Raw genomic sequence first — 254,442 nt, 5'->3', positions numbered from 1 at the left:
ATTTATTGTGAAAGATAAAACATTAGCTTTATGAAGACCAATTTTATCCCCTAACTAGGCTGTCTTTCATTATCAGATTTTTGGAAGCCAACATGCTGTACACCTTAACTTACACAATGTTATATGTCAGTTATATCTCAATAAAGCGGGAAAAGAAAAGGAGTAAAGCACCTTGTAAATTAGTCCTGAGGTATCTCCCTACGCTCCTGGATGTGGGGCTGAGACCTGGGGGCGGGGTGTCCTGACAGGCGTGTCCAGAGAGGCATTCTGTTGCCATCGCGCCCTGGAGCATTTCTGCAGCCTGCAGCCTCCTATGTCCCCGTCCACGTTCTCAGCAGCCACCCTGGTCTGCGCTCCCTCTGCCTGAGCTGGTTCTCTGACTTAACTCACGTCTCTCAGAGCAACTTTGTGAACCTTGGGCTTCCCCCTGGAGATAGGTTCCCCCTGGGGGCTTTTTTATGTATGGGGTGCTGATTCTCTCCAGCTTCCGTCTCAGCAGGGGACCCCACTTCCAACTTCTGGGGCTGCTTCCTGTTGCTGGTGCATGAGACAGCCTACAGATTCCAGGGACTGCTGTGCATGCGTGTGTGTGCACACAGCTGTGTTCTGTTGTTTTTAAATTTTATTTTAGAGGACTCCTTAGCCTTCAGGGGAGCCATGTGGGCAACGTCAAGGGGCATTGGGACCTTAGGCAGCAGAACCTGGGCGCCCAGGGAAAGTCAGAGCTGGTCACGACAGGCTGCCCCGCACACCAGCATCTAGTCTTGAAAATAGGGAACATGCTAAGACTCCATACCCTGTGATCCCACATTAGGTGACCCCTCCCATCCTGACCCTGCGTTATTAATAATTTTATCGAGAACGTGCTTTCAACACGCTTGTATTTATAGATGTACTTAAGAAGAAATCACCAAGACTTCAGAGGGAAGTTCCTCTTCCCTTTCCTTTTTATTGCCCGGAGAAAGGGAGGGGAAAAGAAACAAACAAAAGAAAACGGCCTTTGACTTGCTCCCGGAGGCTTGAGAACGTTCACCGTCCCTTCTGAGGGTTTACTGGGGTCTCGCTGGGCCCCCAGCTAGGACACCCAGGCTGTCAGGTGCTTGAATCCGGTGACAGCAGCTGCATTTCACCGGGACACTTTGCTCTCTTGCTTCCCCCAGCTGCAGCAGTGGGACGTGATTATCGCAGCCAGTATCAGAATTCGCGTTCTCTTCTGCAGCCTGGGCTCCGCCACCTCGCCGCAAGGCCGCGGGGCCGCTCTGGGCTCACTGTCGGGGAAGCGTTGCCATCCGCGGCTGCAGGGTGTGTGAAGGGCTCTGGCGGCCTTGACTGAGCACAGGCCGCCGGTGTTCTGATCCCGACGGTGTGCTGCGTCTGTGGGGAAGGGATCGGACCTGAGAACATCCTTTATACCAAGGCCTGTGTAGGAAAACTAGATGGGGCAGGGGGGCTGCTTCTGGGGGAGGACAATCCCTTCTAGTATCGATAGTTCGGGACAGTTTTTGGAAACAACGCTGACCACGCCAAGTGCGTTTTGTGAGCTCGACCCAGGGAGACACATCAGCTCATGGGGGTCGGGGCCTGGCCCCCCGGACACTCTCACGATGAGCACGTGTGTGATGGGACCTTGACGTGTGTGTCCCTCCGGCCACAGAGAGGGACAGAGTCCACTTGCCCCCAGACGTGGCCAGACCAGCACAGACTGGAACCGTGCTTTCTGGCGAGCGGCCCTGCCTGTCAGTTGGCTCTGGGTTTCCCCAAGGCACTGATGGGAGCCTTTTTGGGAAATAATAATCGAAAGGCCTCCATGTGCCCCAGAGAAATGTCACCTGCTTTGCAAAGGGTGTGCCCTTCATGGCAAGAGGCCACGGGCGCCCAGCTTCCTCAGAGGGCATCCAGAGAGGCCCGTCCCGGCTCTGCTGGACGTTCCATTCCCCTTGGTGTGTGTGAAGCACGCGGATGCCAACAGGAACAGCAGGACGGTGTGAGATCAGGTGCGTCTCAGGCGTGCTGCGCGGTGGGCCATTCCTGCGGCATGAGAGCCCCTCCTGAGTCATCCGCTGCTGGGAGCTCGGAGCTGCGGGTACCGATGCGCAGCTCGGGGCAGAGGTGGTGCTGGGCCGGGAGAGGGCAGCCGAGGCCTGGGCCCGTGGCCAGGTGGCCTGGTAGAAGTCCACTGCGACCCCAGTTCCCTGGAACACCTTGGGAGCCCCCGAGGAGGCAGCCCACTCCGTGGGGACTTCTTCTCAGACCCGCCTGAAAGAAACTCCCTGGGAGGGGTGAGCAGGCTTGGCCGGCACCCTGTTGGGTGGCGCAGAGGTGTAGCCAGAGCCCACCTTGCAGCCCCCGGGGTGGCCCCTTATGGTCTAGGAAGGCCCCTTTGGCCCCCCTCCCCCCATCTGGAGGACAGGACAGGCAGCCTCTGGACGGTCAACAGTCACTGAGCACTTAGTGTGTGATGTTCCCGAAAGCGCATCCTCTCGACAATCTTGTCACATAGGTTTTACTTTTATCCCCAATTTTGAGATGAAGAAACTCTAGAAATTCTAGAGAACTTGACTGTTGTCCAGTCTCGGGCCAGGAAGTGGCAGAGTGAGGCCTGGAGTCCGAGCAGCCTGACCCACTGCGCTAAGGTCGCCACTTCCTTGTAAACGCCAGCACCCCTGGGGCAATGCCAGTGGGTGCGGGCATCCACGCTGGAGTTCTCTCCTGAGGTCGGGGCCTCATGGGGAGACAGGAGGAACACAGGTGAGGCACGAGGGAAGCCTTTCTTCTTTCCACCACATCCCCTTGCGTGGGCGCTGTGTCCACCATACGTGCCTCCACCGGGCCTTCCTGATACCCCCAGGGTGGCGGGCAGAGTCCTGGGGTGTCGTGGCGCCCCAGGAGGCCCTTTTCAGGAACACGGAATTGGACCAGAGTGGGGTTGGTGCTGGGAGCCCAGCACCCGAAGCAGATGGTGTTCTGTCCTTGAGGTGCAGCGTTACACAAGTTGAGGGGCTCCGGGGTGGGGGGCTTGTGCAAGAAGCCCAGGGATTTGCTGTTATTCAGCTCAGATAACTCAGTGGAGACTCATCAAGGACAGAGGCAGGGGAAGCAACAGTGTGTTGAAGGAACAGGGGGCCTCCTTCTGACTTTGGGGCTGAGGGCAGGGCTGGGGGCAGGGAGGCAGGGCAGGTCTTCAAGAAGGACGGGAAAGCTGGGGGCAGAAGAAGTTTCCCATCCTGTGTCCTGTCCTGACTCCCCACACCCAATGGGATGCTGGCTGGCAGGGTATTCTGCTCGCTGTGGGCCAGACTCCTTCCTACAGGCAGCCCTGGCCCTCAGCATGGGTGGGACGGAGAGTCCGTGATAGGAAGAGGAAGTACCACTGGCTTCCAAGAAGTATCAGTGTCAGCAGCTGATGCTAAAAGTGGGTCTGAGAGAGGAGCCTGGGTTCTCCTCCACGCTTCGCCCGAGAAGCATGCTGTCGGGGGCTTGGCCTGTGACTCACCGCTTTCATCTTTAAAACGCATCCTAGAAGCATCTATTCCTGCCAGTGTGCCCAGTGTGCCCCCCGATCTGTACTTCCCGTGGCCCATCTGGAGGACTGACACCCTCCAAGGGAAGGCCAGCAGGGTCGGGTGGCCTCTGACATCTGCTATGAACTGTGCCCCCCTGTGAAGGGCGGGGGAGGATGGACTGCGTGCCTCAGTCAGACCTCAGTGCCCAGCTCACGCAGGCGCCCAGCAGCTCCCGCAGGCCTCCATGGGGGAGGGGAGGAGCCAGGCTTGGCGGCCCTGCCTTCAAAGGCTTTTTAACTGAGTTGGGGAGAGGGGGCAGTCACTCCGGAATGTCCTGTGAGCAAATGCTGAGCTAGAAGCACAAATGCAGGCCAGGAGGCCCCTGCAGTGGAGGGTGTGCTGGCTGGGGCTGGAAAGGGAGGGGAGTCAAGGGCCTGCTGGGCGGAGGGCGAAGGAGGGGGGCGGCACGGCCAGGTGCACTTGGAAGCAGATGTGCAGGGCATCTGGGGGCCTGGCTATGACTGGCAGGCAGGATGGGCTGGAGGCGGGGGAAGAGCTGTGAGGGAGGGCAGGCGTCAGCCCGATGGAAGTAGTGGCGGGCAGTGCTGGTTGGGGTTCCCCAGAGGCAGAGAGGGTCAGGCACCAAAGGTGACTGGCGGGTAGCACCTGTAACGGGCGGGGGAGGAGGCTGGTGGGGCCGGGCCGGGGGCTATCAGGCCGGGGGTGGTACGGCTGGCGGCCCCAGAGAGTGGCCCGAGCCTGGCGGCGCTCACCGTCCGCACAGGCTGGGGCGGCCCGGCCGCTCTCCGGGGTCCCCAGGTGCTGCAGTGCGACCCTGCAGAGGTACTTCTGCACAAGGGTTTCCCCGGCAGGGCCGCCGAAATGCTTCAGCCGCGCTCCAGACTCCAGAGCTGGAGCTTCCAGGCAGCATGGTCACCAGGTGCCCCTGGCGACCTGAAGTCCCCTCCCCGCCCCCAGGTGCGGCACCAGGACTTGGGGGATCCCTTCTGCCCCTCCTCACAGCCGTCCCTCCAGGGGGGCAGCAGGGCCTCAGCGCTCCCAGTGCAGGAGATGTGGAGACGCACTGGCCACAGAGCATTTACTACAAATAACTTTTAGTAATAAACAACTAAACGTTGATCTGTCTACCAAGAGCCAGCAATCCTAAACCATTCCAGTGCGAAAATACTCCTCCCCCACAATTTCTTTGGTTGATCCAAGTCTAAATAACGGCTGTGTCTGCTGTAGAGTCTTAATAATATTACATCACCTTTAGATGTGGGTGTTTTTATTACATCATCTTTAATTAACGATGTTTTCTACACGATGTGAATGTAGAGAATCCCAGTTAACAGGCAGCACTGGCACAGAGGGAATCAGCTAGGCTTAGCTTTGCCTTTTTCTTTTTCACTAAATTCAGAAAGACTTGGAATCCGAGCCCCATGGGGGCAGTTTGGTCTCCAGCCTGCAGAGTAGATTTGAAATAACCAAGGGCAGCCCCTGTGTAACCACCTGAACATTTACTTGCCTTTACAATTTTGGGGCTGGAGAGATATTTGAAAGCTACCAGAATTGGTCCCAAAGACGCATAGACATGCTATTTATGGAATTTGATGTGAAATGGGTTTTCTATAAATCTCTCCCAATCTTATGCTTTTAAAACTTTTCCTAACTATTTGTATCGATATATCTGTTGCTTAACATGAAAGAAATTTTTCAAAATTAAAATAAAGCAAAAGAGGTCTGTGATCAATGATGAGTGAAGATAGATTGACAAATCTGACATAAAGAGAAGTTCGGTTCTCCTTATGTTTATTTGTTAACTTTTGCAACAAATTTGCAAAAGTTAAGGCTTTAAAACAAATTGTAATTATTCATTAATGTGACAGACCAACATATAGGTACATATGTATTGCCCCAATTTTCAAACTATGCTTTATTGCAATTGAAAAGTATTGGTCCATGACTTTTTTCTTCTTTTTACTGTGATATTTATTTTATTTTTGTTCTCATTTATTTATTGGCGCGATAAGTATAAAATTCAACAAGAACATTTTTAACAGCATGTGTTTATGTTCTGTCCCGTATTCCTTTTTGTTTAATTCCGTGACCATTACTGGCTGTCACACAGAGGACCCTGGTGTCATGTATGCTGTGTGGACCTGTGCTCACAAGCTCCCTAGGAAACACTGAGGCCCTGAAGCCCACTGGTTTTACTGCAGCCTATGTGCGTGGGTCTCCCGACCCCATTCTGATTTGGTTTTTTCACATTTCCTAATACCCGAGACTTCACTAATCTGTTTCTATTTCATTCTCTGTAGAGGCACAAGTGAAAAGATAATGAAAATTCTCTGATTTTTCAGATGTTCATTTTTTCTGGTCCTTTTTTCAAAGATAATTGAAGATGATTATTGTTATTTGGGGGGACCCTCGGTGAGAAAGCTGCTCTATGTTTCCTGTGCAGTGTTCTCCTGTGGGTGTCCCTTCCATTAAGTGGCTCACATATGAGAATCCACACTTCACAAGACGTGGGCAGAGGCTGAAGCACCCCCCTCTCCCATCAATGTGTCTTTAAATTGCCGTCTCTCCTAGTGCATTTCAGAGACTCAGATATATAATAATTCTACAAACATACAACTTATTAAGACTGTCTCCTCTATTGCAAAAATCACGATGTTCCTCTATTTGGTGAGGGACCTAATTTAAGTGTTTGTGAGATTTTGATGAATCCCAGTCATAAAGCATGCCCTTCTCCTGTGCCAAAAATCACCAAGTGCATTTCTTTCTTTTTTTTCTACTGAAGTTTAGTTGATTTACAATATTGTGTTAGCTTCAAGTGTACAGCAAAATGACTCAGTTTTACGTACTTTTTTCACATTCTTTTCCATTGTAAGTTATTACAAGATACTGAGTAGAGCTCCCTGTGCTGCACAGTAAATCCTTGTCGCTCACCAAATGCATTTCTAAGGTGGGAGTGCCAGCCTTGGCAGCGGGCCCTCAGCTCCCTGGGGGCGGGGCCTGGGGGCGGGGCCTGGCTCGCGGCAGGTGCCTGAGTCTCCTGGTCATAGCTCCCGGAGTCTCGCTCCCATCAGGCTGTCCTGCCCCGAGCAGGGCGCCTCAGAGGCCCCAGCTCTGCCCTGCTCGCTCCCCAGACCCCAGGCTCCGGTCTGTGCTTCCCTCCTGGCCCCTCACGACTGCGCTGTGGGAGCCCCCCTTCTTCACTTTCTGGCTCGCGAGAGGGCGGGCTGAGCCGACCGACGGAGGACAGGAGCCCCTCTGCTCACCGGGTCCTGCCTACCCACCCACCCACCCAGTTTTCAGAAACGCGCTCAGGCCCTCGTTCGCCCTCATACAGTTAGCACCTTGGAAACTAGGAATCTGAGCCCACTGTGGACCAGGCAGGACCCGATTCAGCCCACCTGGAGTTTTGTAACCTCCCCTGTGTGCTGACATCATTTGTTTCTGAGCCTTTCTTTAAAAAATAAATACATAAAAGTCAAATGTTCTGGGAAATGAATCTTAGCCTCTTAAACATTCTTTTTATCAAGGCCTCACCACTAGGACCCTAATCTTATTTTATTTTGCTTCTTAAGCTAAAAAAATAATTCCGCTGACATGTTTATTTCCTTTTTCTGTATTTAAGTCAATCAGTCAAAACTATTGGTGGCCCCGCTGTGCTCACAGCCCTGGGCCAGGTCCCCGCCCAGCCGAGCCCATGTGTCCCCCCCAGGGTGCAGGGTGCCTCTGGTGCAGAGGAGAGGCCTGTTCCGGGGTCTCCTCTGCGGCTCCCTTCTGCAGACCCAACCAGAGCCCAGCCACACATTTCTGGCTTCAGCTACCTTCCTGTGGCTTGGATTTTTAAACTCTTACATATTTCTTACAATACCGTGGACCTTATTCTTGTTACCTTTCACTCCAATCCTTGCACTTGCTATCTGATAGCCTTGTTCTGTTTCCTGGGTTTCTTCATTCACTGCCTTTCTCACAATTTGCATTCATTTCTCAGAAGAGTTCTGATGCTGATTGTTTGCTGTGAAACTAGCTCTGGACAAAGTTCACGGTACCAGTTGGAACGGTTGCTTAGAGCCACTTTTCTTCTCTCTAGAGAAGCACAACTTCTGGTCCTAGAGTCACACACCTCTTTGGAAAAGACACGAGCTGACGTCGGGCGACCGGGATGTTGCACCGTAAGCCAGCCTGCTGGCGGCAAGGCTCCCGTGCAGCCTCTCGATGGGATCTGAAGCGCTTTACTGTATTGCAGTGTCCGGACATGTCTGTTCTATTTTGCCACTTCTGTTCTTCAGGTTTCTCTGGGAAAAGTCAGACTCCCTAGGTTTTCTGTTCAGTAGCTTCTTCCTCAGATTGTGAAAATCTGCTTTCCCTCACAAAATGAAAGAAGTCTACAGTGCCATTCAGAAAAGTGCTTTTATTCTGTAAATCTGTAACGCTTCGTAAAGTGTCTCCATGTAGAGAGCACCTTCACGTACATGCATTCATTTTCCCAGCAAAGCTGTGGAACCAGCAGCGCCCACGTCCAGCTGCTCAGGAGCAGAACAGGACCTAGGACTCAGGTGTGACTCCTGGCCCATTGCTCTCTGCTCTGTACCATGTTGGAGCCAATGAGCAACGGCCCTCCACGTGAGCAAAACAAAGGTGGCCTGCCAGAGCGACTCAGAAGCAAAGGCTGAGGCAACGCTGTCATGTGGCGCAGCTGGGTCCCAGTGGCTTGATTTATGAACTAATAAAGTGGAATTGAGTCGCGGAAGAGGCCACAGTTACCTGGCCCGCGAGAGACCAGGTCATGTCTCCACATGATACGTTTACGCGGGGAAGCGTCTTTCCCCAAGGACTGTGGGTCTGAAATCATCTTGAGGCTTGTAGACTTGAACTGGGTGTGTCTGAGATCCACTAAGCAGGTGTAGACATGCCAGCGAGTGGCATCTCGGTTAGAAGGGGCAGCAGGTAGAGATGGTGTCTGTCCAGGAGGGACCTGCTGGAAGAACCAAGACAACGGTGCAGAAAATAGGCCAGAGGCAGGGCAGAAGCTGCCCGGGAGAAGCAATGGGGCAGGTGGCCCAAGAACTGAGCAGACAGGAAGGCGGGACAGTGGGCCAGGTTGGGATGGACTGTCCGGGAGCAGTGCCCTGCGGTCCTGGGGACCTGCCAGGCGGAGTGAGAGATGCTGCTGTCCACACTGCGCAGGTCGGCACCAAGTCACACGGTCTCACAAACACAACTCTGGACCAATGACAGCTGTTCCGTCCCACACCAAGTCATCAGACATATCTTAACATACTTCTAAGACCAAAGAATCAGTCTCCTCTTGTCGAGCATTGTTTTGCCCCCAAACAAAACAGAAACAAACAAAACAAGACAAAACAAGAGCTCTCAGGTCCATGGAAAAGAATTAACTGTTTCAAAAGAAAACTTTGTGTAGGAAAGGAAACAATGGGGCAGTTGAAAAGTAGTTATAACAACCATTATAAAAAGGCGATGAGTAAATATTTTAACAGACGATGGTTAAGTATAGTGCTGAACACATGTCTGACTCCCTTAGCTAGAATAAACCCAGTTGGGTTGTTGAATCAGTAACCCCGCCCCCCCTCTTTGGTTTCTGTAAGTTTAAAACTCAAAGCTAAGAAAGCAGAGAACCATCATGCCCTCTGGAAGTAGAAGGCAAGTTCGTGTTTTGGAAAATAGCCCAACCTGCGCCGCTCAGGTAGTGCGGGCTTTTACCCCAGCCATATGCCTCTCGCTCCGATCCTGGCACCTGACAACTGCCAAGATCTGGAAAGAAAACTTGCAAAATTACTTCTGAAGCTTATATTTATGTATTTTTCAGAAAGAGGTAGGCAACAAACCATGACTGGATCTTCTCTAGCGATGTCGCCTTTTTCTTATTCCCATGTTTTAGGAGATGCCTATTTTTAACGTGTTTGTTGCCTGGACCCTGTTCAGCAAAACGTCGCTGTAAGATTGTGCACATTTCACAGAATACGCGTGGGACAAACAATTTTCTAGGAAACCAGTGGGATTTAATTGGGTAGATCATCATCCTTCCTGCTCAGCCCACTTTGGAAGTTGGGCCTAATCATAATTATTTATCGTTCAGTTATTTTTCCTGAAATGTTGGCAGGCGTCACCCACCTTCCTAGCTGCCATTTCCGTCAGGGCCAGTGTGAGTTCTCCTGTCCTCAGTTTACCGGGTCTTAAAATACAGAGTTTCTCAGAATTTCAGTGTTTTGTCTCGGGTCAGATGTAGAGTCATTAAAAGAGAAAAGTATCTTTTTGTGTGCGTGGCCTTTGGGGAAAATATAAATTGTTGAAATTATCTCTTCCAAGGCCGCACAGCTTCCAGCTAAAGGAGATAGGGGTGAATTTACTATCAACACCTTCCTTTACCCAAAACTTCGCCACAATGAGGCCTTGGGATAACTTACCCAACAGCCTCAATTTCTAACCCATTTCTCGATTTTCTTGGGTACATCAGAGCTGAAGATTCTAAAAATTTCAATACACACACTTAGGGCTGTATGTGTATTGGGTCAAGTAGGTATGTATAACTTGACCAGGGAAAGCTCTCCTGCCTGAGACAGGTTACCAACCCCTGGAAACGACTAGCCCTCCAGGGAAGAGAGGATATTTCCGTTCCCTAAGAAGGCATGTGCTGTCCCATTTACAATAAAAGAGACCCCAGAATTTCTTTGAATAGCAACAACAGCTGTTATTTAAGGCACACCAAAGGAGATAGACTTGGTTTTTTTTTTTACTGTGACAGAGGTTTGAGTCGGCCATGGGGGATTCTGGGGGCTTTCAAACCTTTTTCCCCTTTGCATTTTATGTCACGCTAGGCATGCTTCACCATGAACTATTTCACATGCTTACAGAAGACAGAGATGGTCTTGTAGGGCAGACCCCTGCTGATTGCCCGTCTTCTTCCTGGCCAGGTTGGACATGGGTGACCATGCATACACAATGTTTTCCATAGAAAGACACACACCAGCACTGACTACACAGCCCGTTGGATGGCGTCAGGTGCTAACAGACGATGCAGCTGTTTGGCAAAAACACCTCAGGTTGTTCTAACGGTCGCTCGGGCCCAGGAGAAGGCGGGGCTCTGACCTCTGTTTGGGGAGACTGCTGTCTGGAGTCAAAGCAAGTCGCTGGGATCAGGGTGGCCCCTGTTTTGATTCTTCCTTGGGCGATACGTTTACCCTCCTATTGTTTTTTTCATGTTTTTTTAAAAACAGCTTTATTGAGGTCAAATTTACATGCTATATGAAAATAGTACACATGTACAGTGTGCTATTCGGTGAGGTTAAGAACACCGACCCAGTTGTGCAGCTGTCACCATAACCAGATGCAGAGCAGTGTCATCACCCCTCCTTCCCACACTGACTCCCGCCCACAGATGCACTCTCTTTCTCTGTAGAGCTGCCTCGCAGGCTGTTTCATATAAATGGGACCATACAGTGTGTGGTCTTTGGGTCTGGCGTCCTTCCTGGTATAAAGTTTTTGAGAGTCATCCACGGTGTACCTTGTGTTGGTGTTTCTTTCCTTTTGATTGAACAGCCTGGTTTGTTTTTAATTGGAGTTGAGGGTCTCCATGGGGCCTGCCTGTGTGATGTCCGGAGGCACCGTGACTGTCACACGTGGGTGGGGGCTGCTCCTGGCATCTGGTGGACGAAGGCCAGTGATGCTGCTAAACACCACACGCGAGTAATGACCTTTCCCAGAACGTCAGCGGCGCAGAGACTGAGAATCCCCGGTGGGCTCCACGAAATTCCCTCGTATCCTCAGGGTACGTGTCTAAAGCCAAGTGTTGCCTGACGGGAGCCTCCCCTTTGATCGCACTGCATATCATTGAATTGGGATTCCGTTTGTCTAATTATATGTATGTTTAAAATATAAACTCATTTGTGAAATGTAATTTTTTTACCATTTGGGAAAATTTTGGAATCTCCTAAAATATTATTCATTGGGTTGCACTGTCCACCAGAGAGAAAGGTGAGGAAAGAGAGTGTACAATTCTTGTTTCCTGGCTGAGATCTCAGCGTTGCTTGGTTTTGGAAACTTAGCGACAGAAAAGTAGCAAATGGTGTGGCTTGTACAGCTTTAAGTTCCAGGAACCGCAGGAATCGTTGGGAGGCTTATAATAGAGGAATTTAATAAAGGACATTAAGTTTGTTTAGCAACAAATTGCGCTGTAATTTTTGTGGCTTAGGGTCCAACGTTACGTACTCTGGTTATATTTTCCCACTTCAGCTCTAGAATTTTGACTCTACTATGTTATTCTTAACGTTAATGAATAAAGTTTATAGGGGGCAGGGATTAAAAGAAACAGATCCAAAAATCAAAAACTGAACTGAAGAAGCTCTTATCACCCAGCATAAAACCCCTCTTGGGAGAAAGAAGAAATCAGTCAGAATTCAAATACTCCGTTTTATCTGAGACCAGGGACCTCGGACTGCTCGATTTTTCCTCTGGGGTTGTGGAGGTGCCAGGAGGCGGGATTCTGTCTTGGTTCTTTTGAGTTTTGTGTGATGATGAATAAGAAACACAGTTCTCTGGAGCTTAATAATGTAAGAGGAGACCCAAGTGCTGTGAGTCGGTAAACCATCCTGGGCAGGGTTACCTTTGGGAATTTAACAAATAAACAGTGCATTTCAACTGCCCTGGGTAACTTCTCACTCCGACCACTCTGGGGTCCCAGTGGGCAGCTCTGCCTCAGCCCTGGGGGAGGGGGTGCCGGGCAGGAGTGCTGGTTGGCAGGGGCCGGCAGAGCCGGGTCTCCTGCAGGCTCCCCTGCATCTGACCTCCTGCACCGCCTCTGTGTCTCATCAGCACCGCCTGCTAGAAATACACAGCGGCAGTAAAATGAGGGCAAAATGCAAATGTACATGCACACGTGTGCACACATATAACATACATGTATACAGATGGGCACCTGCATGTGCAGTATACGCCTGTACAGTCCTACGTGCACACACAGCACACAACACATATACACATACACACAACATGTGTGCACGGCACATATGCACACGCACATTCCTCAGAATGACCGTAAGCACTTTGTACACATTTGTTCATCGCTGCCAGATAGTTGTTTTGTGTCTGTGTTACAGTTGAGGATGCTTAGGCTCGGAGAGGTTGAGCAATTTGATCAGGGCCACACAGCTGATAAGCAGTAGAGTTTAGAAATTAGAACGGAGTTTTCTGTAAACCCAAATTCCAAAGAAAGAAGCAGTACAAAAGGAGATCTGGCCTTTAAAAAGCTGTAACCCAGGGACTTCCCTGGCGATCCAGTGATTACGAGTCCACCTTCCAATGCAGGGGATGTGGGTTCAATCCCAGGTCAGGGAACTAAGATCCCACATGCATGGGGCAACTAAGCCCACAGGCTCTGGAGCCTGCCCAACACAACCAGAGAGAAGCCCGCACGCTGCAATGAAATACCCTGCGTGCCGCAACTAAGACCCGAGGCAGCCAAATAAATAAATAAATATTAAAAAAAAAAAAAGCTGTAGCCCCAACATAAAAATACCAGTGGTTGTGGCAGTGGAAGGAGATGAGTAGACAGTGCAAATACTGTGTATGATGTTATAATGTGGATAAATATCATTGTACATTTGTCCAAACCTGCAGAGCGCACAGCACCGCGAGCGGCCCTGATACGAACTATGGGTGGTGCTGATGTCGTAACTGGGTGACTGGGTGTCCATATAGGTTCAGCGATTGTAACACCTGCATCATCTGGTGGGGATGCTGATAGCAGGGGAGGCTCTGTGTGTGTGTGTCTCTGTGTGTATGTGTCTGTGTGTGTGTCTGTGTCTCTGTGTGTGTCTCTGTGTGTATCTGTGTCTCTGTGTGTGTCTCTGTGTGTGTCTGTGTCTGTCTGTGTGTGTGTGTGTCTGTGTGTGTGTGTGTCTGTGTGTGTGTGTCTGTGTCTGTGTGTGTATGTGTGTCTGTGTGTGTGTGTCTCTGTGTGTGTCTCTGTGTGTGTGTGTGTGTCTCTGTGGGGGGGGAGGGGTGGGGTACATGGGAGATCTCTGTACCTTTCAATTTTGTTGTGAACCTAAAACTGCTCTAAATAAAGAAAGTCTGTAAAAAAAAAAAAAGCTATAACTCCACACTTGCGCTCCAGCTCAGTTGTTTCAACACCCTTTACAGAAGACTCAACTTGGTTGAACAAATGCCTGAATCTAAAACTCTGGAATATGATCAACCTTGGTCTGTCTGTGTCTCTCTTAAAATAAACGTAGCTTTTTTTCTGAAGATAAAAATGACATATGCTAATTACTGAAGTAGTATACATGTATATGAAATATTTTTTAAAAGTAAAAATTATCTCCACCTCTTCACCTAGAGATAAGCAATGTGAACACATCCACATAGCTCTCCTGCAGTCTCTCTAGGCAGATTAGATAGATAGATGACAGAGAAAGCGGGTAGAGTTTTACATAAGTGATACTAGAGTATAGACAGGTAATTAAAAGAAGGAGATCTAGGTGAAGGTCTTCCCACTCTCACTGAAAAACAAACTATTGTAGACATAAGCATTTTGATGTTCGGTGGCGGAGGGGAAGTGTTCTGAGAATTTCCTTTGTGTTCATCTTGGCTCCATGATTGATTAACGGATGAAGCTCCCAGAACCTCAGAGAGAAGCAGGTGTTTGTCCTTTTTACCATCTCCCCTGTAAGAATGTGTCTGTTCTTCCATTATGGTGATACTCTGACCCCTGGGAAATGCTCACTGCCAGCACAAACCACAAATCTCTGAGTGCAGGAAATTCTCAGTTCAGCAGGAAACTGTTCCCCTTCGGAACTTGAGCCCCAAACCTGCGTTCCCGGGACCAAGCTGCTCTGTCCTGACCGCGGCCTCCTCCCCAGTACCTGCCTCCGCTTTTCAAGCCTCCCTTCTGTGACCTCCTTCTCCGTCTCAGGTCTTCTTTGAGGCCTTTGCTTCTGTAAATAAGAGGATTTCGATCGCTGCTGTTTTAGCTGACGACACTTCCATGTGCTGAGCCCCTGGTTTCCAGATTCACACACCATCTCCTCCGACAAAGAGCACGCGGCTCTCTAAGGAGATTTTTAGCCCTCACGCTACTGCCCTTAGGAAGCAGAGGTACCTTTCATCGGTCCTGCCAGGAGAGACCCGTTTCCTGCTGGCTGCCTCACGGAGAGCAGGGGGTGGTACCAGCTCCCTCCTCCAGCCCCGTTTGCCAAGGGCTTTACTGCCCCACGTCATGTCACTCGGCGTCAGGTAGATCTGACCCTTCCGTTGGCAGACTGCTGGTCACATAGTTGGAAGCAGTGTCTCCAGGACCCAGACGAACATGGCCTTGACCCCGCTGTGCGCTGGGTCCGAGGCAGAAATGCCCCCATGAGCTCTTGCCCTGCCCCAGGCCAGGGACGAGGCCCACAGGAGTGTGGAGAACTTGGGTCCTGACCACACAGGTGACCTGCAGGCAGGACCTCACAGGCAGCTTCAGGCGAGTTCTTGCCTCGCCCTTGCCCTTGGGGAGCTGTCGGGTAAGCCCCCCAGAGGAGTTGAAGAGAAAGTTCTGGATTAGGAACCGTGAATGGAGCAGGGTTGTCAGCCACCTGGGTTCCCAAGCTTTGCTGGCTTTTCTAAAAAAGAAATCCAAAATATACAAAGTACAATATAACGAACAGCCAGGTTTCCACTATAAGTATTGGTACTTAATAGTTTGTCATGTTTACTTTTCTGTAAAACGCTACAAATATAATTTCTAGAACCTTTATAAAAACAAGCAAAAAATAGCATATATTATTCACAGATGTACATATAAAGGCTAGAAATAGGTGGGGAGATAATGGGCCCAAATTGCTATCGTGGTGCCTCTGGGGAGAGCCTGAGGCAGGACCGGGGCGGAAACTGCAAAGCCAGGAACATCCGTACAGAGCGGGTGACCTCTCCTGCCCCCCCCAGGACAGAGAGATTCACTTGAAATCACAAGGTCTTCCGGAAGGTCCGCCTGGCCTTCGGTACAGGCCTTCAGCTCCCTGGGAGAGGCTGTGAGGCAAAGGGCTGTGGAGGGCATGACGTGGCAGAGACTGGTGGCATGAACACGCCTCTCCCAAGAGCCTCCTGGGCGCTTCCCTCCCAGGCTGCTTTGCTGTCCCTTGGGGTGCCACGCACCCTAAGGCATCCTTGCTTCTGCACAGCTGACCACTCAGGCTGGCCCCTGAGTGGGGGCCTGTCTCGGGGGGAAGACGCCAAGCTCCCTCTCCCCCAGGACTCGGCCCCTCCCCCCTGAGCCCTCCCTGCTTCCCCCAGGCACGTCCCTTGCTGCACCCACAGAACCTCGTCCTACAGAAGCCTTTTCACATATCACTTATCACACTGTACTGTGCAGTGTGTGTGCACACGTGTGCATGTGTGTGTGTGGAGAGAGAGCTCCGTTAAGCCAGGGTAGTGTCTTAGCTCAGCACAAGCTTCTTACATGCTGTCTGGCATAGGTTATTGAACGAGTCATTCATTCAGTGAGTGTGGCGTTTGGGTGATTCTAAGCCAGTGTACTCAAGACTTTTACATGATCACTGGGATAGATCATTAGCTGATACTTTAGGGTAAAGCGTATGTCTGGTGTGAGGTTTGATGTTAATGACAGAAGGCAGAAAGCCACCTATTAGTTTAACTGGACTGAGGTACAAACTACCACAGGCAGCTTCAACAAGCGTGTATTTCTCACAGTTCCAGAGGCTGTGACACCAGGATCAAGGTGTCGGCAGATCTGGTGCCTGGTGAGGCCCCCTTCCTGGTTCACGGACGGCTGTGTTCCTGCTGTGTCCTCCCGTGGCAGAAGGGGCGAGGGAGCCCTCTGGGGTCCCTTCTGAAGGGACACTGATCCCATTCATGAGGCTCCATCCTCAGGACCTGATCACCTCCCACCTCCTCACACCATCACCTTGGGGTTAGGGTTTCACACGTGGATTTCGTGGGGACACATTCAGTCTATGGCACCAACATTTCATATAGCCATTCTGAGAATCGCAAATGTTGGGGACTGAGTTCCTGTTAGGTCAGTACTGCATGTCTTTAACCTGGAAGCAGCTAACAAAGAGCTTGTTCTCAGAGTGAAGGGGGCTCTGGGTTGCTGTTTGCTTTGCTCTTTATTACCGCCATCTTTCATTCACAGTTTCTTGCTAATAGTTCTTTTGGGGGCTGTCTGCTCAACACCAGAAGATGCTACCTGCAAATCCACCTAAGGGGCCCCGCAGTGCCCAGTGGCAGTCACCACTAGGGCCCTCCCCGTGGAGGGGCCACTGTCACTCTAGGCTAAGCGTGAGGTCGGCTCTTTTTTTTTTTTTTTTTTTTTTTTGCTGTACTCGGGCCTCTCACTGCTGCAGCCTCTCCCGTTGCGGAGCACAGGCTCCGGACGCGCAGGCTCAGCAGCCACGGCTCACGGGCCCAGCCGCTCCGCGGCATGTGGGATCCTCCCGGACCGGGGCACGAACCCGCGTCCCCTGCATCGGCAGGCGGACTCTCAACCACTGCGCCACCAGGGAAGCCCTCGGCTCATTTTTTAAACTTTATATTAAAACAAATAGAAACAGAAGTTCTGATATATCCTTTTGGAGATGCTTTTGTGCTCTGCTGACTAAGGAGGCACTCACTTGGACCTGCGGTACCTCAGCCCCTAGAATAGCGCGGGGCACGTGGCAGGTACACGACACAGGCTAGTTGAAGGAGAGAAGGAATTAGGACCAAAGTCACCTTCATGAATCAAAAACTGACGTGGTGGCAGGTGATACACGGTCAGGTGGAGCTAAGCCTCCGTGCCTGTCTTCTCGGGACTGGAGCTCGCTCTGGCCTGGGGGCCCTCAGGAGGCTCGCCAGACTTCCACGCGTGCGCCCCATGGAGTCTGAGCGGGCAAACGATGCCTCGGGAAGTGCGGGGAGTAACGGCGGGGCCTGGGATGCGAACTCGGGGGTGTCCGTCTTTAGGCTCTGCCTTTTGTGCTGTCACCTCCCACAGTGAGTCGAGAGCCAGGCTGACACTGAACAGCTTGTGCGTCCCTGAGAGTTGACCCAGCGCCCGACGCTGCGAACCCGGGCGTCCGCCGGGCCCCGGGGCATCACGGGCAAACCAAGAGAGGGGTTTGCTCGCACTCGTGTCACTCAGACCGTATTTTCGAAAAGTTCGATGTCAGAGTGTCTCACAATAATAAAGGTACATGTTAAAGTGCTTCATTGTAGATGAATTCAACAGCCATGCTCAGCGGCAGTGCCTCCGCCTTGCTCCTGGGGCCGCCCCCACAGCCCCCGGGGCTCTGGACCCCCGGTGCCCCCGCTCTCCTGTGGGCTCCTGCGTCCGGCACGTGTGGGCAAAGGAGCTTTTCGGATCCGCGTGCGTGTGCGCGTTAGAGGCCGAGCTCCCTGAGGTCCTGTGACACACGTGTCCCTCTTTCCTGGCTGCTGGAACGGCACTCAGTTCTGTGGAGGTGACTTACACTCTCCTGGATTCTGTTTCCTTAGGAGTTACTTTTAGAAAAATGAGGACAGACGCTTGGTTCCTAGTTTCCGGCGCCCCAGGCTGGCGGAAGCTGGAGCTGTTTCCAAGCCCGACGCCTGCGGCCCACTTGCCAGCGGCCGCTCCTGAGCGATGCGAGTCCGGGGTCGGCGGGGTGGCACCTCTGCTCGCTGCCCGGACCGCCCGCGGCCCGGGCTGAGAGGACGAGAAGGCCTGGCTCCGGGCCGAGGCTCCCCCGGAAGGTGGTGTTTGGCTGCAACTGTGACTGTGAACCGGAGACTCAGAAACCGGGGCGAGGTTCCAGCGAGGCCGCCCTGCAGTCTGTTCCGAACAAGGCGACCTTGCCGTGGGGTCCGGTTGTGAGCCTGAGACGTGTGGGGCTAGAAAACTGGGACGGGTTTGAAAAACAGAGGGAGGTGCCCGAGGCGCAGACAGCCCCGAAGGAGCCCCTACGGTCAAAACCGGCCTGTGAGCAGCCAGGTGGACAGTGGCGCCTAAGACATCAGTTACAAGAGTTGGATCCTCATCCACAGAACAAAGTAAGTATCCGTGAATCCACGGTGATGTAAATAAACAAATGAATAGATAAACAAACGGCAGAGACGCGCAGCTCTTCCCTGCAGAACTCAAGTTAACAAACGTGGCAGAAAGGAGGAAGGTACCCAATCACCAACAGGCAAACCTGACAGTAAAAGTCGCTGCAGGAAGGAGCCACTGACGGATACAAACATCACTGGGCTGAGCTCCGACAACAAACAAGGATTGATGATCAACTAGGAAGAGAAAAAGAATCACTTTACAGTCTTTCCCATGGAGAACGTCTGCAGGCATCGTAACCAGGCGCGGAAAGTAACATCTCCAGGAAGAAGATGCAGCCCTGGTGTGACGCTCCGAGGAGGACCAAGTACCGTCTCCACGGGAGTCCTGCCAAAATGCATCAACCCCGCCAACCAACACTGGGAGAACATCAGACACGCCCTCACTCCGAGGCTTTCTGCAAAGCTCACTGACTGGAACCATCAAGGGTCAAGGGTGTGAAAGACAAGAAGAGATTGAGAAACCGTAAAAAAAAATCCAGTGATCTGTCTGCTCTCCTAAAAAAACAAAGAGATGGGAAAAAAAAAAAAAGAGATGAGGGTTGAGATGGAGAGCGGCCCGTAAGCCCTAGCCGGAGCTGGGCGTCGCCTGGAAGGCTTGAGAGTCCAGTGAAATGTGGCCCCGAGGTCTCTGCAGGGATGAAATGAAGTATGAGAGAAAAGCACCTGAATGTGGCCAATGTAGATGGACAGGTAGGATAGTGCAAACTCAAATTTCTTATTTTAAAAAAATTAGCTTCATTTGAAAAATTACCTGAATCTTGACTTCATGTTGGCTGCCAGAGAGCTTACTTCGTACAGAGCGCTAGTCTAAGTCCTGCGAAAAATAAAAGAATTAAAAAATGTGATACTTACCTTTAGAACTGGGGGGAAATAAGATATTACAAGAGAAATACACAAATCAGAGATTAAAATATGCCTCCAAGCAGTAACCACACACTTCCCTCAACTTCAGTGTTAGCTACCAGTCTGATCTTTGCCTCTAAATTGCAATAGTTTGAGGACAGTTGTCAGTCTATCCATGGCTCCTCTCACAGCCTAGGGAGTGCCTTGCGTGCTGTAAAAGGCACTCAGAAATGTTTGCTGTGTGAATCAAATGTCTTACAAGTTTAAAAATGCTTATAACGAATGGATAAAGAAATGTCACGTATACAGACATGGGATATTGTTTGGTCTTAAAACAAGGACATCCTGCCATTTGCGACAACACGGACAGAACTCGCTGGAGGACATTGTACTCAGTGAGGTAGGCAGACGCAGGGCAGATCCTTTGTGGCCTCACCTGTAACGTGGAATCTCAAATAGTCACACACAAGAGGGGAGAAGAGTGGCTGCCAGGGGCTGGAGGAGGAGGGGAGAGGTAAGTGATGGTCGAACGGCACAGTTGCACGTGTGCAGGACAGACACGTTCTGGAAGTCTGTGTACAGCCTGGCGCCTGCTGCTGAGAGCACTGACCTTATGTTAAGTGTTCTTACCCCAGAATAACAGCAACGATAGTAGTAGCAACAGTAGTAATAAAAGGGGATGTGGGAGGGACCTGTGGGAGGTGATGGGCATGTTTCTGGCCTTGACAGTGGTGATGGTTTCACAGATTCTACTTATCCCCAAGCTCAAGTTACATACATTAAGTATGTACAGCTTTTTCCATGTCAAACATGCCTCAATAAAGCAGGTTAAAATTTAAATACGTAATTAATTAATTTTAAAAGCCATGCCCATAGGTATTACACATACTCTGATGTAGAACTTCTGCTAAGCAAAGGGACAGCCCATTAAAGGTGAGTGGGACAGATGGGACCAGCCCAGGAAGAGGAAGTCGAAGCTGTGGTTGAATGCTTGAATTCAGGCTGCGAGGAGAATATTCTGGGATGGAGAGAGACCTACCTTTTTCTGCTGAAGACACAGCACTGAATCACGAGGAGCTGGTAGAGGTGAGAGGCAGCAGTGGGGTTTGCTTTTCTGGTTGAAGAGAGCAGAATAGGCCACTGGGCCCAAGGTGATGAAGGTAGCTGGTGTCCGGAAGATAAACATCTCTGAAGTATTTGGTCAGATAATCAGGGTTGGTCCCAGAGCGCTGGGAGGCCTGGAGATGCTGAAAAGCAGGAGATGAATTCGGTTCGACACCAACAGAATATGAGAGAGATGATTACAGAGCAGGAGGCCCCTGAAGACCAGACCCGAGCACGTCGCTGAGAAGGGGCTGGTGGGCCTCTGCAGAGGAGCTGAGAGCTCAGAAAAGGGGTGAGGCCATTGGATTTTTGCCAGAAGTGTGTCATTGGTGGTTTGTTAATAAAAGTAGTTCCTCCGAGGTAAAGACCAGAGAACCAGAGGTATTCAGCTGAAAATGTATTGAGGGCAGGAAGCATACTCTAATATATCTTTGTATTTTCCCAAAGCACCTCTCTTGCCCAGAGACCATCTTTGAACTTTGACAGTGGAGTTCTGCGTTTCCCTGCCAAGAGCTTCAAACCAAGCCAGACTTCAAGCAATCTAGAAAAAGACACCAGCGTGAAAATAGGAGTAACTTGAACCAAAGACGTTTGAGGAAGGAATTGTACAGCAAGAAAGAAGAGAATGCAAGCCTGGCACAGACTGAGGGCTGCAGAAACGTGCAGGTCAAGAGGTGGTATCATAGCGTTTGACATAAACCAACGTGGGCAATCAGTCTTAGTGTGTGTGGATTTTCTGTCCTTAGAACATGTTTTTATGGTTTTGGTTATACCATATTTTATCCCTAAAAAACTGTAAACTTCAGAAAGAACATGGAGGAAAGGACAGTTCATACGAGCAACGCGAGCGCTCCCGCCATGGGGTCCCTAACTCTGCCGTGTCTTCTGTTACGGCCACACTGTGCGTGTGATGTTCACCCCACTCTTCTCCTTTAACTTCATATCATAAGCATTTTCCAAAAATTAACAAAAATTTTCAGAACTGTAATTTCCCAACTGTGTGGATGTACTAATGTGTATTTAATTGTTCCCAATAATTAGATATTTAACTTAATTCCAAGTGTTACAGTAACAAATGCTGAGGTGAGCATTTTGAACAAGGATGTCCAGCCACACTTGTCTCACGTGGTCTCGTTTAAATGGGTGTGAACTTGCTATCCCTTTGCAATGATCACTCACTCATGTATTCGTTCACGGTGCATCTAATGTGTGCGGACACAGCCCTGCCCTCACGGGGCCACGCTCTGGAGAGCGGAGGTGACAGGCGTGGACGGTGAAGGGCAGCGGAGGCCGCCCTGCGTGGGACCTGAAGGACTGTCCGATCCAGGGCTGCTCCTGAGCCGCAGTTTTCAGTGTTGGTCACTTTGGGCTCAGCTCAGAGGAGGCGGGTGGCCGAGGGGCCTCTCTGCCCAGCTCGTCTGATCTCAGGGGTTCATCCCTAAGTGTAACCACAACACCTGCCCCCTTCCCCGCCAGCTGTCCGTGGGCTACAAGGAGGCAGAGAAGGGAGCCCCGCGTGGCAGCCGCAGACCAGACACCAGGTTGGGCCTCTGCGCTTGCCCCGAACCCTGGCCCAAAGGGAAGCCTGGTGGAGCCCTCTGACCTCCCCGCCGTCGTGGGAATGGTCATGGCCGTGGGAACCAGCCCCTGAGTGCACACGGCCCTGCTGCCCACTTCCAGGCGGGCTGAGCAGCTTCCTGGCCGAGAGTGCTTGGGGGAGCCCTCCACAGAGTTGCTGTGCCCACAGGGCGCCCCCCGCCGTGTTTGCCCCTCTTCTCTCCGATCCTTTTCCCTCCTCCCCTTGCCGCGTCTGCGCTGAGCGGCCGGTGCGGCGTCTCCTTCCAGGGCCGGGGAGTCTTCAAGGAAGTCATCTTGGGCGGCTCCCACCAGGGACACCCCAAAGCCGTGCCAGTGAAGCCTCCTGGGAGGGAAGTGTGGCACCAAGGTCAGGGGAAGCCGAGTGCCTCCTGACCTCCCCCTGCCCCCAGCCTGAGCGTCCCGGGCGGGCAGAGAAGCTCACCGGCCACCAGCCGCAGGACCTCCCTTACCGCCAGGGCCCTCTCCGCCCACCGCCAGCCTGTGCCCGCGGGCCACCCTCCGCAGCGGATTCCACTCCTCTCTACAGGCCCACCCGCCCAAACGTCCCTCTGACGGCCCGCGTCCGGCTCCCGGGTCAGACTTGCCACCCTCCGTCCTACACGTGGTCACCCTCTGTGCTGGTCCTCGGCGCACCCTGGCCCACCTGGCACCCACGCCGCCCTCGCTGGGACCTCCTGGGCCCCCAGGCCCACCAGCACCGCACCTCCTGGCCCACCGCACCCTGCCGCAAAGCGGTCTTCCGGAAGCTCGAGCTGGGCTGTGTCACTTTCTGCTCTAAAACTGTCAGTGTGGCCCCCATGGCCCCCCTTTCTCCCAGCTGTGTTCAGAGTGAGTGGTGCTGGGACCCTGGAGCCAAACTCCCACCCTCTGATGGAAAGGCAGGCTCCGGGGCCCAGCGGCTGCGTCTGAACCCCTGCACTCACAGTGACGCTGAAGGGCCAGTGGCCCGTCCATGCAGTGCAGGTCCCTCGGCCGTTCGTGAGGCTCCCGTGGTCCTCCTGGGGAGCACCGAGCCCCCTCCCTGGCCTTTTACCCTGAGTCCTCCTCCCTCCGGAGCACCTTCCCCCATGGCATCCCAGCCTCTAACGTCCTTCGCCTCTTCTGTGACACTGAAGCCTTCAAGGTTCAGGTCAAACACCATCTTCACGACGCTCTGAGTTCCCTCGTGGCCGCCCCCTTTCTGTCTGTCTGATCAGATTTTCTTCTGGGGGGGAGGGCGGGACATACGCACAGCGGGAGGGGGCAGGGGAGGGCACAGCTGGGGGGACTCCAGGCAGGCCATCCTCTTGGCTTCCTGGGTGCCTGGTGCCAGGCCTCCCAGAATCTCAGAGGAAAACCTTTGCTGAGATTCAGGGTGTAATTCCAGCCCGAAACGGGTGCGAGGGAAATCAGGGTCCTTGCTTCCACTTTCGGGACTCTGCTTTCCAAAGCCCCACCTTCCTGGAACAGGGGGGCCTGCAGCAGAATCTTACTGAGGGAGCGTCTGCGCCAGGCTGGAGAGGGGTCTCGGGACATCACAGGAGTGTTCATTACCACGTGGGGAGGCCAGCCCCTGACCCCATCTGGGACCCGCAGGGCGGGCACGGGGGCCAGATCACGGGCAGGGCACCTGCTCATACTGAGACCTGGCCGCAAAGTGGGGGTCGCAGCCTGAGGCAAAGCTGGGGCCCTGAGGTTCTGCTGCTGCAGGTTGAGACACCTGGACGACAGAACGGAAAGCTGGGGACGCACTGATGGACAGACGCCAGCGGGCTCATGGAGTCTCCTCACAAGGCACTGAAGCGCCCACATTACTGAGGCCTGCGTGCGATTTTCAGCGTTTCAGGAATAAGCTTTTTCCCTGAGCGTTATTCAGTAACACTAACGCAGAAAAAACAGCACCCACTAAATATATGCTCGCCACCTGGGTGCTTTAACTTGAGAATCAAAATAAACAGGAACTTTGCTGATGGAACCTGAACTTGATTTTCAAAAGGAAGAAATTTCGAAGGAATTGGGAAGTTTCGATGAACTTTTAAAAAGGAATATTGATTTTTAATTTATAAAGATGGAGGCAGAGAAGAATGGATTAGGCCTTTTGTTATAGATGCTACTAAAAGAAGTCAAGAAATAGCAAAAATTCACCCCCCAAAAAGATGGCATGTTAATTTATAAAATAAAAAGTTTATATAAGTCACAAATTACCAAAATGCAAAATTTTAAGGCTCCCAAAAGTTCTATGTAGGTCACCCAGGATGAGCACCCCCGAGTACCTGTAAGAATCCATTTACAACCTGTGACCATCAGGGATGCTAGCGACACTTAGTTCAAGATAAAAGCAAAGTGCATCTACCAAAGAAACGGAATCAGGGTATTCACAGTGCCGCTCCACTGAGGCCTTATCTCCCAAGTTGGTTCTTTTCTACATTTGACAGACGATACCAAATAAAAACAGAGAACTGAATTCAGTAAGCAGAAAGGAACACTCAAGTTCATGGGTTTATTCAAAATGCACTGCCTACTGGCTTTGAATGATGATTCTGCAAAGAGTTGAAAGAAAAAGCACAACGTTTAGAAGAGAAAGGGAATTTCTGAAGGGAGTTTCAAACCAGAAATTTCAGTGTAAATGAGATGAAGGACACAGGCTCGTTCAGTAACCACTGAGAGCCTCCGGGGTGCTGAGGGCCCGGGAGGAGCTGCAGGGGTCAGACAGTTTCCAGCGCGCTGCGAGGCCACACATAAAGGGCCAGAGGGGCAGAAGGGGAGGACGGTCCCACAAGTTCAGCAGGGAGGACAGCTCGCCGCCTGCCAGAGACCTCAGCCATGTCCCGGCAGAGCCATCCCAGCCGCTCACGTCAGGGCTGTTACTGGTGCGGTCCGAGCCTCATGCAAATCAACCTACCACGACGTACGCCTTTCAACAAAGCCAAACATCTGTCACTGTCCAGGTTGTCCCCGTCACTCCCCAGGGGCCATGAGTACCTTGGCCACATGGACCTTTCAGAACTCTGAAGATTGGAGGCAGATCGGCCAGTCGGGTCACCAGGACCTGACTCTGCGTGGGCACCTCCAGCCACCCCTCCTTACACTCCTGTGGCCTGTGGGCAAGTGCAAGTGGGGTAGGAACGCTGATAGAGGAAGCACCTCGGCTCCATGTGAAGGAGGTGGCCGAGGGCAGGTGGCTTTGCTCCTCAGTTAGGGCCAGCTGAGCGAGGGAGGGGCACGTGGAGGTGTGGAGGTGCTGGTCCCGGGGGGCCTGGCAGGAAGGCCGGGTGAAAGGTCCGAGGCCAGGGGGCTGCGGGCATCCGCAAGTGGGTGGCCTCAGTGACCAGCTTGTTCTGCTGACATCTGTGCCTCTAATTACCCCTCGATCACAAGTGTTCACCTCTCACATGGAATGATAGCACTCGCCTCACTTCCCCACTGACCAGGGAAACTACCCTTGACCACGTCACAGAGCCTGTCTGACGTGTCAGGCCGTTGCTGGGCGTGGGGAGGGGGGAGCACCAGGGCACGTCCCTGAGCTCAGAAAGGGCAGACCACGTCTGGGGGCCGGGCTGGGCTTTCTAACCAGATGGGGCAGGCCTCACTTCGCCCTCAGTGTCCCAGGGAAAGTGTCAGGTGCCATGCACCCTCCTGGAGGAGACCCCACTTTCGCAGCGCCAGGCTTTGTTTCATTCAGAGCTCGGAAGCAGGAATTCCACGTCACATTTCCCAGGGTGTCCGCTTCCACAGCTGCGGGTGGCTTGGCAGGAGCACGTAGCTGAGCCCCTGAATCAGATCGCGTCTGACTTGGCCTGGTCGCCCTCTCACACGTCTCCAACAGGGCTAGTCACCTGCATTCACGAATGAAGGCCTGACGACATTAGAAAGAAAAGGCGTTCAGAGGTTTTAAGCTCACCACGTGTGGAGAGTAGCTGAAAGAGAATCTTCTGAGGTGCTTAACATCCAGGTTAAAGTAAAGTTAGCGGCTCTTGCTAAAATCAGTTAATGTGTATGAAGCACCTAACGGCTGTGTGTCAGAGGCTGTCTAACATGCAAAGCACAGAGCAAAGGAGGAACCAATGATTTCCAGCCGAACATACCATCTGTGAGTCTCCCCAAGCAGCAGAGGGACGATGCTCCTCCATGGCCAGCCTCTCCCCTTCCCGGTGGGTCGTGGCCCTGCTCGTGCCAACCGCCCCTCAGCTCCCACACCAGGCCTCGATTCCCCTGCCGGAAGCCGGGATCAGTGTGGGCTTTTCTGCTCTCACCTCAGGGACAGGTGCCACGCCCTCCACCAGACCGAGGGGGACTGGCCTGGTGCATCCCGTCAGCGGATTGCACAGATAAGGACGGAGATCCAGAGGAGACGTGCACTGCGCCCCGCGGCAGAGTCCCGACCCGCCTGACTGCCCTGGCCTCTCTGAGCTGGCAGGAGTGCCCCCTCCTACGAAGGCTACTGCTCCCCTTATTTGGAAACGATGCAGAGGCCCCTCTTCTGCCAGACAACACGTGCCCACTCAGGCTCGGCCCCATTGCTCCTCCTGGCTGGCCGCTGGGGTCAGGCTGCCAGACAGCCTGGCGGGGGTGTGCGGGGCTGGACCAGCGGCACGCGGGGTGGTGCTCCTGGACCTGGGATGGTCCCCTGGCCGCTGTGGGGGACCTTCAGGGAAGACAGACAGGACTGAACACCCAGCACGGAGATGCCGGACACACGCAGGAAGGAGGAGAGAGCGACGGCCGCACCAAGGAGGGCAGGAAAGCCTTGGGCAGGGAGGGTGGTGGGAGAAGGGGCGGGACCTGCATACTCCACAGTCTCTGCAGCCACACACGTGGCTCAGGGAGCCTGGAGAGGTGGAGGGGGGTGGTGGTTAGGAGCAGCAGTGCCGTCACTCGCAGAGACCCGTCAGGGAGGGGTGCCCCCGCATCCTGTCTGGTCCCCCTCCAACCTGCTCCTCACACCCCATCTTTTGTGTGTGTGTGTGTGTGTGTGTGTGTGTGTGTGTGTGTGTGTGTGGTACGCGGGCCTCTCACTGTTGTGGCGTCTCCCATTGCGGAGCACAGGCTCCGGACGCGCAGGCTCAGTGGCCATGGCTCACGGGCCCAGCCGCTCCGCGGCACGTGGGATCTTCCCGGACCGGGGCACGAACCCGCGTCCCCTGCATCGGCAGGCGGACTCTCAACCACTGCGCCACCAGTGAAGCCCCTCACCCGCTATCTTTGATGCTGGAAACTCCAGTCACGTTAGCTCGAGCTCATCGCACATGCACCCGCGCCCCCTGCGCGCTGCCGCCCTCCTCTGACCACCCTCCACGCACCCTGGTCCGAGAGGCCGTCGCTCTCCCTGGATTCCCGCTGGGCTCCTGCCTCAGCCAGGCCACACCAGGCCCTCCTTCCTTCCACCAGGGGTGCAGGAGTCATGGGGAGAGGAGAGCTCAGAGAACAGCACTGGCTCTTTCTGACCCCGTCTCTTTGACCTGTGGCCAGGAAGGTTCTGGACACACGTGGCTTTGCTGGCCTGAGTTCTCAGAGCGGTGACGAGCAGGACAAATGATTCGCGTGAGCGAGACGCAGCCCTGCGTGGCTCCAAGCCCCTGAGGTTGGCGGACTGGGTACTGGGGCAACCGGCTGCCACAAGCTGCCACCGACAGGACCCTCAGGTCTCAGAAGTGACACCTCTTATGCGACAAGTGACAGTGTGCCTCACAGCATCCAGCTGGAAGGAGGGTTGAGCTGGACAACAACCCAGCCTGTGAACTGCTGCAAATGGGAGGAACTGGCTTTTCACCTATTGCTTCAGTTTTCAGAAAATTGCCCAAAGTCTTTGCAAACCATTTGCCCTTTTGTTGGCTTGGTGAAGGGAGTTGGCAGAATCGTAAGGTCCCTTGTTAAAGCCACGTCACTGCTTACGTACAGTCACAGAAAGGACGCGTCACAGGAGACTTCTCAGAACACTGGCAAGAAGAGGAGACAAAAGGGAACCGCTGCTTACACAGTGTATTTGACTCTGTGACTTTTTACTACATAACTGATTAAAATCACAAGTCCAGTTTCCTATATGCCTGGCAGTGGGCTGTCCTCTTGCCAATGGGCTACAGGGTCCCAGAGCCAATGCTCGAGGCTGTTCTGCAGAGCTCATTCATTGAAGAGATGCAGGGCACTTAGCAAATTAAATTAGGAAAGTGTATACAGTTCTGCATGAAAAAAGATCCAGGTTTAGGTGCCCTGTTGGTATTGCCAAGGAGTTCATCACATTACCAAGTTCAACTCAATTCCTATAAACTGGGTGTGCTGTGACAGCATTTAACATACAACTTCTTTTCCAGAGCATTCCACCCTAACTGCTGTCCTGTATAAGTAGCTTATAAGGTTAGATTTTCCCAGAGGATTAAATATTTGAAAGCAGGACCTGTTTCCTCAGAGTGAATATAGCTTCATGGAGAAGAATGAAGTGGAGACCAGACAGGTCAGTGGCTTTAAAACAAAAAAAGGCGCTTTTTCTTACTCTGAACTTACCGTAACCAGAAAGGCCACTGGTTCTAAGAGCCGAAAGAAGAAAACAGTTGTTTAGGGTTGGAAGAAGTTTCAGTGGTTGCTGCTTCCAGCCTCAGCGGAGGCTGGAGAAGAGGTGGGGAGACTGCGCCTCGCCCGCTCACGGGAGGGGCCAGGCTGCCGTGCAAGTGCCACCAGGCTGACAGGCCTGCGCTCAGAGGCTGCTTTTGGAAGATATCGCGACAGGCAGCCAAGGGCCTGTAGACCCCGGCAGAGGACGGAATGGGTCTTAGGGTAAGCCATGTGGAACTCAGCAGCCCCCTTTGAATCTCTTTTCTTATCTGTACCTGGGCCTGAGCACTGCCTGCCCTGCCCCCTGGGGCAGCTTTGGTTGGAGATCAAGCGAGATAAAGTCTATGAAACTTCCCTAAATGCTGAAGCACAATGTAAGTGATAATAGTCTTGCCTTGTTGAACAGGGGATGTGCCAGGCATGGGCTCAGCACCGTCTCGTTATCACAGCACGCTGGGAGGCGAGAAAGCTGTCACCTCCGCTGCACACAGGAAGGTGAGACTTCCCTTAAATAGCCCATCAAGACCTCAGGAGCTTGAACCAGCTGTCCCACACCCGAGCATTTAATTATTAATAAGATCATGCAGTAAGAATACCATATTACACACTACGACATTATGTCACGATATAATGCTGCTCTACTACACTGGTACTGTGACACACGAGCACAACATCACTGTAGTATCAGAGTATATTGTATGGTATATACTATAGCAATTACTATATTACTGTATATTACTGTGCTATTACATAGTATATATTAATATTTATATGAAGACATAATAATACAATAATAATATAATAGCACTGCCATATAGGATGCCACGGTCAAAGGCAATAATTAGCATTGCATACACATACAGCCAGAGAGCATTAGAGGAGCTCTTTATCTTATACGAACTGCACCATTTTTAGTATTTTCCTGTTTTTTTACAAGTAACTAAAAATCACTGCCCTTTAAATGTTTTCAATGATATCATTGCACTGTTTTTAATACATTTAGTTCCCTCCTTCTGAAAGAATAATTAGTGAGAGAATAGGTTTATCCACAACAAGGGTTTCAATAATTTATTTTTTGTGTCTAGTATGGGTTTTTCTAAACTACTTTTCTTGCATACGAATGTATAATTTTAAAAGATTGATTTGTAAAATATTGCATTTACGTAAATTAAGCTTCTCTTACGGTTTCTTTACAACAAATATGAAAGGAAAATTGAGCCTTGGCGTTCAGACTGGGCTGCATCCACAGCAGCACTTCCACGTCTGGACAATTCACGGAAGTAAGTCACCTCCTCACAGAATACGATGATCGGCCCTGTTTTGGAGAGACATTCAATGACCTGCGTCCTTACTTGTTTTCACTTTTTTACAAGCTGTGACCTTTGAAGATAATGTCTAGTCTTTCACTGAGGGGCACTTTGATTTCCTCAAGTGTTGGGGGCGGAGGGCCAACTTCAAAACTTCTGTCATTTCTCTTTCAACTGTGACTACGATGGAAAAGTCTTCTGTGAGCAGCCGGCGGGCCCTGCCTGTCACCACCCACCACTTCCCAGGGCCAGTGAGGACACCAAGAGTTTCAGTGATTAACATACACTATTCTTTGTATCCGCCTCATGATACAAGAGAAAATACCACTTCTGGTAGATCAATATGACAAATGAGTAAACCAGAAGATGGCGTTGAAGGTTTGCAATCACATTTTAAAACAAGGTAAACGTGGTTTTCAACGTCTGAAAGCGGATGAGTGAGGAGAATGTTGAAACAGCTAAGTCTGGGCAGAGGACACGTGTGCGAAAGTGCAAAAAGCTCAAGTGTGCCATTTTTGTTCTTAGCAATCTCCCGTCTGCTGCTGGTGAGCACTGGTTAAAGTGTAAAGATGTGCCCTTTGTTCACTGAGGTATCCCAGGTGCCAAGGACGGTTCGTAATAAGCAGAGGTGCTCGAAAAATATTTGTTGAATGAATGAATCCATGAAAGAAGAAGAAAAACCGCTGTGACCATAATTTTCTTTGAAAAAAAAAAACCTGTTGTTTATTACATAGATTCTGATAATGGAAAACTTACTTAAGTGAATAAAAACATGGCATCCTGTTAATTTCTGAGAAAGTCATTGGTTTGAGGAAGACTCAAACTCATCCCCACTCTGCACCTCATGCCTGTTTTGCTCTAACCTGAACTTAGTTTGTTCTTTGGGTAGGAGACAACGGCCCAATATATAAGATTAAAAGAAAAACTGAGAAATCAGTGAAATCAGAAGCTTCTCAAAAGTTGCGTGTTGACCTGGGATGGTGGTGGTCTAAAATCATATAGAAACCAGTGATCTGACGGTTTACCTGAAATTGTTAACTACACAAACATGCTCAAGCACCCAAGATGCTCTGGGGGAGTTTAGTGGGCAGGTGCTCAGGGAGTTTATTTCGATATTAAGGAGATCCTGGAAAATGAAGTAAAATCACTCCGCTTAAATATTGTTCCTATTCTGGACATTTAAAACCCCACTTGTAAATTGTTTCTTACCAGGTTGAGCTTAAAACTACGTCACTGTGAAGCCCAGAGCAGTTAGGCACTTGGATGCTCGGGGACCCTTCCCGTTCTCTCCTGTGGCCATAACCAAAGCGTCGGGGGCTGTGCAGTCTGAGTCACTGCAATTCCCCCGTTTAAGAGACGCACGCGTATGTGAGCGTTTCAAACATGCGGGCAGTGGGTGAGCCGCAGTTCATAGCTCAAGGATCTGGGACATTTCCTTTTTTCTTTTCAATGAGTGTGACGTTCTCTAAACACCGCGGAGGGGCGGGGCTCTCGGTGACAGCGGCCGAGCCAAGGGTGGCCCCTAGCTACCCGCAGGTCTTCGATGTGGACAGTCCTCCGTCTTTGGTTACACCAAGCCCCCTTCGCGCCGGACTGCCGCTCCTGCACAGGCCCTGCTACCCGCTCTTACAGCGCCGCTGTAGCGTGACTTTCGTTAGTTACCGGCGGGCCTCCCGCAGTCCCTGCGCGCAGGCCAAGTCCCCATTCGCGCCTTGCCCTTGGCAGGAAACCGCCCGACTGAGGTTCCCGTGCGCCCGACTCGAGGTGCGTCCCCAGCGCGGCCCCGCGCGCCCAGCTTTGCGCCCGCAGCCCCCCAGTCCCGCCAGGAGGCGCCCCCGGTTCGCCCCGCCCCGCCCCAGGCCCCGCCCCAAGCGGGGCTTTTAAGCTTTATAAAGTTCCTCTTTCGCACTTCGGAGGCTTAGTTTCACTGCTTGAACTTGGGACTCACCGCTGCCCTCAGCTCCGCGTCGGGGACAAGGTAAGACTTGGGTCGGGAAGGAGCACGGCTGCGAGGCGGGCACCACAGCGAACCTGGCGCGAGGCCAGAGGTCTCGGGGTCCATCTCGAGGGCAGCGCAGGGGCCCCAGCGTCGTCGCCAGCAGGGAGCACGCCCCTCGAGGTCGCCCCGACGCCCGTTCCATCCGCTCTTGGTCGGGCGCTCCCGCGGCCCCGGCGCGCACGGGTCGGCCCAGCCCGGGCCCGGGGAGGCCACGCTGTGGACCGGGTCGGATAACGAGCTCGTCGGGGCCCAGGCGTGGCCGAGGTGGGGCCGTCGAAGGAACCCACAGCGGGCGGCAGGCTTAACCGCGGGGGACGGTCCCCCGCCCCGGGGCTGCTTCCCCTGCTCCTCCTTGAGGGGCTCAAACTCACCTCGGCCTCAGGCTCTGGCTTCCCGGCTGGTGGTGGAAGAGAGGCGCTCCGAATTTCGGCCGCTCCGGGCCCCGCGCTCCGCGACCCCTCGCCCTACCCGGCACCTTCCCCGCCTCCGCTCTCCCCGGCCGGCCTCCGGCTCCAGCTGACGCTCGGCGCGCGGGGATCCCCCGCTACGAGGCTGCGCGGCTCGCTAAGGCTGGCTCGCTCTCTGCCTCTTGGGGCTCGCGGGGCCCACCTGATGGTCGCCAGCTGCCGGGGCTCAGGGGCAAAAGAGTGTGCTGGGGCGGAGAGTGCGGGTCCCGGCGAAGGCCGCGGGGGGAGCTGCGGGCGCCGCGCGCCTGGAACGCCGGCCCGAAGGGGAGCCCGCGTGCGAGACACGCCGGGCCACCAAGGGAGTGGGAACTTGGGAGAGGGCACCAGTGGAAACTGACAGTGGCGCGGGAAATGGACTGGCCTCGGCTCGGGCCCGGGCAGGGGAGCAGCAACTACGAGTGCGCAGAGTGTCACGCGCGGTGGCGGTGGGATTGGGAGGGGGTCGGTGGGTGCGCGAAGGCCAGAGCCGCAAGTCTGGGCAGCGCGCGGGCTGCGGGGCGTGACAAGAATGGAGAGTCCGGAAGGTGGGGTGGGAGGACGGCCTCCGGGGAGGCGGCAGGACGGCACGCGGCCAGAGCACCAGCCGGGCCGGCTGAAAGGTGCCTTCTCTTGGGACCTTAGCCGCCCCCGAATCGGTAGCGCGCGCCTTGCCGCCTCGGAGACTCCGGGGCCTCGTGGTCATTGCCGGAGGGCGGCCCTCCTCTCCCCCGCAGCGCAGAGCGGGCGCAGGAGCGGATCTTGGGCGCGCGAGGGGACTGTGCCGGCGCGCTGGACATGAACCTGGAGGGCAGCAGCCGAGGCGGCGAGTTCGGCATGAGCTCCGTGAGCTGCGGCAACGGGAAGCTCCGCCAGTGGCTGATCGACCAGATCGACAGCGGCAAGTACCCGGGGCTGGTGTGGGAGAACGAGGAGAAGAGCATCTTCCGCATCCCCTGGAAGCACGCGGGCAAGCAGGACTACAACCGCGAGGAGGACGCCGCGCTCTTCAAGGTGCCTGGGGCGCGGCTTGGGGGGGTGGGGGGGCAGCGGCCCGCGCGTCCCGACCTGACCCGGGCTCCGCGGGCCCAGTGCGCAGCCGGCAGGCCGGCGGTTCTCAGCGGGGAGGGACGCGCGGGCGCCCCGGAGCGCCGGCTGGCCAGCGCCCCAAGCTCTGGGAGAAGGAGAGGGTTCAGCTTCTCTAGTGGCTCGCAGAGGGAGGACCGGGTCCCAAGTCAGAGCGTGTGGGGCGCGCAGACCCCGAGGGTCAGACGCCGGAGGCTCGCCCACCAGGGAGAGGGGCGGTCCCAGGCCGCACCGCTGTTTCCGCCGGAGCCTCTTTGTGAACCTCTGGATCCCTCTTCGCCTCCCTTGATCCACACGCGTCTGTGTTTCAGGCTCCCCTTCTGTGAACGCCGGTGGGTGTGCTGGGCTGTGCCCCTCACTGTCTGGTCTCTGCTCCTCTGCGTCTGTTCTCTCCCGTCTCTCCCTGAATATTTTTTCGTCTTCTCACTCTCTGTCTCCGGCCTTCACTCTCCTACCTCTCTCTCCTCTCTGGTCCTTCCATCTGTGTGTCTTCCAATGTCTCACTGTCTCTGTCTGACTCCCTCTTTCCAAGTCTCTCTGGAAAGTTCTGTGCTGGTCTCTCTCCCGTCCCCATCGCCTTTGTGTTTCTCTCCCTTCCGCTTTCTCCCCTCTGTCCCTCTCAGGGTCTGTCTGGGGGTTTCTCTCTTGTCCTCTGTGTGTGCGTCGCTGTCCTGACTGTTTCCCCCTCGGGCAGTTTACCCAGCGACCTGCGCATTAGGGCCCAGCCCTACCACCAGTGGGCAGAGCAGGCGAAGGGGACTTCCTCAGGGAACTGGCGTGCAGAATACCTCAGATCCTCTGACGTCCAGAGGTGCTCTATGGGTGGGCCCTCACCCCACAGCTCTGTCCCTGCTTCCAAACCAAGTCACGCCAGACCCTGTGGGTGGAGCCCTTCCAGGGGTCCTCCAATCTCACCCGCCTTTTACAAACACCTGCTGTCTTTCTGTCCCACGTTTTGGGCAACAGTGTGAACCTGAAGCCCCTGACACAATTCTTTCCTTTACAAATGCAATTCCCAGATTCTCTTTGGAAAGACCTGGATTTTAACTTTTTCCCCTCTTCCTTCCCACCAGGCTTGGGCGCTATTTAAAGGAAAGTTTCGGGAAGGCATCGACAAGCCGGACCCTCCTACTTGGAAGACACGTCTGCGATGCGCTCTGAACAAGAGCAACGACTTCGAGGAACTGGTGGAGCGCAGCCAGCTGGACATCTCTGAGCCCTACAAGGTGTACAGGATCGTGCCTGAGGGCGCCAAGAAAGGTGGGTTTCCTGGGTCGGGCCGCCGGGCACTTCAACGCCTCACTTTCACTGTGAGGGTCCCTTTCTCTGCCTGCTGCTTCTTATAGCCTGCCTGCCTCAGCCGCCCAGTCACGCCCAGCAGGCGACTTGCCCAAGTTCTCGGGTCATAAATTGAAATTCTCGTGGTTTTAGTGCAGAATAAGTTCTCAGACTCCAGGTCTCTACCTGTGTGCGTACATGTGTGTGTGCTTTGCAGTAGTTCCACTACGATACGGGCCAGATTTCCAAGCCAAAAATGGAAAAGCTGTTTGAAGCTTTACTCATCCATCAGTCTCTCGTGATTAGCCGTTTTGTAGAAGGGAAGCGTTCAAGCTCCGAATATTGTTACCACTCATAGTAATTTTAGAGTGTGTCATGGTCAACTGGGTGCTTATTCAAATTCACATTCCCACTTGCCGAGATCCTGACCTGTGTGTCAGAGTAGAGCCTGGGAATCTGCAATTTAAACAAACCGCTAGGTGACCTCACTAGCCGCGCATCTCGCTGGGGAGCCCTCGAGGCCACAAGGCCCGCCATGCACTGTTTCTCTACTATGTTATCTGTTTCTCTACTATGCTCCATACATACATTGGACCTTGTGGGAACCAGTTTAATGGCCTGGATAAACAATTGCCCAAGGAAACTGTAGAAAAACGCCTTACTTGTCAGTACTGTGTTCTGCATTCTAGGAATTAAACTCTCAGGTATTTTTCTAAGCCCTTCCAGTTCCCGTTTTCAACACTGTGCGTCTCCCTTTGGCCCAAACACTCAGGAGCGAAGCAGCTGACCCTGGAGGAGCCACAGGTGCCCATGAGCCGCCCGTACAGCATGCCGGCTCCTTACTGCTCACTCCCAGCCCAGGTACGGGGGGGCAGGGCTTCCAGCAGGGGAGGCGGGTCTGCGCGAGGCCCCGGCAGGGACCTACAAGCAAAGCAGCAGAACTCCGTTTCTGCTGTTTGTCAATCTGCCAAACCAAATCCCGGGTCATTGGATGAACGGCTCAGTTTCCACCTGGTGTTGCTGGTTGGAAGTTAGGGAGGGGAGGTGGGTGTGTCTGCCTGTCGGTTAGACTCTGAAATCTGGGAACCGACCTTAGAGTCCAAGATTTTGGGAGCAGGGCTTTATCATGTGAAACCGCAGGGCAGCTGATCCCTGCAGACGCTTCTGATGTGAATCACAGCTCTGTTTTATTCACTTTGCTGGTAAAGGAAGGCACATTTCCCTGCAGTACTTTGGTGCCAGGTTTACCCATATGACGAAGCCTCACATAGGTCATCACTTTACAACACTGTCTCCATTGTGCCTTTTGCTTCTTCATGGCGGGTTTCCACCAAGCCTCTTTGGAAGATAAGGGAGCTCCCGAGGAGTCTGGGGGCTCCCCGAGGCCATCCCCGGGCTGGTCGCTCTCCCCCCAGCTCCCCTCTGGCCCCTCCAGCAGGCTCACACCTACATGATTCCGCCCCACGACCGAGGCTGGAGAGAGTTCGTCCCTGATCAGCCCCACCCGGAGACTCCGTACCAGTGTCCTGTGACCTTCGGGCCTCGCAGCCACCACTGGCAAGGCCCAGCCTGTGAAAACGGTAAGGAGGGAGCTGGGGCAGTTCCTGTGGCCAGAGGGCCTGGCCCCGCCTGGTCTGTCCTCTGTGCCGTCCCACGGCTCTCACCTCCTCCGAGCCGCTAGGAAAGGCCCCGCATGCGGTGAAGGAGGAAAAAGGCCCCCAGAGGAGGACACCAAGGTCCACTGACGCCTGGTCTGCTGTGTGCCAGGACCCAGGCTCGGGCTGCCTCGTGGAACCTTCTTTAAGCATTGCAGGGATCTCGCCAGGCCCCTAAAAACTGCCCTGTTTTGTATAGGGATTCGCTCCCAGAATGCAAGCAACGTGCCCGAAGCTGCTCGGTGAGAGTGAGGGCTGGGTTCAACTCCAGGTCTCCCGGCTCCGGAGCCAGGCCACGCAGGACGGGGTGTCAGGTTTCAGACCGGTTGGCTATATGTTTTAAATTAGCTACTTAGTAAGTTAACATGTTTCTTCCTTCCTGAATAATCTTAAAGTTTATGTTTTAACCTTGGGCAAAAAGTAGTCGGTTTTGTCAGTCTTCCCAGAGAAGACTAGACTGTCCCTTAACGCTGACTGTCTCTGCCTACACTTCTGTGAAGTCAGCGTCCTGCAGCTGAGCCCAGGCACCCCTCCACAGGGACACCAGGAGATTATCGCGCTGGTGGATTTCTCTCAGGCAGTGGTGTGCCCACGGCAGTTGTCACTGGGATTAGAGGTGATAGTAAGAAGGAGATGAATAAATACTATGAAGAAAACAGAAAAGGTCTCCACAAAAGGGTGCCCGATTGGTGTTGGTGCTGGACTAGATTAGATGTGGTCCCCCCGGAGGCCTTCCCCAGACACGAGGATGAGATCTCTCAGCGAAAGCACTGATTTGCTAAGTGCAGAGATCTCACACAGAACGTTCGTGCAGCAAAGCACAAGCTGGCAGGACTTCTGAGCTGTTATTGAAATAGAAATCCTGAGATCAGTCGACACACAGATGGTTCTAGGAGTATTTTTCCAGCCAGGTCCGGGTCACTCTTGCGTGTGGGATTGAAGATGTATGCCATTATTTAGGATCTGTACTGAGTGGCATGTTTACAAAAAAGCTGAGAATTTGGTTTTTTTAGCTTCTCAAGAGTGAGTTGCAGTGAAGGTTTGTTTTCCGTACTGTAGTGAGGGAATCAGCTGACATTGGACGGGTTTCTGGAATTCAGACCCGGGTCCGGGGCATGAGCTCTGCTGAACTAGTGACCCTGGTGAAGAGGCAACGCCTAGAGCTCTGAGAGGATAGACTGGTGGACATATCTTGAAGCATAAGTGACATTAGATGACACGCCAGCACAACGAGGTTCTACCACATACTCTTTCTCTGCTGACATTTAACACGGCAGCTGTGCCGGCAGGAACGTGGCTCAGCCCCTCCTGGTTCCAGAAGCAGCGGCGAAGGGAATGCGGACAAAGCCACGGGCAGGGTTTTGATCCGGCTGTTGGGCGTCAGATCTCACGTAGAGAGACCTGGGCTCACAGCTCTGCCGCGAACTTGCTGTGTGAACGGGTGAATCACGCCTCAGTTACCCTGCGTATCAGTGACGGAGGAATGTTGGTCAAACGGCACAAACTTCAGTTAGGAGATGAATACGTTCTGTGGCTTCAGCCTGGCGAGCACAGTTAGCAATGCTCTGCTGTATTGAAAGTTGCTAGGAAAGTAGGTCTGAAATGTTCTCAGCACGCACGCACACACACACACACACACACACACACACACAGGTAATGAGGTGAGGCGCGGAGGTGTTAACTAACAAAGAAAGGAAGGAAGGAAAGAAGGGAGGGAGGGAGGGAGGAAGAAAATGACAGAGGGCGACTCCAATTTCCCTCCGGCTGTGAAAAGGCTCCTCCCTCCTTCAGCCTTGGTTTTCCCGACTGGACCTCAGCCTCCTTGCCTCTCAAGGGCCCAGGCCCTCCCCCACCGGGCTGGTGCACCCCCGGGGACCGGCGGGCCCCCCTCAGGGAGCCGCCTCCGCTCCCTCTGCCTCCGAGGGGCTCTGTCTAGGCCGCATCTGATTTTTATTTGCAAATGCAGGTTGCCAGGTGACAGGAACCTTTTATGCTTGTGCCCCGCCCGAGTCCCAGGCCCCCGGGATCCCCATAGAGCCAAGCATAAGGTCTGCCGAAGCCTTGGCCCTCTCAGGTGAGTGGGGCTCCCTGGAGGCGGCGTCTGTGAGGGTCCCCTCACCTTTGGGTGGATTCGTGGGGTTGGTGAGCTCAGCTGGGGCCTGGAGCGGGTGGACGCCTCTGACTCCCAGCTGGGAGAACGAGGTTAGCACAGTTAGCACCGAGAGGCCGGCTTCGGACCCTGATCCACTTCTGCAGGCTGGTCTGAACTGAGTCATTCTAAGCTCTGCACTGGCGTCTGACTGTCCAGGAATGTGCGGACCCTCCAGTTCCGTTTACCGAGGGTCTCCCTACAGCCAGCACCCCCATGACGCAGTGCAGCTTCTTGCAACAGCGCAGGGGCTGCTCGTTTTTGGAAAGCTCACCCTCCCTGCAGGCTTAGCCACAAACAAACAGTGGCCCCGTCGGTTTCCCGGGACGCGAGCTCTGGGTTCTCCGTCCTCGGCACGCTTGGTGCCTCGGTGAGGAGCATCTTGCATCGTGTGTCTTGCAAACAAATACAGATCAGATCTGGCTTTTAGAGTCTCTCTCTAAAGGAATCCCCATACCTCAGCGGTCTCTCCTGTTTTAAGGAAGATACCTGAGGTTTACTGAGCACGTGTAGTGTACGTATATTTACTTTTTAGATAATGTTTTGATTGTTTTAAAATGAGATTTGCATATATTGAAAATGGAAAGCTTAAGCTTCAGAATTCTCACCTTGCCCCCTGGCCTCTTTGAAAATGAGCGACAGAAAACAAGCTGAATTCTCAAGGTTTCAGGAGAGGAGAGCTGGGGCCCTTCCTTGCACCCAGGGGAGCTGGCCCACCGTCCTTGCACCCAGGGGAGCTGCCCACCCTTAGGCTCCTTTTGGTTCTGAGACTCTGAGGGAAGCCTGCTGCCTTTCTTCTTAGTTGCTCCTGGACAGTGGAGGGAGGAGAGGTTTCTGAACAGAAAGGCCTGTTTGTTTTTAGGAACTTTCAAACCCTTTTCTTGAGCACATAAGACTTGTGTGGGCGCCTGAAGAGTAGGAAATAAACAGCTATTTATATCCCCATGACCTCGTGATTTCTGATGACGTTCAGTGAAATGAAACCTCGAGTGGCCGACACCCACTCCTCGGGGTTCACAGCGGCAGGAGTCACAGAGGAGGCTTGAGGCAGTGATGTGGGTTGTTTGAGTCTCAAAACCTGCCCTTGAGGGATGAGAGGCTTTTGTGGGTTTCTCTGGGTGTGCGCAGTACAGACTAGTTAGCAGCCTGGCCCGTTGATCAGAGGACTGCCACCCGCTCAGGTTTGAACCCCGCAGTTACTGTGGGAGCTGTTGCCTCTCGGGAAGCCCTTTGGCACTCCAGGTCAGTGGCCCTTGGCAAACCTGGCCTGGTCCTTTCAGCCCATGGGTCGCATTTTAAAGAAGGTTCTAAAATCAGCAAAGTTTCAAAAATGAGTTCATCTCGTTTAGTGTTTGAGAAGCACAGTTCTAGAGCCAGCCTCAGACTCAGACACAAAGCGAAGTGGGTCTCAGCGGCCTTTACGCTTGGGACGTTTCCCTCGCGAGGTAATTTTATTATACAAGTGGTACGTATACAGTGGAAAAATAATTTAGAAATCAGAAAAGCAAAAAATGGAAAATAGAAACGTCATAGTCCCACCACCCAGAGATCACCACTGTCAAGGCTTATGCTTCCCAGAACTTCAATGCGTACTTGGATGTGTATAATTTTTTTAATGTAACTGGTATCATATTGATATTTTAGGGTAGTTTTGGATATGTGGACATATTTGCTTTTTTTTCCTGAAACACCATTGTACTCTTTTTGCTGGTAGGAATTATTTAAACTTAGGGTTTACTTCTTCCAAACTCCAAACTGATCGCTGTGCTTAAAATGAACTTCTGTTCGGCGGCACACGACTCGCTGTATTAGACCTAAGTGTTGCCATCACCACCCCTGTGCTCTGCCCCCCCAAAAAATCTATGTCCCATACATTTGGAAAACGCTGAGCTAGAGGACATTACCCAGACTCGTACAGAGCTTCTCCACCACGGGGTGAGTCTCCGGGAGGGACGTAAGGCCTTGCAACGTCCGTCCCCCAGGCCCCTTCTGACGAGCGTCCCACCAAGGACACTTTGCTCTGGGCAGTCATTTGGCATCCTGGGGGGCACCAGCACCTTGACTCCTTAGCACTGACCCCGACGGGCCTGTGTTTGCAGACTGCCGGCTCCACATCTGCCTGTACTACCGGGAAGTCCTGGTGAAAGAGCTGACCACATCCAGCCCCGAAGGCTGCCGGCTCTCCCACGCCCACACCTATGACGCCAGCAGCCTGGACCAGGTCCTCTTTCCCTACCCGGAGGACAACGGCCAGAGGAAGAACATCGAGAAGCTGCTGAGCCACCTGGAGAGGGGCGTGGTCCTCTGGATGGCCCCCGACGGGCTTTACGCCAGGAGGCTGTGTCAGAGCAGGGTCTACTGGGACGGGCCCCTGGCGCTGTGCAGCGACCGGCCCAACAAGCTGGAGCGGGACCAGGCCTGCAAGCTCTTTGACACGCAGCAGTTCTTATCAGGTGAGGGGGCGTGTGTCTGCCGGAATGGGCCCTACCTGTGAGGCTTGGGGAGGACGGAGCTGGCGACGGCACGCCTGCCACAGGGGGCGAAGGCCGCAGGCCACTCCCAGCAGGTCTTCCTTCTGTGAGGCCCTGAGCCCGCGGGGCCCGATGCCAGAGTAGGTCTCCTGTTGGTCCGCCTGCCACCCCATCAGAAGGGCTGTGGAGGGGGATCGTCGGGGGCTGTGGTTCAGGCTGAGGTCTTGAAACGCCGGGATTCATCCAATACTCACCAACTAACAAGCTTCATACTTCACCGGCCAGTGTGTTCTCAGCAAGCACACCTGTTGGTGTTCCAGCTCTTTTAAGGGTCCTAGAAAAATCATAGGGTTATAAGTACACTGTGAGCATCCGTGGTTCTGAGACGTATCAACCCCGAGCAGATGCTTTCCAGCAGCTGGGACCACGGCGAGCGTGTTGAACTGATGTTGCAGAGGGGAAATTATGAGATGGCTTTGAGTTGTTTCTAGGTTTCAAATCACATTTTCCAGAACCAGTAGGTTTTGTTTTCCCAGTTTTGATTTCATGACAATTCAGTCAGCCCTGGGCCGGCTTTTGTGAGGCCTTCGGCCACCTTCTGGTGGAAGGTGGTCCAGAGTTTCCACTTAGCTGTCCGCATTCACAGTGCTGCTTCTGGACGGAGAAGCGGTTGCCCTGCTGGCTACTGCCCGTCCTTCCTCAACCTCATTCTTAACTCTTCTCATACAGGCGCGTCCTCAGAAACACCCTGTGTCTTTGGGCTGTCACGGGCCCCTCCTTTCCCTGAAGCTGCTTCGCGATTCAGTTCACGTGAAGCACAGAGCACCTGTGAGCTCCACCACCAGATACTCGCTCAGCCTTTGGGGCTCAAGTGGCCCACATTTGCTCAGGCTCCTCCAAATTCTCTTGCTGCCCCAAACAAACATGTCCCTGGATGACTCACCCTCCCCCAGAGGCAAAACGGGAGGAAGAGAGAGAGCTGAGGCTCTGGTCTCCAGGCAGCCCCCCCCTCCCCCGACCCAAGCTGCGAGCTGCCTCCAGGCGGACTGTTCTGTCCATCCTGGGGCCCAGCGTGTGGACCGAGCGGGGCTCCGAGGAGGGGCCGAGGGCCGCACCTCTGGGGTCTGAAAGAGCCCTGCCTTTGGATCTCCTCCGAGGCCGTGGGTCTTGGAAGCAGAAGACATGCTGGGCCGGGGGCTTCATCCAGGGAAGGGGCCCGCTTCTCTGGCAGGCGGGACGCCGGCAGTCGGCCTCCGGGGGCGGTGTGCTCGCTCATGCTTGCGACCAGGAGCTGCTCTGGCTTGGCGGCTTCCTCTGTGCCCAGGGCAACCTCTTATCTTGAAGTGTTTACTGAGGCTCAAGGAGGAAACTGTGAACTAAAGAGCTGCAGCTGTGCAGACCAGCCCCACAGTCGCGGATTCCCGCGAACATTCTCGAGCTACCAGGCAACTCGGCCGACTTTTTCAGAGAACTGTGCCAACGCGGCAGGCGTGGGTGTCACCTCCCACCTCGCACTGTGGAAGCTTTGCACACGTTCTGCCGAAGTCGGTTAGGTTTGATTTGAATTCTGGAAGAGAAAAAAGCAGGAAGTCAAATGGTCCAGTGAGTGAGCTAGAAACTTTTCTTCGGTTGAAGAGAACAGTGGAAATCTTTGAGAACCACCCATTCAGGCCCCGCAGGCTGCTGGGGACAGCCCCGCCGTGCAGCGGCTCACGTCTGATAAGGCGGCAGCCGCAGCTCTGCAGACGGGCTAGCGCCTGCGTGAGCGCACTTCTTCTGGGGACCTGAGGACAAGCAGGAGACCCTAGAGGACAAGCAGGACAGCCGGAGGCCTGAGGGTGGGCAGGGACAGCGTCCCATCAGGGTGAACGCAGGCGCCTTCGGGACACGCATCCACAAAGGTGGGCCCGGCGCTTCATCCAGCGCCGCCCTCCCTTCTCAAACCCACGGCTGCCCCTGATGGGCTCAGCCTCCCAGATTCTGCGGTGCCCGAGTCACGTGGACCGCGGGTTTGAGGGCTCGGCAGCTCTGAGATGAGGTTTCTAAGTCATCCTGGCTCAAGTCAGAAAAGTCTGATTTTAAAGCACATTTTCTCCGTGTGTGAGGGACTCTTTCGGCTCCATTTCCTTTTCCTCCTTCACCCCTTCCTGCTGCCCTCGCCTCCTCTGGGTCCAAGGCTGCAGAGCAAGGTGCGTGGCCCCCTTGAAGTGAAGGCGGGGCCGCGGGAGAGACCCGCGTGAACGGGCGTGCGCACTCCTGCGTCTGCTCCCACTGTCCCCCCTGCTCTGGCCTCCAGGTCAGCGTGGGCTCCCTCCCCAGCCTGCGTCCAGCGCTCGGCTGGCTTTCTGAGCGGTTTCTCTTGTGCTCTCTGCAGAGCTCCAAGCCTTTGCTCACCATGGCCGGCCTCTGCCAAGGTTCCAGGTGACGTTGTGCTTCGGGGAAGAGTTTCCAGATCCCCAGAGGCAACGGAAGCTCATCACTGCTCACGTGAGTGTCCAGTCACCTTCGGGTGTTTGAGTTTCCCTGACCCTCGTCAGGGACAGGGCCCCATTTAGAGGAGTTCAGATGAGAAGTAAGTGTCCAGGGACCTGGGCAGAGGGGATGGAGGGAGGGAAGGTGTCCAGTGAGTGGTGCAGGGGTGCAGCCCAAGGACCATGTGCCTCCCAGCCCTGGACATCTGCTCATCACCGCTGGGGGTGACCTCCAGCCCTGGGCGGCACCCATCCCATCTTTTTTATTTTTCAAGGAAATTGTCATATTCCCATTTTACAGGGTTTTAAAAGGATGATGCTAAAAGTTGCCCTTTAAAATTCTTCACGTTTAATATTGCTTTTAAAATGCCAACCAGCTGATCTTCACTTGAAGGGAAAGTTTTTCCCAAGTGGGAAGCTGTCCACTGACTTGAGTATTTTGTAGGCCCCCTCCTAATGTCCCCCCAAATCCTCTTTTATCTCTGCATTTTTAGAAACTATTTAATTTTTGGAAACCAAGGCCATGTGCTATTTGGAGGCGTGAAATCTCTCAAGGACGTCAAGTCGCTCAGGCCACGGTCATGTTCTCCAGCAGAGCTTAAGATGCATTCACCTGTGCAAAGTAAACATCTTTCACAGAAAAGGAAAGAAAAAGGGTTAGATAGATAACATGTAGCATTAATTTGCCACAGAAAACAGAGTTTTGAATACTTAAGATTTTTGAATTTGAAATTTGAAGACTCTGTATTGCTACATACCTGCAAGGGTTATTAATGGGCCCAGGTAATGGGCAGCAACAGGTAAAAAGTTACATCAAATAATAACAGAATTCAAGTCAGATTTTATTTTATTTTTTTTAAACACCTTTATTGGAGTATAATTGCTTTACAATGGTGTGTTAGTTTCTGCTGTATAACAAAGTGAATCAGCTATACATATACATATATCCCCATATCCCCTCCCTCTTGCGTCTCCCTCCCACCCTCCCTATCCCACCCCTCCAGGCGGTCACAAAGCACTGAGCTGATCTCCCTGTGCTATGCGGCTGCTTCCCACTAGCTAGCTATTTTACATTTAGTAGTGTATGTATGTCCATGCCACTCTCTCACTTCGTCCCAGCTTACCCTTCCCCCCTCCCCATGTCCTCAAGTCCATTCTCTAGTAGGTCTGCATCTTTATTCCCATCCTGCCCCTAGGTTCATCAGCACCATTTTTATTTTAGATTCCATATATATGTGTTAGCATATGGTATTTGTTTTTCTCTTTCTGACTTACTTCCCTCTGTATGACAGACTCTAGGTCCATCCACCTCATTACAAATAGCTCAATTTCATTTCTTTTTATGGCTGAGTAATATTCCATTGTATACATGTGCCACATCTTCCTTATCCATTCATCTGGTGATGGACATTTAGGTTGCTTCCATGTCCTGGCTATTGTAAATAGAGCTGCAATGAACATTGTGGTACATCTAATAATGTTCCTTATTGAAATCTGAAATAAAACACTAATCTTAAACACACATCCCCTGCTTCTTGATTATAAAATCAAAAAACAACCAACCAATAAACAGAAATATAGTCCCCACAAACTTTAGAGTTTTCTCATGGATTCTCTCCAGCGATCGATAGATTTATTGATATAATAACTGATTCTTGTTAACAACTGTCAAAGGACTAAATAGTCTTGGTCCTGGTGAGTAACATCTCTGAAAGCGGTGGTGAGCCCCTGCGTCTGAGTCTCCGGGCTTGGACACAGCGACCTGGCTTGGTGAGGACATAGCCCCAGCTGGGACCATGAGCCCGAGCTGTTGGAGGACGGATGCGTGTGCACCCAGGAGTCCTGCTCCTTTTATTATGGATTTAATTTACTTCAGTTACCTCAGATGAGTTACGCTTAAGTCATTTTATGTCAAATAACATAAAGGCTCACGTGACTAGCACAATCGATTGGCTGAAAGCATTCGGATCTCTTAGATGCTGCAAGTTCAGGAAAAGCTGAACTTGTTGGATACTTTCTGGTGAATGTGGTCCACACTAATAGCCAAAGTAGAGGAATCTTGGGTCAGTTAACTTCTCTTTTTCCACAGTAGCAGTTTTGCTGTTGTTTGGTTTTGCTTCTTTCTTTCTTTTATCTTTGGTTTAGAAATATACAGATTACCAGGTCATCCATGAATTGTAAATCACTGAGCCCCTCATCCCTGTCAAACTGCAGATGTGGAAAAATAAATCCATTGGCCTAAATTACCCGATTACCTTAACTTTACCTTTAACTTGGTCGTTTTATCCGATTAGCTTCATTCAGTCCTAGTTTAACGTAAGTTTCAAGCGGCGGCTGGTTTACAGGTACCAGCTTTCCCTTTCCCTTCAACGGAAACCCAGAATTAAGTATATTCTGTTTGTAGGCTGGTGTATGCGAGGACTCACACAAAGGCAGTTCTCCAGAAGGCTCCCAGTGTGGCGTGTTTCGATGAGTCATAGCACCTAACTTTAGACCTGACTGTATCCTTAGGTATGGAGGGTTATTGCAGGATGTTAGATAGAAGAGCTCAGTAACACCTTTTTTCAATCTTTCACTAAAGGTCGAACCTCTGCTGGCCAGGCAGCTGTATTATTTTGCTCAGCAAAACAGTGGACATTTCCTGAGAGGCTACGACTTACCCGAGCACGTCAGCAGCCCCGAGGATTTCCACAGGCCCATCCGCCACTCCTCCATCCAAGAGTGAGGACGCCAAGACCAGAGACGTTGCTTCATTGTAAATGAAGAGAACAGCTGACTGAGCCCCTACTTTTTCTTTTGAGGAATGTGGGAACTGGGGCTTCAGTCCCACACCTGAGGAAAACATTGAATTGACAGATGAGCTTTTTCCAAAAGGAAGAATGGTATTCAGGGTCTTCTGTAGACCCTGACGATAATGTGAAAACTGACTAAAATGTGTTTACATTTACTGAAATGCCATGTCCAGTTTGATGTGGACTCTCTCTTGCATGAAGACTGAGAAACCTGTGTTTCAGTGCTTACCACTAAGGACGGCATGAAGGCGCCCGAGAGCCGTTCTGTTTCTCAGGGAAGTAAAGCCTAAGTTTGAGTCTGCTCTGCCCACAGGAGAAATGTACCGACACCTGTGGACAGCTGCTCTGTAGGAAATGCTTGCTGATAGAAGGACACAGACTCAGCCCTGGGGGTCCCTCCCCAGGATGGCCCCCGCCCACCTCCCATCCACACTCCCTATAGCCCCAGAAGCTAGTAGGCGAGACTCCGCTGTGTTTTCTTGAGCCAAAAGCATTAGGGCCGCCCTGAATAGAGCATTTTTTCTACCAATGACTGGTTAAGATAGTTGTCTTTTTGTCTCTCGTTCTATAGAAATTATTGCTAAAAATTTTTTTTCTTAAAGACAACAACAAAAAAAGACAGCTCAGCAATCCGAGTACTAAAGGTGTATTTTTGAAACGTGGTCGACATTTCCCCTCTGGTCCTGCTTGTTTGTTAGGTGACCAGTTACCACGGCAACACTAAGAGGAGGAGCCCCTACTTGTCCCGGTGGCGAGTCCTGTAGGGAAGGGAGGGCAGGGCTTCACAGATTGAGTAATTGCAGGCTCAGTGAGCTGCTCTTGCTTATTGGTATATTATGTGCTTCCTCGTGCCAGTGACGGTTTGACAGGGCCTTAAAAATGCTGGGCTTTTTCCAAATACAGCTCTTCGTAGAATTACTAAGATCTCCACTTGCGTACTTAAACCTGATCGCTTACTTGTTGTTCCTTCTGGGAAAGTAGAGATATTTAGACTGTGACGTAGCAGCTGTATTTCTGTCATACCGGGAAATAACTGCTGTTACTTTTAGGCTCAGCACAGGACTCGATAGTTCTCTTATTCTAGTCTATATTTTTAATTCATTCAACAAACTTGCATTAGGCAGATTGGAGCTTTTATCCAGCTTAGTAAGCAATGAAGCCTGAGAATGTCGTTTCTTTCTGTTTTTTCTTTTGAAGAAGTTTTTAGGGATAAAATAATACATATCAACTACAGAAAATATAAACTGTATAAAAGGGCAAACACCAAGTGAATCTTCCTTTGTTCCAGGCCCAATCCTCCTCCCTAGAGCTGTCCACAAGAAGAGTTTGATTCTTCCAGCACGTTTTGCTTTTCTATAAATATACATAAACTTAAAACACCTCGGGGGCCTTCCGTGCACTCACTCGTGTGCAGTGTCCTGTCAATCCCACGACACAGGTTCACCTCGTTCTTCCCAGAGGTGGGGCTTCAGCAGCCACCTCGTGGTCATCAGCACAGTTTAAGGTGCATCAGCCACTCGGAATAAACACATTGGGACAGTAGATGGTATTCTGTGGTCTGCAGTGACTTATGCATCTTATAGATGCGAGTATTGGGGGGTATATTACCCCAAGGTGGAGACAGATGAGCCACTAGCGCCCAGAGCGGTAGGTGTGTCCCGGCCGTGCCGTCCTCCCGGCTCTTCAAGGAGACGCTTACTTTCAGTTGTTGTTATGGGCCCTTTCCTTTTTCTCCCTTTTCAAACATTAAGCTGCTTTGACTCTGGAGTTACATTTTCTGGAAAATGCTGTTGGCCTGGGCCAGGCCCCCTTCCCACCTCCACACTCAGGTGTGTTGGCGTTCTTTCGTTCTGAGGGATCCAGAGCGTGAGGGGTAAATGGACTAATTATGAAACGGTCCCGATGAAGGACCCTGACAGCTGTCTCAGGACATTTGAGAAGGGGCCTCCTTCCCTGACAGTGGCCTCAGCAAACCAGAGTTGAGTTTGCTCGCAGAGCTTAGGTGCTGCAGAGCTTAGGCCCTTGTTATCCGAAGGCGCTTTGAGGTTCGCAGGAGGGGAAAGTGTAGGCCACAGGGACGTTCCTGCCTTATTTCTCGTTCTTGAGACTTAGGAACACCATGGGCAGTAACCGGCGTCTTCCGGAACACTACGGAGAGCTCGTTGAAACCAAGGCTTTGGAAGCCGCTCGGTCACGGTACAGAGCACCCAGAAAGACGGCCCTGTTTGAGACTGCTCCCCTGGGAGAGAGCGCACCACGGTGTGGGAATCACCTACACCGGCCGTGAGCAGAGCGGCATCCGTGAGGCTCAGGTGTGAACAAGATCGTCTTCCTGTGTCACTGCGTGCAAGCCTTGGTGCAGGTCTGCCGTAGGCCGATGTCCACGAGGCTGGTGATGGGGTTGCATCCACAGGGAAGGCTGCACCAGGGAAGGTTGTTTTTTTTTTGTTTTGTTTTGTTTTTTTTTTTGCATGAGTCATTTTTTCAGTAAAAATCCAGACACAGTTCAAAGCCCCTTCCGTTCCTCTTTGGTCACGTTTCTCCCCTTTCTCCACGGGCGAATGCCTCTCTGACGGTGGCGCACTTCCCCAAGCTCTGTATTTTAACACGCGCCCCCTGAACGGCTTGTAGCTGGCTGGCGCCGATCTCAATGCCGCTTTCGGGCCGCCCTGCCACAGGCATCCGTGTGCAGCTTGCCTTTTCCACGGCCCGCCTCAGAGCTGGACCCCCGGCAGTGTGCTCACTGCGGTGGGAGAGCCGTCACGTGAATGCAGTGAAGGTCGGCTCTGCTGGTATTTCTCTTCCCGGCTTTCAGGAGGACATGTGCGTGGAGTATGGCTGAAGCGCAGGAGAGACGGGCCAACCTCCTCCAGGGTCAGCTCGCATCTTGCCTTGGACCCTTGGAGACGGGAGGGGCCTGACAGGTCGCGGGTGCCCCCTGCGTCCCGCTCTGCAGGCGGAGAGGGCCGCGTGGCTCCCTCACCCCGATGCTGCGCTGTGCAGCCGCCCGGGCGCCAGGCTGAGCATTCCTTGGACAAGCGTACATCATCGTGTCACGAATTCTGCTGTAAATCGCTTTTCAAAGCAGACTGATGTTTGTGATAACGTGGCGTTTTAGATACTTGATAAATAAAGACTTTGTAAAAAAGTGATCTGTTACGGGCCCGTGCGTGTTATTAATCCCTTATCTGGATAGCTTTTTAATACTTCCTCCTTCTGCTGCGTTCGGCAGCCTGTTTCCTTCCTGGTTCCCGTGAGCCTCGCTAAAATCAGATCTCAGAGTGCGCAGCTTGTTCATAAACACCTGCCCCCGCGCCCACCCTCCGATGCCCGCTAAGCAGGACAGGAACGACCCTCGCCCCCTGGCTGCGTCTCACAAGTTCCCGCAGAGCCGAGGACACTGTGTCAACATTTCCTTCGATTCTGTCGCTGTTGCTAAAGGGCAGGGGCTGTAGCACCTTGAACGTGGAAAATGACATAAAGCCGTGTGTGGGGAGCACAGATGAGGCCGTGCGCCCTCCTCCCCCGGCTCTGGCCGCTGTGACCCGCCCTTCAGCCCGCCAGCTCCTGTTCGCCGTCACAGTGTTAAAATCCTTGCAGCGAAGATGGAGTGGAGCTGTCAGCAGTGACTGCACTTTGCAGCCAGGAGCCCAGAATGTTAGCTAAGAAAGTTTTGGATGTGCTAAGTGGTAACCAAACAGAAATAATGGGAAAATAAACTACGACACTGCTTTCGGGGGCTCTGTCTGCTCAGAAAGTGTGGAAGGATGTGAGTCAGTGTCATAGCAAGCTTTTTCACATGATCTATCAACTCATTACATCTGAAAGAGGGTTTAAAGGGATTCTGTGCCCTTGAACTTGTTCTCAAGTAATTCCACACCTCTGTCAAGTACCACATTTGTAAGATTTCTTCACACACAGGGCGCGTTTGGCTGCATTGGATTCAGTTTCCTTGACAAGTAAACCCTTTTGTGTGGAGTGCATGAGCAAAGCACGCCTCTGCCCGAGAAAATCATCACCTTTCACATCATCTCTCTGGAAGGAAATTCCAGGGGTCATACTAGGTCATTTTCTTCTAGGAGAAGCTATACCTAAATTAACCCTGGCAGCTGGATCAACGTCTTCTGACTTAGAGGAGAGTTATGAATTCAAGGCTGTTACGGGCACCTGGAGAACTGGGAACTCTTTCAGCGACCCCTGTCCCCCAGGGGACAGTGTGTGTCCCATGCTGTCCTTGGAGACTTCCCGGAGGGCAGAGGCCTTGATGCCGTCAGCAGGCATCTGCCACAATATATCATAAAGTTCATTTTACCCCAGTCCTTGAGCGAATGGTCAGAAGTTTGGAATCTGCGGCCACTTTATGATCCTTGAAAGCTGTTACTTTGCTTCTTTAAAAATTACCATTCTCAGTTTCCCCCCTTTCCCATCTGGCGGGCATGATGGTGGCTTCGTAGAAAATCATCCCAGCAAATAAAACATCTTTGCCTCTTTTGTCCTCTCTTTCTGGGTCAGGTTTCCACAGCAACCTTCCTCTGGAGGAGAATCAGCAGGTCATCCAACACCTCGGTCCTCATTTCTCACCATCTCCTCGGTCCTGCTGAGCGGCCACAGGGCCCCAGGCCCCTCCTCTCTCCTGGAAGACCTCTCCTGCTGCCACATGGCCACCCCTTTCCTCCACCAGGGCCCAGCTCTGACGGCGTCCCTTTCTGGAGGCATTTCTTCACCCCCAGGAGGTTGCACCCGCTGTTTGGCTCAATGAAGGGTAATGTTGAAATACTGGAGAAACGCTCCTTCCATGTATACCCACCTTGCTCACTCGCAGGGCAGAAAGAGGGCACTGTGGCTCTTGTCCTCCAAAGACACTGGCTCTTGTTGAGAAAGGAGTGGACTCAAGGAGACTGGAGTTTAAGAAAGATCAACCCTTTCAGCCCTTCTGGACTCAGATGCCCAGAGCCAAGGACAGAAGACAGAATGAGAAGAAGTGAGGGTGCAGTTGTCAGTGGCTCCCAGGTGAAGGAGAGCTGTCCTCTGTCTCCTGGAAGGAGGCTCTAGGGAGTGGACCTGAAAATAGCTTGTTGGAGGAGCAGTTCACGCAGGTTCAGAGGGTGGGGGGCTGGACGGGAGGAGAGCTCCACGCACTCTGTGCGGGCTGAGCGGTGGACACTTGGGTGTGTCTGAGTGGAGATCAAGCTGAGGACCAGTGCCCCACACTTTCTCCCCTGCCAACCACCTGGCATCACAGAGGCAGCACCAAATGTAGTGCCAACTCAAGGAAAGGGGAGCGATCCAAAGCGAATTGAGATTGCACTTCCCTGGGGGAGTAAGAGCTAAAATGAAAATTACACCGTTAAAGAAAACATGAATTGTATTGCTTGAGAACATTAGCCAAGGCTTCCATTTGTACCTGCTGCGTCTGTGGTATGACACTGGCCACTCTTTGTTGTAGTCGCCTATTCATTAGTTTTCTTCCCTAAATAAACTGCTTGAAGACGGGCGTTGGGCCTCACCATGTACAGTAAATTCCCTACATACGAACCTTCAAGTTGCAAACTTTCAAAGATGTGAACGTGCGTTCACATGCCCAGTCACGTAAGTTAGTTCACGTGTCTGGCGTACATTGTCACGTGCCTGCATCCTTGACAAGTGGTTGTACTTTTGTGTACTTTACTATACAGAGTACAGTAGTACAGTATCTTTATTTCAAGCCCAGGATGTCCAGAAGCAAGTGTAAAAGCTGTAGCTGGTACTACTGTACTTTCCAGAGTCCTGTACTGGAAGATTCAAAATGTTTTCTTTATTTTCGTGTTTGTTTTTTATGTATTATCAGTGTGAAAAATATTGTAAACCTATTACAGTACAGTACTACATAGCCAGTTGTGTTAGTTGGGTACCTAGGCTAACTTTGTTGGACTTACAAACAAATTAGACTTACGAACGTGCTCTTGGAATGTAACTCGTTCATATATAGGGGACTTACTGTACCTGGTACCTGCAGGGCACCACACACGTGACTCGGAAGGATCTGTCCACTACACCCAGCAGTGTCCAGGGCTGGTGAGCTAAATGAAGGCCACATATAGAATGGGACACCATGTCCCATTTCAACATGTGCAGTGGAGAAATGTTTGTTAACGTGGTTAGGTGAAAAGAAAGCAGGTTTTACAACAATGTGATAAATGTTGAAAATTTTTATGAAATCCATGTGTGAAATTTTTTTGAATAGTCAAAAGTGTAAATTGTAACTCTGAGTGTTGGAGTGATGGAGATTTTTATTTTTCTTGTCCACTTTTCTGTGTTTTCCAAAGTTTCTCCTATGATCATATATTTAGTACCAGAAGGGAAAAACTAAAAAGCACAAAGTGTAGCCCTTCTAGGTTGGCATATCCTTTTCAATGTGTGGGGGGGGTTCTTTCTTAAGTCGCTATATGGGGTCCCCAGTGGTCCCGTTTCCAGGAGACACAGAGCACAGGGTGGCCTTCCTGCCGGGAAGCAAGGGACCCCTGGTGCTCAGCCCTCCCCTGGCCCCAGGGGCTGCCAGTCTCCCACCTTCCTTGGGTCCCTGTCTTCCTGCTATTTCCCCTGGAAAGACGATCTCCTCAGAACCATCTGTTCTCCACCATGGATGCTCCATATTATGCTTGAGGCCCTCTCTGGTCCCTCTGAGGTCCTCCCTAAGCCTCCATCACCTCCACGCTCCCTGGGGGGCCTGCATCCCTCCCTCCCCCCGCCACCAACCCTATTTGCTCGTGCAGCCTCACTCTTTGCCTTACTTCATGTGAATGGCAAAAGGTAGGGGTTGCTTGAAAACAGGAAGGAAAAAAGCCTTGATGTATATTTTTAATTGTGGTAAAATGTATGGTCTTTAAGCCCATGGCTCAGCGGCATCATGTACGTTCACTTAACGCTGTGCAGCCTTCACCACCATCATCCCCAGAACTCTTTTCATGTCTCCAACTGAAACTCTGTCCCCAATGACACTAACTCCCCCTCCCTCTCCCTCAGCCCCTAGAAACCACCATCTACTTTCTGTCTATGAATCAGACTCCAGGGGCCTCATGTAAGTAAAGTCATTCAGTACTTGTTCTTTGTAACCGGTTGATTTCACGAACATAATGTCCTCGAGGCCCGCCCGTGTTGTAGCCTGTGTCAGGACTTCCCTCCTTTTTAAGGCTGAATAATGTTCCATTGTGTGGATGGACCACATGTTGATTATTCATTCACCCTTCTACGGATGGACATGTGGGTTTCCTTCACCTTTCAGCTACTGTGGCTAATGCTGCTGTCAATATGGGGGTACAATACCTGTTCGGGACCCTTCTTCTAATTCTTTGGGATGTATGTGGAATTGCCAAGTTGCCTGGTAATTCACTTTTAATTTCTGAGGCTCCTCCACACCGTTTTCCACAGCAGCTGCACACTCCCACCACCAGTGCACGAGCGTTCCAATTTTTCCACATCCTTACCGACACTTGTTATTTTCTGAGGAGCATTTTTTTTTTAAACTCTGTTCATTAACAAACACCTCCTGAAGATCCACTGTGTTCCCGGACCTCTGCTGGCCTGCACAGCCTCCACAGGGCAACACCCAGGCTGTCGAAGGAGGGGCGTGGACTGAACAGGCGTTGTGGGCAGGCGTCTCCACTGGCTGGGCGGCAGTGTGGCTTCCAAGAAGGATGCATTTTCATCCTTCATTTTTAAGCTGCAGAAACTGAGGCTCAGAAATCCTGAAGTCACTGCCCAGTGTTGGACAACTACTAAGAGGCAAAGCCAGGACTCTAACGTAGCTCTAACTTCAAGCTGTAGTCGAGGGGCAGAGAGGCTGAGAGCGCCCATCCGCAGCCATCAAACCCAGGCTTTCTGAGACGTTTGGCCTTTTTCACCAAGACAACACCCACAGGTGGGGGCCGATCCCTTTAGATGGGAAAGTGACCAGAAGCAGAGACTTCCCCAAAGGGAGAAGAACCAAGGATGCGGGAGCACGTGCTGAGGTACGGCAACCCTCTCTCGGGTTCTCTTTACTGTTTCCCGGGTGCTAAGTTCCTGTGATCCTTGACGGAATCCTAGTGGACAATATTGTATTTCTCGCCTGTTGTTGGGGAAACTGAGAGCCGTGAAAGTACGTACCTTGTTACAGTTGTGTGGCCAGCAAGTCCCCGGGAAGGAACCTGACCCCAGGTCGTCCTGCACCGTGGCCCCATCTTCCTGCTGTGAAATGCTCTGTTTTTGAGTTTCTTTTTTTTTTTTTTAATTTTAATTTTTTTTTTTGGCTGCGTTGGGTCTTCGTTGCTGCGCGCGGGCTTTCTCTAGTTGCCGCGAGCGGGGGCTACTCTTCATTGTGCTGCGCGGGCTTCTCATTGGCTTCTCTTGTTGCGGAGCTCGGGCTCTAGGCACGCGGGCTTCAGTAGTTGCAGCACGTGGGCTCAGTAGTTGTGGTGCACAGGCTTAGTTGCTCCGCGGCATGTGGGATCTTCCCGGACCAGGGCTCGAACCCGTGTCCCCTGCATTGGCAGGTGGATTCTCAACCACTGCGCCACCAGGGAAATCCTGTTTTTGAGTTTCTTGAGCATCACTGCGCTAGATGCTGAGAGTTAGTGATGTGGAGATGTTGGTGGTTGTTAGGTTAAGCTTGGTACTTATCATGAGCTCCTTTGAGGGGAGGGAAGGTATCTTATTTCAGTGTTTCCTAAATTTTAGTCACATATATTCTGCCTTCAAAATTTTGTTTATAATTATGTAAATATTATCGAATTAACATTTATGATGACAAATATTATTTATTCAATATGCTATTATCTATGTAAAATGTGACTTCTCAAAATACATTTAAAAGTCCTGTTTTTTTTTTTTTTTTTTTTTTTTGCGGTACGCGAGCCTCTCACTGTTGTGGCCTCTGCCCTTGCGGAGCACAGGCTCCGGACACGCAGGCTCAGTGGCCATGGCTCACGGGCCCAGCCGCTCCGCGGCATGTGGGGTCTTCCCGGACTGGGGCACGAACCCGTGTCCCCTGTAACGGCAGGCGGACTCTCAACCACTGCGCCACCAGGGAAGCCAGTCCTATTATTTTTAAAACAATCTTTAGGTTGACTCACTTTTCAAGTTTAAATGTCTGTTTTAGCATCATTGTAAGCAATGAAAACTTGTAAATACACAAAGTGGATGTGCTTGTTATATATCTATTTTCCAATATCCATTTAAAGTAAATAATAACGACTGAAATAAAAAGGTCCACCCCTGAACCATCTGAAACACCCCTCCCGGGGAGACACCAAGTTCCTCAGGCCCCCATCTTCCCACAGCACCCAGCATGGTCTTTGTGTCAGTGTTTATCAAATGAATGGAGTATTTAATCAATTAGAAAGAATTAATTTCTTGATTGACTATTGACTTCATGGGAAATACATTCTATTCCTAACCTGGTCACTTTCACAAGCAGTGACATCTCCTATTAGTGAAAATGCTGTAATACACTTGTTTCTTTTTTTAAAGAAGGTTCAAGGGTTCAGTTTGCAGAAATGGGACATGGCAGGTCCTAAAGACACGCCTCCCCCGGGGACCGCGCGCCATCTGCCCACTGGCCTCTCCAGGGCCCATGGGGCTCTCTAGCACTCAGGCGGGACAGGCTGGGACAGGCAGGCCCCTCTGACCCCCCACCCCCACCCCGCTCCAGGAGCGACCTCACCCCGCGGACTCTCTCTGTGATTCTGGCCTCACATCCCTGCTGCCCGGGGCCTGGATGGCTCCCGGGATGCAGCTCAGCGGCTGCTTTCCATGGCAACAAACAGCTGCAGCAAATTCAAGGTCTTCTGACACTTAGGGTCCCAGTCACCGTGTGGGACATTAAACTCTGAAGGAAAAAGAGAACCGCTTAAGTTTGGATAAAAGTGTCTCTTCCTCTTCTACTTTTGAAGCAAGTGTGAGGGCTGGCGACGGGCAATTAATTCTCTGTCCGTGAGAGGTGCCCGCCCCTCGGGCCACTTTCCTCCTCCCTCATCTGTGACCCGCGGGCGGCCCTGGGGTCCAGCTGGAGCCAGGGCTCCCATCACCATGATGACCAGGATGGGTTACAGAAGAGAAGGTTCTGCGGAGGGCGCTCTCCGACTTGAGGGTCTGGGGGGGGGGGTGGGGGAGGGGGGAGAGGCAGGGGTCGGCACACTTCCACTCATCCCACATGCCTTCTTCTGCCCCGACGACTCTGAAGGCAGAAGGGCCCTCAGAAGTCCCACTGGAGATGCCGGCAAAACATCCAGCTATTTAGCACAGCTATTTGGACAACAGCGAGATTTGTGGGACCAGAATATTTGAGTGAGAATAGGGTGGGCCCTAAGCATCCTGGTCAAAGCTTCCTTCTGGGGACGTTGGAGAGGAATATGGCCCCTTGAAGGATGGACCAAAGGGGAGGAGAGAGGGGTTCGGAGGGGGGCGTCGGGGGCAAGGTTGGGGGAGCAAACCCGGTCCTTCCCAGGACGTTGCCCAGTGAGCTCCAAGGAACTTTCGGCCTCTTCCGCTGACAGAGAGTCGGAGAGGGTGGGGTTAAGGCCCTGGCAGGCTCCTCCCCCCGCCCCGCCCCGCCCCAGCAGGCGCCCACCGGGGACCCGCGGGAGCACAGGGTGGGGCGCAGTCGGCGTCAAGGCGCCCGCCGGTCGTTCACTCTTCCCGGGCTCCTGGAGGTTCCCTCACCCCCGCCTGCCGAGGCCGGGGCGCGAGCGAGAACCCCCCGGCCAGCCTGTTCCTGGAAGCCCAGCGGAACCCCCCTGCAGCCCGGGGCGTTGAAGGACTGCCTCGCAATTAGAAAGCAGCAGCAGCAACGAAAGCAAAACCTCAGGTCGGGGGAAAAACGGCCCTCTGCTCATCCGACAGCCCAGGCCTCGGGCCCCCCCCGGTGCCAGCAGCGTGGGCCCCCTCGGGGCTCTGCGTCCCTGGGGGCCTGGGGCGGAGCCACCCTGCCCCGTGCGAGGGTTCTGCCTTTCCCCTGCGGCCTCCCGCCTGGGCCTCCTCCAGGGTCTGGAGCCCTCGGACCAGGGCGCCCGCAGGCTTCCTCAAGCTGCGAGGGCCCCCGTGGGGCTCGGCAGGGAGCGACCGCCCTCGCGCTGCGGGGCTGCGGCGTCAGCGGGGCTGCGTCGGCGCGGGAGGGCCGCGGAGGGGCGGAGCCTGAGGCCGGAAAGACGGGCCGGCGGCCGAGCCCGCGGGAGCCGCCCGTACAGCTCGGGCGGCGCGTGCGCTGCACAGAAGGCAGGAAACTCCGCCGCTGCCTTCTCCGGTGCCTCTTTGCATGTCTCCTGGGGTCAGTGCCGCCTCCTCGCCGGGAGGGGAAAATGAGTGCCGCGCGGGGTTTCCTGTGAGTCAGAAGCTGGTGTGCGCGCTGCTCTGGGTGGTGGGCGCGAGAGCACAGGACGGGGAAGGCCGCGGCGACACCCTCGGGGGAGGACGCGCCGGCATCGCTGGTCCAGCCTCTGCCTCCTGCCCCCGGCGCCGGGTCTGCTGGGTCCAGTGGCCGCTCCACAGAGCCACTGCGGAAAATTAAATTATATAAGCGTGTAATACACCATATTAAAGGAAAGACAGCAGGTCCTCCAAACACTCAGCATTTCCAAATTATTTGGCTGCCGTTTACTGTCGTCTCTGCCCTGGGGGCTATGTGCGTAACCGTGTCCGTGCTGCGGAAGCACTACACGGCCCTGAGCCGCCGCCCGGGTCTCCCGACTGCGCCCCTGTGACCACGGTGGGAGCGTTCGCCCCACGGCACTCGGGGGCCGTGGCACCTCCTCCAGCCGGGCCCGCGGAGAGGCAGGTGCAGGTGGGAAGGACCCGGGGCCTCCCGAGCGGGCCCAGGGGAGGTTTATAGGGGCGAGGGGAGAACGGGAGAATGCGTGCTGCTCCCAGACTTGAGGCTGCCCCCCCTCAAAGCCGCCGGCCACCTCCTTCTGCGGGGCCTGCTCTTCCACATCCGACGGCGGCCGCCCCACACTGTGGCTCGCTGGCCCTCTCTCTGTGGTCTCCGTTCCTTCTCTTGGCCATGGAAATGCGCCACGGACCTCTCCCCGGTGCGGACTCTCCAGTCCTCCCAGCAGTGTGTTTTCTGGAGCCCCTCCCTGGGCCAGGGCACAGGAGAGGCAGCCCACACCCCCCGCCCCGGGGCAAGGGACACACAGGCGTTGCCTAACGTGCAGTCTGTCACCCTAACCCTCTATGAGGCAGGAGAGGCGGTAGGGACCTGGGCAGGGTAACCCCCAGATCACTTCCCCATTTCTTTCCTAAGCGGGCTCCTGCTCGTCTCTGGTCACTGGCTGCTTCACCAGCCCGGTGCCCCACAAATAAGAGAGGAGCTCGGGAGAGACGGGGTGTAACGCGTGTGCTTCCGGGGAGGATGGGCTTGGATGGACCCTCAGCATCCCTCCTCCGTGGGGTGGGGCAGCTGCAGAGCGCCCAGCACAGGCTTGCGCGGGCTCCCCCTGGAGAGCCAGCACGGAGCCTCTGCCCGTGGCCCGCACGTGGTGAGTGTCCTTCATCGTAGCCGTATTTGCCATCAGAAAAGGGACCTCCAAGGGCGGGGCCACGGCCACGTTTGTGCAGTGCCTCAGTGGGCACACATGCTGAGGAGCTCTGTCCCTTGGCGTTTGTGTGCGTGTTTTGGGGGGGAGGGTTCAGCAGCGACCACCCACTCCTCCAGGCTCATCACTGCCTGCAGCGCAGCAAACCTGCCCCCAAGAGGAGGTGCCCCTGCAGGGAGGCCTGGTGAGAGGGCTGTCGCCTTCGCAGCCCCTTGTGGTGGGAGGAGTCACCAGGGTGGGCTCTCCAGGACACAGGCCCAGCAGCCCCGAGAGGCTATCCTCCACCTGTGGACTCTCTCGGAAAGGTCCAGGGCCCCAGGTGGGGTCAGCCAGCAGGAGAGATGCACCACGATGGCCTGGTTAGAGGGGAGTCCCTTGGGCCCAACAGAGCAGGTCACACCCTGCTCTTCCCAGACCTAACGGTTTAACTAGGGGTGGGAAGAGGGCTATACAAGAGGGCAAAAATATACAAGGGAGAGTGGCCCAGATGGCAGGCTCAGCCCATCTCCCAGCTGTTTCCATGGCACCATTGGTTCTGTCCCATGCTTGTCACCCAGGCCAGGAAGGCACGTGGCGATGAGGCGCCCAGGTGAGCGGCGTGGCTTTCTGGGGTGAGGACTGCCTCAGACCCCAGCCCTTGACCCTGAGACAGGCTTCACACCTTCGAGTGGGTCGTGTGCACCGCACGGGTGACCTGCGTTCTGTTCTGTCTGCCATAGCCTGTTCCTGAAACACTGAAGGTCAAGGCTGATTCTCCAGATGCAAACAGGGCCGCATGGAACAAGGGGAGACTATCGCGTTGCTGTTTCTACAGGCCAGGTTTCTGCCAAGTGGCTGAAATAATGTTTGAACTGTCGTGTAGACAGAGGGGCCCCTTTCAGAGGGTGTGCATCTGGGGTCTGTTTTCCACATCTTTATTCCAATGTTATTCTCCTAATTTGGACACCTTAAATTCAGCTGCGTACCCATACCGCCGTTATGTCATTATTAGTAATCCCAACTTCTTGTTTAATTTGCATGCAAGATAGGGCTTGCCTGTAAAATGCATTGACAGAGGCAGTGTTCTATTTTTAGTGAAAGAGATGTTATCTCCAAATTACAGGGAAATGATTACATCAAGGTCCTCTGTTGATGAAATAAATAAACCACGAGAAAGAAATAATGTGTATGAGTCGCTGAGAACCGAAGCTCGTTGGCTTTCTTGCATCTGAAGGTCCCTTTGCCCACAAGTGTTGTCCAAGTCACATGGCCGTGCGCCCTTCGTGGTTCAAGGAACAGCGACTGTGACGATCCTCTACGTCCCAAGAAAGTCCTCAACCACAACCCACCAGGGCAGGTGACTGTGTTTAGGGGGACGAGAAGCAATATGTCCCTTTGGCTTCTACGTGCAAACTCGTGGCGGAGGTCCTTCCACTCTTCTGGACCCAGAGACGGAGGTGCAGGGCGGGGAGGCTGTGAAGACAGAGACCCCTGGACGCGGGGTCTCGAGCCCCAGCGCCATTTCTGCAGGGGTAACCTTGACAGTCTTCTGACATCCTTGGGCTCAGATCTCCCCAGGTGCAGAGCGAGGACGGCCTGGTCCCCTCCGCTGCCATAGCCACACTCTCCCTGGGGCAGGGTCCTCCCAGGGTGACCTCCCTCCAGGGTTCTGGGAAGGACACCCCTTCCTCAGAGGACCAGTCAGGTACTTCGAGTTGTTAAAAGTGTGTATCTGAAAGCTCCCATGTTCCATTTCTCTGATAATTAGTGATGTGGAGCATCTTTTCATGTGCTTTTTGGTCCTCTGTGTGTCTTCTTGGGAGAAATGTCTCTAGATCTTTGGCCCATTTTTTGATTGGCTTGTTTGTTGTTTTGACATAGCGCTGCATGAGCTGTTTGCACATTGTGGAGATTAATCCCTTGCTGGTCGCTTCGTTTGCGAACATATGCTCCCATTCTGCGGGTTGTCTTTCTGTTTCGTTCCAGACCGGCTTGGGTGCGGGACTTGATGTTTACAAAGACGCGGCTCCTGTGAGGGGATGGGGTGGGAATGCTGGACTCCCTGTGCCTACGCTTCCTGTCAAACCTAAACCTGTTCTAAAAGATAAAGCCTGTGGATTAACAAGAAGATGGTATCACTGTCGTCTAGGTGATTACAGTCAGCACCATGCTTAGCCTGCTGGGACCTTTGTGCAAATTAGACACACATTTCTTTCTTAAGGCATTTTATTGCCAGCAACCAGGGAGTTGTGCTGGTAAATATATAAATGTTGTATACGTCTGTGTTTATAAATATGGACACAAGACTGAGGGCCGCGCAGTGTAAGACCTGCACGACAGTGCACGGAGGCCCTGCTTCTCCATCAGTCCACAGGGGAAGCAGACACACAAATTAGTTACTTGACAGAAAGGCAGGATGAGCCAAGTCCAGTAACGAGCGGAAAACAAAACCACGGGAAGGCAGAGGATGAAGAGAACTGCACGGCCGGGAAGACAAGTGTCAGAGGCAAGAAAAGAAGTGGGGCCGCTGAATGGACTGAACCCTCGCCGTCTGCGGTCACTGTTCGGGCAAGCAGAGGGTCTGCTGACGGGCTCCTGGCCTGGCTCTAAGGGCGAGGGTCTGTGCAAACCTCGAGGCCACGCAAACATGAGACACTGAGTGGCCTCACAACTCTCCTGGGCGACACACCAGGAAGGGGCTGTCCTCTTCACTCTGGCTGTCACAGCCCCCAAAGCAGCCTTGAAACTCACTCTGCCCCGCAGGGCTGAGGCCGTGACCGCAGCACAGGGCGTGCGCGGAACTGTCTCGTGGTGGAGCCTCGGCTCCTGCGCTCGCCTTTGCCCAGATGCCCACGGAAACATATTTGGAGACGGCTGAGCCCCGGTTGGCGCCCACTGGTTTCCGGGTCATGGCTTTAGCCTCCCTGCCCTCGTTCACGAGACAAACACGCTAAACCAGCCTGGCTCCACGGAGAGCTGCCCCGGGTCCGTGTCCGAATGAGCTACCAAAGCTCACGCCCAGTGGGGGCAGAGGCACCCCTGGAGCCCCCGCATGGTGTCCTGCAGGGCAGCCAGCCAGGGTGGGATCCAGCCCACGTGGGAGCGGGGCAGCCACGGCCGGGCAGAGCCCTGGGCAGAAACAGGGTGGGGGGGGGTCCCATCAACCCGCACTCGCCTGGCATCCCAGCCGCCCTGTCGAGGGAGAGGCTGCAGGAGAAAGGCCAGAGCTGCCGGAGCACAGAACACACGAGCTGTCCTCACCACGGAGGCTGGGGAGACGTGGGCTCGAAGAGGTAGATCTTTAAAATTAGTGGCACTCTCCACGTCCATTGTGTTTTTCCAGAAATATTCCGTTTTCACTCTGACTCTCTAGCTATGTTGTTTGTGTATATTTACATGTAAGGAGTGAATGAACAGAAACAGTCATAGAAATTACACTCATCAACTTCAGGCCAGAAACTAAATCTTCTAGACGTTAGTGGGGGGTAGGCAGATGGGCTTCTGTTGTATTAGTATCTGCGTGTTTGAAATATTTCATTAACAAATAAACCTCCACCAAAGAAGCTATACGGATGGCAAGTAAGCACATGGATAGATGTTCAGTATCACTCATTAGTCATTAAAGAAATTCAAATTTAAACTATAACAAGTTCATATGCCTACTGGAATGGCTAAAATAAGAAAGAAAAAACCTGACAAGAGCAAGGGTTGACAAGGATGCAGGGCAACCAAAACTCTCATAGATTGTTGGTAAAAAGGCAAATGTGAAAACCAGTTTGAAAAACAGTTTGGTGGTTTCTTATAAACATACACTTACCATATGACCAAAGTATCCCACTACCAGGTATTTAACTAAGAAAAATGAAAACTTATGTTCACATAAATTATTTCTTAAATGCATTTTTTAAGTGAAAGGAGCCAGACTCAGAAGCTACCTACTGTGTGATTCCACTTACATGACACTCTGGAAACGTCAAGAAACGATCAGGACAGAGAAAAGATTGGTGGACACCAGGGGTGCAGGTGTGGGAGTTTGGGGAAGGCTGACTGGCGGTGGTCACCCAACTCTGTGCATTTGTCAAAACGAGAACTGCACATCAAAAAGAGAATTTTACTGCATGTACATGAAGGGAAAAAAAATCTACAGCTAAAGTAGGTTTACCTAGTGGCTTCAGATCTCAGGAAAATCATTTTCCCTTCTGAATGTCATAGAATTCTGTTTTCCTAATAGGTAACATTCCTCGAAGTGCCGACTTAAATTTCAGAAAGAAAAGCAGGAAAGAAGCTGACGTCACTGACACCTTCTGTGGGTCCCAACATGGAGGGTCAAGAAACGGTTGGAAAAGAGAGGCCAGCCTCCAGAGGGCCACGGCGAGCCCCTGAGAGCCACAGGAGGTTAAGTCGGAAGCATTTCTGAGATCGCAGTTTGTTTCTCCGTCAGTGTGGAAGCTGAGGCCCCGTGCGCTCAGTGTGGGCTGAGGACGGAGCGGGGAGAGTGGACAGCAGGGCAGGTGCCCCGAGGCGTGAACCTGGTGCTCCTCCTCTGTCTGTCACCAAACTCCCATGGCCCCTTCCCTTCCCTTGGCATTTCTCTCTTGCTGGACAAAGTTTCAAAATGCCAGGATCCAAGAAATCTTCAGCAGCCCCAGCCAGGTCCCCCGAGCATAGAAAAGTCAGAATCCCATGGTCACTCCTTTCTTGGCCTGCCCACCTGCTGGCTCCCCCAAGACTCTGTGGGAGCCCGCGGTTTGAAGATGCGGTGGGGTCCCTGGGCGGTCGGCAATCTCCCTTCACTATAGTCCTAGGGCTGCTAGTGCTATGGGCTGTGTCTCATTCATCCCACATCCCCAGAGACCGACAGATCGTTCCGGGTATCATTGATTTGTGAAGATGTGCAGAAAGAAAGAAAGAGCAGGGCACCTGGGCTCGGGCTCCTGCCTCTGGCTCTGGCTCTCCCAGGAAGGGGGAAACTCCTGAGACAAAAGAGCAGATCTTCTGGGGGAAAGCCAACTGATCTTCGATGGGTTATTTGCACAGCACCTCAGACCACACACACTCAGAATGAATATTTCAGAACTGAAATGAGAATTACCTTAATTGCAGAACCAGCCAAGTGATTTCTAAAGAGAGTGCGTTCAGTTCCCTTTGGCCCAGCTAGAACACACAGGGGCTCCTGTGTGATGTGCTGTCTCTCCTCTATGCCGGGGGCCTTGCCGATGAGACCACTGGTCGTGCGGGGCAGCAGAGACACAGCAAGGAAGAGCCGCGGCCAAGACAAGTGGTCAGAGCAGTGACTCATCTCACTCGCTGCAGGACTGATCAACGTTCGCTTTCACAGGGAAAACGCCCAGGTTAAACTCGGTTCTTCAGTTATTAGAATTGCCATGTGGTTCCCCAAATCCTTGGCCTTAGTCACTGGCATGAGCTGAAGTGCAAGAGGAGGTCTGCCTGGAAGCTGGCCTCATTTGTTTCTGATTAAGATGAACTTTGTGTTAGAAAGGGAAAAGAAACAAGTCTTTCTGAGGTCTTCGGGCCGGAGTGTGGGCTTGGGACCTGCAGAGGCAGGAGTTCTGGCCCAGAGGCTCTCCTGCTCCACAGGCTGCAGGAGAAACCTTGGAGCCGTTGCCCCGAGGGACGGGCACCTGCCAGCCCGGCTTGGCCTCCCAGCCTCTGGGCCCTGTGGCCTGGCCCAGGCTCCAGGTCTTGAGACACTCTGTGGTGGCCCCACGTGTGGGCCTCAGAGCTAAACACTGTCGTTGACGGGAACCTGAGTAATGTTTGGTGGTTTCCCCAAATTAATCTCTCCGGCAACTATTGTGAATACTCAAAGTAATGCATTATGTTCTGCTCTGGAAAGAGTTCCAGAAGGAGGACACTGGCTGTGGCTCTGAGGTTTTTATACACAGAACGTAAAATTGACCATCTTGACCACTTTCAACTGAGAGCTCAGTGGCCTTAAGTACATTCACACTAGTGCAACCATCACCGCCGGACTCTCTGAGACTGAACCTCTGTCCCCGTTAAACTCTGACTCCCCACCCCCTCCTCCAGCCCCTGGCACCTACCCTCCTGCTGTCTGTCTCTGTGCATCTGATTCCTCCAGGGACCTCGTGTGAGTAGAATCACACAGTACTTGTCTTTTTGTGACGGGTTTATTCCACTAGGCATCTCGTTCTCAAATGTCATCCATGTTGCACCAGGTGTCAGGATTTCCTTCCTTTCTAAGGCTGAATAATATTCCATTGTTTGGATGGACCACATTGTGTTTATCCGTCATCCTTCTACGGATGAACACGGGGTTGCTTCCACCTCCTAGCTATTGTGAACAATGCTGCCGTGAATATGGGGGTACGAATATCTCTTTGAGACCCTGCTTTCGTGTCTTCTGGGTACACAGCCAGATGTGGAATTGCTGGACCACGTGGTAGTTCCATGTTTGATTTTTTGAGGAGGCTCATACTGGTTTTCCACAGTGGCTGCCCCGTGTCTCACTCCCATCCTGCCTTGGTCAGTGTGGGCTGCTGCAACCAACTACTGGGTTTTTATAAACAAGAAGGATTTACTTCTCACGGTTCTGGAGGTTGAAGGCCAAAGGGTGATGCAGGCAGGCTTGGTGCCTGGGGAGGACCCTTCCGGGTTCACAGACAGTCATCTTCTGGCTGTGTCCTCACATGATGGATGGAAAGGGCATGGGAGCTTCCTGGGGTCTCTTTTACAAGGCCACTAATCCCAGGAGGTGAAGCCTCAGGACCCGGTCACCTCCCAAAGCCCCCACGTACTCATTCCCTAAGCCTAACCCTGACCCTGATCCTAACCCTAGCCCTAGCCCTGACCCTGACCCTAACCCTGACCCCATTACTTTGGGGTTAGGATTTCAGCATATACACTCAGGGGAACACAGGCATTCAGACCACAGCACCCCAGGACTGAATTTTCTTTAAGTTAGAGACATACAGGTGCAGTTTTAAGCGAATGGAGTTGGTGGGTAACTGGGGGCTGGGGAGCAGGAACCCCGGATCAACCCACCACCAGCCATCCGGCATTTTCAGGGGCCTCTTCAAAAGATGTGTCCTTGGTGGAGTTTTGAAGGAAGGCACTTTGTCAGGAGGCAGGGAGGGACACAGAGGTGCTGTGCAGTGCCCATTCAGAGTCTCCGGCGGAGTAGGGCCCTCCACGTCCTCAACGTGGACTGTGGGGAAAGCCCAGCGGGTAAAGTGCAGCAGCCTGAACCTGGCAAGAGCTGGGGGCTCAGTGCACCTGGGGACAGATTGGGTTTTCGGGTTTTGGGGGTTTTTTGGCAAGGAGGGTAGATCTAGGAGAATCAACTGCAGGGACCCGCTGATGTGAATTCAGACGCTTTGAGGATAATGATCACAGTACACATGCAAATAGCCACGATTCGCAGGTGTTAACTTACTGATTCCCTAACACAGCTCCACGCAGGAGGAACTATACGCCGCCACTTTACAGAGGTGAAGTGAGTCACCCAAGGTCACGTGGCTTACGGGGAGGAACCCGGATTCAACTCCAGGCTGTCTGGCTCCAGAGCCCAGGCCTCTGTGCACTGCTCTGTCTTCTCTGCAGAAAAAAGCGCCTTGAAAACCCAGACGCCTGCCCTCGAGGTGAAGGCAATGCAGGCGGGGAGACAGAAATGAACGAACAAACAAACAAGATACATAGCACGGGGGCTCAACCGTAAATATTTTTGGCTCTACAGGCCAAAAGGAAAAGCCGAGGGTGTTCAGTCCGTCTCCGTGGCAGCTACTCGGTGGCCCCACTGGGTCGAGACGGCATCAGACGACACGGCCGAGAGTCCCGTGACCGTGGCTCCAATTCAAGTCCGTTTATGGAAACTGACATTGCATGCCTGATGAGCTTGGGCCCCCAGAACGGGGGCGAGGGGACTCGTACCTTCATTTTTGCCTTACATGCGTCTCTACCTGATACTATAGGAGGGTCTGCAAACCACAGTCCATGGGTCCAGTCCCGCTTCTTAGTTCCACCGTATTTGACCTCACTGAACAATTTCCATTATCTACAGCAGCACCAGGGGTTGCTCTGGTTGCCTTAAAGGACCTTGTCGACCCAAAGTGTAAATAAAGTGACTTTTAAACCAACTATACCACATGCCAAGCACACAGCCTGGGGCATGTGCTCAGGGCAGCTCCAACGGTTCCTGAGGTTGGGGGGGACTCTTGCTCCATCTGTGACCCTCCTGCTACCCCCTCCGCCAGGATTATTGCAAAATAAATCCCAGGCATCACACCAAGAAATAAATTGGTTTTAAAAACACATATGCCTTAGAAAACTTTTTATTTAACGTAAATATATCAAGCAAATCAATTAAGGGTTATAGTAAATGTCCATGAATTTGTATTGCTTTAGATTCATCTGAGTTTACCAGAAAAATCCTCAATATTTCCTGATATAAATGCACCAAAGACATCTCACTAATCTAGTTGAACTGAAATCAGATTCCAGGGCACATTCATTTAAAAAAAAAAAAAGCCAAGGCCAAAGAGAACATCACGCAATATTAGAAAACACAGGAAGGTTTAATTTCCTCGGAGAGCCCTGCTGACCTGCGGGCGGGGGTATAACGAAGCCACTCCTGCCGGAGCTGGTGTGTAATCCAGAGGAGGCCCAAGGACGGGATGTTTGCAGCCGCTCCTCTGAGAAAGATGGGCTGACACACATGCAGCTCGGACCAAAATCGTCCCTAAGAACCAGCACTCTGTGACCTGTAACCTGTGGCCTGGGTCACAATGGAGTATCCAACGTTCATCCAGCACTCTTCGGCCAGCAGGGCACTTTCTCTCCCACGTCATTTCACTTGTGCCTCTAGGAAACTTGTTGAGAATCAGGAGAGCTTGGATCACAGCCTGTCCCTGTAAACCGCCGCATCTGGACACAGCCTCTCCCTCCGCTGGGAAGGCCCCTTCTGGTCACATCTTTCTGCTGAACTACATTTGTCCTCAACAGCCTGGCCAGAAAGAGGCCTCCGACCTCGGGGGACGGGGCTGGGGCAGGGCAGCCACGTGTCCTGGAGAGGACCAGCCGGCAGTGTCCCCGGGCGGCAGTGTCCCTGCCCGCCCGGGGGATGGGGGGCAGGTTCCGGTCCCTCCACAGCGGCCAGTCAGGGCCTCGGACACCCCGTTGCCTATGGTTGAGGCTGCACCTGCGAGCCTGTCCCAGCGTCACAGGCAAAACCCAGTCACCGTCGCAGACTCTTCAGGGCTCCTCAGCTTCTTCCTTGCAACGGATGAGATGTGAGAGGAACTGCCACGAGCCACCCGCAGTGGCCGCGCAAAGAGACGGGCTTTGCTCTGCCCCACGCCCCGGCTCAGTGTGGGGCCTCCTCCGCCCGAAGAGATGGGCTTCGCTCTGCCCCGCGTCCCGGCTCAGTGTGGGGCCTCCTCCGTCGGAGGCTGCAGTGGCCGAGCTCCGCAGCCTCGGGCTCCGCGGGGAACGCCCGCTTCAGCTCCAGACGCGCTTTTCCACCTGCGGACGAAGGTCGAGTTGGAAAGGGTGGTTTAGCAGTGGGGCGCTGTGGGGCTGCGGGCTCGGTGCGTCCTGCCCTGCGGGACCCGCGCGGCGGGCGCTGGTCTGCATGCTCCACAACGGGGCACGCGGCCACCGGGACACCTTGTAGACGTGCGGCGACGGCCATCCCGCTGCCCCAGACATACTGAGGGGCGTTCCTGGACCCAGGAAATCTGTCTTAAGAATGGGACGGTCCTGGGCCCGTCTGGACAAGTTGGTCACCGCCACATGTCTGGGGACCCTTCCCTGCACTGCCGGCTCCCCCCGGGCATAGTTAACCCTCTCAGAGGGGGAGGGGTAACACTTTTCAACCCAGGCATATTCTTTTCCTCCTCCTACAGTACGCCGTTTCCTTTGTTTTCTTCCTCAGAATGAAGAGCCACGTGCACGGTGAGGAGCAGTGCCTGTGCCTCAGAAAGCGCGGGTCTGGGACCCCGCCAGCTCACGAAGATCCAGACCCCTCTGTGTGTCCCGGAGCCCAAGGATGCGCGTGACGCCCCTGGTCCCTGGAGTCCACCGGCCACAGTGGCCCTGAGGATAAGCGGAGGGGCAGTGCAGGCTGCAAGTCTCCCCCCGTTCCGTCTGCTCCCAGACTGTGTCCCCAGAAAACGGAAAGAAGGTGGCTAAGTGCCCTCCTGCAGCACGCGACCAGGGAAGCTCCGGGCCGGATGACCCTGTTCTAGAGCTTTCTCGCAGGTGAACGGTCGGGGGAGTGCTGCCTTTGGTGTGGGGGGACGTTTCTCAAAACTCCCAGTTCCACCTTCGCGCCGGGGCGGCGTGGGCCCTCTCGCCATCTGTCTGTACCGTGTCCGTGCTGGACACACCACGAACGTGCAGGGTGACCAACCAGCCCCCGGCCCGAGCCCGCGGGGCTCCCGGGACGCAGGCTGGCCCCGCACGGAGGCTTTCTGCGCGTCCAGGTGCAGGGACACCGGCTCTTCACGGCTTGCATCGCTGGCCCCGTGGCAAGACCGGCCCATCGTCAATCCTGTCTGTGGACATGTGGGGCGCAGATGGGTTCAGGACAGACGGAGAAGCGGGGTGGCGGGAGCTCGCCTGGCACCTCACGGGGAGTGGGTGCCCATCTCACGAGAAGGTCAAGGCACGGAAGCAGGTAGCAGAGCCTCCCGGGAAGCTCTGTTCCCTGCCCGGCCAGCAGCTGGACACCACCTGTGAGCAGGGGTCCTGCCTGCGGCGCGCACCTCCCACTCGAGGCCTCACGGCCAAGGTCGGGCTGCTCCCGGGGCTGAGAAGCACCGCCTGCGCCGTCCCCGTCCCCGACCCCGTCCCGGCTCAGAGACGCACAGGGAGGCAGCTCTTCCGCCCCCACCCCCAGCTGCACCCACCTGCAGGGACCCCAGGCTCTTTGCCCTCCCCCGCTCCTGGCTCCGTGCCGTCCCTTATGCCCCGCAGTGCCCACTCACCACTCCGTACCCCACAGACCTTCCCTCAGTCATCATGGGGGCCCGTCACTGGTCAGAGCACTTAGAGCCCTGGGAACCCGTCTGTGTACTCGTGTCGCCGAACTCCCAGGCCCATGAGGCTCCGGGCGGCCCTGCTCGGCCTGTGAAGCACTCCTTCCTCAGCCGGTCCCCCGACCCTTCACCACCGCCCCGCCCCGCCCCGGGCTCCCTCCTTGAGGGGCTGGCCCTTCTCCGTCTTCACATTTTCTGGCCACAGACCGGCTCGGTCCATCCGGCCGCTGTAGCAAAGCACCACGGACGGGGGCGGCTTGAACGGCAGACATTTCTTTCCCACGTTTCTGGAGGCTGAGCCCGGGTCAGGGTGCCACCCAGGCTGGTGTCCTGTCGCTCGTCCTGCTTGTAGCTGCCATCCTCTCGCTGTGCCCTCACAGGTCCCCTCGGAATGGCTTCTCATAAGGACACTAATCCTATCTCGGGGGACCCACCACGCGGCCTGATCACCCACAAAGGCCCCTCCTAGCTGCACACCTGGGGTTCAGGCTTCAGCATGAGATTCTGGGGGGACACGTTCGTCCCATGGCAGAGGTGTCCCTCTTACAAGCGTCCCTCTGTCATCGCGCGCTTCCTCCTTCTTCCAGTCATGCCTCCCGCTGGCCGAGGCGGGCTGGTGCTTTGGTCCCACCTGGAGCGTCGGGCCCAGGCACTGCTAAGGGGGCACGCGCACCCTTTTGCTTTTCCTCATTCCTCTCCAGTGTTTGCCCATAGTCATGCCTGTCTGCGTGGCGGCCACTGTAGAATAAATCGCGGTACAAGTGACTCGTAACACAATCAGCATTTTCCGTGTTGCTGCAGAGAACTCGAACTGTGTGGCGTTAGTTCTCTGCTGTTAGCATGCAGTTTCCTCCATCACCCGCATTCCTGTATGTCCGCGATTATTCCCAGATGGTCACGTGGCGCGAACGATTCCCGGGAGGCCCGGGGCTCTGCAGGGCAGGCGTCTCCTCACCTCATCAACCTTCTCCCGCCGTTTGAATGGCTCTCCGATGTCTTCCTTCGTGTATCTTTAGTTTTGGACTGTTGTTTACGTTTGTCCTCCTCCTCCTCTTGGTGCTGGAAACACGCAGCTCATAAAACACCAAAGCACGCGCTGCTCTCTGACTCTCTAAAGGACCCCGGGAGGGAGGCGAGGCAGGACTGGTCACCCAGGAAGCCATCGCCCGGGTGATACCGCCTGCTGCTAACTGGCGAACCGAGAGTCCGGTTCCTCTGATTCTTAGTTCTCCGGTAGGTCTTTAAAAATAATCATCAAGGTGACGGGCACACGTGGTAGAGACCGAAGGATGCCGCGCGGCTGCGGTGGAAGCCGCATGGGCCGCACCTCGTCCCCGCCGGCCCCGTGTTCTCTGACCACCTCCTGGCGGACGCCCCTGAACCCCATCGTTTCCCACCGCCCTTCCCCAGGGCATGGATTTTAAACGAGTTCCTGCGCTCCGGCCTGGGGGCCACAGCTGCTGGAGCTTTGGCTGCCTGTCTCTGAGCCTCAGAACCATGCCCCCATCTGGCGGAGCCTGGAGACCCTGGCCTCCTCTGTGAGCTGCATGGTGGCCCCAGAGCCCACACATTCCCTCCATCAGCAAACTGGCCCTGAGGACGCGGATGTAATGCTCCGCCAGCCCTGTCCCTGGGGGGCTGACACAGCAGCCCTGCTCCCCTGGGCCATGGGGTCTCGCAGGGTCCCTGATGGACTACTTGGGCCCAAGGTGGGACACGGTGGGAAACAGGACCAGGAAACGCTGGTCTTCGTTTCATCCCCAGGCTCAGCAGAGACCAGCGAGGGCCTCCTCGGAGCCAGAGGGCACGAGGGCACCCCTGGGGTCTCCAGCCCTGGAGGCGAGCGAGCCCGGAGGACACAGCTATGGCCAGGAAAGGCACGCAGATGGGGGTCACAGAAAAAAGGACGATTCACTGAGAGAAACGTTTGCACGTGAAATGACAGGGCTTCCTGGAGGCTGAAGGGGTGACCCCTCAACGCCCTGTGAGGCCCTTGATCCCACCCTGGACCAGAAACAACCATGGTCTTCTTTTCTATCGAGAACGTTAGTGAGATGATTGGTGAAGTCAGAATATTGCCTGGAGAGCAGATTGCAGGACGGAGGTGATGATTCTCGACGTGGGTAACGAACGGTGCCGGGCTGTGCGGGATGCCTTTGTCTTTAATTTTAGGGAACACACAAGAAGTTAGTGGTGAAGGAGTATGATGTCTGAGCTCCCAAATGGTTCAGGAAAAAAAACGTGCAGAGAAAGAGGTGGGTGGGGAGAGGTAATGGGAAGCAAGTATAAAACACCAACTCAAGAAACTGGGTGGAGGGAACATGGGAATTCTTTATACTATGGTAGCAACTCACGTGTAAGTCTAAATGGTTTCAAAATAAAATGTTGAAGAACGACCACACAGACAGGATGGGGTCAGACGAGGAACCCAGCCCGCAAGCCGTAGCGCGGATGCGCGAGCTAAGGGGTGGCGGGCGCCGGTGGGTGGGAGGTCCCGGGCTCAGGGACCCTTGTGGGGCAGGAGATGCGGGGAAAGAGGCGGGTGGGCCTGGACCCTCTCCCGGAACTCAGAACGCTCTCCGCTGGGGACCCCGCCATGCACAGTCCTGACTCTCAGGTGGTTTCCTTCCCTTCAGCTGAAGCTGTCTTTTTCCTCCACTGTCAATCCATCGGACTGGAGTTGATCCTCCCTCCGCCGTGAAAGGCTCCCTAGTTACTCAGCCCCTAATCTAACCTCATCTGATCTGATCTGATGCTCCCTTAGAAACCAAGGCCCAGCTCTGCTCCTGCACCGGAATCCCACCAGGGGACTTATTTGGCTTTTCGAGGTGGCCCCAGCTTCGTGGTCAGGCCTGTGTGCCTTTGTGTCATCCGAGCTCTGCTGCTGACCCGCTGGGGCGACCCTGCTGGGGCTCTGCTGTCCATTAATCGGCCTGACAGTGGACCCCAGCCTCTCCCACCACTAGACGCTCGCTGGGACGCAGCTGGGCCCACCGCCAGCCTGCCCTCTCGGCCCTGCCTGGTGGGAGGATCCTGAGGGGGACAGTTGGCAGGGGGGAGCCTGGGGAGGGACAGCCTGGGGGTAGAACGGCGTGGGGAGGGGGCAGCCTGGAGGGGCGGCCTGGGGGACATTGTGGGAAGGCGGCAGCCTGCTGAGGCACAGAAGCAGGTACGTGGGGAGTCCATGTGACAATGTGCTGAATGAGTGTTGAATGAACTTGAAATCAAAGACGAAACCACAGCCCGTGAGAGGAAATGAGGATGGTTCTAGAGAGAGTGAGGCTGCATACGCAGCTCAGAAAGGATGGAAAAGCCGGGCCGGAGGGTGGGGTGTAGGGCAGGGCGGGGCGGGGGTGGGGGGCGGCTCAGAGGCCCAGACTGTGTGAGGCTTTGGTTTTTACTTTTCAGATGACGGCGGTGATTGTTTTCTTCTTTTTCAGACTTTGAAGTGATCCATTAGGGGGTTCATAAGAATCATGGTAAATAAACAGCCTGGGCACATCTTCACGACCAGCTGGTGGCCACTGGTTTCCGTGGTCTCTGCGCCATTGTTATGACACAGAGTCTGGAACAAACACGGGTAAGGGTGGAGAGCTGCACCCGGGAGCCCAGGTCTGGGCCTTTCCAGAAGCCGTCATGGGAACTGATCAAAGAAAATGGCAAAAAGTGGATTGGCAAAGACAAACGCATCTTTCCTCAATAAAGTCCATCTTGTATTAAAATTAGAGATTCCAGTTGGGAAGCCACAGGGGCCATGGGCCCCTCAGGGAGCCAGGAATAGAGACGCCCTGATCCTCTGGGAGCGGACGGGCCCCCACCGGGGTCCCGCGCATCAGGAACCTGGCGCGGTGGTCTACCGCAGGTCTAGCCCTTCAAGGACGGGACAGCGGGCGGGGGCCATGGACACTGGGGTCACGTGGGCGTCCAGAGGTCTCCACGGGCTCAGCACCAAGGCACATTTTTAATGGAAATATTTGGAACCTGCCCCTTAACTCCTGCCCCAGGTTCCGATCTTGTGTGGGCCGGCCCGTTCCGGCTCCAATGCCTCTCCACCTGATTCCCAGGACCTGGCGCCTGCCTGCCCTCCAGAGCTGCAGCTCCTCCCCCCAGCCCAGCCCCCATGCCACTCAGCAGGACGGAGAGCTGGATGCCCTCCGTGGGGCTGGGGGAGGGGCACAGGCAGGGGAGGGATTGTTTTAGCTGCGGCACCTAGAAAATTCTAGAGCAGATACAAGTTAGCCGTGGGGCGTGAGGGCACGCAGATTTGAGTAACAAGAGGAAGGCTCCACTTTTGTCCCCTGGCGGCTGCCTGCCCGGGTCCCTGGCCTTCCGTGGCTTGTGCGGGCGTGGACACGGCATCACCCCCAGCCTGTCCTGAGCGGCGGCGCCGGGGACGGGGGACGGTGGCTGAAGAGGTGGAGCTCACCTCTTCCAGCCTCTACTTTGTGACTGACGCGGTCTTTACAAACGCACAGGACAGACACACGCAAAACAACCCCGCCCCCTGATGGCCCTGGGAAGGCGAGCGTCTCAGTGGAAACAGTGATGGAGCCGCGTTTGGCCGGCTCGGCAGCGAGCGCGAGCACCCGGCCTGACTCAGGGGAAGGAAGTAGTGTTTCCACTCAGCTCAAAACAAGTGGTTTGAGGACGGCTTGTGTGTCACTGGCATTTCCCTGTTGTGTTTATGAGACGAGGTGGGAATAGGCCTCGTGGTTACTCTAATCTCGTCTTTTACAAGAAATAAGAAGCCCCTAGTGGAACACTGGCGGGGGGCTGTTCGGCCCAGGAGACGCTGGGGAAACCCGAGGGCGCCCGCGGGGAGGGGCCCCATTTCAGGGTGGAAACCTGGGCCACCTTCTCGGGCTGCGCCGTGCAAGCAGCAGGCGTCCGGGGATGGCGTGCAGCCAGCGGTGCCTTGGAAGACGGGTCAGCACGCAGCAGGCGTGCGGGGCGCAGTGACCCCTGTGTCCTGGGGACTCTTGCTGAGGTCGGCCGTTTCCCCAGGAACCAGATCCACGGTCCAGAGGGCCCAGTTCCCACTCTGCGGGGACAGGACTGCATTGATGAGGGTTGACGCGAGTGAACTGCCCCAGAGATGGGTGGACGGTTTCTGCATCCTTGGGGAGGCCGGGCCACATTCCCAGAATGCAGCGCCAGCGGAGGCCCAGACACAGGCCCGGGCTGGGGGCCGGGGGCTGGGGGAGGGGTGTCTGGGAGCCAGGGGGCTGGGGGCGGCAGGGCTGGGGACCGGGGGCTGGAGGCTGGCCTTCTCTCCCTGGAAGGCAGACTCCACTGGAATCTCCCAGTCCAAGAAGCCCCAAAGACTAAGCTGCCTTTGAAGTGACATCTCGGGTTCGTGTCTATATTTAAACTGGAGTGAAAGAAAATAAACCAGATGAAAGAGTTCACTAAAAACAGCCACCTCGGGGAGCAGCGACACCTGCCAGCCACGCCGTCTGGGCGACGCCCACGTTCCACTCACCTGTTCGGGTTGTGATCTGGCAGCAAAACAATGGGAGGAAAAAATCCCCACATTTTCACAGGGAGGTTTAGTGGAAAATCTTCTAACAAACAGAGTCAGAAGCGCAGCACAGCAATCTCGAAACCACCTTCTCATCGTTGAAATGTTGTTTTCAAAATCGCCCCTCTCCTCGGCCACCTCTGGTGGTCCGGCGGTCACATGGCTGCACCCCAGGCTGCACCGATATCACCCGTCAGGGGATGAACTTGTCCCCCCAAAATTCGTACGCTGCACTACCTCAGGAGGTGCTGTGTTTGGAGACGGGGCCTGTAAGGAGGTGTTTAGGTAAGATGGGGTCACTAGGGTGAGGCCCTAATCCCACAGGACTGGTGTCCTCAAAGAGGCGATGAGGACACAGACAACAGGACACACACAGGATGACACCACCCGCAGTCATGGGGAGGAGGTGGCATCCACAGGCCCAGGAGAGAGGCCTCGGGAGGGATCACCCGGCCAACACCTTGGTCCCGGCCATCCAGCCTCCAGGACTGAGTGGAAACAACCTTCCTGTGTGTTTAAGCCTCCCCGACTGTGGAACTTAGTTATTGGCGGCGGCCCTAGCAGACCCGTGCCATCTTCCTAGAGACTATTTTTATTAAAAAAGGAAGCTTGGAGGTCAGCGAGCCGCCTCACTTTACAGATAAGGAAAATGAGGGAGGCCCCAAATCTCGGTGACTGAACCCACAACCACTGAGCAAACCGACAGGCTCCCTACTGTACAGAGTGGCCAGGAGGCCCCCGCAGGGTCCAGGCGAGAAGGGAGGTGCCAGTTGTGGACATATTTTAAAGGTAGACTTAACGGTGTTTGCCAGTAGAGCGGATGTGGGTGCAAGAGAGAAAAGAACAGCCAAGCATGATGCCAAGGGTTTGGCTGGAGCGCAGAGACCTGAGGTCCGTGGCTTGGACAAGGCCACCAAGGTCCCAGATGGGCCAGGGGCTCGGGCGAAGCTGAGGGGAGCCACAGGGCCAGGCCGTGGCCAGGACGCAGCAGAGGCCGAGACTCAGGGGCTGAGTGCCTGCTGCGTCCCTCTCACCCAGACGTGGATTCTGGGTCACGACACACGGCCATCCCTCAGTGTAAGAAGGTACGTTACCGTTTCCTCCTTCCCATCTGGTGCTCCTGTCATAAATCTTCTTCTACATGTTACAAAACCCCGTATTACCTTTTCCTACTTTTGGTTTAGACAGTCTTTTAAAGCAATCAAAAATAAGAAAAATGTCTTTGATGTATATTCTCATTTTGAAAATGTGCAGGGTTCTTGAGTGTGTGTGTGTGTGTGTGTGTGTGTGTGTGTGTGTAATTTCCACCTAGCATCTTCCTTTTGACTGAAGAATTTCCTTCAGCGTTTCTTGTAATGTAGGTCTGCTGTGAGTTCTCTCGGCTTCTGTTTGCTGGAAATGAATCGCCTCAGCTGCCGTTTATCTGAAAACACCTATATTTTAATTTTACCCCTCATCCTGGAGGGAGACTTTGATTTGGTAAGAAATTCTGGATAGGCAATTGGCTTCAGTACTAAAGATGTTTATCCACTGTCTTTGGCAGGATTAGTCCTCCTCTAGTTTCCGCTCATTAAACCTACCCGTTTAGGCTAAAAATAAGTTCAATACATCTTGCACGTGATAGCCCTTCACATACTTGAAGACAAACATTATTCATCAGTATATTAATTTAAAGACTTAGTGCCAATGTGCCAGATACGAGAGTAACAGAACCTAGAGTCAGAGATGAAAACAGTAGAATTCTTGCTTTCTGGGACCTCGAGGTCTAGCAAAGACAGAAAACTATTGCAACATGGTAGGTGAACTTCCACAGAGAATTGGGGAGCGCAGAGAAAGGATACCCGGCTGGAGGGACCAAGAGTGTGAGGAACAGGCGCCTGGGAGGGAAGCAGGAGCTCGCTGGGCCTGGGGCAGGGGGTGGGGGCCCCTGGGCGCGGACGCTGCGACGCAGCTCACGTGTGGGGTGAGGGCGGGGGAGCGGGCCTGGACCACATCGCGGGGCACTGCCGTCTCCCTCGTGCGGCGAGAGCCGCTCACACGTCTGGGCAGTGGGGCAGCCTAGACACTGGGACAGACACACCTGTGACGGTGTTTCCGAGCAGAAGCAGAAGGGCGCTGTTCCCGGCTGTGCTCTCAGGGCTAAGTCCGCTCCTTAGAAAGAGAATCTCTACACGCACGAGTCCGAACAGGGTTTCACAGGCAGAACAGCGTGGGGGACGCCCGGAGACGGCATTCAGTGGGCTGGGCCGGGGCCTGGGATGCAGAGACAAGCGCCATTGGACAGAGACCCAGGTGCGGGCAGCCATCTTGGGAAGCCCCCGGGAGCAGGCGAGGCTGGGCTTGGGGCACAGCTACGGGTAGACCTGAGGCTGGGAGGGAGGAAGACGGTCATTTTTAGTTAAAGCTTAGAGTGAGGGAAAGCCGTGCCTGAGGACCAATACAGAGAAGGCAGGGATGCCTGGCACAGAGAAGGCTGAGCGCGTGGCCTGGGGCAGAGGTGACGGCTGAGGCAGCATCCGGGACGTGGACAGGAGGGGGCAGGACAGGACTGGTGGTCGGCCTGGGCACCAGCTGGGCGTCCGGCGGGGCCCACACGCCGCACACACCAGGGTAACTGCTACCATGGAGGCCTCGGGGAGACAGGGCTGTGGGCTCCTGGGGGTGCGGGCCGCAGCAAGCTCACCTCGTGGGAGCCTGGAAGGAGGAGGATGCAGAACAGACTCAGCAGCGAGGCTGGAGGAACGTGGCTCAGGTCAAGGGCAAGGTCGCCCTCACCGCAGCTCCCGCCAGGCCTCCCAGTGCCCTCCACCTCCGGAGCCACAGTGGGGCTGGGTAGCGGGGCGGTGAACCGGGCAGGTGCCGTCCTGTTCCTGAAGCTCTCAGCGCTCCACCACCTTCCCCACCCCCGTCCTTCGCTCTCTGGGCACCCTCTGAGCCCCTTTAGGTGGTGGTGGGGGGCGGGGGGTGGGGGACTCGAACTTCTGGCATGTTGAGAACATGGTCCTCAAATTGCCCCCGAACTACTTCTTCTGAAATAATTTTAGGCTTCAGGAAGATGGCAAAGACAGTTCGGGGAGTCTACAGCCGGCGCCCGGTTCCCCTGATGTCAGGATCTTACGCACGTGTCATCAGTGACCAGAACGAGGCCCCAGGCCTGTAGAAACACGGCTTTCTATGCAGGTCTGGCAGCCGGAGGAGCTTGCGCACACCCATCCCAAGTGAACAAGCCCCAGGGATGGAGCGAGAACAAGCCCCCTTGATGTGGCCCTCGGGGAAGAAGCCGGTAGCTTCCACCCTGGACGGCACCTCCCCACCAGTGGCTGGGGAGGGACGGGCTGCCCAAAGGTGCAAAAATGACTGAAGGGGCAGGCTCACCTCTGGTGGCAGGAAGGGCAGCTGGAGGCCGGGGCTCCTGCGGGGTCACAGCCCAGGGAAGCAGCTGCTCCAAGTTTCCAAGCCCATTTCTGTTCTTCTCCGTATTTCCCGGCTCAGGTGGGAAAACTCACATCGACGAGAACAGAGCTGATGTGAGCGGATCTTCTGGGCGTCTTGGCATCTGAGGTGCGGGACCGAGCGGGTGCGGGACCCGCTGCCACCCAGGCCCAGGGCAGGGATGCTCCGGGCTCTGGGCCCAGATGCGGACCCTTGACTCCTGGTTCCCGAAGCCCCCGACTTCCAGGGGAACCTTCCCGCCTAACGACTGTGCTGCATCTTGATGTTTTAAAGATATCCCGAAGCACTTGAGTCTCACCTGTACGTGAAGGAGCAAACGTATCATCTATTTTTGTAAAGAAACTTTTTATTTTCTGAATGAAGTTGCGTTGGGATCTTCTCACAAGTGAAGTGACACAGAGGCTCCCCGAAATGAAGGAATGAGGTCCTCCTGGCCAGGGTGGATGAGCAGGGCCTCAGCCCTTGCCTCGGGCTCAGCTGGAGGGAACCACACACCAGAGGCCGTTAGACGGTCTGGGCCGAAGGGCGATCTTCACCCCCGCTCAGCCGGCTGCCCCCCGCACCCCTTCTTCCGCAGACGCCGCTCTTCTCCAGGGTTTCCTTGAAAGCGGGGAAGGGAAAACCAGGGTCTTCTCTTGGCCAAGCCCCTCCCCCAGCCCCTGTTGTAAAACGCGGAGGTGGACACGGGGGGAGGGGCCCGGCTGGTGAGGCTGATTCCGGGGCTTTGGCCCCCTGCTCCTGGGGACGCCCCAGCCTCGCAGGCAGAATCGTGTATCCAGGTGAGAAGCCGTCTCAAAGGCCGGCCGGGCCCCACCCGACCAGGTTGAGGTTGGAGGAGAGGCTCAGAATCCGGGGATTTACACCGGAAGCGTGGCTGGAGCCGTTTGGGTCCATGGACGTGGATTTAATGAAACAAGGTCCCTGCAGGGAGGAAGGCAAAGTAGAGGGGAGTCCGTTCTGGGGATAAGTGTGTGGAAACAGCACAGGTGCTCAGAGCAACGCTCGGGTCGGGTCAGGGACCCCAGAAATTCTAGGACACGGAGCAGCTAAATGACTAAGTTTGAACACGTTTTCTAAACAGTAGACTTCGGTGCAATCCCTTCCGGCCGCCTTGGCCCCGGAGCCCCTGCGCCTGCTGGGTCCCCTGTGTCCTGCACTTGCCCCAACACATGGCCCAGGAGTCCTGCCCGGGACCTGCCCGTCTTCCCGTCTGACATGACCCCATCCCTCCGTGGCCTTCTTGCTCACAGCCCTGGGGGTCCTGAGTAGTGCATATGATTTCTTCAAACCCAAACAGAAATGTCAGGGAGTTGGGGAAGGAGAGAATAAATGCTTACGTGTGAACTCAGAACAAGACTGACAAAGGGTAAGTGCTCCAGGCGATCAAGGTGCCCGAGGTCAGGGCGCCGAGTCTGGGAGGGCAGATGCTCAGACCGTGTGACCAGGGTCACCCAGTGCCGGGGCCCCCGGCCCGTGGACGCTGCGCATACTGACGTCAGAAGGTAGGCGAGTGGCTGGGCGTTGGTGCCCACATCCTTTTAATCAGTGGGAGGGAGCTGGAGAAGCCGGTGATGGGGACAGTGTGGGAAGCACACCTCACCTGTGTCTCCATATGTCCGAAGACACACAGGCAGTTTTCAGAGGTTCTGATGAGGAGCCTGCAAGTGTCATTCACACGGTCAGTGCAGGTAACACACCATGCCCTCCCCCCCCCCCCCCCACCGTGGAGGGTTTCCTGCTGTGCCCTGGCGCTGTGACGCTGAAGTGATGGGCCTCAAAGACCCCCCAGCCGCCTTCTCCTCACAACGGTCTCTCTTCTGACGAGGATGGAGGTTCTGTGTGAAGTGACAGGACCGGTCGGAGGGGCCGTGAGGATCTTGCTGGCTTGGATGTCCGCCCTCCCCATTGACCATCAAATCCAGGGCCAGGGGCTCAGTTTGATCACAGAATCGCCTCGTTTTAAAAAGCGGTTTATGTTTCCTGTTTCCCCCTTCCTTCCGGGCTCTGTCTCTGCTTCTCACGCCGTCCACCTGGCCTGTCTCTGTCCTGCCTTTGGACCTGGCCGTCCCCGTTGTATCTCTGTTTCTGTTTTCTTTGGGATCATTAACTTCTTCCTTTTACCTTCTGAGTTTGACGCTTAGCTCATGTTCGGTATGTCTTCCTCCTAAAGTTTTTCTTCAGCTGCATCTCACACTTCGGTGTAAAATTTTTCATTAGTATTCAGCTCTCGATTTTTTTCTAATTTTGTGATGGCTTCTTCTTTGACCAATATGTTCTTCAGAAATCTGTTCTAGAATTCTCACACATGTATGGGGTTTTAAAAGTTATCTTCTCATTACCGATTTCTATAATAAAATTTTATTGTGGTTAGGGAACTTGATATTGATTGTTTATTTCTTGAGACTTGCTTTGTGGCTACTATGTGGTCAATTCTCTAATTAATTAATGTAAGCTTCTATACATTTCTGCCAGATTGTCTTCTAATTGTGCTTTTCAAATTTTCTTTAAATTTGATAATTATTTTGCCTACTTAATCCATTAATACTGGAAAAAATGTGTTAAAAATCTACCAATCTGATTTTGGATTTCAGCAATTTAAAAATTATATACCTTGAGGTTATATTATTAAGTGGACCTAAATTTAGAACTATTTTATCTTCCTGGCAAACTATTACTTTTATCACTATGTAGTAGTCATTTTTATTCCTGAGCACATTTTGCCTTAAAGTGTCATTTGATAACAAATTAGCACTACTAGCTTTCTTTTTCATCAATATTTTCATGGCATTTTTTTTTGGCCTGGCATTCTTTTGCTTTCAACCTTTATGAATCTTTATCCTTTAGGACCCAGAAATACCATACAGACGCAATTATTGTTGTTCTAATCTGAGGTTCTATTTTATCTGAAAACATTAGTTTGTGACATTGTGTCAATTCATTTAAAAATATACTTACCTTCGTGTTCACATTTTCCATTTTCTCTTTTTTGTGCTTCACCTCCCCCCAAATTAATTGTTTCTACTGTTTTTTTAATTCCTCACCAATATACACTGATTTGAAAGTTTTCTGTATTTTTCTTTTTAAAAAATTAAAACACAATTTTTCATTTTTAAATAATTTAAGACTTACAAAAAAGTTTCAAAAATAGTATAAAGAATTTGCGTATTCCTTCTCTTCACCCAACTTCTCCAAATATTAATCACTGCACAATGACCCAAACCAGGAAATTCACACTGATAGGATTAATTATTAACGCATCTGCAGATCTTATTCAAACGTCACCAAGTGTCCGCTGATGTCCTTTTCCCGGTCCAGGATCCCATCCAGGACCATGCATCACAGGTAACTGTCGGGTCTCTAACCTGGGACAGTGCCTGGTCGTCTTCTGTGACTCGACCCTCTGGAGACGATTAGTTTGGGATTTTGTGTAATGTCCCTTAGTTGTGCTTGTTTCGTGTTTCCTTGTGATTAAATTCAAGTTATGAGCATTGCTTCTCTGGCATTCTTGCCAAAAAATATGTTAATGCTGCCAGTTGGCAAACTGGAGGTGTTTCGCTCCAGTGTGCGTTCTCCTCCAGATACTCTGCTCATCACGTCCTGTTCTGGCCACACCCCCGAACTGGCATCTGGAGGAGCGCAGGCCCAGGCAGCCCGCTGAACCCCACATGTCCAGAACTGCCCCGCGTAGCTGCTTGGGGTGTCTGACGGGGCGGCCTCTTGGGAGCCGGTCTGGAGAACTTAACTTGAGACGGTCCAGTACTACTCAGAAGGATGGCGATCTATTAAAGTCTGAGATTTCAGTGATGTGCTTCCTCCTGGACATCAGAGCCATATTCTAAATTGTTATTTTAGGAATCCAGTAACTTTAAGAAAGAACCTTATTTAAAGAGAGCTGGGGGCATATTAGAGATGCTCCTTGTGCCTGTCTTACCAGAATTTATTTTGAGGCAGAAAACATTTCACTTTGCCGAGTGTCTGATTAAATCTTAAAAATAATGCAGACAACTCATAAGGGGAAATAGACCCAAAGAACAAAGACAATGATTTTCCAAGGGCCTCAGGAGCAAGTCAAACAGAAATCAACTTGGACCTCCTACCCCTGGTTTGCAGTGACTGCGAGAACAAAGGTACCAGCAGATAAGTCAACGGCCTTGTGCACGAGGCAGAGCCAATGTTCGTGTCCCATCTACGTCCCTGGAATACATTCCTGAGCGCTGAGAGAACACAAACCAGTCAATCTCACGCTTGGAGACGTGATCGCGTTTTGAGGCTTCATTTATTCAGCATCTTTACTGAGCAACTGCCAGTACATACCTATGGTTAACATCCCACTTCTGTTCCTTTTCAGCCTCGGAAGCACCTAGAAATCTAGAGCAGTGTGTGTGTCATCTGAGCCCGAACACTTGCTACACAGATGAGTAAACAGATGCATCGAAGGGTGAAGAGCTTTCCCAGCATCTGCAGAGCTGAAGCCGGAGGCTGCATGGAGCGGCCAGCTCAGAACCCTCCCTTACTGTCCTTCATCCCACCACGTGGGGCTTCCTTTTCCCTTCTTACCACGGGAGCTTAGGTCGGCAGTTGACATGTTTTCTTATCTAACACAAGCATGTAAAGTCCGTAACTCTCCCCTAAGCGTTCCTTTAGCTGCATCCCCCAAATTTTCATGTTTTATGTTTCATTCCATTTATTTACTTTCCATTCAGTTCAAAATATTTTCTAAATTCTCTGGTGATTTCCTCCTCGACTCAGGTTATTTAGAAGTGTGTTAGTTTAACTTCCAAATATTTAGCTTTTCTAAATATTTTGTTGACTTCCAATTTAATTCTCTGTATGATTATATGCTATTATTTTTAGATTTGTCTTACAGCCCCATGGTCAGTCTATCCCGGCAAATGTTCCATGGAACTTAAGAAATAGTGTGTACCCTACAGCTGCCGTGTAGTGTTTCATAAATGTCGCTCAGATCAAGGTAGCTAGTAGTATTACTCAGAACCTATGTCTTTCCTGATTTTTTTGTCTAGTTGTGTCAATTGCCTAGGAGTTTAAAACTCTCCAAATAGGAGAATAACGGAATCGCACATTTCTCCCTTTAATTCTGTCAATCTCTGCTTCATGTATTTTAATGCTCTATTATTAGGCCAGACACATGTAGAATTATGTCTTTCTGACCATTTTATAATTATGAAAAATTCTTCATCTGACACTTTTCGTCTTGAAACACCTACTTTATCTCATATTAATATAGCCACGCCAGCCTTCTTTATGCTTAACTGTGTGCATGGTGTATTTTTTCCATCCAGTTACTTTCAACCTAACTGTGCCTTTAAATATAAAGTGCATCTCTTGTGTATAGCATAGTTGGTTTATGCTGTTTACAATCCATTCTGACATCCTCTGCCTTTTAATTGAAATGTTTAGTGCATTAATGTTTGATGAAACTGTTGCTATGGTTTTGTTTGGGTAAACCATCCTGTTGTTTGTTTTCTACTGTTCTGTTTTCTGTTCTTCCTTTCATGCCTTTTAAATATTATTTGAATATGAAATACTTCAAATTGTAACTGAATTTTTCCGTTACAATTTTCCTATTGCTTTTTAAGCTATACTTCTCTATGTAACTGTCTTATTGATTGTTGTGGGATAATAATTTATCCCCTTTGCACAGTCCATTTGCAATCAATTATTATTTCATGTAACATGTAGAAATCTTACAATCACATGTCCATACCCCCTTCTCTCACGTTACACCTGTAGGTGCTATAAACCCACATCAGACATATTATAAGTATGTCACATATATCATAAAAATCTTTAGAGAAGAAAAAAAGCAAAGAAAGTTTTGTATTTCCTCAGCTCTGAGATGTATTTGTATCATGTACATAGGTGTCTGTACAAATACTGAGGTGTATGTACCATCTCAGATGCTCTCTGTCAATTTCTGAAGACGTGAGGCTCCATCAGATGTCACCTCCTCTCAGTTTGAAGAACTTCATCATTTCTTATGGTGCAGGTCTGCTGGCAACACGTTCTTAGTTTTATCTGAAAATGTCTTTATTTTGCTTTCATTCTGGAAGAATATTTTCACTCGACATAGAAGTCTGGTTGACAGTTTCTTCCTTCTGTCACTTCAGACGTGGCTATTTCACTCTCTCCTGGGTCCGTAGTTTCTGATGTGAGGTCAGAATGAATTCAAAACCTGCCCCACCTGTGACAGCTTGTTTTTCTACTGCCGCTACTGGAGTTGCTCTTTATCTTTTTTGCCTCTTACTTGTTCTCCTTCTAGAACTCTGATTAAACATACGTCACACTATCTGGTTACATCTAACACTTTATCCTAAACATTCTCCTCTCTATTCTACATTTTAGATGATACCCATTGGTCTACTGAGGTTGGTCTCCGTTGATTTTCCTGTTCTCTTGAAAATGTCCTCCATTTTCCGTGTTCTTCATGTGTCAGGTGATTTTGGGTGTTCATTCTAGACATTAGGAGATAAGCTGCTAATAATCTGGATCAGCAACCAAATGCAGTTGATTTGACTTGAATTGCAAACTCAGTCTTTGCATGTTTCTTGACCGGTAGCTTTCATCTCAGGCTGCGTCTTCATCTTTAGCTGAACTGTTCTGCTTCATTCAGCTGCTGTTCAGGGGTGTCGGCCAGAGAGTTAGACAAACAGAATTTGGGGGTCTCTTCTCTGGTTCCTTCTTTTCTAAAATTCTCCCTCTCTCTCCAGTAGCTGCACTTTTCTGGATACAATCTTCTAAGAGCAGAAACACATCAGTTTTCCCACCGGCGCCCCTTGTCACCCTCTTCACACCGGGTGTGCCAACTACACCTGGTTCCCAGCTAAAAGCCACAAAAATGGGGAATCACTCCATGTGCCTCTGATGAGTGTGGACTCTGCCTGCTCTGTTCACTCCTTAGTGCCTTCAGGTTGTTGCTTTATGAATTATGGCTGTAGTTTATGGTTGTTATCTGCAAGAGTGTCATCTGATAGGATTTTATCCAGCAAGGAGAAGAATTAGAACTCAGTACCTTTTGAAACATTAAGCTTTACTCTGACTATAATCATTATCCCCTAAAATACTAATACTCCTAGTGTGCATAATGAAAGGGAAATACTTTCATTTTTCTACGTAAAATCACCTCCTTTTATAGAGATCATCCTTTTTCTGAGACTTACTTTGAAAGTATACCCACAACGATATGCTGGAACCTATGCCTGTCGCCCTAAGCAGCAGCCACCACCGCCCTACTTATGCTAAGACAAGACTGCAGCTCTGATTCCTCATGACGCGACCCATGAAAACCTGCCTTAGCAGAGCTCAGCCCGCACCTTCCTGTTCAGCAGGACGTGCAGGCACACAGTGGTCCTCACGGTGCCTCTCGGCCCCTGCAGGTGTCTGATGCCCACTCACTCTCCAGTCATCTCTTTCCGGTCATGAAAGGGTTCGATATCAATTACCTGTACTTGTTCAGTTGATGACACTTTAGTATAAATGAGCTGGGTTATTCAGTGGCTATCTTTCTATGTCCGTCCTCCTTAAAAATTTTTACTACGGAAAATTTCAAATATATCCAAAGTGAAGAGAATGATGTATGTCTCTCACTTTAAATTATTAAGCTTAGTGAGGAAGGCATGTCGAAAGGTGAGATAAGGCCCCTGTGCCAGTTAGCCAAGTTGTGAAGGCAAAGGAAAAGTTCTTAAAGGAAATGAAAAGTGCTCCTCCAGTGAACACATGAATGGTAAGAAAGTGAGACAGCCTTACTACTGATATGGAGAAAGTTTTAGTGTCTGGATAGAAGATCAAACCGGCCACAACATTCCCTTAAGCCAAGTCTAATCCAGAGCAAGGCCCCAACTCTCCTCAATTCTATGAAGGCCGAGAAAGGTGAGGAAGCTGCAGGAGAAAAGTGTGAAGCCAGCAGAGGCTGGTTCCGAGGTTGAAGGAGAGAAGCCGTCTCCATAACAGAAAAGTGCCAGGTGAAGCAGGAAGTGCTGATGGAGAAGCTGCAGCAAGTTGTCCAGAAGATCGAGCTGATATAATTCATGAAGCTCCACTGAACAACAGTCTTCAACGCAGAAGAAACAGCCTTCTACTGGAAGAAGATGCCATCCAGGACTTTCAAACCTTAAGAGAAGTCAATGCCTGGCTTCAAAGCTTCAAAGGACGGGCTGACTCTCGTTAGGGGCTCTTGCAGCTGGTGACTTTTAAGTGAAACCAATGCTCATTTACCATCTGAAAATCCTAGGGCCCTTAAGAACTATGTTAAATCTACTCTGCCTGTGCTCTATAAATGGAACAACAAAGCCCGGATGACAGCACATCTGTTTACCGCATGGTTTACTGAATATTTTAAGCCCACCGTTGAGACCTACCGCTCAGAAAGTAATATTCCTTTCCAAATATTACTGCTCACTGACAAGGTACCTGATCACCCAAGAGCTATGATGTACAATGAGGTTCATGCTGTTTTCATGTCTGCTAACACATCCATCCTGTAGCCCGTGGGTCAAGGAGCCATCCTGACTTTCAAGTCTTACCATTTAAGAAATACATTTCGCAAGGCTACAGCTGCAGTAGATAGTGATTCCTCTCATAGATCAGGGCAAAGGAAACTGAAAAGCTTCTGGGACGGATTCAGCAATCTAGATGCCATTAAGGATCTGTGATTCATGGGAAGAGGTCAAAATGTCAACATGAACAGGAGTTTGGAAGAAGTGGATTCCAACCCTCATGGATGACCTTGAGGGGCTCAAGACTTCAGTGGAGGAAGGAACTGCAGATGTGGTGGAAACAGCAAGAGAACTAGAATTAGAAGTGGGGTCTAAGATGTGACTGAACTGCTGTAATTTCAGGATAAAATTCGAACAGATGAGGAGTTGCTTCTTATGGATGAGCAAAGAAAGTGGTTTCTTGAGATAGCATTTACTCCTGGTAAAGATGCTGTGAAGATTGTTGAAACTCTAAGAAAGGATTTAGAATACTGCCTAAAGTTAGCTGCTAAAACAGTGGCAGATTTTGAGAGGACTCCAATTTCGAAAGAAGTTTTACTGTGGGTAAAATGCTATCAAACAACATTGCAGGCTACAGAGAAATCGTCCGTGAAAGGAAGAGTCAGTCCATGTGGCAAACTTCACTGTCTTATTTTAAGAAATGGCCGCGGCCACCCCAGCCTTCAGAGACCACCACCCTGATCAGCCTGCAGCCACCACCAAGCAAGGCAAGACCCTCCACCAGCAAAAAGATTATGACTCGCTGAAGGCTCAGATGATGGCTAGTGATTTTTAGCAATAAAGTATTTTTTAATTAAGGCATGTACATTTTTTTTTTAGGTATAATGCTATTGCACACTTACAGTATGGTATAAACACAACTGTTATATGCACTGGGAAACCAAACAATCTGTATGACTCTCCCTTTTACTGCGGTGTCTAAAACTGAGCCCGTAACGTCCCCGCGGCCTGCCTGCAGTGACTATGCTGGCTGTCCATGGATATGCTCTTCTAGCCCCTGTGCTTCCTGTGGATTAAGTAGATAGATCTAGGTGTTCAAGTTTGACTTTCTGGTAAGACTCTGTCGTTGTTGTATTGTGAGACTTATTTCTAATTATGGGATAAAAGATGTTTTCTGCACACTAAGTCTGATTTGGTACTGTCACCCCTGGGGGTGGGGAGTGGTGTCATCAGAACAGGAGGCCATGGCTCCTCTCCCCTAATATGCCTTTCAATTTTTGAAAGTTGCAGTAAATGATCATGTCTTGTGAGCAACAAACCTGAAGACCATATGCACATGTAAGGAGTTTGGTGTTATGATCAAACAAAACAAAGAAACAAAAAGTTAACCTGAACTTTCAGTTACAGATGGCAGACTAAAACCGCACATTAACCTTAGCTCTAACCAAAACCCTACGAAAATGACAGTGCATTTGTGTGTGTGTGTGTGTGTGTGTGTGTGTACGTGTGTACATACAGCATCCATGCCCAGTACATGCACACAGTCCATCTACTGCACACAACAGTACAGATGTAGTTATACAGAGATAGTTAATAATACAATTAAATAAATATATATGTATATCTGCAAAGAAAAAGGAGAACAGGAGACGAAACAGCCACAGGAGTTTAAAAGCTGCCGAGGATATGAGTGAGTGGAAACTGATGTAGCTGACCTAAAAGTCAGACCCTAAACTGGCAGCATAAAAAGCAAGGATGCAGCCTAGTCTACATGGCAAAACTGAGCCCCAAAGGCTCAAGAACTTGTGGTGTGGCAGCTCCTGAAAGTGGGGATAAAGTTGGGCTAAAACTGAATGGTCGGCTCAAAGGCTGATAAAAAAGAGGCAGATGTTCCCAGGGCTCCTCACCTGTCCCCCTCAGCAGAGCCAGGGCTTCCTTCTCCGCGATGGTAAATGCAGGAGCTTGTGCGATACCAGGTCCAGGTGAGAGCAGGGGTGCTGCCCTGAAAACGTGACCTCCCAGCCTTCTTCCTGCTCTTGCTTCCAGACGCTGAAGGCACCTCATACCCACTTGGCATGAGATCAGAAGAACCCCCTCTGGGAAATCTGATCAGCCCCAGAGAAGTGACCTAAATGTATCCATTTAGGGGATTCCCCAATGAAAAGGCCCATCCAGACCACCCTGGTTGAAGCCCACAGTTGATAAGCCCCTTCCACCGCAGGGAGCTCACGATCCAATCCAGCTTTATAGTGCTCTACTGCTAAATATAAGTAGATATCCAAGCTTGCTATAGAGCTGAAGAAAGCTTATGATGTTTATTCTAATGCATAAGACAGAAGAATACAGCAAACTGGAGACTATGAAAAAAGAAAAAAACTTCTAGAAGTGTATTATTATTCCCAGAGAAATAAGAAATAAACAGGACTCTACAAAAAAGAATATTCAGGGGACAAAAAACTCATACATTAAAAACAACATAGCAGAAATGGAAAACCCAACAGGAAGGCTGGACAGTAAATGTCAAAGTTTCCCAGGAAGTAGGATAAAGGCAAAGAGAAAACAAGAGGGAAAAGATTTTTAAAATTTTAAAAAGGTCCAGGATAGGAGATCCTAATACTAAAAACAAAGAGAAAAAACAACAAAACCACACACGCCAGGGGCAGAGGAGATTCAAAGAAACGATTCAAGACAACGTCCCAGAATCTAAAGACATTCGATTCAGCACTAGGAACCAAAAGGCATCACAACCCAGAGCAACGTCAGGAACTGAGAACTGGGAAAAGCAGACAATCCTTCAAGCAGAGAGCGACGGAGCCGGGCACTGAGGTCGACGGTGCAAAGGCTCGAGAGCTGGGAAGGAGGCCTCCAAGCCAGAATCCTCACGCGGCTAGTCACGGTCTCAGACACTCACCTCCGCCCACCCTTCTCAGGGAGCTGCCAGACCAAGGAGGGATGGAGCTGTGGCTGCTCCAGCAGCGGGCGAGGCAGGGACCTGAGGGCACAGGCTGCGCGACAGGCTGGGCGACCTTACTTACTCCAGGCGAACCTGAGCCCGTCTGCAAGGCCCTCCGTGGAGCTGGGGTGGAGGGGCTCTGGGGTGAGGGAAGACTACGTAGAAAACGCAGCAAGGGCAGCAGCAAAGGCGGCGACCCGACGGAACTGACCGGACACCCGGAGCCCAGGAGGGGCCTGCAGGCTGACCCAGTGGCCGGTGGGCAGTCGGTGCCAAGTCTCCAGTTCCTCCGACTCCTTCCCTGTTGCTCTCTGGTCACTCAGGAAACCAGGAAGCTGCCAAGCCCAGCCACCACCTCTCCGCACTCATCTCCTGGACCCCCGCCCCGCCTGCCGACGGCCTCTGTTCTTCCCATGATCCCGTCGCTCCGTGACCGCTGTGGCTCAGCCCCACTCAAGTCCCTGGGCCTCCCGGGCAATCAGAGTCAGCAGTGGTCTCTGCTCTCAGGGGCTGTTGGTGCCCAGCTGGAGGTCTGTAGGCAGGGAGGGCGGGAAGGGAAATTCGAGAAAAACGTGACAGAAACAACGAAAACCAGCACAATGGTCAACAGTGGCCACAGTCACAAGCCGGGACAGTCATGGTTCCACAATGAGGAGGACAGTGCGGCCAGCTCCAGGGCCAGCCGGTCGAGGGGCGCTCCTGGCTTTCACCAACAGGCACACCCGCAGACCCAGCTCCTGTTTGGAAAACATTTTTGTTATGTATTTATCACCTGGCCAGGCACAAAAAGCCTTTCCAGTGATACATACACCGAAACTGAATGAAAAGTGTGGGTGAACAGAAACTGAGGTGACATCAGTGCACAAAGAGCACGATGAATCTCATATACAACAAATATGCAACCTGCATTTAAAGCAAAGCTAGTCATTGAAATTGATGTTCTGTGTTATGCATATCGGACATTCAATCCATGTTTTAGATTGCAGAGCGTATTCACCTTCACGACAGTACTGGTAGGTAGTTTTATGACAATTACTTTAACCATGTATTAAATAAAACCTAGTTGACTCTTACTTTAGAACCCTCATCTTGATGTAAAAGCTGGTTCAAACACACTGTGGCTCTCATACAACCACCAGCTGCACGCCTGACAGCACATGATCAGGACAGAGACTCAGCACCGTCTTGAACCAAATCAGAGTTGCAAGTGCAAGCTCTTTAGTTCTCCTCCTTCAAGAAAACTGGATGAAGGACGGGGACAGGACAGTGACTTGGGTGCCGCGCCCACCGCAGGGATGCTTGTCTGTGACGAGGGAATCATGTCTGGAACATGCACTTTCATGGGACACAGATACGGGGAGTCTCGGCAAGCCCAGACCACTGCCAGTACCTTCCTGGTGCTGAAGGCCAGGCCGACGTGGCTGTGCTGGACCCAAGGGCCTCTGGGTGCCTCGTGTCTTCTCGGCGCCTGTTTTCGCCTCTCGGCTTTCTTCTAACTTCACTACAGCCAGCAATCTCCTCTTAACCACTAAACCGTCTTCTGTAGCCCAAGCAGCTGTTCTTCCAGCAAGTCCTCCGTGAACCCCCTCCTTTGGGTTTGAGGTTCTCATGCTCCGACGCTCCATTCCGAGCCACAGAAGTGCTTCCCTGGTCCGCTTCTGCTTAAGTGTTATTGTGCTTCCCTGAGCCATGAAGTCCTCGTCTTGGCTCCTATGGGCCTGACAGGGCAGGGGCCCCAACAAGAGGCGAATCAGCGGGACCCCTGGTTAATGCTTTCCAACAACGATCAGACAAACACAAGGTAAACCGGGATTTAAGCACTGGGTTGGCCCAAAAGTTCCGAACAAACTTTTTGGCCAACCCAATATTTATTGTGAGGGTTATAACTAGACATATAAAAAGTTACACAGCTAATGAAAATGCTGAAATGAAGATGCTTAGGGAAAAAACGTCAACTAACTTACATCTCGTATTAAAGACACACTCTTTATTGGCTGAAGGCTCTGCATCAGATATTTAAAATAACACAAACACTCAGGATTGCAGTTTTGTAATTTAGTTCTCAGCCGTGGCAGATACAATGGTTAACATGCTTAGGACAGACGACAGTCCGTATATTTCTTAATAAGCTTATCCAGCACATCTGTACAAGGTGAAACGTTCCCTTCTAGTTGCCACGCCCCATCCCCCAACAGCAACAAATGCACAAACACAACAGGGACTCACTTCAAACGATGGACACTGCACATGGCCATGATGGACCGCAGAGCTCCCCGTATTAATACAGACCTTAATGCCAGTGTTGAAAAGGGGATTCTGTGACATCCCTGGAAAAATCTAAAACCCTGACTCAGTTTTCTGAAGCAAACGGTGTGACAAAGTCAGGTCACGGAAGCTGACTCTGAAGGAGGTCGCGGCAGCCTGACCTGCTCTGGTAACGGTGTAAGCGGCAGCTCCCACGCCTGGTGACACAGATGCCACCAGAGCAGACCCCCCGCGGCCACCAAGCAGGCCACTCGAGGGGCCAGAAGTGGCGCGGAAGGTGCCAGAGGGACAGCGCGGACGAGGCGCCTGGGCCCACCGTCCCCCACGCGTGCAAGGGGGTCCTGGGGCAGGAGGCACGATGCCGCAAGGCTCACGTCAGGTTCAGGGCGAGTCACACAAAAGAGGCCCGATGTTACGAGCGCTGTGAACATAGAAACCGGCAGCAGTTAACTCACGGATGGAGGACCACAGAAAGCACAGCCCAAATGTCACACCTTTTTATTCAGACCACACGTTTTTCTAAAAGTCTACTTGAATCGGGAGCCATCTGTATGAAATAAAGGTTTTAAGCACAGCTGCACAATTTAGGACAGCTGAAGCTCCAGATGCTCGCATGTAACTTCCCGATGAATCTCTCGTCGCCGCCCCAGGTGCCCTGGAAGCTGCAGGAGGCCCCGGAAGATGCTTCGGTGTAGGCCTGAGCCGCCCCGTCTTCCGCAGCCTTCACCATGCAGCATGCAGCTACGAGAGAAAATGCTGTGTTTTAAAAAGGCATTTGAAAGTCATACGGGGCCTAACGTAATAAAAGCGACAAAGCAAATGCTGCTTGGACGTTTTATATCAGGTCATTTTGGTTGAAATATAACACATACCAACATCTTCCTAAGCTACCAATTCAAGGGAATGGAAAGAGAGAGAGATCGCAAGCCTAACCGGAGCTTTCTGCCCAGATATACCTGTGGGTGTTCGGGGGAGCGCGTCATCTGGAAGGCACCTGCGTCTTCACGGCAGGCGGAGGGGCGGCCTGGAAGCAGGCGAGCTGCAGGTGCACGCCGCTCCTGACCCGGCTCAGCAGCAACTCCAGCAGCCTGTGGGGAGAGGCGCTGACAGCCACGGGCGGGCGGCGGGCGGGACCCAGACACGCTCGCCCGGTCCGGTCCGGTCCCCCACACGCCCTGCCCCACGGTGCCTCCCTGGGCCAGGAAAGTCACTCATCTGTGGATTCTGGACTCAATGACAGAAATAAGCCGACCAAAGAAGCTAGCTGCAAGGACATACACGTGCAGACGTCTTCACCTTACACATAAAATCGCCCTCTGTCCCCTTCCCCTAGATTAGTTAGATGCTCCCCCAAACAGACTGATGTTTGGGTATTTGAGCCTCTAATTTTAAACACTTCACATACACTGAAATGTACTCTTTTTGGCATCAGCTCTGTGCCCGTTGCTAAACGCACCGCAGCAGCCTCAAGACCCCCGCCGTCGGGAGAGAGCAGTCCCGTCACCTCCAAATCCTCCTGTGCTGCCCGTCTGTCGTCACCTTTGCCCTCATCCCACCCCGTGGCAACTACTGGTCTCTTTTCTGTTGCTCTTATTTTGCATTTCTGCCTTTTGCAAACACTGGAGAAGGGGACTGAAGGGGTGAATGAAGCACAGGAACACCCAGGGTCAGTCCCAACCCCAGCAATAACCTGCCTGGTCCCTGTGCTGGCCAGACAGAGCCGCATCATTCTGGGGCCACAAGGGACCTTACAGCTCGTCTGGCTCAGAGGAAGCAGCCAAGAAACGAGCTTACTGGGGTCAAGAGACTACTTCCTGGTTTCACGGCGCTCCCCGCAGATCTGAAACAGCCCCCGTCCTGGCCTTCACTGTGGTGTCTGCCGCTCCTGACTCCCTCAAAAGCACTGGTCTTTTTTTTTTTTTTTTTTTTTTTTTTTTGCGGTACGCGGGCCTCCCACTGTTGTGGCCTCTCCCGTTGCGGAGCACAGGCTCCGGACGCGCAGGCTCAGCGCCCATGGCTCACGGGCCCAGCCGCTCTGCGGCATGTGGGATCTTCCCGGACCGGGGCACGAACCGGTGTCCCCTGCATCGGCAGGCTGACTCCCAACCACTGCGCCGCGAGGGAAGCCCCAAAGCACGGGTCTTTTGAGCCTAGCGAGCACTAGCTGCACATGTTAACGATACGTGGCTGCTTCAATCTTTCATGATGTTCATGCTAGAGGAATGGACAGCATTTGAACCACGCAGTCAGCGAGAGGAGCAGGAGACTAGGAACGTCTCTGCCGCCCGTCCTCCCAGCCCCGTCCACACCCTACAGGCTCCCTCTGCCCTCTGAGTGTCCACAACATCCTCTGTGCTGCCCCAGGCCACACCGAGGGTGTCACGCAGTCAGGGCTCCGTAACTGTCTGCCTTGTCAGCCAGCTGCAAGGGTGGGCGGACCTCGGCCGGGCTGGGGAAGGGGCCAGGCCGGCGGTGTTTCCGCTGTCTCAGGTGAGGGGAGCCCGGGCACTCGTGACCTTTGCCTGGCCTAGGCTTTGTCTCGGGTCAGAATTTCCTGTTACGTGAGTAGCAAAGTTTGAGGTCACGCTGAGACCATTAATACAATATTAGCGAAACGTATATAACTTTGTTATGTCATGCCTACACATTTAGTCCCAACACTTCATATTACGGAGCACAAGGTGCGCGCTGCCGGCCTACTGGAGGGAAAATCACTGAGTCCTGCGTTTTCCTATGCTGTCCTCTCTTTTGCGTTCCTCGAAGTATTTTCTTAAACATTTCAGATAAGAATAGAGTTTACTGAGTGAGTCAAAATAAACTTTCTTATGGACGTTTAAGGGACTGGTACGGTCACTTAAACCAGCAAAAGAACCAATTTCGGAATCGTCATGAAACCCAGGTTTTACCTCCTTCTGCCGCGTGGGAGACAAGCTAACAACGCATACCTGAGGGCCACCGAGTACCGCCTTCCTCAAGGCCAAGTCTCCACCTGAAGAGGAGGAGTTTAGGTCCCTGAGACCAGCACCCAGACTTACTTTCTGTCCGCTCCGCTCGAAAGCTGCGGTAGGGCTTCCAGAGCCTGCTTGAAACTGGATCTGGAACACAGACAGCATCCCAGGCAGGGACACGCCGGCCCCACCGGGAAGAGGAACGTCAGAAAAAGCGCATCTTACATACAGAGAAACATACAGGCCAGTAGAAGCAGGGGGAAAAGTGAAAGTGAAAGTGAGGGTTTGTAGGAGCTGGGCCAGAAGAATTCAACCAGCAAATAAAACACAACTTGAAAAGCAAAGCAGAAGCTGATTTTTACACAAGGGTGCTACTCACCGTGCTAGGTGAGAGCTTCGTGTGGAGTCATTAAATTTAAGGAGGTCTTTACTTTCAAAACAAAGCTGAAGTACATAGATGAAACAGCTGGTAAGGGAGGAAGAGGGCTAAGCAGAAACAGGGATGATCTTCTGCAACAGTATACAAAGGGGGTATTTCTAGAATTGACCTGTGCAGGGCCTGATTTCCAGCCAACCTCTTATAATAACTGAACATGTCTTAAGAGGATTTAGCTGTTATTATATTTAAAATTTGTATGATAATGGAGAGGGGTGTGTGTGTGTGTGTGTGTGTGTGTGTGTGTGTGTGTGTGTGTAATTCAACATCATTTCATTTCATGAAATACGGAAAAGGGAGTGGATTTAAAAACCACCAATTTGGTATGTTTAACTTTTTAAAGTAGAAAGTACCAGAAAAGTTACTAAATCAAATGAAAAGCATTTTAGGGGAGATTATTTGGTAATAACTTGTATTGTTCACTAAGGAACAGTTCTCATCTCTTTTTGTTTTATGACTATTGACTAAAGTAAAGAAATAAATGTAATTATTTTGACTTCAAAGTGGCCTTTTTTTCTTTTTGTAAAAACGTCTGCATCAGTGGACCAGGAAATAAACTTCTGAGCAATGTTTCTCAAACTAGGGGCAGGTATCAGAGCAACACACAGAGAGACAGCAAAGTACCAACAGGGCCCCAGAAATTGGCAGGGTGCCCAGCTGTTCCTGGTGGGTCAGGTATGGGGGGGTGGGGACAGGTCACAACTTGTGGGCACTTAGTCCTCTTCCCTGACGTGGAGAGAAGTCTCTACCGCCGCCTCCACTGTCACCTGATTTCCTGTAAACCTCTTCTCATTCGATGAAGAGCAATGTGAGGCCACTGCTCTCTATTTTTACATCACGACCAAGAAGAAGAGGATGAAGGTGACCCCACCAAGAGTTTACTGGGTGGTTTGACATAGTTTCTCATTTAATTCCCCCAAAACTTTGCCTAGAAAGTATTATTATCTTCCTGTCACAGATGAGGAAGCTGGGCTACGAAAGGTCAAGTCAGTGGGAAAGAACACACAGGTCTGTCCTCATGCAGAGCACCTCACCCATGGGTCCTGGGCGGGTGCTTTCTGGTGTCTATCACTCAGCACTTGTGCAGAGCAGCAGTGGTGGGAACGAACCAGAAAGGCTCCCGGTCAGCTGCCAGAACAGAAGTAAGAGGCTAATAACCTCATGTGTTAGGAAAAAATGGAAAAGTTTTCAGCTGTAGCAATGACAGTCAGGATGACGGCACGAGCACACCGTCTAAAGCTGGAAACGAACGGTAAGTACATCGCACATCGTGTTTAAGCTGTTCCCCTGTGGACCCAACACTTCCCAGGCAATACTGCCAATGGGGTAAACAATCTTCTGTAGGTAGTGCTGTTTCAGTTCACCTACTGATGTTTCAATGATAGGAAATCCTGACTTTCATTCAAAACAGCTAAGAATTATCACCAAATTTCCACTACAAAATTCTGCAGAGAAACCACAAGGTCTTCCTCTTATGCTGATACTCACGATGCTTGAACTGTCCTTCAGAGTCTGTGATGAACAGACTGACTCAATTCTTATTTTCTCCTTTTCAAAAGAAGTATGCAATGCTCTGCTACACTGCTTATGAGACTAAGACTTACCTCAGTGAATGAGAAACATGAAATTACATTAAACCTTTTTTCCTTCTGTGCTACAAAGGAGCAGTCTCTGGAATCCTTGGCTCACTGTAGGTTTGTGCTTTTAACAAAACAACTGATCGCACATGAACTATGAGACCACAGTCACAAGCGCTCGCTGTGATCAGTCACCTTCACCGGGGACCTCACGCCTGTACGACGAGCTTTACTACAGGGGCTTTCGGAGCACTCACAGCACGGCCACGGAGCATCTCACCTGCTCTCTGGCGTCAGGTGAGCAGCCACGGTGTCCCTCAGGGTGCAGATTTCAAGCCTTGCCTGGAGGTGAGAAAGGGACAGGTGACCATGGGAACTATGTTGTCTGTCAAACAGAAACAACGCGAGGGTCGGCCCCCAGCCTGCTCCATGCAAGGCAGACCCCCATGGCCACAGTGGCAGCTCGTTACGAGTGAGCAGACCTTCTAAATCAGCCCAAAGAAACCGGCCACAACAAAGTTCCCTTTCACTGAAAACTGTCTGAGAGTCAAGTCTGACTGTGTGGAGGCAGGTGTCCTGCTCTGAAAGGTAGGGACTGTGCCAGGGCCGTCCAGCCACCAGATGTCACCCTCCAACCAGTGCCTCCCCTGGTCTCCCTGGGGAGACCAGGACTGTCCTGTCCTGAGACTGACAGGAGGTGGAAGGACGCGGGCTGCCACACTGCCTCCTGCCCTGCCCTTCCAGGCTCCACGATGCTAACCTCAGAGCTAAGCTCTGCAGACTCAGTGCAGCGCTATGAAAGTCACAGCTGGCTTTTCTCTTTCTTTTCTTTTTTCTTTTTAAAAACAAAACTTGACAAGTTGATCCTAGACACAACAATATAGAAATGGAATAGCACAGTTGGAGAAACTCAGACCTTCTCATTTCAAAACTTACTGCAAAGCTACCATAATCCAAACAGTGTGGCACTGGCACACAGACAGACATGTAGATCAACAGGAACATGGCTGCGTGCCCAGAAACAAACCCTTACATTTACGATCAGCTGACTTTCAACAAGGTGCCGAGACCATTTGGTGGGAGAGATGGTCTCTCCAACACATGGTGCTAGGGACAGCTGGATAACTGGACGTCCACACTCAAAAGGACAGAAGGTGGGTCCCTTCCTTAAAAACTGACTCAGAATGGATCACAGACCTAAATGTAAGTGAAAAAACTATAAAACCCTTAGAAGAAAACAGGAGTAAACCTCTGTGACATTAGGCCAGGCCTGCCTTCTTAGGAATGACAATAGAAGTACAAGTGACAAAAGAAAAATTAGATAATTTGGGCTTCATCAAAATCAAAACATTCTGTGCTACAAAGGACACCATCACAAAAGTGACGACCCCACAGAATGAGATACTGTTTCACACACACGGGGACGGCTACGACCAACCAGACAGTCACACGTGCCGACGAGGATGTGGAGAATTTGGAAACCTCATACACTGCTGGTAGGAAAGCACATGGTATAGCTACTTGGAAAACAGTCTGGCAGCTCATCAAAAGACTAAACACAGAGTAGCCACATAACCTAGCGATTCCAGTCCCGGGGGTATCCCCAAGAGAAATGAGAACATGTGTCCACAGAAAACTTGTACACAATTGTTCACAGAACCTTTCTTTGTATCAGCCAAAAAGTGCAAACCCAAATGTCCATCAAATGATGAGTGAACAAATAAAATGTGGCATATCTATACAATGGGACGTTATTCAGCCACAACAAGGCATGACACAGGCTGCAATAGGGACGAACCTTGCAAGCATTACGCTCAGTGAAAAGAAGCCCGTCACAAAAAGCCATATTCTATGATCCCACTTTTATGAAATTTTCAGAAGAGGCAAACCAGAGAAAGAAAGCAGACAGGTGCTTGTCAGTGGCTGGGGTGGGGGCTGGGAGGGACGTGGACGGTGACCGCTAACGGGGCTGGGGTTTCTCTCTGGGGTGATGCAGCGTTCCACAGTGGATTGTGGTGACGGACTGCACAACTCTGTGAACACAGCAGAAGAAAAATCCACTGAACTGTATTCTTTTTATCTTGCAGACGCACTGTACGGCATATGAATTTCATCTGCGTAAGACTTTTAAGAAAAAACAAGCTAACCTAACGCTTCTACCTCTTGGCAAGGGTGGAGAGGGTGTGCTCTGCACACAGCTTGCTGCCCTCGGAGCCCTAGGGCCCCCAGCGAGGACACCCTCCTTCACCTCAGGTACCGCAGTGTGCGTGCTGCCCAGGAGACTGTTTTAAAGACACAGCCCTCACCTCTAGGCGTGCACAAAACACAAACAACAATGAAAGACATGGCTAGTTTTTAAATTAACCAATCAAGATAAAAGCTGACTTACATAAGATACAGTACATTCAGTGAAATGTTCAGTTTGGAAAGCAATTGTTTGGTTTCATTTTTCAGGGGTTTAGAAGCCTGAAACAGTTTGTAATGAGAAAGCGTAGATATGACAATTTGTCTCTCTTGTTTACATTCTAGTGTATATAAAAACGAACCTACAAGGAAAACATCAAAGAGAAAAAACAAGGTAGAACTTTTGGCTGAATATTTTAGGAGAAGGATTAAATCACTGTAAAACTAGTATCTGCTAGAAATTTTATTCAAACAAAATGATAAGGAATTAACCTATGAATTATGCCAATTGTAAAAGCTGTGATTATTTATACAAAATACATGGACCCTTTGCCAGAAAACGCCCCTGCCGGCGGCTCTCGGGAAGGTCTGAGGATGACAGCCAGGCCAACCCTTCACGCGGGCCTCGCAGAGCCATCTGATCAGGAGGAGGTCACACACAGGCATCCCGAACGGCAGTGGCCAACGTTTCACAACACAACTGACGCCAGTCTCCAGGAGGCACAGAGCTCAGGAGGCCGGGCTGCCAGCCGGTTCCGATGTCTCTTTCTGCCCCTTCCTGCTGACCCTCCTGCGAGAGGAACTCAGTCATCAGCTAAATGGGCTGCAGAAAAAATCTGCAGGGAGGGGAGCTTTTTGTTGTAATTCCAGGACCGCCTAGGCCCAAAGCAGCTACTGCAACTTCCTTTCAATTCATCTTCACATACACAATTCCTGTTACTGATCTCCTCCTGCACAACTATTAGAACAGCCATGATCATGGAAATATTATGAAGTTTCTGTGATGGATGTTCCCCTCGCCAGCTTGCCAGGTCAATACACATGCTCAATCCCTTTCACCCTGCGTTTCTGTGTGAACTTTTTCAAGTGCAGAGACTCTGGGAGACCTTTACGGCGAGCACCTGTGCAGCACAGACTCCGCCGCCAATGTTCTCCACAGCACACGTGTCTGCCACAGGCGTCACTGCCTGGAGTAGGCTGTTGCAACTTTTTTGATTCTTTGAGTTAAAACTTACACACTGCACAATGGACAAATCTTCGAGTGCACATCTGGTGAGTTCGGGCTGCTGCACACACTGTGTGCGGGAACCATCCCGAGGTGTAGGACCACCGCCTGCAGAGCCCCCTCAGCTCCCCAACTGGTGTCAACCACCCAGGGGACAGCATCGTCCTGGGGTTTTCTCCACGAAAATGATATCCATCCAGTACAAGGCCCCCTTCACGCGGCTTCCCTGACGCTGAACGGTAATTGTTTTATGGATCCACCATTTGTTTGTTTACCCTACTGATGGACACCTGGGCTGTTTCCAGTGTTTGGATGGGTAAGTGTATACTTAGTTTTCAAAGAAACTGCAAGAACTTTTCCCGAAGCAGCGGTACTATTTCACACTCCTGCCAACGCGTGAGAACTCGCTTCTCTACAGTCTTGCCAAAACTGGGTGCTTTCAGTCTTTAATTTTCTTCTTCCTGCTGGATGGGAACTCACTGTTGTGTCAGTTTTCACGTCTCAAATAACTAACGATGTGGACCATCCTTCACCTGCTGATTGGACATGGAATCACATGTCCCAGGGTCCCTAGAGCTCTGTTTACTTTTTCTCAATTATTATTCTCTCTCTTCTTCATATTGGATAACTGATGTTTGGTCTATACATTCACTGATTGTTTTTCTTTTGTCCTCTCTATCCTGCTGTTATCACCATCAAGTATATTTTAAAATATTAATGTATTATACTTTTCTACTCCAGAATTTCTACTTAGTTCCTATTTTAGGGCTCCTATTTTTCTGCTGAGATTCCCTGTCTGTTCATTCATTAGGAGCATAGTCTCCTTTACATCACTGAACACAGCTGCTTTAAAATCCTTGTCTGATTTCTAACAACTGGGTCATCTCAGGGCTGGTCTCAGCTGATTGTCTTTTCTATTGAGAATGGGTCATGTTTTCCTGTTTTGTTCTGCTTGTGCATTTCAACTAAATTTGGATTGTATCCTGGACATTGTGAATGTTATCTTGAGAAGACTCTGGGTTCTAGAATATGCTTCTGAAGAGCTGATTTTTGTTTATTTTAACAAGCAATAAATGTATCTGGACTCAGACTGAAAACCCTCGGCTCTGGGGCAGCTTTTCAGTTCTTACTTCGGTTCTTGCCTTATGTGGGCTGCAGTGGAGTTTGACCAGGCGTGCGGTTTAGGGGCCAACCAGAGACCCAGGCAGTGTATACACAGAACTTACGGCTCCTGCTTTCTGCTCCCTGGGATACCTCCCTTGCTTTCCTGTAGTTGTGGCTGCCCTGAAGCCTATTCTTCTAAACTGAAAAGACAACAGGTTTTATGTAGTTTTAGTTTCCCCTGGGCCTGCATTCAGGCCAAAATCCATAAAAAGTGAGGAATTCACCCAAGTGCCATTTCTTCCAGAATCAGCCACTCATGTTCACTCTCTAGAGTCTTCAGGTTTTTGTTTTTACATTTTTTATTTTTATATATTATTCAGGATTAGAGTTGTTATCTGCAGGGGGTTGGCCTGATAGGAGGTCCTCAGGCATTACTAAATGCAAAACTTCTGGTACTTTAAGAAGATACCCTCACAATGCCCTTGGGCATGAGGGCGTACAGGGGGGCTCACACCCCCACAGGCCTGCACACCCTGGTTCCTACTGATCTGGCTACAGGCAAACCAAGGCTCATCTGACTTACAGAAGTTACCTTTGCTATTGTAATTACGGAGTTTAAGTAAATACAACATAAACCAATGGAATATGAGTAGAAAAAACAGTTATTTGTTGTTTCTATGCAAACTGCATTTGAATGCTCTGGAAAGACTATTTACAAGAAGTTTCTAAAAATTTCCTGTTAAATTGAACATGGTGAAGACAACTGTAAAACAGAAAAACTCACAGAACTTCAGAAGGAATCTGCATTCAGATAGTTTCACAAGAGTCACTGTACTCTAAAGGGACAGGAACTCTGGACCTTTCGACGTCATGGATATGGCTCACACAGGAGACCATGTAGCTCTCCAACCAGCAGATCCACAGAAAAATACGAAGCCTGTCTGGACCTCCTGAGGCTGATGACTGAAAACACATCTCTGTGTTTTCAAACAACTAAGTTAAACACAGAACTGAGCGGCTGTTGTACCTGCAATGCTCCGTTTTTGCTGAAGGATGAGACGCACTGCATCAGCCTACTCAGCTCTTCAGAAACTGCTTCCACCACCCTAGACAGCACCCGAGGCACCAGGTCTTTGGAAATAGTGAACACCTGATAGAACGTTGAAAATAAGAAGAAATGATGCATTATGAGGACTTGCCTTGACCAGAACTTGTTAAAAACAAAGGGATGCACATAGCAAAACACCCCCCAGGTCTCCTAAGCTGTATTTCTGCAGGATCAGAATTGACGAAGGAAAGGCAGACACGGGCTTGCACACAAGCTGTATTCACTGATTCGTGACAAAAAACATTCCTCTTAAAAAATATTGGCAAATGTAGTTTTGAAAGGTATTGTTGATGGGGACAAACTGAAGTAGTTTTAAAGATTTCTTCCTCCTCTACCCTTTTCACAAGAAGAAATACGATTTCTAAAGAGGAAATTATAGAAATAGAAACATACTGGGTCAGACTCTCCTTGGGTCAAAACAAATGCTACTTCATACTGGATACGTTATTCTGTATTGGCCAACAGAGTTCCCGATTTTACTCTTTGCTGAATTAAATATATATTTCCTTTCAATTGACAAAAACATTGTTTTCAAGCTTTGAATTTTGATATTTGCAAAATAAGAGTTTGGACATTTGGAGAAACATATTATTATCCTGATTTCTAAGTTAGACTAAATCGTGTTTTCTTTTTAGCTTTTCCTTTTTTCAGATTCAATCACTAGTATTAAACCTTTGGGTCAACCCAAACATAACCTGAGTACTGAAGAAAATTTGGGGCAAGTTAAGATCATGTGGGAATAGTAAATGTTAAGTACAAAATTCTGTTTTCAGCCACTGGGATATATTAAAAAGGGCCTTGAAAAGCCTAATACAAACAACGTCGTGGTTATCGACCGACAGTGGACATTAATCAAAGTTGCCTCAGTGGGAATCACCATCATCACTAAAATGCCCACATATTCTGCAGCTCCTCTGATTACCACCTGCCCACCTACGACTGAAATGTCTCCACTGCCTGATGATTTAATGTTACACTCTAACTTTATCGGAAGCTAACCTAACAAAAAAGCGCTTTTATATGTCTTTGATAAAATCAGGGTTGAAAGTATATCACCCTTCATAAAAAGATGTACATGGCAAATTCCTGCCTGAGTCAGATCACATAAAAACTTTACTTTATGGGGAAACATGTATGCTCTGCCTCACTAGGAAATGAAAATTACAAGACACCCCACTCCGCTTTCTGCTCTGGCTGCTTCAGACTCAGAGCCAGGTGGAGGCTGCAATCTGTGTCCTTTGCTCGCTCTTCTGTTTCAGCCTTAATGATCCACATTTCTCCAGTTCACCTTGGTAACCCAGGCAGCACGTGTGCATGTGGAGGGTGACGTAAACCTGACACCCCCCGATGCACCTGCACCAGACGCAGATACTCAGAAGGTTCTCGAGCAGTGGTCAACTGCGCCTGAAATCTTCTACTGAGAACTTCTTTGCTGGGCCCATTTCATCTGGTGGACAACAGTTCACTGGCCACAGCCAACCTGGAAGTCCACGACTGCGGAATTACGAAGGCAGTCACAGCAGGGACAACGGCGGGACACTAAGCACAAAGTGCCACGGGAGGGCAGGCTGGGTGTGACCAGCAGCACCAACGTCCAGGGGCACCTCTGTGAGATGCTGAGGGGAGGCCACCACCTAACTTCTTCCCAACACGCCCCACAGCTGCGAGAGTAAGATGTCAGCGCTCATTTGTACACTGGTTAAAAACGGGGCAAGGAATTTTCCAAGTTAGGGAAAGACATCCTTTCAATTTCTCTTCTCTTTACCTTTCAAATATTCGTGAGTTTAGTTTTAATTATGAGAAAAAAACATACCCAATTTCAGAAAAAGACTCTCTCACAGTTAAAACACACATGTGTGTGCGCTGAAACCAGAGTTGTATTTTATTTACACCAAAAATACATTCTGAAGGGAAAAAGACATCCATAAAACCCATCGAACTGGCCTCTTCTTTCCTCCAGTTACCCACGTCCCTTAGGAATAGCTAAGGACGGCTTACCTCTGCATGCACAGCAATTATATTCACCAATGCTTCTTTTAAGTAGTTTCTGACACCTGAAATCAGATGGGGGAGGGAAAGGCATTTAGTGGAGACACCAGTGTGGGTGCTGCTGTGGCTGCCCCTGCCCCGCACCTTCCAGGAGAGACAGAGGGGCAGCACTGGCCCAGGGCGCCTGAGAGCCAAATGGCCCGAGGGCTACGTTCGGTCAAGTTATTTTAAAAAAAGGTTAAATTAATTAGGAGTTTTCTTTCATTGTTTTTCCATTTCTGTCATTGTTCTGTTCTCTGTAATTGCTGATCCGTCTGTCAAAAGTGAAATTTAAAACTGCCCTTCAGTTTCTTCATACACATATTCTTCATATGTACACACACACACACACACACACACACACACACACACACACACACACCCCACCCCCGCCAGACAAAACCCAGAGGACAGAAGGAGGATATTTACCAAAGTTTATGAAACATATGCTAAACATCTACTATAGCATCTTACTTCCAAATAAAAGTCGAATTATTATGCAGAATGACTATTTTGATCTTAAAAGAATTAGTTCTGGGTGAAACTTCTGAAAAAGACACACTCCAACCTGATTCTGTAAAGCAAGTTAGAGACTGGACAAACCCATGACTTCAGGATGGCATGGCTGCCCTCCAGGGGGGGCACACACGAGAGGGCAGAGCGCAGTCTGCAGGCAGTGGGCATGGGTTCAGTCCAGCCTCCTCTCTACAAGCAGTGACCTGTGGCAGGAAGACAGGGACCCAGCTTCGCCTTCTATCGACAAGAGTGTGAGAACGCACCCGTGTGCGGCTGCAGTGAGGGGGTCCTGGCATTCACAGGGCTCCTTAAGAGCTCCTTCACTATTTTGCAAGAAAAAAAATATAAAAACAAAATGCTGCTTTATTGTAACTCTAAAACAATGGCTTTCACTTGGAGTGGAATTAATATCTCAGGATTCCTTCTAGAATTAATTGCACAAACTGACAATTCCTTCTCTACAAAACAGAAAATTCTACTGTATTGCAAAATCATGATGATGTTGAGGAGGATCTTCTCCCATAATGTCGTCCAAGCTACTGATTATTCATGGAAGTTGAACTGCAATCACCTTGTTGACGTGGCATTTGCAGATTCTCAATACACAGCCAGCTTCTGGTTCTGCCATGTACCCTGGTGTGTAAGGAGGCACACGGCTTTTCTTCTGAGGAGCCAACCTCATAAATATTTCTTGGGGATATGGAGGTGCAGGCGTTTTTAATTCTATTTTGCTGACGGAGTAACTGAGAAAACTGGTTGAAGAATAATTACATACAATCCAGAAACAGGTCGATTCTTCCTGAGAGAAAAGGACAGCTGCAGAGTAACAAGTCTTCATATCAGCGAAGGCGGAACACGTGACTTGTGCTGACGACCAGGAAAGCTTTCTGCCCGCAAGAGGAGGGCTGTCCCCCAGGGCCCCAGGCTGGGCGTGAGGCAGGCCACGAGCACGGGGCCCACAGGCCTCAGCCGCTGTGCTCGGGTCAACTCTGTGACCACTGGACTCAGGTCTCGAGTCTTTAAACTGCAACAGTGTGGAGGGCTGGCTCACGCATGTACAGAGAGAAAACGCGGTTACTAGAAGTTCGGCCCGACACTGGGCCAGTGAGGGTCTAAGCCAGAGGAGGGGCTCCCACGGCCTCTGTCTCCATGAAACCGGGGTCCTGTCAGTGCTGCTGGGACCAGCACCAGGAGTTGGGCCCAGCCACGTGCCTGGAACATGAGGGCAGCTGTGAGCTCCTCAGGTTCTTCAAGGGAACAGAGACGAGTGGGGCCAGAGAGCTGCCTGAGAAGCAGAAAATCGGACTTAGGACGAAGCAAGCTGAGGTCATGTGTGGGCGACCGCTCGCCCTGGGCCCGATGCCCACGCTGCCCCAGAGAAGGCGGCTCCTGGCAAGAGCACGGGTCTAGGCGCAGCCATTAAGCCCCCCAAGGAAGAGGTAAATCTAACTCACTAATCCAACTCCAAACACACAGCTGTGGAGGTAAGAACAAGAGTGCAGGCGCTTCTAAGAGTCAGGACCATGTTTGCGTTGAAAGAAAATTTGAAAACGCAATCGAGCTTCCCGTTTTATGTGGCTACAGGGTAACACGCTGGGAGGAGCATAGCGCCTCAGCCTTGCACAAGTAAGAACACCTTATCTTTCCTGGAGACTTTCCTTTGATGAATAGAAAGAATGAAATAATTACCCTCCTCCCAAATAACTCTTTCAAGGAGTAACACTGGAGGGACTTCCCTGGTGGTGCAGTGGTTAAGACTCTGTGCTCCCAATGCAGGGGTCCCGCGTTCGATCCCTGGTCAGGGAACTAGATCCCACATGCATGCCACAACTAAGGAACCTGCAAGCCACAACTAAGGAGCCCGCCTGCCGCAACTAAGACCCGGTGCAAATAAATAAATATTAGGGGAAAAAAAGGGGGGGTAACGGAAACAGAGAAGGGAAAAGCTGTGGTCCTGGGATGAGAGGACATACAGCTGCTCCTGGACCATCACACATCACATCAGGAGGGGGGGCAGGGGGCCCACAGTCCCATGAGGAGGGGGCAGGGGGCAGCGGCAGGTCTGAAAGAGCAGGCGGCCCCAGGGAGCTCGCGAGACATGATCACAAACTCCGGAGCAACACACGTGCTGGTGTGGTAACAAGAAAAACTTAAAAACACAAAAATCAATCATTGACAGCCTCCCTCCAAACAGCTAATCGTTGTGCTGAAACTGGTTAGCGCTAAGGGAATGGATTCATTCACCCAGCGTGAATCTGCTGGTTCGACTACATGCCAGGCACACGTCGGAGGTGCTTGGGCACTGGGTCCTCCAGGCAGAATGTGCGTAAATCCCCAAAGTGCTAGTTCCCGAGTTTCACCCCAAGGTGCTGGGTGCTCATATTTGTGTCCAAGGGGCAGGGAGAAGTAATGCCAGGTGCCCACATGGAAGGGTTGTGTGCTGTAGAAACGATCGCTGTTCTCCGACGGACGCTAACCTGTGAACCATTTCCTTGCTGTCCTTGTTCTGTGACGTTCCTGAAAGGTGAGGGGTGGTGTGCGGGGGTGGGGAGGTGGAGGCCACCAGGGGCACTGGGCTGGGGCCTAGACGCCTCGTGTCCAGGGACTGAGGTCTGAAGGCCACAAGCGTGCAACAGATGAGACCACTGAGGTCTTCTGAGGTTGGAATCTCAACTCCTCCCTCTAAGGAGAGACACAAGGCCAGGTCACCCTGCTCGTGGCCCTGCTCCCCAGGCCCTGCTGTGAACCTCGCAGGGACCACACTGACGCTTTCAGGTGTGTTTCTAAAGCCTGAATGCAGATTTGCTCCTTGGGTTTAACTGCCTGTTGAGTTTCCTGCTTTGAAATGTTGCTCCAAATCCAACTGTAGGAGGATGTAGGCTCTTTCAAACCTGCAGCACAAGAGGCCTGGCACAGTGGAGGCACCAGAGGGCACCCCCGGCCTGGGGGAAGCGCCAAGAGGAGCTGCAGGCACGTTTTGTCATCCGCGTGGCTGAGGCCTCAGGGGGCAGCCGGGGAAGCTGGGGATGCTTCCGCAGGGGCTGTGGTCAGACGCCCGGAGTGGGATCAGGAGAGGATTTTGGTTACAGTTTTCAAAGGCTCCACGACACTGACGAAGGGACCATCCTTAGTGAACTTCAGTGATACATGCTCTCTCTCCACTGCATTTATCTGTATGCTTTTACTATCACGAACATTAATGGCTAATGACGACTTTCAAGTTCATCAAGGTGACAGAAGGGACACTCAGTGTAAAGTCAGAAGACTCGGGGTCTAAGTTCTGGCTCACCTACATACAAATGGTGCGGCCGTAAATAAAAGTCAGTTCACCCTCTAGACAACTGCCTACTTCGCACAAGGCAGAGATGACAACATCTGCTTTGCTAACAAAGCTGTGATGAAAATGTGATGTGTGTTTATTCCCTTCTCCTTCAAACATCTGCTGGGCACGGCCAGTGGGGTGCACCCCCGTGAGCCGAACAGGCGAGACCCTCCCTCCCCACTTAAGAGCACGCACGCACCCTGGGGTCAGGACTCCAGAGAAGCCTGCCTATTTCAGGTACCATTTCTTAAGACATAAACAAAAAGTCAGCTAGAAGCCATGACCACTAGAAAATATACACTGATTTCTCTTTCTGAAACACGCCGTGCAGAATCTGGACAATGCATCTGGTCTCGCCTTGAAGAAAACAAAGACAGTCTTTCTGAAACAATTTTTCAGGATCCATTTGAAAAATACAACTTAAATAAAGAAGGTATAGCAGGACAGAATATTGCTGAGGCTAAATACATTTGTTTTTAAAATACGATTTTTCTAGCTGCATCCTAAAGCAAAAGCTTGCTCCAAATAATACAACACTCAACACTTACTAAACGCTCACTGTGCCAGATACCTAGGAAGACGCTTGGCTTATTAGAACGTATGAACACTCGGCAAATGTGCTGGCTTCAGCTTCGGCTTCAACAGCAGCGGGTCATAAATGCTGACTTGACGGGACTAGCTGGCAACGTGAGCATGTGCACAGGAAGAATAAAGCAAACGGACAAGAGCTACTTTACTGTGATGCAGTAGTTAAGTGTTTGTAGAAAGGTTCCTCCCGCACAGCTTCCCATGTTATTTAGACACAGAATGAGAGCAGCTTCTAAGTATTTACAATATTATCTCCTTGACGCTCTGAACGTGAAATTAGAATGTGTCATGATATTTGACCAAAAAGTGCCCCTAACCACGCAGCCTCAGTCCAGGCCGTCACTGAGCAGTTCACCCAGTGGCCCAGGTGGGAATTCTCCACGGAGAAGGCAGAGCCCAGACCTTCTGGGCAAGAGCCTCTGGGCCCCTCGCAGGGTGGGCTTCTCGTAAGGGGGCCTGGACCTCAGAACATCTTTGCCAGCAATGGTCTTGTTTTTCATAAAACTCTATTTGTCAGTTACTTGTTTTAATCAAATAGGGAGGACACTTAATTTTGGAATAACTAGTAAAATTTTTATTGACTGCCTATTAATATTACATGCCAGACTCTATTCCATGTGCTGGGGACACGGAGTGACCTCAAGAACAAACCCACAAAACACAAAGGCCCCCTCCTCACAGGGCTTATCCACCACTGGGGACACACCCAGATTGGAAAACATGGCCACCTTCCACAGGAGACAGCCTCACTTCATCTCTGAAATAGCCCCCAAGAAGGCAAGTGGCTGAAACAAAACTGTCTGGCAGCAGTAAAACAGAGGGCTTCTGTCTGATGAGAACCCTCAGCACTGTTTGTGGAGAAATGCTCCCCGACAGGTGGAAAGGAAGCAGCGCTCCTATGGCCAGTCCCAGCTACAGCCTGTAACAGGTGATGCACACGGGGGCACGGAATGACGTGGATTTAAACCCTGGCTGGAAAACCAGTTAATTCACTGAAACTTCAGGTTTTCCTTGAAGTATGGGAAAATGCTCATTCAATTAAAAAGTGTTACACAGGCAGATTTGAGTCTTCTTATAAGTTTGGCAAACCACTAGGCAGACCTCTCTAGAGAACGGCCACATTAAAGAACAGAACAGTGAACAATTTTGAATTGATCAAGCCTACATTCTTAATTTGAAAAAATTAATTGCTCGTAAGGAATTAAGATACAGAAGTGTAAGTTTCCGAATAACAAATACAAGTCCAATGAGCTTTCCCTTTATCCTTCTCCCTAGTTTGGTGTGTATTCTTCCAGATGTTTTCCAACGAATATAAATTTTTTCCCTAAAAAATGACATTACAGTACACACTCTTTTCTTGAAACTTACTTGCTTCCTTCCATGATGTACCACACACACTCTTCCATGCCAGTGTGCACACACTGACCTTACAGTTTTCAGTGGCTGCCTGGTATTCTACAGCACAGATCTGCCATAAGGTATTTATCTTCTTATTTATCTGACTTATTTGTTTTATTTTTCACTTTATTTATTCATAACTTACTCTCCTACTACTCGACAGTCCTGTTGCCTTTCAGTATTGACCGTCATAAATAACGACACAACCATATCAGACCTTGTATTCTCGTAGAATAACTGACTTAAGACGCCTTGTAGAAGTGGAACTGCTGAGTCAAAGGTTTTGGGTTTTGACTGGTTCTGTCAACCTGTCATTGAAAAGGCTATTCAAGATTAAACTCCTGTTTCTTCATGCCTTTTTACTTTAACTTGGATTCTCTAATTACTATAATTAACAATAACCATAATACATGCTCCTCAACTATGATGATGACAAAACTTTCCATTAAAACACTAGAAGAAAAATTCAAGCGAAATGCAAAGGTCAAAGGAAATTTACTGTGTTGCACAAGACTTATACTCAATCTGACTGTATAAAGAGTATCTGAGAAAGAGCTGGACAGAAAGACGGCGCATGTACAGAAAACACCGGTACCCCCCTGACCTGTACCAGGAACACAAGCTTTCCTCTGAAGCATTTCCTGTCACATCCTCCAAACACAGACTGGTCTCTAGGTGCCCTGCCTCATGTTGTTTTGAAACACGATAGTCAGTAATAAAAGCAATCTGACTCTGGAAACTCTGGAGATGCTACCTACTTTATAAACCACATTTCCTGTTTTTAACCCTTATGCCCTAAATCAGCTACCAGTCCTAGTCTACAGGTAAAAATAGATTGAAAAATACTATAAATATCCCACAGTGTACTTTTTTTTTGGTCAAACTGAAACACTACATGAAAGAACTTTGGGGTATTGTTTTTTTCAAGTAAATTATCTATTCAATTACAGTGTGAAAATACATTATTGAAATTACTGCCTATTAAAAAAAAAGGCAACCAGAACGGTATCAGTACTGTTGGACAGATTAAAAAGGCCTGAACGTTCTGCAACAAAATCAGCTTTTGTTGGAACAGAGAACGGGCTTTTAGGTCCAAGTCTTTATGTTTTAGTTCGTGCTTTCTTATAATAATGGCCTTTTCTAAACTGATAAATGTCTTCTGAAATGTAGAGGATTTTTAAATGAATACCTGGGGTGGAAAGGACACCTTTCACGTGTAGTATATGAATGAATGACATGGCCTGTACAGTTTTCTGTTTTCTTTCTCAGAATCCTTTTTTTTTGCTTTAATTAATATATCTCCTAGCTTTTAAATATGAATAAGAAAACTTTTCCCTATGAAGATAAAACAAAATATCACCAGCAGTGAAAATAACAGTAAAATTATTTCATAGCTTATTTTTTCCATTTGTAAGAAAGGATTTATATTCGTAAGAGTTTAGCCTTCATAAATTTCAGAGACAAGGAGCTTTGAAGAGTCCAATATGGGTAAGGGAATCACAACCTCTCCCACTTCAAAGTTAAAGTCTGATGTGTAAAACTACATGAATTATGTAGTCTATGAATTATACTAACCTAAAATATTACAGAACACTTTATACATTTAGCATGAAATATCAGTTTCAACACTGATACACTGAATTTTAGACTTAAAGGTATAAAAATTTGATTTAACATAAATCAAATTCCTTTGTTTCAATTTCTTCTTTTGGCAGAGAAAAATTGTTTTCATTAGAAGGCAACTTCAGTTAGAAAAGTGAAAGTGACAAGAAAGTAGAACTCATTCTACGTATGCAAATGTGTTTCACACTGTGAAGTGTTACAGTTGTATATAATACTTCATAAAGGTCTGTGGTACTGATAGCTTCAAATTTCAAAATCTCTAGGAGTACTTTTTTTCCCCCAAGAATGACTTCAGTGGAATCAAACTTAATAAATGCTTATGAGAGAAGCCAGGCCGAAGAACGTGGCTCTGGAGCCCGACGGCTTGGTTCAGGACTGCGGACCCACTACTTAGCCCGTGGCCGTGGATGGACACACGCGTGGCCACTGCAGGTGGCTCGGCCCGAGCGGCCCTGCCTCTGACGGTGGAGCCATCAAGGTGGAGCAGAGCACCGAGTCCTGGTCTCAGTACAGGGCTCCACCCACAGTGTGAGAAGTGAAATCCAATTAGGGTAAGTTTCTGCCATTGAACCAAAGAAAAGACCTTGGAGTCAAAAACAGTGGAGTTGGAATAAAGTGGAAGGCAGAAAAAAACATGAAAGCCAAGAGTTAACTTGGATTTTAGTCTTCATTTACACAATAATGGGTCTTTTAAGTCAGCATTTGGAGAAGCCTAATTGTGAGGGAGGGACCCACAGGCCTGGCCTGCACCTGCGGGAGGCCGGAGACGTCAGGAGACGTCAGCTTCCACCCCTGGGCGAGCCCGGCTCCCAGACTCCCACAGGGATACCTGCAAAGCCACAGGGGGCTCCCTTCATTGACAGGATGTTGCTTCTCTGATCCCAGAGCAAGATCTTCACTCCAACATCTCAGATCCACATAATTTTTTCTCTTGAAAATTTTACTGACAATTACTTAGCTGCTCTTCCATCTTCACTGCCAAAGCTGCTGTTACCACTCTACTGAATTCGTTGCTCAGGGCCCCGTAACAGGTTTGTGCAGATTCCTTATCCTAAAATGAATGCAACCCTTTATTCTTCCCAGTGTCTTTATCATTCATGACTATAAATCTCACAAGTCTGCCATGCTTTGAGATGATCCCGAATCAGCCACTGCTGGTCCAGGGAAAGGCAGGCCTGACATGCCCCGGCCTCCTGCCAGCCTCTGCCCGTCTCTGCAGCCGGGGAGCCTGGGAGGCTGGGGTGGGTGGGCCGTGCGCGGGAGAGAGGAAGGCGCACCTCAGACAGAGGAAGGCGGAAAGCGCTTTCTAATCTAACTATTTACAAACGGTAGGACATACAAAGTTACACGGTACTGTTGCCCCTCTGGTCTGACCCATTTCCTCACCCCCCGCACCTCTCCACTCAGAAGACAAAGACTCTGGAGACAGAACTGGGCTGAAGACACAGTTGTACTGCTCTGAACAAGCCACAGACTTTTCTTACTCTCCAAGTTTAAAACATCTGCCCAATAGGGAAAATACTGTCTTAGGCCAATGGGGTTGTGGGGAGGTGGGTCACTCAGGCGTCTCAGCTCTCAGAGGCCCGCCTCAGCACAGGGCAGAGACAGCAGAAACCATGCGGCCCTCGGGCCCCGGCCTCCACAGGGCATGCCTGTCCTCCGCGGGCAGTGCAGGACCACCCCTCCTGGTGAGGAAAAGGGGACTCTGATGAACAGTGCATCACAGTCAATTTTTTTAAGCTTTACATTTAACCACACAAAAAGCATTTCTGAATTGAAATCAACGAGTTAAAGGTCTGAGTCTGAGCTGGCTTTCAGAGCTGAGAAAGTACAAAGCGCCGCACAAAGATACGAGTTTGGAAGAGGTGTCAAGTGGCCATACTTGCTAATCATGACGTTTTGCTGTCGAGGTTTTTAAGTCTGCAAACAGGAGGTTTCTCCTCTTTTCAAAGTAAGTAGAACTCACACGTAGGGAAGCATGTAACTCCTGTGTACCACGTGATGCTGCGCGTGCCCCGCACACACAGGTAACCAGCATCCCGAGGGAGATGCAGCAGGCCCTCCTGCGCCCCGCCCCTGTCGCGCCCATACCCGGCAGCTCGCCACTACCTGACCTCCACCTCCCCTGGGCAAGGTGCTGGCTTTCACACAGGCAGAGGGATGAACTTCCACAGGAGGAGCACAGTTTGCGGCTCCCCTCAAGGTTATGGCCTGGTTTTGTGTGGGAGGGTCTCCCTGCCACACAGACCTTGACTGGACGAGGATATCACGCTCACGCACCCACCCCACTGGCTGGCGGGCGGGTGGGCTCTGGAGCCGCTTCCAGCCTTCGGCTACCTCAGGCAGAGCTGCAGTGGAGGCTGCTGTCTGCAGAAACACCCACCACGGCGCCCTGGGGTGGGGCTGGGTCCCTGCCAAGGGGCTTGGTTGCCCCCGCGGCTCCACCAGTCTTCCCGCCAGTCTTCTCCCGCGGAGAGCGGAGCAGGGCCCTGAGCGCCACCACACACCCCGTCGTCCACAGCAGTTTACGTGCCGTCTTGCTGGACGGTGGCCAGCTCTAGTTTACGTGCTCTAGTTTAAAGAAAGGGTTTCCACGCCTATTTTCCTTAGCATAAGATGAAAAAGCCACAGCACAAAGGAAAAAAAGAGAGAAAAGTCCAAGAATATACACCAGTTTTTCCTTTCATTAATACAACCCGACCGTGCAGCACAGGCGTGTTCACTCCTTTGCCTCCCATCACGTCTAAAGCCTCTCAAGGTGTCTTTGTGATTGCATAAGGCCTATCATCACACTCCTTCAGTACACAGACCTGCTCAGACCGACACGCGTTCCACGTGTCATCCTGAAGTCCTTACTACCGTAATCAGAGGCTGTCACACCATCTGCAATCAGAAATGACAGCAACTGCAAAAATGAAAAACGCGTTTTCAAATACATCATGTTCATGAATCTACCTTGGTTGTCACTCAAACAGTTTGATTATTAGTATGAGATATTAACAGAAAACTGAAGTAAACTGATCCAAAAGAAAACTCACATCCCAAGTAAACTTCCTGCACAACGTGAAGATTTTATTCGCATCACCTTTCATTTGCTCCTAGGGACCGGAACTGCTCTGCTGATGTCTTCCTCCCGTCACCTAACACCTAGCCTCAAACCGTCCCACCGCTGGCCTGTTTACACGGTGGAGAGATGGGGGTTTTGCCCGATTAATCCCCTCACTGATAAACGAGACAGAGACACAAGTCCCAGTTTTGTCAACCAAGCGTCCTCGGCTTTAGGGGAGGGAAGCAGGTCTCTGAGCCCCTCCAGGCCTGTGGGTCTCCTTTCTACTGTGGACTCCCAGGAAACATTTGAGACTTATTGTTTTAAAAACACACACTCACAAGTTTCCCACCGGAATGTGCAGAATAAACAGCCACCAAAGTGGCTGTTGTTAAGCTGTACTCCAAGTGGTTAGGGGTGGTTGGCCTTTGCTGCTTGTTATTAAGGGAAGATGGTTACGGACGTTTTTGCCTGGTGTTGGGGGAGACACAGACAGGGGCGGCATTTCTAGCCCCGGCTGGACAGGCTAGAGGAAGTGAAGCGTCCCGAGGCTGCTCTATGGTTTAGTTTTCTCACGGAGCCCAAAAGGTGTGCATCCTCCTCTCTTGGACGAGAGCAAGCCTGGCAGGTTCTGGGTGTGTGGTACGGTCAGGCCGTGACGCTCCCCGGGACACAGGGCCTGGGCCAGGCCGTGAGGGTCTGTCTGGCGGAGGAATCCCTTAGATTCTATTAACCACTGACTAATATACCAAAGCACTTTTTTGTTAAGAAGTTGAAATACAACATTTGGAATCATATGAACCTCAGCTTTCTATTGTGATAAATAATGTTTTAAGTAACTGGGAAAGTGAACACTTGCCATTTTCAGGTTAAAGCAACAAGTTGGAGTTGTCTGCTCACTGTGCTACCAATGCACCCCATCTATCCAAACACTGAGACCACTACAGTACACCACTAAAACCCGCAGCTAACGCCGAGAGCAGAGGCATTCAAGTTAATCAGTGTTCTGCAGCCATCTTCTTTACTAGAACTAGGGGAATATGAACCATGGCTTTGGTTCTGAGGAGGAATCAGGGTGGAGACTAACGCAGCTACAACATCTAGGCTAAACTCACGAAAATGACGGCCCAATGCCCTGTCGGTCGAGCTGTCAGTGTCCCCAGTGGGGGGCCGGTGTGCTTGCTGGCTGGGCTGTGGCCAAACGGAGGGGCTGGCACAGCTGTCAGCTCACTGTGCCAGGGCACCGGGCCTCCACTGGCTCTCAGGTCGTGCCCAGAGTCGGAGACCAGAACAAAGGCAGACCCTCCAGCGCCCTTTCAAACTCCTCACACAGAACTGTCTGAAGACAAATACTTGTAAGTTCAGAGTGAGCATTAACCTCAAAGGTAGCCAAGGTCACAGGAAATAAAATAGCTGGGATGAAGAAGGCAACGCCAAAATGGCAGGATACACATGAGTATCCATTACTGTGCTGTTTCCCGCAGCACACACAGCTGTGAAGTGTGTAAATGAGTTTTAGAAGAAGACTCCTAGGTCATAATTAGACAAAATCAGGTGAAGTGAGGAAAAAAAATCCCTAACACTGTCCGTAGGACATAACTCGTAATTACAGAACATCCACGCAGCCTTCCTAAGGCCTCACTAGCCAGAGGGGACACAGCCCGCCACGAGCCGATGGGCAGGAATGTGATGTTAAGCAACAGGCCAGCTGGTGCGACCTGAAGGGAAGCGGCGGCACCACTGGGACACAGGGCCACCAGGACACAGGACCACCAGGTAATGTGGTGCTTGTCTAATCATGGACAAGCAACGGACTTTTGGGTGCGACTTAACAAGAGTGAGAGGGATGACAAAAAAGCCAGGGGGCCCCTAGGAAGGACAGAGACATAGTGTGGAAAGAGCAGAAGAAAGTTAAGAGAGAGGAAGTTTTTCCGTATTTCATATCATTTCATTCCCATCCAATGGCTGGTCCCACATCTGGGAGGAGAAGGCACACACTGGGTGGGACAACTGGACCACAGAAAGCAGGGAAGACCCGGGGCCCATGGGGGCGGCATTCCCAGCCAGAGAGGGGACAGCTTGATTACTAAAAAACACTGACTATGACAATGAATTGAAACTCATGAAATATGCTCAAGGTATGAAGTAACGAAGATAATTAAAAAACACCTTGTTCATCACCTTTAATAAAAAAAAAACAAAAGGGAACCAACTTACTCTGAAAACTCTAAATAAAGAGAAAAACCAAACATTTATCCTGCCTTTCCTACATGAACTGTACTTCAGAGTAACTAAATAGTTGATGAAATTTTTTACTTTTTAATTTCGTGCTCCAGCTACCAATCATTAGTTTGCAATCTCTAAGGAAACAACAGATCATGGCAACAATTACCCATGGTGCTAAAACCATTAGATGACAAGTTTATGACAAAATTTTAAAGGGTGGAGCAAGCTGGTAACACTTGAATCCAGTTTTCAATCTTAATATCACAAACATGGAGACAATCAAACGTGATGGACCTGCTGGTGGCAGAAAACAAATTAAAACAAAATTGAACCTGAAACTGATAAGGCTTCTTTATTAACCACAAGTTCATAGGAAACACAAGGGACAGAGCAACATGTGAAATGACACCATGAGGAAACAATAAGAAAAATTCAGAAAGTGAGACTATAAGAACCACCTGATTTAGTCAACAAATAAGCTGAAGAGGGGGCCCTAGAGAAAGAAAAAAGAAAAAAACTTCAGAGACACAGCAAGTAAAAGCAACACATAGACCTTGACAGAATCCTGATCCGAGCAAACGATCTAAAATAAAGCTCTTCTGAGAATTCTGGACACTGACTGGATATTTGCTAAAATTAATGAATTATTATTTGTTTCCAGATCTGATAATGGTACTGAGGTTATGTTTTTAAAGAAATCAGTCCTTATCTGATCTGTGTGTAGATGAAATGATCCTTCATCTGGAGGAGGGGGCAGAAGACTGGCCCTGCTGAAGCTGCCACGAGGTCAGGAGCTGCGCTTCCCTGCTCTATTGTGATAAATGTCTAGGAATGTCCAAAATAAGTTTAAACAATGGCCTTTGCAAAACAGCACGTTAGTTTACCCTGGTGCCAAACAGCTATCAGTTTCAGACACAATAAAATAAATACTTCAACAGATAAAACATGCAATGAAGAAAGTATGTAGGGCCACAGGTCCTCTCAAGGTTAATACGTTTCACACTGAACACCATCAGAGCCAACATTTAGCTTTACTGAAAAATGCTTGGCAGACAAACTGTAACCAAATGTCCAAAGCATTGTATAAACGGTTTCACAGCACTGACACTGATGCATGAAACTGCTTATAAAAAAGGAGAAAATGGCTGGGAAAAAAAGTGAAGTTAAATGATGAAAGTGTGTTTAAAAAAAGATGACTGACTAGGACCATCCTCCTTTGAAAAATGTAACATTGCCTTTCTCTCATAAATAGATGAAATGTAAGTTTATTAATATCTACCTGACAGTATGTTTTAAATGAAATTAAGAAAAACAGTCCAAGGAATTGATAAAACTACTCCTTCTGAGAAGTTCAGTACCGGGAAAGACTACTGACTTGGATGTCTCTCTTCAAAGGTGGAGTTCACGCGACTGGCATCTGTTTCGATCAGAAGCAGATGCGATAGTGTGCCAAAGTACCCCATGACCAGGGCGCAGGAAACCTGTGGAAGACAGGCACGAGAGGACAGCCGTGTCACTGGGTATTACCACCTGTGTTCCACATTCGAGAAGAGAAGAGATTTCTAGAGTGTCCAACAAACAGCACCAAGAATGTGACGCTCGTAAAGGCGCCCTCAGAATTCTGCAAGCCTCAGTCTTCAGAATAATTCTGGAAAGGTGAAATGACATTCGGAGACCTTTGGTGTTAGGATTTTTTCATTTTACACAGATATAAAATTTTATAATATTCTAATTATTTCTGAATGGGTAGTCCACATGTTATTTTTGGTAACAGTTTTCTTATGTAATCAACCAAAGTTCTCTTCTTTAACATTAGCTGAATTAAGAGACAATTCAATGCGACATTCTGTTGAAAATACCTACCAGGGTAAAAACTAAACTGTAAATTAGTATTTTACTTGCTTGAGTAATTTCCGCCGAGGTGTTTCTCATTCACCAACCAACTGATGGACCAAGTCTGTCAGGGAAGGATCTCTCTGTGCTGGGTACCACCAAGGGCTGCAGGCATGGAGGGGGGTGGCCTGGGGGCCTGGAGACAGTGGGGTGGGGCTGAAGGGGAGCGTGGGAGGGAGCGAGGGCCTGAGGGCTGCCCCCCACCCCCGAAACCAGAGGCAGGCTGTGGGCTGCGGAGGAAAAGACGTCTTTGAGTCCCCTCCTCTTCTACAGACCGTCTCTGTAACTGACCCTTGCACTGCTGGCCGCGGTATTTTATTTGCAATAGGAATTAATATTTAGATTCTGAAGTAATTCTGCTTCCTTGTTTATTAATGGGACAAAACAAGTTTTTTGTTTGCTGAAATCAGCTCCTATCTCTTGTCTGCACACCCAGAGCCAGCCACCTCTTGCTGGAAGCTCACGTCTGGTGCTTTAAAGGAGAACGGCGTCTCCCCGCCCTTCTGGTTTGAGTGGGGCTTCCCAGAGGGAGGGACAGCCTTTGTCCACCTCTGGCAGGGTCAGCAGCGCATGGGGGTTTGTCCCCTGCTTCTTCGCTACCCCTGCCTGCGGGAGGTGGGGAGCAGGCAGAGGGGCTGCTTCTCGGAGGGGCTGGGCGAGGGGTCTGGGCTCTCACTCTGAGCCACCGGCACCGGCCTTCTCACCTACTGACTCCTGCGTCTTATTCTTCAGTCGGTTCGAAATGTGGACAGAGAAGAAGACTGTTATTCATCGGGATTCCCCAGGCCCCAAGATTCAGACGGTGTTTTTCTCTCTTTCCCTCTGTGCAGGCGGAGGCAGCGATGGGGCCAGAGTCCCTTCTTTCCCCTCCTCCCTGATACTGGACACGACGACTCATCTATCAGGAGGATCCAGAAAGCAGGATCGCAACAGCCCTGTTCCAGCATTTAGTAAACTCCCCGAGAACTTTCAGAAAAAGATTTTCCCTACGTGTGGTTACAGTTTAACAACTATTGAGATGAATGTTTACATGGAGGTGCTGATTTGATGAGATAAACGGCAGGCAGCCTGGCCACTACCTCAGAGTTCTTCATGCTAACTAAGTGCGATTAGTTAGAGGTAAGTGCAACTAGCTCGCTGAAATACAAGGATCCAATTAAAATCACAAGAGTATTAGGAGAAAAGTGTTGGGGGAAGAAAACATACAATAACCAATCAAGATACTCTTCGCATGGCAGTGGAAATATATTTTCTTTAGGTAACTGCAGAAACGATGATAACTTAAAAAAAATGAGATGATTAGACAGTCAATGAACAGCACAGAAGCTATTTTTCACATTCCCTCCTCCCCCAATAATGCACTGGATTTTAACTTTAAAGGATAAAAAAAATACCTCAAGGGCTCCAAGATGATATAATTTAAAACAATAAATGGACATAAAAATCACAAGAGAACAGCGGATCTATTTTAGTTTTTTTGCCACCTCATGCTGTGTGATCTTTTTCACCAAAACAGCTGCCCTCACACATACCGCCAACCACCCCATAACAAACACAGAACCACGCACCACAGGTACAGACGCCAAGGTTACGACGTGGTCTCGGGAGCTGCCCTGGGGGTGCTGGTGCCAGGGCTCCCCCACAGGGCGGGGAGCAGCGCTGGTCCCTCCTGAGTCCCGCCCTGCTCTCCTTGGTGCCACTGGGAGCAGGCCACATGACTTGAGGGGGGACATGGGTGCATCCCAACTCCCCCGGGTCAGAGCCACCATCTCACCTCACACGCAGCACCACCCTCAGCTTCTCTACCACCTTCTAACCTTGGAAGCAGGAACAACTTGGGAAATGTGTAGAGTGCCTCGGATGTTAACAGACTTGATAATACTGGCTGAATTTGTGAATGAAAGGAAATTCTCTATCTGTCCATGAGAGGAATATTTTCTTACAGATTTTGAGTAGTCTCAGTATTCCAAATACTGGATCTGACATATGATTGATGTTGAAATCGTTCTGCTCCGGGTTCCATGCATCCCACACAAGTAGTCGGCTGACCACGCTAACACCCGGCACTCCACTCACTCACATCACCGATGACATAAATGTCTTCCCTCCTCCTGATAATGTCAATGACTACAATTAATAAAAAGGCCTTTTGAGTTAAAAATCAGTTAAGTACTTTACCTTTATAAAAATGGTGAATTTTAAATTCATTTATTAAGTATCTTTAGGAATATATGTAAACTTGAATGCCTTTTAGACAGAACACCAATATTTAAGAGAAAATTTTAAGAAAGATTATTTTTCTTATTCAATATGTTTTAAAGATATGAACTTCCATGTGTATTCATAAATGAAGACTAAGACCATTCTCAATTTAGCTAAAACCTATCAAATGCAAATACTCAGAGCTCTTAATAACTGAAGATAAGAATAACGACACAGTCAGTTAAGTGACTCAGAAGTAACCAGAATAATCTTTCCTGACACATATACAAATAAAGAGGTGAGAATTTAAATATCCAACTGTCAGGTTAAAAAAGCACAGCTATGGGGCTTCCCTGGTGGCGCAGTGGTTGAGAGTCCGCCTGCCGATGCAGGGGACATGGGTTCGTGCCCCGGTCCGGGAAGATCCCACATGCCACGGAGCAGCTGGGCCCGTGAGCCATGGCCGCTGAGCCTGCGCGTCCAGAGCCTGTGCTCCGCAACGGGAGAGGCCACAGCGGTGAGAGGCCCGCGTACCGCTAAAAAAAAAAAAATAATAAAAAAAAAGCTTTAACGAATATCTCTTCTTGAATCGTGAAATTAATCACCTGAATTTTTTTTTAAAAATCACCACAAACAGTATCAGAAACTAAATTTATTGCTAACTACTGCAATAAACAATCGGTTACCTACGTGATTTGTAAAATTCAGTTTTGGATGAAATTTTGGAGATGAAAATTCTAAAGATAATACTAAAGTTGTTAATTGAAATTATTTTGGAAGACTGAAGTCAAACTATTTTGGCTGTTCACCTTACACGAGGTCTCAAAACTTCAGTCATCTTTAAAGAAACTAAAAATCACTATATGACTATGCGAGACTGAAGTTCAGTTGGGGATCACGAAGTCAAAGCTACACCAAGAACAGAACTAAATACAGTTTATAAAAGTGAAACTAAAACCAACAATTTCTAAGAGGCTTTGGAACCAGAGAAATGGTAAATGAATGGCTGACAAAGCAGTGGTGTGTGCGTCTGCTCTGGAAGTTTATCTGAAAGACAGAGCCACAGGCCTCAATGCCACAAGGCCAGCAGAAGCTTAATTTTGTATAAAAAGTGGCCCCGATAATGATGACATCATTTTCTATCCATCATCACTCACGCTGAGGGCTGGGAAGATGGGAAGTGGCAGAGAAAGGAGCCCAGGTCCCTTCAAGGCAGGATCTGGACAGTCTGAGTCAGTCACCCATCTGGAGGCAGTGGGACCCAAGACCCTAAGAGCCTGGCACTGCCCTTCCCACACCCTCGTCCTCACAGGGATTGAGCCAGACACACCTCAACTGTCCCTGAAGAGCACAGCGATGCTGCACAGAACTGCTCACATGTCAGGTATCCCTGACATGCACGTTTTAATTCAAATGCAATTGCTCAAGATTTAGGGATGCACAAAGCTTCCACAGGAAGCAAGTGCTAACATGCTCACTTCGGTTAAACAAATATGAACACCCACCGTGTTGTATTTATTAAAAAGTGAACAAGAAGATTAATGGAAACGAGAACATCACGATTTACTTTCCTATCGGAAAAACAACTGAGAAAAATCACTGTGAACCACAGAGCAAGTACTCAGAAGATAAACTGAGGCATGACCCACACGTCACTGAGGCTGTAACCTGTGAACTCCCACCCTCAGCTTGCAGCACAGGAGCCGGGGGCACAGTGACCGCCCACGTGCAGGACTCAAGGGCAGGCCGGGGAGCGGGATGGGGGGGGGGGGCAGGGAAGCTCCCGGAGGAGGCGTGGGAAGGGCAGAGTCCGAGGAAAGACTAGCAAGCCCAGAGGAAGCCAGCGTCCCGGGGACGCCAGGGTGCAAGGCTAGGCAGGGGAAGGAGACTGAGGGCCGGCCACCAGCAGTGGGACCGCAGGGCCCGCAGGAGGGCCATCTCTCCCAGGGAGAGGGAGCAGCCCGGGAGCACTCCGGTCACAGAGCACAAGAGCGAGCGTGTCCACGGACCCAGCCATGGCACAGAGGTGGAGTCGCAGGGGTGCTGGAGATGTCGGGAGGACACGGGGCCTCACATGGAATCTCTGAGGAACCACCCAGTCGACTTTCTGAAGCTGGGCTGTAAAGAGGAGTGTGACGGGGCTGTGAGTACAGTTAGGGGGACCAGAGCTTAGGGTTCAGTGCCTGATGTCCTAGCCACCCCTCCCCGACCCTCAGGAGGTCATAAGTAATTTGTGTCTTAGGATAGTTGAAATTTAGAAGATGGTAGGAAGTATTAAGTGATAATCATAGGCGAGGCACAGGTGTTATAGGCACGCAAATGACTGAAACTGTTTGCAAGGAGTTAACACATTTAGGATGTGCATGTGTGTGCATATGTACATACGTATGTGCAAGTGTGTGCACACGTGTGTGCACGTGTGCAGGGCCTGCTGTATCCTTCATTTGTGAACTGGGGATTGGTTAACTGCACAAGAGCTTGGTGCAGCAGGGCCCATGTGAGGTAATTCATACATGTCTCAGGGGAAGGAGAGAGGCCCCCAAGGGGAAGCAATAGCCAGGCTGGTCTGCAGAGGCTAGGGGCCAAGCACAGAGCACAGCTGATTACTGGGTATTGTTCCCTTGAGGAGAAAATGGAGAGATTTTATTGAAAAACATTCTGCGATCTGACCCTTGGAATTCTGAACCTTTCAGTCACTGCTCTATAAAAAACTTAAATGATGAGAAGTCTGGGAATGTGAAAGGAATCTCCTCACATCTTTGTTTAAAAATTTCTCCAAAACAGGGAAATAAAAAACAGATACAGAAATACATCTATTACGTTCGTGTACTGAAGAGTTACAAGAGAGATTAAAAGGACCCGAAAACAACCCCCGAGCGGAGCAGGCGCGGACCCGCCGGGAGTGAGGCGGTGGCGGGGGGCAGCGAGGACACGGGCATGGCTCCGTGGGAGCTGCAAGGGGACCCCAGTCACTGAACAAATCTTCACGAGCAGGCACCACACACCATGCTGGAGTCCAGACAAGGGAGACATAGAACCCGGGAGGCAAGAGCCTCTGTTTGTGAACTTGCAAATTCGTGATGAACTTTGGTGGTGGCATGTCTCACCTGAACCGATAAGGATCTTGTTATCACTCCTAATCTAATATTCACCTATTTCTCTGCAGGGATCTCTACCGGGAATATAACATAATATGTGGTATGTGCACTGTTACCTTCCTAAAGTCCAAAGATACTGAAACTCCCAGTCATCTAGCCCAAGAGTTTTGAAAAGGATGGTAGATCAAAAGTTCCAGAGGCTGTTGAGTTCAAAAGTTCCAGAGGTCTGTTCACGTGGAGTCAGGAACCCGGCTTACACAGAAGGTGCATTTCATCACCCACCTTGGATAACTGACCACTACCCACAACCTCACGGATTTGGCTTTAAGAAGCTCAACCAACATAAAGGCAGGTGCTGGAACCACATGTACAGCCTTCTCCCTTGTAGATAATTATCTTATAAATAAAATACACGTAATTCCCACAGGTTTAATCTAAAACGCCATGCCTCCTCTCCACTGGCCGTGTCACCTCTGCAGGGTGGATGGCTGGTGTCCTGATATTTAAGTAGAGGCCTGAGGACAAAAGTACACATGAGGGAGGATTACCGTCTAAGCAAAGGGAAGGACCTGGGGGAGGATGTGGGAAGTCTGGGCCACAGGAGGCCCAGTGTGCTGGAAGCAGCTGGAGGGGCCGCAGGGGGCGGGTGCCGGACTCAGTGCTGCCCGCTCTGTGGATTTTACCGCGAGTGAGCAGGAAGATGCCGCAAAAATTTTAAGCAAGTTACTGACAGGCTCTGACTTAAACTGTAAAAGGATATATTTGGGATGTGAACTGTAATCCAGTTTGGACACAGAAAAACATGGGTACACAAGAGTCCTGGCATTACAGGAAAAAGATCAATTATGGTCAGCTGTAAGCAGAAGGCTCGTATGTCTATAATGATGGTGATTTCAGGAATTAAATACCTGCAGTCACATAAAATATTACTGATTTAATGATTCTGGCTCTTAGCTTAGAATTTTGGCATCACTGTATCGTTACCCCTAATATGAAAAATAACAATAAAAACCAAAGGTATTAAAGAGTAAACAATGTTATCACCATCTAATAAAAGCATCACACAACAAAAATGACAGATGATCACAACAATTAGTTGAAAGAACGAAGGTAACAACCTGCAGGCAGGTCACCGGTACAGCCACACTCGCCTCGAAGACCCGATGTCTAATATGAACAGAACCATTTCCACATCACGCTACATCGACATAACGATGTTAGTAGGTTGCTTGGCTTTATGTATTCTACAGTACTTCATACAAAGAAACAAATATTTGATCAATCAAAAAGTTTATTTCATTCAACAAGCAATAGTTAGTTCTAAAATATATGTTATGAAGTGATTTAAGTGACTTTCATTTGATGTCAAAGCGATAATACTGGAACTGTCAGTCATCTTTCTCCAGTTTAAACTGTCAGTCATCTTTCTCCAGTTTAATGTTCTTTGTTAAATTATTATAATAATCTTACTCCCATACGTTTTCCTTGTATCTTTCACCTTTTTGGCATCAGTAACTGGGTCTTCCATAGAAGTGACCAAACATCTTAAGTAAATTTTTTGATGAAGGTTGCAAGGTCATTGCATAAAACTGTCACTCACAGTCTATTATTTCTATGAAGTAAAGAAATATCATAGGAAGCAAGTGTACGTTACTGAGATGATCACACATTATGAGGTGTAATTAATTATTCTCTGGAATTTAAGAATATCTTTAACCATTTTAAGTACTAATAACCCCAGGCTACCAAAAAGTGGGTAAGCTAATAAAAATTTAAATCAACCCCTCAGTAAACATGAAAAAAAAAAAGGGAATAAACAGAAAAGCATCTTCAGCCTGTATTGAGAAAAGGAAATCCATATTTACCCCTCTGGATGCATCTGGAGACTTCAGTAACTTCAAACCACCCACCTGTCGGGGGCAGGCAGTCCTTCCAGTCGAAGTAGCCTGCGTAAATTCCAGGTTCTAAGGAGCCAACGATGGGGTCTGCCTTCAATTCAATGTAGTTTTCAAAGAGTCTTTGGTCCAACTCTTTCAGTGAGGCCATGCTAACCTATAAACACAAAGAAGAGTAATTATGAGCTGTCTGCTTGAGGGTGAAGAAAAAAGTAAAACAATGTAAATAAATACTTCAGTAGATTTTAACAGTTTTTACCAACTTCTTACAAAAAGGCAAGATTTTTATTTTACTTTCAGTAATAAAGACCACTCTAGTGCAGCTGTGTAACAAGATAAGAATTAGTCCTCTGTATAGACCAGGGGCCGTCTTCACAAGAAGGTCAGCCCACATGAACTAGTTCTTGCTGGAAGAGCGGGTCAGTGTCAGCCCCGTGCGTCCATGCCTGGTCTCACCACCACCCAGGGGCCAAGGACTTGCAGAGGGGGTGGGCTGAGCCCTCAACATGGGAGGAGTGAGAATCTGGGGAGTGCAGGGTCGGGGCTGGCACTAGACTGTACTAGAGGTTGTAGACCATACAATACAGCATGAAAAGATACCAGGAAAAAAGAGCACAACTGTCCTTTCAATGCATACTATAAAGCTATCATAGTATACGTGTAATTATAGTAATAATGAACACAATGTAATACTCAGTAAGAGACAGATCATCTCCCTGAAGATAACAGTTAAAACTACAAAGCCTCTGGGAAAAAGAAATTCAGGACATTGGAGCAGGTAAAGGTTTTGACAGGATATGAAAGACACTAAACGTTTTTAAAAGTAGATAAACCTCATCAAAATTTAAAATTTCTACTCAAAGAATATATATCTGACAAAGATATACACAGATTTCTAACATCACTAATAGAAAGGTAAACAACCCAATTAACAAATGAACAAGTGAAAGGAACAGGCACTTCTAAAGACGGTACCTGAATATGAACAGCTAAATGCATAAGAAAGATGCTTAACATCGCTGTTTATCAGGGAACGCCAACAAAAGCCAGGAGACGGGCTAAAATAAAACAGAATGTGAAGTGGTAGTGAGCAAGTGGGGCACCTGGACACTCACACGTTGCTGGCTGAGTGTAAAGGATATCCCCACTTGGGAATACTCAGAGGTTCTATCAACTTATTCCATGACCAGCAATTCCACTTCTAGGTATATGTGTAAAGTAAGAGAGTACAGATGTCCACAGAAAGGCTTTTACAGCAGTGCCCACAGCAACTTTATTCATAAAGACCTAAAACTGGAAACAACCCAAAGCCCATTACCAAGAATGAGTAAGCAAAATATGTTACCTAAACTCTGCAATAGAAGAAACAGATTAGTAACAGACACACCATTTGGCTGAATCTCAGAAATGATTAGGTCTGAGCAAAAGCAGCCAGACACGGGAGGCTACAAACTGTACGGCTCCACTTCACATGAGGTTCAAGAAAAGGAGAAACTAACCTGTGCAGACGGAAGTCAGACAGCGGTGAGAGGGGTGCCCATGCAGCTGCCCCACTGCATGGGACTTGGCACAAGGAGAACATTTTATATTTTGATCTGGGTGGTGGGTACTGTGCAAAAAGTCACCAATCTAATACACTAAAGATTTATATGTTTTACTGTATATAAGGTATATCTCAATTTAAGAAAAAAGGTTGAAAATAAATGTATGTACAGATAGGTACCAGACAAATGAAACAATGAGAATCAACGATACTCACCTCATAAATTTTTTTGTGAAGATTAGAAATGATAATTTATGAGCCTTGTGTAGCACATCTAAAATACATAATAAACGCTAGCAGCTATGATTATCATTTTTCAAATGCCCTGTTCATACCATCTGAGAAGCACAGATGTCAGCTGAGTTCACCTGACCCTATTATGCAAGGATGGGGTCTATCACGAACCCACCACCTGAGAGTGATGGATGAAAGTTACGTGAAAAGAAACTCTGTTAGGAAGGAAACCACAGTCCAGTAGGGCAGACAGACAAGAAAACATACGAAAGACAATGTTCACGGAATGTGGCTGATAAGGAAGCAGAGAGAGCAAGAGTGACCAGGGCACTGCTAAGGGGCTGAAAAGCTTCTCAGGGAAGGTGGGGCCTGACGGCTTCCAGGCCAGCCGTCTCTAATGGAAAAGGGGAAAAAAGGGTGCTAATTCAACAGTTATGTAATTAGAAATAGGTTTTCTCACACAGGTTTGAGCTGTGCAGGTCCACGGATATGTGGATTTTTTTCGGTAGTAAATACTACCGTACTGTACGAACCCACAGACGGGGAGGGTGGATACGGAGGGCTGACTCTAAATTACATGACTGGGTGGAGGGTCAGCACCCTAACCCCAGTGCATACGTAGTTCAAGGCCAACTGTAGTTCAACAACCAGTAATAACATGGAGAAATACAGAGCGTGTCAGGAGGCAGCATTTTAGAGGCTTGTGATGATCTACCAGCTCTCTCTTCGGCAGCAACGTGCAGGTCAAGGTGCTCTGATGTCACACGTGGTCACGGGGGGCACGTCCAGGAACAAAACGCAGATGGCAGATGCCCTGCTTCCCCGGTGTCTACACAAGGGTCTGTAGCTCACTCAAATAGTTAACGAAATGTAAAATCATCTCATTGTTGTGATTTAATGTTTCCAACTTAAATTTTCTGGTTTACTATTTTAAAAACTTTTTGGAAGGAATACTTCTAAAACAAATAAGTTTCTGAGAAAGAAAAAAACAGTAGGAAAAAGCCCTGTTATTTTCATTTCAAAGATGACAGAAAGAGTGCATTTAACTGAGCCAGCTCTACAGAAATAAACTCGTCAAACTATAATCAGAATCTCTATGCAAGTGAATCTGGATTACTACTTTCAGTCAAATTAATATATTTTTAATTCTTTACAAACAGATGGCTGGACAGTGAACTGACATTCCTTCATGTTACTGAACCATAACTTGTCAAATGTGGACAAAATAAATGCCAAGTAAATAGTTAATTTTAAAAAATAAACCTTTAATCCCTAGTAGAGGTGGCACTATTAAATCAAAAGAGCAAACTGTGATAAAGCAGGACATCCTGTCACTCTGACACAGAAGGACCACCTAGGACTTGCTGCCAGGAGCCACTTCTCCTCATCTTCCTTCTGCCGTGGTTCTAACCTGTGACTGATTATGATCTATATATTCCCCAACTGTTGGTTTTCTGTGAATATTTTATAATCAAGTTAACCAGCTCACATCCCATTAATCAGGCTTCACCTGACTGCAAAAATCCCTCTCCATTTACTTGACTATAGCCTGCAACTGACTTGGCCACCTACGCAGAACCATCTGAGGGCCACTGGAAAGCACTTTACCGCCACCATCTCCTACACTGGTATAATGTTTCAAAGTGTACTATTCCAGAGTAAGTTAATTGTTTTCCCTGACTTAGTAACAAAAACCAAAAAGAGTTTCTGGGAATGAAAAACAACTTTAATAAAATGTCAACAGACAGCAAATTTCAGCAAGATTAGACATAACAGAAGCAGCAGTGGATGAGGAGAGAGATCTGAAGAAATATTCCTAACCATTACAGAGTATTTAAAGATGAGGGAAAAAACATGAAAGAAGAAGGTAAGAGACATGGAGAATATAAGGTCTGATATGATCCAACAGGAATTCTTGAAGGGAGAAAAGAGTGAACAGGGGAGAATTTTTTTTTTTTTTTTGCGGTACACGGGCCTCTGATTGTTGTGGCCTCTCCCATTGCGGAGCACAGGCTCCAGACGCGCAGGCTCAGCCCAGCCACTCCACGCCATGTGGGATGTTCCCAGACCGGGGCACGAACCCATGTCCCCTGCATCGGCAGGCAGACTCTCAACCACTGCGCCACCAGGGAAGCCCAAGGGGAGAATTTTTGATGAGTTGATGGCTGAGAATTTTCCAGGACTGCTTAAAAGTATCAATCAGAGTCAAGGCAAAAAGGCAAAAAGGCAAAAAAAAAAAAAAAAGTCATACCAAGAGACACATCATAGTTGAACTACAGAATGCTAGAGGTGAAGAAAATATCTAAAAAGTAGCCAAAGAGAGACTGTACTACATCTTTCTCAGTAATGGACAGATTAAAGACCACACAAACAAACAAAAGGAACAGATATGAACAATTCACACCTTGGGTCTAACAGACGCAAACGGAACCTGGTATTCAAAACCGAAGGACAATCTTTTCAAGCAAGGTAGAATATTTAAGAAAACTCACCATGTATCATCTGCAAAGCAAGTTTCAACAAAGTTAAAAATATGATATTCTGACATCAGAACACTTAAGTCAGAAATCTCTAACAAAGAAAAAACTAACTCCCAATATGGAAACTAGCTGCTCCCTCAATTTGGAAATTTAAAATCACACCTCTACATACTGATGTGTCAAAGGAAAACACACAATTAAAATTGGAACATATAAACTGAACAATCAGAACACCATGTGTTAGCATGCGGCACGCCACTAGAGAGAGGGAAATTCATAGCCTTAAATGTTCATAGGAAAAAGGAGAAAGGTTTGAAATCAGTGAGCTGTGTAGACAAAACAAGTAAGCTCAGCACCCAAGTTACTGCCTCAGAAAACAAGGATGCGAAGAGAGATCAGTGAAGACAGAGGTTGGCTCTTGAAAAGATTCTGGCAAAGCTGATCGAAAAAAAGACTAAAATATTAAGCATGCAACATTAAGTATAAAAGGGGGTCATAACTGTAGATGCAGTTGAGATTGCAAGAATATGGAACTATTATAAAACGATTTTATGCCAATACATTTGAAAATTTAGGCAAAATGGACAAAGTCCAAGAAAAACACAGATGACCCAAATTAACAAGAGGAAACGGAAAGCCTGAATGGTTCTTTAACCATTAAAGAAAATGAACCAGTCATTAAAAACTGTCTCACAAAGAAAATACAGCCCCAGAAAGTTTTACCAGAATTCTTCTAAGTATTCAGATAACGCATACTGTAATTCCAACTCTATATAAACTCTCAGAAGAAGAAAAAAGGAGACACTCTAACTTATTTTACAAATTAGCATAACCTACATGCAGCAACATGGATAAACCTCAAAAACAGTACTGAGTAGAAAGAGGAGTCACAGAAAAATGCACGCCTGTGATCCCACTGATGCTATTTAAAACTCAGAAACAGGTAACAGTAAACAACGTGTTAATCAGGAACCACAAAATGCAGAAGTGACTCTACAAGGGGAGGGAGGTGATGCAAATGTGCACCGAGGGTCCTGATCACGACACTGCATTTCTTCAGCTGCAATTTCTTCTAATTCACATCTACACAAGAGCTATTCCTCTGTAGGGATAAAACATTTCATATAGAAATATTTGAAAAGAACTTAGTCGAGAAAAGAAGCAAACCAACATTCAAGTAGTCACAATGTGAGGTGTCAAATGCGACTCCAGCATCTGAAGGAAGCACCACAAGAAGAGCAGAGGACCTCGCCCGTGCGCGCTTTGGGGGAACAGGACAGGGCCATGCCACAGGAGGCTCTCTGTGGGACGAGACACCTGCATCTGAGACGGGAGTTGCAGGATGGTGCAGAGCGAAGGGACTTAGGGCACAGAGCGTCAGGGAGCGAGGCTCCTGCGAAAGCACAGTGGTCGGCTGATGAAGGGCCGTGCCTGAGCAGGAAGAGCCAACCAGGTGGAGACAGGTTCAGAGGACGCTCATCAGCCGTCCCGAGAGATGGAGGCCAGAACACCCCCAGGGCCCAGCTGGCCGCCTGAGACAAGGACGCACAGAAAGGGGCTGGCATGAAGGCAGAGGGCCATTTTGGTTTGGACACAATGACCTGATATACCAGGGGAACTTCCAGCGAAGACGTCTCGTAGGAAACAGATCCGAAGCCTAGAAACGGCCTGCAGGTTAAAGATCACGGGCACCACTGACAAAGGGACGGAGGGAGTAGACGAGAAGAGACTGAGGAGGGCCCGGAGCGCCCGCATGAGGACGGAAATGGGAAGAGGGGTGGGGTAAAAGACAACTCCAGTGGTTGAATTTTATCTGCCAGCGTTCAAGGTTTTGACTTCGGAACCCACATCCTGCGCCCAAGTGGTGAATCAATGGTTTTACTCACTTATGCCCTGCACATCCCCAACTTTCCAAACAGACTTTGAGCTTCTCTCTCATCTCTGAAACAACATCTATGTGAAAAAACAGCAACACTACGTATAACGGCCAAGACTTGAAAGCATCCAAGTGCCCACTGAAAGATGAATGGAGAAAGATGTGGTCTCTGTATACAATGGAATACTACTCAGCCATAAAAAGAATGAAATTCTGCCATTTGCAGCAACACAGATGGACCTGGAGGGCATTATGCTTAGTGAAATAAGTCAGACAAATACCGGATGATATCACTTATATGTGGAATCTAAAAAAAGACAACAAACTAGTGACTGAAGCAAAAAAGAAACAGACTCACAGATACAGAGAACAAACTAGTGGTTACCAGTGGTAGAGGGGAGGTACAAACTACTGGGTGTAAGATAGCCTCAAGTATATACTGTACAACATGGGGAACAGAGCCAATATTTTGTAATAACTGTAAATGGAGTTTGACTTTTAAAAGTTGTATTAAAAAACAAAGTTTTAACTAGAATAAATAAAAACAGCAGCAAAAAAAGAGAATTATATACAATTAAGCTAAAAATAATCAAATCTGTAAAATATGGTACCCATGGTTCAAGGACTCAAAAACCTTTAAAACTGCTGCTGTGAAGGACCTTCCCTGGACGCATTTGAACAAACACAACAGAGCGCCGTCCTTTCTCCACCTCCACGCTGGAGTGCCTGAAAGAGATTTAGGGGCTTCAAATAAACCCTCAATCAAGCATTTCATGCCAGACTTTAATGGCCATTATGACTACATTCCTGAGTCGGTCAAAAATCTGCAATTATCCAAACTCTAAATTAGATAATTCCTTTTAAAAGACTGGCACAGGTTAAAATATATGTAAAAAAAAATTCCTTGGAATTATGTAATTACAGCTACCGCAATAAAATTACAAGCGAAGGTTTATTAAGCATATAGCTCTGGTTTTCCTTCCTCAAAGGTCTCAAAGAGTTAAGGATTTGTGGTTAACCTGGGGTGCACACTTAGAACGCAAAACTCTGTAAACAGTCAATGAGCATATGAAAAAGTGTTAACCTACCAAGCAGAGAAAGGCATGCAGATGAAAATACCATGAAAGAGTATGTTTACCTATCAAATTAGAAACTGTAATCAGCGATGATGGCCAAATGTGGTGAGACCGGCTTCTGGAAAGCAATCTGGCAAACCCCACCAGGAGTCTTTGGAGTTGTACTCCCAGTTGTAAGAATCCACTGTGAGGAAGTAAGAAATGTGACCAAAGACTATCTTCCCCTCTCAGTAACAACAATGAAAATAACCAGCAGGAAAAAAGTTAAAATAATAAAAATTAGAAAATGGTACATCTGCACTAACAAATATAAAGCCATAAAACTCATCTTTACAAAAATAGTTAATAAAAATGGAAAAGTGCTCACAACAGAAGAGCCGATAGAAAAAGATACATTCAAGGTAAACAGAATTGGGGAAAATGTTTCATATTTTTTTTATAACATATATACACACAGGTATACGGTATATATAAGACACTAAATTATTATATATACTAAAATAAGACAGTGTTCATCTTTGGCGCATTATAGATGATTTAAAAATTTTTTTAGATTTTCAGTATTTCTCTTTTTAAAGAATGATAATTAGGTCTTACTTTTATAATAAAGAAAAAAAATGCGTGACTGGAAAAACACTTTCAAGACTTGGGAAAACTCAAAGGCGCTGGGCCTGCATGTGGAAACACACAGAGTCCTCAAGGGCTGGCACCTGCTGTACGGGCTCCAAACAGCACATCCACTGAAGGCCTACAATGGGGCCTATTTTAAAGGACGTAACTTGTAGGGAAAGAGGAGTTGATACTCTGATCTGATAAATTTAATGTTTATTATTTAATGTTGTTTCATCAAGTCCGAAATGATATACATTAGTCAACCGGCTTCATGTCCTATTCCTTTGGTGTGCTTCCATGGAAACAACTTTGTTCTTTATCTTAATATATGTATGGTGCTTGGCCAGAAAGCATTCTGGATTTAGCACGAGAAAACTTAATTTTGAGTCCTGCTTTGCTCTGCTGTTTACAGGTCAAGGCATTAACCTCTCCGAGCATTTTTCTGCATGAAAAAAATGGAGTTAATAATACTTTCCTTGATTACTTCACAGAGCTATTTTCATCAAATAAAACTGTGTATAAAAATCATTCTAGCTTTAAAGGATGAGTGATGATTAAATTTTAATAAACGCCTAACAAGCGTGATTATGCACGTACTGTTCCTATGTAAAAATTAATTCTACTCTTGAAGATGGAGACTGACACAAAGGGGACTGAAGAGGCTGGCCATTTCTGTGCCGCTCCTGGTAGAGCTCCTAGCGGAGCAAGAAAGCAGAAGGAACTATGCCTGGAGGACCCTTGGCAAAGTCCCCACCTGCAGCCTGAAGGAGACCTGAGAGAGGTGGGGCCCATCTGGTAGAAGCACACCAGGCAGAAGCCCTCGGTGAGCACTTCCCTCTCTGAGAGCAGAGCAGAGCCAGAGAACAGATATCCAATGTTCATGGGACCCACGTGCCCTGGGATTGTTCTAGGATCTGGGCCTCCCGAGCTATCTGTCATTTGAGAAAGGAACCGTGAAAAACAGTGGCAGTTGGCAACTTTTATACCTTAATTCAAGAAATATATTTTACTTGATTGTCATCATGAAATTAATGAATTCGCTCATAAAAAACAGAATCGGCACAAACACTATAAATCTAGTTTACTGTCTATTCCTTTAATACTCAACTGAATGATTTCAAAATATTCAATTCCAAATTCTGAGTGCCCAAAATAGCCCACCCCCGATCCTGCATATCACCTTGTCTCAGAACAATCTGGACAAAGGCTGGGAAGGACATCAAAGCCCATCTGCATGTCAATTTCATTCTTCTTCCTAATGATACAAACTGAACCTAACAGATAATTCCCACTCATAACTTTGTAAAAACCTAAAAATCTCCCTGCTTGTTATATGCAGTTCCTAATCACTTCATATATTTTTAAAATGATAAAAGATTTCTTCAATAATAATGTTAGTGTCATTATTGTTACTGCATAAAAATAAAATGCCCACTTTCTACAAATACTAACTTTCTACTGCAAGAGAGCACCTTGCAGTTCTCAACACAAAAATTTCTGGAAATAAACTCGACATTTGGCCCTAAAGTCTTAAGTCACAACATTTCTCATCAGGATGATTAATCTTTACGAAAAGGCAAGAAAACAAGACACAGCCACCCACTCTGACATTTTCAATCTTTGAAAAAAAAATCCCAATCTAGTTCATGAACTGGAACCATCATTTGTAAAAAGTATGCAATCCATCAAGAGCACTTTTTGATTATAAGATTAACAAGATCACTATCTTTCTTATTCTTTGCACTGAGAAAACTGTACTGACATTAGAAAAGTGGTTCTAGCTTAGTTTTACTTAGAAATCTGATAAACTTTTGTCCAGGAACCAAGCAGCCTTTAATAATAACACGATTACTTCATTTTTTCCTTTTCTGCTTACTTGAAAAGTAGAATCAACGAAGTGTAACACTAAAAACTACTCCATTGATTTATACAGGGCTCATTTTCGTCCACCTTTCTACAGGCAGGACTGAAGAGTGGAGGGTATGTACTTTTCAGGTAAGACAAAGCAACCTAGAGCTGTGCCCGCGTGCAGGAGTGTGTGTGCACGCACGCGTGTGTGCGTGTGCTCTGGCAGGCAAGCAGAAGCAATGCTGTGGCCCCCTGGAGCGGGAGGGAGGAAGAAGAGGTGGCTCTCCAAGCTCAGGGTTTGCTGTCGGCTAGAAGTAAAAGCTTTAACCTAAAAGAAGCCAAATCAGAGATGACTCCTAAAGATCTGGCTTTGAAGCCTTTCTTTCCTTCTCCTCCCTCAGTTTTGGAAAGCTCTAATCTTGAGAGGGCTTTGCTCTAGAGAAAGAGGAGAGCATTACCTCAGTGACTCCAGTGAGCTGTGAGGAGGAGGGCCCGGGCACGGGGAGGAGCGGGGGTGGGGGGCTGAGGAAACAGCTGGGAACGAAGCGGATGACACCACCACTTGTCCATTTAACGCGATCCATTTACCTGTGTTATTTTTTCTATTCCCTGGAAGTTGTGCTTTTCAAAATGTTCTGCGATATTTCGGAAGGTGTGACGTTCTAGGTAGCAGCAGTTACTCAGGACTATTAACAGTCTCTGTTCCTAAAACCAATACAAATTTTTAGAAAAATATTTATAGTAACAAATTGAAAGTCTAACAGATAACATTTATCACTTGTTAAATTTAATTATAATCTCTTGGTGTTTAATATCAATATTCAATGCTTTGTTTTTCTTGGTTCCTTCTTTCCAGTAACAGGGAGAAACACAATACAATTCTATAATTCTACTAATTGCTCACTATGACATAACACACTATAGAGCCAAACAATGTTTGACTCAAATTCCTTTTGAAATTTATCAGCTGTATGGAAAAACAGATTGATGCAACACAGTAAACTAGTAAAACAGGATAGCTGCTTTCTTAGGAAAGGGATTCTACTTTATTGGTTATTCCACTTCATACGTTTTGCACCCCAAAAAAGCTATAAAAATGGATATTTAAAAATAACTACCAAAAAATGGAGAAACTCTCAGAAAATAATTTCTAAATTTCTTATAACTTGGAAGAGAATTGTAATGCCATCCATAGATGGGCTCCTTCAAACACCAGGCCTTCACAGAATTTCTTATGTAGAAGAGTCTCCCTCTTACGGGGACTCTCCCCCGGTCAGCCATGCAGGGCGCCAGTCTACACTCCCCAGGCTTCCCGCTATTTAAGGTGACTTCTTATCAAAATTACCAGACCCCCCAGGCTGATGAATCAATCACCCTCTCAGAGTTCAGAAGAACTGGCTTTCTAAATACAGTTCTAGGAATGGCACCGTCACTGTTCTTGGGGCTGTCTGAGCACTGTCCCTGCTCCCTCAGGCGTGAGGGCTTCTCTGGAACCACTGTGACTAACTTAGGGCCTTGGTTTAGATCCTTGACTAAAAACTAAGGCAGAACTCCTTCCTAGGAGAAGCTCTCACCCATACTTTGATCACTGCTGTGTACTAATCAGGGTAGCTTAGGTTAATGTCAGGAAGGCAGATGGGAATAACCAGGCCCTGGCAGGTGCACAGACCACAGGGCTAGGCTCACTGAGCCTGGATCACCCAAGAATTCCATTCAGCTCCCCCAAAATGTGTAAAACTTTCCATGTCTTTATTTAAAATTTTACTGTTTAGTTCTGGCAGAGTGTGGCCGATTTGCTGCCTTTTGTGGTCATCAACATATATAATTAAAAGGCCCAGGAATTATTACAGTGCTTTCAAAGCAATGAAAGTTTGTCAGTGGCCTGAATGACTCTATGGACAGGAAGTGGCGGCAAAAAAAAGCCTAAAACAAATGTGCTGTGCGTCTACTCCTCGTCCACGTTCTGTGTTCAAACCGCGTGAGGTGGGCACCAGGAGGTAACACGTGAGGCTGGGGGAGGCCCAGACCCCTGCCCACAGCTAACTATCACTGTTATGTGGCCCTTGTAAAGCGTGTGACATAAAGTCACCGTGACGCTTCATCAGCCACTCTGAGCAGTGGCATCCCAAATATCTCAACTGGTCTCTCAGCCCCAGGATCAATCCTTAACTACCCTCCAGGCACCGCCTCCCAGCTGCCCACCCCAGCCTGCCACACCTTCTCTGCCCTCTTCATTAATTAACTCTGGTTGATTTTTACCCTTGTAATCTGAATGGTTCTTCCCCCAGAATGGAAAAACTATTTGAGTGATTTGAAGTCTTACTCTTAGTAAGTGTATTTTTTCCTCAAATATAACCAATCACAGGAAACAAAAGTGGGAAGAAAACCTGACAAATAATCAAATTCTTAAAATTGAATGACTCATCAAAAGCTGACAAACAACTCAGATGAATACACATGTTTGAAAATAACAACTCAGCCTATCCATGGCAGCACCTGCAGACTGAGGACTGCACGGCCTTGTGTACTGTTCTGGCTACCCCACAGCATCTCTGTGATGCGGCCATCAGGCCACCCTCCGTGGCATGCCCGAGGTTCTTCTGTCAGTAAGCAGCAGACCAGCAAGCGAACCAGAAACCTAGCGCTCTTTCTTCCCACAAGGTGCCTCTCTGCTGGATAACAGGACAAGACCCTAAGAAGATCTCAATTACCTGGACCAAATCTAACACGGTATCATCCAATGGGGAAAAACACAGGAACTGAATTTGGTTCCAAATCTGGAACAATTTCAGGAGAGTGAAATGGGACAGAGAAGGTCCAGTGACCAGCAGAAGCAAGTGCGAAGCATGCAGGGCTCTGGGTGACAGAGGAGAGGAGGCGAAGGCATGGCTCTGGGGGAGTCCTGGGCTCAGAGCAAGCCGTGTTTGCTCAAGAAGGGAACATGTGAGCACACGGCAGCTGCTCCAAACACTGGAAAGATAGTCACGTAGAAATTAGGCTTGTCCCAAAAGACCCAGAAGAAACGTGGTTGGCCAGACAGGCAGCAAGGCCTTTCTCCACTGAGAAGGATCCTTCCTCGCATGTCCTCTCCCATTCACAGCGGGAGAACAGTTTGAACTCACCACATCGCCCTCCTCAGCTGCCACTCATCCCTGACCCAGCGCAGGCAGCTGCCCCTCGGCCATCCACACGCCCTCCCACGAGGCCTGGCTTCTGTCTGACCTGGCCTGATGCTCTGTCAGTCTGCGATACCGTTAAATATTCCTTTGCTTAAACGCGCTCTCCCACCTGTCCCTGGATTTCCTTCTCTGATTCTTCCTTCTCAGGGAACTTCCAGGCTCTCTGCCTCAGGCCTTCCCTTAAATACTGGCACCCTCAATATTATTTTTATATAATTGGCCCTCCTCTCCTCCTACTGTTTTCCCTAGTATTCTCATCCACTCCCAGGCCTTACACTGCTGACTCACAAATATGTACCTAGATCTCTCTCCTGGGGTCCAATCACCCACTAGACATCCCACCTGAACATCTCTCATTCAACACATCTGGTCCCAAACTGAATTTTTAATCTTTCTTTAGAAACCATTTCCTTCCTGAATTCTCTTCATGAACAGTACTGTTATCTACCTAGTCACCCAAGTAATTAAACCTACAATAGCTTTTAAAAAAAAATTACTTTGATTAAACCCTATTTTTCCTAATATAACAAATCCTTATTTAGGAATTCAAACTTATAATAACTGTAGAAATTATATATGGCAGGAAATTTAGTTCACATGTTTTCTTTCTTGACAGGTACATACACATACACACACATCATTCAAGCTAATGACAAACCAGAGAGGGTTGTTTTTTTTGTTTGTTTGTTTTTTAGGATAGCTGGAGTTTGAATTTCAACAGCTAAATTCACATACAGGATAAAGTATATGTGTGAATCACTGCTAAACACATGCATATCTTTAAAATATATGTGTGTTTATAGAAAAGGTGATTTGGTTTTGGTTTTGCCATGGAATTTTGTGTTCAAATAAAATGCTATTAGGGAACTTAACAACAACAACAACAAAAAAAAAAAATAGAGAAAAGCAGAGCTTCTCTGTTTAAAGAGGGAAAATGGGGAGAAACGGTGCCTGTCCTTTGCCTGCTCTCCAGCTTTCAAGCACCAGGGTACCACACTCAGGATCTCCACACAATGCAGAGAGGAGACGGAGCTACTTAAGCTGCAACTTCAGCTAAAAGATTTTTAAGTGTGGAATATTTACAAAATTATATTTTTACTAAAACTTTCACAAAATAAAACACAGCTCCAAAGTAAGAGTAGCATGCTACAGCAGTAATGTGGTAACAAAGTATTAATAATTTAGACTGAGTTGTCAAACAGTCATAATGACATGTTTTATAACAAATGACATTTTACTTTCTATTTATCATCTTAATTATCTATGATCTTACTTACAGAAGTCAAACTAAAGTCTTCATGGATACTTCCAAACAAATCAGGAGAAGAAACATCAACGGAGAGACTGAATAGAAAAGTAAGAGAACAAGTTAAAGCACTAAAATTAAAAATGGTAACATAATGTTATATGTCAATTATACCTCAATAAAAAATGCAATGAAACCTATGTAAACTTGACTTTAAAACCTCTTCGTCAAAAATCATATAACTTTCTGTTTTTTAATATTTAACACCTAACAGCTCAAAGTAGACACTGTGGACTATCTATTAACATGGGCCACATAAAATGTGCTTTTGGGGTCTTCCCAATAATTTAATTTCTAGGTATAGACTCTCATAACTGAAATGTTTTTGCCCATCAGAATCTAGAGGGGATTTTTTCAAGCTCACGTTCATAGTAAATGACTTGAGGTGAGCTGAGTTAGGAAATTAGTTAATTTCCTAACAAGTGACCAGACACAGAAAGTTGCAGGGGAGGAAACACCAAAGATCCACTGATTAATTACAGATACAGCAGAATCACAAGTAACACCTTAGCAGGATTCCTTTTCTTTAAATCTAACCAACTGATTTTAGAATTCATATGGAAGACTAAATAGATAAAAATATAAAATAAGTTTAAAATAAAGAAGCAATAAAAGGATAACAATCTGAAAAACATTTAAAAAAAAAACTACTGGGCTTCCCTGGTGGCGCAGTGGTTGAGAGTCCACCTGCCAATGCAGGGGACGCGGGTCCGTGCCCCGGTCCGGGAAGATCCCACATGCCGTGGAGCGGCTAGGCCCGTGAGCCATGGCCGCTGTCCAGAGCCCTGCTCCGCAACAGGAGAGGCCACAGCAGTGAGAAGCCCTCTCAAAAAAAACAAAAACAAAAAGACAAAACTACTGATAATTAAAACAACAAACACTGATAGGAAACATTTGTGAACGAATAGAACCGAAGATAAAGTTCAGAAATACCTTCACTACATATTAGAATTCAATGATGTAAGGCACAGAAATTGTAACAAAACAAGAAGACAAGACTTATTTAATTCAAAACATCAGTAAACTGATTAACAATACAAATTCCTGGTAAATTAATGTGCTAATAAACATATAAAAATCAAAGAAAAACTAGAATAACTAAATATTTATTAGGTCTCAGAGAGATAAGTGTCTTATATACTGAGAGGCAAAAACCATGTAAACATGGAAATAGACAAACATGGAAAAAATTCCAGTTGTCAGTTATAGATTTAAGAGGCATTTATTTCAGTATCATCTGTGTCAGAGAGCATAAACCTTAGGTACACAGAAGTTACACATGCCAAACAGTCAGAAAAAGTAGGTTTAAAAAAAATCCCAGAGAGCAGCATTATAAAAGAATTATCACATGGATTTGGAAACATCAGGAATAGAGATGTGTCCTCTGGAGTTCAACTAACCTAGAATGGCCCAGACAGTGTCCCTTTAACAGGAGTGCCAGGGTAACCCCCTGCACCAGGACCACAACAGCTCTCAACGAGGAGTCACGCATTTTAACTCCCTATTTTATTATTTATAAACCCTGTTCCTCTGGATAATCAGTAAGCTAATTGTGTGCTCAGTTTGTTCAATGTGCCCCTAGTAAAGGTGAGACAAGTTCAGAAGATGAAGAAATTGTGGAAAGAATACAGGCCAAATATATAAAAATATAATTCATATGACTACTTGCTCTCTCTTATTGGAAGTCCCAGGGTATAAGACCAAATACAGAACAAAAGCCTGTATTTTCAATCCTGGTAAATGCATCGGTGAGGCTACTCTCAGCTCTACTTACTGTGCAGTATCTACATCGGCATCAGGCTTGGTGCTCAACTGTTCCAGACAGCATATAAAAACCTAAGTCAAAAATAAGACGTTTCAGTGGTATGAACGCTTAGATACTAATCTATTTGGACATTAAAGATAATTTTACATAAATAACCAGAAATACAGTGTATCTCTATTAAGTGGTATGTATGCATATATACCTTCTGTAAGTGGATAGACTGTATGTCCCATATATAGAGTATATATTTACACACACATAAAAGTATGTAAGCACTGGGAACACACATCCCAACATATAATGAATGCTAAGTGATAAAAAAATTTAAAGCACCTATGTTCTGATCCCATTGTTAAGTTCTTGAATGTATTTTATTTCCTTCCTCTCACTCATTCACTCATGCGTTCAACTGGGTTTATGTGCCCACAAGGCACTGGTCCCAAAGAACTTGGTGCTCTAGGTACAATGTAAACAACTGTCATTTCATTTAATCTGTGCTCTAACAGATATATACACACAAAGTACTGTGAGAACACAAAAAAGGGGAGCATAATAAAAATGAGTTATTGGGGTGCTGCTAAGCAAGGTGGAACTAATCTTACCTTGAACTTATTTACCATAAACTATTATGTTCTCAGACCAGAAGGAGAAAAGAATCCATATTTAATATCTGCTATACACTGATTATGAGTAGGAGGGAAGACTAATAATTCGCATTATTTCAGGCTTCAGGGCATCAGTGCTTTTACAAAGTACCTGCATGATGTTGATGCTTAGTTGGCAAACCTCTTCCTGGGTTTTCGGTTGTTGAAAGACCTGTAAGGAAGAATGAGAATTGTTGTACTTGGCTAAGAAAACTTTTTGTTTATGAAGTTCGATATAAGAAGTTAACACGTAGGAAAGTGTGTCCAGCGTGGGTCACCTGACTCTGAAAGGGGACAGGAATGGAGAGCTGGCCTCGGGCCGAGTGACTGTGGCCTGAGTGACAGGGCAGCAGCTCTGGCACCGCAATGACCCAAACCTGCAAGGGGAGTCCCCGGCTGCCCGGCCCCCACCGCAGACGGCTGCTCTCAGACACTCACGCTGGCTTCTCCGGGCTTGCACTCCAGGACTTCTCGCAGTGACTGCAGGGAGTGTACCACGCAGCGCTCAAAGTGGCATGGCTGCAGAAGACAAAAGCAACAGGACCTGGGCATGCAGACCCCGAGCAGAAGCAAACTCGGCCCTGATGCCCAGATTTCCAGACGTGAGGAAAGGGATGGAGACACACACAGCCTCCCCGCCACCCGGACCTAGACCTGGCATGTTCTGCACTTGATATTTAAAGACCATGAACCCTGACAGTTGGAGGCACATCTAATTCAATTAGAATAGAAGTTGGGTAGAATGAGAATTTTTCTTCAAAATTCTACTCTCCTGAGAGGCAGATGCCGGGATGAAGCGCAGACGTAACATACTCTGGGACGAGCTCCATCTCCCGGGCCTTCCTCATCTCCCAGGGGACGTTAGTATGATGACCCAGAGGAAGGCCGACCTTTCATTCCAACCATCTCTACGGTCACCTTCTATGCCCATCAAGTCAGAAATGAAACCTGAAAATATGTCCAACAAATGGGCTTCAGAATGAGTCTGAATGAGCCCTAACTACACCTCCTCGTGCCAGGCCCACTCCAGGGGACGGTGACACGTGTTCTCGTTACGTGTACATTCTGGGATGGAGTCGACAAAACTTCTACAAAAAAAAGTACAGAAATAAAATAAGTGGACTGCAAAGTAGAGTAAGGGCCATGAAGAGAACAAGCGGGCCCTCAGAGGAAAACTGATGGAGGGGTTCTGCCCTAAGCAGGAGAAGCCCCTGAGCCAGTGACAACATCCAAGCTGAGACCAAGGGCAAGAGGGGCCGCCCCCGGACAGAGACAGGAGGGGCCTGGACATGCCGAGTCACCACCACGGGCCAGAGCCTGGTAGAGCCTGCACGGGGCAGGGCAAGGCTCAGTTCAGCTGAACCAGCTCTGGGCAAAACCTGCTTCAATTACTAAAAGAACTCAGGGAAAAATCGAACAGAAAAAAAGACACACCTGTATACAAACCAAAGAAAGACAAGTTTACTCTCTCACAAAAAGGAATCCAGGCTTAAGGAAAACTAATAGCACCTCAACTTAATGTCATTTTAATACTGCACTTTGGAGCCACCAGAGGGCACCATAAAGAACATGCAAAAGTCTTTAAGTGCAGAGAAAGAAAGTCGGGGGCGGGGGCAGGGGCAGGGATGGATGTGACAGAAAATACCGCCTACAGAAAGTAAAGTCCTGGTAGACACCGGCCTTACGAACCCACCTACCTGCCCCAGAAGGTGGGAAAATCTAAGATGTTACAATAGTAACACTGGGAATTCAACCCCAAATCCAATGGCAGGCAGTTCAGTGTTCCTGTGCTGTTTCCTAACTGTCTTGCCTTAGAATGTGAACAGAGAGCCCGGAGAGCACTGCCAGTGGGAAAGGGAGCACATGAGTCTACACAGCTGCGATTTCTTTTTTCTGAAAAGAAAGAACAGGCACTATCTCTGCATTTTGTCAGTGAATCACCCAAGCTGCTGATTATAACATCACATATCATTCCAGTTATTCTGAAAGGAGAAAATTCTCAGAATTATCCAAACTGAAAAAAGGCAGAAAACATTTTCAACAAGAGTAGAAAACAGGATGCTCTCCAACAAGCTGTTTCAGACACTCAGCTGAAAGCACAGTCATGGGGGCAAAGCTCATGTGCATTTCTTTAACTTGATAAGGACTCACAGGGAAAGAAAAACATCCTTATTTCAAACAAATGGGATCAGTACTATGTAAATGCTAAGAAAATGTAAAGTAGTGTATGTAATAGCCTTTGAGACAACTGACTCTCTGTTCAAAACCTGAGAATTTCAGATGTTAGGTAAACACTCAAAGCTGGACCCTGGACATTGCTCTAAGCCTGGATGTACCTTCCCTCTCACGGGAAGTCTGTGCCCACAGCTGACAGCAGGCTCAGCTCCCAGAGGCCTATGGGATTATTAGCACATTTCTTCAACAACGTCCAATAAGACACACTGGCTGGCACCAAATCACCAGTAAGTGGCTTTAGATCTCTGGCTTGTGCGTCACCAAACACGAGACCAGCTACGCTATGGATACAGTATCTTACCATGTTACAAACTTTAAATTTATTAGAAACAAGCCTCTACAGTAACCACTTCGAAGGACTTTCATGGGGGCTTATCTACTACAAACAAACAAACAACCTTAGATGTGGCTGTTATCTCACACGCACACACTGGGGACCCAGATTTGCAGCCATCACATACGCACACTAGACTGCATGTACAAAAAACACTAACCTGAAGCCAATACCTATTTTATGACTAAGTTGTTCATATTTTGTCCTTTTTTTTTTTTTTTTAATGAACATAAATCCTTGAAAACAGATGCTCCGTTTTCTCAAATTGAACACACATCTTTTTCTTTGCACAAGATGACCTGAAGCTGGTACTAAGAACCCAGGGTCAGGGCTGTGCTGTCTGCTCTGCCTGGCTTGTTTCATTTGGGGCAGTAATTCAGCAGTGCTGGTCCAGCGATGTCTCTGGCCTGCCGTCCAGGCCTGCTGTGATAATTACGGATGACAGGGGCATAGGATAGAGCTTTGATAATAGTAAGGCTTTACGTACATTTAAGGTATTTTTATCACAGTGGCCCCAGTATTACAAGTATTAGTTTAATAAATTAAAATTCTCTGTATGTGTATAAAGCTTTGTATTACAGCTTTTTTCTACAGCATCTCATTTAATCGTAGCCAACACCACTGTGAACAAGCATTCTGCTTCTTTAACTAGAGGCAGAGAGGTTAAGTGGCTTCTGAAGATGGCACGGCTACTGAGACAGAACTGAGGATGTAACCAGACCAGACACTGAAGCAGCACAGGGCCTTCCCTCCACACCAGTGCCGCCCAACACAAGTGCAGTGTGAGCCACAAACACACGTCATGTACGTAATCTTAGATTTTCCAGGAACCACAATAAGAAAAGTAAAAGAAAAACCTAAATTTTAGTTTGTAACGTGTAATATATCAAAAATTATTTCAACATGTAGTCAATACAGACAGTTGAGATCTTCTTTCTTTGGAGTCTGAAGCTGTGCCAAGTGGCTGCTGTGCTGGGTGGTACCGTCTGCTCTACACCTCCTTCCTCTAAATACTGGGTGGGCCAAAAAGTGCCTTTGATTTTTAAGTAAAAATAAAAGACACATTTTTCATTTTCACCAAGAACTTTACTTAACAATGTATTCGCCCTTTTGTTCCACTACCTTCTGCCATTTTCAGGCAACTTCATAATTCCATCTTCCCAAAACTTTTTATCTTTTTGAGCAAAGAACTGTTCCAGGTGCCTTTCACAGTCTTCCAGGGAATTGAATTCTTTTCCATTAAGAGAATTATGTAAAGACTGATAAATGAAAATCTGAAGGTGCAATGTCTGGTGAATATGGCAGATGAATCAGAACTTCCCAGCCGAGCTGTAACGGTTTTTGCCTGGTCATCAAAGAAACACGTGGTCTTGCATCATCCTGATAGAAGATTATGCGTTTTCTGCTGACTAATTCTGGATGCTTTTCATGGAGTGCTGCTTCCAGTTGGTCTAACTGGGAGCAGTACTTGTTGGAATTAATCGTTTGGTTTTCTGGAAGGAGCTCATAATAGAGGACTCCCTTCCAATCCCACCACACACACATTACCTTCTTTGGATGAAGACCGGCCTTTGGTGTGGTAGGTGGTGCTTCATTTCACTTGCCCCATGATTTCTTCCGTTCCACATTATTGTACAGTATCCACTTTTCATCGCCCATCACAATTTGTTTTAAAAACTGAACGTTTTCATTACGTTTAAGTAGAGACTCGCATGCGGAAATACGGTCAAGAAGGTTTTTCTCGCTTAACTTATGTGGAACCCAGACATCAAAGCAATCCACATAACCAAGCTGGTGCAAATGATTTTCCAACACTTGATTTGGATATTTTGATTTGGATATTTTGAGATATGTCGGCTATCTCCTGCGTGGTATAACACTGATTGTTCTCAATTAATGTCTCCATTTGATCACTGTCAACTTCAACTGGTCTACCCAACTGTGGAGCACTGTCCAGTGAGAAATCTCCAGCACGTAACTTCGCAAACCACTTTAGACATGTTCTATCAGTCACAGCACCTTCTCCATATGCTGCACAAATCTTTTTTTGCATTTTGGTTGTGTTTTTATCTTTCTTGAAATAATAAAGCATAATATGCTGAAAATGTTGCTCTTCTTCTTCCATCTTCAATATTAAAATAGTTACACAAAAATTCACCAATTTAGATAAGTCTTTTTTTTAAATGCACGCTGATATGACAGGTGTCACATGCAATCTAACAAAATTGTTTCAAATGAAGTTAAACACAACTAAGTGCTACTAGAGCATCTTACGGAAAAAACCGAACGAACCTTATGGCCAACCCAATATTTAGTTATAGGATAGTTTGTATTTAAACATAAATACTTCTGAAAAATAAACCAAATAAAACAAATTTTTATTAAAATTAAATCCTTTAAAATATAATTACAGGGACCTCCCTGGTGGTGCAGTGGTTAAGAATCTGACTGCCAATGCAGAGGACATGGGTTCGAGCCCTGGTCCAGGAAGATCCCACATGCCGCAGAGCAACTAAGCCCGTGTGCCACAACTACTGAGCCTGCGCTCTAGCGCCTGCGAGCCACAACTACTGAGCCCGTGTGCTGCAACTACTGAAGCCCGCGCCCCTAGAGCCCGTGCTCTGCAGCAAGAGAAGCCACCACAATGAGAAGTATTCCCACCGCAATGAAGAGCAGCCCCTGCTCGCCACAACTAGAGAAAGCCCATGTGCAGCACTGAAGACCCAATGCAGCCAAAAATAATAATAAGATTTAAAAATATACATATATAATTATAAGACTTATTAAAAATAAATTCCCCTAATTTCAAGCATGATTTAATTTACAAAAATTTGGAAGTAAGCACTGCTGTTCCAAACACACACTTGTACAGCTTTGTATTAACTTAAGAAAGAACTTTGAACTTTGGAGGAAAAGAAGAATTTCAACTTGTCAAAAATTCCCCAACTGAGATTGGGACTGACATATATACACTAATACGTATAAAATGGATAACTGATAAGAACCTGCTGTATAAAAAAATAAATAAAATTCAAAACAAATCCCCAATTGTCAGAGGAAGGCTGTGGACAAGCACACAAATTCAAGGACATGAAGAAATGTTACAGGGGGTGGTTGCTCCTCAACAACCTGAGCCCCACTACTTTGTAAATGTGAGCAAGTCAGACTGTTTTATTCCACTGTACCTGTCTACTAAGGTAAGGCAGAAACTGTTGGGGCCAGGATTGTGCTCTGCTGAAAAACTACATTTTTTCCAGCCTCCGTTGCAGACAGGGGTAGTAGGCACATGGATAAATTATGGCCAATTAGATGTAAGCAGAGTTGTCAGTTGTGGCTCCTGGGAAAATGCTGGACTTCCCTGCTGACAGGAATAAGGCTGTGATGGCTGGAACTGCAGTGGCCATCCCGTGTCATGAGGCCATCCTGAGAGAGGAGCCACACTAAGGGTCACAAAGCAGGAGTCGGAGGAGCCCTGGACACTGCCCGTACTACATGACAAAGCTGCCACACCAGTCCCAACCTCTTTAGTGGGGGAGAAAAAGGAAATGCCCTCTTCTTTAAGCCACTGAATGTTTTAACCTTGCCTGACACCCACATACAGGTTGCTGTGGGATCCATGGGACAGACTCAAAAACACGAGAACTCACAAACTCTAACACTAATACTATTTTCAAGGGGATTCTGAAAATCTCAAAGCCCCATCTGAAAAGATGATTATTCCAGAGCGAACAGACCATGGTTTTAACTGCCCACCTGACCCCTGCATGCGTCTGGAGAAGTTCGCTGTTGCCTGTTTTGCCTTAGGGCCCAGCAACAGCACTGGTTTCCTATTGTGCTTTTCTGAAAAATTCAAATTGCTGGGTAACTTAGAATTACATTAAAAAATGTAACACAACAAAAAATAGTTAAGAGTCACAGGATGAAGAAAGATCACTCTAAAGGGGGATCCACTGTTTTTACTCAGTTTTAAATACCTGTGGTTAGTGTTAAGCAAAAATGACTCTGAGAAGGAAAACTTTAAGAAGTTTGCTTCTGCATTTCCAGAAACGTTTTAGAGTTGCAATAGAGAGCATATGCTCATTATCAAAATAGATCAATTATTTTGAATATAACAGACACTAATGATTAATCACCAAAAAGAATTTAAACTTACTAGGGACGTCAGGCCTTCACTGTCGACAACCCAGTCTTCCTTTTCAGCCAATCTCTTTACTTCTACAGGGAACACAAGTACACGAGCGCGTCTTATTATAATTATCTCACTGAACTTCAGAGAGATAAAAATGCATAAAGGTTATGGTTTTTAATTGTTTTATATTAGTTTGTAAAAAATCAGTGAAAGTAGGGAGAGAATATAATTCTGGTAGACTCAAGGATTTAAATGTGTATCACTCACTGGATTTTTCTAATACAACATTAATGTAAATAAAATTGTCTACTGTGTAGCCCAATCTGGAGAATGCTGGGCTAGGTTCAGTGACAGCTTCAGACAACAACTTAGTAGTTACTCAGCACTCCTGATAATATTAAACAGGTACAATACAAGACACACGGAATTTCCCCCTAAGATTTCTGATGACCAAAGTGGACTCTCTCTCAGTCCCGTATGCTCCCGATGATGACAACGTGATTCCCACGGAGGGAAGAACACGACCAGTGCACACCTGAGGGCTCAGCCCCGACCCGGGCCAGGGACCGGTGCTGTGCAGACACAGCCTTCCTACAGCAAAGTCCTTGGGACAGATACCAACGGCTTGTGCCTTTCACAACAATATTCTTGATTGTTTCTGAAAATGTTTAATAACCCAAAAGGCTGCTTTGTAAAGATAACCTTCATTGTTTATGACTATATGCAGAAATCCTGAAAACTCTATAAAAGTATAAAGAAAATGAACACCTATAACTTCTGCGGCAAAGAGAAACTGTTAACAGTCTTTCTTCTGATTTTAAGCTGACATTTCTAAATTAAAAATTTTAAATATACATATATATATTTTCAAAATTGGGATCATACTTTTATACACATTTTATATTCGACTTTTTCCACTTAGCATTTTCCATAAGGATGTTCTTATATCCTTAAATATTTTTCAAGTATACCCATCTTAATTTATATATGGTCTGGCATCTCAAAGTAAATAGATTTGAAAAGTTTCAAAAAAGGAAAAAAGTTACATTGAGCAGCTAAAGACAGTCTGAAATACTCAATTTCTATCAGAGCATCTTTAATGTTTTTAAGGATTTGGAAGCTGGAAAGAGGTGGTATGTGCAAATAACTGTTGTCTAGCCAACGTCATCAGTTTTTCTCAACATACCTTCCGCTGTGTGCTGCAGTGTGACCACCACACAACGCACTCGAAGGTCCAAGACGAGGTCCTGGATCGTCTGTAACAGGTCATTAGGAATCTCAAGGGCAGTCAAGGATTCATAAGTAAGCCTGTAGAACAAACACAGCAAAACAAATGTCAGCAGAGCAGGATCTGGAAGCAATTCCAGACATCAGTTTGGCCATCCCACAACGATTCACAATGGTGCTTATAAGCTACAGCGTTATGTTGAAAACATGGGGAAAGTAAGCCCATTCACAGGGATATCACAGTGACACTGAACTAAACAATGAAAAAGGTGACATTCTCATCAGACAAAAGCACCAGCAAGGTTTAAGAGCTTAGTTATCAGGTGACACACGGGAAACAGTGGACACAAAAGGAGACAGTAAAATTCTGTGTTGAGTGTATTAAAAATCATATCCCACACTGAGTGTGTGGTGTTTCCTCCTTTTCCGGAGAACGCGCCCACATTTACCTCAGAGTCTGGATGGCGTGAGCGAGCCCCTGCCCAGAGAGCTCGGCCTTCACTTCCCAGCCTCTGCACTGCCGCCCTCCGCCCTCCGTGACGCTGAGCGGGAGCAGGGCCCCCCGGAGCAGCTTCACCAGACAGTGCATTACTTCCTGGATCATTTTCTAGACAATGATGAACAAACAAAACTACATTAAAAGGTATCAACTTGATTAAATCAACTGGAAGAGTCGGCCTGCACAAGACAAATGTCTTCAATGTACATCAAGGTCTCTAGTCACTTTGCTTGAGAAAACCCTACCCCAAGAAAAAGTCTACATACCTATCCTTAACTCACCTTAAAATCATTTTGTCTTTGCCTTACATTCTTTGATCTTTCAATGTGGCCTGACTTCTCAGCAGTCTTAAAAATTAAAAAAAAAAATTAGTTGTCTTTAGAAATAATTTATAAAAAAAAGAAATGCTTTAGCAGTTGTATATAAAGAAAGCATGAAATATAGTTATAACTTGATTAAAAGGAATGTATAAGAAGTAATCTAAGTTTCTGATTAAAGGATGACCAATTAGAAAACCCTTCTTATTCCAACAAGAAGCTATTCATCTTCCTAAAACCTTTAAGTACAATTCTCATAAATAAACCTAAGTATTAAACTGAAACTTTCTGTAGGTGAATTTCACATGCTGTTTTCATCCACAGTTTTCTACAGTTAAGCCTACGGGCATTCAGTCCACGATGCGGCTCCAGCACCACTTCCCGGGCAGTGGGTGCAGAAACGAGAGGAGCAGAAGCTCTGGACAAGTGTCCGGACGCCTTTGGACACCCCGCTCCACTCCTCCCGACAGTTCTCGTGAACATGAGCATTAGTGCTGGCATTTTACTTTAAAAAATTCCACATCACTGCTCTTCTTCCAGGAGCCTCACAGTCTAATTTAGGAGGGAATGTATTCTAGAATTGGTTGTTATCTGTTTACTGATAGCCATGTTTTCCTCTGATTTCTTTCTCCTTAATGTGTAGAAGACCACTTTACACTGATTAAATGAGAAATCTGTTCCACTGGATTTCAGTTAACTTTTTATTACCAAATTTTCTAACAACTAAATATTATTATACAGAATGTCCTAGCAGAGCAAACTTAGGGAACTTTCCAAAGGAAGAAGTAATCACAAAATGGTACAATGTAAAAGAAAATTCAGATACTTCACCAACATAATGTAAAAGTTACCCTTTAAAGGTAAAATACTGGTGTATTTGGTTAGAGAACTTTTTACTTAGGAATAACTGCATTATAAATAATTATGACATTGATGCCAAGGTAATTTTAAAATACTTCAAGGTATGCTATTTCTATTTAAGGTATAAGCTAGAGAAACAGTGTGGAGAGTTGGTCTACAGGATCAACACCATTGACGGGAAGGAGTAAGACAAGGATAAGGATTGCTGACGTCTTCAACAAAGTATCAGACACCCTGACAGAAGAGGCCAGCACACACAGACACACACACCTCTTCTGGAGCTAATTTACACTTATCGTGCAGCTTTTATCATTTTTTTCTTTGTACAGATGCGCTTTTAAAAGAATTTAAGTTTAGTTTTTAAAAAAACTAAACCCCAAATTCACAATAATAATTCTATAAGCAAATTTCTAAGTTCATTGGCCAACAACCATCAAAATTCTTTGTATATCAGGATTTACAGAAATTGATTCTTTTTAGGACAAATGAGAAGTAACTGAAGCGTTTTAGAGCTGCAGTGAGGCATGACCAGAGGGGCTCATGTCGGAGTTTGACCAGCTACAAAGACAAGAGACACAGGGCAAGGTGTGGGGAAAGGGGTGGAGTCCCCTGCCCTCTGCAGGTGGGACACTCTCCCCAACCTCCATGTGTCCTTTGGGGGTTTTATGAAGGCTTCATTAAGTAGACACGATTGATTAGATCACTGGCCACTGGTCACTGAACTCAGCCTCCAGCCCTTCTCCCAGAGGTCTGGGGGTGGGACTGAAAGCTCCTACCCTCTAAACACAGGGCTGGTCCTCCAGACAACTAGCCCCCATCCTCAGGTGGGAGACACTCATTATCACAACAAAAGGCATCTTTTACCACTCCTCACTTAGGAAGTCACAATATCAAGGGTGAGCAAGATCAAATATGTATTTCTTATTATAAATCTCAAGATCACCGTTCCAAATTTACATCTCCAGCCCAAATCTTTCCTCTGAGGTCCAAATTTGAATTTCAGGTTGCCTACTTGGTGTCCGCAGAAGGCCTGGGCAGAACAAGGTGAAACGGTGGTGCTTCTGGGTCTGGAGTTTGCTGGCCTCCAGCTGGGAACTGCAGGGTCTCCAGCGTGCTGATTGCGGACTTTGGGGCTTGCTACCCTCCACAGTCACACGAGCCAACTCCTTAGAGTAAAGCTCATTCTCTTCATATACACGGTTGGAAACAGAGCCAACACCCTATTGGTTGTTCTTCTGAGCCCTGGCTCACTGTGCTGTGGAGGACGGATGGGAAGGGCCTCTGGAAGAAGGTGTCATCTGTCCCCGGGAAGGGTCAAGCCCACACAAACCTGCAAGTGTCCCGTCAGATGGGGTCTTTTCTGGTTTTATCTGCCGTAGCACCTAACGCTGAATTTTTTATACAATGGGCTTGTTCAAGGGGAAGATTATTTCACAGTCCTTTCTTTGTTCTGTGAAATATTTTTGAATCAAAAGAGTGAAAATCAATTGTTTGAAAAACATCATACCAAAATTTAGGTTAAACTTTGCCAGAACAATTCTGCCCACCAAACAGGTGCTAATGCATGCATGATGACACCTACTGGACAGAATAACTATTTAAACATCGAGGGCCTGTCTCCAAACACAAAAAAAGTGGAGAGGGTAGGGGAACTACCTGTAAGGCATACCTCTTGCAATTGTTAAAAAAATCATTACTTATTGTTTTAATCTGATGAAGAGCTGAACATCTCCAACATGCTGAATTATGTACACTTTGCCCTACTTTTAAAAGAAAATTTAATTTTGGAACAGAAAGGACACTGTAATTTACATACTATGAGTTATGCAATTTTTTAAAATGCTGATTCCTAAAGTTTAAAAATTATTTGGATACTTTAAAAGTTTTCACCTCAAAATACACTACATTTAAAATATATCTAAAGGTAAAATCTTAACCTACTATTAACCATTTTGCTAGCTAAAAGCCTTAACTCTTTCCTGCACACACAGACCAAAACTACTTTGTGGTAAGACCAACGGCTAGATCGCACTGTTTTGATTCACATATGCTACCTCACATGGCCTTGACTGGTCTGAAGAACTATTTGTTAAACTGTTGGAAACTCCATCTAAATCTTTTAACAGATGAACTCGAAATAAAACAAAACAGTTTTACAACAAGAAAAAATAAGAAATTCCAAGTAAACTGTGTTTAAATATTAGAGAGCTTTCTTGTATGAGACTGAAACCCTGGAACTCTTCCCAATATTAATTTAATTAAGTCTCTGGATCTCACTCGTGACATGATTGGCACCCTTTCCTAACTCCTCCATTCCTTCCACTGTCCTCTGGTGTCTTTCTGGCTTTTCAATAGAGAGTCACTTAGTTTAAAAACATGCCCAAATCTGTACAGTGAATTACACTTAATAATTATTACCATAAACTTTTAAGAAAAGTTTATGAGTATAAACTGTTGGAAATTCCACAGGCACACCCAACTCAGCACAACTGATCACAATGATTTTCCAGTGCTGTGACTCCTGAGCTCATTTATTCCTCATCTGCAACCGAACACTTCATCTAGACATTTAGACAACTAGGTATAACCTGTGAGAAGGAGAATACCGTCCCTTTTCACTAAATCATCTCAGATCAAAAAACCCTAGAAAGATGCAAGATGAGGCAACTACTGTCCATGCGTGGGGGCCACCTCCAGACACCGCTCCAGTTGGAAGGAAGACACTCGGCTGGAAACAAAACTAGGTTTCCAGACGTTTCCTGGGTTCTGCTCCTTCACATGTGAGAACCTGCCTTGGCAACATTCAGCACGTCTCTGTTCTACATCAGTCCCACACTTCTCACCACTACTAAGCTTTGTTCATGAAACACCTACTGTGTGCCAGGCCAATGACACTTCAAATACTGGAATAAATATTTACTCCAAATAATAAGAGCAAATTCTTTTTTATCTCCCCGACACGGTTATAAGCACTTCACTTAATATTAACTCATCTAATTCCCAAACCATCCCCCTGGAAGTAGGCTGAGAAGTAACGGTATCTGCCCAAGGTCACAGCTAGTAAGCGACACACACTGGGTGTTCTACTCTAACCCTGGCGCTCTGCAAGAGACGCTGTGAACACAGCTGTCCAGGCACTGGCGTGGAAGCACCTCCCCTTTCCAGTCTCACAAGAGCTCTGCTTTAGAGGGAGCAGGTAAGAGGAGGAGGGTACAACACGGCAGGAGGGGGTGGCTGTCCCCCACTGCAGCAAAAGGCAAGAAACCCAAACCTTCCCCACCATAGAGGCCGCCACTCTCATCCAGCTGCCATGAACAAAAATGCGGGCTGATCGGGCACGTCTGAAAGCACAACGCTGAGAAAACTCTTTTCAGGACACCTAAAGGCACTCTCTTCTTCAGGCAGCAATGAAGGCCAGCCAAACTCTACACATATTTTATGGAAGACTGACTTTCTCTGCACAGTGAACTTTTTAACAGAGCTTTTGTAAAATAACCAGGTAATACAAAATGGACATGAAAGAGTTGTGAGGTATGTTATTTATTGCTATAATATTTGAATGTGTCAGTAACTGATACACTGCTGAAATTAATGTAAGAAAAAAACAGAGGGATAACTCATGCTTAAGAGGTAGGTTTTTCTGCATGAAGGAGTCTGTTGTTTTGCATGCACTATTGTTTTTCTGTTTTTCATGTACGAAGTAAATTTTATGGTTTAGATAACTAACCTTTCATTTAAACAAACATCTAGGGATCTACCACGTTAAAAGGAAAAGAGATAGTGGCAAACTTCTTTAATAGCAGCATGAGCATGTATCCATGGTCAAAGGAGACTGGATGGATCCTGGAGAACCAAGACACCCACCACCTTCTGTCAAACTGCAGAGGTGTCCTTGGTGTAAAAGAGCAAAAGCGGTTTTGTGCTGGCAAGTGCACTAGCCCCAGGAAGACCCCGCCTCTCCCAGCTTCCCCAGGGCTCTGAAGAGTCTCCTCGGAGATACGAAACCAGAGCTGTCTTCTCCTGAGCCACCAGAGCCCCAGGCAAAGGGCCTCAGAGTCTATATTCTGGGACCTGGAGGCCTGTCATGGGCACTTGACGTGAGACAACTGAGTGACGAGTCCGAATCTGTGTGCTACGCACAAAAGTCAAGAGTCGTTACTTTACGCTCGTAATTTCTGTGCTCCAATCATACATGATTAGGACACTAAGTACACGTGCAACTTGTGAGAGTGTAAAGCCTTAAACAACTTCTCCAGGCTGATCACATAGGGGCCAGAAAACAGGATCTTTAAGTTCTTTCCAACTAGGAAGTTCCCTCTCACTTGAGACCCATGTGCAAGATGCAAACATTTGATCCCTGTTGTATCACCTGTTCATCATCAATTGCATGACAGTTTCATCCACCACATGGCCTGACTGGCATTATACTCAATTCAGATTCTTTTATTCTTTAAGCCACTGTTTCCCTGAGCACTCACCCCTGCCTTCTGAGAGAGACCCTCACTGTTCTCCTTTACAATCAAGGACAGTGACTCCCGGAAGAGTTGAGTAACTTGTTCAAGGCCATACAGCTATTAAGTGTTAGGGCTTTACAGCATTTTCTACTAATCTTAAAACATCTGACAATACTTAGAGGCTTTGGGCTTCTGAGGCTTTAAAAAAGTCACTTCAAAATCTAAAATTTTTAAGACTAGAAATCCACGACTTAGCTACAACTATAGTCAAATCTGTACACATACCTCACTGAAAAGGCTTCCGTTAACATATGAAATCCAGAGTTTCCAGAAGTTGGGCAGCTGACTTAAAACAAGCTTGGTCAATTTTTCAACAAATGCCACCCGGTGGGGAGTTTGGTATCTCCATGCTAAAGAGGAAAAGAATAAAATACTATTAATATCCTTTTGAATCAAGACTAAAAATGCGTTTGAACATACTGCTGCTCCCCCACCTAAAAACGTGCCCCGTGCTGTCCCACTTGGGCTGCAGAGCTTTGATCTGCTGATAGACCAGTATTTCCTTTTCCCACCAACTACCAACGCCTGTGGCGGCACAGTGAGCAGAGGGGCCTGCTTGCTCAGCGGGTCTGGCGGGGCAAGTGGGGAGCGGAGGCAGGACAGGAGACCTTCACAGAGGAGGGGCTTCGGCTTTCCAATCCTGTTGTCTTCAGGTTGTAACTCAGTGGTGGAAACTCAGTAAGGAATCAAATTATCATAAAGGGACATATTCAAGCACAGTCATGTAATTAAAAACTCCTCCCATAACAAATACATTTAACAGAAAGTAAAAACACTGAAGCCTCTTGGATAACACATCATTCAACGCAGTTATTGTAGAAAGTGGGAAACAAGGTCTGACAGATTTCTTGCGGGAAGAGTAAGTTCGAGGGAATAAAGGTGAAAGTATTAGGTCTGCGAGCACCAACTATTTCCCAATCCCCCCACCCTTTATCACCTACAGACCAACTCAACATGGACTGACACGAGCTGCTTTCCAACGGTGGCAGTAGCAGACCTGGCGTGGCCACAGCTCCGGTATCACAGGCCAAGGACAAGGCAGGAGACAGGACAAGATCTAAAACCTGAAGCTTTAGAAGACCCACCTCATAAGGGTGCAAGCAGACTCTTACACGGGATAGTCCCCAAAATTAATTTCGAAAGACTAATTTTTTGAAAATTAGTTTCGAAAGATCCATGCTCCTGCAGCCGAACTGATCTCCGGTTTGCATCCCCTGCTGGGAGAGCTCATCGGGCTCCCGAGCTCACAGATCCTCGGCCAGGTCTGCGGGGAACACGTGAAAGTGACCCAAGCTGACGAGTCCCCCTTGGTCTGAAGTTGCGACACCCAGGTGGCTCTGTGTGCGCACACGTCCTGCACACACACCGTCTGCTCCCAAGAGCAGTCGGCACAGAGGATGCCTCCACCCCAAGGGAAAGAGGGAACACTGCCTTCTCACCACTTAAAAAGAAATCTTTTTAAAAACCACAAAATAAACAAATAGGAAGTAAACTCAGCTTCTCTCTTGTTGAATCCACTAATTAGTAAGTATTCTGGGCTTCCCTGGTGGCGCAGTGGTTAAGAATCTGCCTGCCAGTGCAGGGGACACAGGTTTGAGCCCTGGTCTGGGAAGATCCCACATGCCGCGGAGCAACTAAGCCCATGCACCACAGCTACTGACCCTGTGCTCTAGAGCCTGTGAGCCACAACTGCTGAGCCCGCGAGCCACAGCTACTGAAGCCCATGAGCCTAGAACCCATGCTCCGCAACAAGAGAAGCCACTGCAATGAGAAGCCCGTGCACCGCAACGAAGAGTAGCCCCCGCTCGCCACAACTAGAGAAAGCCAGCGTGCAGCAATGAAGACCCAAGGCGGACAAAAACAAATAAATAAATGTATATAAAAAAAGAAAAAAAATTAACAAGTATTCTATGTGAAACGATTTTATGATGGGAAAAGTATCTGGACAAGTATAAATAAAAACAAACCAATTCCAAAAGGCTTCCAAAAAGATTCTGGATTCCATTGGCTGAATCTTTCTATAGCAGATAAACTGATAAAATGATTTTGTCTGAATTCCCCTTGGGATGGAGCGTCCCCGCCAGAGGTGCACACTGGCTGCAGGGCCGTGTTACCGAGGGGCTGGCACTCAGGCACCAGGGCTCTCGGAAAACACACGGGCTCCTGCAGCCTCCTGCCCGGTGACAGGGAACAATTCTGAGGGTCATGTGTTTTTGATCTTTTTATCACCAGCAGATTCTTGACACCCACGTGTGTATGTGTGTACTGAGAGCCCTTTCCCCTTGTTCCTTCTAAGCCTACTACATCCAAATTCTGATCATTATAACTAAAAAATGATTTTGGATTTTCTTTTCTTATTGATAAATTCCCACATGCTCTATCACCGAAAGAATAACTTTAAGAGTTATCTCCTAAGACTGATGAAAAGAACTAAGGGAATATGGCAGGAGTATCCAATTTGTCTCAATAGAAGTCATAACGTAGGCTTTTTTTGATCACAAGATCAAGAATGAGCTTCCTCAACTTTATTCACAGCTATTGTTTACTGCAAGCAATCCCTCATAATGTTCCAATTTCAAGTAATAACTCTGGAGAAATTAAAGCTGACTTACTTTGCTTTCACTTCTAGCCATGCTGGAGTAACAAGGGCTGGATTTAACCTCTGGTGGTGAACAACTAGAAAACTGTGGGGCGGGGGTGGGGGTGGGGGAATATCTAAACAAGCATTTCATAGGCAGCACAAGACTGTGATCCCTAAGGGAAGGGGAAGTGAACAGGTGGGGAGCCCACAGCTGCTCTGGATTTCTGCCTGCCATTTCTAGACAAGAGAGGTCAAGGGAGGAGGAACTGAAGCAAAGCTCAGTGGGCTTTCGGAGTTGGAAAGATGGAGTTCAGGGCAGCGGGGGTGAGTGGATGATACACGGAAGAGTTCTGGAAAGGAGGGAGGAACTACGTGGGAAAAAAGCTCCCAGAATCCACATAAGAGTCTTCCTAAGTCATGCTCATGTCCAGTGAACTTCACAGCCAGGCAAAGAGCAGCCAGGGAGTAGTAAGGCCAAGGGTTCCCAGGAATCATACGGGAGGGGAGCAGTCCTCCTGAGTGACCCCAGGCCATTCAGGAGTGGCCTCAAGTCTCCCTAGAAGGCAGGCTACTGCTCCAGCAACTAACCACAGGCCTTGGATGAATCAAACTTATTTGCAAGTAACCGGTAAAACAAAGTCTCACACTCTTTAAAGGAAGAGAACAAAACCCCGACACTCAACACTGAACATTCCCAGTGTCTGAGAAACAATGAAACATGATTAACCAGGCTAAAAGGGGAAGGAGAATCAGAACCAGAAACCAGGGAGAAAACTAGTCAAGAGTAACAGAGCCACAAATGACAGAGAGAGAATTAACCTGTAAGGACAATGTTCAAGTAAAGGAAAACGTGAAATAATGAGGAAAGAAAGGGAAGATATTTAAAAGAACCAAATGGAACTTCTAGAGATGAAAAAGTACATGAAACTTTTACATGAAACTTCAGCTTAGATGCTGAAGATAAAAGATCAGAGAAGGCATAACAATTAACTCTACAGTGGAGCACAGAGTGGAGAAACTGGGGTGGGGAACAGATCCTCAGTGATCTACGGGATAATCCATTGGCTTAACATACATGCAGTTGGGATTCCAGAAAAGGAAGCAGAGCAGAAAGATATCTGACAAAATGATAGCCAAAAATTTTGCAAATTTGATGGAAATTTCCAGAATTAGATAAAATTGATGCAAGAAGCTTGACAAACCCCAGGCAGGATAAATTTGAACTGTTCAAGATGATGTAATTCATTACAGTCAGCCTCAAGTATAATTTCTAACTGTTTTAAGCCTGTCAGCATGTCCACGGGTGGTAGTGAATCACATAAGGGCAAGGAAGGGGTGTGGAAAGGGTTTTCACAGATCATGTGTCATCCTACTCATTAAAGAAAGGAAGTATTTTTTTGAAACTCAGGTGGGCTGCACTTCAGGGTCAGGCCCTGGCTATATCTGCTTAGAGGGCTACACGGTACCACAATGTACAGAATCAAACAGTTCTGCTCTTTCCAGTGTTTATTCTAGAGTTTGGTGGGCTGGGTGGAGAATGGAACAGGACAAGAAGAAGCCACACTGACAGTTATGGAATCCCTTCATTTAGTGCAAATGTATCATTTGATTTTAGTGCTTATGATGGACATTCATTCATATTATTAATAGAACTTTAGAAAAAAAATCTCTACTCCAGTACTCAGAAGAATAATATGAAATACTTTGAAATAATCTTTAGAGGTAGTTGAACTTAATAAGAAGTAAGGTATTTCTATTACCTTATTTGCATTTCTTATATCTATTATTGAGGTTGTAAGTAACCAGTGACTAACAGCATCTAATTGGTACACAAAGGCATTATAACCAACATGTTTTGTATCTCATATAGGTAAACAATCAAAAGATAAATGTCAACCTCAGGAAGAAATGTAACACAGTTACAACTTGAGATGCCTTAGCGTAGAAAAAATGATTAGCAACTAATTTATGGGTAATAAACAAACAACTCTTTTCAAACTAAATTTTAAAATTCATTAAAAAGGTGTCTACTATTTTTCTGTACTGACTACAGAGATTCACTTTTGTTGCAACCTTCATCCTAAAGACGTTCTCAGATAATTTTTTCTGTGGCATATTTTTAAAAATTCAACCACAGAAATGTGTTGAATAACACTGACCTGTGCCCAATGAAATGACTTACTAAAAAATCAAATGGCATTTCTTTAATGTACAATGTAAAATTCATTTTAATTATCTAAATTTAATTACTGTGTAGTTGCTTAAGTAGAAGGGATGATGGCTGGTAATACTCAGCAGCAGTAACACAGGTAATTATGGAATTTTCCAAGAGAAAAATGCTGGCTATTACACGAGTACAAATTTAAAAGATACAGGTGGGAGGGAGACACTCACCGTCATCTCGACCAGGCTGAAAGCTGCTACCCCTCTTCAGAGACGCCGTCTGGCCTAGATGACCCGGCACGGAGGCACGCACGTCGCCATCCAGGTCCAGCGTGGCGCTGTGAAGGCCCGGTGGCCCTGGAAGAGAGAGGCAGCGTTTCCATGGACTCACAGAGCTTACTAAGTGATTTAATGGACCTCTTCTCTGAGAGATTTCTTGCTCAACCGTTCCATTCTTTTTTTTAAAGAAGACATCTACTAAAGTAAAACCAGAAATATTTTCTCTAAATAGCTTTTAAAAGTCACTCCCACCATACAGATTTGGAGGATTAAATCTATTACTCTGGCTTAATACAGACATGTAACTTACATATCATTTCAGAATGAATGTTCAGCAAAACGGAGGGGAGGGGGTTCCATAAACATAAAAATCAGGATGAAAAATTCTTTTTTGAAAAGCAACTTGGCACTTGGAAAGGAAGGTACAGGGTTTAGTGGAGCAGACTTAACAGCATAAATCTTTGACTTCCCCCTTAAAATTTAAATCTCCAAATACCACAACTTCTTTCTTTGCAATGTGGGATGTGATTTCTTATTTCTATTCCCACTGCCAGCCACCTAGTTGGGACCGTTTTCACCCCACACTGTTAATATTCTAGAAGCCTAACACTTCACTAGAGAATGTCAAGACATTCTCTTTATTGTCCTGGATTAATACCACCAAAATACTGCTATCTTGATTCTCTTCTCAGAAGTCTTCCAGAAAACCCTCAGAATTCCAACCCAAATTATCTAAGAACCAGGAAACACTTTTTCTAAGATGGTTCTCCAGAGTCACCAGGAATGGAATCCCGTGTTGCTAATCCTGTTAGTGAGAGGCTGGCATTATGGGTAGAATTCGCCTTGTCAGCCTGCAGAGGTGCTATAACCAGCACTCTGAGCTCTGCGGCTGAGCATTCAAAGACCTCCAAAACAAGCTGAATTCAATAAACATTTACAGGTGCTTACGGTGCAGAGGACACTATGAAAATGCATCTTTCATTTTCCTGCCTCACTTCCTACCCTTTTCATCATCCTCCCCATCCTGTTAATAAACACAAGTCGCCTCCTGCTGTTCCAGCTCAAAGTGCTGTCTACTTTCCCTGCCCTCCGAATGAACACCGTCTCATTGACTCAACATTCTGCCTTCTGCTGTTCATTAACAGTTCCAGTCAGAACTTCTCGGGGATAAGGATCAATATTAAGTCTCTGTCCACAGCTGGATCTTCTGCATATAATTCCTTCAATATACACTGAGTGACTGCTACTAAATTATTCAATAAGAATGCTCTTCCTTTGTTTTATAACTTAACAGAATATGAAAAGCTTATAGATTTGTTTCCAAGGGCAAAAGATGAAACCCATTTATAAAATAATGATTTTATGCCAGTGATAGTGTCAGTTATTCAGTAGCATCAAACAAGTCTTTACTGAGCCCTCCCACGTGCCAGGAATTGCAGGCCCCTGGGATATGGCAGTGGGTTAACAGGTAAAGGCCTGTCCTCAAGGTGTTTACATCCTGGCAGTGGAGGCAGAAAATCAAGACATAAGTGAATACAATATAAGCAAAGAGTCTGCTTTCATGGCTCCTCCCATCATGAGCCACTCAGCATGATACAGTATGAGCTATCTCCCCGCCTCCTCACAGATTCTACCAGGCAGGTTTTACAGAAATAGAAACCAAGTCATTTGAACAGACAGTTTCAGTGGAACGGCATTTTATTAAATACCCACGATGTTTCACCTACTATGCTAAATGCTTTATTTACATGGACTTCTACTTTGGAACACATTAAATCTAGGATAAGACTTGTAGAATTCAATATTTTAAAATAGCAAGAAAAATGAGAGTTAAGAAAACACATAGATGAAGAAATAATATTTTTTATAATTGATTTTTTCCCCATCTCAAAGAGGGATTTGTGTGGAAGCTTTGAAGATTTATGACATTTTCCTCTGAAGTTTACAGAGTCACCACTGCTATTAATTGTAGAATTCAAGAAATTAATATCAAAATATCAATTTTCTGACATATTTTAAAAGGAAATGTAGGGACTTCCCTGGTAGCACAGTGGTTGGGAATCTGCCTGCCAATGCAGGGGACACGAGTTCCAGCCCTGGTCTGGGAGGATCCCACATGCCACGGAGCAACTAAGCCTGTGGCCACAGCTACTGAGCCCGCATGCCACAACTACTGAAGCCCATACACCTAGACCCAGTGCTCCACAAGAGAAGCCCGCGCACCGCAATGAAGAGGAGCCCCCACTCGCCACAACCAGAGAAAGCCCGCGCGCAGCGACAAAGACCCAACGCAGCCAAACACAAATAAATAAATTTATATAAAAAAGGAAATGTAAAAAAGCCCAAACTTGGCACCACATTAAATGTTTGTATAAAATGTGTAATTTATGTAAACATGTATATTGAAAGGTGCAAGAAGAGAATGCTTTAATTCAAAACGTTATAAGTTACTACCCTTGAAGGTTTCAGGACTACAAATTTTTGATTAGAAGGAAAACCTCCTAGTTTCCTAAATACACACTGTATACCATTCCTACAAAAATATACAATGATCATTAAGTAGATCCTCAGAAGAAGTTTTTCCCCGTAACTGGTGTGTTTACAGCATTAATTTAAATGCATGATATTAAGTCCTGTATAGTTTAATTTAAATAAACTTGAATTTTGAAACTGTTAAAAGACTGATTTATTTTTCCCTTTAATGGCAGAAACTATTAAGAACATGCGTTCCTTCTATTAGAAACCGTATCATCATTTTCTACGATATCAGGAAAAGAAAGCTTACCAAGAACTAATTTCTTATTTGGAAGTGTCTGTCGAATAGCAGCAAGGACAGCACAGTAGCAGGGAGAGGACGGCCCCCAGACCCTGGGGACAGATGCGTCCGTGGGCGTGCTGGGCCAAGGGTCCGGCAGGTGGTGCCCTGCACAGCCCGGGGACCAGCCCTGCAGTGGGAGCCCGGGCCTGAGCCCAGAACTCGCTCTCCTCTAACAGACTGATCCTTTCTCTGGTCAGAAAAAGTCTTGCAATGAGTAATCTTATGGGGAATTAGGAGGATTGTCCTTTGAGGAGAAAATTAATGAAAACATTTAAAATCTCAGTTGTCAGAAATTATTTACTATCAAGTGTCAAAAAAAAAAAAACTTGAGGATTCTGACACTCCTTTTAAACTTAAATTACATGACGATATTTATACCCCACAAAATTATTACAAATATGAAGTGCTTCTGATGATAAACAAACATTATTATAAAAGAAAGAAAAAGATGAAAAAAAGTTTCTGTAACATAAAATCAGCAAAAGGTTTTAAAATGTAAGAAATCCGTTCATTTGCTCTTGACTGTTTTACCTCACAATACGATAGCAGTATCTCTTGATATGTTTAAGAGAAATGTTATATAAAATATACTGTTATAAATGAGAGTAACTAGGAAGTTTCATAATATCATGCTCTTATTTATGTGCAGACCATACACAAATGAAAATTATGTTACTTCGTATATTTTCCCTGAAAACACTAAATTATCTGCCCTGATATCCACCTAAGGATGGTGTTCAATACATATATACACAGGACTTGGGTTTTTCATTAGAAGCTCAGTTTGCACTAAGCTGTTCTGCAGGTGACAGAGCCTAAAGTTTTTGTAAAACTGTGTTTGACTTTGTCTTTTTCAAACCTAAAACTGCATTAATGAGTTATGGGAGGTCATTTGTTTTCTTGAGAGTAGATTTTCTCTAGAAATGAACTGTTCCTACGATTTTATCCCTGACGAAAGTTTTTCTCAAATAGGATCACAGCCCAGCTTTCCCTCATCTGTGCTCACGCTGACAACTGCTCCCTATCCCAGGGGCCCCCGCTCTATGGCAGAAGGAGTCACAGGCGGCATGTGCTTCTTCACCTGTAAAAATCAGGGATTGAACTACACAAGCCTTAGTGTCTTTTTCAGCTCTAAAATTCTGATTCTATGATACAAAATCTGAATTTGAAACTTTGAACCACCGCTTATTCCGCTCCCTGGAATAGTTTGAGACAACTGAGGGTGATGAGTAGCAGTGCTGTTTAAATGTATAAACAGTCTCTGCCTCTACACAGAGAGCACACGTGAGCGTTAAGTCGTAAAAGGAAATTTCATCAAGAAAATATTAAAGGCGACAAAAACAGTAACAGGGAAAACGTCACTAGGATTTCATACTTGTTACTGTGGACCTTACAGCTTGGCTATTTTAGAGGCACCAAGCAGAGTAACCAATAAATACCCTCAAATGACAGTATGCTGATAAGATCAAGATTACTTGGCCGCAATCTGTCCAAGTTATCTGAGGAATAACTATGGGGAAAGATTGCTCTCCTGACAAAACTTCACACAGCAACACTTCCATCAGTACAGTATTTCCAGTCCTAAAATTCTATATGGTGTTTGTAGGGGAAAAAAAAAAAAAAAAAAAGGATACTAAAAAAATTCTAGAACTAAATAATCCTAGGGTATAGCTGTATCTTCTAAATTCCATGAACTAATATTTGGGTTTTTACCAATACATCAAAGAAAACATATATATCTTATCTACATATGCTTGGAAGAAGCATCTTGGAAGAAAAACTCTTTTAAACACTTAAAATTAAAAAAAAATGACTAAGCTTCTTAATTACTGACCCTTGACAGAAGAAACGTTCACGTGTTGCGGTCTGGGGAAGACATTCTGGCTTATACACGCGTCAACTTGAATTTTATACTAACTGGAACAGCCTGTTTGTGGCTGTTCAATCAAACACACATTGTACGTCTGCTTTAATTATTACAGAAGAGGGCACAGTGGCCAGAAGTAAAGAATGTCCACGCTAAAAGTAAAGATGAAATGCCTGTCTCCCTGGGCCACCAATGCTGGTCCTTCTTGAATGGTGAGATTCCCTTCCCAGGTGCCAAGGCCACACTGACTCGCTGTGTACATGCTGGTCTGTATCCCTGACATGTCTGATGTTCTTTGTTCTGACAAGATATAAAACTGTGCTGAAAACCATGCTTCTCTGGAACAGTTCCTCAGAGTTATCTGAGAGGCTGTCTTCTGGGCTACAGTCCTCAGTTTGGCTCAAATGAAACTCTTTTCTATCAAATAAAATTCTTTTCCCATTACAGATCATTTATTTTCGTTGACACACTTGAGTCAACATTCTGTTTCTCCGGTTTAAATAAAGCTTCTAAAACATGCTACCAGCATTCTCAAAGGGAACTATTTTTCTAATTGTGAGTATGCAGGAGAAATTTAACAGATTACAAATAAATATAAAATTAGAAAAATCACCTTTGGAATACTATATAAACAAAACAGAAATTTACTTTTAATAAGAGAAAAACAGAAAATCTGTCTTCAGAAGTTGCAGAAGTAACTTTCTTCAGAACACTAACAATCCTAGCTGCTTCACCAAGAGTAAAAGTGGCAGTACAGAAATCAAGTTTAAAGTGTATTACTTTTCTAAAAGAAAAACTATTTATCTTTCACAATTTGCTATGAACGAGTTGAAAGATTTGCTATTTTTTTCCAACTACGAGATTTTTACCAGATAAAAAGTCTTCAGCTTTATGCGAACTTCAGAGATATGGCAAGATTTTCTGCAAAGCTCAAAAACTTAAGGGTTTACCGTAAAACTCTGAGTACGACAAAAAACTGATAATGGCTTTAGGAAGATTTGTAAGAAATGCTTGTTATACCAAGGATTCCATATCACACATCAGCCAAATCCTTTCAACTCCAGCTATCTGGGTGCGCTCTCCCTTCTTTAAATGCAGTGGTCAGTATGTGTTTACCAGACTCCCTGAGACACAAAGGGCAGGAGAGGCTTTTCTGTGGAGGGGGAGGCCTGCAGATGTGGGCCAGGTGATACATCAGCCATGTGTACTCGGCCCCCGGCCTCCCGCCCAGCTTTCTCCCAGCCCACGTGGTACGGGGAGCCCTGGTCTATAGCCAACTCTCCAGGTGGCCCACTTCCTCAGCCCGAAACACCTCCAAACACAGTTTCCTGCGCACAGCAGGCCCCTGTCCTGAGCAGCAGCCGGACCACCCCCTGCCGCTTGTTGACCGTGCTCGGGGCCAGGAGCCTCTGCAGACGCAGGCCTGCTGGACTCCTGTCAAGCACAGCACACACAAAGGTCGGTGACTGGGATGGGGTGGGTGCTGCAAGGCAGCTACCAACCTCCAGGAATGAGACTGTGTCCACAGATAAGAATGTTCTTTTTGATCTGACGCTTCTATACATACATTTGAAGTTCCTACGGGGTACTTCTTCAATTTAAAGGGGATCGTTTAATCCAAATTAAACCAAGGAAGGCGTATTTAACAGGCTGCATAACCTCACTCCACTTCTTAGGGCTGCGGGCCAAATTCTGAACTGTATTCCAACATCATTCGGAAAAAAGCTGAAAGGAAGAGACGTATTTTAAAAGCAAGACTACAGGTGTGAACCTTGAAGAAGCACTTCTCAGCTAACGTTGGCTATATAAGCAAGAACCATACATTGTAACAAGCTGGTTAGGTGAATAACCAAAATCAAATTATTTATGCTTTTATTTAAGTACGACTCTTTTCTGCAGTTATATACAGATTTAAGTAGAGAGCACCTACTTAGACTGTATAAGCAGTAGAATTATTACAAAAATGACAACAGGAGACATAAAATATCTGTACCCCTGAATATTCTAAAATTACCAGGCAATGCTAGCAATTCAAGGTGTGCGGGGCATTTACTGTCAAAGCCGTTTTCTCTGAAGGCTGGAGGTGTGTCTCCCCCCAGACAGACAGTGAGCCAAGCAGAAAAGACCCAGCGCTGGGACGTCACGCGGAGAGGTCCTCCTGACGGAAGCCCTGCTGCCCTGTCTGACCTGACACAGACAGACGCTGCCACCAGGTGACCAGAACCGAGCACAAAACGAGGCAAGTCTCACTCCTCCGACCACACCCAACAGCTGGGGAAGCACTGACAGGACCTGCGAATGAACGCTGTACTATCTGAACAGTAAATCAAATGCTCAAGTGCCAGTTTACTGACTTCTAAAAAACTGTTTAAGTTACTAGTATTAATTGCTAGTCCTCATTTTAATTTGGAAGCTAAATTTGTCTTTTCAAATTAGATTAAAAAACAAATTTACAATCACGTAAAATCCTGCTAAGCTGTCAGGTAATTAAAACTGCTTATGTAAACTTATACTGTTTACAAACAACAGCGACAATTTCTAACAGGATGCACTGTGAATCTAATTCATGGCACACTGAGTATCACCTAGGTTTCTTCTCTTTCTGAGAAAAAGGACAAAAGGGAAAGGAAAACCAGACCACCACTTTGCTGGAGAGAAGATTTTTGCTATTACAGTCATAAACTGGTACTTTTCTTCTATTCCTCTCTCCTGAATCTACCTTCTTCTGTAATCCTTTATGGCTTACGAATCTCAAAGTAAGTGAATAAAATCCCACTACAAGTATTTAGAAGCACTGCCTCTTCTAAAGCCAACTGAAGCAACAGTGAGCAGGTGAAGCACAATTCACATCGGGAGGACTCAGTCACAGGCACGGGAAGGTGGAGACCAAACCAGTGTCGCCTGCCTGTACTTGCAGGAGCTGTGCCTTTTCTTCTTTTTAAATCAACGTCTATCATTCTGGGTTCACGTTGGTATAATAAACATTCAGGAGAGAAACTACTTTTTAAATCTCCAAAAAAGAAACTTCATAAAAGAAACTTCCTAATGTACAACCTCATGATAACAACTTTAAAATAAAAAATTAGAAATTTTATTAGAAATCTATGTATAAACGTTTACTGTCTTTTTAAACATAGAAACATTTTTGTAGTTACGTAGAAGATCTGACAAATCTGCTGCCAATTTCTTAATGGAGGCTTGCAACCTAATCTGGTGCCCAGGAGCTACCTGATGCCAAATTGTGGAAATACTAGAATTATATTTTTTTAACCCCAGTGATTATCTACATAAAGGTCACATCTTTATTTTTTAAATATCAAGAAAAAATATAGTTTAGTTATACTAAATTCATGAAACTCTACAAAAATTTAAAATGTACTTTATGCATGTATTTGATGAGCTTGAATTGAAAATATAGTCTTTTTATTTCAGCAAGTCATTAATAATCTGCTCTGTTTGAAATAATTAAAAGAGTAGATCATTAGCCTCTATTCTTAACATTTTTCCTCTATAATAGATCCGTACTGTGATGGCTCAGAATAAACCTTTCAGGTGTGACGTATCTCTAAGTTTTCAAAGAGAACCTGAGCCACATGGAAATGTGTTCCCATCTGCTGTGTGACTGTCTGAAAGAATCTATGGCTTCCATTCTAAACGCGTCACTTGCCTCTGCTCTAATATGTCCTCTGGGAAGCCCTAGCGGTGCAGACAGCAGAAAGCAGAGATAACTGCTCTAGATGCTTCTCCCTGGAGTCACCACATGTAGTCAGCACGTATTTTAAATGAGTTTAGAGTTAAACTCATTTTCAGAACAAAGGAAAAAACACACCTTTGAAGGCTACCTTTCAAAATCCTGTTTGAGAATGTCCGTAGGGGGTTAAACCAAAAGCTTTTCCTGACAGGAAACCTGAAGATTTAGTCTAATTTTGGCCCTATTTCACAGAAATTTTAAGAGACAAATGACACTTCTTATAAGGCAGTAAAAGTTTTGGAAGAGAAGCTGTATAGTTGACTAGCTCAAGCTGGAAGAAAACAGGCCCTTCCATAGGTGTTTATGCTTTCAAGATGGATTTTATTTTTAATGTTGATCTTTATTCTTGTTTTTTTCCTCCTATTTGTCTCCCCTTAGAAAAACGGAAAGATCACATTTGGGCTACAGAGGCGGCCGCAGAAGCGGAGTGAGGAATTCCCGGATACCTGGCAGGGTGTGTTGAGGCGTAATGCTCATCTCCTGTCTGTGTCCTGGTGTGCGACATCTAGGGGCACCATCTACCAGGTTCGTATGCGTTATTATTATAAAAATTGGAATCCAGAGAAGGCTCTAATGCAGTGTTTATAAAAATATCAACCCTATGACCTACCTCTGCTGAGCAATGAATGCTTCATATACAGAAGAAGGTAACCTGGACAAATGTGGCTTTTTTAGGTAGGCCTGCTGTCTCTGAAAATCTATCACCATCTTGGCTCATGAACTTTTCTTGAAGACCACAAGACTAAATACAATTAACATTTTAACCCAAAGCATCATGTAAAGACTTAAAAAAAAAAACAAACTTGTATGTTAATTAGGTTTCTTAAATTCATGCATAAAAACCAGCTTTACTTACAAAGACACAAGAAGTCTTTTCCTGTCTAAAATATTTAGTCTGTCTTTTTAAAATTGTATTTCACCTCACAAGGCTGGGTTATCAATCAGTTACAAGCATTTCTCTGGTGTTAAAAGTCCAAGTACAGGTGTTACAAATAGAAGAACTTACAATTCATTCTTTAGATTTAGAATGCAACAAGCTTTCATTCTGAAAATAGGTTCTGGAGAAGACCTGAATGAAAGCAATGCAGCTTCACAAAAAGGCACTGCCATCGTGCCATCCGTTCACCATGTTCAGAAACACACTTGATGAAATACTATCTTCAACCACAGAACACAGAGAGGTCTGTGGAACCACCATGCAGGACACGGAGAAGCTGGGCTGTCTGTCACCTGGCTTCTCTGAGGCAGCTTCCTCACGTGCAAAACAGATCCTAGTCGTGTACCAAACCAGACAACTTCCCAGGTTTCTTCCAGACCCCAAATGTTGTGATTACGAGAGGATGGCCAACAGAAAGTCCAAATGATATTTAGGAGACTTGCCCTCATACTGACTGCACTTCTATTACACCTAACTAGGACGCTCATAAATATCAATTAGGAGTCTATCGGGAACAATCGGGTGTAGATTACATGAAAGAAAAATTGTACTTATTCCCAGCAAACGTATAATTAAGGGCAATATCTTACATAAACACACCCACACATGCACATGCCTATGCTATATAATGACATTACCTGTACACAGGTAGGCAGGTGCACAGTAAAGAGCTGACGTGTCCAGTGACATATGCACACTCTGATGACAACAACCAGGAAGGCATCTAGGTGCCAAGTGGCCAAAGTGGACACTATGTCACCACGGCTAATTCTTCTAGGAAACACAAGTTCTGTCTCCATCTGTGTCACTTCTCGTATCATCTGCCTTTGCACTGGCTATCGATTAAAAAGCCACATTAAGTACATAGTATCCGTGTACTTAAAAAGATACTGGAGGTATTAAACTGCTTTTGAATTTGACAATTAACTGAATACTTGATATTAAGAAACCACATTTCAGGTAATGATAATAGTATTTTAGTTACAGTTTTCACAAAGCATCTTTACCTTTGAAAATTACATACTGAAATAATTATGGATGAAATGATGTGACCTGCTTCCAAAATAATTCAGGGTGAGGGAGGCGGTGTAGATAAAACGAGACTGGCTGTGAGGGGATAACTGTCGAAACTGGGCAGGTACACGGGAGGTTGTGGTATCACCTTTGGTGCTCTTAAGTATGTTTGGAATTCTCCAAAATAAAATAATAAGAACTCCTGATGGTGAGCTCAAAAGAACACACCAACTTTCCAACTGAAAGACAGTTATCTGTTGGGACTGTCTATACTGTTCATATTAGTCGTGTTTGCTGACAACAGGTGGGCACGGCTCAGGATGTTCCTCTGAATGTCAAGGACGATTAAATCCTAACCTATAAACATCTGGCTAATGAATTTAGGAAATTTACATTGTATTGTCACGAAATCTGTGGAGTAAGTTCAAAGAGTCGTAAACTGTTATGTTTCACTTCCTAATTTTAAAGACCAACTTATGAAAATAACTTTAGGTAAACCTCATCACTAACAAAAGGATCCATGTAATGCACATTCCTCCAAGCCCTTCATATGCGAGCGGCAACTTCTACCACAGGCTTGGTCAGAGTGAATAAAAAGGCAGGTCTCCAGTTACACAGAAGCTCGTGTCTTTTTTTTTTCTTCCAGAAATGCTGATTTTCAGCAGTTTTGGATAAATACATATAGCAATACATAACACCAAGATGGCAGGGCAGGAATCCATTAGGTAAGGGTGTGTCTCTATTGATCTTCAAGAAAGATTCAGACCTTTAGTGATGGAATATCGGTTATCAGATCCTTCAGGTATGGGTGCGACAATAAGGCATATGAATTTTCCTGGCACTTCTCCAATTTCAAATGGTCTATATGCTGTCTTCATAAATGACACATGCTTTCCAGAAATTCAAGTATTTTCAGAACTAAATCATACAGTTGGATTGTTTCTTATAAGCCTGAGTAGGGAAAACGTTTGTCAGACCGTGATCCTGTTTGTATCACTGTATTTACAGCCTCTTCACTGGAGAGGGGAAGGGTGGTACTTACTGAGCACCCACTGGGTCTCTGGACTACTTCCCCGTGGCTCCTTCCCTGGAAAACTCACATCCCTCATTTAGGTTCAGTGGCAACAACACCTCCTCTAGGAAACTTCCTTGGGCCTCCCACTAACGAGACTGAGGCAGAGTTCTGCACTCCCCACTTCGCAATACCCTTCACAAGTACACTTATGTAATAAACAACATGTGAATTGTTTAAAGACATAGGTCTCTCTCACTAGACTACAAGCTCCAAGAGGCCAGAGACCTCTGGGTCTTGCTCATCACGGCTCTTCAGTCCCGAGAGCACATCCACCACACTGATTACCAGCCCCGGCTGCACCACAGTCTCCTGGGAGCTTTAAAAAGTACTGCTGCGTGGACTCCACTGCTAGAGAGTCCAATCAGGTCAGGAATGGGGAGGACGCTGGGAAGTGACAATCTTTAAAAAAACCCAGGGGGTTGTGACGGGCAGCCACGTTGAGAGTCCTGCCCAACAGAGCAGACTCAGTACACAAGAACCTGAGGACCTCTAAATATCCCCCAATGACCTCAGACTGTGCATATGTTGTTTGATGTCATTTTCACTTGCTAAAACTATAGAATAATTAATGACATACTAGAAATTTAGATATGGCATCAGTGAAGAGATATTTGGGTTTTCCTAAACATCAACAATAGAAAAGAACAGACTCATAGCTGGAAAATACTCAACTCCAAGCCACCTAATTCACAACAAAACTAAACTATAAATAAATAATCATGGCCTCTCTGTGGCACCTCCTTCTGTGCCAGGACTGCTCTCATGTTACTTCACTTTCTCGTCTGGAAACCTTGTAAGAATCGCTGCGCCTTATTTATACAATCTATTTGGTGTCTCAGGCCACTGAAACTGCATTTGCCAAGGTCATCAACAGCCTCAGCACAAAATCTAAAGGACACCCCTTTATCGGACTCTTCACCTTAAAACCCTTGCTGACCCTCCTTTCCCTCCCGGCTCCCTGGCCACCCTGCAGGTTTCTCCTCCACCAGTGCTGTAAAGAGCACTCCCTAGGACTCTGTCCTACATTCCTACATTTTCTTCCTTTTTCCCCTTCTTGGGTGAATATGCCAACTCCCAGGGACCGTCTACGTGCAGACCACACCCAAACCTCTCGCTCTTTAAATTCAGTTACCTATTGGACGCCTCCACTTGTTCGGCAGACAGCCGCACACCAACCGGTCCAAAGAGAAGGGAAGACCGTCTTCTCCTCCTCGCCCCAGCCCCACGGCGCCCCATCCCAACCAGCTGCCAAGGCCAGACCTCTGGGCATCACCGAGCCCCTCCTACCCCTCCTTCCCTCACCAGGTCCTGGCGATCGCAGGTTCCGCACAGCTCTTGGATCCCCTCCTCCTCCACACCCACGGCCCCCGTGCCGGCGAGATGCCTGAATCACCACAGCAGCCTCCTAACCGGCTCCACTGTCCCCGTCTCATCGGGTCTTTCCCAGGCTTCAAACCCCTGGACGAAGGAGGCCCAGGGCCTCCTCACCCGGCCTCAAGTCCTGCCACTGTGCTGGCTGTGAACCAGCTGTGACTCTTCCTCCACTCTCCTCAGGGCCTGTGCTGGAGGCGGCCCGGCAGGCATTCCTCATCCTCTAGGTTCTCTGCTAACACAGAGTCCTGTCTAAGACACGTCCCCAAACCTGCCATCTACCAGTCACAACCTGGTACTTGGTTAGTTGAGCTCCATGAGGGCTGGGACTGCGTCCGTGCACCTGGACTTGGCATGGTGCCTGGTGCGCAGCAGGGCTCAACACGCACTTGATGGAATAGTGAGTGTACTGTTCCTGTTGATCAAGACTAGTATCATTTCTACAACATCATGTCACTTCCACAAGAGGTAACTGTTCTGTAAGCCGAACCTCTGTCAACACTGCCAGTCAGCCATGAGACAGGCATGCTGAGAGGGCTTTCTCCCTCCCCTGCTCTCTTACTCGCCCAGGGAGGACGCGAACCGGGGTGGGGGGCAGGTATAGTTACAAAGGGAACGACTCATCCCTCAATCTAGAGCGTCCCCAGAGTGTGCCGAGTGACGAGGGGGAGGACTCAGGCAGGGAGAAAGGGTCTTGCCTTTGAGGTCCCGCACGCAGCCCTCCTGGCAGCTGTGCATGAGCTGGAGGATCCATCGGTGCTGGGCTCCGATGCACTGCCACGCAGGGTCGCCTGGCGCGTGGAGGTCAGACAGGTACCTGAAACAGCAAGGCCAAGGCTGACCCAGTCAGCTTCTGCTGCACAGCCATAATGAGGACAAGAGGAAAGCTAGCATATCTTAAAGTCATCACTTTTAAGAAAACCTAAAACTTTGTCAATTAGTAAAGCATTCGTCAATACTAGTCTTTAATATTCAGTTCTAAATGAAATATATTCAGATTTCTTTTCAGGCAATTAACAAACAATAAACCTACACTTTAAGAAGTTAGGACTTTATAAAAATACAACCAAGGAGACAAAGACAACTTGCAATGCCCCTATAACGCCCAGTGAGAGCGTATCTTTATGGTTACATTTTGTTCACAGACTGTTTCCACTTAGTTCTCAGTCACACAGAAAACAGGTGAGAGCCAGCAGAGGCCTCAGCGTGAATATTTCTTCATTCCTTTCTGGTCTGAAATACGGCCACGAGGTGGCAGTGTGACCCTTTTTTCTGCAGGATCCAAACAGGGCAACACTTTATTACACAAAGAGATTTGGTGACAGCAAGCACTGACTTCTAAGTCTAAACTCTAATTCATGAGAAGATATTTCTCTAGAAAATACAGTATAGATGGGCATTTTTCTTAGTTTTTAAATAGTTCTTAAAATATTTAAAGTCTTCTTTCTCTGTAAAAATTCCAAACCCAGATAGACAACTTGAAAAATTTCTGCCAAATATCATTAAAAACTTGGCCCTCATGAAATATATAAATGTAACAAGTTAAATCCAATTAAATCAACCTCAAAAGCTGGACTTATTGTCTTAAAATAACTCTTAAACCCTAAGCTGTCTGTTGTCTTGGGGTTAAAAGTTTTGTTCAAGAATAAATTTTAATTAATGGTGACAAGCTGTGACCTCTAAACACGCAGGGACGCACCTGGGCTTCTCTCCCCAGCTTCTGCAATACTGAGTATTTCCTTACTTAGCAGCTAATTAGAGGAGAAACAAGTTAGTGGCAAATAAAACACTGAGAAGAAACCTGACATCACATTCGGGAACAACCCACCTCCCCTGACCTCCACGGGCTAACGGGGAAGAATGGTTTCCGAGGACAGCGGGGTGTCCCGTGCGGGCTCCTCTCCTACCCGAGCCATGACCCTTTATTTATAGGGGCCAGGAGGCTGGCTGTGCTGAGAGTCTGGCAAATCAATTACCAGCATCCCCAGGAGGATCTAACAGGTGACGTTCAGCAAAGCCTTCAAAACCTAATCTGAGTCTTCCCCTCACACAGGCTTTCCTCTTCTATCCTCTGGAATGTAAATATGACAAATAGTACATTGTGTCATTTCTTTCCCCAAAACGTGAGCTTCCACCCTTCCTGCCAGGGCGGGACTGTCTGCCGGAGGTGCCCTCAGACAGGTCCTGCTGCACCTCCTGACGCTGGCACTCAACAGCAACCTCAGATCGGCAGCAGCAGTAAATACGGCACCGTCCCTGTCGGAGGGCGGCTTCCCTCCCTCTGTGTGCACACACCACCAGCAGCACACAGAGGGGCCGTCACAGGGCTCGCTCTCGAGCAGTACAGCAAGATCAACATGGCTTTCTGCTCAGCATCTTCTCAGATTATGTCTTTTTAGTATGCTGACTAGGTCCTCCCAAAATTTAATAATAATCCTCTTTCTATCATCTTGCTAATGGGTATTACATAAAAGAGTTTTATAAAGAAAGATAAATTTCTTGTCTCAGAAACTCTGCAGTGTCTCAGTTCAAAAGCACAACTTGTGCTAGGCTCTTCCTTGGTTAAATGACTTAATGCAATGAGCGTCTTCTTTTCTTTTAGTTTGTAGTTTCATTTCAAAGATCTTGGCTTAGCATATGATACAGGTTATTGCTATTTCTTTTAAATACGTGTTATCCGAGAACACTTTTAAAAAAACATTTTTAGAGGGCAGAAGGTAAGGAATGTTAATTATGATGAGCATAGGCTCAAAATTTTTAAATTTAAGAATTAAAGTATTTAGCCATACTCGAACATGATTTTTAACAATTACCAAGGACAGAATCACACCGGCATGGAAGAAGTATGTGGTACTTTGCTTCTTACTTGGGCTACTAGCCTCACCAGAGTAAGGAGAGTGAAAAGAATCAGGATGTCTTTAGGTAGATACAGCAGTGAACAACAGCACAACAACACAGGGGTAATCTGACTCGCTCATTCCCTGCGCAACCTGGTTACGTGAGAGCTAAGAGATGGAGTTTTGCTGATGATAAAGTTGAGAGTCTCACCCCCACTTGGTGCTCAAAGGACTGCGCACCATAGATTCCGAAGTCCAACAGATATATGGCCTGGTTGTGATGTTGTTTTTCCTATTCATTAATAATGAAACCCATAATTTAAGAAGGATGATAAAATTGCTCAGTATCTTCTCAAAGTATCAAAAATAAAATAATGATTAAAAAATAAGTAAATGACTTGACATTCTCAGTGACATTCTTGTTCTTTTCCCTTTAAAATGACAGGGAATAAAACATTAAATAGGCCATTTTAAAGAATCTTTTTTAACACCCACCATCTTTTAAACGGTATCCAGTAGGTTAACCAGTCACAGGAACTGTACATGAGTAATCTACATAAATGGTAATTCGCTACACAAAGAAATCCTGCACTCAATAAGGTTTAACGTATGACTATCAGCAAATGAAAAAGAGTAAGTGTAAACAGGTAAATAGACACAAAGCCCGATTAGTGAAGCAACACAGCAGAACACAGACAAGATGCTAACCAGCTATGTTTCCTACATGAGAGATTAACCTTCCTGGAACTCTGTTACTTTACATGTTAAAAGAAAAAAAAAAAAAAAAGGCGGTTGGATAACTAACGTGCAGTTTATTCGCAGCATTAGAGTTCCATGATTCTACAGGCCAGAAAAATCTCCCAAATGCATTCTTTCCTCTGGGGGCACTTAGAGAAAAGCAAAGACAGGCTGTGAAGCCAGACAGACAGGGAGGCCTGTGGCGGTGCGTGCTGAGCAGCGACCGCTCTGAGTCCCAGGTCCTCACCTGCGCGCCAGGTGTGATGCAGACACCGCATGGCGGCTGTGAGGCTCAGACACAGCTGCGCAGGCTTGTTTGGGGGGGGTAGTCAGCAGTTCCAGCGCCCCTGTGCCTGCTGAAGCCCCTCCCTCTCGGGCAACATGGTTCCCTCTATGCTGTGGTGTCCATGGCTTTTGCTGTTACTGCTGTCTTTTTCACGTAAGCCCTCCCACTTCCTTTTCAAGACTGAAAGCTTTCAGAATTTTCTCTGCTGCTGAGCCCTGGCCACTCTCGGGGCACCAGACACCCTCCCGCCTGTGGGACAGTGCCACCCTCGAAGCCAGTCAGGGAGTCCCCACCTGTGGGGGCCCACGGGGAGGGCCCCGCAACCCCAGGCTGGGGAAGGTGCTGTGGACGGGAGGAGAGGTGCAATGAGGCTACTTTTCCTTTCTCCAAACCGGCAGGATTTCCTTGCCTTTAAAGAGTGAGTGCTCCCAAATTTTTGAGTACACAGAAGAATTTTGGTGTCCTACACTAGGTATCCCTAAATTTCTGCTACTTGTCTTCCCTTTTACCGTTTCATCAGTCTCCCAATTTCCCCCAAATCAGCTTTAAGAGTTACATGATGTATGCAGCACTATCCAGACACATGTGATTTGTCAAAATTCTTGCAGAAGGTTTACCTTATATAACGTTTTTGGTCATGTAAGGTCGATGGTGTCTCAAGCAACTTATCCAGAAGTAATTCTCTCAAAGCTTCAATCCGTGTTTCTACTTCAGCATAATCTGTTTAAAAAGGAAAGAATTACACGACTTACAGAATGAAAATTTAAAATCCAATTACGGAAAGCAGAACAGTGGCTGCCTTGGGGTAGAGGGGCGACTAAGAAGAGGCAAGAGGGAAATTTCCGGAGTGATGAAAACGCTCTCTCCAGGGTGTGGGTTCCATGGGCGTGGGTATTTGTCAAACTCACTGAGCTGCAACATGTAAGCCTGTGCATATCACTGCATGTAAATTTACCACAATAAAAATAAAATTATTTACAAATTTAATCAAGCCCTGTGATATTTCTCCTAGTTAATAAGGCATGACCATAAGGCATTTTAGGCTTTTCTTATTTTCTGTAACTCTAGCCTTAGAGATAATTTCAAAAGTTGTTTAGTTTACTTTAAAGTAGGGTTAGAATTCATAAATATATTGGTCTTTCTGAAGAGGGAAGATTAAAATGTAGATTTATGTTTCTGTAAAATATCTATAATTGATTCTTTCCAGTAGAAAAGACTTTAAATAGCAACATGATTAACAAGCAGCAAAGAATGTCCAAGACTAACCTATCCTACAGTTTTCACTCCATCTTAGTAAGAAAAGCCATCCTGTTACTTCTGAAGTAACTGTCTTACACCTGAGAAAGGGCACCATATAAACAAAAACTAAAACGAATGTAACATTCTTTGCAGACTACATTCCACATTCTTCCTGTAAAAGCAAAGTAGAAAATCTAAAAGTAATAAACAAATCTTACATTTCTTGAAAACTTGCACCTCCGTTTTCCCAAAAAGTGACTTGGCCTTTTCATAATCATTAATAACCACATCATAATCACCCTTTAAAATAAAGAAACATTTTGGAGACTGTCAGTAAAGTTTAATGAAGACATTTGGTTAAGATAAAAAACATCTTGACAACTCTTTAAAATTTATGACATCTATGACCATAGGTACACAAATATGCACTCTACCTTCTGGATATTCCTTTCAATACTTAGAGGAAGGTTGAAGAGAAACTTAAATCGCTGCAGCACATTGAGCGCATTTCTAGTGGAATCCGCCTTGTCCTTACGACCCAAGACTTCTTGAAATAATGTGTCCGCAGTGTTACTTGCTCCTATTTTAAAAGGACAAAAAGAAACTTAGATAAAAACTAATTTTAATCAGAAAATGTGTCACTGGACAAAAGAAATAAAATGTTAGACTGCTATTGCACTTAATATTAAAACTCAGTAAACTTTTCTAAAAGTCAGCTATATTGGAGTTTTTTTTTTACGATTTGCTAAAATACAATTTCCTTTTTGCCTCTGAAGTCTTTTCATATGTGCATACCAGCTAATGGTATCCAATTAAGAATAACCATACTTACCGGGCCCAAATAAATTGTCTAATGTCAATCTACGTTTATTTTAGCTTCTTTTAAGTTTTACAGCATTATGGAACCTTAGGTTATTTCATTAATTCAGACAACAGGTTAAAACCCACACACATACACGCGTGCACACACAAGTACACTAGTTAAATTCTCTGGATTCAATATTTACAGATCCATAGTAATAAAAAAAAAAACGGACAAAATTTTTCAGAAAAGTTGTTCAAAAGAAATATTTTAGACCTAATCCTACTTCTACATAAAATTATCTAATTATGTAGCAGGCACAAAAAATGATATAAGCAATTTAAAGTGTCAAACTTTAACACACCACTATTAATGAATATTTCTTAAATCAGCTTAATATTTCTTAAAATGATACACAGACTGGACATTCTATATATATGTATTTTTTTTACCTTAAAGACCTCAAGCTCTATGAATCACTGTATGAAAGAGTTTCTTTATCTAAAACAAAATTTACCGTGTACAAAAATAGTTAAGCTTTTTCAACTTGTGAATTATTTTTAATTAGTCACAAGGAAAGGGAAGAAAAAGGATAAACTTTTTTTGGCTCTTTGACCACTGCTCATAAAAAGTTTCTACATTATCTGGTCTAGTGACTATACTTTAAGCAAAGATGAAAAAAAACGACCTCAGTCTCGCTGGGTGGCTGGCATGCCGCATTCTCTGGTCCACACTGTGGGTGGCCTGAGTGTGTTAAAAGTCATCTTTGTAACATAATTGTTTTATCTAAATAATGTTTAAATTCTGTTGAAATTTTAAAGGCCTGGTATAAAAACTTTGTTTTGTCAGGACAGCTATTTTCACCACCTGCTATTTAATGTAGAATACTAAATTTCTACTCTGAGAAAAAAAATATATTCCTTTCTTGCCACCAAACCATATAATGATGACTAAATGAATACTGGAAATGTGATTAAGGTTAAAAGTATTTTTCTTGGAAGAAAATTAATATTAAGCATTTGTTTATCATTTAGAAATAAACTTCACGAATTGAGGCTTCATGAATGAATTAGATACGTGAATGGGGACTGAATATTTTTAAAGGTTGATTACTTATGTGTGCGCTGCGGATGTTAAATCCCCAAGCACTTTCTCTACAATGAAGGAGTACAAGATATCAAAACTAGATTTTTTTTTCCTCTTATTTTAAAGACAATAAAAAAATACAAACTAATAATTTCAAACTCCCCTAAAAGTTATAACAGGCACAGGTAGAAAATTTGCTTAAAATTAAATAAAATATAAATATTTAATACAGAAAAACTTATAGGCAGAAATTATAAACTATAAAATTAAAATTTAATTTAGTTACACAAAAATGTATACATATAGAGAATTCTAATTTACATACAAATTTTAAGTCATGAAATTATGATTTTAATTTATAGATAATTTCTGTCCATAAATTATTCTGTTGCAAACTTTACTGCATTCACAATAAAATTCTGGGAGTTCATAGCTCTGATAACGGGATGATTATAGACAGTAAGAAACGAAACGAAAGCAGGGAAACCGAGATTTGTGCAAGCGGATAAAAAAGCAGCAGCAGCTCACCAGCCACACCTGAGGGCAGCTGAGAGGAGAAGGGCGCGCTGGCCCCACGAGCGGAGGCAGGGCCGCCCTGAAGGCCACCTGTGCCAGCCCACGAGCAGCCCTGGGCACGTGCAGGCTGAAGGCTCTCCCCTTCCCCCCGCAGGGACACTGCATCATGGTCTGGGGGATGGATGCCCCCCCTGCACTGACAGCAATGACACTGGCCTCAGCTGGGCTGGCAGGGCAGTGATATTTTCCTCAGCATGAGACAGGGAGATGCGGATGGACCCGGAGGGCTCCACGCCACGTGCAGTCACAGGAAGACAGACCCTGAGTGGCTCCACTTACACGTGGAGCCTGAAAAGCCGAGCTCTCGTAAGCAGGCCGGGCTGGGGCCTCGGGGAGATGGATGCGCTCTGAGGATGTGATGCACAGCATCGGAAACAGAGCTAACAATGCTGTACTGTAGCCTGAAAGTGGCTTCAAGAGGAAATCTCAAACATTCTCATCACAAACAAATGGAATTATGTGTGGTGACAGCGCTGGCGGGGGTGGGGGTGGGGTGAACACGCGGCATCACAGACAGGTATCTAACCATCACACTGCGCACCTTAAACTTGCACAATGTCCTGTGTCAACTACATCTCAGCAGAGCTGGAGAATAAGATGGGAAGACAAGTCACTGCAGTACTGCCCACTGACCAATCAAACTCATACCTGCCCTCAAAGATGGAAAAACACTGTAACTGTGCCAGGAACCCATCATCCACAAAAGCTAGTCATGTACTTCTGATGGCGCCTGGTCATTTCAAGCATGTTTATTAAAGTAAACATGAAGCTCTCTCTGGCCCCTTTTCATGGCACTGGCACCCAGCACAGAGGACAGTACGGGTGATGTATAGCCTGCGTCTCTGCTTGATGGGAGCTGGGGGGAGGGGGGGGATGGGAGGAGGCTTCCCCCTACACACTCACGACACAATTTACCCCAGGAACAATGAAGCTGAATGAAATTTAAGGTAACTTTTCAACGTATACTTAAATTCATAGCAAAACCAGGACACAAAGAGACTGAACAACCTACTGTATGTCTCGTTTCTCTTAACAGACTCCAGAAAACGGCCAGACAGGCAGCTATCTGACATTACAGGGCGACATTACATGAACAAGGTCACTACCTGAGTCACCTAGTGCTTGTTCCCAGCCAGGCCTGACGCTGGGGTCCTACAAACCGCTGTCACGTCACCAGTGCACACTTCTACCGGTTTCTCTTCTGGTCTCTATCCAGCTCCCTCCAGTGCATTCTCTGGACAGATGACAGAATGTTTTTTTAAAAGTTCACCATGTGAATTCCTTATGTAAAATCCTCCCACGGCTCACCAGTATTCTCAAGATAAAGACAAACTCCACAACGCCGCACAGAGAGCTTGTCATGAGCAGACCCCTCTACCCGGCAGCCTCAGCCCTCACGTCTGCACCCCAGGGTACTCGGTCCTACTTCATGGCCCACAGCCATCTCCCCTGAGGTCAGCGCCTTCCTCCTCGCGCAGCCTGCCCCGCCCGGGATGCACCTGGGCCCACTTAGTGCCCACCGGCCAATGTCAGCCTGCCTGCCCTGTCCCCCTCCTCTCCTGAGGCTCGCAGTCCTCCCCCGTCCTCTCTCCATCGGGGCTCCGGGACCCCTACCAGCAGAGCACTGTCACACCACAATTTAATCCCCTACCTATCTGGTCCTACTTTTTCACTGGATTATAAACTCTTGGAAGCAAAGCACAAAGTTTCATCCTCCTGTCCCTGAAGAGGAGTAAGAGTGCTCAATAAACGCTTACAGGGCAAGTGCCAGAAACCAGCCTCAGAACCAGTGCCCAGGACTCTGTCCCCTGAGGGAGGGACAGCACAGGGCCCATGTGCAGGACCACGTCAGTGATCGGGCAGCTGAACCGAGCAGAGCAAGCAATCCTAATAATCAACGCGAAAACGACGCTTGTTCTGTGACTTAGAAAATTTTTGCTGAAACATTAAAAACTTGCTTACTGTTGGTTATAGATCAATAAGAAAATGAAAAAACAGTAAAACTAATTTTCATTTAGCACACTATAATAAAAAACATTAGAAACTGAAAATTCAATGTTTAATTTCTTTGTAAAATTTATCATCAAGATAGCCCGCCTCTTCTTGTCATAAAGTTTACAGCACGTATCAAGCATCTTTTCTGTGCTCTGACAAACAATGACGCTCGTTTCCACGTCTGTCTGCTGTACTTCCAGCTTCACTGGTCAGCTCTGAGCGCTCCGTCGGCATCACTCCCTCTGGGACAGCCTTACCTCCTCGTCACACCTTCCTGGCTTCGGTGGGGAAGTCCACCCTCACTGAGCTCCTCGGGCCTCCCAGTGTCCACACCCCACCACAGCCACTTCTACAACCCAAGTCGTGCTGGATTTGAATTCCACTCACACTGTCATCACTTTCCCTTTTCTGATGCACTTTCATCTCTGTGGGCCAACTTCCCCTTCTGAGTCTCCATGTCTGCGAAATGTCTGCAAGCTTCTCTCTGGGAGACGAGGAGGCTGCCCACAGGCACACTCTGCTGTCTGAGCAGGACCTGGCAAGCGTCTGCAGTGGGTCCCCCCGACTCTGCAGGAAGAGCAGCTGGGCATGTTACTGCCGAACGTTCAGTGGACCGCAGAGCTAGCAACCAGGTGTGTGCTTGATGCAACGTGGCAAGAATACTGGTCACTGAAACCCACGCATCCCAAACCAGCAAGGCAGTCTGTAGTTTAAAGCGCAGGCTCAGAGCCAGATGCACAGACACAGATCCCAGCTCTGCCACTTACTGCTGATGTGACTTTAGGTAACGCGTTCAATCCTTCTGAGCCTCAGTTTTTCGTCAATAAAATGCGGGTTACAGCACAAGCCTCCCGGGGTTACCACAGGGGCTGAGCACCTGTGGACTGTGGGAGCAAGCCCTGACACCAGTGAGGGGCACAGAGGTCTAGCTGTCCCAGCTCTGGCGACACACACCTAGACCACAGGGTCCCTCCCCGCACCTGCCTGCCTAGCCCAGCCGCACCAGCCACACGGGGCTACTTCGACTTAAAAGCCAAATTATTAAGATTGAATAAAAATTAAATTCCTCAGCAATACTAGTTCCATTTTAAGTGCTCAAGAGCTACATTTCCATCATGGCAGAAGTTCTGCTGGACGGCGCTGTTCTATGCTCTTGGAACAGGTAACAACACAGAGTGAGATATGTGGATCTGATAGAAATTAACAGTCATCACTTCATCACTGGCTTGAAATCAAGAAGGAATTATTAAATACCAGGCAAATATGAGAGACACGCATCAGTGAGAACAAAGCAGAATTTCAATGAAAGCCTTCAACACTGATAAATTCTGAACAAAAGGGACTGAATTTCTTAGTCAACATCACCCTTTAGAAACAAAGTGGAAAAGGTTGCCCAAATTTAAAAAGCTTTCATTTAAACTAACTCAGGGAAAATGCACATAAGTTAGTATGTAATTATACACAAGATTAAAGCATTAATATAATCTAAGCAGATGTAGAGAATGGACTTGAGGACACGGGGAGGGGGAAGGGGAAGCTGGGACGAAGTGAGAGAGTGGCATGGACATATATACACGACCAAATGCTAGTGGGAAGCAGCCGCATAGCACAGGGAGATCAGCTCGGTGCTCTGTGACCACCTAGAGGGGTGGGATAGGGAGGGTGGGAGGGAGATGCTAGAGGGAGGAGACATGGGGATATATGTGTACGTATAGCTGATTCACTTTGTTACACAGCAGAAACTAACACACCACTGTAAAGCAATTATACTCCAATAAAGATGCTAATAAATAAATAAATGGAGAAATAGAAATTCAAAAAAAAGAAAAAATATATAATTTAAGCAAACCAGACTACATTTGCACTCCTGCAAAATTTCTGTTTCAGTTCCCCAGCGGTACAGCTCCTGAAGATCGGTGAATCGGTGACCTGGGCACGCCGTCGGGGCAGGGGACCTGCTTGTTGGGCGGCAGCCACATCCCTCCCAGCTCCAAGCTCGACGCTGGACCCAGCACGGCACTTGACACAACCAGTCTTACAAATGTTTGCCAAGCTGACCTAAACTAACACGACTTACCCTAAGATAGCAAACATCAACATCCAGTTGACATAAAAATGTTTCTAGGAAAAACGGATTGTTACAAAGGAATATAATCTACAGGAAATTTTTATCCCAGAAAGTCCTGAGTCTCAAAGAAGTGACACTCACGTTAAGCCAACTTTACCCAAAAAAGAGCAAATTTCAGTAGAAAGGTAAAAGGACATATTTCTAGAAAAAGTTTGTGCTTATAAAGGAACAGAAGTAAAACCATTTCCCTTACAAATTTTATACCACAAGTCCCAAAGGAGAATTACCTAAACTACTGAAAAGAAAAAAAATTACATTAACGTACTATGCCAGGGCTCACCCATGAAACAGATCGTGATTTTTTCCAAACCTGAGCAAATATCCATTTTCTTCTACTGATACAATGAGATACTTACTAAGCCAGATTGTTCTCACAAGCCACCTTTTAAAAGTTACTGACATAATCTTTTTTTTAAACAGATATCATGGTTTGATGGCAACTTCTCCAGGGAAAATAACATCCCTGAACAGAAAATATCCATCCAAGACCTTAAAATGTTTATGTTAATATAGAAATAGCTTTAGTAAATGCTTACTTGGGCTGAATTCAGAATATAGCCATTTGAACAAAGCTGGTGACTTGGTTCTCAGATGAGAACGAGGAACGAGGTAAAATCCCAAGGCAAAATGGTGGTGATGATGATGATACCAACAACCAGAGACCAAAACATTTAAAGTGCTGTTAAACTCAGAAGTTCTGGGATGAAATCCAAGCACTCAAATTCTACTACCAAGGAAAGCCTGTATCAAATTAAAGCTTCTTTCTAGGAAACACTTTTATTATTAGAGCTATCCCCAGGTTTAGATATTTGTCATTGACCAAAACCTTTTTCAGGTTTTGGTCAATGACAAATAGATATTTACAAAAAAGCTCAGAAACTTTTGCTGATGGGACTAAATTAAGCTAGACGTGCAAAACTGACTTGCTATCACAGTCCTGCATTTATAGAATCACTAAAGAGCCGATGCCGGGGTTCTTAAATGTTTCCGTTATTCTCGAGCCTACTCTACTTCCTGGAGAAATCATATGCTACATATGCTTATACTTGAAGGCTAGGAGAGTCCCCTGGGCGTTACTGCTCCTTGTCAAATGTTTTTACTACATACGTGGAAGAGAATAATTTACTTTTAAGCCACTAATATTATCATAGGGATTGATTTATCTGATGAGTTTCTTCTAAATCAGTAGGATAAGTAGCTGCAAGTACAGATGTCAGAAAAAAGAAGGGGAGGTGGACAGGGCCTCAAATTGCATGTGTCAGTTTCTCTTGGCCTACAATTCCTACAAAATGTCTCAGAGTTGGAAACATTCAAGTATGCAGCTGCCTTAAAGTTGTTTTGGAAAAAGGTAAGGCACAAATAAACAGACAGCAGCTCGGTATCTGTCACTCTAGTAGCTGATGTTATCTGCATTGACGATGGCACGTACTTGAAGATGCTTTTTCAGGTTTTGGTCAATGACAATCTTGGTTACTGCTGCAGCATTTTTCTATCTTTGATGATGCTATTTATATTCTGGCCTCCTTTATGGTAACAAATTTTACTTTTTAAGAAGTACACTGGCTTGCTTTCAAATGATGAGTTCTCATAAATAAAATGCAAACAGAAAGAGAACATTCATTTTCAATGTTTTTATTTCCCTTTATGTTCATTAAATCACTACTATTTAGAAATAAATACTAAAATACAACTTACTGCCTTGTTCTGTGAAACCAGGTCCAAGAACTGTATCAAAGCGTGTTATGAAGTCCATAAATAGTTTTGGGTAGTAGGACAAAACTTACTGTTCAGAACATTCTCCAGTTTCTGCGTCATGGATCCTTCAACTTTTTCCGTTCCATCCGCTTCTAGTTTCTGATGGATGGCTAGAAAAAAGGATCTAGTTAAAATATAGGCTATTTTAATGGGTGGGAAAACATTACGTCAAAATGACATTTTTAAACAGCATAAAAAATGGTCATATTTTCAGTGCTAGAAAGAAGCACAAACACAAAAACTCTGCACAAACTCTGCAAAGTAACCAGCAGACACCAGTATTAAGTCATGGTAGTTTAATGCTATTAAAATAGTACATAATACACGTACTTAATCATCTGATCACCAAGGCTGAGTGGTAAAGACGGTTGAATTAAAAACGAAAAGTGAGGCTTAAATAACTAATATCTTTGATATCTGGCCATAAGAAAGTCATTCTATTTCTCAGTTTCACCAACTACAAAATAGAAATACTACTATTTGATATCTATCAACCTCAAAATATTTAATTTCAGCCTTGGGATTTAACATGGCAAAATACATATTATACATATTCTATTTAGTCTGTAATTATTTCCCTGGAGGTTCTCAAGAAATATCTAGTAACATCTACCAATACGTCAATTTGTGGATGTACGAATTACACTGGAGTTGTTTGCTAACACTGACGCACATCTGAATGACTCTGATAAAGAGTATTAGGAAAGCGTTAATTTATATTTAAAAACTTTTACCTACTGAAGAGGAGGCTTTAAACAGCAGATCAGGCTTGCTCAGGTGACTCATTAAGAAAAATTTCAAAACAAATCTCCAAATACAATTGCAAATGCAAAACTGTGACACAGTAAAAGTAATAAAAATAGCAAGGCAAATATTATCGAGACATGACCATAAGCAGAGCACCATGATAAGTTTCTAACGCACGACGCACATCTGGTAAGAAGCCAATGATGAGCTTCTAATGTTATTTCTATTTCATAGATGGGAAAACCACAGCTCAGTAAAATTAAATAAGTTGACCAAGGTCACAAAGCCAAACCCCAAATTTGAGCTCAAGCGGTATGATCCCAGGACAAGAAGCTTCACCACATCCTGCCCACACTGCATGGACAGGTGACCCAAACCCCCTCAGCCTTTGTTTCCACATCTGTAAACTGGGAACAACAGAACTACTATGTCAGTGGGGAACTGCATTCAGTTGCAAATACAAGACTTCTTTCCAAAATAACAGCTGCTGAGACAGCCAGGATGCTATGCCTTTCCTGGACATGCTCCAGCACACACTCCGCTGCAGGACAGCTCACTCCCCAGCATCCCGGCAGGACTCCAGGGCAGCAGCACTCCAGGACATGAGCTCTTCTCTAACATTCAAACTCCTCCTTAGAAGGAACTGACAGGCTCTGCCTCAACCCACCAGTCAGGAGTGGCAGATTTACAGGGAAAAAAAGTCTGTCTAAGCAAAACTGATGGAAAAAAAAAAAACAAAAAACTGATGTGTGTTTCTTTAATCAATTACAATTTAGTTTGTTTCCCTTGACTCACTGGTTAGGGAATTCTGGGTCAAATGAGCTTTGAACATCGATGACTTCTTTTAATTAGTTTCTACTCTTAATCTTGTCCTTTTTTATACTTTTTTGTAAAACAACCTCAAATTTTGCATGAAACTCTAAAAATATATTGCTTCTCTGTTGAAAAAAACACATTCATAGGAAGAAAAATATATATATTTGGGGGGAAAAACCAACTACTGCATTTTTAATTGTCTTGGGTGATTCAGGAATGAAAGGAGTTATTCATCTAATATTTTAAATTTGGATTATGTGATGACATAAAACACTTCCACATACCTTGAACTGATTAAGTTAAATGGAAAAGAACTTTCCTATCTTTAAGGAATGGAGATAAAAAAGCCCAAATATTAAAAAGCGAAACTAGAAGGACGCCTATGTTTCAAACAAGCACATCTGTTCGCACTGCTCCTGAGCAAAGGCTGCTGTGTTTCTGACAGTCCTGGCTGGAAGGGAGCCAGTGGCCACGTGGCATGTTATTAGGTGGTCACCGCTCCCGGTCTATCGGTGGCAGTTAAGAGGTTACACCTGAGAGTTTCTGCTCGAATGCTGCTTCTAAGTCAGAGTCTGCGCTAAATGAGTCCCCAGCCACATTCTCTGCTACTGACAGGCCCCTTGCCACTCCACAGGTCCAGGCTGCTGCATGGCTCACAGCGGTGTTCTGCCACAAAGCGGCTTCCTGGGCCCATCTCCACACAGCAGACCCGTCAGGCTGTCAGCCAGCATGAGGACCCAGAGACACTAGGATCTGATAAAGGCAATCCTATTTTCCAGAAAACTAATGCAAATAACCCAAGGTCTGGGTCACTTGACCTTTTATTTTCTCTGAAAACATTTTTAAATAGTATAACTCAATAAGCAACTTGGGGGCTTCCCTGGTGGCGCAGTGGTTAAGAATCCACCTGCCAATGCAGGGGACACGGGTTCGAGCCCTGGTCCGGGAAGATCCCACATGCCGCGGAGCAACTAAGCCCTTGCGCCACAACTACTGAGCCTGCGCTCTAGAGCCCGCGAGCCACAACTACTGAGCCCTCACGCCACAACTACTGAAGCCCGTGTGCCTAGAGCCTGTGCTCCGCAACAAGAGAAGCCACCGCGATGAAATGCCCGTGCACCGCAAAGAAGAGTAGCTCCCGCTCACCACAACGAGAAAGCCCGCACTCCGCAACAAAGACCCAACGCAGCCAAAAATAAAGTAATTAATTTAAAAAACCTGTGACCTTGATAAGCAGGAAAACCTCAAGAAAAAAAAAAAAAACTCAGTCCACAGTCACAGGCTTGTTACAGTTTCTCATGTATTAAAACTTAAATATGTGAAGCAGCTGAACACCATAAATCTATATTTGGGAAACAAAAAAGTGTATGTGCAAGTTCTACTCAAAGAAAAATCAGTTACTGAAAGATTGCCTACTGATTCAAAGAAATGATTTGTTTTATTGAACTCTGACAGAAGAATGTAGACATCGAATTTTCTAATTTCAATTTAAGAATTCATAATATTTATGTAAGCATTTATATAACGCCATTATTAGGTGAGCACTAAGGAAAGGCATGAGTGCAGGTGGAGTCCCTCAGGAGTGTCAGGCACACAGCCATCCACAAGCTAGCTGCAGGCTCTAACCACTGAATGCTGTGACCGGCCTGGGTGCGGCAGGCATTTCAGGCTACACCAGAGACTGGCAAACTACTTTTGTAAGAAACACACTGTAAATATTGAGGGCTTTGGGGGCCACAGGGGGCCTCTAGCACACATTCTTCTCCCTTGTTTTCTTAAACAACTCTTGAAAAACAGGCATGTTCAGCTCCTGACGTGTACAAAGACAGGTGTGGCCCAACTTGGTCGAGTTGCCGACATCTGAGGATAATACTAAGATAGGACAGTAGGCAGGGTTAGGTTGAGATGTATTAATAACTCAGATTTATATAGAACTTTTCAAACATTTAGTTCTCTACTTCTTACTCTACCAAATTTTTATCAGAGTGGCTAAATCATACATAAATTACATCTAAATTGGTTGGGTACTCTATGAATTCTTTCCTTCCTCAGTTATACTGAAAACAATAACAACATAATTCCCACTACTCCTTCGAAGACTAGCAGGTACAAAGGAGCCCACTTAGAAAAGTGGGTCCTGGATAAGCGCATGCCAAGGTTATCTGCACCCCTCAACAGAGTGGCACCCACTCCTGGAGCAGCAGCAACGCACGGACGGAGGGAGGGCCACGTGTGTTCTGAGCAGTACGCGCTGCCACTCTGCCTGGGTCTCCTCCCTCGGCGACCCCCTCACCTAGCGTATATGGTAAAGAAGGCCAGGCCCACAGCTGTTCTCACAAGGAGCAGTTGATGGGGCTGGACCTGCCACTAAAACAAATGATTGGCCAGGTGAGGGTCAGAGGGACTGAGGAACAGCCGGCCTTTCCTGTAAGGAGGCCCCACAGGCACCACCGCAACGGGGGAGAACCTGGGCTTCAAGGCTTTGAGGCCTGGAAGGGAACAGCAGGGCGACAGCCACGGGAAAGGGAAGTACGCTACTGGGAATATTTTTGCAGGATATGGTAAAGAAAAAACTATAATAATGAACACACCGAGGTTAACATTGGCAGATTAGTTATGCCAGACACACTTCTTGCCAAATTCTAATTAAAATACTCATGGTACACAAAGGAATAAAGAAAACAGCATAAAACCTTAAAGGTAAATAAAAGCCATACGAGAAGGTAATTGCTGCCAACTGTACACTGACTGGGATGCACTGAAAAGAATCCTTGGACTGTGTATGAAAAAAGTCCGCTACAGTCAAGAGAAGAACACGGCTGATATCAAAAAGGCAGAGAAAGGTATTTATCCAGCTAACTCTGTAACACAGGGTGGCCCAGACATGACACACCTGCAGACTTTTTCCCAAGTCTTCAAGACTACAGAGTCTCCCCTACTGTTCTCACCTCCAACACCCCTTTAAGGAAAGGACTGTTTAAGAACACCATTTCCCAGCACCCAGCACGCAGGAGAGGGAGGGAAATTAGCAGAGGGCTCCTCCCCTGGGCACCGTGCAGGGAAGCAGCAGGGGAAGAAGCCTCTCAGAGACACCCCAGGGAGTGACAGCTGACCGAGGGAAAGAAAAGTGTCAGAGCCTGCAGGTGTGAGTCTATAGGCTCTAAAAGCTCATCAAATGTTGGGTAAAATGAATAAAAACAAGACCTACATTCCAATATACCCTGAAAAGGTGTTTTGGGTTTTTTTTTAAAATAATTTAAGGCTAAACAAATATATCTTAAGCATTTAGGCAGAGAGAAAAATAAACAAGTCACCTACAAGTAATAAAGAATTACTCTGGCTCAGGATTTCCTCTCTGTGACACTAAAAGACCCTGAATCAATGTTTTAAAAGTCATTCTCTTATGGCCAAGAGGTTGTTCATGTATGAAAGCAAGAGACACTTCTGCATGCAGGAATTCAACAGATAACGCACAAGAGTTACAAAACAAAAAATCCGAAGAGGAAAGATGACACATACACAACTGGCAACAAACAGTAAAGCCAATGAAATGTATGTGTATAAATGGTAAATTTTAAGTAACTGTGGTAAATATGAAATTAAATGCAAACGAATAAATCTAGAAACAGAATCATAAAATAGAAAAGGTAAAAAAAAAGCAGCTAGGTCTATGACTTCAGATTAAATTAAGACCAGAAAAAAGGAAAGCACATGACGAATGCAGATGTGACAAACTGTTGTCATGCACATCAGGAGTCAGAGACAACCTGTAACAAAATGTAAGACCATTTCTTCCAAATCTGCAAACAATATGGTCCATATAGCAGAGGTAAAAATGAAAAAAAAAAATTATAGAACAAAAGGACAGAAGTTTCACTTATGATAAATGTACATGGCTTAAATTCTTCTATGAAAAGGCAGAACCTCTCAGAACGGCATAAAAGAATATAAATCTTACCATTTCTTGCTTATAAGAGAGAAACAAAATCAAAATTTCTCAAGGTTAAAAGGAACTTAATGCATAATATCATCAAGCAAATGCATACAAAAAGAAGGGTATGGAATGTGAATCCTGTACAGTAAAGAATTTAATCTTGCCCAAAGAGGGGGCTGGCCTTTGCCCTCGGCTGCTGGAAGGTCACCTCTAAGCTCTTCAAGCATCTTCTGTGATGGGGCTGCACCGCACAGTCTGACAACGTGGTTTATGGTAAGGGCTTTGGTCACTTGGCATTGGCTCGATCTGCAGAGGGACTGGAGATGGAGGTCAGCTGTTGGGAGTCAGCTCGTGTCTATGTGACAGAGTCCCGATAAAAACTCCAGACCCAGGCTTGGGTGCAACACTCCACGCCACCATCTCACATCACTATCAGGAGGGTCAGTGCCACATGACTCCACCCGAGAGGACAACCAGGGCTCCCTGTGGGTGGGACTGCCTGGCCCCACCCCAGGTGCCCTTCCCCAGGCTGAGCTAAGTTGTCTCCCTTCGCTATAATAAACCACAACTGTGAGTACACAACTGTTGAGTTCTTCCCGCTGATCACCAAACCTGCGGTAGTCCTGGGAAGTGCCCCAATTTTGCAGCTATTATTATTACCTTACAGTGTAATATAGTATCAAGAGAATCCAAGCATCAAAAGTTACAAAGGAAACATGTTTTACATACAAAGAAAAACTGACAGAATCAAAATTAAAGAGGGAGATTTGTCTGGCATGTTTATTATAAATAACCTAGACTTAAATAACATAAGTAATTAATCAGGCACTGATAATAATACACCAATCAGTGTGCCCTGAAGAGAACAGGCAGTTGCAGAAAACTGGTATCTATCAAGAAACACATTTTCTTTTCATAATATAGTTAGACTAGAAACTAACTTTAAAAAACAAAAATCCACTACAAACTACTAGATCAAAGAGGAAAATTTCAAATTTTAAAAACACAGAAAAGGCATAACTAAAGAATCAACGTAAACAAAGAAGTAGGACACACGCGTGAATGAAACTGGCGACAAGGGCCTATTACAATGAATTTTTAATGACTTTTTAATTATAATGCAATTCTAAAAGGCATGAAAATCTTAATGAAATAGAGAACTTCAGGAGAAAGCCAAACCAAAATCCACAAAACACAAAAAGCAGAGATTTCAAAAGTGTATCTATATACACACTGCCAGTGTCTATATATACACCCCAGGGTCTCTCTCCAGGAAGAATAGACACTAACGTCTCCTGATGGGATAAGATCGGAAGCACACACTACCACATGTAGCCACAAGGGTCAAAACTGAATCCTAACTGGTATCCAATCAGGTAAGTCCCAGCAATACAATGGAGAATAAAATAAGCTAATGGCACCATGAGGAAGTAATGAGTCAAATCTAGAATATGGGATATCCTACAGGACAAACAGCCTCATGTCTTCAACAAATCAATAGCATGAAAAAAACGAAGACGGGTAGCGAAGGTGAAAGGACTGTTCTAGTTTAAAAGAGCCTTAAGAGACTGAAAACAAACAAACAAACAAACAAATGAACTGTCTGGGTCTTATGTGGATCTTGGTTTGGACAAACCAAGTAAGTGTAACTGGGGAAATTTGAATTTGGGGCCTTGAATGATACTGAAGGATTACTGGAACTTTCTGAGCTGTGGTCACGCGGCTGTGGTCGAGTACGTAACATCCTTATCAGGGGACTCACACTGAAGTGCACAGGAGAGAAAGGTCGTGCTGCCTGAGATCAGCAAAACACAAACCAACCAACCTCAAAACCTGCGATGAGGCAAGTATGGAAAAATATGACCTGTTAAATCTAGGTGATAGGTATATACGGAAGTGATGGTACTATTCTCTCTACTCTTAGCATGCTTGAAATTTTTCATAATAGGAAAGTAAAGCTAATTACCTGAGCAGACAGTTTATTAGCTCTTTCAATGTATCAATGCTCTCAAATTTCAAATAATTCCTTATCTACATAACCCACTTCACAGTACGAACATATACTCGTACAGATCCACATGATTCTGTATAACAGTAGCACCAAAACCTGACCGAAAAAGCATTTTTTAAAACTACAGTTCAATTTCAATTAAGACTACAGTTGAAAAAATTTTTAAAGAGCTACTAATAAAACAAATCAAATGCTAAAGTATAGTAAAATAATTACTCAGAGGAGCCACCTAACGTATAAAAGATTTCTAGCACGCACAACTATCTACACAATATAATTCCAATTTTTTAATAGGCACTCATATAAGCTGAGGGGAAAAAAGACCAAAAGGAAATACATCAAAATGTTACTGTGATTATCCCTACAGTAGAGTTGTAAGTCATTCTTGATTATTTGTCTGTTTAATATTTTTTGTAATGTACATTTACATCAAAAAATAGAAAAGCTAGATATATGTATGTTTAAAATTTTCTAATTTACCATTAAAATCATTTTCTATATGCCACAGAGTCACTCGCTTCTTGGTAGTTGGTCAGCATTATCATCTTTGCTAAACTTTAAATTACCAGTATACTTCTAGGACAAATGTCTAATAAGTGAGACTAAATTTAATGCACCAAATAAAATCTCTTGAAATCTGCCAGGAGTGAAGCCATTTACATAAGTAAAACCATAAATAAATGAATACAAGTATACATGTGTTTACAAATACATATGTTAAAAAAAAAGGGTGGAGGGCTTCCCTGGTGGCACTAGTGGTTGAGAGTCCGCCTGCCGATGCAGGGGACTCGGGTTCGTGCCCCAGTCCGGGAAGATCCCACATGCCGCGGAGCGGCTGGGCCCGTGAGCCATGGCCGCTGAGCCCGCGCGTCCGGAACCTGTGCTCCGCAATGGGAGAGGCCACAACAGTGAGAGGCCCACGTACCGCAAAAAAAAAAAAAGAAAAAAAAGGATGGAGAGAAAAGTCAAGCATGTTTTTTGCTAAGGAAATATTGTAATTACAATAGTTATGAGAATTGCTAATCACATATGGCAAATTATCATGTGCACAGCTACCAGGCATATCGATAACTTCGTTCAACTCGAGAACACTAAACTCAGTTCATTTATGCTCAAGTTTCTGCTGCTGACATAGCACCACTGACAACTTAGAATATCAATAAGCACAAAGAAAGCAGCACAGCACACCATCAAAAAACGCAGGGCACAGAGACTTTATCAAAGTTTACCTGACTTCTCAGCTCCCTCCCAGGCATTCACAACTCACTCCTTCAAAGACCTAACTTCTACGTGCAGAGAGCTGTACCAGATGCACATTTAACTTGTCAAAAGGCAACCAAGCGTGTCTGGCCCAGGAGGAGAAGCGTTTTAAAAAAGCCAATAGGACGTCCGAACTTTAACAATACAAATTAATTTAAAAAACTAAGTCTTTCTGAATTGAGGAAGGTGTGGCCTCTTAGTCTACAGTTTGGGTTATAGGTATTTAGCTATACAGGTACTTAGTTATAGGTGTCTTTGTTTTTAAAAAGAATTGGGCTAACTTTTTTTTTTAATATATCTTACTTTTTACTAGATAAACAATAATTTGATTTTTATTAATTAAAGGTAGTTAAAAAGAAAAAAATAAAATAACCTATCCAACATCTTCCCTTGAAATGTCTAAAGCCATACCATTTCTATTGAATACCATTTCCTTCACATGTAAGGATGAGTATGTGGATGAGGGAGTTAGCTACCGTGCGGGGCTGGTGGGGCGATGGCTACAAAGAAAGGACACGTTATCACCAGTTCTTCCCAGACCAAACACACAATGGGTCACATCTACAGAATTAGTCCCATGTGCAAGATACTGATGGCTGTACAAGGATTTTTAAAATTCTAGAATTCTACCCTTGGGATTTAACTCCTTATCGTCCCTGGACACCAGACACTGCGGGGAGGCAAAGTGGTCTCCTACTTCACACGTGTCTGATGGGTGAGCAAAGCCTCAGGGACAAATACTTAAGGTACCAAGCCTTCAAAGAGATTCCAGCCCGGCCGCAAAGACTGACTGGTGGCCACTGCAGAGCTCCGCTCCCAGGGACACAGCCTCAGCATCACAGCCTGCAAACACTCCGTACGTGCAGGGCCTGGTGTCCGCGGGGAAGCCCCAGCAGATGGCTGGGGGTCACCTTACCTGAGAGGGCGTCCTGGGCCTCAAAGAAAGTACTGAGTCCCCCTTTCACGCACGCCAGGCTGCCCTCGCTCTTCTTGTTAGCCTGTCTCTTCAGGTGGGTGACGGCCATTTTGAGCTGTTCAAAACTGAAGTCAAATGAAGAAACCACAAGAAGATGATGCCTCAAGTGTGAAATACTGAAGCCTACCCTGGAAGGATACAGACTGATACAGTACGTAATCAGATGAAACCAAGCTTTCAAATGCTTACCTAGATCTAAACCTTTACATGTTATGAACACCAAAGTTACAGCAGCTATACAAGGAGATCTGTAGCCCTCATATGTCAGAACCCTGGGAAGTAAATACACATGGAGACATTCTTATAATCGACCCAAATCACACACAGGATTTGCCAGGTAAGGAGTTTTGAAGAGCGTCTCCCAGATGTGGAGACCTGGACCATGCAGTGCTGGGTGACAGGACTAAGAAGGACCCCCTGGACGTCCACTGCTATGCTCTGGACACAAGCTGCGCACGCTGTCCTCTTCAGCCCATCATGACCAGGCCCCGCCATTAACAGTGAAATTACAGAAAACCTGGGGGTCAACTCAAAATTTAAATAACTAAACAGATCACACTATTTCATCTTTATATCTCCGGCAGAGAAAAAACAGTCAGATCTCTGTATTTTAGAAGTTTTATTTCCACCTGAGCTAAGAAAATCTGGCTATATAAAATGTTAACTATATTCTTGAATGCCAAGATGGCCCTACACAGAGAACAGAGATCAATCCTGACATGGTGACAGAAAAGCACATCTATAATGTGAACTCAGAACCATCTTCCACAAAGAAAGTGACAGGCATTTGCTCTAAAAATTTATCAGGCCAAATTTACTCTAGGTATATACCAACTTTTCCTGTTTTCTGTAATGGTTTTCATCCCAATAGGTGAGGGAAGGATTTCGCCTAAGGTACATTTTAACAAGTTGGCTTTTCAAGAATACAAATTTTAAACAATAAGCCACTGATTTATTAAAACATTTTTACTAAATATAACTGTTTTAAGCCAGTCTTGCGAAAAAGTTACAGATCTGCTCTTGTACAGAGGGTGGGTAAACTATACGTAGCAGATACAAAGGAGGACTTTAATTGGATATATGACCCTTGTTTATTTTTTGGCTAATTTTAAGCCAAGTCTTTGCAAAATGATAAATAACTCATCTTCCTTTGCTCTCTGGTCAGGGAAGGAGGTGTGTTCCTCGTTTTAAAGCAGCACTCGAGAATTCTGTTACTTGAGTAGGGAGGGGGATCACATTCAGACACAGGACACAGCTGAGACTCCAAAGTTTTAATGGGTGGCATAAATAACGAAACATATAGAAAGAACATGATAGTAGGAAATAGGGGTCCTCTTGATTAATGATCCCATTTTATAAATAAGGAAACAGATACTCTGAGATGTTCACAAGCTCACCCGAGGTCAAAGGGCTGCTAAGCAGCAAAGCCAGAGGGAAACCCGCGTTACCTGAAGTCTGATGAGCTGCACCCCGTGAAACCACACAACACAGCCCAGCACCCACTAACCTGGTGTTGGAGTGGTTCTCTATGAGGTACCAGGCAGCCGAAAAGTTCTCACTTGTAAAATCAGCACTCATTCCAGGGAACAGCATTTCTAAGTCCTTCTGGGGAAATTTACCTCTGAGGGAGGAAAAGGTTTAAGATATATTTTGAGTGCTATTACTACAAAGATGTAACCAACAGTAATAAACGTGAATACAAACCATTACAATGATACATGATACAACATGGAGCCTACGTCTGCATGTGTAAAAAAATATACTTCCTACACCTCAGCTAACTTAACATATAAACTTTGACTGTATATGTAAGATAGGAAATTAGTTAAAATACAGAAATTACATCAAAAAAAGAATATAAGATTTTTTTTTTCTTTTTTGCGGTACGCGGGCCTCTCACTGTTGTGGCCTCTCCCGTTGTGGAGCGCAGGCTCAGCTGCCATGGCTCACGGGCCCAGCCGCTCTTCAGCATGTGGGATCTTCCCGGACCGGGGCCCGAACCCGTGTCCCCTGCATCGGCAGGCGGACTCTCAACCACTGCGCCACCAGAGAAGCCCGAATATAAGATTTAAAGAGGCTGAGTTGATACTTCATGAAATCTATCCAAACATGAAATCATTTCCTACTCAGTAGATAAAAATCAAAATTTGGGTACACTGAAATTAAAAACAGTAAATCAACTTGTTACAATGGTTTTTGTTCAAGACCTATATGAAAGTTGTTTTAAGACACACTGATGCCTGATGACCCCTACTGATAAAATCAGATCTATATAGTATCCATGTTTCTATGCCCACGTCTAGATCAATTTCAAGAAAAGCTTACACTACCTGACACTCCCTTATCTGTAGCTCACTTTCTTGCCCACATTTTTAAGGTCAACTTCTCGATCAGTTCATTTATCTATTCATTCAAACACGAATTAAGTACCTACCACAGGTGTCAGGCTCCACACTGGAGGTGAGCAAGTTGTGTCTGAGAGCAAACAGAACTGGGCAGGACCCGGCCCACTGAGGGCTTGTGAGCGAGCAGCCCTTACAGTGCCCACGCTCCGCCTGCAGAATGAAGTCCAAGCTCTGTGGTCAAGTCCCTCCACTTCCCAAACCTGCTTCTTTCTCAGGACTCATTTCTGCTACCCTAATCCTCGAAGCTGAAGCTCCAGCAACTTCAAAGGGATCACAGTTTCCTGCAAACATCCTGGTCGTTTTTACCTCGTTCCCCTCTGACTGAAATTGTTCCCCACCCCCATACGGGACACACAATTATTTTGTCTCTAAAACTTATTCAGTGGGAGAAATTATCCCCAGCCTGGAAGAAAAGGTGTGCAGGTCTGATGACTTCTCTGAGAGTCCCAATGCCACATTATCACAGACACAGCCTCATTTAAGAAGTTAGGCAGCCTTGTCCAAGGGCAACATCCCACCTCCACCCACGAGCACTGCCCGCTGGAGCCCTTCACCTTGCAGGTGACCAGTCCCCTTGGGCACAACTGGCAAAGGCCTGGAGCCCACTCTCTCCAGGGAGAGGGAGGTGCTCACCTGGGCTCGGGGGCCCTGACCGGGTGGCCGGGAAGCCCGTCACACCCTCCAGCAGCTCTCGCCCACCCTCCTCTTCTCCACTGGCTCCTTTGTCCCCATTCTCCCCCAGAGGGCAAGGGACACAAGTCCGAAACACAGCTCTCCACGATCTCCCCTGGAAACCCTGCATCTGGACACGGAGGCTGGCACCTCGGCCAGGAGGTCCCATGTTCCCTCCTGTTACACTCAACCTCTCTCACCACGGAGTTTTCCTTAATTAGGGGAAGAAAAGGTTTAACATGGGAGTAACAGACAAGGTGAGATGAGACTAAGGGAGCCGTGGATACCAAGCTGGCATCACCTGAGTCTTAGTAACTTGGAGACCAAGTCAACCTTAATCTTTCCTCACTGGCTTCAAGAGTGAAGAATAACTGTAGCCTCAATCTTCTTGGGGGATATGTGTGAGCAGGTGTGCCTCTGAGTGTGTGCTCCATAGGCACGCTGGTCACTGTCACCAGAGTCTTTGAGAGGGAGTTGGAGAACTGCATTTTTTGAAGTTTATTTTGGTTTAGATTCTTCATGCTGGTTTGATACTTTACTTAGTAATAAAATCCTGTCACCTTTGGAAGTTTTTATCATTTTATTTATTTATACTTCATGCCTCCACGTTGGAACTCTGGGGGAATATATGGCTGAGTGGAGACTTAGCTGAGCCCCAGGGAGGCACCCAGGAGCCTTCCGCTCGCTCTGAAAGGCAAGGGTCACGAGCCACAGTTCTACCTTCACCACCGGGAGGTATCTGCCCAGGGAGCTGTCTAAGCTGGAAAGGACAGCCTGGTGCACCAGTGGGGCCTCATCAGTGCGAAGAAGGGCATGGCGGTCCACCTACTGCTTTTTCGTCAACGTGGCGCTCTATGTAGTCCTGAAGTTAAATAGTCTTAACAGAATCAAAAGTACCACAGAATCACCTGATACCAACTAAATCCCTGCTATTAACAGTCTTTATAAATTATTCAACTCCATGAAATTCTCACCTAACAAGGGTCAGGTCCACACTCAAGACACTGAAGATACAACTGACAAAAGAGCAGCAGAAAGGGCCTCTGGGAGCCAAACTGAGCTTCTCTCCCTCGCTCGGGCCCTGCAGCTTTACTCTCGTTGGGTGGTTCCTACCCATCATCAAAGCACAACGTGAGAAGAGTAGCTGGAGTTAAGTATGACAGGACAAAAAAGGCTCTGAGACAATGACAGCAAATAAAGCAAAGAGGCACCAAACGCAGACACGAAACTAAAAAATACAGAAGCTGTATGCCACAGTGAGATGGCTAAGGCCACGCAGTTCCCACAGGTCTGACAGCAAGTACTACTCAATGGGCTTAGTTTTAAAAAAAGAAAAAAACTTTGTCTTCCTGTCTGGCATACTGAGATCAAGGTCCACCCACGTTGTTGCAGATGACAGGACTGTCCTCCTTCTCACGGCTGAGTAACGTTCCTGTGTTCCTGAGTAACAATGCGAGCCTGGGCACCCACACGTACAACTCCTTTAACCCCCTGTCCGTGGATGCACACTTAGGTTGTTTCCATATCTTGGCTATTGTGAATAAAGGTTGTTCCCATATCTTGGCAACTGTAATTAATGCTGCAAGTGAACACGGGGTGCAGATAACTTTGAGATCCTGTTTTCATTTTCTTTGGATAAATACCCAGAAGTGGGACTGCCGGGTCATATGGTAGCTCTATATTTAACTTTTTGAGGCCCTCCCTGCTGTTCTGCACAGCGGCTGCACCAATTTACGTTCCCACCGATAGCGCAGGAGGGCTCCCTTTCCTCCACGCCTCTTCCAACACTTGTTATTTGTTGTGAGCCATTCTGCCAGGTGCGAGGGGAGCTCACTGTGGCTTTGCTTTGCATTTCCCTGATGGTTAGTGATGCTCAGCACCTCTTCATGTGCGTGTTGGCATTCGTGTGTCTTCTTCGGAAAAACGTCCGGATCCTCTGCCCATTTTTTAATCAGATTGGCTTTTTTTTTTTTGCTATTGAGTTGTAGTCTTCTTTATATATTTTGGATATTAACCACTTGTCAGATGTGCAAATATAAGCCCCTTATCAGATGTGCAAAATATGTGAAATATTTTTTAAAAAGTCAAACTATAGAAATAGAGTAGGAGAGCGGTTGCCTGGAGATGGGGGAATAGGGAGAGGTAGAAACTTTCACTCACGAGATGAATATGGTCTGAGGATCTAATGTGTAATATGTGACTATAGGTGAAAACACCATAGAGAGAATAGAACTTATATGTTCCCACCAAAAAAGTAAATATGTGAGGTGATGAATGTGTTAGTTACCTAGATGGTGGGACTCCTTTTACAATGTACACGTAAATCAAATCACTAAGACGTACACTTTAAACATCTTACAAATTTGTCAATTATTTCTCAATAAAGCTATAAAAAAAGTTAAAAAACAAAAGGTTATATCCTATACTGTTAGGATGCTTAAACTGGTGGTATTGAAAGATAACAAATCCCAACCATCTGGAACTTCCCACACTTAAAACTGATCTGATCCCTAGGCCTTAGTAACACCTCACCTGTAATGCCCTATGTTGTTGTTTTTACACATGTACAGGGTCTGCTTCATCACAGGATAAAGGCCTGAAGTCTAGTGTGGGCTCTACGAGAGGACTCTGCTGCCCCGGGAGCCCCTCCCCACACCGTCCTCCGCAGGACTCCATGGGCTCTGCACCCCTGTGCGTCCCTTCAAGCGCAGCCGGGGGGCAGGGGCTGACCCTGAGTGCTGGCATTAGTGTGAGTGGCGACATTTGGAAGGGGCCACGTGAGAGCTGTCCACTGAGATCTGAAGCATTAATCCACCCCACCCACTGCACTTCTTGTACACACAGCTCCTTCACGCACCTGAACGGGTCAAGACTTTGAAAGGTACTGGATCTCTCTTGGTCAGAACACTAAGTCCTAGTTCTCAAACCCTCATAATCACCCCTAAGAATGAGTTTATTTTAGAGTGATTTCTTCCTGAAGACATTCAACTCTTACCAATCTTACCATACATTTAAATTAGAAAAAGAGTGATTAGGAATCAGCCGTACAAGAATAAGACAAGTTACACTAAAGATGACAACACTCTGTCACGGAGTCAGACAGTTCGATCCAAACCACACAAGTGGCCCGCCGTCAGCCCAAGACCCGACGTCCCCTCCCCTTTCGCGGACAGAACCACCTGCAGAGAGAGTGGGGTGTCCACGCCTCACTGAGTACGAACACCAATAATCCTCAGCAGTTGTGCTTATCATGCTCCCCTTGCTATTGATCGAGTGATTGGATTTTGACCACAATGTCTGAGGAAAGAGCTGCTGGAGCATTTCTGGGAAAGGCCTCCACACTTCTAAGGAGAACTAAGAAAAGACGGTGTCTTTCTGCCCTCAGACTTTACCGAGCTTCGTTATCTCCTGTGTATTATTACAGTTTCTGCAATACTGGATCTTTATTTTAACACTGTTATTTCCTGTGTATTACTGTCGTCGCGACACTAGAAACCTCTAACGCCACTCTACAGTTATGAAGGAGATCAGTGCCACTCAAAGAGCAGCAGAACAGCAAACCCAGGCTCCTTACATCTCAGTGACACTTCTGAGCCACAGACTCAGCCAATCGTGGAGTCCACCATCTCTGGACTTTGTATATTATGAGAAAATAAATATCTTTTTTGCTTAAACCAGAATGAATTTTTGTTTCTGCTACTCACAGCTGAAGGCATCCTGAGTCAAGAGTCTATCCCAAAATAAGATCTTCTTTGCAAACACCTCAAAATGAATGTGAAACAGAAGATCCAGAAAAAAGAGACAACGAACGACAACACGGGAAGCAATGATGCTCTGTGGGGAGTGTACCCACAAAAGCAGAGACGGCCCACGGCAGTAGTTACAAGTTGGCTAGCGTTGTTGGAATAACCTTGAGGAAGATATTTAACCTCTCTAAGGTTCCATTTATTCATGAGGATAATGGGATCATAGTATCTTCCTCTTAGGAATATTTTGAGGATTAAAGTAGGTAATGCAGTGTGGAAGGCTTAGCAGTTTCTGACATGTGATAAATGCTCAAAAATGTTACTTGCTGTTATTTTTATTCTTTCCACTTGGTTCTCTATATTTAACAGACTCTTCGTAAGAACCATTTTGTTTGATTCTCGTAACAACATGAGTTATGTATTCCCATTTTACAGTCAGGAAACAGCCCCGGAGAGGTTGCATGTAAACAGTCAAGAGCAGGACCCCACACTTCTATTGCCAATTAAAGAACCAGAGAATCTCAGGCATGAAAAAAACCCCACAACTACAAATCCAGAAAGATAGAAACTGAGGGAGACAGTGATTCAGAATGCAGAAAATTGCTAATGATCTTGGTAACAGCATGAGGAAGGGCAGAAACACTGTGTCAATGGAGCACGAAGTCTGGAGAGTTAAAACTTAAACCTCTGTCCACAATAACTGGATCTTAGGCTCTGACCCTCCAAGTGAAGTGATGGCTTAGCAAGTCAGTAACAGCAAGGTATATTCGGAGTGATTCAAACTAAACCCACTAACTGGAGGACGAAAGCAACACAGAGTCTACCATGTAAACATGGGAAGTGTTTTCATTAAGGAACCAACAGTTTCAGTAGCTGACAAGCTTCATGCCCCTACAGCGCAAGCTCCCCATTAGATGGCAGTGTGAGCTCAGATTACACCTTCCAAAAAGGATTAGCCATGAAGCCCCAGGTACACGGACCTGACTGATCCAGTGGTCAGATGCAAAACAGGAATGCTCTCAACACAGCAGCGTTCACTTTCAACTACGAGAACGACTGGCAGTGATGACCCGCGAGCCAGCAAAACAACAAAAACCCTTCTGAGAGAAAGTCTAACTACCCGCGCAGAGGAGCCTGGGTACGGCTGCATCACTGTGCTCGCACCAAGGGGAACACGCTCTCCTGACCTGCAGGTAGAAAGATAGGAGGAAAGGGGGCTCTTCCAAGTGTGTGTCACACTCAATTCTCATAGCTTTCACTCCAGCACCAGTGTTACTCTGCACCTTAAATATTATGAGCTTGTTTTACGTTGTGTGTTTTTTTTCCTTTTTTGGTCCAGTTTATGGACCTAGGCACTACATCACAGCCCACAAATCTGTTTTCATAACATTTCTGAAAATTTACCCAAGGCTTTTTTCCCTTCCACACTCATACTAAGAATTATTTTGTCACCTTTCCTTGTCTTCTAAATGGAGCAGGAAAACTGGCCACCTTTTCTTTTTACTGGAAAGTAAACTGATGAGGAGCAAGTCAGACCTGCATTGTTCATGAAGCCTCTGTGGAAATAAAGATACTAGTGGTGCATCAACTGACTACTCTAGACAGCTCTTCCCAGGTAGTAATTTCACAAAAAGGTTGCAGATCCCATAAAAACAAGAGGGGCAAAGCTCCATTTTAAGGCCCTAACTCCCATGTATGTACTGTCTCCAAAAACATTACTTATAGATATTCTCCTAGTAGGCAAAGAGTACTTTTAAGAAATAAAACAGAGTGAAGGCTTTTACTTATTAATATGAACCTGTTTTTACCTTCTTTTTCAGTTAAGTTTGTCTCCATCATAATTTTAAGCAGTGCAAAGAATGCGTATTTATGACAGTATAGTAAATCAGAAATACAGACTTTTTACAAGCAAATCCTAGTCTCAGTTCAAAGTGAAGTTATTTTTTTCTGAGCAATTAGTAACATTTTTATAAGTATCAAGGCACCATGTGTGCAGAACATCAGTTAAAACTCTAGGGATATGCAGAACTTCAGCAGCCGAAGGAGGCCCATAAACGCCAGGTGTGAAGCCTGTGGGCTGAAAGACGGCAGCGCGCACACCGAGCACACCAATAAAACATTTATTAAACTCTGCCTCACACCAAAGAACAACACTGTATTCGGCTACTCGTGCTTGCTACTCATGGTCACATGAAGTGGCCACAACACTGCAAGGCTCCTCCTGGCTCCACCTTGTGCATTTGACTGTGGGCTGAGAATTGCCATGAACACTCAGCATTGTAATTACCAGGAGCTGATTCCTCTTCCAAAGGCGACCTCACTACTTTAGTCTGGTAATTCATCAGGACCATGGTACTTTATAACAAGCAGTCATAATTCTTCAAACCTTCTCAATTAGTATATTTCAACAAGCAAGTAATTAAATCCTGTTATTCCTTCTCTGATGACATTTTTTTAAAAATTTAAAATAGGTCCTCTCCCGTCTTTTAATTATAAAAGAAACCCCAAATGACATTAAGAAACAGAAATAAAAGACATAGTAAAAGGAAATGCTCTCAGGAATTCTAATCTCAATGTTAACACCATTCTCTACAGGGACCAAAGCTTTTATCTAAAAGATATTAAGAGAGTCAGGGAAATAAAACCCACACCAATATTTTAACATCTGCTTTTCCTTTCCTACTCTCTTTTTCTAAAATAAGGCTTCTCTATCTGAAGTCAGACTTCAATAAAACAAATGCAGTTTTCCTGACAGTATCTTTAAAAGGTGAAAAGGAACCTGGAAAAGCATTTTTCTGGCCAAACTATATACTCTTCTTCTTGGTTTCTATACCTTTTCCTACCTTCACCTTCCATTTTCTTGCTTCCTAGTATCTCTATGCACTCTTTTTTTTTTTTTTAAGTGAACGCAGTTGTTGTTTTTTAAATTTATTTATTTTATTTTTGGCTGCACTGGGTCTTCATTGCTGCGCACAGGCTTTTCTCTAGTTGCGGCGAGCGGGGGCTACTGTTCATTGCGGTGCGCGTACTTCTCATCGCGGTGGCTTCTCTTATTGTGGCTCACGGGCTCTAGCACGCAGGCTCAGTAGTCGTGGCGCACGAGCTTAGTTGCTCTGTGGCATGGGGGATCTTCCCGGACCAGGGCTCGAACCCGTGTCTCCTGCATTGGCAGGCGGATTCTTAACCATTGCGCCACCAAGGAAGCCGTCTATCCACTCTTCCTTTTGACCAGAAAACTTGCGAAAGACTTTAAATGGGCAAAAAGATTCCTGGCCATCCTTTCACTGTCTGGAGGGCCTGCCCAGGGTCCCCTGATCTTCCCCCATCCATGCCTTGTCTCTGCTCTGCAGCTCTGTTACAGAAGCAGAAGTGGAGGGTTGATGGTGACCAGGGATGCCTGGCACAGAAATACGTGTCAGGTGAAGATGCAACTGGTTACTGAGGAGAAGTGGCCGGTGTTGCACCTTTCAGCATTCCTCACTGCCCATTATGTCTGTCCTCTGGAATTCCCCCTGAACTGGTTTTGACATTTCACTGGTTTTCCCATTAATTAATGAATTAAATAAAAGCTTGGACACGTGCGCATTTTGTATTTGTATGAGAGTCAAGCTTTTACCTTTTCAAAAACTATCCTTTAGTTATTCCATGGCTAAGCAGATTATTTCTGAAACTCTCAAGTAACAACTTCAAAGAAATATTACTGTAAATTTTATCACCATTTAAGCACTTCTTGAATGTACATAATACTATTTTAAGATCTGAATACAATTCATCACCCTGAAATCTTAAGTCATAAGAAGCTACATGTGCTACAGCACTGAGTAGCGCACATGTAAGAAGAGCAGGGGATCACGGTGACGACGACGAACATCCAACCAGCGCCCACTGCGAGTAAGCGTCCCCACCGCTGAAACGCACACGCCGCGTGACCCAGGCCGCCCAGTCTACACCTTGAGGAAGCTGAGCAGACTCCAAGTCACCCTGCAAGTAACGGGAGGGCCAAGAGTTAAACTGAGAGAGGGGCTCAGACCCAACTAGACTGCCTCAGAGAAGAAGAAAAACAACTTCTAAAGAGCCAGGCACTTTTAGTGCTTCTGGCTGGTTACCAACGTTACCTCGGGATTATCCCGAAATGTATTAAGAAAAAGAGCTGTAAGAGAGAGTTCAAGCCGAACCCCTGTGTGAGCAGCGGCAGTAACAGGAACGATCAAGACAATCAAAAAGTAAGAGGACATGAAAAGGTAAAGAGATCAAACGAGGGGTGAGTTACATGCTAAACTAAAAATTAAGGAAATCCATTTTATGATAGTAAATAACCAATTTAATCCTAACTTTGATAGTTCCATCTAAGGCTCAGACAAAAGTCACACCATATTCCTATAATCCTGGTACAAGGGTGCAAAACTGTATCTTCCTTACAAAAGAACAATCCAAAGAACGCTTCTGCTCCACACTTCCTTTGTGGTGGGCCTTGGAAAGAAGCCGAATCCAGGCCACTGAAGCAGGCCACTGAGAGGTTTACTCTCAACCACAAAGTCCACTCATGCAGGAAACTATGCTCAAATAAAGACCCAGCAATTACTTTTCTTTCCTGGACCTTCTTGATCCTTAAACTCTTAATTTATCGGGTACTGAAACCCTTAAAACAGCTCCAGAATGACCCACGCTGGCCAAAGAGCTTCCCAGCTGTGACCCAGGACAGTCCTCGCTCACTAAAAGCTGCCAAACCCCAGGCCTTTTTCAACACAAGACAACTTCCCAAGACAAACACGTGCTCCCTCCCTCTCAGCCAGGGCAAACCCCAGCAGGTGAAAAAGAAGCTTACTTTTGATTTACTAATGGTCTTCAAGTGTAGGCTTGAAGGTTAAATATATAAAGATCAGTGGACAACTTTCTCCATTCCTAGAAAAACCTAAAATAAACTATGGCTAAAGCATTAGCAGAACTAATCTGTCGCCTGCAGAAATGCTTATGGAGAAACGCTCAGTAGTAACTTCACCAGCAGAGTCACTAAGGCCGAGAGACAAGTCAGAAACAACTAACGTGTTAGGTGAACTGACTAAGGAAGCTGCAAGGATAAAGGCACTGATTATAAAATCTACGAAAACACTGTATTAGGGAATGAGAACAGGGAATTCTAGATTTGGTCCAAGACATCTTGTAAGATTTACCTGCCACAATTCTGGTAAAGTAAGTCTGAATTAAGTATGAATTACAGGTAGGGGTTGTAAACAAAATGACAAGACTACCTTGGTTCTACTTACTGCCAAATATATCCTGAAAAATCAAGCACATGGAAAATTCTGTTTTAATCTCAAGTACCATCTAAATATTTAAACTTACCAACTCCAGACAACCCGTTAATTCTCATATCATTAAAAGTATTAGTTATTCAAAATTTCAAGATACTTTTCCTCTTCACAAAATGTAAACTCAAAAACTGAAGAGGTAAGTAGCTTTCGCCAACAGTTCTAACCAGTTGGAAGGTTCGCTCTAGCAAAGCTGACCAAGCTCCTAGAGATGATGCCCGACTCCCAACAACAGAGTGTCTTCAACTGTGCTTCCCTGGATGTTCCTGGAGCCCGACTCTCTTCACTGAGTGCACAGAACTTTTCAGCAGCTAGAAATAAAGACAACGGAGGCAAGGTGGTACTCACTTTTCAATCTCGATGCCGAGTGGATTAGCAGGACGCAGGGACAAGGGAGGGATCCCTTTATTCCTGTCAGTGCGCATGTCATAGTAATTCATCTCATCAACCCACACAGCAGACTGATCCAAAATACCTACCAAATGAGGAGCACAGCCTTAATAAGATACACACTCCCCAGGCACTAAGTCTTACCATACTGCTTTACTGTTGAAACACCTAATACAGAATGCATGCTACAGTACTTTTTTAAAGATTTGAAGGCACAAAAGCTCCAGATTTTTTTTTTTTTGTAATGGCTGGTAGCTTAATTAAAACCACTAAAAATCTATAGAAAGGCAAAAATAACACCTCTTGATTGCACTGTACATTATTCAATACAGAAGACAAGTTAAGCCTCTGAGAAAAAGTTCTCTAAAACAAATGTATTTTACAAATAATAAGCAGTACAATTAATTTGGTACATCAACAGAACACCCAACAATCCTTATATCAATATAAAGAAATCAAACACTTTCCACGGAATGCACGGCTTGTGTGATGGAAATGACTAGGATATTCAGGAAAAACAAAATATAATCTCTGAAAACAGTACCCTCTTTCCTGTGGCTCGGACTGGGCTGAAACAGAGGCTGGGCAGTGTGCGAGGGAGCAGAGTAGAGCACAGGGCCGGGGGACCAGAGGGCTCCTCGTGAGCCTTCTAACTCTATGGGCACCCACAGGTCTACCAGGATGACACAAGGAAGCTCTGTCAGAGGGTAAGCTCAGGCCCAGACACTCCCAGGTTCAGGTCTATAGGCCTTTCCTGAGCCTGTGCTGTGCTAAGTCCTGGGCAGAGCGTTTTAGCATAAAATCAATACTTTCAAATAAGTTTTCTTCACCTGCTGTACAAACATGATACAAGATGATGCTGGATTCTGTCAAAATGTTTTTAAGTTCCTCCAGAAAACTGGAAACAAGTTCCTGCTTTAATTTCACAGTTCGGTTTTCAAAGACATTAAATAAAAGTGAGTAAACAAAACCAAAAATATTGTATGTATATATATGCACATACATTTACATACACACACGCACATAAATGTAAATTCCATTTTTGGTTTTCCCTTAAGTTCCTCAAATTTTTATTAAAAAGAATCAAGGAATTTAAGGATATAATGCTGAAGAAAGGCTTTATGCTCTAAGACAGAAAACAAAATTTGCAAAACTCTTTGCTTTCCTATATGAGAGAAGGCCTGGGTTTAATTATGCCTGTGATAGTCCTACATTACACAAATATTTGTTAAGTACTGACCATGTGCAAGTCATTACAGGACCACAAAGATGAATCTAACAGTATTCTTACTTTAGCAGAGGAGATGCCATATACATAAAGAGCTAGGAGACGAATAATTAAAAACACTAATTTATGGAGCCCTTAGTTTGTGTGAGGACCTATGCTAAGCACTTTCTCCAATGTTCTAACTCATTCAATCCTCTGAGGTAAGTGATTCTGTGACTCCACTCCACCCACAGCTGGCTGCTCATGTGATCAGAGTCCCAGCTTCTCAGACCAAGCTCTGTGCCCCAAGGTGAGGAAGCACGGGTTAAGGGCACAAAGGGAACACAGGAGGGGCTCTAGGGCACAAGAAGAGTGTGATTTCTAGTTTGGAGGCCAGAGGCACACCTAGGTGGGCAACATCTTGTCGGGGCCTCAAAGGACGCAGAAAGTGAAGGAACACGGAACATTATTTAGGCATTACTGGCTAATTTGGCCAAACCAGGTATGTATTTCACCTCAAATCTTATCTGTATCACAGCAGGAAATGCAATTATTGTATTCAAGATCAAGAAACTAAAATCGGCATTTCGGACGTGTTACATGAACAGCTTTTATACAGGACAGAACAGCAGTTCTAATGATTAGTTAGCATCCTTAGGGTTTACCGTCAGCTCAGCTAACTGCCTTTTCAAAAGTAATGCAGACTTTAACCAATATCCCATTCCTGAAAAAATAAACATAAACTGAATCTAAGTTAATGACATATGAGAGTAAGTAAATTTTATACTAATTTACCAGTTGTCAGTTTTAAAAACAAAACCCACTTTTATTTTCTTCTTTAGAGTAAAGTCATGGGAGATGATACCTATTTTCTCAGGTCTGAGCAGCTTGAAGGAGACTGTGGAGGTTCCTTTGCCACCTGACTTGGTTGTGACAATAATGTCTCCTTTGTCGTTCTTGGCCTGTCCCACGCGACATACAATTTTACTCGCAGACATCCACTCTGCTGTCAGAAGGCAATTATGCCCACAAATTGTCAGACCTGAAAGTAAAAACATGCATGCACATAACAAAGTCCAAAGAACAGCTATTTCATGAAAAGACAATTCTTCTGTCAGTATCGCCAGGCCTTTTTCCTGAACTGAAAAACAGAACTAGAAATAGCATTTCCTGGTTCATCAGTTAGTTATTTCTATTCTTGAATATACCCAACATCATTTGCAAATAAACGACTGTCTCTACTGAATTTGCCTATTTTTTCTCTAATATTTAATACTTCTTTTAGATTATATTTAAGTGTCTTCAAACATCACTGGAATTAGAAAATAATAACCATAATAATGTCTAGGCACTCCAGATTACTTAACTATGAGAATCTTAGATTGCTTTCATAGGTATTAGAAAGGAAATTATTGTTATTTTTAGAAGTCCAAGTTCGTGCTATAAAGCTCTAAAGCGTATTAATAAATGTGTACATCATTCCCTAAAAAAAATATTTATCATCTTCCTGAAAATAATCCACACATACTTTTCCTAGTGTTCAATTATACATGATACTACAGAATGAACTAAAGTTTGTAGTTTATGTTAAGCACAGCCTGAAGTCTGTTAAATCAGTAAATGTTCTCAGGCATTACTGGATTACTAGTGCATTTTTCATGTCTGTACATCACTCCTGCAACGGCAGTCCACGCTGCCTAAATGTTTCCCTCATGGTCCTGTCGCTGTACTACACTCTGCTCCCAAAATCTCAGCCCACGCCTGGCATCTCTGCCCAGACCCACGTAAACTGCGATGCAGACAGGAAAGACATGGCCCCAGGCAAAGGACCACCATCCCACCACGTGCATTTCTGCTAAACAGAGACCAATGTAATAAACATTCATGGAGAAAATAGACCGAAGTGTATTCAGCAAACACCCAGACACTCGCACTTTCTTTTCTCACCATTTAACTTTTGATACTGCTCGGCAGTCAAGTTTAGCAAATGCAAGCTTTTTGTTTTGTTTTTTCAATCAGATACCAGGAACACCTCAACTTATGCCAAATTCGGTTGAAAAAATGCAGGGAGGGATTCAAGTCATCTTTTGTTACAACTTAAAGCACTATTTAGTAAGAATGTTATACTAACCATAAAGGAATAAAAACAACTCCATTTTAAAGATGTTTATTGAAATAATTAATTTCAGAGATTTCCGTAAGACATTACTATCTATTCATGTAAGGAATTCAGTTTTTCTAATGACAGCACTTCAAAGTTCCTTTAGGACTAAGTTTTCCATTGGCTTTTTAAATGTGTAATGACATTTACACATTTTTAAATGCATTCATAATTCAAAATTATTTTTCAAAATGGGAGTGTTTGTTAGTTTTCTTGATACTCAACTTTTATTATGAAAAATTTAAGCCTTTTAAGAGGTTGAAAGCACCCCCAGAAACTCCTCTCCATCTCCAAGGTAAGCCTGTGAAACACTTCAATACATACAGTGCTCTAATAATTTTTATGTACACATAAATCAGTCTATGTATTTTTTTATATAAATGGGAAATGTTTTAATTTATGAACTGTTTAGTTATAGATGGTATATTTTCAATATCACTCCAGGTCAATACATATTTTTAAATTTTACAATATCAAAAACATTTTTGTGATTTAAATACTAACTTTAGAAAGGAAATAACGCAACCCAATGTCAGGACTTAATGTATTAAAGTTCCTAATATAAGTCCCCTGCTGGGGAGCTATCTTACGATTAAAACTGAGAAATGGGAGATTTCAGATATACAGACATAAAGTCTTAAAAACATGTTCAGATGAGCAAACATGTATGATATCCATGATGATGGAACTTTGGGAAAAAGCACCCGGAATAACAGTCTATTCATCTCGTTGTAGCTGCTATCGAGGTTCCTCAGATTTAATATCTGTTCTGCATTTTAACTAAAAAAGTTAATAATCACCATATAATTTAAAACACAGATTTAAACAGATCATTTTAAATGCATGGAAATTAAATAAGATCATACGATCTATTTCTTAAACATGTTTTGCCAAGAAATCTGCTTCATGAAATATAACATCTTTTTTTTTTTTTTAAGTAACTTGTAGAATTCCAAATAAAGTGTTTTTGTAGTATTTTACTTGGCTAGTGTAGATGTCACCGGAGTTATAAAAATGCTTAAATTATTTAGTAGGTTAAGTTTGCTTTTTTAAAAAGTGGTTTCTTGGCAATACATGGGCAGGCTGAAAGCTGAACTAGCAGGTTTATAAAAGTCGTGCGCACTCAGTCAAACAGGAATCGCGCTGCCTGAAGCTAAAGAGAGATCAGCATCCACACAGACGGGCAGCAGTCACGTGTGAGGGCTCAGTGACTGCCAGTTAAACTGAACCTCCATCTAGATGGTCTATTTCCATGAATTCTAGGGATTTTTCCACTTTGGATAAAGAACAACCTGGAATGAGCTTTGTCAAGAACCAAGACATAGGATAAGACAGACTACCTTCATAAGGATAATAAACTTAAGTTTTATTTACTGAAGAATCAAAAACTGTGGCTAGAGAAAACAGTATAAAATGAGACACAGTTAAGTAACACTAGTGAAAAGAACGAGCTGGGGAGGGCAAGACTCAGTAATTAAACATGGTGCCCAGCTCTAATCAACCTTCTCTTTTCCAAGGGATTTCTGGATGGCCAAAAAACAATGTGTCAACCAGCAGCTATAATGCAAGAAAAACAAGCTCTAACTCATAATCTCTAGTATTTACCAAGGGGTCCTTCATGAATTAAGAAATGAGTCAAATGAATGTCTGAATCCAAATAAATTAACATGTGGGAAATCAGAATACTCATTCAGCAGCACATATTGAGTTGCCTCCCCGCTCTCTTATTCTGAATGTATCTGCACACCCTCATGCAGAGTTCACATGAAAATAACCCAAACTGACCACACACTGATATTTATGGTTTGCTCTCTATCCTGGCAGTGCTTTACACTCATCTGTGTTTTAAAAAAAGCAATGATAAGGCTCCATCTTTAGAGACTGAGACTTAGCAGCTAAGGCAAGAGCATTTTTTTAAGTTCTAGAGAAGATGAAGACAAGCCAGGTGAGAACCACTGACAGACCAGAATAATGAAATAACCAGCAGGAAAGGGTCTCCCCCAGAAGAAGGGGGCACACTGCAAACCAAAATCAAAAAAACTCGCGCAGTGCCAAGTGGATGCAGTGTTCTATTGCTCGCGTCCTTGGGCTTATAAAGATAAACAGCATAAACTGATCCTAAAAACTAAAACGTAGCTTGCTCTAAATATGTAAACATTAGGGGAGCCTAACGCAAACCATCGGCGGGCATGAGTTTGCAGAGAGCCTGTGGCTGTTAAGTTTGGAGGCTCAGTGCTCCCGCCCCAATGGGCATCGGGTGTAGACAAATGCCCACAGGTCCCAGGGTGCAGCCCAGCAGAGCGCACAGGCTCCTCTGGGTGGAGGGAGTTTAGATTTGGTTCCGAGAGCAATAAGGAACAGAAGAGGCCTAGCTCACCCGGCACCTGAGAAGAACAGACAGCTGTATGAGGGGAGGCCAGAAGAGCTGGGCGGCTGTTTTGGCAGTCCTGGCAGGAGAGGCCGACCCCGAGGAAAGGAGGCAAACCTCGGCTGTGGGGGGCTTTCTCAATGACCAGGCGAAAGACAATACAGGCAAGATCTGACAAAATAATGATTTTAACAGAAAAATCAGAAAACCAAATAATTCTTTCATTTCTATTCAGATCATCCTGTACAGACCTCAGGGGTGTTTTTCTATCACCTTCACTATTTCAAAATAGTATATCTTGCCTCAGTTGCCCAACATAAAAATGCATTCACCATGAACACACAGCATCGTCCCTGCCCTTACCTATGAGGTCAGCTGGCCCAGTCCCCAGGTTTTCTCCCCTAATCGTGACCTTTGTCCATGGGATTCCTTCATTTGGAGAGATGCCTGTCACAAGCGGGGGTTGTCGTGTTCGAGACATTCTGCTTGTTGAGGAAAGTAGAGGTCAAGCTACAGAAGTAATCTGTAGAAGAGAAAGGAAAAAAGGGTTAGTGCCAACTGAGATGAGCAGCAACTAGAAACACCAGAACTAGACATTCAGTACCAAAACACAGCAGTATTCTGCAAACATACAGCGCCAGGTTTTTTAGCTGTCAGTTAGCCTGTCTGCCAACAATTCCTGCACATGAAGGTGACTAAGCACACTAGCTAGTACTGGGAGGGAGACATCAAGAACATAAACTTCTGATGCAAGGACAGACAGAACCTAAGGTCCCCCTGAGCTCCATGCCACCACCTGCTGCACCCAAAGTATATGCTGGAAGCTCCTGAAGGAGCACATTCTGAACTAATCAGATTCATAAAATTAAAGAACATCTCCATTCTCATAGGTATACTGAATTTCATTTTATTTTTGTGTTAGACTTAGTGTAGCAACTCTTTTAAATGTACTCAAATCAATACACTGACATCTTCGACACTGAGACAGAAGCAGAGACTTGCTAACTGTCCCAGTGTGGAGCCGGCAGAAGTGCAGCTTCTGAGTTCAGATGCCCTGAGCTCTAGTCCTGGCGCTCTAATTCCGCTCCAAACCTCTGTTTTCATATACGGACACTGCGGCCAGTAACAGAACCTTCCATAAGGCTACAACAAAGATCAGGTACATAATCCCAGCAGGGCAGAGCACCTAGTGCACAGCAGGCAACCAGGAAATGAGAAAACCTCACTAATAAACCCACAGAACTCCTCAAGTGCTCGAGGCTTCAGATGCTCCAGAAGACAAGGGAAGGGTGGGTTCAGAGAAAAACAGCTGCTGGTTGTCTGTCTTTTCACAGAGCGAAGTTAGACAGTGGCCCCTGCCTTCACCCCACCGTTAGCCAGATCAGTTCAATCTCTCACGAAACCAAACAGAAGGGACCAGGACTGAGGGACAGACACCAGGCACAGAGAGGAGGGCGCCAACCCTCTCACCCAACTCCGCTCTGTCCGGGTAACAAGAATCACTCTGGAGAAACTAAGGAGCCCTGGAAAGACAGAACCGAAGACTCTAACATGGAAGGGTCCTCCCAGAAAGGACTACTTGCAGCCACATCACCCAAGGAAAAGCATATACAGAGCAACTCTGCCCATGCATAGACTAAACAAGCAGCTGTCACAGCCTCATCCTAAAAGGCACAAGGACAAAGACTGTAAGGTGGTCAAGGAAAATACGTGAGCGAGAGATGACAGTCAGATTAAAAAAAAAGATCCAGGGCTTCCCTGGTGGCGCAGTGGTTAAGAATCTGCCTGCCAATGCAAGGGACACGGGTTCAAGCCCTGGCCCGGGAAGATCCCACATGCCGTGGAGCAACTAAGCCCGCGCGCCACAACTACTGAGCCTGAGCTCTAGAGCCCGCGAGCCACAGCTACTGAGCCCACGCGCCACAACTACTGAAGCCCGCGCGCCTAGAGCCTGTGCTCTGCAACAAGAGAAGCCACGACAATGAGGAGCCCACGCACCACAACGAAGAGTAGCCCCCGCTCACAACTAGAGAAAGCCCTGCACACAGCAACGAAGACCCAACACAGCCAAAAATAAAAAAACAAATAAATTTTAAAAAAATTAAAAAAAGATCCAGAGGAAACAGAGATAAGGCTACAGGCTACAGTGCTTCCCTGCAAATTACATTGAAGTACTAATCCAGGACCTCAGAATGTGACTGTATTTAGAGATCGCGACTTTAAAGAGGTGGTTAAGGTAAAATGAGGTCACTAGGATGGGCGCTGATCCCACAGGACCAGTGTCCTTATACGAAGAGGAGATGAGGACACAGACACACACAGAGGGACAACCACGTGAGGACACAGGGAGAAGGTGGCATCTCCAAGCCAAGTAGGGAGGCCTCGGGAGAAACCAGCCCTGCCAACACCTTGATCTTGGACTTCTAGCCCCCAGATCATGAGAAAACACATGTCTGTTGTTTCAGCCTATGGTACTTTGTTATGGCAGCCCCAGCAAATTAACACAGTGGATAACAGGAAACACACACACACACACACACACACACACACACACACACACACACTTCAAAAGTACTGTAAACTTTGACCCCCAAATAAATATCTGCAGAAGGAGAAAACTTTTATGCCTAAAAGAACAGGATGCCATGAAAAGGAATCAATCCAAGAATAACAGCTCTTGAAACTTTCAAAAGAGGCAAAAGAAAAGAGATTTATATTGTCCTGTTAATGTAAGAACTGACCGTTGGTTTAACAGAAGCGGTAATAAGGCTGCAAATAGGCAGATGTGTATCTGGGAAGAGGGGGAGGGAGTTTTAAATTTTATCCAGAAGTGACTATCCAGATATTGGCAGATTAGCCACAGAATCTGGAAACATGGAAGTGGGTGCTGGCAGAGTGAGCTAAACAAGTCTGGGCTGTGCTGGATAATACAGAGGTGACAGACCTTTGTCCCTGGTTTCTGGGAGAGAGAGACTCAAATTCCAAGGAGTGTCTTGGCTCTTCATGAACCCTCAGTACCGCTCGTACGTAGTGCTCATGGCAGCCCAGTACCAGGACTGCCAAACCAGAGACAGCAACCCTGTGATTAGAGGGCTGGGGTTCTGAGCCAGGTGCCATCAGCTTGGCTTCCTCTGAGAAAGGGGAGGGGGCTGGAGACTGAGTTCAATCATGCCTATGTAAACTCCTTTAACGATTAAAACAGCAAAACAACAGCAGCAAAAAGCGAAGAACCACAGGAGGTTACCATTCACCTAATAAGCCAAATGAGGCAACCCAAAATTATCTTGAACTCCCCTCCCTCCCCATCACACCCCCTGAATCAAACAGAATCCCCTGGCAGAGTCCAAGGTCCACTGCTTCTCTCCCTGGATACTGAAGCCAGCCAGCTCCTAACTGGTCACTCTGCCCCTGTTATCCCTTCGCTGCAATCCCCCCTCAGCAAACGCTGGAGTCAGTTCTCCAAACTACAGATCTAATCATCATTCCTAATTCAAAAAAACATCTCCCCCACTGCTCAGTGGTCTCCAGTCCCCATGACATCCTTAGCATCTTATTAAAACCTGTCACCATCAGACTCTTCTACACTCCTAGGTCATCCTCAGTCATTTCCCTCACCCATCTGACACTAACCACACAAGCCCACTCACCTCTTAAGAACCACCAGGTACTTTTTATGCCTTCCTGATTTCATTTACCTTATTTCGACTAAATAGAAAGATTTTCCAAGTTTGTTAAATCCTTACCAATATTTCAAAGTCAAGCTTAAATGTTACCTTCTCTAAAAAGTCTCCCTGATCCCTCCTCCTTCTATAACACTTCTGTTACATAAGTGTTACATCTTAGATACCAAGTCTGTATCTCCTCATTGAAAACACATAATATTCAATCAACTCTACTTTTCTAATACCTGTCATACAGTACCTGACACAAAATAAACATGCCAGATGACTGCTGACAGAAGTTGAATAAATGTTTTCTGAATGTTCATGGTATCAGTGGAATACTGGAATTAAAATAGGATGAAGAGGTACAAGGGGTAGAGAATAGGGATGGGGAGAGGTATTAGGTATACACATGAAAAAACAAAAAAAAGTTTAAAAGATACTTGTATACAATAGCATCAAAAAGAATAAAATACTCAGGAATGAATTTTACAAAAGTGCAAAACTTGTACTTTGAAAATTATTTTAAAATGTTGAAAGAAATTAAAGACCTAAATAAATTGAAAGATGTGGACAGGAAGACTTAATATTGTTAAGATGGCAATACTACCCGGAGTTAGGGTTAGACCATTTTCAAGGTCACACACCCAATTCGTTGTAAAACAGACCAGACCCTTGGTTTCCTGACTCACAGGAGTCTGATACCACTCTTTCCTTTAGAGCATCCTGCATCTTACTAGGTCATCTGTGTATGATAGTCACATTCTAAGAACCTTAGTTGTTTCTTACATGACTGGGGGCACTGGCTCATCCTGCTGCAAAATAGAGTTGAAATTAGAATACCTCTGGTCTCAAAAAAAATAAAAGGGCATGCACACACACACACACACACACACACACACACACACACACACACACACACACACACACAGTTAGGACAAGACACTTTCAACCTACTCCCAATTTCCCAAATCCATTTTGAAGGTGTTTACAGAGGATCATAAATCTTACCTATGTTATCCTCAAAGTTTGTCCACGTAAAACAAAGTAGGTCTGGTAATAACAGGTAATGTCTGGGCCACTATGGAGAGTCATGAATCAAAAACTATGATCTATTTTCTTATTTATGATTGAAAAGTACAGCTCTGTTCCAGATATACACATCAAAGGCAGCTGAAAATCCAGTGTTCATTATGTTGGTTCATATACAAAAATTAAATGGCATTTCCTTACCATGAAGCATCACCTACACATCCCCAAGCATGGACAAACCCTTATCTCAGGAAGATCAGTGAGCCACGTAACTTACAAATATAAGAATATGTACTTTTTACACTACAATGTCCACAACACACACAACAGTACCTACCCACAAAATATGCACTCAATAATTATCTGTGGAATGAATTCTGGAAAGAGATGTCTCTTTTCAACCCACCTCCACTTAGAAACATTCTGCATTATAGGTAACGTTCTTACATTTAAAATCACAAATAAATGAAATACATTATCATCACTCTCAGGAAAAAGTCTAAGCCTTAAGAAAAGAGAATTTAGTTTCTGAACATGTTCAGTTTCACAACTCATGCCGAATCAACAAGGATATTTTTAAAGGAAAACTCTCATCTAGAGTTGTCATTAAGTGCCTATACATTTTCCTCACAAGCATTTTCCAAATGCAATAACGCAACAGTCTTTGAAATTCTGTCGTAAGATCTTTCTTATATAAATACACTGAACAGAGGTTAACAAAAGTCTGACTTTCCTGTCATAAGCCTCATTTTTTAATTAAAACAATATCCAGCATTTACATTATACAGCCATATAAGATAATGAAAGAGGTAAGGAATAAAAAGTGAAAGAACCTACCCTAAAATTACACACCACAAGCTAATTTTATCTTTTGAAAGTGGAATGACAGAGACAGGAGGTAAAGTAGCTATTACTTACTCATGTAAGGAAAATTGTTGCAGACACAGAATAAGCCATTTTTAAAGGCAATATCCTCACCCAAGCACACTAATAATAAAGGATTAAATTATACAAATGGACAAATAATAAAGGCTGACAGCAGCAGAGTACTGTATTGGGAATTTTACATATATACATAGGTACACTTAGATGAGCTGCAAATTGTTACACACTGGCTCTTAGCCTAAGAACATACTCCATGCTTAAAACCTGTTAGGTACCAAACAGGGTTATAGATTTGCTAAAAAGGAATCATACAGAAATCTGTTGTGTTGCTAAACACTAATAATGAACTATAAGAGAAAGAAAGAAAATAGTCCCATTTAAAAACCACATCCGAGAGGGCTTCCCTGGTGGCACAGTGGTTGAGAGTCTGCCTGCTGATGCAGGGGACACGGGTTCGTGCCCTGGTCTGGGAGGATCCCACATGCCGTGGAGCGGCTGGGCCCGTGAGCCATGGCTGCTGAGCCTGCGCGTCCGGAACCTGTGCTCCGCAGCGGGAGAGGCCACAGCAGTGGGAGGCCCGCGTACCGCCAAAAAAAAAAAAAAAAACCACATCCGAAAGAATAAAATACCTAGGAAGAAACTTAACCAAGGAGGTGAAAGACCAATACTCTGAAAACTATAAAGCATTCATGAAGGAAACTGAACATGATACAAAGAAATGGAAAGATATCCCGTGTTCATGGATATGTTCAAAGAATTCATATTGTTAAAATGTCTGTACTACCCACAGCAATCTACAGCTTTAATGCCATTCCTATCAAATTATCCATGACATTTTTCACAGAACTAGAACAATCCTAAAATTTGTATGGAACCACAAAAGACCTCGAACAGCCAAAACAATCTTGAGAAAGAAGACCAGAGATGGAGGAATCATGCTCCCTGACTTGAAACTATACTACAAAGCTACAGTAATCAAAATAGCATGGTACTGGCATAAAAACAGACACACATATCAATGGAACAGAATAGAGAGGCAGAAATATACCCACAGTTATTTATGATAAAGGAGGCAAGACTATAAGATGGGGGAAAGACAGCCTCTTCAATAAATGGTATTGGGAAAACTGGACAGCTACGTGCAAATGAACGAAATTACAACATTTTCTCACACCATAAACAAAAACTCAAAATGGATTAAAGACCTAAATGTATGAAAACATAGGAAGTGCACTCTTTCACATTGGTCTTAGCAATATTTTTTTGGATCTGTCTTCTCAGGCAAGGGAAACAAAAGCAAAAATAAACAAATGGACTAAATCAAACTGAGAAGCTCTTGCACAGCAAAGGAAACCATCATCAAAACGAAAAGATAATCTACTGAATAGGAAAAGACATTTGCAAATAATATGTCTACTAAGGGATTAATATCCAAAATATATTCGTACAACTCAATATCAAACAAACAACCTGAATAAAAACTGGGCAGAAGACCTGAATAGGCATCTTCCCAAAGAAAACATGCAGATGGCCAACAGGCACATGAAAAGATGCTCAACATCACTAATCACTGGAGAAATGCAAATCAAAACCACAATGGACATCACCTCACACCTGTCAAAATGTTGATCCTCAGAAAGACAAGAAGTAAGTGTTGGCAAGGATGTGGAGAAAAGGGAACCCTCATGCACGGTTGGTGGGAATGTAAATTGGTGCAGACACTATGGAAAACAGTATAGAGGTTCCTCAAAAAATTTAAAAATAGAACTACCATATGATCTAGCAATTCCACCCCTGGGTATATATCTGAAGGAAACAAAAACGGTAATTCAAAAAGATACATGCACCCCAATGTTCATGGAACTTTATTTACAATAGCCAAGATATGGAAGCAACCCAAGTGTACATCAACAGATGAACAGATAAACAAGATGTGGTACATATATACAATGGAATACCACTCAGCCATTAAAAAGAATAAAATTTTGCCATTTGCAACAATATGGATAGACCCGAAGGGTATTATGCTTAGTGAAAACAGTCAAACAAAGAAAGACAAATACTGTATGTTTTCACTTATATGTGGGATCTAACAAAGCAAATGAACAAATAAAACAGAAACAGATTCACAGATACAGAGAACAAACCAGTGGTTACCAGCAGGGAGCGGGGGAGGGGATGGGTCAAACAGGGGATGGGGATTAAGAGGTACAAACTACTAGGTATAAGAGAAATAAGTCACAAGGATGTAATGTACAGAACAGAAAATATAGGAGTATTTTATAATAACTTTACATGGAGTACAATCTATAAATATCGAATCAATATGTTGTACACCTAAAAATAATACTGTAAGACAATTATACTTTAACTTAAAAAAAATTTAGGGGCTTCCCTGGTGGCGCAGTGGTTGAGAATCTGCCTGCCAATGCAGGGGACACGGGTTCGAGCCCTGGTCTGGGAAGATCCCACATGCCGCGGAGCGACTAGGCCCGTGAGCCACAACTACTGAGCCTGCGCGTCTGGAGCCTGTGCTCTGCAACAAGAGAGGCCGCGACAGTGAGAGGCCCGCGCACCGCGATGAAGAGTGGCCCCCGCTTGCCACAACTAGAGAAAGCCCTTGCGCAGAAACGAAGACCCAACACAGCCAAAAATAAATAAATTTAAAAAAAAATTTAAAAAGCAATCATAATTCTTACATGTCTCCAGACTCATGTTAATGTGTCAAGAACATTTCAACTACCTGGACCTGAATGGGAATAAACGGGACTAAGAGGACCCTTTTAGGAATTAACCAGGTAATAGACACTTGTCTGATTTCTTTTGATGTTGGTATGGTGTTGATATAGTTACAGTGAATAAACATACATATAAGAGTGATTGTTTTTTCCTTTTTTAGTTAACGGAATAAAAATATATCACCGTTATCATATGAATTGCAGGTCTAGTTTATAGCAAATTATATTTAGTGGGACAATAAAAACTACACTGAAACATTTCTGGATTTAAGGAAGCACTTTTTCTTTTCAATGTGTTACTTTTAAAATTTATTTATACAGTCGTGATTTTACCCTTAAAAAAATAATAATTCTTAACAGAACCAAGGAAAGAAAATGGATCTGCATTAAGAAAGTAAGTTTTTTCAGTTTCTCTAGGTAGACTGAAAAAAAGAGAGAGAGAGAGGGAGAAGAGAGTGGTAGGTGCAAGGGTCAGTAAATCATGACAAGAGAATAAAGCTCTATGTGAAGGGACCAATGAACTGTCCCAATGGCAGGTACAACCCAGAGACTTTTAGAATGGGAGCACTAACACTTTTGATTGGCTGTGCTTTTTTTCCCTCTCCCACTCATACTCCCAAACTTTTAATACATTCTCCTGCTCACACTGCACGTATACAGGCCAGTGCCTTTTAATAAGGAACAGAGCAGGTAGCTGGAGAAGGCAGAGCTGAGGTTGGCAACGCAGCAGAACCTGAAGTTAAAGCTAGAAGAGCCCAAGTCTAAGAGAATTCTCCAAAACTTGCCAGATATCTGGAGGGATGCTGGGCTCTCTACCCAATGTGTGATGGACAGGTGACCCAACTAACATTTATTCATGTTATTTTTTAAATTAATAAGCTTTATTTTTAAAGCAGCCTTAGGTTCACAGCAAAATTAAGCCAAGAGTACAGAGTCCCCAGATTCCCACTGCACAACCCTCCCCCACACCACACACACACAACCTCCCTTATGATGGACACCCTACTCCAGTGGTATATCTACCACTGGTATACACACTGGTATATCTACCACAATTCATGAACCTACATTACACATCAGTGTCACCCAAAATCCATGGTTTACATTAGGGTTCATTCTTGGTGTTGTACATTCGGTAGGTTTTCACAAAGGTATAATGACACATATCTACCACTGCAATATTTAATGTTAAATTTTAAAGGACACAATAATACCAGTTGAATGACTCAGTCATATCCCATTGCCTGACATCCAGGTACCACATTTCGCATCTTCCTTTAAGCAGCCAGACAAGGTAAGTCTTATCAGCTCTCCTGCCTCCAAGAGGAAGCCTGGGCTCAGAGAAGTAAACAGACTTGTTCGAGCTCAGACAGCACGTGAGGGGCGGAGCTGGATACACTGCCTGACTCCAACGTGCCCACTCTTGACCTGATTTTGTGCTACCTCCTAGAGCGTCTGTACTCGTGGAAATAGGACCAGGTGAGATATTTTGTTTTGTTTCACTGAGGTACTAATAAGCAAGGCTAATGTTTTGGCTGGAGCTTCACTTGCTTAGTACCTCAATCAGGAAGCACTTTAATACTACATTTTGTCAATGATTTATATTCTGTAGACACAATGAAAATAAAAGCATAAGTGTTTTCTTGCTTCTCAGCAGTGTTTCTCTAAAAGAAAGAACTGGAAGAAGCTGAAATAATTTCTCAACTTGATGCGTTGATTTTTTTAATGTGAGGTTTTGCTTTACCATGGAATTATCATTTTGTGGCAAACACATTCCTTCCTATCTATACGAACAAAGGACATCTTCACTCAAGGACAACAATTCCCTTCAAAAAGGTTTCAGAATTTCATTTGAATTTTATCTTTTTAGATAAGTAACAGTTTCACATGGTAATCTAGATATATTTTAATAAACAGAAGTATATCCAAGCTGTAAGTCGCTGAATGAAGTCTTGATAGAACAACCTCAAAAACTTAACATTTGTGAATAGTCTGGAGATCTAGGTTCTAAGCTGGGCTCTGGCATTAACAACTAAAAGCCCTTGGTTACTCTTATGTGCTCTGAAACAGTTTTCTCATCTGTATATAAGGTGGCTGGATGAGATTATTCCTAAGACCGCTTTTTAGTTCTCGATTCTATGAGAGTCTTATAGGACAAAGCTTTTAAATTCAGTTACCAATGTTAAGACTATAGAAACTGGCCTCCCTAGCTTTTCACAATTAAACTAAACTATGATAAAAGCATGTTGTTATTCATTTAAAAATTCTTGTATTTATTATAAAATATTTTTGATATATCATTAGAAGAATCTGAATTTTTAAAATCTTATATTTGAATATTAGGGTATTAGATAGCCTAATTATCCCTTTCATTTTCGAAAGTTATATTGCAAAGACTAGGCTACAAAGCTTTTACAGATACTTTTTAAAAATAAATTATTAAAAGTAAACCATTATAGTTACCAGATTAAAATACACAATTATTTATTTTAAAAAACAAACCACAGGTTTTTTTTCATTTCCCCCATTTTATTAAAGGAGAAACAGAGAAAGAGAGAGATGAACAGACAGACTGAGGGAAGGAAGGAGGGGAGAGGGAATGCAACATTTAGGTAAAAAGAGAGACTTTTACTATGGCTTAGAAATTCTCATTAAATAAACCAAAGAAAAATATGGAAAAGATACTGGAAACAAGCCTGGTAAGTCATTTCTGTGTGACGGCACAACTAAAAAAAAAATCTGCATATCTTACAAGTTTCCGTGTTAAAGATTTGTTTTGCATTTATTTTCTTTTTTTTAAACAATAAAAATTTATTGACTATCTACTAACCTTACATCACAAGGCATTATGTCATAAGTAGGGTTTGTATATGGAGAAAAATACAATCGTAATAAATTGTTTTGCATTTTTATCTTGCATTTAAAGTCTACAAAAATGCCCATGAGGTCAAGGATTTTAAAATGTTAAAAGCAGATTTTTGTAAAAATCTTCACAAACAGCTTTGAAAATATTCACCAAGCACTTTTGTATAACTCAGAAGTCAGAAAGTAAACAGCTTCACAAAGCTTAAACTATAACTCTGAAATAGTTATGTATTATTAATTTTAAGACACTATTTTTGAAATACTTCTGAAAACAACTGTTTAACTGTCCGTATTATAACCCTTAGAGTACTACTGAATCACAATCTATTCAAAACCGAAAGAGACTGCAGACGAGTTCCTGTGACTTGCCTAGGTCTTTTGTTTCTGTGTTCTTTCCACAACACCATGAATGGAATTCAGAAATCAGCAAAACAAAATAAATTAACAAAGTATTTTTATCACCAAATCTAGTAGGAAATTAGTCATTACTGATGGAAATACAGTCATGGGAATTTACTGAGTCGGCAAAAATAAAGGCTGCCAAGTTAGTGGTTTATCTTATTGCATGAGCCATTAAAGAACGAAAATTCAACGTGAAAGAATATGAACGTCCCTTCTTCATGAGACTTTAACTCACTGTAGTAGCCCTTTAAAAACCCCTTCTTCCTCTTCTCAAAATAATGAAGCAGTAAGAATTATTTTCTAAATGGAATACTGGAATACTACGGGAAAAAAATGGAAACTTGGGGCTTCCCTGGTGGCGCAGTGGTTGAGAGTCCGCCTGCCGATGCAGGGGACACGGTTCGTGCCCCGGTCCAGGAAGATCCCACAGGCCGCGGAGCGGCTGGGCCCGTGAGCCATGGCCGCTGAGCCTGCGCGTCCGGAGCCTGTGCTCCGAAACGGGAGAGGCCACAGCAGTGAGAGAGGCCTGCGTACCGCAAAAAAAAAAGGAAACTTGGTTTATATAAAAGTTATCTTGGTCCACATCAACTTGACTATTTCTTCGAATCCTTGTGTGAATAAGAAGCATTATTATCAAGCCTCACGAATAACCAATTCAAACTTCGTAGATGATAAATCTAAACCCATGAGTATACACTAACATACTTTGACGAAACACACACAGCTTGACAAGGACTATGTAACACACAAAATGCTAAACATCTTCTATGTTTCAGGTATCATACTGAGCTCTCTAAATTAAGAAAAATCCCTCAGAAAATGTTTATATTTCTTTTTTTAAAAAGAGAAGTTCCCATTTTACACAGGAGCATTTTATAATAAAATACTGACCAAATTGTTTCAGGATTCAAAATTATTTTTATTTTGTTACAATCCTTCCCCCCCCCCCAAAAAAAACAGAGTTGAGTTAGAAAAGCTTTTTCTTGTTGGCACCTTAAAAAGCAAGAAAAAACTGACAGTGAACATAAGAATCAACTATCCAACTCTCTTCACCAATGATTTTTCATGAAAGCTTTACAAAGGAAGAGGCTCAACAAAAGGTACACCTGTATAAGACAGTAAGGGTCCAGACTTTCAACCCAATTAGCTCAGGGTCTGTGTCCGTTTTGAAAAGCCCGTAAGCTTTATGAAAAACAAAACCAGGCCAAGATGGCAGAGTTGGAAGACCCTGACCTCACCTCCAAAGGTCGCAAGAAACTGCAACTACATACAGAGAAACTATTGATGAGAAAACCGGAAGCCTACAGAAAAGATCTTCTGTAACCAAAAACATAAAGAAGGAACCACACAAGACAGGTAGGAGGAGTGCAGATGTGGTGCAGTTAAGACCCACAGAATGGGGTCCCCAGGTGGGCGACCCACAAACAGGAGGGTAATCACAACTTCAGAGGTTCTCCCCAAGGAGAGTGTGGTTCAAGCCCCAGGTCGGGCTCCCAGACTGGCGGTGCTACACCAGGAAGACGCCATAGCCCCCAGGTCGTTTATGATCATGGGGGTTACTTTTGGGAGTGCCAGAGGGCTGTGGGAAATAGACTCCACTCTCAAAGGGCGCACACAGCATCTCACAAGAACCCTGGATCAGACCTGCCTACTGATCTTGGAGAAACTCCCAGAGAGAGAGGAGGCAGCTGGAGCTCACCCTGGGACCACAGACCCTGGGGCCATAGACCCTGGGACCACAGACACGGGCGGCAGCCACGTTGGGGAGCTCGTTCTGTCAGGAGGACACTGGTGCTGGCAAGGGCCATTTTTGGAACCCGTCCTCTAGCTCATTAGTGTGGACCTGGCACCGCCCACCAGCCTATGGGCACCAGTATGGAGTGGCCTCAGGCCAAGCAACTAGCTGAGCAGGGACACAATCCCGCCCACCAGCAGGCCTGCTGCCTTAATACCCCCTGACCCCCCAGCCATCCCAGGACCCAGCCCTGTTCACCAGAGTCCAGGACCCAGCCTGACCCACCAGTGGACGGGCACCAGCCCTGGGACCCCATGGGCCCCAACTCCAGCCACTAGGGAACACAAGCTCCAGGACCACCAGCCTGCCATGTCAGGACCCAGCCCACCCACTAGCAGGCCAGCACCAGCCCCAGAACCCCCTGGGCGCCAGCCCTGCCCACTGCAGGCCAACACCAACTTTGCAATACCCTGGACCCTGCAGCTAGCCATGTCAGTAACTGGTCCCACCCACTGCTGAGGGGACATCAGCTCAAGGACCCCCCCAGGACCCTGCAGAAGACACTCAGGAACCTGGCTCTGCCCACCAGTGAGCTGGCACTAGCCCCAGCACCTCCTGGGCCTTGTTCGTGCCCAGCAGCAGGGCACCACCAGCTCTGAGACAACTTGGACCCCTCGGCCTCAATCCTCACCTTCCCTGCTCCTCCTCCTCCCTTGAGAGGGGCTTCAGGGTTCCCGCCTGGATTGAGAAAAGGACAGGCACGTCCATCGCAGAAACCCGTGAACAGTCCAACTACACGAAGGGATTAAAAACCATCCCTCAGGGCAAGGAGCCACCTTCACCTTTAAGAGCAGGCGTCCACACACAGCCGCCTCAGTCAGGATGCCCGTGGCGCTGAGGCCACAGGTCCTCCGTGTACCAGGGCACCTAGCTGTGTGCTCTGCAGCCTCGTCTACAGGTGTCACAGGTGCCATGTGCTCTGCAGTGTCATCTAACACGTAAATGACACAAGGGACACCTTACTGTGTTTGTAAATACAAATCTACACCAGTTTCAGGCTCCTTAGTATTCCACTGTATGGATGTATAATTAAAGTGGCATTGAGATGGCTTCCAATTTTTTCCTATTGGACCATGACAATGGACACTTGACTGCAAAAGATTTTTGCACATTTACCCAATTATTTCCTTTCATTACATTCAAAGAGGGATCACTGGCCAAAGGATGTACATTTAAGAGCCTAACGTAAAAACCAAACTGGCCTGCAGTGCTATCAGCACATCTCCCACAAGCAACAGTGGGTGTCAGAACCTCTTTAATCTGCAGTGATCTGACAGGCAAAACAAAATAAATGGTTTCAACTTGCACTGTGTGTAAATTCCATCTTCATCACCTTTGCATCTTTTTATTAGGCTTAATTTCCTTAACTGTAAGATCTCTAATGGGAATGTTCACCCTGTGTCCACTGTCCAAATCTTCCCAGTTATCACTGTCTTTTCACATTGGTTACGGTGCTCTTGGGCCTCGGGAAATCTTGAGTCTTTTAACATCAAACCCATTGACCTTTTCTTTGCCACTCTAGAGTCAGGCATTCAAAGTCATGTTCCTGGTACTTTAATGCTGGTTTAATCTTTATGATTATTTACCTCCTCTGGAATCTATTTTGGAATTTAACTCCTTTGGAATCTATTTTGGAGTACTGAGAATAGCTGGTCGACCACAATACCATCTCACTGAATGACCCACTGTTCTCTCCACTGATCTGAAATGCCACTTTTATCTCTGACAAAAATTCTCATTTTGAGTCTGTTTCTGGACCCTCTATATTTCACCCCACTGATTTATTTTGCACCTATGGCATAACTCAATTTTATATTATAATCAATTATCTGATAGGACAATTAATCTTTTTTTTTTTTTTTTTTTTTTTTTTTGCGGTACACGGGCCTCTCACCGCCGCGGCCTCTCCCGTTGCGGAGCACAGGCTCCGGACGCGCAGGCTCAGCTGCCATGGCTCACGGGCCCAGCTGCTCCGCGGCATGTGGGATCTTCCTGGACCGGGGCACGAACCCGTGTCCCCTGCATCAGCAGGCGGACTCTCAACCACTGCGCCACCAGGGAAGCCCAGGACAATTAATCTTTAACAAGTTATCTTAGCCATCTCTCAGAGATATTGGTCCAGATGAACTCTAAAATACTTTATTTGATTCTAAAACTAATCCTACTAGAATTCTGATGGGAATTATCACCACCCTGACATACTCTATTTATACTTTTTTGTCTATCTCTACTGACTAGAGTATAAGTTCCAGTAGGGAAGGGGTTTTTGTCTGTCCACACACTGCTGTACACCCAGAATTCAGAACAGTATGTCATACAACTGATGCTTAACACATATTCGTTAAATGAACAAATGTATAAATTACACAGAATTTCTGGATAATTTCAGGGCATTTAAAATAGCTACAACATTGAATCTTCCCACTTACTCATTTTTTATGACCGTCAATAAAGCATTCAGCTCTGTTCACAGGGAGCGTTCATGTAATTTATCTGAAACCAACTTATTGAGCCTCTCTCAACTGAAATAATTTCCCAAAAGACCTTCTATGTTTTCTCTGCAGAAAATTTCATCACCTTCAAATACTGTAACAGCCTTGGCTCTTACTCTTCAATATTTGTGTCACTTATTTCAGTGGCCTTATTGCATTTGCTGTAACATCCCAACCAGTGCGAACTGTGGTATTCGCAAGCACAGCTGTGACCGTAGCAGGCAAGCCTCTAGAGCAACGCTTCTCCACCTGTTTGCCTTCCTACCCCAGGAGAAGCATTTCTATTTAGGTCTTTTTCTCAGTCACTCCCAAGAAGTTTCAATATCATAATGTAAAACCTGTATTAGGTACTGTATGTCTATCTGCACTTTATACATAAAGGTTAAGATGTTCCTGTCCCCTCAAGAGCTAATTTTCAGTTATTGCTCCTGTTGAGAATACATGCTCTAGCATTTCACCACTAAGATGTCTGCTATTGATATTATGTAGTTATCTTACAGAAAATGTCTTTATCCTTATTTACTGAAAGTCTATTTTTTAAATCAGAAATCAAGTTTTAATTTTATCAAATATTTTTCAGCATCTTTCAAGATAATTTTTTTTACTTATTAATACAGTGAATTGAAATAATTTTCCTATTAATGAATTAGTGGGCATTCTAGGAATAAACATTACTTGGTTCCATTTTACTAGTCCTTTAGGTATTCCTGGATTTGATTTGCTAATACTTTATTTAGGAGTTCTACGTCTTTAATCTTATTTACAATTAGTCAGAAATTATCTTCTCTTTTACTCCATTGCCTGTTTGCTGTAGTAGCAGGAAGCACTCAGCAGTTTACAAATATTATTAAGCATTTACTGTATCCAGAGTGCTATTGCTACCTTATAGAAAGAATCTGAAGTTTTCGATACTTGTCATCTTATAAATAGTACAGGAATATTTTTCCTTGTAGGTTTCCTATTACTGGCCTATAAAACCATCTCATTCTAGTACCACGCTGGGTATGATTATTTGGGAATTTGCTTAATGATTATAGGTATGTATTTTATAAATCTTCAGACAATTTTATTATATTTTTCAGAAAGTCAGGTATTTTGCTCTGATTTTCAAGTTTAATATCATACTATTTTCTTTCACAGCTATCATTTTATTACTTTTTTCATTGTCTTGAGTATCTGTAAATATCTTTTTCATGGTTAGACTGGTCAATATTTTGTTTTAATGACCTTTTATAATAACAGTCCTTGATGTAAGCTATAAATTCTACCTTCTTTTTCAGGAGCACTGTTACTAATTCATTACTGACAGCTTCCACATGTATTAATTCCTCTTCCTTGCATTTTATTTTGCTTTTCTTTTTCTATCTGTCTGGACTGAACACTTAGTTCATTTGTTCTAATCCAATATAATTCTTACTCTTGGTCCCCCCCCAAGGGTAAGGCTTTTTTCCTCTAGCTTACTTCAAGATTTCCTCTTTTTGATTTTCTGCAGTTTGAATATAATACGATTAGAGGCAGATTTTCTAGTACTGATCCTACTTGATATTCTCCGAGCTTCCTGGATCTGCCGTTTGTTGTCTAGTATTAACATTGGAAAATTCTCAGTCATTACTGCTTCACATCATTTGCACAGAGAGGGGGCAAATGGAGACTCACCCACCCTGTCCCCCAGAGTCCCCCCTGACACCCCATGATCATGCCCCCACCCTGTCCTCCACCTTGTCCCCTAAACTGTACACTGAATAAGAAAAAAGAAAAAAGAAATTTTATAGAGAAAATAAAGAGAAAAAAATCACAAAAAGGAAAGAAGCCACCTGTGGTCCAAGTCCCTCTCACCAAGCATCAGCTCCCTAGGTAAAAGAGCCAAGACTCTCACACAGGAGCCTGGAGCTTCCTAACGGTGGTTCCTTAAGCAAGAAATGAGCCAATAGTGGCTGGAGATAATCCGCAGTGATTTTCTCACTTTTTGGTCACAAGAACCCTTTACTTTTTTAAAAAAAAAAGAGAGGGGGCGGCTTCCCTGGTGGCGCAGTGGTTGAGAGTCCACCTGCCGATGCAGGGGACACAGGTTTGTGCCCCGGTCCGGGAAGATCCCACATGCCGCGGAGCAGCTGGGCCCGTGAGCCATGGCCACTGAGCCTGTGCGTCCGGAGCCTGTGCTCTGCAACGGGAGAGGCCACAACAGTGAGAGGCCCGCATTATGCAAAAAAAAAAAAAAAAAAAAGGAAAAGGAGAGGGGGGGACCCCAAAGGGCTTTTTGTTTATATAAGTGACAGCAATTAATAGTTACTTTATTAGAAATTAAAACCTACAGGATGCTTCAGTGGCTTTTTTATTTCTAGTGTGAAAAGCTGCAGTAATTTTTGCCTTTAAGAAGCTCATAATGTCTACACGTAAAACCATTCAACTCCTTTTTCTTCAAGCTCTAAATGATTGGTCTCAAAGTGATGCCACGGCTTAACTGGCAGGATGATCCTCTAAAAAAATGTTCTGAAAAGTATGCAAGACCAAGAGAACACTTAAACAAATTGGTTAAAAATAATGACATGTGGGGGCATATATATACACACATATATATATTTAGCTAACTATTTGCCATTTTAGAATACTTACTGCCAGGAACTTTTTCTATAAATTTAAATCATTTTTTATATATACATTTGTATATGTATACATATTATGCATATTTATATAATTTATGTATAAATATGTACATATAACACACACATACACACATACACACACAAATACATATGTAACACAATATATAAAGCTTCCATGGGACAGTTTCCTGACCAGATGTTTAGAAGAGCTACAGCCTGCATATCAAGTGACATTTCCTGGACAAGACCCTATTGTGAAGAGAGAGAAAAACCTACCCAACTGACACAAGCCTAGCACAGAAAGCTTCTAGTAAACAGGTAAGCCTGGTTCTGACCTTGGAGGCCTACAATCTGGGCCACACTGGGGGGCTGCCATCCTCCAGCAGCAACGCCAGGCCAACACCACTGTCCCTCCTGCCCCCAGAGCCAAGGACAGCCTGCAGGTCCAGATGCAGGGAAACAGGTCGACCACCTCAGCCAGCTGTGCTTGAAGAGTATCAGCTTCCTCAAAAACACCCTCAAGGCCTAGAAAGGGCCCCCAAACCTGGCAAGAAATGACAGACTCTTGTTTCCTGCGATGGATCCAATGGAAATTCAAGCTCTGGGCTAGTAATTTATATGAGCATTTTCAATTTTTGCCAATAAAAAAATCTAATTTCTTTCTTTAAAAATTAATAATTATGGGCTTCCCTGGTGGCGCAGTGGTTGAAAGTCCGCCTGCCGACGAAGGGGACACGAGTCATGCCCCGGTCCGGGAAGATCCCACATGCCGCGGAGCGACTGGGCCCGTGAGCCATGGCCGCTGAGCCTGCGCGTCCGGAGCCTGTGCTCCGCAACGGGAGAGGCCACAACAGTAAGAGGCCCACGTACTGCAAAAAAAAAAAAAAAAAAAAAAAAAAAATACTAATTATATAATCTATATATTTACAACTGTGTTACTATATAATTTATATATATATTATGATTTTAGAATGTATAGAAAAAGTTTAGTTTTCTAAAATACTAAGTGGTTTTATTAATAATGGTAAGATTATCAGAGATTAAACAGCTTGTCCAAAGTCACAGCTAGTGAGTGGCAGAGTTGGGATTCAAAACCAGTCCTCAGAGCCATGTTATTCTGATTCTCCATGTGGTTTTTCTTTTCTTTTTTTTTTTTACTTTTTATTATGGAAATTTTAAACACACATAAAAGAAGAGAGACCAGCATAATGAACCTCCATGTTCCCATTTTGTCTCTTTTTCAACTACATCTCCTCCTCAACACACTTTTATGTTGTTTTTGAGGGAGTATTTTAAAGCAAATCCCAGATATCATACCATGTCATCCATAAATATTTCAGTTTGTGTCTCTATAAAGGACTTTGTACTCAGCCCAAGTCCAACTGTTCTATATTGTCTCAAAAATTATTTGTGACAGGGCCTTCCCTGGTGGTGCAGTGGATGAGACTCTGTACTCCCAATGCAGGGGGCCCGGGTTCAATCCCTGGTCAGGAAACTAGATCCCACATGCATGCCACAACTAAGAGTGCACATGCCACAGCTAAGGAGCCCGCGTGCCACAACTAAGGAGCCCACGAGCCGCAATTAAGGAGCCCACCTGCCGCAACTAAGGAGCCCATATGCTGCAACTAAGGAGCCCGCCTGCCACAACTAAGACCCGGTGCAACCATATAAAAATAAATAAATATTAAAAAAAAAGTGTTTGTTACAGTGGATGTGGTAGAATGGGGATCCAACCAATGTTCCTAAGAAAGGGAAGGAGGGAGGGAAAAAAACCAAAACCAATGCTACCTTTGTACATCTATTTGATGAATATGGACAAAGGCTGAGGACAGATTCCAGAGGTTAACATTCTTGGGAGAGGGTAGAGGGTCAGAGAAATCATGCTTTTAATACATTTTTAGATGGCTTTCCCTGTGGCAATGAGCACATATGTAAACTTCTGAGGTGCAGTCAGCCTTGGGCTGTGCAGAAAGGCCAATTCTGGAGCACAGTACAGAGCAGCCCTCATGGATGGGGACCCAGGCAGTCTACCACTTCCTTAGGAACAGTGACCACAGTTTCCTCTTGGTAGTTCTGGACCTGCTCACTACTCCTGCAAATCCATTTGCATAGGAAAGGGATAACAATAGCATCCCCTACATTTTAAAAAAAAAAAAAAAAGGAGGAAAAAAGAATTATTGTACCAAGGTCCCTGATAAAGAACAGTCCTCAATGGGTTTGGTTAGGACTGCATCGTATTCTTTTCTGTACTCCCAGCACCCAGCCCAGGGCCAGAACAACGTGGACACTTGGCAGATAGTGGCTGGGAAAAGAGACCAGGGAACACATGGGCTCACTGGCGCTCTCTTCTTCTGGCTCTTCAAGGACAGCAGCAAACCTCAGGCCATGTGGGATTCCAGCTATAAGACACCACCAAGAGGTGGCCTTTGAGAGGGATGTCGACCTGATTTGTCCCACTGCAGGACAGATGCCATTCCTTGATTCTGTGCTGTATCCCATTGTGGTTTTTTTTGGGTTTTTTTTGTGGTACGCAGGCCTCTCACTGTTGTGGCCTCTCCCGTTGCGGAGCACAGGCTCCGGACGCGCAGGCTCAGCAGCCACGGCTCACGGGCCCAGCTGCTCCGCGGCATGTGGGATCTTCCAGGACCAGGGCACGAACCCACGTCCCCTGCATCAGCAGGTGGACTCTCAACCACTGTGCCACCAGGGAAGCCCTCCCATTGTTTTTTTAAACCAATAAATCTGTGCCACAATAGCAATCACCAAAAACTACTATAGAAACTGAGTCCTCTAACTGTATCCTAAAAGTTTACTCGATCACCCTATGACAGCTCCTCTGGCCACCCAGCCCAGTGGCGCTCACTTTACAGGCAGGTTATAGTTCACACCACAGGAAGGAATCAGAGGTGAATCCAAATTAACTACCAAGACCCGCTCAGAACAACTCCTCTTCTTGGGCTGCCTCTGGGAGGGGTGGTCTCCAACTGTAATGCCCAAGAGGTGAAAAGTTTCCTATTCTATTACCACTTCCACAAAGAATTACCTGAAGATCAGAAATCTAATGTGTACGGTCAGATCTTTAATACTGAGTCCCCTTTTCCCCAAAAGTACTTAAAATGTTTAAACCAAAATGAGTTTTACCCCTCATAAATCTCTGATTAGAAAAATATTTATTTTTCACCATCTTTTATTTCTACAAAAACCAAGCCAAAACTGATTTAAGTTGATTTTTCAGTTTAAAAACTCCACACATAAAAAAAGGAGCAGTACTGAGAATATAAAAAGAATTCCAAAAAAACCCCACAAGAGATTCCAACTCTTCAGGTCTAAATAATGTAAAGTCCAAAGAAAGACAGTAATTTTTCCCTTAGACTTAAAGACGAATTTGTCTCCAACAGAGAAGCATTTGGAGATGCTATTTTTAAAAACGCTGCCACGGTATTGTGGCTCTACAGATGCTTTCCTCTGCCCTGCAAAGGACTCGCTGCTCTTGAGGGCAGTTTCCACTCCAGTGGCCCCTTTTCCTGCTTCCCTGCTCAGGGCTCATTCCTGGAGGACTCAGCCCAGTAAATTCGAAGCAAGAAATGGCGGGACTCAGTCCAATCAGGATTTATCCACTGAGAGTTCAAACAACCGGTTAGCAATGACACTGTGCAACTCAGGACCCTGCAGGGCTGCTGCGGCAGAGGGCTGGGTGACAGGCAGTACACAAGTAGCACTTCTATCAAAGATAAGCCTAGAACATTTCACACCTCCTGTTAAATATTTGTTTCCAAAACATAAGTTCAATTTTATTTTTAATGATTACTTGACTGTAGCATCTATTTATCAGTGTTTTCTCTCTCTACATAATTTTCATTTGCTACGTAAAAGACATAATGAAATTACTAACACTACACACATTTTGCCATAATCAACACACAAGGTTACATATTTTATGATTCCATTTATATGAAAATTCAGAACAAGTAAACCCGGAGAGACAGTAAGTAGATTAGTGGTGGCTAGAGGAGGGGAACGGGAAAGGATTGATAGTGGAGTGATGAAAATGTTAAAGAATTCGATTGTGGTGATGTGTACACGATTTTGCGACTATACTAATTTTGCTTCAGAATTCCTAGGAGCATTAGATTATCATTATCACCACAAACACAGAACCTCCCAAAAATGGACACAAGAGGAAATACAGGATGGCAGTATTTTTTTTTTAAAGCATTTGACACTACTAAGTTCTAAAATCTTCTGATACAAGATCAAATGAGATTAAGGAAGGCCAAGGCCAGGACTGAAAGGGAGCAAGGGAGAGGAGGAAGGCTTTACCCTCCCAGCTCATTTACTGAAACCCAGGGTTAAAATCAGCGGGAAAAGCAGTCAAACAACAATAAGCCACCTATATTAGCCCCTCTGGAAAGCGTCAGTGGCCTAGCCTTTCCAGTCCTGAACAGGCATCAGCAACACCAACTCCATTTCAGCAAGACTGTTGGGAAGACAGGGAGAGGAAGAAGTAAACAATGGAAAATCCCAATGACATCAACAGTCCACATGTGCTCATTTTAAGTCACAAGATATTTAACCATCTCTATGAGAATGTTCAGGAATGAGAGAGGAATAAAATCAAGAAACTAAGCTAATTATAATGAAAGAATTAGGAAAAAAAGAGGCTTCCCTGGTGGCGCAGTGGTTGAGAGTCCGCCTGCCGATGCAGGGGACACGGGTTCGTGCCCTGGTCCGGGGAGATCCCACGTGCCGCGAGTGGCTGGGCCCGTGAGCCATGGCTGCTGAGCCTGCGCGTCCGGAGCCTGTGCTCCGCAATGGGAGAGGCCACAACAGTGAGAGGCCCGCGTACAGCAAAAAAAAAAAAAAAAAAAAAAGAATTAGGAAAAAAAGATATTATCCTAAATATATATTATTGCATGAAAACAAAGTTTCATTTGTCTCATTTTAAAAAAATTAACTGAGTAAATTTAAAGATCCAATTGGCTTTATTCAGCAATTCATGAATTGGGCAATACCCCATCTAGCAAATAGAAAGGCGGTCCTCCTCAGAGCTGTACCCAGTGTAAGACTTCTGCAGGCAGAAGGGGCTGGATAAAGAAGTTACCAGCATAGAGCTGTCTCAGGCAAGGTCACCTTCCTCCGGGGAACAGCAGGGATTACCTCACTGTCCTGACCAGGCAATTTCAGACTGACTGGTTAAGACTATCTTCCTGGGAAAGCCTGAAACTGCAATTAAATTAGGTATTAAAGTCTCAGTTTGGTGACATGGGTTTTAGCACAAGTGCTTCCATTTGGGGCCTGCTGTCTCTTTTTTTAATAGTCTCGACTTGTCAAATCTTTACCATGAAATAAGCCAATATGACTGCTGACAATATAATAACTACAGTAAACAGGCATGCCAAAATCAATGTAGATTTTCACAAAAGGTCAAGGAATCAACTGTCAGCTTAAATTGGTTACTTTTATTAAAATTGTTATACATGACAGGATGTCACTTAACTCCCAGATTCCTTTACATAAGCAGAGCTGGATTAATTTGCCCCAAATTTTGTATAATAGCTTTCCCAATTTCTAAAAATGCATCAACTTTGTCACTTATCTTGAAATTTCTGCTTTACTTCCCTAGCTCTATCTCAAAAGAAACTTCTCCAAGGCCACATATCTTGGCACAGCGAAAGCAAAATCACCCCAGCACTCAGCAGTGCCATGAGCCTCGGGGATCAAACAGGGAGACAGCGCAGGCGGAGGCTGCAGCCCAGCTGGGAGGGATCGAAGCTGCTCGTGCTTAGGAGAAACTCTGGGCACAATCCCGGCATCCGAAAGAAAGTAAAGTAAACAGTCGTGCTCTCTCCCATCCACCCTGTTAGCAGCCTCTCGGCTGAGGGAGACCACACACTCGGACCACACAGCGCCGGCTCAACTCGCACGCAACGTCCAACAGCTGTCACTCGGGGCCCAGAGCGGAGGGGGAAGCGGGGAGGGAAGGAGAGGGGAGGGGAGAGGAGAGAGATGGGAGGGGGGGAGCGGGGGGGAGGGAGGAGGGGATGGAGAGCCAGAAAGGGAGAGAGTCAGGACAGCGAAGAGTGGTTTCCCTGAGAAAACACGCCAGTCCCGGCCTTGTGTGGCCTTGACCTGTACTCCCCCAACCAATTTAGTAGCTGATGAAGGATTAACAAAGCATCCATTTAACATCAATTAACCTCCTATCCATCACAGGTCAAAAGAGAAAATTACCATTATAAAAGCATTTCATTAAAATAAAGACAAACGTATTTTCTTATACTCTATAATATATACTTAAATAATGCATTACCTTTTAGATTTATATTACGTTGGTTTTAACCCGCCTGCCTCTTTTCCTCTAATGAAGCCCATAGCATGAATATCAAGTGTTTCTGCAACAGAGGTCAGAAAATTTTAATTTTATAATTTTCCCATATTTCACTGTGGCACAATCTTTAATTTTCCAGAAGACTTATTGATACAAAAAAACACAGTAAATTATTTTTTACATAATTTCAGGCTAAATGTACATAGAAAAAAATAACAAGTGGCAGCATTTGGGGGGAAAAAACAGAAAACGTAACCACCAAAGTAGCTTTAAAAGGATTAAACCAGAATTTTTTACTATTTAGTAAGGAAGAATTTTGATTGGAATAGCAGACAAGAAATCTGAACAAAACGAGTGATCAGGTGTTCTCTCACTGTCAGGTACCCAGAGGCCCAGCTCAGCTAAAGGGATTAGGCCAGGAGTTGGAAAAACAGAAGTTCTGACTCACTGAAGACTTGGAGAACCTTCAGCAAATAGGCCAAGGAAAGCCTCCTGATGCTGAAGCACTATTTTCTGAGGTCAGGCCGTAGAAAAGTGAGTTTCCCCCGCAAACCACCAAATCATAGTAATAATAAACTCCCAAACTCCCTCCGCCGCCACCCCCCCCCCCCCCGGCCTCCACCCCCATGCTACTCAAATGAGCATCACCAGGGAGCAAATCAGGAAGGGGGACTCTCAGCAGCCCAGCCCGACCCACTAATACACATCTAAGCCATTCTGTGCACAGAAGTGTCTGAGAAGCACTCGGTAGACCTATCCTGCCCAGAGCCGCCCTGGATCCAAAGGACCCCCAGAAAAATCTGGTTGCAGAGCTGCCTAATGAGTCTGAAAAATAAAATCATACTCAACTAGACTCTTGGGCCACCCACCAACAGACCCAAACTGTAGAATTCACATCTTCCTGGAGCCACTTCAACCTATCCTAGGATAGACCTGCCCCCCAAGGCAAGGCACGGCAGGGGCAGCTGGCCCCAGAGGGATCTCCCAGAGACCTGGGGAAAAGTCTCTGAGAATGGTGATTTACCTCCTTCTGTCCTCTGTAAACTCTACTGTTCCTGAGCAAGGTCAAGTTCTATCACACTGCCACACCCTCCACCATCTCAAGCTCAGGGTGGGACAAGTCTCAGACACAAGGTCCTGAACTCCTGTCCAGTGTCCTAAGTTAATCATCTCCCTCCTGCTCCTTCTCAAAACCATGGTTAACAAAAACAGAGTCATGCACAAATCTGAAAGAATCCGTGGGGTACCAAGTGTACTAAGAAGGCTCCTGAGGTCTCAGAAGGGATGTCAGCAGAAGACCTGGACAGACAAGAGATAAAGCATCCTTGCTTTCCCAGCTCTCCTTATACCTCTTTCCCTTATTATTCCCATAAAGAAAGTATAACTGAGGTATACTGGGTTTTTTAATGAATGTATAAGCTTCAACTCATTTGGGGAGAAAAAATCCAATGATTTAAAAAATATAACTGATAGGGCTTCCCTGCTGGCGCAGTGGTTGAGAGTCCACCTGCCGATGCAGGGGACACTGGTTCGTGCCCCGGTCCGGGGAGATCCCACATGCCGCGGAGTGGCTGGGCCCGTGAGCCATGGCCGCTGAGCCTGTGCTCCACAACGGGAGAGGCCACAGCAGTGGGAGGCCCGCGTGCCAAAAATAATAATAATAATAATGTTTGGAGGTACGGTATTAAAGGGAGAGAAGGTACACAAGGCGACTAGCAGGGAATGCTGGAAGCCAGACAGTCCACAGGGAAAGCCTGACAATTCCACCCTCCAGAGCTCCCACACACCTCATCTGTCACATAAATACTTGATTACCCAGCTATTCCCTTAAAACAAGCACTGGATTCCATCTTAATTAGAAGAGTTTATTAAAACACTCCTTTATTTCCCAGAAACTATAAACTCTCTGCCTCAGCAGGCTAAGTCTCCTCCTAGGGGACAATTACCTTCACTACATTTCAAAGCGAAAAGCTGTGGGTCCAAAGGTGACTGGTCCTCTAACTCATGCCACTGGACACTGATGACATATCAAAAATGAAACAGAACAGTGCAAATCCATCCCCTCTACCACCACCCTTCAAAAAAGAAACGTAAGAGCAAAAACGTCCAAGAAGATACACTACTTATTGGAAGGAAGAAGGAGAGTGCTTCATGTCAAAGCACGGCATTATTCGTTCGTCAAGTCTATTGCCAGCTGTCCCCATGTCCCTACCACTTCCTCTTTACTAGATCCACATGGGGTGGACACAACATAACTTCTTGATATTTTAGGAAATGTAATTTTTTAGGGAAAAACAGGTCCAGGTCCCCCTGGAAAGACAGGTCACCTGGACAATACTGAAAAGGTCATTATCAAATAAAACAGATTTCTATTTGTTTAGTGGACCCAGAAGATTTGAGATATATAGAGAGACTAGTTACCCAGCACCTCAAAAGATGACAGTGTCAGATTCCCATCCCTAAGAAAAACAAAGAGGGGACTTCCCTGGCGATCCAGTGGTTAAGACTTCGCCTTCCAATGCAGGGGGTGCGGGTTCTATCCCTGGTGGGGGAGCTAAGATCCCACATGCCTCGCGCCAAAACAAAATACAAAAACAGGAGCAATATCTGTAACAAATTCGATAAAGACTTTAAAAATGGTCCACATCAAAAAAATCTTTAATAAAAAAGAAAGAGAAAAACAAAAAAGATGCAGATAAGCCGGGATCTGAAACGAGGGAGTACCCTCAGATTGTTCAGTCAAAACAAGTATCTATTAAGCATTGGTTGGGTCTCTGGCACTACACTAGGGAAATGACAGGAACAAGACCTAGTGACAAGGGGGTCCCAGGTGACCTTGGCCTTCAGCAGAGTGGTGGGCACCTAACCAGACAGCAGTGGGGTGACTGATGCGGCGTATGAACAACTATTTAAGAAATCTGGCTGGAAGGGAAGGAGAGAGAGAAACTTGAACAGGTGAATGTGAAATCAAAGGAGGATGCTACCTTTTTATTGTTGTTTTTCTATTTTGCTTTGCTGCTGTCTGTCTAAGCACGTTTAAAGGCTGACTGGAAGGAGCCTTTAGCAAGAGAGGAACACTGAGTGAAGTGCTCCCAAAGGCAGGAGTGCAGGGGTACAGGGATCCGTCCTGGGGTAAAGGCAACCACTTTCAATGTAACTGGGAGGAGGAAAAGTTCTGGAAGAGAGCCCAGGGTTCTCCTCTGAGAGTTCTCATAGTTCTCAGGTGGCAAGTTATCTGCTTAGTAGAGACTGATTATGTGTAAGGATGAGAGGTTTGACAAGAGTAGAAAATGCTTAAAATAGATTCTGCAGAGAAGCAGCAAGTGGCTAACAAAGAAAACTCTAAAAAACTCTTTGATGGCCACTTGCAAGTGGTGACCACAGATTTATAGGGGTACATATCTAGACGCTATGATTTTCCCCTTCTGGTCTCAGAACCTCAGTTCAAGCATTTAAAAAAGGCAAAGAGTTGAGATGGTCCAGGACTGATAATCTGTCGGCCAGATGCCACAGAAAGATGAGGGAGGACACAACTGAGCATCCTGGTAGAAGGGTGACGGAATATCGGGTAAAGGAGCAGAGGGAGGTAACTGAGTGAGGGTCAAAAAGACAAGAGACTGCCAGCAAAGAGTGGGTGGTCTGAGCTCCGGATTTCAGAGGTGAACCAGTCTCAGGTTGGGGCACCTCTGTCCTGCTCCCCCAGCCCCCAGCACCACACCTCTGGCAGCAGCCACCCCTCCGCCGAGGCTCCAGCTGGGGCAGCTCTGCTTTCTCCTTTGCCCCCTCCAGCTGTTTAGTAGCCCTTTGGGCCTCACTATCCCGTTTGTTCCCTCACTCTGCCCACACCTCTGCAAGTAGTTTCTTTATTTAAATCTCATTATTTGAACCATCTGGCATGAATTCTGATTCCTGACACCCAGATATGTCAATCACATGGGGCTTTCATTAAAATTAAACTAAAACCAAATATTCCTTGCTTTTTACCTTGTTTTGTCTTTCAGTAAAATTATAATACAACAAAAGTTAAAATCATATACCCCGCACTTTACAAGCGGATATGGCCGTAAAAAATGCACCAAAGCTTACAGATGAAACTAAAGGTCGAGCCTGTCGAAAGTGGCACAGCTAGCAAGTAGCAGAGGCAGAGCTCAGTCAGCGCTGCACAAGGACTTCTGAAAGCGAACTGGTGCCAGACAGCACCACAGGTCGTGGCGAGGACCCGCCTTGCGCAGCTCACATCCTAACTAAGATCCAGGTTTCCTAAGTCCCAGTGTCCACTGCTCTTTCCATCCTGGCACCAAGACTGACTGTAAGTGGCAACTAGTAAGTAGAAGGAATTACTCAAACCCAAACCGAAAATTAAGCAAACTGTATGGTCCACCCCAGTCTTAACTGCTACCAACAGTATTAAAGGATGTTAATGAAGCTTTTGAGCAAACCTAATACAATTTTCCAGGGAAAAAAAGCCTCGTAAGTCAGTTCCAAACTCCTCTGCCTGAAGTTCAAGGAACTCCATAATCCAAAATGCACTCACTTCCCAGCCTATGGGCCTCTGTCTCTCATAAGCCACCCAGACGTTCACATGCCTTCTCTCCGAAGGGCCAAATCCTCCCCCATCAAGTTCTGATCTCCATGAAGCCTTCCCAATTGCTCCAACCCCAAAAGATCCTTCCCCCCTCTGAATTCCTGCTGTACTTACACTGAATACTGCAGCTTAGCTCTTGGCTATTTAATGGAGAGGGCAAAAATATCCCCTTTCTGAATACAGACTAATTTTATTTCTAACATGTGTCAGGCATATGCTAAAATTGGGATACAAAAATGACTAAGGCTAATCCCTGTCTGGCAAGAGCTTAGTCTGTTGACAGACGTGTAAATACCAACAATAGCTACAACCCCTAAGATACCACAGGACAGGACAAGCGCTAAGTGGTTATAGGATTCACTGAGTTGGAAAATTTCAAAGCAGGAAGAACTCTGAGATAATCTAGTTTTATATATCCTCAGGTACAAGGAAACGGAAGCCCAAAAAGGCTGCTAAGTAGCTCAGCCCATGCTACAGAGCAGGTGGTGGTAGCACACGGACCAGTAAATGGTGCTTCGACTCCATAATTTTCAAACTGAGGTCTAAGGATACCTACAGGTGTGTCCACAGAGATGCATCACTTCTCTACAATTACTGTAAGCTTGTGTTTGTATCAACAATTCTTTCCAATCGGCATAAACATGCACAGAATCATGAGAGTGTAACTAACACTTCCACCTTGCGGTCTCACCAGGCACTCCCGGGGATCCAGGAACACCTTCCCCAGCGTCTGAGAACAATCAAGGCCCTAGCATTCTGCTCAGCAGAGTGACGGACGTTACTTCCCACCCCAGTCAATTTACAATCCTCTCTACCCAACACGGGCCTAAAACCCACGCACTCGGAAAACATGTCAGCTCTACTCTGTGGCAGGCGCTGACCTAGGAACCCTGGCGAGACGACAGGAGTAAGGTGGAGAACGGGTGAACAGTAATGCAGAGGCTAACCGTACAACCAGCATTTCCTACATGGCCTCAGGTTGCCGGGCCCAGCACTGGAAACTGGCCGCAGTGCTTTATTAAAAGGCCGCCTGTGCTAGTCCCCCTTCCCATCAGAGTCACACAGCACGGGCTCTCCAGCACTTGTGGGATGAATGAAAATTCGACTTAGCATGCTGGTAAACCGTCTTTTAGAGAGGTAACTTTCAACACGATATTCAGCTCGGGAAATTAAATGCCTGACAAGAAGAAAAAATCATTTTCTGAAACGTCCAAGAATTGTTCCAAGTTGCGCTGCGGGGCCCTCTGTTTAAAACTACTAGACTTCTACTGAACCAGACAGGAGAGAGCATCTAAGTACGAAGCACGCATCGCCCTCTTCCCATCACCCCTGTGGATCCACCACGTTGGACACACAGGCTCCCCGGGAAGCTTCCGGCGGTCAGTTCCTGTCTTTACACCAAGCCTGCCCAGAACGCAAGCAGAGCGTCGTCAGGCATTCGAGGAGCGGTGCGCACACCCTCAGCGAGAAGGAGCTTTTCAACACAGCGCATCCAGGTGACTTACTTAAGCGTTCCAAAACACTTTGTTAAAGCTTTCCTTGCAAGTTGACTCAGATTCATTAAAAGAAAGGGAAAAAATGAAAAGAAAGGCACACGTTTCTCAGACTCGCTCTCGGAGGGGAAGCGCCTGCGCGCGGTTTCCCGCCCGCCCGAGCACGCCCCGGCTTCACTGGGGGAGCGCCGGCGTCCGGGCGCGGCCGCAGGCAGCCCGCGCTGACACCGACGGCGAGGCGCGCCGCCACGATGAGCTCCGTCTAGCCGGCCGTCATGCGGATAACGCAATCGACCCGGAGGCAAGGCGACGGGCGCTAGTAAACGCTCGGCGCAGCTCTCCAGTGACGCGACCGAGAACAAGCAACACCGCCTCTTGACTCCGCTCCCCGCCAGTGAACCCCGCAACCCTACGCTGGGACAGGTAAGCAGGCGCCCCAGGGAGCAGCCGAGGCCAGCGGCCACCCGCCCCGCGGCTCGGCGCTCCGAAGGCGCACGCCGGGAGCCGGGGCGGGGCTCCGAGGCCCCAGCAGGGGCCCCGGACGGCGGGGAGGGGGCGGGGCTCCGGGACCCGCGCAGGGCCCCTCCGCACGGTCGCGGCTGCAGGGCGGCGCGGGGCTGACGGCGGCCCCGGCCGGCCTCAGCCAAGGCCTCACCCCCCACACCTACCTGCAGGCCCGCACGGACAGGGCCCCGCGCTCGACCGAGGGCTCCCTGGCCGCTGCCGCCCCGCCGCCAACGCCCTCACTTCCGCCACCGGAGCGCCGAGGGCGTCGATCCGCCGCGCAGTCGAGCGTCGAGCGCCCGACGGCCGAGCCCCAGGGGCGGGGTGGGGGCGGGAGTTGGGAGACGGATGGGAGCGGAGGACCCGTCCGCGAGCCCGGTTCCTCAGGAGCCTCAGGCTGAACCTCCGCGTCTGGGCGGCAGGCGACGCGCAGGCCGGAATGCCATGTGCTCGCGGCCGGGACCCCTGAGCGTGGACAGCGCTCGGGTTCGGTGGGCGGGCGCTGCCGGGAGCCGGCCTCCGACGTAGAAAGGCGGCCCACCCGGGCCCGGCCAGGAGGAACCGGCTGCCTGACAGGGAGCGGCCGCCGCGGGCCGGCCGGAAGTGACGCGCAGCCCCGAGCGCTGCGGGACGGAAGAGAACGCGCTCTTCCGGCCACTCGGCTTAGTGCGGAAGGAGTCGCGCGTTGTGTGTACCCGGGGTGAGGGCTGGCTGCGCTTCTGCTTCCCCGCCCCTCCTCTCCGCTCGCCTGTGCGGGTTACTCCAGCCGACGGGCCGGCCTGTTTGCTCCGGGGCCTGGGAGTGTGTATCCGTGGTGGCGGCTATGGAACTGCGCGCTGCGTCCGCCCTTCCGGACGCGGAGGCCGAGGTCCAGCCGGGGAACGGGGCCTTCCCTCCCGGAGGCCAGGCAGCCACTGGGTGGCAAGCGGATTTTCTCAGACCTAGATGCAGATCCGGGTTCGGGTTAGTCTTCCCTGCCTGCAGGGCTCTGGCAGTCATCACTGTGCAGTTGCTCACTGTGTCTGATTTATCATCAGGGGGCTTCCCGTGATATCACGTGGGACAGGGACCCGTTTGAGAGTGAAAGAGGTATGACAGAGGGGCCAGTACCGCAAGATGCACTGGGTCTGCCCTACTTCACACACCCAGAAGGTGCCACCCTCGTAGAACATTAGAACGGCCTCAGGGGCACAACTGTAGCTCTGGCCGGGGATAACGTTTTGCGGGGGTGGCATGCTGTGCTATGGGATGCAAGGTGTATTGTGAACCTCATACCAGCGTACGGTGCTGCGTCCCCAGTAGAGCCCTGGCTCCTGCGGCAGGGAAGGGTGCTCCTCCAGGGGACACAAGGTTCCACTCAATCTAAAGACCTCTCCTCCCCTGGGCTCCTCATACAGGCGACAAAAAAAAAAAAAAATGACCTTTATGATCAGTAGGAAATAGGGGCAGGGAGGATTACTTCTGGACTCAGGGCACTCACTGAGCATCTTTTCCGTGCCTGGTGATAGCAGCAAATGGATAACGCAGCACCCCTGGCCTGACAGGGGTATGGCAACCAGGGGCTCAGACCCCACAGGGACGAAACAAGCAACAACATCAAGCAGGCAACCTAGGCCAGCAGAAGTGCTGCTGGAGAGTGAGGGACATCCGGAACGAGTGATAAAGGAGGAAGATGCTGAGAACCTCTGTGGCCCCAGGACTAACTGCAGCAGGAGCCCACAGCTCAGCCTATCAGCACTCCTGGTGCGGGTGTAACTCCGTGAGGCACCAGTGACAGGACCAGGTGAACACAACAGGGTGTAGCAGTGCCCACCAGAGCCCACCCGTACCCCCTCTGCTGCCCCTCTGCTCTCTGGCACCTGCCGCTGTGCCTTGGGTCTTTCTTCCTGGACACGTGGTAGGCTGGAAGCACTGGAGAGTTTCCTGGCCCGAAAGCAGGCTTCAGCCAAAGACGGGCGAGGAGTTGGTGTGGAGCTCCCGGGGCGGCTGGGAGGCACGGTATGCAGCGTGCCCAGAGCTGCCCTCGAGGCTGGGCCCCAGTACCCTCAGGACCACCTTCACCCACACCTCCACTTGCTTCCTCCCCTTTCCCACCTGGCTTCCCCATCCCCTCCTGATGTTTCCTGGTATCACCTCCCAAGTTAAATTCGAGCCTGGAAACCATATCGCAGGGTCAGCTTCTGGAGGAGTCCAGCCAAGACAGGCGTTATCACAGAAAAATAAGCAGCCTATTTTTATTATAATTTGAATACCTTTACGTGTTGAATTGCACACCTATATTAGAGAAATACATCCTGAGAAAAAGAAGGTAACATTTTGGACAAACGTTCGCAGTTGTGGGACTTGGCGTGACTTCGTTTTTCTCCCCTTTACCTCGGAAGGAGTGCTTCCGTGTGCAGTAACTCAGCTTTCCCAGGATCATTCACTTTAAACACAGGAAGCACGAGTCAGCGGCCTGAAGCACAGGTCGGCAGTGGCACCCTGCCTCACAGTGAAACTGAACCTGTTTCTCGTCTCTCCTTTGGTCTCGGCGATGCATCGTTTCCCAAGTCAGGCGATCCTGCCATTAAGCTGGTATGAATGACTCTTGAGGACTCACAGGTCTTTCCTGGATCAAAAAAATGATAAATAATACTGTATCCCTGAGACAGAAACACTAGAAGAAGAAAGAGAGTCTTTTGCTAATATAAAAATTACTGGTAGTGTTTCTTTTTTCTTAAACTTCTGGTCCACATTCTGAAGCCAGCTGGCAAATGTTAGTGCAATACGTGCAGAAGCTGGCCGGAAATTAAATCATTAAACCCAAAATTGCTGTAGTAGCTGCTGAGGCAATGAAATATCACTGTAGAGCTTGTGTTTGCAATTCTGCATCAGATTTCGTTTGTCCTAGAGAGGAAAAAATCACTTTGAAACATGGAATTCCTTTGGTTTCAGTCTTAGCAAACACTGTGATGGCACAGCTCCCCATTCTGTAGATGTTTTTTACATTAAGTGAACACCTGAAGTGTTTCATGGTATATCAGTCTGGAATGGACCATAGTTAGTACAGATTCTAATCCTCGAAACAACTATATTTTGCCATATCTAGTGATCCTTTTTACCAAAGACTGACGATGGTTTGATGTGTTAACGCACAGCTTAACAAAGCCCCTTGATGGCAAATTCCTGTCTCCATTGTAGTTACCACAGGGCCTTACACAGCAGGTATTCAATACATCAGGCCAGCCACTCAGTAATAGCACTAACCACAACCTAAGTCAGTGTTGAGTGGAAAACGAAAAGTTAACAATCATAACGATACATCATGATAGTGGCAGAGTTGGGGGAGATGGCTGTTTCTAGCAGTCAATTTCAGAACGTGCTTTATGGTCACTTAGAGGCAAACGTGAGCCCAGTTTACTGTGTCCATCTTGACAATGTATGAATTGCTGAGAGGTTTCATCGAATACCACCCAGCTTTGTCATTCTTTGCTGGAGTCTTTTATGATTTAAGATCACAAGGACAATTTGAAATCCTCCAAGGTTGTAACAGTTATGACGTTGTTTTAGCAATTCTCAGATTGGGCCTGTTGGTTCAGGAATCTGGCTACCCTGTACTCCTAGCAGATGCCTTTGTGTGGACTTCAGCGTCTGTGTTTCTTGTCAGCTTCAAAGCGCTGTATCTGCAAAGGCCTCAGAATAAATGTCTCCAATTCTACAGCAAAGCAGAGCCCTTGTGTTTTTCTGCTTACCTTCTCTTTGCATATTTTGTTAAGCACCCTGTAAATAAAGCTGGGTCTGCGCAAGGATACCGTGTTTCCACAGCGTTACCCCGTTGCTGCCACCAGCACAAAGACGCAGCTGTGTTTATTCCGGGGTCTCTCCCGGCTGTCTGTAGGTGGTCTGGAAGAGGACAGATTGAGGACAGTCACTGGCTGCCAGAGACATGAGAGGTGTGGCACCTGGAGAGAGGGAACAGGGTTGGAGTGAGGCCTCCCTGCCCTGCTAGGCCCTGCTGCTGCTGAGGTTCTGTGACTAGGAATTTAGACCTCTTTATGTTCTAAATGAAGGACTTATCACTGAATGAAAGGTAGCATTAATTTGTTTTAAATTGCTAGACAGCATTAGGGGGTTGGGAGCTTTTTTGTTTGTCTTGGGTTTTTGAGTGTGTGTGTTTTGTCTTTTCCGACTTTCCACTTTAAGGTCCTATGTGCTTTGCATTTATCAGTAGCCGTAGAAAATGGTACCGTGTTCCCAGTTTACTCCACTGACGCGATGCTTGTCCTAACGCACCGGGGCTCGGCGCAGCCGGCTGCCTTGGCCTGCTGCTCTTTGTGCCCTGCTGTAAAGGCAGATGTCGCCAGCTCCGGCTCTACTTAGGCAGGGAGACATGTTGTCGGCCTCTCGGCTGTTGCGTAGGATTTCAGTCCTTTGGACACTTCTTTATGAAGGCTTCCCGCTTCCCAGGAGTTTTAGGAATGCCTTGAATACGTGTAATCTGCCTGGCCTCAAATCTCATTCTTTTTTATTCTAATGTGACACGATATTTATGAGTCCTGTCATTGCTCGGCTAACTCCTTGGTTTCCCACCAAGCTGATAAAAGATTTTAAACTCCCTGAAGGCAGTTTTCTCACCCTCTGTTTTCAGTAGATTTCGCCTACATTGTGAACTAAGCTATACCCAGCTTGGGGTAGTGAATGTGTTCCCGACAGCAACAGCAAGCGTCAGTGTGCAGGACCTGCTCACCACACCCGTGTCCCAGCTCTCAGGCCTGTGCATCCCGGAGGTTGGTCCTGTGACCCGCCCCCTGTGAGCTCCGCTGCCAGCAGCTGCTGGTACTCTCCCACCGCTCAGTATCCTGGGCCATCCCCCAGGAAGGCAGAGCTTCCTATACACTTTCCGTGGTACAGAGGGACGAGGAGTACACAGAAAATTAAAAGCCAAAGAAAATATCCAGCCCACACTTTAGACAACAGTCTGAACCTTTTTCCTTTCTGACTGGACCCTTATAACAAAAGTGATAACATACAGTTTTGTCCCCAGCCATCTACCAAAGAGAACTGTGTCCATATTGGCACAAAAGATGTGTAAGAGGACATTCACATCAGTGTGTGTGAAATGCCTGTCCACAGTGAAAATAAACACATAAATAGTGGCATATTTATGTCATGAAGTACAGCAGAGCAATGAAAATCTACTCACAGATAATACTGCACAAAAGAAGACAGACACAAAAGAATAAATACTGTATGATTTCAATTATATGGGCAAACAGTAATGTAGGGGTGGAGATGAGACTGGGACTGGACAAAAAGGAGACTTTGGGGTGCTGGCAATAATTGAATTTACTTTTTAACCTGTGTGATAATACAGGTGTGTTCACTTTGTGACAGTTCATCCAGTTTTTCATTTATGATTTGTTTACTTTACTGTATGTGGTTTTTTTTTAAACCTATGCAGGTCCTGAATAAGCACCTGAATTAAATAAGTACCTGAATTTGAAAAAAAAAGTGATAACAAAGTATAGCCAATTGATTTGAGTAAGAACTTATTTTTGTGCTCCTGGTGGAGTTTGAGCAGTGACATACTAAAAATAAACAAATATCAATGGTCCCTGAAAAATCAAGAGTTGACTATACTGCTGTTGGTTTAAATACACATAGATAGATAGATAGGTGATAGGTAAATAGATTGATAGATGGATAGATGGATGGATGGATGGATAGGTAGGTAGGTAGATAGATAGATAGATAGATACAGAGAGAGATTACACTGAGAGTCCAGAAACCCACATTCTGGGCCAGCCTTATATGGACCCTGAGAGGGTCCATATTGACCCCTTGAGAGGTCCGGTGATCTCATTTTTGAAATAAGGTGGTAGGTAGGAGCCACCGTAAAGCCCCTGTAAGCCCTGAACTCATGGCTCTGTTTTCCAGCAAGCGACTGTTCTGCAGTGAATTTGGGCCTTCCTCTGTGCATAGGGCAAGACAGGTGGGGCTGTTAGTGGGGATTTTCGGAATAACTATATGCCAGTGGTAGCAGGTCACACTAATTTTTCTTGGTATTCAATTAAAGGGATCTTTTTGTTCTTTGAATTTGTCACCTATAATGCAATCCATTTTGAAACAGAACTTCTTGGTTGCCTTCTCTGAACTTGAAGCAGAT

General features: G+C 46.8%; 2 protein-coding genes across 3 annotated transcripts; one reads left to right on the top strand and one right to left on the bottom strand.

Annotated features, from left to right (window-relative positions):
• Window positions 1-31,916: 31,916 nt before the first annotated feature.
• IRF4 (interferon regulatory factor 4) lies at window positions 31,917-46,833 on the top strand. Its single transcript, XM_082847194.1, has 9 exons — window positions 31,917-31,958; window positions 33,160-33,436; window positions 34,582-34,768; window positions 35,559-35,647; window positions 36,222-36,366; window positions 38,408-38,515; window positions 40,690-41,043; window positions 43,436-43,548; window positions 46,114-46,833. Exons 2-9 carry the CDS (start codon window positions 33,221-33,223, stop codon window positions 46,255-46,257), a joined length of 1,356 nt encoding a protein of 451 aa, XP_082703320.1. The 5' UTR covers window positions 31,917-31,958; window positions 33,160-33,220; the 3' UTR covers window positions 46,258-46,833.
• Window positions 46,834-92,151: 45,318 nt separating this feature from the next.
• Window positions 92,152-248,882, bottom strand: EXOC2 (exocyst complex component 2). 2 transcript variants are annotated; one of them, XM_082848815.1, is made up of 29 exons: window positions 248,462-248,882; window positions 217,274-217,433; window positions 213,247-213,423; window positions 211,133-211,259; window positions 200,160-200,273; window positions 198,593-198,717; window positions 188,938-189,018; window positions 181,001-181,146; window positions 180,785-180,866; window positions 179,945-180,047; window positions 176,165-176,283; window positions 162,586-162,711; window positions 157,836-157,960; window positions 152,200-152,265; window positions 151,869-152,026; window positions 151,379-151,500; window positions 150,217-150,278; window positions 143,933-144,013; window positions 143,607-143,666; window positions 142,860-142,921; window positions 141,057-141,123; window positions 137,189-137,305; window positions 126,947-127,088; window positions 105,095-105,150; window positions 103,016-103,138; window positions 97,756-97,817; window positions 95,550-95,609; window positions 93,471-93,602; window positions 92,152-93,255 (listed from the first exon to the last, which is right to left on the bottom strand). In XM_082848815.1, the coding sequence occupies exons 2-28, from the start codon at window positions 217,389-217,391 to the stop codon at window positions 93,494-93,496; spliced, it is 2,790 nt and encodes a 929-aa protein (XP_082704941.1). In that variant the 5' UTR covers window positions 217,392-217,433; window positions 248,462-248,882; the 3' UTR covers window positions 92,152-93,255; window positions 93,471-93,493. The 2 variants fall into 2 exon arrangements, with proteins under 2 accessions (XP_082704941.1, XP_082704942.1); XM_082848816.1 differs by lacking the exon at window positions 137,189-137,305.
• Window positions 248,883-254,442: the final 5,560 nt, after the last annotated feature.

Source organism: Leucopleurus acutus (genome assembly GCF_964270905.1).
Source record: "Leucopleurus acutus genome assembly, chromosome: 10".
Classification (NCBI taxonomy): domain Eukaryota; kingdom Metazoa; phylum Chordata; class Mammalia; order Artiodactyla; family Delphinidae; genus Leucopleurus; species Leucopleurus acutus.
The sequence above is the reverse complement of the archived record's forward strand: the minus strand, read 5'-3'. Positions and strand labels throughout refer to the sequence as shown.

What these genes read in the sequence shown, in the direction of transcription:
- IRF4 (XM_082847194.1), top strand. Translation starts at nt 33,221, where the DNA reads ATGAACCTGGAGGGCAGCAGCCGAGGCGGCGAGTTCGGCATGAGCTCC. An exon ending in GCCTGAGGGCGCCAAGAAAG is followed by an intron (nt 34,769 to 35,558) that starts GTGGGTTTCCTG and finishes CCAAACACTCAG; the next exon opens with GAGCGAAGCAGCTGACCCTG. An exon ending in CACGCAGCAGTTCTTATCAG is followed by an intron (nt 41,044 to 43,435) that starts GTGAGGGGGCGT and finishes TGCTCTCTGCAG; the next exon opens with AGCTCCAAGCCTTTGCTCAC.
- EXOC2 (XM_082848815.1), bottom strand. Translation starts at nt 217,391, where the DNA reads ATGTCTCGAACACGACAACCCCCGCTTGTGACAGGCATCTCTCCAAAT. An exon ending in GGCCCAGGACGCCCTCTCAG is followed by an intron (nt 189,019 to 198,592) that starts GTAAGGTGACCC and finishes CCTTTTTTCTAG; the next exon opens with CCATCCATCAGAAACTAGAA. An exon ending in GACCAAAAACGTTATATAAG is followed by an intron (nt 176,284 to 179,944) that starts GTAAACCTTCTG and finishes TTGCTGTTTCAG; the next exon opens with GTACCTGTCTGACCTCCACG.